Source organism: Chelon labrosus (genome assembly GCF_963514085.1).
Source record: "Chelon labrosus genome assembly, chromosome: 13".
Classification (NCBI taxonomy): domain Eukaryota; kingdom Metazoa; phylum Chordata; class Actinopteri; order Mugiliformes; family Mugilidae; genus Chelon; species Chelon labrosus.
In genome coordinates this window covers 19726261-20014618 of record NC_140346.1, presented here as the reverse complement: position 1 = coordinate 20014618, position 288358 = coordinate 19726261, and the positions used below count along the sequence as shown (strand labels likewise).

At 42.6% G+C, this 288358-nt stretch overlaps 12 protein-coding genes across 21 annotated transcripts; 9 read left to right on the top strand and 3 right to left on the bottom strand.

The window, feature by feature from the left end:
• Positions 1–1542: 1542 nt before the first annotated feature.
• sytl2b (synaptotagmin-like 2b) lies at positions 1543–19411 on the bottom strand. 2 transcript variants are annotated; one of them, XM_084558977.1, is made up of 19 exons: positions 19300–19411; positions 17651–17833; positions 16220–16383; positions 15877–15988; positions 14947–14995; positions 14755–14857; positions 13933–14661; positions 10811–13219; positions 8364–8474; positions 8232–8282; positions 8060–8154; positions 7839–7964; positions 6281–6450; positions 5902–6004; positions 5650–5811; positions 5385–5469; positions 2822–2924; positions 2517–2722; positions 1543–2219 (listed from the first exon to the last, which is right to left on the bottom strand). In XM_084558977.1, exons 2-19 carry the CDS (start codon positions 17749–17751, stop codon positions 2071–2073), a joined length of 5028 nt encoding a protein of 1675 aa, XP_084415103.1. In that variant the 5' UTR covers positions 17752–17833; positions 19300–19411; the 3' UTR covers positions 1543–2070. The 2 variants fall into 2 exon arrangements, with proteins under 2 accessions (XP_084415103.1, XP_084415102.1); XM_084558976.1 differs by lacking the exon at positions 19300–19411 and having other exon boundaries at positions 17651–17958.
• Positions 19412–22257: 2846 nt separating this feature from the next.
• Positions 22258–45786, bottom strand: picalmb (phosphatidylinositol binding clathrin assembly protein b). 7 transcript variants are annotated; one of them, XR_014699396.1, is made up of 23 exons: positions 45116–45786; positions 38946–39088; positions 38783–38858; positions 38593–38695; positions 37215–37308; positions 36916–37027; positions 36704–36810; positions 36581–36622; positions 34352–34437; positions 34140–34263; positions 33908–34041; positions 32947–33047; positions 32652–32804; positions 32178–32261; positions 30157–30243; positions 29794–29916; positions 27472–27588; positions 27294–27324; positions 27105–27204; positions 26563–26622; positions 25385–25489; positions 24902–25101; positions 22258–23849 (listed from the first exon to the last, which is right to left on the bottom strand). XR_014699396.1 is itself a non-coding variant. In XM_084558727.1 (23 exons), the coding sequence occupies exons 1-22, from the start codon at positions 45243–45245 to the stop codon at positions 24915–24917; spliced, it is 2205 nt and encodes a 734-aa protein (XP_084414853.1). In that variant the 5' UTR covers positions 45246–45786; the 3' UTR covers positions 22258–23849; positions 24902–24914. The 7 variants fall into 7 exon arrangements, 3 of the variants coding, with proteins under 3 accessions (XP_084414853.1, XP_084414855.1, XP_084414854.1); XR_014699398.1 differs by having other exon boundaries at positions 33908–34035; XM_084558727.1 differs by having other exon boundaries at positions 24902–25007.
• A 13034-nt stretch (positions 45787–58820) lies between these two features.
• Positions 58821–63507, top strand: zpld1b (zona pellucida-like domain containing 1b; the record flags this gene model as incomplete). The annotated part of the gene is made up of 10 exons (XM_084558454.1): positions 58821–58959; positions 59924–60144; positions 60273–60454; positions 60833–60905; positions 61579–61676; positions 61988–62068; positions 62269–62440; positions 62526–62631; positions 63097–63126; positions 63331–63507. The coding sequence occupies 10 exons, from the start codon at positions 58821–58823 to the stop codon at positions 63495–63497; spliced, it is 1269 nt and encodes a 422-aa protein (XP_084414580.1). The 3' UTR covers positions 63498–63507.
• Positions 63508–65399: 1892 nt separating this feature from the next.
• On the top strand, positions 65400–72744 carry LOC311497847 (zona pellucida-like domain-containing protein 1). The gene is made up of 10 exons (XM_084558211.1): positions 65400–66227; positions 66619–66839; positions 67176–67360; positions 67461–67533; positions 67618–67715; positions 68917–68997; positions 69304–69472; positions 69562–69670; positions 71186–71206; positions 71381–72744. Exons 1-10 carry the CDS (start codon positions 66131–66133, stop codon positions 71515–71517), a joined length of 1191 nt encoding a protein of 396 aa, XP_084414337.1. The 5' UTR covers positions 65400–66130; the 3' UTR covers positions 71518–72744.
• Positions 72745–109515: 36771 nt separating this feature from the next.
• Positions 109516–152109, top strand: LOC311498269 (CD166 antigen homolog). Its single transcript, XM_084558797.1, has 16 exons — positions 109516–109802; positions 134235–134341; positions 134548–134764; positions 134873–134937; positions 135351–135438; positions 135650–135823; positions 138501–138622; positions 138712–138847; positions 139214–139326; positions 139411–139537; positions 140090–140211; positions 142856–142985; positions 143667–143696; positions 144160–144271; positions 150096–150228; positions 150335–152109. Exons 1-15 carry the CDS (start codon positions 109742–109744, stop codon positions 150196–150198), a joined length of 1707 nt encoding a protein of 568 aa, XP_084414923.1. The 5' UTR covers positions 109516–109741; the 3' UTR covers positions 150199–150228; positions 150335–152109.
• An 11451-nt stretch (positions 152110–163560) lies between these two features.
• On the top strand, positions 163561–175451 carry dyrk1ab (dual-specificity tyrosine-(Y)-phosphorylation regulated kinase 1A, b). Of its 2 annotated transcripts, none has more exons than XM_084558402.1 (11): positions 163561–164573; positions 168034–168230; positions 168520–168612; positions 169087–169275; positions 169530–169677; positions 169790–170076; positions 170212–170358; positions 170660–170800; positions 170922–171225; positions 171353–171477; positions 171742–175451. In XM_084558402.1, the coding sequence occupies exons 2-11, from the start codon at positions 168111–168113 to the stop codon at positions 172327–172329; spliced, it is 2142 nt and encodes a 713-aa protein (XP_084414528.1). In that variant the 5' UTR covers positions 163561–164573; positions 168034–168110; the 3' UTR covers positions 172330–175451. The 2 variants fall into 2 exon arrangements, with proteins under 2 accessions (XP_084414528.1, XP_084414529.1); XM_084558403.1 differs by lacking the exon at positions 163561–164573 and adding an exon at positions 165023–165446.
• Positions 175452–175588: 137 nt separating this feature from the next.
• On the top strand, positions 175589–180652 carry thap12b (THAP domain containing 12b). The gene is made up of 5 exons (XM_084558401.1): positions 175589–176930; positions 177312–177432; positions 177555–177662; positions 177761–177797; positions 177911–180652. Exons 1-5 carry the CDS (start codon positions 176842–176844, stop codon positions 179866–179868), a joined length of 2313 nt encoding a protein of 770 aa, XP_084414527.1. The 5' UTR covers positions 175589–176841; the 3' UTR covers positions 179869–180652.
• A 615-nt stretch (positions 180653–181267) lies between these two features.
• map6b (microtubule-associated protein 6b) lies at positions 181268–186568 on the top strand. The gene is made up of 4 exons (XM_084558568.1): positions 181268–181363; positions 181454–182207; positions 183177–183390; positions 185781–186568. The coding sequence occupies exons 2-4, from the start codon at positions 181471–181473 to the stop codon at positions 185988–185990; spliced, it is 1161 nt and encodes a 386-aa protein (XP_084414694.1). The 5' UTR covers positions 181268–181363; positions 181454–181470; the 3' UTR covers positions 185991–186568.
• A 3863-nt stretch (positions 186569–190431) lies between these two features.
• LOC311497882 (histone H4 transcription factor) lies at positions 190432–195174 on the top strand. Its single transcript, XM_084558249.1, has 10 exons — positions 190432–190603; positions 191067–191282; positions 191951–192177; positions 192272–192383; positions 192471–192623; positions 192724–192798; positions 193414–193534; positions 193844–193982; positions 194090–194214; positions 194290–195174. Exons 2-10 carry the CDS (start codon positions 191132–191134, stop codon positions 194720–194722), a joined length of 1536 nt encoding a protein of 511 aa, XP_084414375.1. The 5' UTR covers positions 190432–190603; positions 191067–191131; the 3' UTR covers positions 194723–195174.
• A 10159-nt stretch (positions 195175–205333) lies between these two features.
• On the bottom strand, positions 205334–220977 carry LOC311498167 (mediator of RNA polymerase II transcription subunit 13-like). Its single transcript, XM_084558631.1, has 30 exons — positions 220423–220977; positions 219440–219674; positions 218652–218820; positions 216143–216288; positions 215863–216060; positions 215377–215571; positions 215114–215270; positions 214907–215014; positions 214103–214813; positions 213807–214023; positions 213242–213272; positions 213016–213137; positions 212777–212864; positions 212502–212692; positions 212214–212413; positions 211130–212019; positions 210851–211018; positions 210530–210753; positions 210217–210412; positions 209757–210123; positions 209428–209644; positions 208339–208530; positions 208016–208239; positions 207784–207926; positions 207532–207690; positions 207240–207422; positions 207004–207149; positions 206761–206925; positions 206398–206498; positions 205334–206293 (listed from the first exon to the last, which is right to left on the bottom strand). The coding sequence occupies exons 1-30, from the start codon at positions 220486–220488 to the stop codon at positions 206161–206163; spliced, it is 6342 nt and encodes a 2113-aa protein (XP_084414757.1). The 5' UTR covers positions 220489–220977; the 3' UTR covers positions 205334–206160.
• Positions 220978–221391: 414 nt separating this feature from the next.
• Positions 221392–224925, top strand: c18h3orf33 (c18h3orf33 homolog (H. sapiens)). 2 transcript variants are annotated; one of them, XM_084558632.1, is made up of 6 exons: positions 221392–221426; positions 221869–222125; positions 222474–222533; positions 223061–223220; positions 224082–224242; positions 224376–224925. In XM_084558632.1, the coding sequence occupies exons 2-6, from the start codon at positions 221976–221978 to the stop codon at positions 224631–224633; spliced, it is 789 nt and encodes a 262-aa protein (XP_084414758.1). In that variant the 5' UTR covers positions 221392–221426; positions 221869–221975; the 3' UTR covers positions 224634–224925. The 2 variants fall into 2 exon arrangements, with proteins under 2 accessions (XP_084414758.1, XP_084414759.1); XM_084558633.1 differs by lacking the exon at positions 221392–221426 and having other exon boundaries at positions 221727–222125; positions 224379–224925.
• A 1130-nt stretch (positions 224926–226055) lies between these two features.
• Positions 226056–288094, top strand: plch1 (phospholipase C, eta 1). The gene is made up of 24 exons (XM_084558400.1): positions 226056–226774; positions 235146–235256; positions 253769–253915; positions 257728–257971; positions 258245–258386; positions 262088–262258; positions 262849–262942; positions 265537–265740; positions 266238–266358; positions 269213–269384; positions 272233–272340; positions 275449–275604; positions 276363–276425; positions 278263–278357; positions 280021–280118; positions 280224–280403; positions 280902–281009; positions 281551–281675; positions 281871–281955; positions 282495–282641; positions 283077–283156; positions 283308–283367; positions 283902–284289; positions 285005–288094. The coding sequence occupies exons 2-24, from the start codon at positions 235178–235180 to the stop codon at positions 287710–287712; spliced, it is 5775 nt and encodes a 1924-aa protein (XP_084414526.1). The 5' UTR covers positions 226056–226774; positions 235146–235177; the 3' UTR covers positions 287713–288094.
• Positions 288095–288358: the final 264 nt, after the last annotated feature.

Sequence of the window (288358 nt, the reverse complement as noted above, 5' to 3'; positions counted from 1 at the left end):
AGCCCAGAATTCTACTGTTGTTTTTCTTTGATATGATTTCACCTAACGTTTAAGTGATCGCCGATCACGATTAATCAGAATTTTTTCCTTCGAAGACGCTGGTTCTCCACTATCCTTCCAGCTTTTAATAATGCGCTGGACAGTTCTTAACCCAATTTCAGTAGTTTCTTCAATCTCCTTAGATGTTTTATCTGCTTGATGCATGCCAATGATTTGACCCTTCTCAAACAGACTAACATCTTTTCCACGACCACAGGATGTGTCTTTCAGCATGGTTGTTTAAGAAATAAGAAGCTACTCATTGCATCAGTTGGGGTTAAATAACTCGTTGCCAGATGAAAGATAATCACCCATGCAGTAATTATCCAATAGGAGGCTTGTATCTGTTTCCTATTTGTTTAGTTAAATCCAGGTGGTGACTTTTTTCTTGGCCAGGCAGTGTATGTGCACCTGTAGTCACAGGAAGATCAAGCTTCTTGAAGATGATTTTATAGCCTTTACCTTTAACATGCTTATCTTTAATCTTCTCTTTAACCTACTGAGACAACTCTCTCCTTAGCGTTCTGTGGTCCACGTTCACTGTGGTACACACCATGACACCAAGCAGCACGGTGATTACTTTTCACTCTTTATACTGGCAGACTGGCTGATTACAAGTTGAAGACACCTGTGATTCTAATTAAAGGACACACCTTAGTTTAACATGTGTCTGTGGTCTAATTATTTTCAACTGTTTCTGGGGATATTATTTTTGTCCAGGCCAGTTTTTTTTTTCCTTTTTTTTTAATTGTTCTGTTGAACCACAGTTCAAAAGCAATGTCTGATGATCCTATGTTTTATTTATTATTATTTTACTGTGCTGCTTTATTACACAACTATTGAATTTAGTGTGCAGCTGTAAAAAAGGGAAAAATGTATATGAAGAGAAATGGATTGTCATGTTACCGTTGTGAAAAAATAAATAAAAATTAAGTTCGAAAAAAAAGCAATGTCTGATTTACATTAGTTAATTTTCAGTAAAATTTTATTATTTCTTCTGTCAGTTTCAGGTTATTACAGTGACCATCAAGGGTTTTTCTTTCTTTAACGGAAGGATGCCAACAATTTTGTCCATGTGTGTACTTATCACTGATTTTTTTTGTTCATGTTTTAAGGAACTGTAGAGAAATTACTGACATGGCGATGGCAACAGTACTCTGTTTTGTGGTTTACCTTTTTAACGCAGTGAAGACCCCATGCAGCTTCCTAATATTTTTAGTCTCCCATTCCACAACTTGGAAAAAATGGTTTTATAATTCAAATAGACATTTTGCAATACCCAGTCAATTTCATATTTTCATATATTAACAAAACAAAACAAGAAAATGCATCAAACATTTCAGTCACTCGTGAACTTTTCTTGTCACCTAGTGGGGATATAACTGGAAAAAAATGGAAATGTTACTAAAAAAAACCCACAGATGTCAGAGTGATGGCGGTGCTAGTGGAAAATCCCTAAATCTTGACCGGAAGTTTCATCTGTGCAAAAAACCCAGCATGTTAATCGGCCGTTTATCATAATTTGCCACAAAATAAACAGCGAAACAAATTATCATTTTCAACATTTAATGTCTTTAATCCCACTTGTGGTTGATATAATTAAATGCAACGGTGTACATCACGTGTCATAATTAGATTTATACAATACTGTCAAAATAAGAGTTAGTCTGAAAAGGAGACTTCAGAAGATTCAGTTGCTATAACGACAGCTTATAGTGACATAACATAGATATAGTGTAGTGTACTATATATCCAGTGAGTTTATTAAAGGTCCAGTGCAATGAAAATACTCAGTATCCTGGTATTGTTTGGCAAAGGGTAGGTCTACGTGATGTTACTTAAGAGAGGTCTCCACCCAATAAGGCCTAGATGTGATGGAATTACATTTTTTGTTCACAGTGCCACCTTTTCACTGAGGCATCACATCTTTTCCTGAGTGAATTTGAATCAGTGCACTGAATCTTTAATACAATAATTTACTATGCTTTACATACAGAAGGCATATGTGTATTGTTTCCTGGCAGTTTATACTCATTTGAAAGCAGTTTTTGCAGAGTTCAGCATCCTCAGCGGGAGTACGTCCTCCACCCATTCGTTCGGGGAGGCTAGCATGCGTTCCCACAGCGCCACCTCATAAGGACCTGAGTCCATCCAGTCAACCAACGCTCCGTAACTCCTGCCTGCAGAGACACAGCCAAATACAAGCACTGAAAACGTGTCTATTCACCGATAACCCGTTTCTTTTTATTAATAGTTGGCCATTCATAAGTTATCTTTTTCTGCCTAAAACTAGGCCATCTGATTGTGAGATGACCCAGTTTTAAATAACAGCGTTTTATTATTCTATGCCCAATACTGAAATTAATGGTCTTCACATCACAGCAGCTGCACCACACTTTTCTGTATAAAACCATGTGTTGCTCAAGCTGAGATTGTTTGTGTATTTTGACATCTTATGCGAGTTCTACCACCGGTACCTGTCCCAGCTCCGAGCCTCAGGCCTCCCAGAAGGCTGCTCGCGAGCCTGTCTCGGTCCCAGACAGTGAGCTCCACGCAGGCCTCTGTTAGATCAGGCTCTCGGATGCCATCGTACACCATCGTGTGGTTAAACACCGGATCCACCGTCCTCCGCAGCACTCGAGTCTTCTGGCGACTTTTCCTGCTTGTGTCCGGCAGCACAAAGCTTGAGGTGAGAGGGCAAAAGGAAATGTGTTGATTGACACAGCAGAAAACGTACAGTAAACGTACCATTTATTGAGGCTTTACTGGGATCTGTACATACCACTTAACGTATGGGTCGATGGTGGCCCTGATTAGAGGGAGGTTCTTGCAATCTTTCACCCAAATATGAATCTCTCCGGTGCTGGGGCCATCTTTAGCTATGCCTTTAAAGAAATGACACACAAGACGCTGATGAACCTGAGATTATGCAGCAAAATAATCTCAAAACCTCAATCTGGCCTTCTGACATCTAATTAACTGTATAAAACGAAATAGAAATGTGTGATTTCTCTCATAACAACATCTTAATAAGTACAAAACTAACTCACACCACAGTAAGAGAGAACTTGATCTGTTTTATTACTGACTTCGGGATATGTTTTTATACCCAGGTTGTAGTAAATACTGTGTATTGATTTGATAATTTAGGCTGAACATACTGTTTAACACTTACTTTTAATGAAGACATGGAGCTAGAAAACTAAATCAAGAGAGCAAGCTGTATTAGCTAAATCTACTTAAAGGGGAACTACTGTTTTTTTTAACAACCTGGACCTTATTTCTAGCATAAAATACGGTTGTTTACTCACCAATATAACTTTGGTGTCATTTGGAGTCGTTCGGAAGGATCCAGCGGAGTGCCGCGTATATCCATATAGTGGGAGTGATTGGGGCACCGAAACGCAGCCTCTAAGTAACCCATTATCTGTCGCGAAACTTGTTCATTTCACCAGTATTTTGTTATGATAAGCTAGTGCTATTCCCCGTTGAGTCCGGAGTTACCTGTTATCTATTCGCAGACGTGCAGCGGTTTGTTGTTCTTTGGCTAGCTGTTCATCTCTCTGCCTCCGCATCCCCCTTTCAACAAGCTCCTCATCCGTATACTCAAAACAGTAAGGCCATCCATCATAAACAAAGTCGTCGTCCACAACCTCAGAATCGGAAAAATATTCAGCCATGTTGCAAAAAACTAGCAGTAGCAACTTACAGGTAAACAAGCCGATTGTCGCAGGTGTGCGCGGTGCTCAGAGGTGACATCATGGTCAATCTACACATGATAAAGGTAACTCCGGAAACAACGGGGAATAGCACTAGCGTATCATAACAAAATATTGGCGAAATGAACGAGTTTCGCGGCAGATAATGCATTATTTAGAGGCTACATTTCGGTGCCCCAGTCACTCCCACTATTTGGATATACGCATCGCTCTGCTGGATCTAAATATCTTCCGAACGACTCCAAATGACACCAAAGTTATATGGGTGAGTAAACAATCATATTTTATGCCAGAAATAAGGTCCAGGTTGTAAAAAATGGTAATTCCCCTTTAAATCCAGCTGAACTCCTGCTAAAGGTAGCGTTATCAGGCTAGCTTAGTAGCATTAGCCAAGTTCCTCAATAACATGCTTGTAATTTTGTGTAATCACATATTTAAACATAGTAAATTTGTTTGTTATTTATATTTTAGTGCAAATAATAATTTTAGATATCTATACCTAGTAAAACCTAGTAAAACAGTGCCGCAAAGGCAGCTGAGCCCATTTTATTTGTGAATTTAAATACATTATTTTCCTGAACATCACTACGTCTTCTGTTCCTGATTCTCCACATCTTAGTCGGTGTTCACACAACCAGCAGCAAAGTTTAAGCGTTGCCTGCTAGATTGTCGCAGAGCTTCCTTTGGAGGCTTGTTGTCTTTGAAAAGTGAACTGATAAAACAAACATATGATGGGTTGATGCTTTACAGTGCCATTGGAGCGTAGAGGAAAGTTAAAGCCGGTTTTGAATTTGAAGAGTCGGGCGTCGCTTTGTTGTTTCAGATCACTGACTTCTATTTAAAATAACTTAAGCCCCATTTGCACTAGATTAGTTTTACCTGGGGACGTCATGTGATTCAGAAATGAATGAGACGTCTGTGTTTTAAGTGGCGCATTTGCACGGCATAAGCAAGCTCTGTTTTACTCTAATTTACTATAAGTGGTTATGATGTCTCTGCTACTTTCCCCTTCACTCCACTACATCTCAGAGGACATTTTATACTTTTTGACAGCTTTAGTTACTTTGCAAATTGGGATTGGTAATAAAACACGTATTTTTAAAAATAAAACATGATGAGATGAGACTATAGATCCTGGGGGGAGATTACGAATGACCTGGCGGTACTTAAATCAGCCCCAGCTTTACTGATGAACACATTCATGCTTGACTTAATGATTATGGGTGAATGGAAGGCGACATCTCGACTTTGCCCTCTAACATCTTTCCAAACTTTGATTAACAGCAAGTGACAAGAGGCATAAAAAAGCTGTGAATCAAAAAAAGTCTTGAAAAATTAAAAACACAACCCCAAATCACAGAGATACTGATTTGCACTGGATTAGTACTATCACAGGACCTCTGTGAGAAATAGGGTAGGTAATTTGCGGTGCAATTTTCACTTTACAAATTATGAACATGGCCGATTAGCACAGGATTAAGATCACAGACGACCTCCAAAACTAGTCCCGTGCGAATAGGGCCTTAAAGCCTGTTGCTTGGTGCATGCTGAATTTCTCAAACTAAAAAATCAGTGTCAAAATTCAAGGCCTTTTAAATAATAATAAAAAAAAAGTAGTGTGCAGACCTTCACTGTGGGTGATCTGCGGCAGAAAACGTATGGCTATTCTCATCTCTCCTCGCCCATTAGATAGATCCGGAGTGGGTATTGTCTGAAACAGAGGTGGCTTTACTTAAAAAATGCACTGAAAAAAAAATCCTAATATGATATAAGCAGCTCAAATAGGCTCTGTGATATGAATGAGGAGGATGGTCACATTACTAAACAGATTTGATGAGAAAACGACGGCTGCAGATAAAGCAGCCTTTGTGTGCATGTGCGTTCCTCTTACCCTGGCTTTCAGGGCTAAGTAATTCATTTGGGTGTGGTCGAAGTCCCACTTGGAGAGATCCACGTCCACCTCGCCCAGAAAACTGTTCCTGCCAAAGGTGTCGTGATGCCAAACGGATAGAATAAGCGTTTGAGTTCGAAGGTATTCCATGCGAACACGATACTGTGAGAAGAGATAAGAGTGAGCTGCTTTTGTTTGTTGTCAGGAAAGCGTTACCAGTGTGGGAAAGTGTTAGAGAGCTTGTGATCTTACTCTGAGGATCTCGTTGAAAGTTGGATTCAGCGTCTTCTTTTTTACAGATGTTTTCCTCTTTCCAAGGTTAGCTTTGTCAGGAACCAGGTAGCTTTTCACATACCTTAATGAGATAATAATAAGATATATTTTACTTTAAGTCCACATAGAAGTTGCTTATTGGGCATCTCAACATAATTTTTATCCCAGTTTCAACATGCTACCTGGTGCTTCCCCTTAGAAATGCAGTGGCATGTACACATACACTATTATCTTAGTTTGTGATCACCGTCTTCTGGGCAGGTGCCTCCACAGTTTGAGTTTTGTTGGTGGTTAAATACAATAATAATAGAAATAATTCTGTGTTTGGTGATATTAAAACAACAGGCTGAGCACTCACGGGTCTGAGCGGCCCCTCTTCGGGTCGACCGCGGCCAGGTCTTGGCACACGGCCACAAAGATGTGAAACTCCCTGAGTTTCTGAATGTAGTTGATGGAGAACTGGATATGTCCCTGAACCTCCACGTTCCCAAATTCTCCGCTGTACATGGTCATCACACTTCCACTCAGCTGGGGGCACACACAAACGAGTGGGCAAAGGTTTTATATTATAAAAGATAATATAATATGAATGTTTAACTGAACTGTCAGCAGTCAAGTTGGTTTGTGGGTAATGTAGGCAGCTGCATGGATTTTGATCCAAACTGTCCTTCGTGGTTCAGACCATAGACTGTATATAAATATGGACAATGCAGCGCCACCTTGCAACTTTAGAGCCAGAGTCTACGGTCCAAGAGTGGAGCCATGTCGAACCGCATTATCGATGACCCGACCACACTCTCACGGTCCCACAGGAACGCTTTATGAAGTGGTTGGCATGGCAACTGGTAGTCGTCATTATGTTACATCCTGTTTCTATAGCGTCAAATAACTAACTGACACTTGAACATACATCAGCATTAAATTAACTACCTAAAATGACAGAAACCACCCTTGAAAAAATTGTATTTGACGTGTACTTTAGCGTTTTAGTTTTTGGCGTCCCATCCACTAACATGGGGGGGGGGCGGAGCTTATGACCTATACTGCAGCCAGGGGTTGCTCTACTTGCTTTGGCTTCACTTTTGAGGAGCTGTTCCTGATCACGTGGCTAATCGCTAACATGGACGTTTTATTGACTGAAAGCTAAACTGAGACAGGCATGAGATGAGTTCTGTTGATTGAAACACTTTGCTGTGTTTACACGTACACCTGCATTCCCGAACAACAGAAAAAACTCATGAAACTAATCAGAACAAATCAATGAGATTAAGAGTGGTGGAATAAAGCTTTGAATCAGAGAATATTCTATCATATTATTATAAAATACAACCATGCAAACACTTGATCTGCTTGTTTCTTTGTGGTTGGTTGGTATAAATATATTCCTTTGTGGGCATGTTTGCGACTCTTGTGGTAGAAATCATTGCGTTTCCAGGAGGGCCAGAAACATGGTGGCAGCACCACTGAACCATCTTTCATTTTATTCTTTTGAATTAATTGAGTTTGTGAATAAAGTTGAGGAAAAATTGTCTTCTTTTTGTTGGGCAAACATACTCACAAAAAAAGAGAGAAACAATCAGATCCAGTGTTTCCATGGTTATTAAGAGCTATTTTCCGAATCAAAAGATTTTCAAAGGTTTACACCACCCCCCTGAATCTTACTGATAATTCCTTTTGATCTATCCTCTATTCTTTCATAGCAGATGTTCTTCAATAGGACGACGTATTCTAGGAGGGATGCAGCCATCATTAACACACATTACTTTTCTGTCTTTGTCAAATCCCTGCTGTGAGAAAGGTTAATCTCTGACCGTCACTCGTTAAAACACAAAGCCAACATGCAGTTTAAGAGAGCTGCTTGTGAATGGGAGTCATGGTCAAGCATAAGCGTTGCATGCTGTTGGGTGTGAACATACAGACGACACAGACGCCATGCCAGAAGAGCTGGTTAGGTTAGACACTGAGCTGCCCATCGTTCGCCTTCCTCGGGGGTACGCGTCCTCGCGGTCCTCGCAGGTGGAGTCAGTGTCTCTGTCAGTGTCCTGAAATACAGACAGCAGGCGCAGAAGGCGAATTGACAGGGGGATGCAGAGCAAGCTTTGTCCAGCTGGACTAAAAGATGCGGGAGTAGGTTTACCTCCTTCTGTAAGAACGAAGGAACTGATTTGCTCATCTTCTTCAGGTGGTCTGGGTCCGAGAATAAGGACGAGGATGGCGATGAGATGGAGGAAACTAAAGAAGCAAAGGATATAAGTCTTGACTAATCACCAGTATGCTTGCACACATATCAATTATGGAAAAACTTTTACCATCACTAATGCGTCTGAGTTCAACAGTTGGGTCTTGTCTTCGTTCCTGCCCTGTGTGAAACAATCCAAACGGACGAGTCAAAATGAGTTATTCTCTACAAAGGGAACATTTAGACTTGGGGACACACTCACGAGGTAAGGATGCCGTGATGTCCTCCATGCTTTTAGCCAGATTTTTAGGCCGCGTTTCTGCTCGCCGGAGTGCTTTCCTCACAGGGTTTTGGTCGTCATCATCATTTTCACCTGCAAATTGGAGAAACAAAAAACAAAAAACGTTGCAATTACCAGGGTCTGTTTGTGAGTTTTGGGACTGATTTTCCACAGAATTTCGACAGAAATCAGTGAAATTGAATCATATTTAAGTTAAGAAAGGCAGAAATTACTATAATAATGCAAGTAAACAGATCTCGAGTGTCTCTCTATACTTATTACCAGGTTTGCAACTTTAAACGGTTTTCATGATTGATATCTGAGCAGATATCATGTGAAAATCGGCCATCACAACATCCCAGTGATGCCATCAAATGTTTAGTATAGTTAACTATATTGCAATGCCTAATTTGAGAATCTGGAAGCAGCAATTGTTGGACATTTTTGCTGCAGCTCTACTTATAGTCAATATCACGGGCGTGATATTTTGAATGAATTGGGCCCTCCAATTAATTGGTGTCATAATGTATTTCAAATATATTGACAACATCAACTGAGAGATCGAACTTTGTGTCACGGCCCTCCCAACATATTGGACATTCTGGGGGCCCCCTCTTGGAGAAGCAAAATGGTTTAGTCCGCCCATAGACAGCGGCCGGCGACAAGTATGTTAGTGAGCGCAGATTGAATGACCTGGAGGCTAGCTGTCATCATGCCACCCAAATTCGGGGGTACCAGAAAAAGAAAGAGCGGAAAGAAAAAGGGCAGAATGAGGGGAAGCAGCTGTTAACTGCTTTCTTTCTGAAAGGTGAACCGAGTTTACTTGTTGTGTAACTGCATCCAATTAACGTTAACGTTGTTGTAGTCCAGAGTCAGTAAATTACATCCTTACATCTCGTGTAAGGCTTTAGCAAGGCTTTATTTCTTTTTCTGCAAGCTGAAGAACAATTTTATTGAAAAATTAGATATTTGATTCGATTTGATTCTCTGTGTACGGTTGTTGGCTCCTGTTCAAGAATAAATGTTTTTAAATCAAAATGTGTCATGGATCAAAACGTTAGTACACAAACCAGATGTAGCCTAATGTTTATAGGTGTTTTAGCACAAGTAGGCCAAATGCTTCAGTTCAGGTGGTAAATGAAAGAAGCAGTCATCAATATAATCTGATCTGATTTTAGCTCAAAATCCGATTTATGCTTGTTTATTTATAAATAAATGCCCCAAATTTTAATTTTTTATTATTTTGCTCGCGCGCTTTGTGCACTGGCATGGATAGGGGCCCACTGACATAAAGAGTGTACAGGGCCCAGAATTTGGTGCTACGCCCCTGGTCAATACACACAAATAAAGAAAACATATTTGTGGTTAGTTGTGTAAAATAAGTGATCAATATGCAATATATTCATGCATGCAATTATGCAGCCAGTATGAAGTGAAAGATAAATCCTTGCATATATAGAGCGTATATTGTCTGATTATAATTTATGACGATGTATCGCTAGCCTGTCGACAGTTTGTGACATAAAACATTATAATAACCAAACTATAAAACCATACTATATATATAGCTGACACAAAGCTGCTCCAGCCACACAATAAAGTTATTGTAGAGCCATGTATTGTCCAGCCCACAAGCTAAACATGGGCAGCTGACTGCAGTTACACGCGCTGTTTACAGAGATTTGCCTCTGCCAACAGAGATAAACCGACACGGACATGAAGTCAAGGAAACTGCTGGATGGGGACAATGAACTGTCCCTGAGTCTGTGAACAGTAGGAGAAGTAAATACTTCATAACTGTGACAGAAATACGTATACCTATGTAACAGATATTTCTGATCAGTATGCACTACATAGAAGATCTACATGCATTGGTTCTTGACTTTTTTGCTTTTCGTTGAGTTTAATTACAGCAAGAAGGTTCCGGGTTTGAATCCATCGGCTGACTGGGGCCTTTCTGTGTGGAGTTTGCATGTTCTCTCTGTGTCTGTGTGGGTTCTCTCCGGGTATTCTGGCTTCCTCCCACTGTCCAAAGACATGCTGGTTAGGTTCATTGGTGATTTTAAATTGGCTGTAGGTGTGAGTGTGAATGGTTGTCTGTCTCTCTGTGTTAGCCCTGCGATAGACTGGTGACCTCTCCAGGATGTACCCCGCCTCTCGGCCGATGACAGCTGGGATAGTCTCCAGATTAAATTTTGCTATTTTGCATCGAGCAGCTTTTTGTTTTAAGTAGTCATAAAAAGATTTTGCCATTCTGCAGGTTTCTGTTGCTACATTTTTATATTGTAACCTGAAAAATTATTATATCATTATGTTTAAATATAAGCTGGCAACAGGAACATGTTGACATGTACCAAACTGCACTTTAAAGTCCTTGAATTGTAAAAGCATGTTTCTATTACATAGTAAAACTAAGAGTTGGTGCTCACGGTTTGAACTGTTCCTCGTGCTGGACCAGGTTTCTGACGTGCTGCTCACAGAGGACTCCTGGCCGGTGTCTGAACTGCTGTAGTTCGCCCACAGGGGGCGCTGATTCGTCTTGCTGCTCCTCCTGCCGTGGCGGTCGTCGGAGCTCACTGGCGTGCTGGCCCTCACTGGTCCACTCACGTCAAGTTCATACCCAGACTTCCCCTCCGACTCCTCGTTCTTCAGAGCCGGGGCGAGTGAGGTGTGGACGCTGGTCTTATCTGTCATCCCCAGGTAATGGCGGTAGTCTCTGGGGACAAATGCTCGAGCACGAGGAGCCATAGTCTCAGTGTCCTCTGATGATCTTCTGGACATGGAGCCTTTGTCAATGCTGTGCCTTTGCTTTCTGCTCTGAGAGTGGACTGGGCTTACATCCATTTTCAGCTGGATTGGATCTTTTTCATCAGGAGCACTCAGAGCGAACATGCTAGTGGCGCGACGCATAGAACCCCCACGACTGCTCGAAGTGCTAAAGCTGTCTCTTCTGTTCTTAGGAGAACGAACCTCCTTTCCTGAGCTTTGTGGTTTAGTGGATTTCTCTTCTCGACTGGCGTCTTTGGAGCTCCTTCTGGACATCCTCTGCTGCCCCGACTCCACCGTCAGATAATTCGACAGGCTGTTTTTGCCGTCGCTCCCTGCTCTTGACCCAGATCCAGTCTGTCTGTCGTGTGGCGACTTTGATCGATTCTGAGGAGGCGGAGACGATTTAACGACAGCAGGCCTTGTTTTCTCGACAGCCGCGGATAAGCGGTAAATCTCCGGCTCACCGACCTTTAGCTCCTGAGATGAAGGTGGCTCTTTCCTTTTGGGTGGTTTGGGTTTGTCGAGAGAACACGATCCCTTGTAGTCGGATGTTGCCTCGCCCCAGAACTCCCGCAGCGTGTTGAACTGTGTCCGGCTCGCGCCAAGGCTCGGAGGCATCTTGTCTAGTCTCTGATTCAACGGAAGGATGGTAAAGTTTGAATGGTTTTTATCTTCCCCGTCACTGCCGGATTCATTTCCTACTGACGTCAGGTCGTACTCTGACTTTGTAAATCTTTTATTCAGTTTCGCCTGATTGGCTCCACGGCCGACTTTACCATCTCCAAGAGCTTTAGGTTTGCCGGTGTAAAATATAGGTTTGTTCCTCTCCTGCTCCCAGAAAGATTTGAGCTGCTTTATCTTCTCCGCTGTACTTTCTTGATGCGGTAACCCTGGCCTATTTAAGCGAGGACTGTTCATTCTGTCTTTACTGGCTGTGTCGTCTTTTCTTTTATGAGAATACGCGCCTTTGTCCTCGCTGTTCCTCCTCTTTGCATCTTCACTTGAGGTTCTGGAAATTGCTGCTTTAGGGACGAGTTGCAAGTCGCTGCCGCCTTGTTTGTAGTCCAAAGAGGGCTCAGGAACTGTCAGTACCAGCTCTTCTTGCAGCATGGGTTCTCTTGAATCACAAGTGTTGTCCGATTGTAGTTTGACTAAAGAGACGCTCTCGGACTCTGGGCCAAAGGCCGTCCTTGACGAAGGACTGAGTCTGGTCGTGCATAAAATCTCAGTGTCTGAACCTCTTCTCTCGGCTTCTTTCGGACTCGACAGCAGCTTTAAATAATCAGTGTTGTACGTCGACTCGTTATTGTTCCTTGGAGCTGAATTAATCACCAAATCGTCTACGTGGACGTCATTTCCCATATCCGTGTGTGGACTGATGACCAGCGGCTTCTCTCTTTCACCGCTCTGATTTGAGCTGTGCCTATCCTGAATCCCCTTCCCGCTGTGTATTCCAGGAGCAGATGATATATCGGGCACAGCTGAGGGCTGGACAAGTTTCTGGTCTTTGTCGCCGGGAGTGATTGATTTGCTGATAAGTATTTTAGGGCCTGTGTTGCTTTTCTCCCAGAATGACTTGAGATGAGAGATTTTAGGCGGTTGGCTTTCATCAACATTATCTTGTGAGTGGATTCTTTCTCTGGTATCTGTCTTCACTTCCTTTTGCGATTCAATTAGCTCCTTGCTGCTGATTCTGTCTGCAACCCTTAACTCTTTCTCTTCGTTGGTCTGTCTTTGTAAATGACTCCTCTTTGTTTCAAACGTGTCCTTCTTCCTGCTACTGACAACACCCCCAGCGTCTTTAGCTGGTAAATCTTCACCTCTTAGTTTGCTGACTTCTCCATGTTTCTCAGTGCTCTTTTCTGTGGCGTCGTCCGTATTGAGCCAATCGCTGCTGTCTGTGCTTCGGCTGAACCAGTCCAGCACCTTTGCAATGGAGTCCTCCTCCTCTCCAGTTGGACTGGTGGCCTGGGTGGACAATTTGAAAACGTGCGCCTGGTTTGACTTCTGGCTTTGCTGATCAGACTTATCAATCAGCTTGAGATCGTAAGAGACGGGAGGATCTGGATCTGAGAAGATAGACGTGACGAGAGAATTAAATAATTGGAAAGCTACGACAGGAAGCTGTGGCATCTCCCAGTCGTCTATTTTGAGTTAAAAACACAACATAACAGTCGGACCTCACAGACAAACTGCTGCAGTGATTTAATAAACCATCACAAGAGTTCCTTTGTTGTAGATTTTCCTAACTGAAAACAAGTGAGGTAAACAGGGACTTTTTTGAGCTGTGTTACGCAGTTGTTCAGTTTTAACACTTGCCATGAAACTTTACTGTGATTCACGGTGCACAGAAGATTAACCCTTGCGTTTCATCTGCAATATGGATATTAACGCTCTAACTGTGGAAGAAGAAACAGAATAAAATAGTGCAATGTCAAAATATTGAAAAATCTTTTTTTTTTTTCCTGACAGCCTGTTTTTATTACAATATGTCAACTTCTGCACATTAGACGAGCATATTTTTGTCCAAATATTTTTGCCTTTTCAATTTAACTCCACTTAGTTTTAACCAGAAAAGAAATAGAGGGAATCACAAGATAATTAAGGAACACAAAATAAAATCAATAATTTTTCTTGAATTTTCTTAAATTTTACTTTTACTTTTTAAATGAGGAAGTCCCAGACGACAGGAGGATGTCACAGATGTCGGGAACCACTGTCTCAGTTGACACTGAAGCACATACTGTGACTAAATATAGATGTGTCTTGTTACTGAACTTACCCACAATGCTTTGGGGTAGACTCAGGTCCTCCTGCCTCGTTGCTGTTCCCACACTGCTGCTGTTTTCTTTGTCCTGGATGCTGCTGTCAGACAGGGCGGCAAAGTTCAACCCTGGGTGATCTCTTTGGGTCTGATCGTCATTTCGTTCTTCGCTCCTCTGAGGCGTTTCTCTCTCGGCCGACACGTCACTCCTGGTGTACGTGGCTTGTCTGAAATCCCGCAGGTCGTGTGTTTCTGTGGACGAATGTGTGAGTTTTATAAAAGATTTTAAGGTCACGTTGTCCTCTGACCTTTCTCTTGTCACAGAAGGTGGGTTTCTTTCTCTCTCCAGACTTGAATTTGAGGAAACCTGAGATACGTCACGCGACGGCTGCGGGGGCGTTTCATCTGCAGACCTGAACGTCTGAGCAGACTGAGATACCTGATTAGACGCTGTAACCACATTTTTCTGAGGCGTTTCATCTGGGTTCTTCAGAAGGGACTGGTTAGAGCTTCCGCTGGATCCCCGCTGGAGGTTTCGCCTTGGGGCAGGAACAATCCCTGCAGACCCTACCTGAGTGTCCACCCCGCCGCTACTGATTTCTGACTGAGAGCTGGTGCGTCTTGAGAGGAATGTCCTTTTCTTTGGCACCGGCCTGAAACCTACAGAGGAGCCTTCTGATGTGAGAGAGCTCCCTGAAATGTGACCGGCATCACCTGCTGGGTGACTCTTCAGTGGTGAGATGGGCTCTAAGGGGACGATAGAAAAAGCACAAGACGATCACGTTCCAGTATTTCACAACCTTTTAAAGGTTTTTATTTAAACAAAATTTAAGTTCAAACCTGTCTCCAGCGACTCCGGCTGACGACTCGTTGACGAGTCGTGATTGTGTTCAGGAGGCTCGACAACGATAAGGGAAGCGCGGTTAAAAGGGTTGTGCCTTGGCTTGAAGGAAAATGAACAGAATAGCATGTTAACATAGCTATAGCTGCAAAAAAAAACTACTCTGTTTTTGAAACATATGCCTTTCTCACCGTTCTTGGAGAGCGGACGCCTGAATTTCGGTTCTCTTTCTCTGCATCACTGGGAAGAAATGTTAAATTCAGAAGGGAGGATTTAGAAGAAGGGACGACAGAGCTTCAGATGAGTGTGCCGCAAAACATCTTGCACATTTTCTCAAAAGTATACCGCATGACTGGAGCTCGCCGACTCGAGAATAACGCAGATATCAAAGAGACACCAAGCAATGGATGAAAGGAGCTAAAACGCGTGAGAAGACGTGATATCTTGTATTTATTTATTTATTTTTTGTGGCCGAATAAAATAAAAGTTAATTAATCGAACTGCATTCAAAACACACACGACATTACAATAAATACAACACTGCAAACACCCGAGAGGGGTTTTACGGCCTCTCCAGAAAACTCAGCCAAGACAAATATTGACTGTGCTGCGTAACAGACGTGTGTTGAACGAGTTTCAGCTGAGCTCAGAGTTACTTAACTACGCGTTTTTATTTGTGTTTTGGTGGCACTCGCTGGAGCAGCTTGCTCCTTTCTTCTCCGAACAAAGTCAAAGACTAAAGCATTCATTTTACGACTAATCAGAACCAGAGGCCCGGGAGTTCGACCTGTTCTTTCCGACAATACTGCGAGTGTTAACGGTGGCAGCTGCTGGGCCATAAAACAGACCAGTCTGCACCACCTATGTTTGCACAGGCTGAGTCACAAGACATCACGCACTGAACACACACGCGAATTTACACCGGCAGATAGACGAGCTGAGGAGCTGCTCCGGTATTTGGAATAACGTGTTTGATTTTAATAGCTCAGCGTGACTGTATCTTGCGAGGCCAAGCCTTTATTTTGCAATTCGGAAACACCTCTCGCAAGAAGCATGAGACTGCTGAGATGCGAGGTAAAGGAGATCAGCGAAACTCTATGAATAAGAGCAGAAATGTGTACTTTGTCTCCCGTGGCTGCAGAGCCTCCAAACATCTGGCAGGTTTGGCTGGAGCGACGATATCCGAGCCTCGGCTGCTGGTCGTCTTGGATCTGTCGATTCTCGGAGAGCCATCTGCCGCGGAGAGGAGGATGTTGGCGAATGAAACACAATTAAATATACAGTTTGACAGAGCAAGATAAACTCAGTTTTTAGGTGGGATTCTGCCCTGACCTCAAGGATAAAAGATTTAAACCCAGTGTTTTAAATAATTTATCATTTGGTGGAAGATAGTGGACGTCTAAAGATGTAACATGCGGCTACACACTGAGCAAGGTTCCTTGAGATTGAGAAGAAAGAACCCACCTAAGCTAGCCCCTTTGCCCTGTTTCATGGAGGCCAGGATGATTTCCGAGCCGTGGATCTTGTCCATGTGCCTGCGAGACTTGGCCTCGTAAAACCACTCTCCCGTCAGGTACTTCAGCTTCGTGTCCGGCTGCGATTCAGTGTGCAGTATTTTCTCCAGTTTCCTGTTGAGGGAAACACAGAAGAGACACGTGGAAATGTTTTCCGGACAGGAGTTTGTATCTATTATGTTAATCCTATCTGAGTAGCATTCCTCTCTGAATGACTGCAGACACACAAAGGGACAAACACAAGACTTTTGCAGCTTTATTCTTGCGATGAATGAATAACCTGACACCGCTTTAAGTCAGTTTGAGCGCCTCTGATCTCTAAATATGAGGTGAAACACGAAGCCGAGAGCAGACAAAGGAGAGATAAACCACCACCGGGAGGTTTTTGAAGTTATGCAACGACAACAACAATCTGCTTGAGGTTTATGTTGGAATTCTTTTAAATCTTGTGCACCAGAGATTTAGATCTCGCATAATAAAACTGCCTGTCCTATTGGCTCCTGATCAATCTTGAGGAAGGAATTTGAAAAACATTTCCATGAAGTTAAAATTGAATCACAGCGGGAACAAACAGAGCTCCTGCTCCTCGGAACGATCGCTCCGACTCATCTTTCCTCTCGACGGCGGTCATGTGAAAATGGGGTAGCACATTATTACAGGCTGTTGGCTTAATCCTTTTACACCAGACTGGCCGGGACACAGCGAGCATTCAGCCTCCCCGCTGATGAAAAAAGTCGGCCGGCCAATTCCATTAAACGCACAATGAAAAGCGCATTGTTTCAGGGCATTCTTGACTTTTAGAAAATGAAATGAAACGCATCTTCCATCGTGGCGCACGGCGGGGGATTATTGAGAGTTTAGGAGGACTGTGAAGAATCTGTCTTTGTTTGTCCTTGTGTGGCCTGAACATAAAATGTGAGGAATGTCTGACGCCTCCCAAAGGTGCAACAAAGAATTTGAAAACAGCAGAGTTTCAATTTGAGCTTCATCAAACTACTCATGCATCAGGGTCATCACAGCTGATGTGTCTCTCATGAGTGAGGCCTCTAAGGGTTTCTATTCCTGACCGTCCCACCACTGGCATGATCCCCCCTCTCGTGTGTGGACTTCATCTCGCCTCTAATCTAATTGCTCATCTCACATTGAAGCTTCTCAGCGATGGAAACGGCGTCTGTATCCGGCCAAGCTGTTATTGTGTTATTCTATTATGGACAGCCGAGTATATGACTGTCTTACTTACTTTGAATGTCCCACAAAGATCTCTTCTCACAGAGATGGGCGGTGGAGACACTTGGAGGAGCTTATTAAATTAGCTCAACGGCTCAATGTTGACCCGAAACGTTTCAGCAATCAAAAAAATGAGAGGAGCAGAATAGTCTACCTGATTCTCTCCTCCTCGGCCTTCTTGAGTTCGGCGTCCCTCTTCAGCACCGTCATTATCATCCCCTGCTCCTCCTCCGTCAGGTGGCTCAGGTCAATCATGGTTCCTCCACCTCCTCCTCCTCCTTTTCTTCCAGCTCCTGCTTTTTCTCCCAGGTTTATAAACGCTCGATGGAAGCTGTCACTGTCGGACAAATCACGAGGAAACGAATTCACGCACATATTTTACAGTAACCTCGCTAAAAAAGGGCCTTTATGGAAAACTTTTGAAGAAGGTCCAACTCCAGAAATCCAGTCCATATTTAGATTCACATGACAGTCAGTAATAATTACTTTCTGAGATGTTTCTGAAACAAATAACCAAAGCTTTTTTCCCCCCCATACAACTGGCCACTTATTAAGAGTAATGAATTTAGGAAGCATCTTGAAGTTCCAGTAATTTCCCATGAAGGAGTTATAATTGTAATGTGACAACCGTAGCTTCTCTAGATTCTACACCGATCAGCCACAACATTAAAACCACTGACAGGAGAAATGAATAACATTGACCATCTTGTGACAACAGAAAGTTCTACTGGAACCACCCCATAGCAATGACACTCCTTGATGGCAGCAGCCATCCCCAGCAGGATGCAGCCTGACACAGGCACACTTACAAAAACGCTTTAGAAACAACTAAAAAAACAAACAAAAAAAACAAACAAACATGAAGAACAGCACAAGGTGTTGACTTGGCCTCCAAATTCACTAGATCTTAAACTGATCAAGTATCTGTGGAATGATCCACAGACCACAGGATCCACAGGACCCAAAGGCCCCCACTAACAACACCAGACACCACAAGACACCTTCAGGAGGCCCATGTCCATTGTCTGATGAGTCACAACTATTTTGAAGGCACCTCTACTACACAACATGTCTTTTATTCAGTTTTGAGATTAATAGTTTTACATAAAAAGCAAAATATAAATGTATAAAAATCCACATAATTAATCTTTTACCAAGAAGCAGCTCCACAATCACGCAGTCTAGAAGATGAGACATTTTCCAGCAGATCACACACACACAAAAAAAGCAAAATAAATAAATGTTAAACAAGTTATTCTTTCATCTTTGTGTTTGGGCACATTTTTCCAGCTGGGACGACAAAACCCTACCGACACACTGCTGCAACAAGTAATAATTCAGTCACAAGGCGTTATTTTACGCCTCCTGTTAGCGTGTCTACACTTTTACCAGGAGTTTTAATGCAGGAATTTTTTACCAATAAAGAATTTTACTTAACTGTAAGGGCGGTTCTACTTGTTCCCACTTGTGTTTCTGCACAGCGAAGTAATTAAATGTTCTGTTTTGCAAGCTTAATTAGGGTTTGCTGACACAGGTATTTTGCCACCAACACTTCTAAACTTTGTAGTACTTGGCTATACAATAATACAGTGTCTTTTAGCTGCATTTATTTTTAGAAACAAGTTGTTTTTTTCCCTTATTTTTTTTTAATTATCAAACCTGAAAACTAAATTCAGAAAGGAGAACATACCTTAATCTGTAAGAACATGAGTGAAACACTGTTAAGTTTACCTTGAATGCTCAGAGAGTCACTTCTTTACACACCTGAAGTATTTTATTTTATTTTTTTTAATATTTGCCTACCTTACTGGATAGCTACAGGCTTTTCACAAACCGCTCCTGCAAATCCCATCTTGTTGTGGTGGTGTGAAAAGAAAAAAAATATATAAATATAAATATACAGGGGGAAAAGAAAGCGTTTACCTCCTACGCAGGTCAGCTGCTGCTGCTGCTGCCGCTGGATGAGCTGGACTCCCCGGACATGAGAGGAGGAGAGGGGGCGGACTCAATGAGAGTGGATGGGGAGGACGTGATGAGCAGACATCCTTTATTTTTATTATTATTATTGTTCTTATTATCATTCTGTTGTCCTTTTTTGATTTGAACTTAATACTTCACGTTGTCTTCAGGGTTTTATTTGAACAAAACGGTAAAAGTTGAAGATTGATTTAAAGGGCGTGCTGGTCAGTCTGTGCTGTAATGGCAGTCCGCGTCCAGCAGGTGTCCCCAGTTCACACGTGTTGACGCGGATCAGTCTGTTTGACAAAAGGGTGTGAACATCCTTACAAACAGGAGAGGAATGTCTAACAGTTACATGTCCACTGTTTTCCAGTCTGTCCTGAACTGTGTTATTTGGACTATGGAGGAAAATAACTTGTTATGTTATTCTGTGGCTGTAAGGACGCATCGTCGGTTTCATCTCCCGGCCTCGTGTGCAGAAAGAGAGGAAAGATTTGGGATATTCTACTAACCTGCTGCAAAGTTCTTGTTTTGTTCTTGTCTTCTTGAATAAGCCAAGAATTATGCTGTTGATATTAATTGTTTCGCTTTAAAACGAAGCCTAAGGAAAAAGCCGAGAGCAATTATGTAGAATATTATTATTTTCTATCATTATTATCTCATTTAATTATCCTGTGACCCCCCCACGGCAAGGCTGGACAACCAAACCAAAAACAAAGCAGGCGGTTGTCTTGAAGGCCCGGACCCGGAGTGTCTAAAACGGGCCTTTGGCCAATTGGTTTAACTGCACGACTTAATGTGATTAATTGCAGTTTTGTCTTGTAGTGCGAGTACACTGAAATACGTCAGTGAGATCCTCCAGATGAAGTCTGGATATTGAGTTTCTGACCCTGGAGATGGTTCTTGTGTGGACCTACAGCTGCTTAGTCCTCAGAATTTAATCAGGAGACCGGAAAACATGTTCATCTGTGGCCTCGAAAAGAAAGAAGGGCGGACTGACTTGGAGGCCGGAGTGAATCATTACTTATTATTCCTTCTGTTTGTGTAGTAATAGAAGGATAAAATATAGACATTTCCAAATAAAAAATAAGAACGATAAAATTCTTGTGGCATATGCTTGGAATAATTTAAAGAATCCAGAGATTAAAATTGGATCTGGATAGAAATCCAGGACGGTCCACATCAGTGTTTATCCAATTTTTTCCTGCCGTGTGCTTCATGAGAAGATAATAAAGTTATAAAATCATTAGGGTAAAAATAGTATCAGCAAACTCGCATTGACTTTCCTTACATAAATAATAATAGTAATCTACTTGTCCCCTTCATGGATCTAAGACGCACCAACAAGGCATAGCTATGAGTTTGCGATCCTCTAGTTTATATACACTGCCTGGCCAAAAAAAAAAAAAAAAAGTCGCCACCTGGATATAACTAAGCAAATAGGTGTGAGCCTCCTATTGGATAATTACTGCATGGGTGATTATCTTTCAGCTGGCAACAAGTTATTTAACCCCAACTGATGCAATGAGTAGCTTCTCATTTCTTAAACAACCATGTAGAAAGACACATCCCCGCATTATTAAAAACTGGAAGGATAGTAGGGAACCATCACCTTCGAGGAAGAAAAGCCTTAAGAAAACCACTAATCAGTGATGCTAACTGGAAAAAAAGGCTTCAATTTGCTAGGGAGCATAAAGATTGGACTCCGATGCAATGGAAGAAGGTCATGTGGTCTGATGAGTCCAGATTTACCCTGTTCCAGAGTGATGGGGGCATCAGGGTAAGAAGAGAGGCAGATGAAGTGATGCACCCATCATGCCTTGTGCCTACTGTACAAGCCTGTGGGGGCAGTGCTATGATCTGGGGTTGCTGCAGTTGCTCAGGTCTAGGTTCAACAACATTATGTACCCAAAGAATGAGGTCAGCTGACTACCTGAATATACTGAATGACCAGGTTATTCCATCAATGGATTTTTTTCTTCCCTCATGGCACAGGCATATTCCAAGATGACAATGCCAGGATTCGTGGGGCTCAGAATGTGAAAGAGTGGTTCAGGGAGCATGAGACATCACTTTCACACATGGATTAACCACCACAGAGTCCAGACCTTAACCCCATTGAGAATCTTTGGGATGTGCTGGAGAAGGCTTTGCACAGTGGTCAGACTCTCCCATCATCAATACAAGATCTTGGTGAAAAATTAATGCAACACTGGATGGAAATAAATCTTGTGACATTGCAGAAGCTTACCGAAACAATGCCACAGTGAATGTGTGCTGTAATTAAAGCTAAAGGCGGTCCAACAAAATATTAGAGTGTGACCTTTTTTTTTTTTTGTCCAGACAGTGTATATACACAATATAACCACACAGGAGATTACTTTAAACTCTTGTTGTACCGTGTGCAAGGACAATAAAGGCATTCTGATTCTGAAGGTAGCATCTATTTTAATTTAGATTTTATTTCAAGATTTGCTGCAGTGCTACTTGCTTTATAAGCTTACACTATATCTTTGAAGATCTTCAGTCATGAAGGTCATGGTATACCTAAAAAAATAAAGCTAAAACAAAGGCAAATGGACTTGTTGAGATTTCTTCAGGACGTTTGGTTAAACTGAACATCACCCACACAAGTCCCCTAATAAAAACCTGAACGCTCCACTAGTCTGACTGAAGCAACATGGATGAAATGTATTTTTTTGTTTGTTTTGACCTTTGTGTATGCAGATTTTCCCCCAAATGCATTTAAAGTTGAATTCAGTTTCCCTTTTAATAAAACATACACGAACAACAGTGTGTGGAAGCTGCTCTTTATTTGTAAAAGAAAGAAAAAAGACTTCAGTCATCGTCTGCTACACGTTCTAATTACATAAAGAAAATATCTGCGGAGACAAACGCAGAGAATATCCTGAATCAAACTTAGGTAGAGTCAAATTTGATTGAATTGCTTTCATATTTCATACATCTTTCACTTTAGCACTCAAAGAACAGTCAGTGTTTATGTACACGGAGCACCGATCAACAGTGCTCCTCCGCTCCGACCCTGGCCCCTCGGGATCTTTTTATACAATTAATTTACATCAAGTCTGCGACCCTCCTCCTCCTCCTACTACTCCTCCGCCGCCCCCTACACGCCCGCCCGAACCCGAACCCGAACCCACTCTCGCTGAGGAACTGCAGTGTGGAAAGATGTGTGCAACATGAAGACAACTCTTTCACATTCAGAGTAAAGGCAGCCTTGATTACAGTCAGTGAGTCAATGGCATGCCAAGCTTAAAGCAAATGGAGCCCACCACCCAGTGCGACGCTTCAGATTTTCGTGGATGAAGTGTTTTCAGGAAAAACCGATCCGTTGCGAAACAAAACCCTATAGGCACAGAATCGACTATATACTGTTAACTGACTCGTACTCTAACCCCCGCACTGTTAAGCACAAGGGAGACTGTGAAATCTTTCATCTAGTAAAAAAATTTTCTTAACACAAAACTCAGAGAATATTTAGTGCTCTATCATTCCGCTTAATAGGTGTAATTTTATATAATAGCTATTTTTAAACTCTACCTCTTAATGATAGTCTGAGATCCTTGTTTAATGCTGAAGCACTCCCACATGTGTTCAACGTACTGTAGATTTTACATTATTATTTTTTTTATTTATTTTTTTTTATTTTATTTTTTTACCCCCCCTGATCTTAAACCAATAATCATAAATAAATACAAACAACACACAAGGAATGTCTACTGTAAACACGGTAAAAAAGACAAAAACTAAACAGGTGTAAACGTCATTAGCATCACTACTCAGTGACAGTTAAATAACCGTGTGTGGGGGGGGGGGAGATGGAGGACTGATGATCGGATCAACAAAGGGAAGGACCGCTCTACTTCCGCCCTCCTCCCCGCTGAACATCAAGCCTTTACAATCCAACCACAGCATCTCCAAAATACATAACATTAAAGGTTTCTCGGCGCCCAAAACTATCTTTACAGGTTACGCTGTAAAATGGATAAGGAATCCTCTTAATGTGTGTTGGGTTGGGGGGGGCGGGGTTTGTTAGACAGCAGCATCACTCGACGTCTCGGACAAGTTAACAGAATAATGGGTGTGAGCTATTCGCCAAACGTCATTTGGAATTTGGACACGGTTACCATGGTTTCTGACAGCCGCTGCACCGTCGTGTTCTTGTTGACATGTCTGTATATTGGAAGAGGGTGGAGGTGGGAGGGGGGTGAGGGTTGGAAGGGGGCGGTTGTCGTGTGTGTGTGTGTGTGTGTGTGTGTGTGTGTGTGTGAGAATGTTTCTCTGAAGAGTTAGGCTGCAACGAGGACAAAGTTTTGCTGCTAAGTGCTTCGTCTTCCGAGAGACACTTCCTTTTCATATTACATGAACTGCATCTGCAAGAGAGGCGACGGACAGCGTTAGTAAAGGGGGACTGAAATGGGAAGAGAAATTATTACTCGGTGACTGTTCGCTAAACCCCTCTCCCCGACGCAGCATACTGTCCACAGACCAGGTTTTGTTTTTGAAGAGCGGCTCATGGACACAGGAGTAAGAGTTGTGTTAAATGTGCCATATTTTGAGCTGCAAAACTTAAATGGTGAGCCGCATCATTAATGAATGGAGTTATATCTTAAAAGAATTAAAAAGCCTTGTTTGAAGACAATTAAGTCCTGGAGAATCAAGGCTTACACGAGCGACTCAAATCTGGTCTACTGACTATGAGGGCCTACAGCAACAGAGGCTCGGTACATAAGAGGAAGTACCTCTTCCCAGCAGCAGGTGGCAGTAGTCTGCAATTCAAAAGAGGAAGCTACGACCAGTCATCATACAGTGCCAACGGTGCAAGACACACTGCAGAAACAAGGGTCACATTGTGTAACTAGGCAGCCAGTGATAAAATAAAACACCAGTCTGAGCTCTACACTGCAAAATAAGATCAGTTTTGTTCCTTTTTTCAATAAATCTTGATGTCTTTTTGTCTGAGATCAGTCAATGTTTGTTTCCAGCTCCTCCAGCTCCAACACTGACTCAATCAGGTGGCTCACTGTAATCGATCGCGTCTTCCAGCGACTGCTGTTAAGACTTAAAAAGTTTGAAGGCAAACGTGGCACCGTTATCACTGTAAACCGCATGTAACGATAACTCGGGGGGACAAGAGCTTAGCGAACAGCCAGGCAGCTTAAGTAGGCAATGATTTAAGGTTCAGGTTTGAGCAATATGTGATGGCAATGGAGGAACAAAGGGTCAGAAAGGCTCAATCTATCAAAACAAGCAAGAAGCCCACACGACAACGATCAGTTAATGCATTATAAATGAGAATAATGTAGCAAAACATCAAGTATGCAAAGATTAAAAAAAATAAAAAAAAAACAAGGAAACAATATAGGTATTAACACTGGGCATGCAAAGCATGCAGGTGCATCCGCAAGCAAAGAGCATGATGTACCTAAAGAGATGCTCTACAAGAAATCCTTGAGAGAGAGGTGTGCAAACGGGTCCTGTCCAGGGGCTCGGAGAGGACTCTGGCTGGAAGGACTAGAGGCTGCAGAGGGCTATTTGAGGAAGAAATACAGGAAGTAGGAGGACCAGAGGAGAAGTCAGAGTCAGTACAGAGACTGAAGGAGGGATGAGATTAGTCTGGAGAAGCTGTGATATATGAAAGAAGGGTTAATAAAAAGGACCAGGGAGTCAAAAACAAGAAGATGATTCACAGTTTTGTAGCTTTCAGCTCCAGAGAGTGAAGGCTCGATTATTACAAACTGTCATCATCTTCAACAGTATTCACACTGACAACAAAGCTTACAGTGACTAACTACGAGTCCACGTCACAGCACAATGGATACACCTATTAACTCAACCTGATAGCTGTGCAAACAGATAATTCACTCTGCATCACCTCGGAGCAGCGGTCAGGCCGCCGCACACCCACCTGAGCACTAGACACGGAGCCGAAGGGGTTGGGTGGCCTCATGACGGGCTGGCTGTACATCATGGTGGGTGGATTCATCATTCCCATAGAGCCCATTTGTGGAGGCTGCAAGCGTGACGCACAGAGATCAGAGCAGAGAAGTCATTTGCTTCACAGATTTAAAAACACTGTTGACAAAACGATCTCACTTTAAGCTTCATTTTTTATTTCTTTTGTTCCTGGAGTTCAATTTTTTGAGGATTTCTAAAAACCCATTTGCAGATGAAGTCAGCAATCTGAGCTTAAAATTACAGAGTCTTTCTAATGCACTGAACGCATCACATACTGTCCCACATCCAAATAACCTAAACAGTAAAAAAAACTTACTGTTTTTGTGTTTACAGGGAAGGGAATATTAGAGATAATAAATAAACACGACTGAGTGCCTGCCAGTAATATGTTAAGCTGAATTTGTTTTAAATTTAAACTACAGACAATTCTTCAGCCTTCGTTTTATTTTTAAAACTTGACAGAATATTCTTAACAGAAAACCTTCGACTCACTTCACCCAGTTAAAATTAATTCTCCAATTAATAAGGAGAAGGTGAAAACATGAAAAAACCTTGATCTAGCAATGTCTCAACAACATGCAGAATTAAATACACCAATCAGACATAACATTATGACCACCTTCCTAATATTCCGTGTCCTGTGGTGTCTGGCAACAGGATGTTGTTAGTGGGGGCCTTTGGATCCTATGGGTTGAGTGGAGGGGCCTCTGTGGATCATCCCACAGATACTTGATCAGTTTGGGATCTAGTGAATTTGGAGGCCAGGTCAACACCTTGTGCTGTTCTTCATGTTTTTTTTGAGTTTTTCCTAAATTGTTTTTGTGTGTGTTCCTGTGTCAGGCTGCATCCTGCTGGGGATGGTTGCTGCCATCAAGGAGTGTCATTGCTATGGGGTGGGGGTGCCTGGTCTGGTCTAGGTGGGTGCTACATGTCTGAGTAACATCCACACGAATCAATGCCAGGTCCAAAAGTTTCCCAGCAGAACACTGAATCGTCACAAGATGGTCAACGGTATTCACTTCTCCTGTCAGTGGTCTTAATGTTGTGGCTGATTGGTGTAAACACACGTCAGTTCGTGATGTCAAAGCAGATCAGAAGCAAAGGGAAGAAACATAGAGGAACACTTACCATGCCGTATCCCATCATGCTGGTGGGTGTGGTGGCAGGGAAGGCCATGATTGACGGAGCCTGAACAGATAGGCATTAATTATTTTATTATTTATATTTATGACACACACGCAAATCATTGTAGAGTTAAGGCTTTCTTCAACCTACTGCAGTGTCTCATTAGCTAATAAGAAATCAGCTTCTAATATTACAAACTTAAAATATAATATATATATATACGTATATATATATATATATATATATATATAATATTTTAATGTCAGCTGTCTAAAAACTCCCACAGTCTAGGACTTACTGGAAACTGTTTATTAAAGACTACTGAACAATAATCAATATTAGAGGCTTTTGAATAAACTTTCTTTTCCATGACGTACGGTTGAAAGAGACTCTGTTCTGTGGATGTATTTTTAGTCATCAGTGGGATTTGAACGAGGTTTAATTATTTATTATTAGTTTGACTGTGCCTCTCTGCTTGGCAGTAAAATAAGACAGTAATACAGCAGGAGCAGACATCACTACAGCGAGAGGCCTGCGTGCGTCACCATGGAGACGGGGTTCCAGGTCGTGGTCGGCGCCGCCTTGGGCTGCCAGTTGGTGCCGCCGGTCATCCTCTTCTCCCCCGGCTGGCTCCAGTGGATGTCACTGCGGATTAAGACAGCCGACGTTAGCACCGGCTCGCAACGACGCCCGAGAGCACAGAGCTGTTAAAGCAACACACAGCGACGACTTACTTTTTCATCGTGCCATTTCCGATGCCGAGGTCTGGAGAGAGAGAGAAAGAAGAAAAAAAAAAAAAAAAAAGACAGAAAGGAAATTCAAGGAGCAGCTGTTAGTCTGCAAATGTTTATTCATTTCTGTGCCTTAATGAACACGTGCTTTAATTAGCTGAAACAGAGACGTCACACTCACTGCCGACAAGGTTGGCCAGGGAGGAGTCAAGGTCGTCTGACACCAGCTTATCTGGCTGCTGATTGGACGACAGGTTGGAGCCGGCCAGAGTTGGCTTCAGGATGCCCCCGGTGATATCTGTCAAGACGGCAACGGGACTCACTCAACACAGACGAACCTCAAAGCAACATCAAGTCTATGTTCAATATGACAAAATGTGTCACCGAAGCAGATGCGTAACCACGTTTCAGTCATTTTCACCTTTATCATACATGAATTTTATTCCTTAATGGTGAATTACTGTTTTCTTACAGCCTGGACCTTATTTATGGCATAAAATATGGTTGTTACTAAGCCATATAACTTTGGTGTCATTTGGCGTCGTTCGGACCATATTTACATCCACGTATATCCATATACTGGGAGTGACTGGGGCACCGAAACGCAGCCTCTAAATAACGCATTATCTGCCGCGAAACTCACCAATCATGTCACCAATATTTTGTTATGATACGCTAATGCAATTCCCCGTTGAATATTGGTGAAATTAACGAGTTTCGCTGCAAATAATACGTTATTTAGAGGCTGCGTTTCGGTGCCCCAGTCACTCCCACTATATAGATATACGCAGATCTAAATATCGTCTGAACGACTCCAAATGGCACCAAAGTTATATGAGTGAGTAAACGATCGTATTTTATGGCAGAAATAAGGTCCAGGTTGTAAAAAACAGCAATTCCCCTTTAATTTGAAAACCGACGGCAGAAAGATGATGGCTGAGGAGACACACGGAGGAACGATGTGAACAACAGGGCCCAGGCCAGATGCCGTCACTGGGATGTTTCAGTTCATGGTTGGCGCCTCATAATAACTGCAGATGCACGCCAGCGCTCAGCCTTCTGTTGCTATCGGTACGGTTATGATCAGATACACTGGCGCTGCACATTTCATCTAAACAGGTCTGCTGGTTTCATTTTTTTTTTAATCTTCTGAGACTTATTATTTTTCATTGAAGAGAAACCTGTCAGTGGGGCGAGATTATTCACCAATTCCAAGACCTTGTTCAGAGAGTATTGAGCGCTATAAAAAACTAGAAAATGAAGCAAGTCTTCTTGCTATTATATCCCCGAGACATTTACTGTAAATGATTTGAAACTAAACAGGAATACGAGCCGGCGGTTGTCGAAAAAGAGATGGTTCAGAGAACGATGGTGCAAATGAAACCAGCTGATGTATCATGTCAAAGTATTAAAGCTAATGTGATAGCACTTTTAAATGCACCTGCAGCATTAATAGAGCAACATTATCATTCGTTCGGAGTCATATTACTGGACACCAGGTGAACATAAGCCCAGTATGTAAGCCCACCCTGTTTCAGCTCTGTTTTCAATCTCCTGGAAAATGAAATAATAACAAAAATCTGTCTCAAGCTGCTAAAAGTTTGTTCACCGGCTAATGAATATGTTTATTTCTCTGCAGTTTTGTGCCAGCCAAGTGACTTATAGTAGGTATTTACAGCTTTTTTCTTTTCTTTTTTTTTTGCCAGGAAACAGCGACAGCACCTGTTGTAGCTGAAGATGACACTATGAGGACGGTGAGGGTGAAACAAAACAGTAAAGCTGGGAGAAAACTTTCTGTAAAGCCCTGAGGAGAGCTTCAGATTTTGCCATACGAATGACCAATTACACATCGACATTACATCCTTGTTTATAACAAATAGCACCAATTATATCTGCTTTAAAATACATGAGATGGTAGTAGCTGCTTGCTTAGTGAAACCGTAGCTCTATTCTGGGATATTAGCAATAATTTGATGCAATTTTAGTTTCATCAATACCCTGAATTAAAAGCGCAGCGATTTTTCTTTCTATGATTTGAGGTCCATTATCTGTCATCTTGGACCTTTATGTGCACTTTTGGGTTGCTTGCAGCAGCTGGGATAAAGAAATAGCACAGAGAAGACGACAGCGTGTTCTTCACAAGTTTTAAACCCAAATGCTGCAGGTGTTTCAGCTGTATCCGTCATCAGGGGCTGCTCTCTAAACAAATGACTTGCCGTAGTGTGCCATATCAACTACAGCTACTTTTAACCTTCTGTAGTTTCTTTAAGAATCGTCAAACCTCAGTGGACCATATCGGCAGTTCTTTTCATACCATTTCTCTTCCTCAGAAATTTTGTTTGACCTACTTCAGATGAGTGGCTTTTCTTTGATTTAGTTTTGTGTCAAACAAAGAGCACGGCGCTGTGCAAGACTGGCCTTCGACTCATCCATCTGCAAACTCCAGTTAACTGTGTCCACCCGACCAAGAACCAGTTGTCGCATGCGAATGTGAAATCCTCACCGTCAGAATTGAGGCTGCCGCTGCCACCGCCGCCGCCTGAAGCTTTGGCTCCAAAAACAGACTCAAAGTCCACTTGGAGTCCTCCTGCCGTCTGCTGCGGAGGAGCCTGCGGTGTGGAGTATCCTTCAGGAGAAGAGGAAGAACAGAGCTGCAGTCACACGATTACACAAAGTGAGATTGCTCTATAAACTCACCGCTGCTCGGATTTATTGTTTCTGCATCAGCGTGTGTAACTACAGCGTCCATACATAAATCACAAAATACTCCAGCAGAGTGCAGAGCTCTACAACTTCCTCTACAGAGCGGAAAAACCAAGCTTTGATCTGCTGCTGAATGTGCAGGAGAGAGCCTTCAGTACTCTACCTCTGAATAGACCTGCTACAGTAGAGGGCTCTGTGGGGAAGGGAGCCTGATGTGGGAGGTGCTGAGACACTGGACCACAGAAGGAGTCTGACACGCCACAGGAAGCAGGAAGACAAATAAGAAAGAGAGGAAGAAAAAAAAAAAGAAAGCAAAAGGAAAAGGCAATTCAAAGCCAGGCCAGAGAGAAACAAGTGGGAAATGACAGCAATACAGGCAAGAAGAAGACAGCTAACATGTGACATTTGTAAAAGCAGTTTTCTTTTTAGTAATATTTGTTGGAGAATAAAAAATGTGCAGAACATTATTGTAGCAACCCAGAGGATCAGATTGATGCCACACTCATGTCTGCACAGTAAACACAAGGCTTCAGCGAGGAGCTAGTTAGCTTAGCATCGACACTGGGAACAGGTGGAAACAGTAAAGACGGAGGCTTTCTGTGACAGAACAGCGACAATAACAAAGGTTTTATTGGATGTTTGAGAGAAGGAGCTCTTTACACTTAGATACTGTTTTCCTGCAACAGGAAATGATTTATTTGGCTAATCTATTGGTTGTTAGTCGACTAATACTTTGGTTAACCATTTATTAATAACATAACCTCTACTATTGAACTTTTTGTCAAACATTTTCTCATACTAATATATTTTAACATAAATCCATAAATGAAGAAAAGCAGATTTCAGACTTTTAATTAGGAAACGTGCCGTTAACCTGTATTCTTCCATTAATTACCAAAGACAGAGTTGAGTTTGATTTAACTTCAATGTTTTGTGATGACTGTAACTGGAAATAGAGCTGTATTATTTATCTGCGAGAGGTTGTTTTCATCCGCTTAAAGCGTGACATCAAATTAAATCTATGCTGTACGGTTTTAAAGGTCTACATGTGCATAAACTGTTACAACCCGCACTGGAAAGCAGCTACTAGCTGTTAGCATCTGCTCTAGAGAGTCTTTGTTGAGGACACAACTACTACTCCTGGGCACTGATCTTTTTTTATAACCTGGACCTTAATTCTGACATAAAATACGATCTTTTACTCACCCATATAACTTTGGTGTCATTTGGAGTCGTTCAGAAGATATTTAGATCTAGCGGAGCGCTGCGTATATCCATATAGTGGGAGTGACTGGGGCACCGAAACCCAGCCTCTAAATAACGCATGCCTGTTGTCTATTCGCGGACATGCAGCGGTTTGTTGTTCTCTGGCCAGCTGTTCCTCTCTCTGCCTCCGCATCCTCCTTTCAACGAGCTCCTCATCCGTATACTCAAAACGGTAAGGACGTCCATAAACAAAGTCGTTGGAAAAATATTCAGCCATATTGCAAAAAAACTAGCAGTAGCAAATTACATACAAGAGATACAGAGATGACATAATCCCCTGGGTTAGGGTCCGGTAACTCCGGAGTCAACGGGGAATAGCACTAGCATATCATAACAAAATATTGGTGAAGTGATAATGCGTTATTTAGAGGCTGCATTTCGGTGCCCCAGTCACTCCCACTATAAGGATATACACGGCGCTCCGCTGGATCTAAATATCGTCTGAATGACTCCAAATAACACCAAAGTTATATGGGTGAGTAAACGATCGTATTTTATGTCAGAAATAAGGTCCAGGTTGTAAAAAACGGTAATACCCCTTTAAGTCACTGTAACAGTCCAAATACGGACGCTGCTCTCTCGTCGTTTTGAGGTTGAAAGCTCATGGTCTAATCTAAATTAGACTCTGGCGGCAGAACCCACTATTATTATTCAGCATTTTATTTTACTTTATCACCGCAGCCCTAGCCGTCACGCTGCAGCAGAGAGACATGAGAGTGGCATCAATCTTTAAACTGACCCGTGGCAACAAAAAGACAGCATTTCCCAAAATGTTAAAACTTTAATACTAGTTTATGTCCCCATTTTCTATAAATATAATAATAATAATAATTATAATAAAGGCGCTGGGGGGGGGATTTGCATGGGACGCTATGTTTGCCAGGAAACATAGGCAGAGATGGTGAGCCATCATAGTACCTGAGACGGAGTGTTCTATCCGCACTGTGCGTTTGTAATTGGTTGAAACGGATGAGTTTGTGTCAATAAAGGGATTGTAACGATCTGGAGAATCAAACATAGTGTTGGTAAAAGAAGAACAGGTGTCAACGTGAAGCTCTACTGCATCTTTGCACTACAATGCAACACCAAACTGTTCACTAAAGAAAAGAGGATGAGCGGCAACTGTGAAGCAAAATGGGCGTATGGCCTCTACAGCAGGACACGGGGGGTCCTGGCTGGAAATTAAGAAGCTGAAAACAACATGATCTGAGGCTGGTATGAAGAGCAATGACAAGAAGAAGATCATTTAGACATATGCACACACACACACACACACACAGATAATCAACATTGACAGTTCAGCAGCACAGTAAACATGCAGGTTACTCATGCTTGTAAGTAACTACAGAGAAATGAACAAGAGCGACGGGAGAAACCAAAATGATTCGTTACCACCAAACATTTCATGACCAGATGTCCTAGAGGGAAAGCTAACACCGTCTGAAGACACGACAGGTAAGTGAGTGGCATCGACAACGAGTTTTGAGAGGAAAGGGTTAAGGTTTGGCATGGAGTCATCTCCAGCTTCAGCAGATGTGAAAGGATCTACGCAGGCAAAGAGAGAGAGAGAGAGAGAGAGACAGAAGACAGAGGAGAGGAAGAGGAAGACGAGGGCATCAGAGTCAGACAACAAAAAGAGAAGGAGAGCATGCAGAACGGTCGCAGAGGTCCGGAAACCCCGGCTTACCTGCCCACGCTGTCGCCACTGGAAGCCCTGTGGAGCCGGACTGCATGGAGGGCTGGAAAGATGACTGCAGGTCAAAAAGGTCACTCTCCATCTTCACGGCGCTGAAACCGACACAATAAAAAAATAAATAAAAAATACAACTTCTAACCTCTTTACAAGAAGAATAAAACTGATACAGTTCAGTAAACACTTTCAATTCAAACGGTCTCATCCTGGTCTCTTCTGAAAAATAACATTTTGGAGTTGAGGCTGCATGAATCTAAAAGACATTAAACTAGTTATTTTTATATCTCTGTTGGCTCAGCTTTGCCTGTTACATAAAACGTTTCAGTGATCTTAAAATGTGAGAGCAGATTGAGTCAGAAGTCTTGAGGGCTTCCAATCAAGGTTGTGTGTCTTCATCAATTAGCTGATTCGCCATAAATAATTCATCACTCATAATGTCACTCAACAGAAAATGAACTGGCAGCTACTCGTACTTGTGCTTGCCTCTGGTTGTGGTTTTGGAATACGATAATAAGTACAAGAAGCTCATCACATTGGGCCGTATCATAACAGTGATGTTACGCTACTTTGTGACGTTTTAAAATCTGGTCGAGATCACGTATGTCTGCTAAATTTAGTTTTTATTTATATGTTTAGTCATTTTTAATTCTTAAGTCTATAAAATATAAGGAAAATCATGCTTTCCCAATTCTTAAATTACAAAAAATTTAGTTTTTTGAATGATCAGTAGTCTAAAACCTTAAGATAACCAGTTTAGTCTCATTGAAAACTTAAATATTTCCAATTTTAAGATTCAATAGCTTCAGCGTAGTGCTCTAACAAGATGATTTTTGACCTTAAAGCTGCTTATTTGCTATCTGAACAACTATAAATAGCACTAGACAAACTAAAATGCCTCATGAGTCCATTCTTCAAATTATTAAAACCAACGACAGAGCCGTCATCTAGGCAGTACCCATTAGAGCAGCTGGGTGTAGAGAAGAGGTCGATGGCTGGTGCTGTGCTGATAGTGCCCCCGGTGGTGGAGATCGGCGACGTGTCGGTAGTAGCGAAGGACGGCCTCTTGGAGAGCTCCTTGAGCCTCTGCTCCTGAGCAAGTGAGGAGGCGCAGTTCAAACAAACGGGCGAAAAAAATAGAGACAGAGACGTTTGACCGGCGCGCTTCTTTTCTCCGACGGCACGCTCACCTTGAGGGCTTTGAGCCGGGCCTGCTCCTCCTCGAGCGCCGCCTGCTTCTCCCGCTCGTCCACTTTAGTGAACGACATCCCCGTGCTGGCCAGGGATGACACCGCGTTGGAGAGAGTGCTGGCCCTGCCGGGGGAAAAACACAGATTATTGCTGTATTAATACCAACACGGACGGTAAGCCGTCTCTGAAATTCGGTGATGAATTAATGTACCTGCTGGCTGCAGTGGAGTCTTTGACCTTCTTCCCCTCTAAAGAGGCCAGGTGCTGCTCCAGAGCTTCCAGAAGGCTACTGGGAGCCTGTTGCGACAGAAAACACTCAGTCAGCGAATTCCTCAGACGGGAAATATATTTTGGATGGACATCAAGACCATTTAGGACAGTGGTGGGCAACCGAGATGGAGCAGAAATAAATACCAGCACACCATTAAAGCTCTAGGTGTGCTGTCCACAGCCAATTTATGTCTTTGATTAGCAGGTTTTTTATTTTACTTTTCTTGTTTTTACCAGCTTTGAGTCACGAGTTACCCACCACTGACTGATGACTGCATTCCAGCCAAAAAGCTACTTTGGATGAGCGTTAAACATCTGTGTGGGATGACGTACTGCACCACGGCACTTTTCAACAAGCCGGACCGTTGTTGAACTGGCCGCGTTCAAGCACAACAGGGCAGCCATTTTCACAGGAGGAGATGAGCTACGCTTGGTTTACACCCCCCGAAAGACACGACCAAGAGTGAAGAGAAATTTACCACGGCGAGCGTTTTTTCCTTCAACTGGTTTTCACCACGATGTGGGGGACAGAGTCACAGCAGAGGCATGCAAAAAGACAACACTGAGGCAAGTCACGCACACAGAAGAAGAAGAGTGAAATGATAGTACTTACACAAACTGTGAACTAAAGTGGAAAGATAAGGGGGGAGGGAAAATACAGAATATAAAGGTGGACACAGTCAGAGGGGAATTCATTTTTAGCTTCTGGGGTAAAATATTTCAACGTGATAATTGGTTCCCACAGATTTATGCAGTGGATTGTAGCGACAGTGTGGACTTGGCACCTTTATTTACTGTTGGAAGAGTCAGAAGAAGAAGAAGAGGAAGAAGAACAAGAAACAGAAGGAGGAGAAGAAGAAGAAGAAGAAGAAGACCACCGCCGCCTCTGGAAAACATGCACCCAATAAGTAAATCATGCAAAGTGCCTCGTTTTAAAGAACATATTTTTCGGGTGCGGTGCACTTTAGGCAAAAAAAGACAAAGCTGATGAAGAAAAAAAAAAAAAGGGGGCCAGAGCTGTTAAGAGGGGAGATCAGGGCTGCAACACTTTCTCATGAGCAGTCGATTAATCCTTTAAAAACTAAATATTAAACACTATTTCTGCATGTTGTCTATGAATAAATAACCTTTACCTGATGACGGTATTATAACAAAAGTTCTGATTTATTCAGTGAAACCCTAATTAAGAAAGATGTTGTTTACTGTATTCTGCCATTAATTAGCATAGTGTCGAGTGTGATTAAAGTTAAATGGCTCGCGCTGATTATAATTAGAAATTCACCTGTGTTATTTATCTGCAAACGGTCGCTTGCACCTAGTTGGAGTGACGCGGAGAATGTACGTGTAGTTTCGTGGGTCTTTTATGCGCAGAGATGAACTGCTACCAACTTCTCGAAGCGCTGGAAAGCAGCACCGTCACGCTAGCCATTAGCATCCGCTCTACGGCGTCTTTGTTGAGTCACCCAGGCACCGACTACCAACCAGGAATCAGACAAAACTCACTGTTTTAGGCCAAATACTGAAGCTGCTGTCTCTTTGTTTTGAGACGCTTGTGCGTATTATGTAGTTGCGCTGCCGTGTCTGGTCGTTTCATTTTTATTTTCCGTCTAAAGCAGGGGTGTCAAACTCACTTTAGTTCGGGGGCCACATAGAGCCCAATTTGATCTCAAGCGGGCTGGACCAGTAACCTAACAGCATAATAACCTATAAGTAACCATAACTCCAGATTTTTTTCCCATTTGTTTTATTGCGTAAAAGAACTAGTAAATTTTTTACATTTAATAAACTGCCGATATTTGGGCACATTGCTGTCTGCTATTCAGTCTTAGGTCTCAGTGTTGTGTTCTGTCCACGTCTCTTACTAAAACAGTGGACAAATTAGGAATAGCAGTTATTTTCATTGAAAAACTGCAGTCTTCTATGCAATTTTCACATTTTGCAAATTCATGCTGCGGGCCAGAATAGACCCTCTGGTGAGCGCTTTTGGCCCGCGGGCCGTATGTTTGACACCTGTGGTCTAAAGCATTTCCTGGATTCAGGCTTTTCTGACTATTTATATATATAATCTAATCTTCAGTACGCCTGGCAGAAGAGGCGGTTATTGGTCATTATTGGTGAACGGAAACATTTTCCACTCATATCGAGGCGTTTTCAGATCGAAGGGTCTCACCTGTGAAAGGTCTGGGATGTCTCCTCGATCAATTCCCACCTGCTGTTAGAGAGAAAACCCGAGTAAGACAACGCTCCTTCATAACAGCGGGAGTGTCTGCGAGAATAACGTTGTGTAATTTACCTCCGCCACTTTCAGGAACTCTGATATCCGGGTCATTCTGGTGAGAAACTTCTTGTAAATGTCCAGACCTTCTTTACACTGGGTCTTCTTCATGTCAAAGTATTTCTCTGTTTGGTTAAAAAAAATAGATGACATTTATTTATTTTTGCACGTTCAAACTCTAAACGGTGGGACAAAATTAACCAAAGACGAGAAGAGCAAGTGGTCCTCACCAAGCAGGTTGATAATGCCTTCGTTGTAAGCAGCAAAGAGCCTGATGGAGTCTTTGAAGAGGAGCATGAAGGCTGCATTGATGACTCCATTAGTCAGCTCGTTGGCATTGACCTGAGGGAAAAGCAATCAGCCCGGGACATTTATCTTGCGGCTTCTTCGCAGCCATTTTGTTGACACGCAAAAAAAAGCGAAAACAACTCTCTAAATTAAGATAACGCAGCAGCCTTGGCGCAATCTGCACGCTGCAGACGAGCTGCTCCGAGCAGCGGAGCCGCGGGAGGCTTCACCTCAAACTCACATTGAAATCGAGAAGGGCGTCCATCTGGTTCTGAATAATGGGGATCGTCTTCAGCAGCTTCTCTGTATTCATGGTCCTCATCACGCCGTCCACTCTGCGCGGACACATGTGGAGACGGAGCAGGAGAGGAGAGGAGAAGAGAAAAGGGAGAGTAAGCAGTGTAGCTTATAAAAACACTCTAAAGACTCCTGGTTCAGATTGATTGAGGGGATTATTATTGTCAATTAATCAACCAGTTGTCTTTAAAATGCTGGAAAATGGTGGAAAAATGCCAAGGGGACATCTTCTAGTATCTTCTTTTGTGTGAGAAACTTAAAAAATATTCAGTTAATAATCATATTGGAGAACGTGGAATGAACCAGTACTTGGTTAAAGGATAACTTTAGGGATCTGTTTAAATTTGCGTCACAAAATCCAATAAAAAGACCAACAATAAATTGATCCTAGTCCGTTTATTTTATTTCTCTGATCTCCCTTGTTGTAAGACCATAAAAAAAAACATAAATCATTGGACCACGTCGTTGCCCTGTGTGTTTCTTCACAACAGAAAACATCGGCACCATATTTAGAATCACAGAAAAGACTTTTTCAAGGATTTGTTGACTATAAATAAAATGTTCTCATGTACTTATATCGCACCAGATACCTCTTGACAGTGAGGTAACAAGCTTCTTATTGCCGTTGCAGATGTGGAGGCAAGAAGATATAAACTAGTTGGACAATTTAAACGGCATGCTAGTAGCATGTAGCACTGTAGCGTCATGCTACGCTATATCAAGAACGCTACAGAGGTGCATCAGGGCAACCGTAACATGTAATCTGAAAATAAAACACATTGCTAGAACACGTTATACACTGATCAGGCGCAACATTATGACCACCTTCCTGATATTGTGTAGGTCTCCCTTGTGCCTCCAAAACAGTTGTGACTCATCAGAGAATGAACATGGGCCTTCTGATGGTGTCCTGTGGATCAGGCTTGTTCCAGTGCATCCACCAGATACTTGATCAGTTGTTTTTATTGAGTTGTTCCTAAACCGTTTGTGTGTGTGTGTGCCTGTGTCAGGCTGCATCCTGCTGGGGATGGATGCTGCCATCAAGGAGTGTCATTGCTAAGGGGTTGGGGAGCCTGGTCTGGTCTAGGTGGGTGGTACATGTCTAAGTAACATCCACATGAATACCAGGTCCAGAGGTTTCCCAGCAGAACACTGAATTGTCACAAGATGGTCAATGCTACTTCTCCTGTCTATGGTCGTAATGTTGTGGCTGATCGGTGTAAGTACTCATACCGGTAGTCTTCACCAGCTACCCATTTATTTCGTCTAACAAAAAGTGGAGCATCCTTAGAACACAGAACATAGCAATTGTTCAGACTTACCCGCGTTTAACTTTTGTGAAGTCAAAGGCCACCTGTCTGTACGACACAGCTTTCTCGTTCAGGTATCGACTATACCTCCTGATAAATGTGGACATGTCATATCCTGAAACGTAAAAACAGCAGGTTTAGTCTTCACAGTTAGTTTACTATTTCAAAAGTGGTCGAAACTACGCAGAATAAAAATATTTACCTTGTAACCCACTTTTGTCCAAAAAATTACTGAGGTTGAAAAGTGTATTCCTTGAAGCCAAGTACTGGACAAAACGCTGCATTGAGGGAAAACAAACGGTCAGTTTACTGTGACCGGTAGAGGGTCACAACGTCAACGGGACGAGCCGAAAAGCGTCTCTCACCTCGTTGCCGTAGACCATGAGGTGGTGTGTGGTGATGAGGGATTTGAACACGACCACCCAGCTGGTGTTGGTGGTCCTCTCAAACAGCGAGTCCGCCAGCTGGGGGATGTTCACGTTCATCTCGTTGGTGCAGTGGATCAGATCTTCAAAAGGAGAGAGGAGGGATTCGCGAGATCAGTAAAAAGCCGAAAAACGTCACAAGGCTCTTCTCTGAAATACCACACCTTATTTCTACAAACGCACTCCACAACAACAGAGCTGTAACACAACACCCGTACACAGGAAGGCTGTCAGTTAATTGACATTGTGAGTGATCACAAAGTGAATCAGCAACTATTGTGGTAATCCTTTAAAATTATGTGAAAGGGAAACATAGAAATAAATGTTGCCTCAAAACTCTCAATGTTGTTCAGATTTCTCAACTTCTAATAAAGTAAAATGACGTTCTCCAGGTTTAAAGGACATTTTTGGACAGATGTTAGCGTGTTACATAGCGTCTATGAAGCTTTTACACTGAGCGAAATCAGCTTTTACTTATTTACACGGCTCATTACCGATTTATTATCATAAACTATAAATGTATATATGGTTTAGATCAAATATTAAACACTCAAGTCCTAATATGAATCCCAATCAGAACAAACTGACTGGATCAGAAGGAATTTTGAGAAATACATTTTCTGCATTAGCACTTATTTACATTTATTCTCTCTCTCTGGTTGGGATGAATCCATTTTTTTATCCTGTGAATGTTTGTCCTTTGAGTTTCCAGGAAGAAAAACATGGCGGTTGCAAAACAAGCGCTTGTTCAAACAAGGGTTTGGAAAGAAGGTCGGAGGCAGCGGCGCCCTGGGTCCATCTCGCCTCTCGTCTTCTTTTATTTAATGATTTGTCGTCAATAAATTTGGAGGGAAACTACTTAATCTGTTACATTTACGGCCGCTTTGATGCTCCGCAGCAATCAGAGGTCATAAATGTTGTATTGTGATTCATGTTTTAAGCAATGCAAACACGTATCCTATCAGATTCTATTTAGCGTGATCTAATTCACGTTGAAGATATCTTTTTTTTATGCCAGCAAACATTTAAAACATTTTGCCAGGTGAGCTGTGTGTTGAGCTGCTGTCTAATGTAAAACCAAAGACACTGACCACAGATGCTCATTTTTAGTCTCTGATGTGACACTTATTTCCACCACAGCTAACGTAAGAGCAGTTTCTTTGGTTTAGTCACCTGGAGGGAGGCAGTGTAATAAAACCACCAAAACCACAGCACAGACTGATTGTCATGACTGTATTTAAGTAGATGCTTTTTCAAAGCGTGAGAAATGAAAAGAGCATTTTCTACAGCAGGGAACAATGTGATTCAGCCGCTGAATAATAATGATAATCATACAGTATAATATTGAACTTTGAACTTTGAACCTGTCTGTGCTGCTCTTTCCATCGCCACAAGAGGGAGCTCACTGGCCAGGGTATCTGAGCTGCTACAGAGATTTATTTCACAGAGAAAGCCACGAATGGCCGCACACTTCACTGAGCAGAGGTGAACAACAAAACTCACAGGAATATCATCAATATTAAACCTGTACTCGATGCAAAAAGGTTGGGGATCCCTAAACTAAAGACACAACCTTCAGATCAAATGGAAATCTAACTGATCTCAACATGACACCGTCATCTTAGTGGACAGGACCACGAAACTGGAGCTGAAACAATTACACAAATATTTAGATTGACTAGTAGAAAGACAGGAAATTGTTCTGCGGCTATTTAGGTTATCGACTGATCACCAAATATTTGTTGAGGAGATTTGCTGCTTCTTTGTCTTTGTTCAATACCGATGTTTTTACAATACCCATGTCTAAAAATTGAGTCCTTAAAAATCCAACATCCATTTATATTTTAGCTCCTCGCGCCTTTACATGATCTCTGCATCATTAATGTCATGTTTTGACTCCGGCTCTGCAAACTTCAGGCCTCATCTCTCGCCCTTTTCTGCAATTTTATAGCCTGAACAGTTAATTAACTAATCAAACCAATAAGTGACAAACTAACTGGTGACATGGATAGATAGTGACAGCCCGGCATTATGTACTGGAGTCATAACACTGCAGTTATTCTACTCAACATGCTCTAAACTCACTGTAAAATGAGGAAACGGTTTGTTAAACAAGGATGTTTTCTACATAAAATCTGCATAATAGGCCGCAAATCATCATTTTGTTGTGCCAGAGCAATCAGGGATCGTTGCAGCAGGATCTGATGGACATATTGTTCCTTCTAATTGCAAATGGGAACTTATTTCTAATAGACCAAAACAAAGTGTGCCACTTCCTCTGCTCGTACGTTCGTCCCGCATCCCTGTGAATGATGCTAGTGGAAGCAGACGGGCCCTTCGGTACTAATAACCCTGCCATTCACAGTAGTGATCAGTCTGACGGGGTAACTGGGCCTCCCTTTCTGTCCTATATTTGACTTTTCAAAAGGCATGGGGACTCTAAGTAGGACAGGATAACCTTCCAGAGAAGAAGAAGCAGCAGCAGCAGCAGCAGCAGTTAGCACGGGTGGCTGAACTGCCTAGAGAAGAAGAAGAAGAAGAAGAAGAAGAGGTGGAGGAGGAGTATGGGGGAGGAGGACACACTGTCAGCACTGTCATGTTACAATCAGCCTGTTAAATACCCCACAGTCTTTGACATTAACATTTTCTGACTGAATTAATTCACGAGACACAAATGTGACTCATGTAGGAGTCATGACAGAGCGTGATGGTGCTAAACTGTGCTGCATTAAAAAAAGAAATCATCGAGGCTGCCTTATGAGTTTGAAATCTGCGTAAATGAGGTTTGGGATATGTTCGAATTAGGTTTTTATTGAGGGGAATATTGATTTATAGCACGGGGACAAACTAATCCAGCGTTATAGAATAAAGGGCGACTGTGATGTTGCCTCACGACGCCAGAGTCGTCGCCCACGAACACACGGCAAAGACTAAAGGCAACGACTAGCTGACAGATGTGTTCTACACCTGCGTGAAAGGAAATAAGAATTCATACCCGCAGGTGGCAGCGGTATGTATTCATAATTCAAAAGAGGAAACTAGATAAGCTACTATTAGGGAGGCTAGGAAGCTAGGAAGAGCTACAGGCCTCTCCTGAATCCTGCTGATCAGTTGGTCTACAGTTTATTAACTCTAGATGATCATGTTCGGAAAACACAGATGTAGTTTTGATGAAAACCAAGAAGGGCCTTTGGAACACGGCCTGGTTCACGGCTTCTCAGAGTCATCTCTCTGGCTGATCGAATCGGCTGGAAAGGTGATGTCAGGAGTCCAACTAGTGCCAATGGGCCCAACGGCACCAGAAGAACCAGCTACAGCTACTACAGACGCTCACCTACGGCCTGACACCTTGAAAACGACCGACCAACGCCTCGATGCGGCCAAAAGCTGCTGTTCAGTAATGAAACACACTATAGTACGACTACAGCGTCGTCGTAAGACTGTACTTAAGCCTGTTGGTATTTATTAGTATCTTTATGACACTGTTTTATTGGCCAGCAGAAATAATCGTGTGCAGGACCGGGTATAAAGTCCCAGTACTGTCCACAGGTTATTAAAACTCTGAAGAGGAACCAAAAGCTGTCATCAAATGTTCTTATTTTAGAACTCCTCTGGCGATCTGCAAATCATCCAAGTGATGATCTTGTCTTCTGATCTGAGAGGGTTTGAATGTGACCGTCTTCCACCAATTTCTGACATTTTATAGATCGAATCATTTATCATTTAACCAAAGCAGATCATTCGAAAATGAGTGGATTTGTTTAAAGTCGATTTATAAAGGTCACATATTACCCGGCATTAAACCTTCATACTGTTTTAACATTCATACGATCTAATCAGGTTAATTATTGATTCTAAATTGGCGGTGAAAGGTTGTTTGTCTCCCTGCGTCAGTCCTGTGATGGACTGTTGACCTGTCGAGGCTGTATCCTGCCTTTTGCCCCGTGCCATTATCTATGTGTGTATAAAGATATACAGATAATAAATGAATGGATGACATATTGAAATGTGACTGTAGCACGTACTGGATAGTGTCGAGAACCAACAACTCTGACTCTTATTCTGATAAAACAGTTCCTGATTTCAATCTAAAAGTTGCCAGTTTTAAGAAAAGTTATCGTCTACTGGACACTTTGTGACATTAGTAGAAATTAGTAAATCTACGAGCACTAACATAAATATCAAAAAAAATATCTATATACAGTCTTAAACGTGTGAAGATCAGTGAATTCATTGATCAGTTGGCAACTGTTTTGATAATTTTTAAGCAGAAATTTACTCACTGTAGCTTCTACACTATCCATAAGAGTCTAAATGATGTCCTTAACCAACCACCACTACATCTAAAGACTTTAGATTTGTGTAATTTTTCATCTGCAGAGTTTTAAGATGTACGTGAAGCTCGAAACACGACACATACAGCTCTTGTGATGAACGTGGTTCATCCTACAATCACTTTTAAGGCTCTTTTAAAGTACTGCGGGACGTAGACGCTGTAACCTACGCGCGTAGCCTACGCCGTTGCGAGCCATTTATACTTGTGCGCTCGTCGGCCTGCCTCGCTCTGTAAAAACACCACCCAAACGCTAGTCGGCGCTGTGTCTTTTTTGTCAGTCGGGTTCGGTTAACCTCAGTCAACCTGTCCTCGATGTGTTCCATGTTTACTGATCCAAAACGAAAAGTGCAGAGATGGAGCAAGCTACTACCAAGCGGACCAACAACGGCTCTTGTGGACTGCGTTGCCGCGGCGCGTAGTTACATTTCTGGGGAGGTGCACGTCAGGCTAAGGCGCTAGCATCTGCGTAGGGTCTGGACTGTCGCCGTAGCTACGCTGTCAAATTGACGAAGAAGTCTAAACCACCTATAAGTCTCACTATCATACATTTAAAATAAATCACAGTAATCTTTCTGAATATCTTTGGAGTTTCTTCTCTATGAGTTTTTGCCTCCTCACACTGTAAGCATAAGTTAATTGATAGCTAGTTCTTTAATTTCTAACAGCTCCCCAAATGTCAGAACAGAACACTGTCTGTGCTCGTTCACAGCTCATTAATCGAGGCATAATTCACAAATATTTGATGGGACTTTACAAAATAGCTTCTTCTCCTGTGACAGAAAGGAGATTATGATCCACTGGAACGTCTCATGAGTTCATCCTGACTGCCAACGCGACCACACGGGCCTCCCTCATGTGTCAACACACAACGAGAGGACGCCACGCTGCCGTCCACGCACACACGAGGCCTCCTCTTCTGCGTGCGCCGAGACACGTCAGTCAGTCAGTCAGTCAGTCAGATAGGCAGTCATGCAGTCAGGCAGTCTGGGACGAGCCAGCAGGAGTGTCACTGCCAACTTTCGCTCCTCTGAGCTCAGGGGGAAGTCGCCTGAGCTGCACAACAGGTGCGGAACCTGCAACTTCAAGCCAAAACGCTCCTCGCACCAGATTGAAAAAACCCAGAAAGCACGTTAATAAAGGTTACACACAGACCTCCGAGGATGATGCAGGGCCTTTTATATAAACCACTTTCATCGAGCGGATCGATGCGCAGAAAATCCACCGGTGACTATGCATCACCAGAGGAGAGGAGTTTAAGGCTCTTATTCTTGCATCAGGATGCACAGAGTTGCCTGCTTCCTGTTGTATGAGGAAGGAAAGTGTGATTTCTGCCATTACAGAGTCACCTCAGTGTGTCAGGGAAACAGCAGGTATCACATTACGGGAATCATTATGAATGGGAGAGATTCCTGTTAATGCTAAGAACAAGGTTAGGGCTGTACTGAGTGAATGGAGGCTACATATTTACATATACGAGTGGAAAGAGGCAAAACCAGACAGGCTAGTTTCAGTGACACAAAATGAAAATTATTTGTAATCATTAACAACAAAAAAAGGGCCTGGTGCACGTTTAAAGTCCTCTCTGAGCCCTGTGTCAACAAGGCCTGTCCTCGGTGTTGAAACAATATAATCTCCCTGACATGAGCAGCAGCAGCAGCCAGTAGCCACATAGCCCAGGCTTTTGAGGCCTTGTGGCTCCACCATCGCCATAGCTCGCCGAGGAGGAGCCTGCGGTGGTGTTTTCTCAAATACATCAACTTAAAAACATACTCACAGTCCAAATGCTTCTTCTTCGGGCCCATTACTTCGTGCGTGGTGGCCTTGCATACTGTTTTCGACACGGCGGATCCCGTTACACTGTGCTGGGCTGCAGTTATCCTGTCCGTAATGCTCTGCCCCGACATCTTCGCTTCACCCAGTGCAACAAAAGACTTTAAAAATGCACGGCTCGTCTGGGTTTCAGCTTCTTTTTTTTTTAAATAAAAAATATATAATATATATATGTATATATATGTGTGTGAATTAAAACCTCCGCCTCTTCCGTCCGCAGCCTTCCCGGACTCCCTTCCTCTCTTTTTTTTTTTTTTTTTGTTTTCCTTTTTTTTTTTTAAATTCCCAGCTTAAATAAAAATGAGAAGTAGGCTATGGCAGACGCCGGAGCGGAGAAGCAAAAGGGGAGGGCGGAATAAAGAGACAACAATAACAAAAAAAAAAAAAAAAACTGTTAGATTGTTTCCTCCTTGTTGCGCTTTTCGCTTCCGTCCGGATTCATTCAGCTTTCAGGGGGATGCCGTGATTGCGGGGTCCGCTCGCTGACTCATCCGACCCGGGTCTCTGTCTCGCTCTCATCCCGATGTGGCACACCGGATCCCTGCGTCTCTCCTCCTCCTCCTGCCTTGCCTTGCCTTGCCTTGCCCGCCCGCCTGCCTGCCTGCCTCCGCCGCTCCGCCAGTCGTCGTCGCCGCCGCCGCCGCTCCTCCTTCTCCTCTTCCTCCTCCTCTTCCTCCTCCTGCCGCCGCTCGGGTTTAAAGCGCAATCAAAAGAAAAGCGGCACCGATTCAGGGGGTAATGGCGGGCCTGCTTAGCGCTGCTATCCTCCGAGGGGCTGGTACGAAAGAAGGGCTGAGCACGACACACGCCGCCCTGCAGGCCCTGAGTCAGATTTTGCACCGCGGATGCGTCAAGTCCGCTCTGGCGCAGGTGTACGAGAACTGACCGCAGACCAGCTGGGGGGGAGAAAGGCACAAATGCTCAATCACTGGAGGCCTGGGAGACAGGATGAAGCCTGTATTGATTGAGGAATGGACACAGAGTGCACTGTAAAGCAGCCAGGGTGAAGGAATGAGCTAAATAAAAAATAAAATAAAAAAAGTCTAATTTATGAAAAATATTTGACATGTTTACAGAAATATTTCCTTAAGGAACTTGTTTATGCATCCTGGTCTGAGAATATTCCTAAGAAAAATCCTCCTTAGAGAAAAAATATTCTGTGGAAGTCTTCCGTATCATGTCTGAAATCACTCATGGTGGCATTTTATTCTGAAAGGTTTTGACACAAACGGGCAAACAGGTGTATGAATCTAAGTTATATGGAAATTTTGAATATTTCCAACTCATATCTCAGTTTCGTTGTGTCAGAGCCGAGTTTTACTTAAAACTGACATGAAACAAGTAGACAAACTACAAAGTTTACACATTATGTTATCCAGACTTAAAGTTGTGTAATTAAAGGGGAATTACTGTTTTTTACAACCTGGACCTTATTTCTGGCATAAAATACGATTGTTTACTCACCCATATAACTTTGGTGTCATTTGGAGTCGTTCGGATGATATTTAGATCCGCGTATATCCATATAGTGGGAGTGACTGGGCACCGAAACGCAGCCTCTAAATAACGCATTATCTGCCGCGAAACTTGTTCATTTCACCAATATTTTGTCATGATACGCTAGTGCTATCCCCGTTGAGTCCGGAGTTACCTGTTATCATCATCCAGGTCTGTAGATTGACCTACTAACCTCTGACCTGGATGATGTCATCTCTGAGCTTGTTTACCTGTAATTCACTACTGCTAGTTTTTTGCAACATGGCTGAGTATTTTTCCGATTCTGAGGTTGTGGACGACGACTTTGTTTATGATGGACGTCCTTAACGTTTTGAGCCAGAGTATGCGGATGAGGAGCTCGTTGAAGGAGGATGCAGAGGCAGAGAAAGGAACAGCTGGCCAAAGAACAACAAACCGCTGCACGTCCGTGAATAGACAACAGGTAACTCTGGACTCAACAGGGAATAGCACTAGTGTTTCATCAAAAAATCAAAATATTGGTGAAATGAACAAGTTTCGCGGCAGATAATGTGTTATTTAGAGGCTGGGTTTCGGCGCCCCGATCACTCCCACTATATGGATATGCGTGGATCTAAATATCGTCGGAATGACTACAAATGACACAAAAGTTATATGGGTGAGTAAGCGATCGTATTTTATGCCAGAAATAAGTAATTCCCCTTTAAGACATTTAAGAATTTGAAACAAAACATTCACAGTGATTTAAAATTTAGATAACGCTGCGTGTCTCTGCCTTGATGTTTTTTTTAGTCTATGTGAATGTCTTATGACACCTATAAGATATACTTGTAGATGGTCTAACATCAGTTTTACTGTATAAAAATAGTATCTTTCCAAAATTAATTTCAGGAGTAACCATTTCAGCAATAATGTCCTGGGGTAAAATCTGACCACTTTTGAATGCAGAGGCAGATTTACAGCAGCTACAGGATCCATTTCCTCAAAGTTCATTCAAGATGCCAATGTTTCTATGGCTATAATTTGATCTGATGGAAATATGGCAGACAACTTTGCTTGTCTCCAATTCTGGGATCGGCTTTTTGATATTTGGGGTCAAAGGTGGAACACACAGTAATCAAACTGAGGTAACACACTGTTGGTCCTTCTCTCTAGAAGTTATATAAGGAATCAGAAACCATCATGTCCTATGAACCTATAATCACCCCATGCTCCTGATTTTCTTTATTCAGAAGTTTCTCGGCCTTGCTGAGAAAGTGGATCTGTTACAGCTGAAGTCATAAGTTCACACACACCTTAGCCAAATATATTCAGACTAAGCTTTCAGCAATTGCTGACATTTATTCTTATTAATTCTTGTCTGTCTTTGTTCAGTTAGGATTAATATTTTATTTCAAGAATGTATAATGTCAGAATAATAAATGGTCTCGTATTTATACAGTGCGTTCCTATTTTATGCTTCTCTCGTTTGCAAAAGCACACCCACGCTCATACAACAGCGCCAAACACTGACACTGGGAGCAACTCAGGGTTCAGTGTCTTGCACGGTGAAGATTCAGCACGTTGACCACGTACTGGGTATCGAACAGCTAACTTTCTGGTTCGTGGACAACCTGCTCTACCTGCTGAACTACAGCTGCCACGTCTGCATACACTTTTGATCGCATTGCTTTTAAGTTGTTCTTCTTAGATGAAGTGCTTTGATTAGTCTTCCACAAGCTTCTTATAATACGCTGCAGGAGTTTTAACCCATTCTTCCCCACACAACTAGTCTAAATTAGTCCAGTTTGAAGGTTTACTTGCTTGCGCACGCTTTTTCAGTTCCATCCACAAATAGTTTTACTCAGTTGAGGTTTTGTGAACTCCTATACCTCGACTTTGTCGTGCTTAAGCCATTCTGCCACAACACTGGAAGTATGCTAGGGGTCACTGTGTATTTGGAAGACCAATTTCTGACCAAGCTTTACTTTCCTGATGTCTTTAGATGTTGCTTCAATACATTTTCATAATCTTCCTTCGTCAAGATGCCGTCTGTTTTCTCAAGCGTAATGAGGACAGGGAAAAGCAACGCCACAACATGATGCTGCCACCCCCGTGCTTCAAATTTGGGATGGTGCCCTGCGACTTTCATGCTTCCCCCTTTTTCTCCCAGGCATAATAATGAATATTATGGTCAAACAGTTCAACTTCAAGGTCCGCATTCTTTCTTTATTTTTATTTTTGGAGGTTTTTGGCATATATTTTCTTCATGCATCAGGTTGTGGCATTTCTTTCCCTATGATGTCAAACAAAGAGGCACTGGATTTAAAGGTAGGCCTTAAAGTGAATCCATAGATGTGCATCCAATTTATGCAACTAGCGTCAATTAGCCAATCAGTAACTTCTACGTCCGTGCAATCCTTTTCAAGCTGTTGCAAGGTACTGAACTGTATTTATATAAACTTCTGACTCACTGATTGTGATATACTGTAGGAAATCATAAGTGAAGTAATCTATCCATAAACAATTACTGGAGAAATTACTTGTATCATGCATAAAATAAGTGTCCTAACTGTCTTACTAAAACTAGTTCAATTATTTAAATCTGTGGAGTGTTTTAAACAAAACAGTTTTAATGACTTTAACCTACATCTATTAAAACATCAAACTTCGACAGCTGCATCTGGTCGTGGGCTCGTGCAGCTCATCCTGAATATTAAAGCCCATGCTCGCTGTGTCTCTCCCCGTCCATCTCTGCTGCATCAGTTTTGTGTTTGCAGATGTCTAAACCCTGTCTGCACATTTGATTACTCTGACTTCCTACCCGTCTCAGTCTTTAATGAAAGACATTTACTTCAGAGTGAAGTTACAGACCTGGTATTTTACATGTTTATTGGCTTATTTCCTCACTATCTTACAATACAATTTATTCATTTTGATTCTCTCGCAACATTTTGCATCAATAAACCCACAGACTCAGCAGAAGAGAGGATAAAAGAGATGAGACAAACAACTGAAAATAGAAAGCAGCATGGAGGTGAGCATGTAATAAAGTTAATAACAATGCTGCATTATTTGTGTTTGTTTCGTGGGACCGAGACATTTTAATACGCCTCCTCCAAACTGCTTGTCCACCGTATCCTCACTGCAACACGGTCCAGTTCCACATTTCTTTATCACGTGTGTAATGAAAAATAATATCAAGTGTGAACGTCAACAATCATCAGGGACTCCTCTCAGTGCTGCAGTTCACTTTTAGAAATAATCAGGACACTTGCAGTAGTTTGCAGATTGTTATCAACATGCAAGCTGGCTGGATCCTTCAGATGTTTTATTTGCAGTTAAAATGTATATTTGGATATATTTAATCTGTATTCGTTTCAAGTTTTTGCATTCCTCTTCTACTCTCAATTTGTGAAGAGATACACTACTCACAGTAAGTTAGGGATATTGTTATTTACATGAGTGCTTTTCCTATTCGGTCTGAATTTTAATGAAATAAGTAAAAGTTCCCTTTGATATTACTAATAATGAATGAGAAGAAACACCATTTTCATTAGTTTAATATTTATTACCCCAAAAATTTAGACAATAACAAGGATAGCCCCAAATAACAAAAATTGACAATGTCAGTAGCGGGTGTTTCCACCATTTGCCACAATGACAGCTTGACAGCGACGTCTCATGCTCCTCACTAGCCTCATGATGTTGTTCTGAGGCAATGCGTTCCACTCTTCCACAAGTGCTACACGCAGTTCTGCCAGGTCACGTGGGGGTGGGGTACGATCATCCAGTCTCTGCTTCAGCTGGTCCCAGACGTGCTCTATGGGGTTCAGGTCAGGGGACATTGCTGGCCATACCATATGAGGCACTCCGACTTCCTGAAGTCAATTCTGGCACGATGTGGTGGAGCATTATCATCCATGAACAGAAAGTTGGGGGTGTGCTGGTGGAATTGGGGGATGATGATGGGTTCTATGATGTCTCTGAGGTAAGAATGTGCAGTGACTGAGCCATCTACAATAACCAAATCTGTTTTGCGCTGACTGGTGATGCTTGCCCATACTGTTGCACCTCCTCCACCAAAGCGAACCCTGGGGACCATGTTGACCTCGGCGTATCGCTCACCTCGCCTTCTCCAGCAACGCTGACGACCATAATTTCTGTGCAAGGTGACCCGACACTCATCAGTGAACAGGACGGTAGACCACTGCTGCATTGTCCAGGTCACATGATCTTGTGCCCGCTGCAAACGTTCACGGCGGTGTCTTGGTGTCAGTGGAATCACCTGCAACGGTCGTCCGGCATTCAAGCCAAAGCAGTGGAGTCGGTTGCGAATGGTTTGTCTGGAAACCCTAGTACCCCTCACATCTCGTAAACGGGCCTGCAGCTGTGTGGCAGTTGCATAACGATGTCTGAGTGCATAGGTCCTTAGGTACTGGTCATCGTTGCGGTCTGTCACTCGTGGGGCTCCACTCCTGGGTCTCTGCCAGTAGTTCTGTGTCTTGATGCAAGTATGCTGATGACACTTTGAGATACACCAAGTTCATGAGCAACATCTGACTGCCTGCCACCGACTCAAAGGCGCTATGGCCATGTGGCGCCGCTCGTCCGTTAAGTGACGTCGTGTGTTCATGGCTGTTTGAATGATGAACTTGGAATGACTTACTGACAATATCAGCTTTTTATACCCACAGAATGTTGAAATTGATGACACATTGAAAAGGGTTGTCTTTTAGTATTTTTTGGTATTGGCCCCAAAATGTAAGGCACACTGTACACAGTGAGACCATTACGTGGAAAACACAAAATGAGGTGTGTCTATCACCCCAATACAATTGCCTCCCTATCCCAAAAATCTCTGAAGTGAAACAAACACCGTATGTATGACATCCACTGAGTCTCTCACAATATCCCTAACTTAATGTGAGTAGTGTATATTAATACATTTTTGCCACTGGTTTTCAGTCAGGCGCTCCATTATTCAGGTATTTTCACTGACATGTTTCTTTGTTTAAACAGAGAGAAACCTGATCTCGGTTCACTTAAAGATTTTCCTTCACTATTTCCTTATTATGCTGCAAACAATGAGACTGATAGATGGAGTGGTGGAGCAAAGTCTGACACCAACGTTGTATCTGTATGTTTGGCTCAAGCGTTTGTACTTCAGATTCAGATTCAGATTCAGAAAACTTTATTTGTCCCCGCAATTTAAGGCACGAGTGAGCAGCATAACGTGCAAGTATGGACATTTTAAGGAGCAAACAACAAAAAGAGAACAAAATACAAAGTAAGTTATCACACCATAAATGTGTCCTTTCTGTGTTCTTTATTTTACTGAAATTAAAAAAAAAAGGTTTTAGTGCAGATAAACAAACTTTCCTATTGTAGGATAAATGCAAAGACACAATCAAGCAGCAAATGTCTGTTTTTCAATAAATAAAGGTTTTCAATAAATTAAATGTTTCAGATTATTATTTGCTTCAAACTATAAGTGTAGATACATGCCACCCAAACCCAAAATTACAATCAGAAGTAATATTATTCTTACTAAACCTTTAGGTTGTCTGTATTATAGATATGTCAGTGAATAAAAACATTTTTAAAAAGATGTTCATATCGTCACTTTATATGATTTTGTATGATATGCGTGATGCTGAGGGGACATTCACTTTGTGTGATTAAGAGGAGCCCAAATGGTCCAAATAGAAATAAACAAGTATGTCTAATTTTAATTAGCTCTGATCTAAAGGTGTATGTGCACTGCGTATAAGATACACACTACCAGTCAAAAGTTTGGACACACCCTCTCATTTAATGACTTTTCTTTATTTTTATGATTATTTACGCTGTAGACACTCACTGAAGGCATCAAAACTATGAATGTGGAATTATGTAGTAAACAAAAAAGCGTTGCAAACCCTTGGATTTCTCTCAGTGAGCTTCATGATGTAGTCACCTGAAAAGGTTTTCACTTCAGTGCCTTGTCAGTAAAGGTTAATTTGTGGAATTTCTTGCCTTCTTAATGGGGTTGGGACCATCAGTTGTGATGTGCAGAAGTCAGGTTGGTACACAGCTGACAGCCCTGTTTGACAACTGTTAGAATTCATATTATTGCAAGAACCAATCAGCTAAGTAAAGAGAAACGACAGTCCGTCAATATTTTAAGAACTGAAGGTCAGTCAGTCTGGAAAACTGCAAAAACTTTGACTGTGTCCCTAAGTACAGTTGCAAAAACCATCAAGCGCTACGGCAAAATTGGCTCACATGAGAACCGCCCCAGGAAAAGAAGACCAAGAGTCACCTCTGCTGCTGAGGAGAAGTTCATCCGAGTCACCAGCCTCAGAAAACACAAGTTAACAGCATCTCAGATTAGAGCCCAGATCAATGCCACACAGAGTTCTAGTAGCAGACGCATCTCTACATCAACTGTTCAGAGGAGACTGCGCCAATCAGGCCTTTATGGTCAAATAGCTGCAAGAAAGGAACAACAACAAGCAGAAGAGATTTGTTTGGGCCAAGAAACACAAGGAATGGACATTAGACCAGTGGAAATCTGTGCCTTTGGTCCGATGAGTCCAAATTTGAGATCTTTGGTTCAAACCGCTGTGTCTTTGTGCGACGTGGAAAAGGTGAACGGATGGTCTCTACATGCCTGGTTCCAACCGTGAGGCATGGAGGAGGAGGTGTGATGGTGTGCAAACTGAACCAGCATGGCTGCCACAGCATCCTGCAGCGACATGCTATCCAATCCGGTTTGCGTTTAGTTGGACCACCATTTATTTTTCAACAGGACAATGACCCCAAACACACCTCCAGGCTGTGTAAGGGCTATTTGACCAAGAAGGAGAGTGATGGAGTGCTGCGCCAGATGACCTGGCCTCCACAGTCACCTGACCTAAACCCAATCGAGATGGTTTGGGATGAGATGGACCACAGAGTGAAGGCAAAAGGGCCAACGAGTGCTCAACATCTCTGGGAACTCCTTCAAGACTGTTGGAAAAGAATTCTCTAATGAAAGCAAATTGATTTAAATTATTATAAAAACTATAAATATATAACAACAATGGATACTGAATGAAAATCTAAAACCCTAAAATCCTGTTTAACACTTAAAATAACCAAACAAACATTCATCAGAGGCTGCAGCTGTGTGCAGTGTGACACAGCGACCACAGGGGGGCAGCACGGGGCTGTGCTTTCCTCCTAACATGAAGTCTTCCATGTGGATTTGGTGTCAAGCCAAACTGTCATAAAATTGTTTAAATGAAAACGAACCTCGGTTTCATAACTCGCTAATGAGATTCCATAAATAAGTAAAATCTGAATTAAGTTAATCCAGTTCTCTCTGTCAGTTTCACTACAACACGAATAACAAGCTTCATTTTACTGCTATTGATTCACATTAAAACCCAGTTTTAAATCCCGCCTGCCAATGTAGGCACTGTAATCTTTGTTAGCCAATCTAATATTCCGAGGCAGCGTCATATCAGATATTGACCCGATTCTTTAGTCTTATAAATGAGTAATTTGACAGGAATCAGCTTTCTCCTGGATATATATTTATATTTATAGCCCTGCCCAGGTGTATATATATGAGTGCGGATACATGAATAAAAGACAAAAATATCTACATTCCTTGAGTGATATCCTTGACAAGGTCACGACGCTTGAAAAGCATCGCTCCTCGTGCCTCCTCCAAATATAGCGTTGGGTTTCATACATAAACAATAAGTCGTCCTCTTGGTTTTTCCTCCCCACTGGGGAATTTTCACACGTTCAGCTCAACAAAAGACACAGACAACACACAAAGTCCTCTGCAAACATATACTAACTTTAAAAAAAAGAAAAGAAAAAAAAGACAACTGGTTTATTTATTTTCCGTCTTCAGAAGAAATCTCCTTGAGAAACGAACTTTTCTTTTAATTATCTGCATTATTAGAGCGTTATAAATTATTATCAGATTTGCTGTTTTCCACTTTCTCTCTGCAGATCATCTGTGGCAACAAAAAAAAAAACAAATGCATTATGAATATTGCTCTTCTGTTGTGGCAAAACAACAAAAAAAAATAGATGAAGAAGTTTATTGCATTTGCAAACCACTGAGGATCAAATCGCAGCAGGGCCTTTGATGAGGGCTTCACTTTCTCGACCTGTGTTAAAACTGAAGCGTCAGATTACGTCCGCACTCTCACGGGTTTTGTGCTGCGGCCCAGATTGTGCGATTTAGTCGCCTGTTTGTTGAGTCTGGATGTTTCAGGTTGATCAGATAGGGACGGCTCTATCGGGCAGATCGGAGTTCGACGGTCGGTCCTGAGCCATTAAAAGTCTCCGAGCACAACGACCTGCAGGACGCCTTCACAGGGCTAAGGAGGGCTGCGCAGACACGTGTGGATTCATGGCCGAGGTTTATCTGCAAATAAAAAGCAGCAGATGTGGTTGATTATTGGTCAAAATGAGGTCGCTTTGCGTGCATCTGTCAATTATGTTAACACCAAACAAGCAGGATGTGAGTGAAGAAAACAACAGAGATGCTGAGGGTTGTTTTGAGTGGGGGGGGGCACATGTTTTTCACGGACTCGTGAGTGTGAGACTTCCAGTCTAACCTTACATCTTAAAGAAAGTCAATGCGAATGAGCTGTGGAGCTCGGCTAAACAGGTCACTCGCTGGGTGGGATTTGTAAAATAAGCAGGATGGTAATGGGTCCAGCGCGCGTATTAATTTCATGTGCAAGGGGCCATCTGATCCTGTTTGCTCTGAAAGGCACTTGTCTGCTTGCGAGCGCTTCATATTTGATTTCAGGCCCTACCTCATCAGAGAGGCAGGTGAGGAAGGCGTGAATAGCAAACACCTGCAGACAGCCGTGGGCCAGCAGGTGTCTGCACAGCTTCCAGTTTGGATCTGAGTCCGACACGTGAGACCACAGGCGGGGACGAGTGTGAAACGTGTGACGCAGGAGACATGAGGGCATCTCATGTCTTCCCAACGGGGTGGGAAGAAAACTACAATCGGAGTATAATATTACCATGTGCTCAAACTGACATTCACATATAGTCTACTGTACATCTGTTTTACTTGTTAAATCCACAATCCGTCCATTTTGAAGGTGAATCTGTGTCTTCAGAAAAATATGAAGACAGAAGGGCTCAGAAAACATGAAATCTATCTGAAAATAGGCCCTTAGAGTCATTACTGCAACATATTTCGTCTCACTACTGAAGGAAAGACCTCAAGATAGAGCTAGGACAAAAGAGAAAATAAGTTGTTTTAACCATAATGTCGAAGAAACAACCACAAACGACTGATGTCGGCAAAGATGTGAGACAGAAATTGGAATAGTGCAGCATTTTCTTCTTGGTGCTTTGCTCATAATCGTCACGATTTTCTAAAAACTGATTTTATGAAGTGAATGGTATTCTAAAAACATCCAACCTGAGCATGGCCTAAGTCCAAACGGGATTAATGAACACAGGCAGCCCTCCATTCACTATCCTGCTGCTGCAAATGCTCTCTAAAAGCCCCAAATGTTTATTAATCCACAGGGAAAGGTTCCTGGCAAATGCACTATTCATGGCTGTTTTAGGAAATAATTAATTTGCCCATGTAAAAACAAAGCTTGTTTTCTTGAAGACCTTATATTGTCTTCCAAGTGGTCTCTTCAGTACTAAATGACTGACCTTGGACACATCTTGGGCGGTGCACACATAAAACTCACATGATTAGAGGCTGTCCAGATACGACCAGATATTCACCAGCAATTAGGATGGAGCTGAGATTATTGATTGTTTTTTTCATGACTAGTGATCCATTAATGGCCAGAAACTCTCCAAATTTGAAGTGTGAAAAGGGTTGAAATGTTTCAGGAAGAGTGTCTTGGAAGTGGGTGATTAGTTAAGAGAACCACTCTCCAGCTGGCTTCTTTTAAAGATAAGTGCTTTATTTGTCATTATACGACGTATACACTATACATCATACAACGAAAATGCATGGTCGGATGGAGGGTTAGTTTTACTCCTCTTTCATAGTCTGTCTCCTTTCGCTAAAATGTTTTCCTCCAAACAGTGTCCCTTGGCCTTCAGGTGTAGGTGGGCTCAGCCGCCATGCTACACCTGGGTAGGCGGGTCAGAGGTTGTTAAGAGATTCTCATCATGTTATTTTCAGTCAGTGGTGATCTGAGGTTCTGGGGGCCTTAAAGATGTACATTTTTACTCAGTTAAGGATCCACACCAAACTTATTGACTCTAGGCAATCCAAATGATAGAAATCTGTCATGGGGTAGATAGAAGGAGTCCCCTAGGGACGGTTGTGGAGTATTGTAGATGCATTGTTGAATTGAAGTAAATAACATTGACCATCTTGTGACAATACAATGTTCTACTGGGAAACTTTTGGACCTGGCATTCATTCATGTGGATGTTATGTAGATACCACCCACCTAGACCAGACCAGACCAGACACCCCCACCCCATAGCAATGACAGTCCTTGATGGCAGCAGCCATCCCCAGCAGGGTGCAGCCTGACACAGGCACACACACAAAAATGGTATAGGAACAACTCAACAAAACAAGAAGAACAGGACAAGGTGTTGACCTGGCCTCCATATTCACTAGATCCCAAACTGATCAAGTATCTGTGGGATGATCCACAGAGGAACCTCCCCTCAACCCATAGGACCCAAAGGCCCCCACTGACAACATTCTGTTTCCAGACACCACAGGACACCCTCATAAGGTCCATGTCCATTCTCTGATGAGTCATAACTGTTTTGGAGGCACAAGGGAGACCTATACAATATTAGACAGATGGTTTTAATGTTGTGACTGATCGGTGTATGGCTTTCATAGGTTTAAGGCAGTTTATGGTTGTGATTGCAAAATATGCCAAAGGGTAGCCATCGTCACCGTCTGACGGTGCGCCCCAGTCTAGTTGTTTCAAATAAAAACCAATAAAAACTCCTCACCAGTCAGTTAGTTCAGAAGAAGTTACTTGGATGAAAACAAACCCAACAAGTCCAGTTGCCTTTGTTGTGGCATTGGTTTAGATATGCCATGATCTAGTTAATCTCGACAGATGTTACCAATCTGTCTTTTTCAGAGTTGGAACTTGATACCTTTTAACTAGTTTGCCAAGATTTATGTCTTCATTTAGTTTCACAGACAGGCTAGTTAAATCGAGGGATGGACTGTTGGTTTTGTCTTTTTTATGGGAATCATAAAACATTTGCTTTACCGCTCCAACACCAGCCTGTACCCCTGTTTAACTCCGTATAGATTGGCTTAAAGGTCAGAGACTACCGCTTCATTCAACATATTAATGTAACTCTTGTTCTTTTAGATAGACTGCAGTAAAATCAAAGGTGTTATTTCAAGACTCCACACTTACCTTCTGCAACACTGAACGCACCGCACTCTAGGTGCATACACCCCTGAATGCCGTGACTCTAAGTGATGCCTTGTGCATCACAATTACCCACACACAGCCCTGCATCAGACCGTGAGTTGACTTTTATGCTGATGTGAATGTAGGCAGCGGCAGCAGCCGATGACAGCTTAATTCCCGAGCTGCACCCCCCCACTGAGGCCCACCGTTTGTGTGATCTGACAGATCAGACTGAGGAGAGATGAGTGGGAACCCTCCGAGGCTGCTCAGGTTTCTTGGTGCTGTGAAAAGATTTGTCCAGTCCATTCAGGTCTGATAGAGGTTCCCATGTTCTGCACCGCAGCGGGGTTTTTGTTGAAAATATCTAGATAAGACTGATGTGTTTGCTTTGGGGCCTGATGCCACCAGAACTGCATGCCACGGTGCTGAACTCTTCTCTCGTCACAAGACAACGGAAGAGGGGTTCCAGACAATTGCTTTGGAAAAGAAAGGAGACAGGTAAACAGGTGTGGAGAAAAACAGGGATGGGATGAAATGAGCTGGAAAGTGGGGTGACCTCACTTTAAAAGAGGTTGGGTAATGGAGGTAGAGGGCCGACATGAGCGACTGAGGTAAAAGAGGGCAGAGGGAGCAGGATAAGACGCGTTAGGGAACCTGGGGACAGAAGGCTGAACTACTTTGATAGAGGTCAGAGCGTGCAGCAGTCGAGGGAAGCGGGGGGAGCGTTGTTTTTCAGCGTCTAATTCCGAGACAAGTGCTGTTTTTTAGCACGCACCCGAGGAATGTGGTTAATGCAATGCTGACCTTCTGAAGATGACAGCGGACAAACCTCTCTCAGGTGCTGAAATGACACGAGCGTGCTTTATCTTCCTGCTGATGAGTAACGCCGCCTCGGTCTCCACACAGTTCAATGGATACAACTGCGATGCCAGCTACCACAGCAGGTTTCCCGGTGAGAATGCCGCCGCAACATGTTTTTTCTCTTTCACAGCGCCGTAAACGCTCCGCTGCCATTCTGCCTGCAGGCGTGGAAACGTGGCTTCAACACATGGTTTAAAACGCAAATCACAAACCAGCAACACCGCTGTAGGGCTATTTCTATCTCTTACTTTTTGACACTAAAATATAGTTTTGTGCGGATTATTTTTAATATTTCTTTGTCCTCTATCTGCACAGGAGAGATGTAATTACAAATGAGGACACAGAGGTTTTGTCCTCATGCCCTGTGTGTCTCCATCACATGACTTTGAAGAAATTACTCCAGCTAATTTTAATATTTCAGAGACGTCTCTCCTGGTATCTATAAATCTGTGGCTCTGGTATAAAGAGCAGACAACATGACACAAAAAAAATCTTCACCCACTATGATCTATGAAATATATAAAAAAATCACATTATGTTAGGTTTTTCTTTTTTTTTGTAAAGGCTGAATTTCTCAGGATGCTTCCGTGATATTGATTTGAGATGTCATAAGAGTGCTGATCGCTTGATCTCTCCTCATGAAAGATATCAGTGCATGAAGCGGCACGTGAGTCACCTTTGCAGCAGTGATTGTGATCAAGTCGCTATAGATTTAAACCTGTTTCTCCTCAGCTTCTTTCTCTTTTTTTTTTATTAGACGCTATCTAATCAGGGACTATTTTATACCCGAGATGTCAGGTGAATGCTGGCAGGATATTAAGACAGCAGCACCTGTGACTCTAAAACTGCAATCTAAAAGCCTCGATTTGCAGCGTTTTAGGAGAAATATCAATTAGCGTGTATATCCTTTCACACTAATTGGGAGGTGTTTCTCGATGAATGAGTGTGCAGAAGTGATGATCATGCAGGAAATGTGAAAAAACGGAACTAAAACTTAGTGTTAAATATGTGCTCTTACCCATCTCTTTGCCCCCCTTCCTTATTTATTCCTGCAGGTGAGAGGGACATCAGTGTTTACTGTGGGGTTCAAACCATCACCTTGAAGATCAACTTCTGCCCGGTGCTCTACTCCGGCTACACGGCGGCCGATTTGGCCCTCAACGGACACCACAGCGAGGCCCAGTGTCGCGGCTTCATCAACAACAACACCTACCCCACGGCGGTCCTGTTCAGCATCAGTCTCAGCACTCTGGAGGCTTGCGGCAACAGTCTGGTGGTAAAGAATACCCAAACACTACAACATGGTGCTAATATAATCAATAACCAACTTCATCGTGTTGTTTATCGATTCTGAGGGAGGGGGAGCAGATTGAGTGACTGGCAGAGGTGTTTCTCTCTCTGCAGGTCAGCACAGCCTACGGGGCTAATGCCTACGGAAACATGTCTCTGGTGCAAATTGGGAACATCTCCGGCTATATCGACACCCCCGACCCGCCGACTATAATCAGCTACCTGCCTGGTTTGTTGTATAAATTCAGCTGCAGTTACCCTCTGGAGTACCTGGTCAATAACTCACAGCTGGCCTCGTAAGTTGCTGCCAAAGAAAATCCCTCAGTGTCCAAGAGAGAGCTTGACCTTTCAGGAGTCGCTCAGCGGGATTTATTCCGATTAATTAGGAGCTTTATTTATTGTTTTCCAACGCTGTGTCGACAATTAAATGCCTGGTTTAAAAGCCTGAGTGGCTTTGCGTCCCGTAGTATTTTGAGAACCATTTATTTTAGCATATCTCCTAACGACTCACCAACTGATTCAAAAGCACACGTTCCTCTAAACGTTCGTCTTTCAGTCAAGTAAATAAATGAAAGCAGTTTTGGCGTAATGCTAAATGAGACACTCTGCTTTCAAGAGGCTGTTTATTAGGTAAACTGAAGATGATGAAACAAATGGGCTGCATCTCTTCACAGCTCCTCCGCTGCTGTAGCTGTCAAGGACGGCAACGGCACATTTGTGAGCACGCTGAGTATGATCCTGTACAACGTGAGTGTTAAACCTATTATGTGCACTAACGTTCGTCTCGGCTCCTGAGGATTAGGGGCATTTTTACTTATCAAAAGTGATTTCACGACGTGTGAGCTGTGTTTGCTTTGCTTCTCACTATTATATAAAATGTTTTATTATAAAAACTGTTAATACTTAATATTTTATTTCAAACTAATTCACCAGTATTGACATTTTTACTTTATATTTTCCAGATTAGAACATTTTATAATGAAACATTAGACATTTATGTAGCTGTAATTGCTGATGAAGAGTGTGTATTAATCTGCCACTGAATATAGTCCCTAACAAATTCACCATTTACTCCTGCTTGAGGGACGCTTGATAAGACATTACAGCTCCCAGATGTTTAAAGTTAATTCTTTAAGCCATTTTCTAAAAGGACAGTATGTACACTGTTGCCCATATGGTTGGAATGAATTATTTTTACCTCTTTGTGTGAAATTATTCGCGATTTATTCTTGAAAGATAAAGTGTATATCTTCTTAAAACTCTATTGCAAACATATAACTAGAATATGTGACCTGCTTTTCTAAGATTTATGTCTGCAGTGTTGTCAACAGATTAGTGCATTAAGCCTTATGGTCTATTAACTTCAAGTTTCCATGTTCATATTTTGAGTGAATTATTTTCCTTTGTCTTCTTCCTGCAGGATTCAACATACAATCAGCCTCTGTCCATCCCAATGGCTGGACTCGCTCTGAAAACCAGAGTCTTTGCCGCAGTGAAAGCCACAAACCTAGACAAACGGTACCAGACATCATCTGTGATTTCCTTTTCAGATATCTTAAATCTTAAAATAACTATCATTCGTGTAGGAGAGATTTGTACAATACCAATAACCACATCTCTGAAGCAGAGATGTCATTTTGGATACTCCAAAGCATCTTTCCCACCATCATTTTTTACAGATTTAGTCTAACTTTCTAAGCTTTGCCTGCATTCATTACGCCATTATGTTATTATTCTTCACGAAGGCGCCAGTCTGCAGCAAAGAAAGCCCAACCTGTGCTTTCCCATCTCTATCCTCCATCCCATCTCACAGTTTTGTCCCTTTGCAGGTGGAACATCTTGATGGACTACTGTTACACAACCCCCTCAGGGAATCCTAATGATGAACTCCGCTATGACCTTTTCTTTGGGTAATCTTGCTTCTTCTTTTTTTTCCAAGATGATGACTTGATAAACCACAAAAGAGAGTCATTACCTCTTCAGGCTCTCCACATGGCTTATCCCCCTTATGAATGCTACTTCCTCTCACTGAGGACTTAAGCGAACATGTCGACCTCAGATCAGCCATTTTCAGTGTGTGCACGTGCATGTGTGTGCTGTTTTGCCACAGCTGCAACAAAGACCCCCAGACGACGGTTTTCGAGAATGGGAACAGCCAGATGGGACGGTTTTCCTTCGAGGTTTTCCGTTTTGTCAAACACAGACACCAGAAGATGTCGACCGTGTTTTTGCATTGCGTCACTAAGCTATGCCGGGCGGACGACTGCATCATGCTCATGCCGGTAAGAATCCGGCAAGCTGCTTTGTAAATCAGTTTTTATTTTCTGACCTCAGTGCGGGGCTGAAATATGATGATGTGATTGGCAGATCTGTGGACGACGGCGCAGACGGGACGGAGAGGAGAACATTGGTTCCCCACCATCGGCCTCTGGGAACGCCGTCATCACTGCTGGTCCGATCATCACCAGGAGCGGTATGAATATTCCTCTAAGTCTTAGAGGAATAGGCTGACATTTTGGGTGAAGTGCTAATTTTCTTCTTGCAAAAAGAGATAGAAGAGGAGATACCACTATTGTGAGTTATACAAAATTTTTGCTTAACCTAAATAGTGTGGCGGTTAGAACAACAAGAATGTCCTCCTACTGTCCAAAGACATGCTTGTTAGGTTAAATGGTGATTCTAAAGTGGCCTTAGGTGTGAGTTTATCTGTCCTCCAGAGGACAAGTGGTTACAGAAAATGAATGAATGAATAAATATAAGAAAAAAGCACAAGGAAAAAGCTTCCCCCGGCACAGTCCAGAGGTAAAAAGGTACTTGAATGCAGCACTGACTCGTTATAGCATTTTTTAAATATGTGCATATAAAAATTATAGAAATGTTCATTCAAAGTCAAATTAGATTATTATTTCTACTAAACACTTTGTAAACTGTTTTCCAGATGAAACCCCTGTCAACAACTCCCAGCTCGGTAGGTACCCTCATGCAACATTACAAAACATACAAAGGTTTAAAATAAACCGTGTGTACAAATCCGTTGGTAAGATGCAAAGATACCAAACAATTTAAGTGAAAATGAGAATGATTCCTTTTCTCTTTCTGCTCAAGCTAAACCCACGTCAAAGAACGCGTCTGTTTTAAATTTCTGCTTTTGTTCACCTTTTCGTTCCTCCAGCATCTCGTGACGCCTCCCGGCAGATGAACCCCGTGACCAGTGCTCTGATCTCAGGTGTGGTCATCCTGGGCGGAGTCAGCGTGGGCTTCTTCCTGCTTTCGCTCCGCCTCCTGCAGAAGTCCCGCCTCCCGACGGGCTCAGGTGTTTGGAACTCCAGCTTTAAATGAATAAACACCTGTATATTAGTATTATTATAATTATTATCACATTTTTTTCTTGGCTAGTCTTTCGTTTGTGCAAACATCATTGAATGTGTTTCTTGTTTTAGTATATTTATTGCCTTCAATACCTCAACATTTTTAGCTTTTTTTTTTATTAGAGGCTGTGTTTACTGTTTAATGAAAATTATTAATATTTTTTTTCCTAGCAAATTGTGTCTTCTTATTCTTACAAAAATAACTTTTAGAATTTAATTAAGAAAAAAAAAACATACAAAATACAAACCAAAAGACAAACCTTGTTGTTGTGACTGTCTTTTCTCTTAAAGTGAAGTATTCATTTTAATCATATATAACGTTAAAACCAGCACGTGAACATCGTGCAGTTTTTAATCACACAGGTGGATTTAAATAGTGAATGTTAAAATTAAGTTTCATGCTTTTGTTTGCATTAAAATAAATGTTTTGAATGTAGATTTTGCAATTTTTTCTAGAGTGGCTCTTAAAAAAAAGCTTATATTTAGGAGTATTTAGGAAAAGTATGAGTATATTGATGCCAATTTTAGATAAATGTCTAAGCTATCTGCACTAGTTATCTCAGCCTAGCGTAAAGCTAGCTGCTAGCTGCTAGCTGCTTTCTCTTCAGGCAACAAAAAATGTTAAAAACAACAAAGCTCAATAATTAACACACTGTATGAATTTTGCTTAACACTGAAGTGTAAATACAACAAGTGGGTTAAAACATGTGAATTAGTGAGTTTTAAATGTGCTAGTGGGCAACATCTGTTAGCTGTTTGGTCAGCTGTTAGCAGGGTTAGCTGTTAGCTTCCTTCAGCTGTTATCTCCTGCACCCTACAGACATAAGAGTGGTAGGCTTTTGGTCTTCTTATCTTTATATTAACAAACTTTAAAAAGCATTTGAGACAACTTGACTCACTCATTTTGACTAATATTTCCTAAAGTAGATTACGTCTTTGTTGAGCATAATGTGCTAAACATTATATTTTCTGTGTAGGCCTATAACTCATGCACCCTCTGGTTCTGGAAAATCACTTTTATCATCAGTGTGACCAAAGTTAATAGATAATTCCTGATATGGGTCTGATCTAATTTCCTTTGTCATTTACATGACCATGATCAGCAATGTTTACTTCTTTAATATTGGCACATATCTGTTCAAGTTTTCCAAATGTCACGGCCTCGTGGGTGTCCAGTCTCCAGGAAAATGAACAAAATACCAGGTCCCTGCCGGAGCTCATTTGATGACTGGCAGAATTAATCTTTCAATTTTTAGCCGTATCGATTCTCTTTTCCGATGACCTATATAAATGTCTGTACGTGTGGCGTACTCCGAGGCTGTTTTTGTGACCTGCTGCATTCACTGCACTTTATCGCTCTAATCCCTCATTTCAACAGTCATTTTATGATGTATTCAGCGTCCACAATGTCCGCGGATAGCTGAAATGAGAGGAATAAATGCTATCACCGCCCTTCTCGGCTTACCGTCGACGATAGTTGATTAATCCCAAAATGGAAATGAGGTGAATGTCAAATTCAGATGAGTCAAGAGTAAAGAAAATGTAAATGGAGGTGTGCATGAGTATAAAGGGGTTTAGTTGTTAAGTGTGCACGTCATGACTATTGTAACATGTCATGCATTTGACAGTGTAGTTTCATACCAGTGACAAAAGATTGACAGAGACGCCCATCCTCCAACTTGACCCCAGTTGGAGCCCTTTTCTTCCCAGGTATCTCACCTGACAAGATCGAGTTTCTAACTGTCCGTCATTCATTTCCCCTCTCAGCTGAACGTCAACAGATTTTAAATGCTGCTTCGAGGAAATGGGGATTTTTGCTGTGACTCACAAGCACAAACAGAAATAGTCACATGTAAGTCTACTCCAAAAATAAAACGTTCATGAGGCTTGAACATGATATGTGTCAGTCACATTGTCTGCCTGACTAATAGTTTGTTGATGACAACATGTCAGGCATCAAAAGTCACCCAATATAAGATCTGTTGTGGGTAATTTGTCAAATTAAGGGTCATCTGGGTTACATTAAACTACCAAACAGCTCAGGGGACAACAACTCCATTGTGCGTGAGATCCCAGGAGACCAGAAACCATACGTATGCTTACTTTATTAAGTTTCATATTATTAGAGAAAAGGGGGCTGTGTTTCACACACAAAGTCACAAAGACGTATGGACATTGTTCAAGGATGTAACTTTAAAGGGGGCTGTGTTGAGTTTCATAATTTGCCTCCAGGAGAGGACCGCAGTCCCTCAGCCACAAAAAGCGAATTGTTCACGCACACTGAAGGAGCCCCACCAAAGTGGCACTGACCCTGTTTCCATCCAATCCTAAGACGATGCTGTGACCACACAACAAACATCTCCAGCATATATATAAAACAACCCAGTGCCTTCTCATCTTAAACAAGAAAAGAGACTGAGAAGGTAAGATCCAGGCACGATTGACAGCTCTGGATCATCTATATTTGGACCTTTTCTTTTTGTTTAAGTCACCTCAGTGGCTTTACAGACGTTTTCTGCATTGTGACGGATATATTTTGGGATTTGCTGTGCTTGACATCTGCTGTATTTGTCTCAGCTTTTTCAAAGAGGGCAGAGCTGTGAGATGGCTTTATACATCCTCCTCGTCCTGACGTCCCTGTGTATTGTGGGCCGAGAGGCCCTCAACGTGACAGAGTGTGGAGAGTACGCCAGACGACCAGGTGAGACGATCTTGAACTTGAACTTCACTTTTAAGCTCTGCACCGAAGGGCTCGTATTGATAGTGGTGCAGATATTGACTTTTCTGACATTGAGTTTTATGTCAGATATTTATTTTGCACACTTAAAACAGTGTCAATTAATTTCATCATTTCTAATTTACATTTAAATATTTATGAGTTTATTTACTGAGGTTGTAGATTTCAGGTACAGCTGCTGCGTGTTGTTTTTGTCATTTTAAATGAAAGTTTTTTTTCATACTTGTCCAGATGTGCATATTATTCTTCAAATAAATTATTAGATTTCCTCCACCTGAGTGACAGACATGTTGAACAGTAGTTTGGACTAACACAGCTTAGTTTAAGAATCTAATAACCATCTTTTCATCACCAGAGTACACTGACATTTCAGTGGTGTGTGGCACATCTGCCATTGAACTAATTATTCAAATCTGCCCGGCTATCTACACCGGGTACAACGAGAGTTTACTGATCCTCAACCGCATCGTGGACATCCCGGACTGCCAGGGGACGCTGGACACGTCGGTGACTCCTCCTGTAGCGAGGTTCAGCTTCCCCATCAGAGAAGGAAACGCCTGCGGCAGTAACTTCTTGGTGAGTGTTGCATCAATGAAATGTCCTGATTTCAAGTCCGGAGGGATGGTGATCATGGGGCTTGCTCTCATTTAGCTGAGGAGACTTAGAGCAGATTTAAGAAATGGAAAGACATCTGTGTTCTTAGGCAGGTAATTATTAGGAGAAGAAATAAGAGAAAGTCAACCACACATACATGAGTTAAATACGTCTGCTCTTGGACACATGCAATCCACCCGGCCTCCTCTCTCTCTTCAAGTGATTTCATCACCACTGCATGCTGTGTGGGAGGTGCTGGCCAGCATTTTTTTTAAATTTCTTTTTAAATAATCATGTTTCTGTTAAATAATTCCTCAGACCACGAGCGCACCAGGGACGGGAATATTCTCAGACTTCTCCAACATCCAGACGGTGAACGTCAGCGGCGTGGTCCGATCCTTTGACCTCACCGTTGGGACCATCACCTACAATGCGGAGCTCAAGTATTACTACTCATGCGCCTATCCACTGGAGTATCTGGTCAACAACACCCAGGTGGACGTGTAAGTGTACAGTTCCGATATGTGGGCTAAAATTTACGTTCGCACTTCTCACATTTCTCCTTGTGCGTGGATGGTGATCTCACTGCTTTCTTCCCTGTAGGTCGTCCTCTTCCATCGCTTTGATGGACAACAATGGGAGCTTCATCAGCACCCTCAGCATGGCCTTGTTCCAGGTGCCACCTTACTCATCTCCCTCACACTTTACATTTCTGCCTGGCATGTTACGTAACAGCTTGTGTGATCTTCTTTTCTTCTAGGATATAAATTACACCAAGCCTCTTGTGATTCCACCTCTGGGCATTGAACTGAGAACAAACGTCTATGTGCAGGTGGTGGCGTCCAACCTGACATCCCAGTAAGAACCACTGATGTTATATCACCTCTGCAGCCTTTCTTTGTTTGGTTCAGTCCTGGATCTGTATTTATCAAACTTCATGAAATACTTGTATTTTAACAAAAATAACCAGGATTACTCAAGGAAATCTGAAGTTAGCTCACAGCTGAGTACAATTACACATATGAGTTAATTAAATTCAACTTATTGCTAAATATTGAACCAGATGCTTATAAAGAGAAGTGTCTACTTGAGACCTTTTGTTGTGATAGCTGTTAGAAGATCCACCAAAAAATGCACTCATCTTCGTTTTCATAACAGTTTGAGGCTGAAACACGTTAAAAGTTAGGAAAAAAGTGATTAAATTTCTCTCTGATTAATAATTTCACGACCTTTAAGGTTAATCTGGTGACCTTTGGGAGATGGTCCGCCCCTAAACTACCAAATTCCACCTCGATGAGATGCCACAGTAAAAGTACAGAAGGCTGCGTCAGTATTCAACTAACTTAAGGTATAATAATATATGAGCTTTTTATATATATTTTAACTTAATTTTGCATGTAAGATGTACATTATGCATCTTTAGTATGGTTGAGGATTTAGTAGAATTCCTCTGTTTTAGTGAAGTAAAAGTAAAAAGGTAAAGTAGGTGAGTTGATGCATGATGAAACGTGAACATTTTACATAGCGTAAAGCAGGAACAGATAGTAGGATATTGGCTAAAATCGAAACAAGATGGAAATCGAACTGAAGTGGGACAAAAATAATGTAGTGTTTGCACCTTATTTACAAGGGCGGATGGTAAAATAAAAAAAAAACGAAATCCACTGTCGTTGCACAAACGCAAAAAAGGAATCTAAACTCTTCAACGGTTTTGACAAATACTTTTCAGTCATTATGACGAATGATACAACGACAGAAGATATGATTTTGTACATTCACTCAGAGCATCCTGCAGTGTTTTGAGATCGACTCCTTGCCAACTTCGAGTGTTTGTATTTTTAAAGGAATTTGATCCGCTCTCTAAGGTCATAGTCAGAGGTAAAAAATCTTTCACTTGCAGAAAAACATTTTGATAAATACAGGTCCAGGATGTTGGATCAGAAACTAAGCGAAGGGCTCTCCTCGCCTCTGATCACGTGACTGTGACTTGATAGATTGTAAATTTGATGTGACCTGGAGTCTCTGACTCGGTGCTGGGGACCTCATTCTTTCTCCACAGGTATTTTGTTCTTCTGGACCGGTGTTACGCCTCAGTGTCTCCGGTTCCCTCCAACTCCACCTCCTTTAATCTGTTTGTCTCGTAAGTCACAAAAACACCTAATGAAATCCAGTCAGAGAAAGAGAAAATGAACTGCCTTGTTTTTGTAAAGTTCTTCCAGTCCTTCAGGATCAATATTGAGTTCTGTCTCTGGGTCCAGCTGTCCAGCGTTAGATTTAAACCTTCACACATGCCTTCAGGTTTTCCTTGTATTAAGCAGCTACACACATCCAAAGGGAGCCTTAGACTTGATTTCGTCTCCCTTCCTTTCTGTTATTAATACACTGCCTGTATGTATCCATGTGTTGTGCAATTGGGGCACTTGTGAGGTTCGCCTTTTATTGAAAGGTGCTCCATAGATCAGCTGACCACCATGCTGGAGAACGGAGACAGCCAGAAGGCTCGCTTCTACTTCCCAGCGTTCCGCTTCATCGAGCAGCAGAATGAGACCGTCTCCACCTACTATCTGCACTGCATCACCCGACTCTGCGAGCGCAGCACCTGCAGCGATTTCAAGGCAGGACGGCACCGCGTGCATTTCAAGCAGAAATATCCAATGCGGGCCGGGGCCTCAGCTCATGTCTCTCAATCTGGTCTGATCCACAGCAATGCAACAGGAGGAGGAGGAGGAGGAGCGCGGAGACCACTGTTATCCAGGAGGGTATCACTGAGCCGTCTGTGCTCACGGTCGGCATAAAGGCCAAGACAGAAAACCGTACGTCCCCTACGTGTCTTTATTAAATGACTGATGATGAAAAGGCCTGCACACTGTAATGGAATCTCTCTCTACATTTAAATCAGGGGATATAAGACTGAGTAGCAAACAAGACATATAACTCACTTACCACTTCATTAGGTACGCTAGAGATTACAAATGCATAACAGTCCTGCACGAAGTCTTCTTAAATAACTGATTGAGCTGTCGATTCGACTGCGTTTTCATATCGGAGGATGTGGTTTGTTGTACTGTCGGATTGTATTGTGTTGCACCGACACATGTTTTTATTGATGTGACAACCCCATTGTAGTCAGTGGGCTAGGCTCAATAACAGAAACACTTTTGTGATTAATTCAATCCGGGTTAACAGCACATCCTCCACAATGATCATCCAGTTCAATTACCACCATCTCCTACACTGGTTCAACATAAACTTAACACTGTAACTGCCATGAAGCTACAATTTAGTGCAGGACTGTTGCATGAGAATGCATTCGCTCTCACTAGTGTACTTAATGAAGTGGCAAGCGAATGCATAAAGATTTATTAATGCACCCAAGATGATTTAAAAGAAATTTGCTTCATTGCCAAACATTTAATCGGGTTTGTGTGGTAAATATTAAGCTCCTGGAGCAGGTTAGCTTAGCTTAGCATAAAGACCGGCTCCGTACATAAGTGAAAACTACCTTCAGTTCTCCAACCTGCCTATGATTCCTCTTACATTTTCAAACTGTCATGTAACATCATCAGTTTGTATCATAAGATTCCACATGTACGCTTTAGTCAGATATGTGTATCTATGACAGATGTATGTTTATCTTGCTGTTCTCTTCTCTCTGTCTTCTGTCTTTACCCGGCTGGCCTTAGGCAGATGGGTCCCTCCATATGAACCGGGTTCTGCTCAAGGTTTCTTCCTGTTAAAAGGGAGTTTTTCCTTGCCACCGTTGCCTTAAGGCTTGCTCTGGGGGTTTCAGGCCAGGTTTTTGTAAAGCGTCTTGAGACGATTTGTATTGTTGTTGACGCTATATAAATAAAATTAAATTGAACTTCTATAGCTGAATAATTATTTAATTGGTCATTGGTTTTGAGGAGTGAAATAAAATTCTGGTGAGGTGCAATGACGTCCTTGTTAACACAAGGTTGCTAACCACGTACATTTTATTTCTATATGGGCCGAACAAACAAGATGGCCAGATGAGGTGGATTTTTAATTTTGTACAAGGGCGGGCCAGATGTTCTTTATGCTAAACTAAGCTAATTGGAGTATAATCTGATTTAACTCCAGGCAAAAAAAAAAAAACATGCCTCCAAACAAAATAAGGACATAAGTTAACAGCCTATAACTGAATACAGTATGATAATAGTCTGCTGCCTTCCATTAGTTTTTGGTAAATGTCATATCAAAAACCACCCAACTTTCTGCCTTTTCTGTTGTCGCCCTCATTCTCTCTAAAATTTTATTTATTGTATCCTCTTTAATGAAATATTGATGTTTCCCGTCTTTCTTTGCAGCCACTCTCTCCGAAGAAGAGGGTAAGTGTGCCATTCATTAACTCGACTGCCAAGAGAACAGCTATTCACAAAGTTTTCACTAATTAAATTCCTCCAGAAATGAAAAGCATTCCTTATCGGCAGAAAGTCATAACATCTTCTCTTGTCTGCCGGGATAAAGCCTCCCGTCACGGTGTCACTCTCGTTTGTGCACAGCGGCGTCTGCGGGCGGGCCCGAGAGCGATGACGCAACCGTGGCCCTGGGGATCGCTGTGGCCGTCCTCGTCGTGGTAGCGGTGGCGGCCATTTCGATGGCGGCGTCATTTTATCTGAAACTGAAGCGGCTAAGCTAGCAGCCGCCCATAATGTTGATGAACAGAGGTCAGCTCGGGCTAAATGACATCTTGAGTTTGACAGGGTGACATTCACATACAGGTGGAGGTGCATAATGTATGTATGTAGGACTCGGCTGTACTGAATCAAACTATTGATTGGAGCACTTAATGCATTTTTCCAATCCTTCACAGACTATTACAAGTTATGGAAGGTGAAGTCTGAATAACTCAGCTATCAGGGCACACTGATGACGAAGAGGAATGAAGGAAAGCAAGAAAGAACGAAAGAAAGAAAGAAAAAACAGTTACATCTTAAAGGGGAACTACTGTTTTTTACAACCTGGACCTTATTTCTGGCATAAAATATGACCGTTTACTCACCCATATAACTTTGGTGTAATTTGGAGTCTTTCGGAAGATATTTAGATCTAGCGGAGCCTTATATATCCATATAGTGGGAGTGACTGGGGCACCGAAACGCAGCCTCTAAATAACGCATTATCTGCCGCAAAACTCTTTCATTTCACCAATATTTTGTTATGATACGCTAGTGCTGTTCCCTGTTGAGTCCGGAGTTACCTGTTATCATCATCCGGGGTCTGTAGATTGAACTACTAAGTTCCGACCTGGATGATGTCATCTCTGAGCGCCGCGCACACCCGCGTCGTTCGGCTTGTTTACCTGTAATTTGCTACTGCTAGTTTTTTGCAACATGGCTGAATATTTTTCCGATTATGAGGTTGTGGACGACGACTTTGTTTATGATGGACGTCCTTACCGTTTTGAGCCAGAGTATACGGATGAGGAGCTTGTTGAAAGGAGGATGCAGAGGCAGAGAGAGGAACAGTTGGACAACAGTCCGCAAAGAGATAACAGATAACTCCGGACTCAACAGGGATTAGCACAAGCGTATCATAACAAAATATTGGTGAAATGAACGAGTTTTGCGGCAGATAATGCGTTATTTAGAGGCTGCGTTTCGGTGCCCCAGTCACTCCCACTATATGGATATACGCAGATCTAAATATTGTCCGAATGACTCCAAATGACACAACAACAGTTGTATTTTATGCCAGAAATAAAACAGTAAAAAACAGTAGTTCTCCTTTAAAGGAACAAGACAGCTAGCTGTGTCTGCCTTCTTCCGAGTGTTTACTTCAAGACAACCAGCTGCTGCAGTTACATGTTTAGCATACAGACAAGAGATTAGTATTGATCTACGAACTCTGCGCAACGAAGATTTTCCAACAGTGTCCAAGTGTTCCTTTAATTTACTGCTGCCGATAACGCACAAAATCCTGGCAATAAAATAAAAAGTTTTTCACATTTTTTTGCATTACATTTGTTTTATGGTTTATTGTCAACTGGTAAATATCCTCCGATTCAAGTGCTCCAAACCATTCAGTTCATAAATAAAAATCTACATCTGTGTATGAGTCATGAATGACACAGACTGTGCCAGCCAGAGTTGACATGTTTGCATGTTTTCTGTAGAAACGCATGTTTGATGAATTAAATTCTAGATGAACAATAAGTGCGGCGTTACCCTGCATTCTGTTGGTCATGCAGACCACGTGGGTGTTTTGCAAAATACTCCAAAGGCATCACGAAACAATGCCAAGAGGATGAGCGGGGTAATATTAGTTATTTAGAGTTTGCTTGTTTTGAATGATGTATTCAAGCCAGCATAATATCAGGAGAATTGGATTAAATACTTGTAACAGTACCGTGATATTAACCGCTCTGAGGAAATTTGCTCATTTCCACAAAGTGACTGACTGTGTATATTTTCATGCCACTTGCGTCACCACAATTAAAAGCTCTGCGGATATGAAACAAGAGGCCGTGTCACCAGCAGTCTAGCGTACACCTCTGAGCTACAGTCCACTTGAAACGATCCCTGAAACACAAGAAGGTTTTAGCTATGTTCTGTTCAAGGAAATGAAAAGGATTAATTCATCAAACTGAGTAAAGCTGGCAACGCACGCTTGTGCGCCGTTTCATAACAGGAGGAACGTAGATCCCGCAAAGAAAAAAAAAAGAGAAAGAAAGTGGAGCTGTTCAATATGAATATCGGTATTTCAAATTCATGCTTTCAGGAGCTTCCTTCAGCTCGGTGTTTGATGTGGAAGCTCAGGAGATAAAAGAAAGTTTGAGGTTTGAGGAGTTTTTGTAATGATCCTCCACTAGAGGGTGTCTAATCACCACTTTTTTTTTTTTTTGAAGGCCTTCTCTACAGCTTACCTGTCCACACACACTGCCCCAAATTAACACATTTTGTGGGGAGTTTTAAACGCAGGAGTATCAAGCATAAGAAATACAGATTTCTAATGCTTGAGATTCAGTCAGGATTAGTTTTATTGCTCTTACATCACCGGGAGCTTACCTCTCCTCAAAGCAACGTCATGTCAGCTTTCTGAAGGGCTGAAGAATTTACACTCTGCCTGTTTTTATCTGGCAGTGAGAAGGTAAGATCGATGATTTTCCAAGCAGCCCAGGGAAAAGTGAAATGTCTTCTCCTGTACACCGTGAAAAGAACAAGCAAAGCAATCAGCTGACTTGACAAATGATCTAATTACAAGTTCCTATATTGTTAAGTAGGCCATGACAAACTCCGTGACAAGACGACCCACTTGGAAACATGAGGGGGATAAATCAGCCGAGCTGGAAGGTAGTGCTCCATTAGGACTGCGGTAACTGTATGTTCGGGATAAATCCCCTTTTATGAGCTCGCTGTAATTTAATTAAACCAACAGGGATAAACGCGTGCTCTGTCGCTCTCTAATGGCGTGGACATTAACCTTTGGATCCAGCTGCTGCCCTCTAAAATGTTAATAGCCGCGGGGGAACTGGAGTGAAGAGCGGCTAGAAATTTGTATTGCACTTGCCTATGATGCTCCTGACAGTGCATATTTTATTGCATCTTGCCATATTTAAAGTCAGGTCGTGTTGCAATACATCTTTGCTAGCACGATGTGGATTGTTGCCTTTAAACCTCACAGACAATTATGTGCAAAAGACATGAAATGGTTGGCTGTGGCGTTTCAGTCGGTTTTGTCCTTAGCTGAAAGAATAATTGTCTTGTCATCTCCATGCGAATTAATATGCACATGATTCTGTCTGGAGGCTATACATTAAGTTTAGTCGACAGCACAATCATGAAAAATTGATGGACCAGCTGTAATTTAGGGCAGACATTTTAAACATGGAGACTCTAGGAAAGATGACTTTGAATAAACAGTGTCAGAGTCCGGCTAAAGGGCTGATGTGCCAAAAAAAAAAAAATATATCAAAAATAATAAAATGAAACGGGATGGGTTCAGGGCAGGTAAATGTGAGAAACTTTACAAAGTAAGATCAGACTGCTGAGCAGACAAAGTCACGCTGGAAGGTCCAGCTGTTCCATTAACCTTTTGAAATGAAACAGTGAAGCCGGGAAACTGGACAAAATGTAATGTCATGTTCCCGTCATATCAGAGGAACGAGACAGGCTTTCCTTTCGCTAAATCCTGTGTGTGTTTAATGGAAATATTTTAGCAATTTAAGCTAATACAAATATTTGGTTCCTTCCGAGAGCTGGGTAGATGAGCATATTGACATGACTTTAATACCTGTTGACTGAATGAATGGCCAAGCTGGAGTTCCTGGCTCAGTCTGGCAGTAATCCAGCTACCACGCCTCTAAAAACACACAAATTAACTAATCTGGCTATTATGTGTGATCGCCTGGCACAGAGACCCTTAAAAGGCCACAGATTAGTCAGCTTTCTGATCAAGTCCGAGTGGATTTTGCTGCATTTGGAGCCACACTCTCCCTTTATAAATCTTTATGTTCGGCTTAGCTGTAGCTAACAGACAGATATGACTGGTATTAAGTTAACCGGTTCGTTTTTCAGAGACACGTAGCTTCTATTACCTTTGAACGGAGCAGCTAATTTGCTTAAAGTTTCTATTTTTGTTTTCTTATGATTTTAGCTAGTTTTACACTGGTTTCATCTTAGCAGTCAGACAAAAGATCCCACAACAGTGGTGTCAACACAAGAAAGCAATTGAATAATTGCCATAATTGTGACCTTTTGGTCCAAACTTGTGCTGTTAGAGGCAAACAGATGGTAAACCTTAGCCGCTACATGCTATCTAGTCTCCTTTTAATGTTTCTGTTATGCTACATTCACAGCTAACTGTCTCCTGGCTTCACCGAGACAAGTTAACTTCAGCTAATGGACAGATAGGCCACTGAGGTTAATGTTTTCATGCAATTCAAACAAACAAAGAATAAAACTTGATTAGTGCTGTGAACCCAATGCTAGCTCAGAGGAAATGGACGGTAAGTTGGTCAACAGTTGCCTAGCAGCACTGTTCTCATGGCTCATGCACTTTCTGTACACGAGTTCCCATGATGTAACCACAAGGTCATGGGTTCCAGTTGAAGCCTGCAACGGCTTCAGCTAAGAGACAGCCATGAGAGTGGAGTCAAACTTTTCTCCATCCAAGTTGGAAAGCGTTCCAACTTAACCAGGCAAACTGGGAGTAGCCTGATGAGTCTGAGTAAAAAAAAAACACCTCCACATGCCATGGGACAGCCCTACAACCAATCATAGTCATTTTACAGCGAAAAAATTCAACTGCATGGTGCTCAGATTGACACGTATGACTATGTTGCCGTTGCTCTTCTGACCAAAACAATTAGATTGGACGGGTAGGTCTTTGCCGGAGCATAACCAGTTCCCGACGGAGCAACTCCAGACAAACAGCGTGGGCAGAGATAGGTCTGGCTTCCAGGCTAGACTTGGATAGCGTGTCAGCAAAAGTTTATTTCTGTGTAATTAAACCAAGACTTGAAGGGTAACTTTATGGTACACAGTGTGTGTGCTGGACTCCTGAAACACTCCGGCATGCGTGCCTTTAGTTATTCCAACGGGGTTAGGAGAAATCTGATAAAATGCCTGAAATAACCGGAGTCAGATTCGGCTGGGGGTTAAGACTACACATTTTAAAAAAGCATAGTAAGAATGAAGAGAGCTTGCCAGCCCTCTGTAGACATCCCCTCATCTCTGCTTGAGACTCGTGGCTCGAGGCTACATCCGCTACTACGAGGGTAACACACATGAACATACTTGTGATTCCGACAAGAACTCAGCAAGGTTTTCTCTGTCAGCAGCTGGTGTTTATGTGATACAATATGAATGCGGCATATGCCCAAGTGCAGGTACAACATCGGTACAGTGCATGTAGAGCATGTGAGTCAGCGTTGGTCCAATTAGCGCTGAGAGCGGGAGAGGACAAGGATGAATGTAGGACACGCTGTTGAACCTTCGGGGGGTTGTTGTGGGATAAATTCAACAACTATACACGCCAGTGCCCACTTGACCGTAAATGTCTTACAAGACGGGATTATTTCCAATCATTGATCACTGCAGCAGGTAAGGCGAAAAAAGATAAATCTAAAGCAGAGGGGGGGAGGGGAAAGCCTGAGCCGTCATGAAGGCAGTCTGATTGACATGTAGTTTGAGGCGTAAAATGTGGCGCGTGAGTACGAGAGCCCGAGCCTCTGATCAGCGTTCATTTTCAAAAGTGAATCAGTTGCTGTGGAGATTCGGAGGCAAGTCTGGAAAGAAGAACTCGTCTGGTGTAATTCAAGGGATAAGGAGTGAACTTAGAGCCAATCACATTCCGGCGAGTTCGACTCAGTTAAATGCCAACAATGAAATTAGTTGTGACAACACATTCAAATGAGAGCGAGAGGAGTGTGAGTCACTATTATTAAAATTAGTACCCAAATACTTTTTCAGAATCTGTTTCGATCCGTGGCTTTGACGAGCTCCTTGGCTCCGAATGAGTGCAATCAGGAACTCTGATTGCCAAAATGAGCAGAGGGATTTGGCAACAGGGAAAAAAAAAAAATGAAAAAAGGTCATGACACAAAGTGCTGGTGATTGTTCATCTGAGAAATGTATTTGGAATTTCTAAAAGCTGAATTTAACGTTTTAATATCTTTTTGAAAAAACATATTTTTCTTATGTGACGCAAACTGCCTCGTGTTATTATGCTGACCATAAAATTAAATAAAACTGATTTAAAAGATTTCAAGGATAACTCTGTTGATATTTTAATTTACTCTTCCCCAGTCCACCTACACCCAGTAGTTTACTATTTTAAAATGCTGCTATCCCCCACTGTAGTGAGGTGCGCTACTCTGTGCTTTTGTCGTATTTATTGTATTTTACTGTGTGTAGCTGCTATAGCATCTATTGTTATTGCTTCCGAACCAAGTACCTGCTAAACTGCATTTCATTGTTTTTCACCGGGACAGAGACAATAAAACTTCTTATTCTTAATAATAGATATTGCTTAAATCTCAGCATGTTCCTTCTTTATAATGAAAAGGAGCGGTACAAAGCTTCAAATGTGTATTGATCCAAAGCTAAAAGCGCTCCCTGACAAACATTAATTACAGCAATTTAGATTAATTTTGTTAAAAAAAAAATGACAAAGCCCAGTGTTTTAGGGAGTTATCTTTTATTTAAGTTCATATTTGTGTGATTTTATGATTCTCTGTAGTGGATACCAGTGGAACAGACATGATTATAGGTTTGCGTCTTTATCAATGTTTGATTCTCGACTCATAATTTGTAGAAACTATGGCAACGGTGCAATAAGACAACAGTGACAGATAATCGACTAAATTGTGTTTCAAGTGTTAGCAAACAGTTCATTTCTGCACATCAACAAAGGGAGAAAGAGTGCGTGACTTTGAAATCATGCTTCGAGCTGTTTTATTTTGAATGCATGAATGAGTTCAGCCTCTCTTGGCTCTCAACAACTCTTAAATTATATATCCAGGTGTTTATCTGCTAAAAATTCTTGCTGGGCAGGTAAAGTGAGTTTTTAGAGCTGGTTGCACAATGCAGCTAAACGCAACCAGTAATTATAGCTAGCTAAAGATGCTAAAATGCTGCACAGAGCGGAGGCAACCTGCAGAGAAGCCTTGAAGGTCACACTCTCTTATCAGATCCAGAACTTTAAATACCTCTGTCAGTGTCTTCAGCATCTGGTTACACAACCAACCCATCAGGTAAAATTACAAGTAGTCAAAAAAAAAAAAAAAAAAAGCATAATCCTTAATATTTGATTCTTGATTCGTAATTTTTAGAAACTATGAACTGTGCAATAAGTCGTAAAAGACAACAGTGACAGATAATCGACTAAATTGTGTTTCAAGTGTTAGCAAACAGTTAATTTCTGCACATCAACAAAAGGAGAAAGAGTGGCGTGACATTGAAATCATGCTTTGAGCTGTTTTATTTTGAATGCATGAATGAGTTCAGCCTCTCTTGGCTCTCAATAACTTTTAAATGATCTATCCAGGTGTTTATCTGCTTAATGATCCACTGCTGTTTCTTGCTGGGCAGGTAAAGTGAGTTTTTAGAGCTGATCGCACAATGCAGCTAAACCAAAACAGGAATTATAGCTAGCTAAAGATGCTAAAATGCTGCACAGAGCGGAGGCAACCTGCAGAGAAGCCCTTGAAGGTCACACTCTCTTATCTGATCCACAACTTTAAATACCTCTGTCAGTGTTTTCAGCATCTGGTTACACAACCAGCTCCTCAGGTAAAATTACAAGTATTTAAAAAAATAAAGCACAATCCTTAATATTTGATTCTCGATTCATAATTTTTTAGAAACTATGAACAGTGCAATAAGTCGTAAAAGACAACAGTGACAGATCATTGACTAAACTGTGTTTCAGGTGTTAGCAAACAGTTAATTTCTGCACATCAACAAAAGGAGAAAGACTGGCATTACTTCGAAATCATGTTCCGAGCTGTTTTATTTTGAATGCATGAATGAGTTCAGCCTCTCTTGGCTCTCAATAACTCTTAACGGATATATCCAGGTGTTTATCTGCTTAATGATCCACTGCTGTTTCTTGCTGGGCAGGTAAAGTGAGTTTTTACAGCTGGCTGCACAATGCAGCTAAACCCAACCAGTAATTAGCTAATAGCTAGCGAAAGATGCTAAAATGCTGCACAGAGCGGAGGCAGCCTGCAGAGAAGCCCTTGAAGGTCACACTCTCTTATCAGATCCAGAACTTTAAATACCTCAGTCAGTGTCTTCAGCATCTGGTTACACAACCAAGCCATCAGGTAAAGTAACAAGTAGGTGCAGGTCTTGAGTGGAGTCGATCAGATTTGAGGGTTTGGTGCAAACTCCAGCCAGAATAAAGACTGTTAAAATGTCAAATCCCTCCAAAAGGCTGAATAATCCCATTCTGGATGAGTGGATACCAAACCCACAGTTTAAATCCTCTCAAAGGTTTTCCAGGACTTTAGGATGAGCTGAGTGTGCCTCCCTTACACCTGGTGAGTACGAAAAACGCCGGAACGCTTTCCAACAGGAGCTGGCCACCCAGGAGAAAAGTATTAAGTGACGCCTGCGCCCGACACTTCAGACGCTCTAAAAGCGTCGGCAAATCCACTGTGTGAGTTCACGTTAGTTGAGTTTAAAGCTCTCTGAGTGAGAACCCATTATCCATTATTTTCTTCCTTTTTCGAATTATGGCAATTTCTATTCAGGATCATTTCATTGCCTGCATTTGGGTATGCCATTGTTGTGTCGTGAATAAATTGCCTGAAAAGTGAAAAAGGCCATCCTCACCTTGTCCCACTTCATCTTAACTTATTTGTCAAGCTGTCCATCATCCTTTCAACACGGGCCTTCTTGTTAATGATTGATGCGGCACCTCTTAATGTGATGGATGAATCCCCCTGCTGCATGATGGGACAGGGGGTGAGTCACCCACCCGTGCGCCCCTCCCCCCCTCAACCACTCACCACTCCTCTCCGTGTAGGGGGAGACGCACGCCTTGTGTCCATCGATGGAGGAACAAAGAGACATTCAATTTGAGCCCCATCAATAATGTACAGCAGAGGAAGCCTTTTGCTCAAGGCGCACTGGAAAAGCTGGGGCACTGTGGAGATGAAGCAATAGTTTTCGACTGTTTTATTACCTCCGGATCTGTACACTGAGTCATGTACTGTGTGGTATGGTTTTATTTACTGTAGCATGGCACTGTGATGTCTGAGAGCCCACATGAGCTGCTTTGTTCCTCTGGAGGCTGAAGTCAAACGCTAGATAAGATGAAAGCCGTCGTTTTTTTTTTTTTTTATTATTTATCAGCCATGTCATGCATTTACAGTACCGCTACGTGACTTTTATATCTACACTTGAGTTTGGTTTTTGCATATCTTTATTTAATAACTATATTTATATGAAGACTCAACACGACAAGAGAGAAGAGGAAGCAATCAAGGAAGCGTCTGACATGCCGCTGTGTAAAAATAAATCTTGGACAAAAGAATATACAGTGTCTGATCTTGTTATTAGCTGAGTCGGACAACCGCAAACAGCTCACATGATGCTCTCAAACCAAGCAAACTATCCAGTCAGCTGCCTAATGGTCGGGTTATAGCTTGGGGATAAACTCATGTGTGCTTTAAAACAAATCGATAACTATTCTGAAATGGAAAAAGAAATAGTGCCAATGATTCACTGGTTCGGCATGATGCTTTGGTCCAGTTAAAACCCTTGAACGGATATTTGTATAACGCAATAAAAACTAATTTGCAGTGATGTGAACAGTGTGGACACTTTGAAATACAAAATTTACTTTAGGAGAGTCAAGAAGAAACAAGCAGCCCAGTGTGACTTTGAAGTAAATGTTGACATTAGTATGCTAATGTTTTTGAAATGCTAACATGCTGAGGTTTATCAGGGATAATGGGCTATCATACTTAGCATGTTTGCATGCTAGCATAATATTATTTGCACAGACTCTAATGTGCACGGGCGAAGGTTTTAAAACTAAAACACAGAACAAGTTGTTGACCTGATCATGGCGCTAGAGAGCTCTCTGAAATTATTACAGCTAACTCCCTGGGCACCGTGGATATCAAATGCAAAGGGAGTTGATGCAATAGCTGATGTGTCACAGGAGATAATTCAGTAAGGACTTTGAATATCTCATATTATTTCATAGCACATATGCTGTTACACGGTCAGTCGGAACCGACAAGTGCCGGAAACTGCAGTTCCTCATATGACCACTTGAGGCAGGCTCCCAAAGTGATTCTTTAAAATGTACAACTTTACAGAAGAAATAAACATGTTTTCAGCCTTGTACAGAACTGACTTTGGTCTTTAGCTAATGTAACAATTCATGACTACTGCACAAGGGGAGATTTTTTATCTAATGCAGCTCTTTAGATAAAAATCCCTATCCTCTCACTTCACCGCCTCAGCTCCACTCATGCTCCACCTGTGCTCGTTTTTTGAATTAGAAGAGTTAGAGGCATGGTCCGCCGAGATGATGACGGTCACGGTGCCACCCACAATAAGCTTCAAAAGCACTCTCCAGTAATCCTATGGGTGATGTTAAGGAGGCCTTGTCTTTATACACAGTCAGTGCTCTGGACCAAAGTGGTGCACCGAACAGCCTACAGTGACATTCCTCGACTATCAATCACTAATGTGGAAAGAAAACTGGGGACTGCATTGTGTGACATTGGCTCAATCCATATGACATTTGCGGCAATCATATTACCGAATCCTGCTGCCAGGAGTTCACATTTGTCTGTATTAAGCTTTGACGTGCGGTTTTGAAGTCGTGAAGACAGTGACGGTGAGTTTCAACTGTGCCTTGCATCAAAACTTTACAGCTGAGTCATCTCATGTTTGGCTTAAAAGACAAGTTCGGTCTTTTGACTCTCGTGGCCCAGGGGTAACATTTTACAGAAAACAGAAACGGACCCTTGAGAGAATCCTGTGGAGCTTTTTTTTAAACTGGAAACGATCTAAAAAGTTCCACAGCGAGAGTAAAAAATGCTTTCAAGTGCTGACATGCCGGCACAGTGTTTGAGCTCGTCAGGGAAAGTCACGCGATCAGTAGTGTCAAAAGCCACAGTAAGGTCTGGAAGGATCAAAACAGACGCTATTTCTGTCGTTTAGTCCAACACTTTGGAAAAAGATTATTTTGTCTCCCGAATGCAATCAGCTGATTAGCAATTAAGCGTTCAAGGACCATAAATGACACTGGCTCTGCCTCCTCGCAGTAAGTACTGGATGAAGAGCTTCACCCTGGTCAGACATTTGAACACCGACCTGGAATAAACCTTCATAACAGGCGACCTGGCGGCCAAAAGCAGCTGGACACATTGTTGCGTGGCAGCCTGTTATTTCCGTCCCCGTGTTTTCGGTGATGCCAACAAACGGCCGTGAAATAATTTGAAAAATGTTTTTACTGTTGCTCACTGGGATCAAGTAAGGATCACACCTGTTCACAAGCGGGGATTCTTCTTTTAATCCGAGACCAGCCCGGCGCGCAGAGGGCAGGGGGACAAGCAGAACTTACACAAACAACTTCATCCCCGTCTTACAAAACAAACGCCCTTCAACACTGCTGGCTGAGATGGAGCAGCCTTGTCCCCAATCCATCTGTGGCCCGTGGGGAGCCTGCGGGGATCATGGTTCATAATTCATAGAAGGACGACCAGAGAACGACAACTGCAGGCCTGCTAAGATGAACCAGCCCTTTTCATTATGCATTGGATCTCTGACTTTCAAGATTCAGAAGGCACATTCTGGATGCTCTGTGATTTTCTGAGAGCTGTGAATGTGGGTTATTAGCGTAGTCAGATATGCACACACACACATAGTCACAGTCCCTGAGCTGGAAGGATATACCGAATATAGTAATTGCATAAATTCCAAAGTGGAGTAGACTCCACTCTGTGTTTGCATAGGTCAGTGATTAAGCTGGATGAGCTAGAGTACTCCTGGGATGTAAAGCGGTGACAAACCAACTGCACTAAAGGTTTTGATAAATCCCCTTAGTCGAGTCAGACTCCCACTTCTCATTTAAATCCTGCAGCATTCTCAAGAGTTAAGAGTGATGACGAATGCTAATAAGTAGCTGAAGCCAGAGTTAATTCAGTCTATTTTAAGTCTGCTGCGAGGTTGCCATGGGTTTACATGATGCTCTCGTCTTTATTGTCACACGTCCGTCTTAATGCTGGAGCATTTCGACCCGCTGAGACGCATTTCCACCACAGTGGACATCGATGATAGCACAGAAAAACAAAACGGCTAAAGTTCAGAGCTTTGCAGCTGAACCAGATCCCAGCAGCGTCTGTTTTTATTTTTTGCTTTTACCCAAGCTTGTTATATAAATTTTTGTGTTCGAGCTGCTGGGAATGTTGTGTTTCTAAGTTGCTGTGCTGCCCAATAAATCATAACTTGCAGATTTGAAAGATTTAGTTTGAGGCATGTACATCGAAGACGTCGAATAAAATCTCTTAAGTCGCACTAATGTTTCAAGCCCTGGTTTTGGATTGCAGCCTATTGCAGAGTCCTGAACCAAGACATTGGCAACATTTGAAATAATTTTTTTTAACTAATCACAAAACATACATAGCACAAATTAACACAGAAAAAAAATAAAATTAAAAAAGGAGTTGCAATATGGGTCAACATAGTGTACCATTTTATAAGAGAAGTTGTCAATGGTGCGCCTATATGGTCTATATATGACTGCTAAATTTTCAAAAAGGTTTTGTATTCTTTCCTTATATTATATGTAATTTAAATAGGACCATCCAGAAATAAGGACGGGAGAATCAGATATCCACGTCACAGCTATACATTTTCTGGCCGCACATAAAGCAATATCTATAAATTTGGTTTGGGATTTCGTCAAGGAGCCGGTGATTATTCGAAGATTACAGCGTGGGCACAGTTCTGTATCTAAAGGGAATAGAATATGGCTTAATCTTGGATAAGGTGTCGCAAAGGTCGCGCCAGAATGTTCTCACCTTATTACAGGACCAAGTACAGTGCAGAAAGGAGCCCACCTCAACACCGCATCTAAAGCACATTTCGGATAGTTTAGAGGTTTAGACTTGTGTAATTTCTCTGGGCTTTAAGTATAGTCGGTGAAGAAAATGATAATGAACAACCTGACACAAGTCCGACCAAAGTTGTTCTTCAGTGTTCTAGTCTGACTCTGGATCTATGCAAACCTGGTTTAGGACACTCTTTCAGCAACGTGGAATACACTCTGGAGATAAATCTATATGTGCTTCCTTCTTGTAACAGCTTCTCCACCTCTGTTAATGTTGGTACATCTAAGAAAGGACCGTAATTGAAGATAACAAAAGAATGATCTGTTGGGCAGATCATATTTCCTCTTTGGCCGTTCAAAAGACAAGAAGAGTCCATCCTCATGGCAGTCTTCCAGACGATGGATTCCTGATGCCAAATTTCAAGGATCTTATTGTTCATAAAGGAATATGTCCATTTTGTTTCAGAGGTGATTTGGGTGATTCTCAGACCGAGAGTCCTGTGAATCTCATAACATATTTGAATGAAATAGGAAAGCATAGGATTGTCAGATCTATACAAAAGACTGAAATAATTTCGATTAGAGATTCCCCTGAATGTTTTACATGAACCAATCCCATACGGAGCATAGAAGCACTGATCGTCACGATGAATAAAACATAGTCTGAGACTCTTTTACAACGATTAATCAGTCTGTTTATTCTCTACCAAGATGTGTCTCAACATAACTCAAACATATAATTACATACTGAACATGCACTAACTGTCCAAGACACTTGCAGCCGTCAAAAAACGGTTTCCCTTCCAGGTGGAACACCTGACACGGTAAGGATAGGTTTCCTATTTATAGCCACACCTTTTCAATCAGTGAAACAAGGAACTGGCTGGGCAGGACTCAAACGCACAACTCAAGAAACAAGCGGCTGATTGAAAGCCTTTACTTTAAAAAGCAGGCAAAATCCAAAAATCACAATGAACAACAACAAAAAAAAAAAAGCACACTGGAAACAGGCTGGGACATTTCTCACATGAAGCACAAAGACAAACTGGCAAAGTGGGAAGGAAGCACGGTGGAGACTAAATACAAGGGGAACAATGAGGCACAGGTGAGACACATCAGGGCGGGGCAAACAATCAGCGGCAAGTGAAGACGTCTGAAATGACGTAGAGTTAGAGAAACAGTTAAACATGACCAGACCAGAGCTTATAGAGAATACCTTCAAGCTTATATGTATTAAGGCTCCTATACTATATGAATGGGCCGACATATCCCAGAATATACCTTTTGTGACATGTGCAAAGTGGCTGTGCCCGCTATGGAGCAGTTTGACGGACACAGGTGGAGGTGGACAGAGTCGGAATCACGTTCTAGTCATCATTTAATTTGCCACCATCGCATTTCTGTTCCTCCTGAAAGTCAAACGCACTAATTTCACCCAGAGAGAAACAGTCGGACAAAGGGTTTACATTGTTATCAGTCACAACTATCAGGTCGATCTGTTCCGACTGAGGTGGTCACACGATGGACGTTTGGAGTCCACGTGAACGTAGCCCCCCCCCCGACTCAGCCAGCTCCAAAGGCGCCAGTCTGATGTTCACTCCCCACTTTAACCTCTATGTGCAGCAAGTGAAACACAAACGTTCTAGTGGGACCAATGAAATATCACATTATTATTGCCATAAATAAATAATTGGCTGTTTGTATCCGGTTGGCATTTCCTTCCAAGCTTTCATCTGATTGATTGATCAGTTCAAATCTAGACAGATGTTTTTTTTTTGTTTTTGTTTTTGTACAGACACAATTAAGTTGTTAATGTAACGCCTCTATCCTCAGCAACATCTGAGTCGAGCAACAATAGTTTCATTAAGGCGGACAGATGGACAAAGTGGGGGATGTTTGCTTGTCCGGCAACGACACACTCAGGCAACTCTTCCTCGCATTAGAATATCAGGTCCCACGTTCAGTCAAGCAGAATGATGAATCACATTTTACACTCTTCATTTGTCTCCGCTGTCTTCATCAGCATTTTTTTTTATTTAAAAAAAAAACTCGTCTCTCATTTTTCTCTCTGATAGAGTGTGAAAGAATAATTTCTCACTTTAAGGTGAAAACACTCAATGACTTTCTCTTTTCTTTCTCCTCCTGCGGCATCTGTCTCCCTTTGTCTCAGCCCGAGTCTCTCTTCCTGTCTAGTTTTATGCAGTTTCTGAATAGTTCAACACATAGCTTATTATGTATCCTCGCACTAATTCCAGCTTGTTTTTCCTCCTTGTTGCTGGAAATAACTGCTCGCCTTCCCCCGGACCACATGATTTCTACCTCCACTCGCAGCCACATGTATGTGCACATATTCTTGTGCATGTTTGTGTTACGAGGGAAATCTAACCGCCTTTGTTTGCTGTTTATTTTTCCTTTTCATCTCCCTTATACGTCTCCTCCTGGGGGTGTACATGCATATGATTTTTTATGAAGTGAACACTCACAGCGAGTATGGCGTAACCTCTTTGAAGTCATTGTTCACTTCACCATGGGAAATTATGATGTTTATGATTATGTTGCATTGTGGTTTTTGTACTCACGCTGAAAAAAAAAAAAAGGATTTCTCCTGACATTAATGGGAGCGTAGCTGAGAAACGTTTGCTTTTCACCAAATCTTTTGTGCTTCGCAGCTGCACGAACTCTGCAAAATGTGACTCAGAGCGCCCGGTGTTGCTGAAATACTTTTCAACTTTTTCAGCGATGACTGGATTGTCGGTATTATAACACTTAACTTGAACACAGCAATACAAATAGTACTCACTGATGCTCTTATTCCATGGATACCATTTGAAACCACCATCTACAGTCTAATGCACCACATATCTATCTCGCTGAAATTTCCATCTCTTGACGTTTCATTCATAAATAACCACTTCCTCCTTCTGACTATGGCTCTAATGCATGGTTTGCAAGCTGCACTTATCATAAAATCTATATATTGTCAAGATGCCTACAACAGCTGAAGAGGGAAGTCTGTCCAGGAAGTGATCAATGAATGCAAGAAACGTATTTATTATTCATCACAACAATAAAAAACAAAACATTAAAAGATTAAACTACATTTAATGATTCGTACAAACATTTCCAGTGCCTGTAAATCTGATGTAAATATAAGAAACAATCTCACTTTTTGCATGTTTATTCGGGGGACTGTTTTAGATATTTAACCGGAGGCGAAAAAGATTAAGTATATGCGCCACTGCCTCCTGTTCCCTACACCCTCTTTAAAATGCTGAAATAGCGCAGGGTCCCCGTGGGAGTTTCTGAGGAGGGAACCCAAAACACCGTAGCTTCAGTGCACAGAGAGCCGCTCCCATGACACATTTGTACTGGAGAAGGGGATTTATCCTGTTTTGGGGGAAGCAAGATCTGAGATCTCAGCATCTGCTCCCCAGCTTGGCACTGTGAGTGCTGGAGGCAAGGCACATCACCACCGTTTGATTAAAGATTTATACCCTTTCAGACGTGTTTTCTCTCATTTTTTTTATAGCAAAGCTTATCTCCTGCGTTTTGCTGAGAGCTGTTTAAAGTGAGGGAGTGGCTCCTGTCTCAATTGTTTTTCTACTCTTTATGTAGCACGCCGCATCCATGACATGTGTGGATTTTTTCTTAAACGCATTCTGTTTGACTTGAGTTAAAAAATGCAGTGGTGAATGATGTAACAGGATAACATTAGAGGTATTTACATTTTCTCAGAGAAACACAGAAGAAAAATGATATTTCATGAATTCTACTGACTTCGCAGGTTTGGATTATCTCCAGCTAATGCACGACTGGAGCGGAGTTGAACTTCATTCACTCTTCTCTAAACAAATGTTTAAAAGCCCCCATTCAGCAGATTTGCATTTGAATCGGGGATGGCTCTGAGCTGTCTGTAAATCACGGGCCACTATTGTGGCTCCTGCAGAAATTCATTTAGTAAATATACACTTTTAGTCCAGCCACATTTCTGTGAAAAACATCCCGGAGCGCGGTGTTATTATTCCCGAGAGTTGGCAGCGAATCTGAAAACAAATTTGAGAAAGGTGATAAAAATGACCCTTTACAAGCAAAATCTCCAACATGAAAAGCTGCATTGGAGGACGCTTCTTCTGTTCCCGGCTCCGTTTTTTTGTGTTCATTTCTCTGATTACTGCGAAACACAAACCAATGGCAGAATGTGTTGCATCCACAAAGGTATAATACTAACTAATTAGCAGGGACCTTTCCAATAAAGCGATATTTGTCTGTGTGTTCTTTTCACTGCTACTAATGGCATTAATAACTGCTACACTCTTTTCAAGAGGCAGCATGCATTTGCACACTTGCTATTTTGAGTGCATGAGTGCGTTCGGACTGACAAGTATGTGGAGCGCATTGCGAGTACTCCGATGGTGTACTCATAATGGTCAGTGTGAAACAATGGACACGTCTCAGGCTGAACGGTCGCCATGGCAAGTGAAAGGGGACGGACCAACAACCAGTTTTCAGGGAAACATGAACAATAATCTATATGAACGTTCAGTTGTACAGCACGCCTCTGCACAAAGTCAAAGTCACTGAATACTGCTGTCAAAAAGAAGCCACCTGCATTGTCCTGTGAAGGGTCACGGGGGGGCTGGAGCCTATCCCAGCTGTCATCGGACGAGAGGCGGGGTACACCCTGGACAGACAACCATTCACACTCACGTGCAATTTAGAATCACCAATTAACCTAACAAGCATGTCTCTGGACAGTGCAAACTCCACACAAAAAGGCCCCAGTCGGCCTGGATTAGTATATTTCTTTTGTTAAAATATATTAGCGTTGTAGCATGCAACGTCAAGTCAGCCACTTGATGCTTTGGGGCTAATGGATTGTCAAAAAGGTCGTACGCACTCATGTTGCCCTGCAGAAAAAAATGCCAATGATGTAGTTGTTGACCTGACCTGAGTCCAGCAGCCGTCCAGAAGACCCTTCTGTCCGCCTCACCTGTAATATGCAAATGTTAGCATGCTAAATGTGGTGGAAATTCTGCAATAATGTGCAAGGAGAAAGAGTCTTGCGGGGCATTTGTTGCACTGCGAGCATTTGCATATTACTCTCTTGGCCTCACCCTTTTTTTCTGCCGGTGGAAAACAACCGGTGCAAGCCGGTTGTATCATAATTCCTAAAATACAATGCACAAAGCACAGAGCGGCCTGTTCCTTATCACTTCCTCCTAGACAGATAACAACAAAGAACTTCTGTTGCACGGGTTGGAAGGCCATCGAGGTTTCACACATCAGGAAGCCGAAACATTATGTGAAGAGCAAACTGAGATACACAAGGAAAATAAAATAAAAGAAACAGGCAGATTAAGCTAAACTGAAACTAAGATTTTATTGTGTCTGCTAAACAATCATGCTCGTTGTGTTAGCATTACGAGCATGTTAGCATTTAAATGTGCAGGGCTTCTGTTGTGGCTGCAGTGTTGATGACTAAATTACATACGGCGCTTGCGTGATCAGACCACGATCTCCAGCATTCACCAATAGAGAACAAGGCGCGAAGCAGACTGGATTCATTCCTTCTGAGGCAGTTGTTTTCTGCTAGACAAAAAAAAATGAATTGCTCCCGGCAGATTGAGAGTGAGTTGCTGCCTCAAGTGTGGGTGTAACTCAGGGCCTTGTTCACAAGTGACTGTAAAATGGTGCGCGCTATTGACATGTGAATTGTCACGGCGTTAGTAGTAATGCGGAGGTCTTACCCGACCGAGGTGAGGGGAAAACTTCAATATACCACTCAATCTTCATTCCAACCCTCGCCCACGAGCTTCGGGTACTGACCGAAAGAATGAGATCGCAAGTGTGAGTGGTCGAAATGGGTTTCCTCGCTTTGCCTTCCCCGCCTTGCCTCAGCCCCCGAGGACTCGGAACGACTTCGCTTAGTCTGCTGCCACAGCGGCCCAACGTCAAATAAGGCGCAGAAAATGGATGGATGGGGGGGAAATTGTCGCATTCAGCTGCCACCTGGCAACATCACTGCTCCGTGTTTTGATTTAGTGGCAGCGAGGTACAAGCCGACTCTCGAGCTGGTTAACTCAGGTTTTGCTGTTAATATGAGCTCATGGTACAGGGTGAAACACTAACTGAGGTTAAAATAAGAGAGACGGCTTGAAGGAATGTAAAAACAGCAAATGTAAATTATAGATTTGGATCACAAAATATGTCAAGAAAGCCCTAATCAACGCATGCTGTTGATACATGAGAGGAGCAATTTTCCTTTTGGTTCATATTCACCTGAGTGGGCTGTTTTCGACTGAGGGTGTCAGTCTGTCTGTGCCCTGCAGCCTTTGACAACACCGGTGACTTTTAATTGGTCTCTCCGTCAGAAAATCAAAATGCAAAGCCTGCTCCTGGCCCTTTAATTCTCCGCTGGTTTGCAGGAGTGAAATCTTCAAGAGGTTCCACGTTTCTTATGAAGTCACAAGATGTAAATGAACACGAGCAAGGAGAAGTGCGTCTTTCCAAACATTTCTTTATTGGACGTGAGAACTATTTTCACTAGATTTTCACTTTATTATTATTATTCACAATGTTATAATAATATTTTTATCAATATTTCCTAAACATCCATCAGATTATCTCAACAAAGAGATGTATGTGAAGAAATTATTATACACCGATCAGGCATAACATTATGACCACCTTCCTAATATTATGTAGGTCTCCCTTGTGCCTCCAAAACAGTTGTGACTCATCAGAGAATGGACATGGTCCTTCTGAGGGTGTCCTGTGGTGTCTGGTAACACAATGTTGTTAGTGGGGGCCTTTGGGTCCTGTGGCTTGAGGGGAGGGTCCTCTGTCGATCATCCCACAGATACTTGATCAGTTTGGGATCTAGTGAATTTGGAGGCCAGGCCAACACCTTGTGCTGTTTTTCATGAGTTGTTCCTAAACCGGTTTTGTGTGTGTGCCTGTGTCAGGCTGCATCCTGTTGAGGATGTTTGCTGCCATCAAGGAGTGTCATTGCTATGGGGTGGGGGTGCCTGGTCTGATCTAGGTGGGTGGTACATGTCTAAGTAACATCCACACGAATGCCAGGTCAATGATGATCAATGTTTTTTACTTCTCCCGTCTGTGGTTTTAATGTTGTGGCTGATCAGTGTATATTCACCACAGTAGTTTGCGATGACAGGTTTTGTAGGTTTACCTGAGGCCTTTTTTTTTTTTATGAGATGTGTTGTTTGCAGTTGACTTATCACGACCGAGTGAGAGGCGAATGTGGATCCGGTGGACGGTGATTCATTACTCAGAAAATTTGATGGACTTGCTCACAAGCACATCATTGTTGCTCTGACGCCTCTGGAAATAGAGGTTACCTCTCTGAATAGGAGAGGGTACCGGCTGTCAGGATTCAGAGAACCGAAGGGAGCTGACATCTGACCCCTGTAACAGGAATGTGGCCAGTGTCTGCAAGGATGCCTCGTTGAGAGGGAGATAAAGTGCCTGAAGGCCATGTGGGGGGGACACGGTAGTTAAAATGTCTCTGGAAGCTATGATACCACCCAGATGATTGTTTACCAGAGATAATACAGCGTGGCATTCAGGGGAGATGTTTTTGTCTTATTTTTGTAATCTTGACCAATGTTTCCAAGAAAGCAGTGATAACATTTTACTCCCAGAACGTAATAGTTGTATGAAAGTGTTAACACAGATAGAGTGCAGCAGAACAAGAATGTGACTGTGTTTAACAATCGTGTGAAAGCAAGGAGAAAAAAAATAATGATTGCAAGTTAAAAAGAAAGTGAGAGCATGTTACTTTACGTTGGCGAAGTGCAAGTTGGTTTAAAAAGACCATTTATAGAACGTGAAAGGAGATGATCTACAATAGAGTTTTAGCAATGATTGTTAAAGACATTACAATACAATCTCTAGACAGATTTTTAAGGCATATAAACGTACTGTTTTTTTGTAAAGAACCTCAAGCACGAAATATAAAAACCATAACATTGCATCTACCTCTTCTCCCTCACAGATAAATCTATGAATCGTTCAAAATGAAACGTTAAGTGTTTTCCTACTTCCACTGAGAAGTCAAGAGTACCGTGCACCCTGTACATTTCCCATCGGACCACAATTGGCTTCCAAGCCAGATGTCATGTTGCAAAAAAAATCCTCACACTGAAGCCGACCGCGTGAGAAATGTTTCCATTTTCTCACCGATAAATGTGAAAAAGCAACGTTCTAGTTTCAACTCATCACGCTGCACAGTTTGGGTCAAACAGCCAAGTGTAGTAACAATAAGGGAAATACATTTCGGAGTTTATGCGGGAGGATTTTAAAGTTCACATTTCTATATACTTCCATTATATACTTACAACTATTGAGCCTCTGAAAATTGCATTTATGTGCTCATGCATTATGTTGAAATGCAAAGCAAAAGTTGAAAGATGCAACCTGCTTGTATTGCATAGCTTTAAAATGTAATGTCGGTGAGAAACTGGATTGTGTTTAAAGGGGAATTACTGTTTTTTTACAACCTGGACCTTATTTCTGGTATAAAATACGACCATTTACTCACCCATATAACTTTGGTGTCATTTGGAGTCGTTCGGACGATATTTAGATCCAGTGGATTGCGCGTATATCCATATAGTGGGAGTGACTGGGGCACCGCCACGCAGCCTCCAAATAACGCATAGTAGGTCAATCTACAGACCCCAGATGATGATAACAGGTAACTCCGGACCCAGCGGGGAATAGCACTAGCATATCATAACAAAATATCGGTGAAATGAACGAGTTTCGCAGCAGATAATGTGTTATTTAGAGGCTGCGTTTCGGTGCCCCAATCACTCCAATTATACGGATACACGCGGCGCTCCACTGGATATAAATATCGTCCGAACGACTCCAAATGACACCAAAGTTATATGGGTGAGTAAACGATCGTATTTTATGCCAGAAATACGGTCCAGGTTGTAAAAAACGGTAATTCCCCTTTAAAGGGACACTGCAGTGATTTGCAGTGATTTTCATGAAGTTTGGTATCTCTTATTGCAGCAGAGGCCTAAATAACATGACTTTATGTTTCATAATGCATCTCTGCACATAAAACACCATACTCTTGTTTTTAGTGACGGTGTGATCCCCAGAGAATACAAGAGAGTCAATTAATTTGGATTATAAACAGAATTATGCACTGTCTTTTCAAGATATTTAACATTTTAAATCAGTTTTGAAGCGGTTCCTGTTGCAAGATCTCACCAAAAACTCAAACCAAACATGCTAGGAAGACTGTATAACCATGCACGAATCTTTAAACTGGTGAAATGCCTTTGAGATAATATAGAGCAGAAGAAAGGGGCATCCTTGTGGGGTCATCTTGTGTTACAGGCCCTTAAATTAGCAGTGAAGCTCACGAGAGAAATGTTTCTACCTTCAAATAGAACGGTAACAACAACAGTAAACATGACACATCTCGTGAACTTGGACCTCATCGAAGATTCACGAGGTTGTGAATACCACCAGAGGGGGCATATGGATTCGTCTTGTGGTAAACATGACCTCGTGTGAAGGCAGTCCCGTACAGAGGTTTTGTTGTCTGTATCTGACCCACAACCAAATCAGAAGAATGTAGCTACTAGTGATAACGTGGGTTATTTCCCGGCGTTTAAGAGGAACAGTTATTATGTTGTCCTTGACTGTAATGTACCGATTATTGTAAGTGTAAGTATTGTAAGTGCCGAACTATCCATTTAAAAGCAGCGAGAAAGTTCAAAGCAGATTTCTCCTACAAACCTGTATCAGAGCTGGCACAAATGTACTGTATCTCTAACACTTCACACACTGCTTTCACAGAATTTCATGAGTGAAAGGATATGGTATTTTGTTTAATATCACTCACTAGAAATTACAGGGAGTGGAAGCAGTCGCAGGTGTTTTCAGGAATGCGAACGGACCATTATGCTGTCCGCACATCAGGGCAGATTAATGTTTTGTTGTCCTCGTGTCAGTCGTCAAGGATGCCGGAAGATGAATGAAATGTGACTTGTTTCTGCAGAAGCAGAGACACCGGGATACACAACGAAAGAGATTTAAAGAGGTTGCGTAATGAGAGATGGCGATAGGCAGTCCTTTTCATTATCAATCCATACAGACACTCAGTGTGAAAGCAGGGTTGACGTGGGTGAGTAATTACATTACCCTTCACCTCTGGCTCCCCTGTGCACAGCAGCAAAAATTCAAGAGCTGATTCCACCTGAGCAAGAGGAAAGACAAACAGAAAGAAAAGCGCTGATATTTTTTGTGACATATGGTTGAGATTATTGCTGGCAAATTGCCAGAGCAGTTTTGTATATTTTAATGTGTTTTTATCATTTTCCAGACAATGTTTGGTTTCCATTTATTACCAAATGGGAACTGATAGTCTCAGTCTGAGAGCTATAGTCGTTAAAGAAAAACAAACAAACAAAAAAAAAACACAATGATGAGTTGTGTTATTGTTGGGTGATCAAATAATTATGAGCAGATGTGAATTTGCTTTCAGTTTTTTTGTGTTACGTTCTAACACGGTGCTACAACACCTGCTCATTTTTCAATACTGGTTAATCTACTGGAGACGGACGTCCCGAAATAGCTTGTTTTGTTTGACGAACTGTCCAAAGCTTTAAACAAGACATCCCTTTTTTTTTTTTTTTTGAGTACAAATAAGCACATTCAAGCTCTTGCCAAAGAAGTTCACTCAGTGCTGATGAAGCTGGTCCGTGCCAGGCAAATATCTCTGGATTTCACAGCACACTGGAGATTCAAATGTGTTTTCTGTGGCAACATTCCTGCACTGGCACACCTGAAGCGATGCATATTATGTTAATGAGCAACGGTTGTTTTTCTAAAGCTGAAGAGAAGAGCAGCAGCAGCAGCAGCAGTAGTGATGAAGATGGATTAGCCATCATCAACAGCTAGGAGTAGCCTATAGCTGAGTATATGGCAGAGAAATGAAGGTTATGAATGTGACCTGGGTCCTATTAAATCAGTCAGGAGGATTGAAAAAAAAAAAAAAAAACTTCAGAGTTTCTGAAGCTCCAGATAAAATAGAAAGTTTGCATTACAGACTAAATGGTGAGGACAAATGTGGTTATTTCTCTATTTGTTGGAGAGTGCTGACAGAAGAGGAAGGACTGAGTGACCATACACCATAACCACATATTCACAATGTTTGTGTAATTACTCTCACTGCCAGAAGGGGGAGAACAAAGCATTGCATTGCACCTTTAAACATATTTAACTTGCATAAGAAAAGACTGTCTGCAACTATGCAAGCTGTTCTGCAATGTTAAATGCTACTGCTAACATGCTGACTTTAGAAATGCTAACATGTTTGATGTTTTACAGGTGCATTAACATCTGGAATTCCATACTACCATGCTATGCTATGCTGTGCTGTGTCTGAGACCTTAGCGTGAATACTCTTCCATGGAAATATTGTTGTATGCAAGCATGGGACACAATGAATGAAATGCAGTTGAGATAAGGATGACGGGTTACCACAGTTACGGGCCTCCATCTGGCAAGGCTTTCAGGAAGCTATGTGTAGTTAGGCCATTGAGGAATCAAACAATGCATACACCGGCTTATTTGCACAAAATTATGTTGAAAGATAAAACATAATGTTGTGCATAGTAGGCTATGCGATTTTAATAAAGTTCATGATCTAAATGTTAGCATGTTAGTATGCTAACATTAGCTAAACTGCTGAACCCAAAGCACAATTGAGGTTAAAGTTTTGCAGGTATTTGACACAAACCCAAAATGGCCAAGTCAAGTCACAGCCCATTCAGGTTATTGTAATTCATTCAGACATGAAAATCACAAATATAAATGATTCATGGAAAAGGCAGCAGGATTTCTGCACTGGGTAGCATGAATTTAGAACAAGGAACAAGGCGTGTATTTGTGGAGCCAGATGGACCAACCATGCATTCATGGAGTCATTTCACGTAAAATCATCTAATCTTTTGAGTATATAGAACCAGCAAACGTTTGGTTTTGCTGTTTGTCACTTCATTTCTAGTTGTTTTTTCAGTCAGTCTTCTTCTCTATTATTGTCAGCTTTAGTATAGCGGCCAAATGTCCTTCGATGCACTAATGGCCATTTGCACCATATGATGCAAATATATGATTGAATAACTCGAAGGCAGCAACTTGTTCGCAATGATGGATTGCCTGTCTTAAGCAAGTTTCAAACTCCAGCAAGCTTGCAAGCCCTGAAATGAATGGAAAATAATGGCTGGCTAGAAGATAGGAAATCAATCTAAAATCTTATGGTTTGCTCCGGAAAATAGCCAGTAATGCAAAGTATACCAAAGTACACACGATTTGCAGCTAATGGGTTGGAAGATACGCATCTGCCATTATGCTTCTTTAAAGGCCTCTCTGATAATGCGAGCAGAGGAAAATCGTTTAGCACTGGTAACATTACCAGATATTAAATATTTTGAATGCTTAGAGGCGTGGCAGGTTCACAGGAGGTGTAAGCAGCCCATTAACCATAAGAGCAGGACTGACTTGCTAGAGGCTACTAATCTGATCTTGTTCTGCAAATGCATTTGCTTGCACTTAATTGCAGCAGCAAGGTGTCACTGAGTGGATCAAAACACACATTTGAGTGATTGTTTTGGGCTGAGCTTGACCCTTTGCGATGGTTGGGGTTAATCTGATCACATTACTGACAAATGCATTAAATGAAGAAGACGTGGTGACCGCCGAAATATTGCGGTGGGTGCGCCGAGAGGGGTTTCATGTTTTACACTTGGAATGGACAGCGAAAAAAGCACCCAGAGTTTTTGATGGATATCTCAAAATATTATCCCCCATGCCAAGGACTTTCAAAAATAGGAATCCTTTTTTTAGGGCTGCTTACGATGACTCTGATATTTGTATGGTTGACTCAGACGCTGCAGAAACTTTCTCTGCAGCGAATGATAAGCTGCACCTCCTGATTCAGGCTGACAGCAGCCAGACAAGCTAATAATGGTTCACAGAGACACTTAGGGCTCCCTTAATGTTTTCCATTTCAGCAATATAAAGCTTGTTTTTAAATAGCACCAGCAAATCAGCTTGACTGAAATGTTAGGTGTCTCCACGGACGCCACGGCAAATATATAAAAATTAAACCACCTAGACTGCACTACCTGTACTAATCAATATTTTTGCATTAACAATGAATCAGAAAGCTATGTTTAATGTGAACGATGTTACACGCGATTACTAGCCTTTAAATAATTATTAGCTGATGCTGCAATTTGTGTATTGTTTCTGATCCACAATAGCTAAAACAGCACCATGTGACTGAATTTACAATGTGTTTATGTCGCTATTAATGTTTTAATTGCACTAAACTTTATTCTAACACCTTCCCAAAAGGGCGTTTTATTCAGTACTGCCTTAGTGAACCCTCCTAATGAAAGAAAGGAAATGGCTATTGATTTTAGAAAGCAGCAATCCTCTAACACTGCATTTATCAGCTGGGAGCCAACACAACTTGTTACATATTACAAGTATCTTGGCATTGTGTTGGACCGTAGGCTTAAACGGTTGCTGCCAACTGACTGAATACGTCCTGAATATGAGCACAGAGACACAAAAAAGAGAGCACGTACTGAAGAAATTGTTGTCCTTCGATGTCCACAACAAAAATGTTCCAGGTGTGCTCCAGCGGGCTTTTGTTGAAAGTGCTTACCTGCTTGGCCGTGAAAATAACTGTAGCTACGGTCAGCAAACTGCTGGGGATTTCGTTTCCAGGCGAGTGTTTAAAGAGGCAGAGTGATAAATAAAGCATTGTGGTGGGTGACATGAGGCATCCCCTGCCTCTCAATTTGAGTTCTTGCCATCTGGCCTCAATTGTTATTGATTCACTAAGAACAGATTTAAACTATAATTTGTTTCTCAAGCCATTAAGTTTTTATACGAGCACATAATAATAAGTAGGATGTCCAGGTGGTTCAGCCATCCTAATCTATCTATCTATCTATCTATCTATCTATCTATATATATATCTATCTATCTATCTATACTATCTGTACCAGCTGGATTACTGATGTTTCTTTAAATTAATGTTTGCTGACATGGTTGTTTGTAATATTAATATATTAACGTCCATTAACCGATTAAATGGAAATTTCATTTAATTAAATGGTATACACCAATCAGCCACAACATTAAAACCACTGACACAAGAAGTAAAGAACATTGAGCATCTTGTGACAATGCAATGTTCTGCTGGGAAACTTTTGGACCTGGCATTCATGAGGATGTTACTTAGACATGTACCACCCACCTAGACCAGGCCAAACCAGGCACCCCTGCCCCATAGCAATGACACTCCTTGATGGCAGCATCCATCCCCAGCAGGACGCAGCCTGACACAGGGTCACACACAAAAACGGTTTAGGAACAACTAAAAAAACATGAAGAACAACAAGGTGCTGACCTGGCCTCCAAATTCACTAGATCTCAAACTGATCAAGCATCTGTGGGATGATCCACAGAGTCCCCTCCCCTCAACCCATAGGACCCAAAGGCCCCCACTAACAACATCCTGTTACCAGACACCACAGGACACCCTCAGAAGGCCCATGTCCTACACAATATTAGGAAGGTGGTCATAATGTTATACCTGATCGGTGTATGTTTCCAGCCTGAAGATAATTTTCCATATTGATTGTGTCTTCATTGTGATAGAGCAGCAGACTCAGTCAGTCTAGACCTTGGGAGTTTCAAATAAAGCAGGGGTCAGGAGGTCAGACTCAGTCGATGACAGCACATCGCTCGAAAAGTTCTCACTCTGAAAGCCTGACTCCACGGTACTAATGAAACTTTGTGTCAAATTAATGGTTGCTTGTTAAATACAACACATTGTAATTTTAAATTTTAACTACTGGCTTTATTGAGAGCAACAAGAAGCGAGAAATGACAGGAGCGCGTTGCCGCCTTGAAAAGCATTTCTAACAAACACCATCTGTGTCTGGAGTTATCCTCCGTGCCACTTGCCTTACTTTTTAAAAGGTTATTTAATGCCCGTCAGGTTCCGTAATAAGAAGTCAGGAAATTCAGCGCGGCCTCACCACAGCAGGTTTGGGATGAATGGAGCAGCTAGCTAATCTCCATATGAAATGCATACAACAAAGGGGAAAATTAGCTGGAAAGACTAATTGTTTAGAATGAAGTATGGGAGAAAGTAAGCACGAGAGAGAGCGAAGGCAGCGGAGCAGGGACATGTCAGCTTTAATAATGAACTGCTCTGAAAAATGTCCCACGAGTTCACGGAAGGAAACTGTGCACAAAGTGATAATAAAAAAGAAAAAACCAACAGTTGTTGCTTAGCAGAATTAACTCAATGTTGATTTCTTAAAAAGCACAAAACCTGGAGTATTTAACTCAAACAGCTGATTTGTGTATTAAAATTGTGCCATTTGATCTTAAAATAATTAGATCTACTGTAAATAATAACAAAAACAGCCCAATGTCAGTAAACATGCGCCACCCAGGCAGCACAAGCCAGACAAGTCTGTGCACGCCACAGTTGTTTAAATGTATAAACATGAACGACAGAGCATAACATGTAAACACAAAACACAGCCACGGCATACAAGGACAGATTTTAGATATAGTGACTTTGCAGTCAATGACATGGCCCCGGGCTGCTTTCACGGTCATTTGCATTCTTTCAAACAGAACAGAACAATGGCCAACACAGAGCCCTATCTGCTGTGAGCTGCAACAGCGGCCATCGCTGCACCACCCAGCGCTGCCTCTGCGCCGCCGAAGTTGCATTGTCATGGACACGGCTTGGGGTGAAGGGGAGGGGGGTTCAAAACAGAGCCAATTGTTATGGTAACATCTGTTTGTTTGGAGATGGGGCGTAAATGTAGGTGTGGCTAATTGCACTGTGTTCTCGTAGGTCACCGCCAGTGCGCATAAACTCAAACTCTTGTTATTCGGGAGCCCGAGGGCAGTGAAGAGATAATGTCAGGCTGGCTTGGGCCAACAAACAGGCCGCCGCTCCTGACCCAGACCGGTATTAAAGCTGCGGGGCAAGGATGCTCCAATCCCTCCACATTCCAGAGTCAGGGGCTTTAGTCGTCTCTCCTCTGCTGCTCAGCCGACTGTGTTTAAACGGTCTTAATCAGATCTATGTGTCGGACTGTTGAGGGCAGGGCTAGATCCACATTGTTGCCTTAAACAATGACTGGCTTTATGGCTGCAGTGTGAGGTGACACCTGTAAGGTGCTTCTTTCACACCCCGCAAACAAGGGCATTAGGAAGTCAGTTAGTAAGCAAACTTTATGTAAGTGTCGTTTTTAAAGCAGGAGCTACGAAGTGTTCTCCAGACAGAAAGGAAAGCAAAAACGAAAAGATGATATATAATAACTGGAAGCACACAAATGCAATGATTGGATAACATTTGGTCCAATACGATCTCTCTTTAAATGTAATTTGTTGCCATCATTTCTGTTTAAAATCCAGAGGTAATTCTGTAATTCAACTCTGTCTGCAAAATGAAGCCGGTTATTTGGTTCCTGTCCTTGGCATTTCAAACCAACTGATTTGATCATTGCAGGATATGAAAGGTGCTTTATCTATGATCGTTTTAGAAGGGATTTACTTAAGAAACCTAGCAAACATCGAGCGATCAAAAAAAAAAGAGAAGTCTACCGGTGTCAGAAAGCCAATAGAAGTCACTAACTGCAGGTTAAAGACAGAAATAATCACTGCTAAAGCTGCTTTGTCACCCAGTAACTTGATACTATCAATGAATAAAAAAATAAATAAAATTAGTGCAGGACTGTTGACAGTGCATGCAGAGTGTTTGTATTTGTGACTGTCACCAATTGGGACCCGAGCAAGGACTGTGAGCAGTAGTGCATTCAGAAATCTGACACCACCTCAGAATAAAGAACAAGCCGGCGACGAGCGACGAGGTTCCCAAGCTGCAGATGTTCATTCCCTTTTGTGCAAAGTAGCTTCACCGGAGATAAATGCGTGTTATTTCGGATACTCACTCATATTTATTTCATGCCAAACTGAGATAAATTGAGAGTGAGGTTGATCACCAGAGGCCATGTGGAGATAGAAGCATCAATCTTGTAGTTTCAGGTTGATATTTAAACTAATAAAACTTGCTAACAAGAAAAGGCTTTAAGACATCAGTGCTCAAAGTTTTTAATGGTTCTGTCAACAGACAACACCTTCTACGTGATATAACTTACACGAGTGGAGCAGTGCTGAAGTTATTTTTATATAAAGTCAGTATTTTGGCTAAGTTGACATTTAAAATGTGTAGAAATGGTGACCAAGGCTGCAACGGTTACATGTCTGTGTTGCAAAACGTTATTTCTTTCACATTTCCACATGTTTTTTTTTTTTTTACATTATCAGAAGCTCAAATCATAATATGGAAAGTCGCTTGTAGCAAACAAACTGACAATCGCCTCCCAGTGCTACAGCTCAAATCAGCTCTTTGGTGTCTTTCAGCTTGTTTTGGTGGTTAGTTCTTGGCCCACAGATTAACAGTTTTGATTCTCACAAACTCAGCACGCTACCTGCCCGTCACCGAACAGCAGGCGGCGAGGTTAGTGACATGAGAGTCAATGCAACGTGGCGTTAAACAGCTAAAAAGAAGTTGGTGGAGACCAAAATAGAGCTAAAAGGAGAGTAAATGATGGAGTGACAGTGACTCCAAATCAATCAGTATTTTGCTCCAGATAGGTTAATAAGCAACCATGTGCTAACTAGCATGCGTGACCAATGCAGCCAGTCAGAGAGGGTTTAGATCAAGAATCGGGAAGCTTGTCGTCTTTAAAGCTCGTTATCGTTTCTTAAATTAGTGAACAAGTATGAGCATGTTTCAGTTTTAAAATGGTGACGTGAGGTCGGGTAAAGATAGCCAGGCTTCTCAGGAACTGTCACTCTCTGACATGTTGAAACCCCTTAGGGGTTCCTGGCACAGTTACCTATGCCTATGGGGAATTGCTTGGAGCCATTGTGTAAGATGTTCTTCCTTGTTATTGCGTCAGTATTTGTAACCTCGTTGCGTCATCATGAATACCGGAATATGTCTGTGAAAGTTCTTAGTCATCCATTTCATGGTATATCCAAAAAAAGTAGGAGTAGGAGTTTCCTATTTAAACCTCAAACTTCCCATCAGTCCCCTAGAACTGAAGAAGCTACTCGGATGAGTTGTGAAACGTCTTCTCAAAAAACTCTACATGTCCAGTTGCGGGCGGCACAGTGGCGAGGTGGCTAGCACTGATGCCTCACAGCGAGAAGGTCCCAGGTGGAATCTGTGTGGAGTTTGCATGTTCTCCCTGTGTCTGCGTGGGTTCTCTCCGGGTACTCCGGCTTCCTCCCACCGCCCAAAGACATGCTCGATAGGTTAATTGGTGATTCTAGATTGGCCGTAGGTGCGAATGTGAGTGTGAATGGTTGTCTGTCTCTCTGTGTTAGCCCTGCGATAGACTGGCGACCTGTCCAGGGTGTACCCCACTTTCACCCAGTGACAGCTGGGATAGGCTCCAGCTGACCCTGTGACCCTTCACTGGAATAAGCGATTAGCGAGGATGAATGAATGAATGAATGAATGAAAAGTCCAGTTGCCTTTTTTGGATATGAATACCAGAACTCAAATGAAATCATTATTTCCTGATCAGATTGATGATCAGGTGCTTTGAAGATTTGATCTGTTTCATGTATATCCTTACGAAGTTCCAACTCGGAGCACGAACACGTTATTAACGAAAAAGACCAATTAATAAAGATATTCTGGTCACAACTGAACAGATACACTCTGAGGCCATTCAAACTTGCCTGGTGACAAATTTTCAACCAGCCCGACGACGGCAGGATTATCGTAATGTATGTAAATCTCGGAAACAGAACATGCAGGCCTCAGTGGCTGAAAGCTGGGGTTCTTGTTCTTCACCGTCGTACAAATGTCTGTAAAAATCCCTGCAGTCTTTCCCCCCCCCCTCCACCCCAGACCATAAATGGCGCCAGCTGATTCGGTTGTTGCGGGAGAAGAAGAAGAAGAAAAAAGGATCATATTTTATATTTGATTACTTTGTCGTCTGTTTGATATTCTTGACATGCCCTTTTCACTCCAATATATCAAGAGATTTTATCTCCTTTCGCTTGGTATCTACCTCCTCTGCTTTAAAGATTAACTGGCAAGCAGAATGTCAACCTGCTTTCACCGCTGTACTGTTTAAAAAAAAAAAAAAAAGACGCATTCGCAGACAAATTATTCCAATAGCTCTGCCTTTGAAACCCCAACATGGCGGCGACTTGGAAATTAGTTTCATTCTAAAAAACATGACTTATCTTTTGTTTAAGAATTAATTTCATGGAGAATTTGGGTGTCACACGTCGTTATGCGGATGAAGATGTGTTCCCAAAAATATTCGCCGCCATATTAAAGAGGGATAACAAGAATATGCCATTTGTGTTTATTCTGGGCTGGCTGTTCAAAGGCTCCGCCCGCAGCAGACGGGATTCAAGTGCTGCCGATTCCTGCCGGCAATGAGCCGCCATTAACTGACAAACCAGCAAATAGTTTCAGGCTTAGGTGAGAAATAAACAATACTGACAGCTGACAGATGCCTGAGTTGTAGCAGACCGGTCTACATACTCATGAATAATTTCTCTGCCTTTCATGTTCCCAATGAATTACATTTATGCATTCGCAGCCAGGTAATTTGTGAAGAAAAAACAAAAAACTAAACAGGCATAAGCAGCCGCCCAGCCTGCCAGACTGGGTCGAACACATCACACAGCAACAGCTGCATCCACGGCAGAGAGCAGGGTGACGCAGGCTGTGAGCATTTCACATGTAATACGACTGAACTCTGTTTCTCTCCTCAGCCCTCGTTGAAATGGACGCTTCCTCTCTGTGTTTTAGCCACAGTCGTCTGGTTTCCATACATTTATATATGGACGTCTCACACAGGAATTGATTCCCAGTAGATGGTGTCCCTGTAAATCTGTTTTTCTCTGAATCATCCCTTCTGATGAACAATTTATTGTCCTTTTTTTAATGTGAGCATGTGGGCCTTGATCTAAATGTCAGGGTACAACAGCGTGCGTAATTTCCTCTTTAGAAGATCTGTTGATCGTCAAACACGTTCCCGCACGACGGCAGACACTTGTCAGAGGTTTTATCCGACACTCCGAGGAATTCTCCCTTGTGCTAACACTTATGAAAACTGCATCAGCTTCTCAGCGGCAGCATCTTCCCGTCGGGGGCTTCGGGCCCGGAGAAATCACTTTCTTTTCTCCGAGCACAATGGTTTCACAGGGAATTTGTCTCGGTGAATTTGCGGCGACATGCGAGACAGTTCCACAATACAGGATTAACCCGGCTAAAAGGCGGGATAACAACCTCACGCGTGACAAACGAGACGTACGGCGACGATAGCAGCTCGGAGAACAATTACAATGTTCAGAAAGGGAGTACAGTGTAAATTAAAAGGCTAAATATGCATCAGTGTCAGAGGTGTGACTAATAACTTGCGGCTCCTCTTGTGATTTTTAACAGGTTCAAATCTGAACGTCACGCGTTAAAGGAAATCAGCATCTAAATGTTTTCAGGAACATTTTTTTGGGGAAACTGATTTTTCTTTTCTCCTGTAACAATGTTTTTATGCAGTGGGTTAGCTCTGTGTATCTGCCATCCACTCCCTGCTTCTCCTGTTCAGAACCAGACTGTACCACTATTAATAGACTTGACAACACCATGATAAAGAAAACCATGAAAGACCAAGAAAGAATACATCACATAAAAGCCAAAGGCAGTGAAGCAGCAGTCAGACCCATCCCGTAGGGAAGGATGTTATCAGTATTTTTTCTTTTTTTTTTTTTTGCATAAAGAATGAAAGAAATTACTACAGGTAATGCAGGGTTTACTCTTAGTCACAAACCCACAGACTCTGCAGTTTCCTCCAGAGTTTCAGCATCTTTTAAGTAGTAGTACTGCAGCATTTCACAGCCAGGCGGGCCGACAGCTCCTGTGGGAGTTGGTGGAGACCCAAACGGAGCTAAAAGGAGCATCTGCATTGAACATATAATCAGAACAAGACAAAGCTTCATGTCGTTCTATTTACCGCGCTTAGCTATAAAGGTGAGTCTAACCTCTCTCAGTCTGCAACCCCTCCCCTCTTTTTTCTATTTGCTTCCATCTTTCATTACAGGAACCAAGGGTGACAAGGAGCCAAAGCTTCCTGAGACGTTAACCCTCACCCCTGGTCTTCCTCCGTGTCCGAAGACCATCATCCATCTCCCCATTCAACCCCTCTCATCTCTTTCATCCACGCACTCAGCCCCTCTCGTCCCTCCGTCCATTTCCCTCACCCCCCTGTGAACTAATAAACTTCCTTGCACCAATTAAGGCGCGGTCTTCGCCTGTGAAACATCTGTCGGTCGGACGAAATGTGACCGAGAAGGAATGCTAATGCTGCACAGCGAAGAAGCAACAGGTTGCTAACATGCTCACCGGATCCATCTCGTTTTACGCCTGTGCTGTGTTTTCACTTTGAAGGATGTGCAAACTGTACGATACAACAACAGCGAGGAAAGAACACAGCTGCGCATGAACCCGTGCACAACCGTTTACATTTTAGAGACATGCGTGCGGCTTACGTGCACGCCGCAGCCCCCTGGGCCCCGTTTCCATTTTTAAACAACAGGGAGCACAACAACACGGCAACCTGTTGACTCCTCCCCCGTCATTTGTTTTACTGTCGCCATCAAGAAGCAGTTTCCATCGATCGGTTTTAATATAAGCGAGGCATGGCTGGCATGAGGAGCTCCGACAAAGAGATCCATTCTCCTTTTCTTCGTGTAAATGTGAGGATTAGTTGGGGGGAAAAGTTAGGCTCTAAAGAGAACAATGAAATCAATAAAACACAGACTCCTCACAGAAAGAGAGGTTACTTCGCATCGACTACTGGCTGCTCACACACTCAATCAGATTAACTAATGAAGCAATTATCGATCCGAAGCGGGGATGCGGGCTGGCGCAGGACTAGCCATTAAGAAGATCTTCCCCTCCCTTGGCCATGCAGAAAATGTCAGGGTCACTGTGTTCGCTCCTTGACACAGTTTACTGAGGCCCAAATCCGTAGGAGACTAATCACTCGTCTGCCTTCCCACGTGTTGTTCTGAAGGGGCCAGCACCTCGGCGGGATGGAGGAGAAATTTGATTTTCACGAAAGCTTGGAGAGCAGCCAAATTAACCTGTGCCACATTCGCCGCTTCAAACCGGGAGAAAACGAAGGTATGCAAAGGACAGCCTAATACTGCGGTGGCTCAAAATGACTGGTGTCCTGTTCAGAATGTAACCTGAGCCGCCGCGTCAGTTCAGGTTGCCGCTGTTGTCGCAATCATTCTGACAAAGCTGAATTTAATTATTTGTATACTTGAAACTCACTTGTGATAATTAGCGTCGATCTACAACATGAGCCAGTGGGGAGGGGAAGAGAGAGAGAGAGAGACACAGCGAGAGAGAGAGAGAGAAAGATTTTCTGTCTGCAGCATCCCCGAATGTCAGAAATGTGTACTTTTATTGCCCGAGTCCATAGCAACACAAGGTTGTTTGTTTCCATGCTCATAGCAGGAGCAGTGTCACAGGATGTCTCACAAGATGTCAAAATAGGAGGGCTCATTCTTTCATCAAATAAAAGACAGCAGGAGCTGGTACAGTTCCTCCACTATGACATGATATATTGTAATTCATTATTCTGTGTGTAATCTCTTTCTCCAGTCATGGGGACTGACTGAAAATGCTCTCCTGTGAATACAAAATCAACCTGAGCTCCAGCTGCATTTATTCCAGTCAAATGAAAAAAAAAAAAGCATGACATGAAGTTTTAGCACATCTTCTCACAGGCTTTTTTTTTTTTTTCCTTTTCTTTCTTTTTCAGTGTTTAGTCCTTGAGCGGCCTCACCCAGAAATCCCAATTATGACCGAGATGTTATTGTTTGGTAATTGAACACGACGCTCCCGGCTTGGTCATCAGTCAGCCTCATTCACGTTCACCCACACAGAGGAGAAAAAAAAAGAAAAAAGAAGCAAATAGTTCTCTTTTCTCTCTCTCTCTCTCTCTCTTCCCCCCGCCACCCCCTGCGCACTGAGGCAGGAAAAATATTGCTTTGCGGTTAACTTCTAATCAAATTGCATTAGGTTTTCACAGCCTGTGCCCTCACTCCATTTGCACAAACCATCACAGACCTACACGAATTTCACACCCAGGGTGAGGAATACCTACTTCTTCGCCCCGACAGATTCCCTCCCCTCGCCCCGTGCACACACACTGGGCGCGCACATTTTGTGATCAGACAAGCATGATCGTGCAGTTACAGCACAGCAGTAAATCATTTTACTAGAAGCAAGTGTGGTTTTAAAGACATTTGGCATGCCCCGGTGTTATTTTTACATACTTCCGATATGGACTTGCCGGAACTGTCGTTTTTTTACACCGCCGTACCTCTAGAGAGCCCTCATCTACAGTCACGACCTATTTGAGAATCCTGACTTGAAACCCGCAACATGCCACGCAAGTAAAGACAGGCAGCCGCCGAAAATAGAGCCAAAAATGAGTGCAAATGACGAGCAGTAAAAGCCGCCTCAGTGCCAAAGCACTCACATTAATTCTAATTATTAGACAGCCATTATATGGATATTAATTATGGCGCGCGTTGCTCTTGAATGTGCTCTCCGAAATAATTGAAAAGTACAGAGATATGTGCGAGGATTTTGAATAATTAACGACGGCTCAATTATTTATGTGGGTTGTAATTAACCTTGGATGCACACACACACACACACACACACCCACCCACCCTATAGCGTGCTTTACCATAAGCCTTATGTTCTCTGCCTGTGAGGCACGGAAGCAGCAGCGCGGCGGCTTTCTGCGTGAGACAAGTCTGAGGCGGGGGCTGATTGAAAATACACCTCAGCATGTGTGCGACCGCATGCATCTGCCAGTGTGTGTGATGAGAGCGCACGCTGGATGCAGCAAAGGGAGGGAAAGTAACAAGTACTCATGCACTATGTCAAAGGACAATTTTAAGGTTCTGGCACTTTCCATCTTGGGAGAAATCCACTTTTAGTGCCATTTCGCATGGATATTTTACCTCGCTGCATTCGTGTGACGCCTCTACTCCCGGGCTACTTTCAGATTTCTGACTTATTAAATGTCACAGCTGTAAGTTAGAAATAAACAAATTACTTTTCTGGGACTGTCTTCGTGACTCATTGCGTTTTACTTTGACGCTGGAATCTTTCAGCTGATTCAGAGTGGGGGGAGAAAAAAAAGAAAAAGTTGTGAGGTTTTCATTATTCATACACTCAAAACTCTGGAGCGCAGACCAATCCGTGAAACAAACGGCGAGTTATTGAAACAACTATTTTGATAATCGACCCCGCCGTTCTTTAGGTTCTGGACCGCAGGTCGGACAAATCGAGAACAAGGGAAAATGTCACCTTGGCATTTTTCTCCATTGTTCGATGTCTTGACGGATTCATCGATTCGCGGAGTAAATGGTGAGGCTGCTACATAATAAGTGTGTTTGTGCTGGTTAAGTTTTTAAAATGCAGGTGGGTAGGTGGGCGGAGGGGAGGGGAGGGGAGGAGGGGAGGGGGGGCTTATTCCAGTCTAAGTCTGAGGTGCTGCTGCTTGAATGAAGGTTTCCCTTTGTGTGGGTGTGCAGAGTGAGGATGGAAAGAGGGAAAGAAGAGGGGGGTTGGAGAGGAGAAAATGGGGAGTTGGAGATGAGAGTAAAGGGGGTGAGAGGAGGAGGAGGAGGACACAAGGGGGGTCTTAAGGAAAGAGGTGGGGTGGGTGCGTTTGTGTGTGAGAGCAGCAGGAGGAGGAGGAGGAAGGGGAAGAGGGGGGGCGCTGCTGGAGGGGAAACAGAGGGAAGAAGGTGGAGGGAGGGAGGGAGAGAGAGAGGAGAGAGAAAGACAGAGAGAGAGAGAGGGGGGTGAGGGGCGGAGCTGCAGACAGTATCCCCCGCCCTCGCGCTGGTCTGTGAGCCCATCGCAATTACCTGTTCCTCCAGAACTGATGCGAGCGCGAGTTGGCGAGCACATGCCACGTTGGGTGCCCAAACTGAGCTGAACTGCCTCCACCGACTGCGACCGGCGACCGGGACCGTTTAAAATCTCAACCTAACAACTCAACTTCAACTGGGTTTATTTTTGTTTGGCTCTTTTTGTTGTTTTTTTTTTTTTCATCCCGAACCAACCTGTGAACACACCGACGGAGACGGCCGTAGGGGAAATCCGTGAGACTCTCGCGAAGATGCACTTGTTGTCCGCCAGCTGCGTGCGCGCTCTGCTCCTCGCCGCGCTCCTGTGCCAAGGTAAGCTTTTGTCTCATTAGCCGGGGGAAGAGGCGGCAAGGGGCGGTGGGCCGCCGCAGGTGAGAGAGAGGGGAAAGTCCCGGCTGTCACACGCAGGCGCCAACAAAACTTCCGCCCGGGTTGTCCACCTCATTCCCTGGTAAAAGTGTAGCAAGGATACCAGTGTTTTCCCTAGCTATTAAGTTACTTAGCTGCAATCTTATCCATGTTAGTTAGTTGCAGTTTCAAACATAAATGCTTATTTTTGTGTACTTGTGTTAAGTGTAATTTGCATGTGGATGATTACTCTTGTAAAAACTGCTGCTTATAAACCAGATATAATGCTGTGGCCACTTCTCTCCATATTAGTTATATGTATTTAACTCCTTTCTGCGCCTTAAAAGCTTTATTCCAGTTATAAAAGTGACTTTTACCCTGTCATACCTGTCCATTGTTTCACTAGGATGCATTCATCATCATCACCATCATGTGCTCATGCCATGATGTCATCACCAGGCCTCATTTTTCTATTATTTTATTTTTTATTTTTTACTCTTCCCACCTTGTTAAAGCCGACTGTTGAGCTGAATGATGCTGCCTTCACATCCCGTATGATTTATTGTAATTATGGGTTGCCTGTTAGGTGGAGGAAGGCCCCTCCTGACATGCTCCTTCCAGTAATTACACAAAAGGATGTGGGCAGTTGTAATGGGTTGCACAAGTGAGCCAAGTCCCAAGTTTTAGCAGAAAAAAAAAATTTGCATCTTCGGGTACGCTGTGGTGATTTTAAATTACGGTCTGAAGAAAAGAATATTTTCCCCTTCTGAAAAGAAAAAAAAAGAAAGGACAAATTGTACACTTTCGAAGCAAGCCTCTAATTCCCGTGTATTTAAAGTGAGGGAGATGTTTTCCGCGGGCCATTGTCTGCTCTGCCGGGACAACAGGTAGCAGCACCATGTGTTCCCATCACTCAGCCGGGCCGTAGCCATAGTCCCAGAGTGCTCGGGGAAAAGGAAAGGGGCGGAGATGCTGATTTGGCCGTGCTCCCTTTCACCTCGTCATACTACGGTGGCGCCTGTTGTTGTAAATTAACACCGCGCAGCACCTATCCGTCAAGCTCAGGTGGTTTGTTTGAGGGAGGAAACGAACGGCCCTTTTAAGGCGTTCTTACACCACTGTGCCGCTGCAGTGCCGTGTGCTTGAGACCGGAGGAGAGTGCTCTGAGTTGGTAATGAGGTTTGACTTTATGGCTGTCCGTGCTACTGTGTGTTGAGCTGGCATGCTGCCTTGAGTGATGGTCAAAACATGTGTGTTTGCTTACCCAGCACATGGCCGGGGAGGGAGAAGTGCAGAGGGGTGGACTGAGCCCAACCCCAAAATCTAGTCCAAAGTGGTTTATGGAGGCTGCTTTGCAATAAGAAGCTGCATCAATGTTTGTAATTAGAAACAGGCCCGAGTTTATTATATTAGAGGAGATGATCGCTGAAGGCCAAGCCATGGCTGTAACCGGATACAACAGAACAACAGAGTCCTGAATTAGTGCCGGAACAAATAGTCTAGAAAGATGCATCTGTTTTTTTGTTCAGTCCCCTGTCTCCACCCTTCCCCCAACGCCACCCTTGTCACCCCCCCCCCCCCCCCCCGTCCTGAACAGACACACAGCGCTCCTCGGTGTCACAGCTGGTATTACTTGTCAGGCAAGTGGGGCTCTCCCTTTTGCTAATGGACTAATCTCTCGCGGGGGTCACCCAATTTCACCTGAGATAGATTCCCCCTCTTTCATCTCTAACTCGGTTATGTCAAGACTTGTCTCGTGAATGGTTTGAAGTTAATGCACAGGAAAGAGGGGAGGAGGCGGCGGTGGCGTCGGCGGAGGGGGGGCAGTAGAAGTATTTAATTGTATGTTTGGGTTCAAGATTTCGCTCGGCTGTTCATTTGTGTGCCGGTGCACGTCTCATCTTGTTTATAAGCGGCTTCCTCTTGATGTTTGAAGGCTGCTTGTGGTTGTATCTCCTTTGAAAGGAGATTTCTTTGTGACTTGCAAAGTATTGTATGCCTTCATGCAAAATTCAGACGCATTCAGGAGAAGTATGGCAACTCAACCGAGTCATGGCTTTGAATAGGAATCCTTCGCCTCTGCCTCACTCTTACGCCGTCGCTTTTAATTCCTCATCTCTTAAAATAGTTATTTGCCGATCAAACTGCGCAAGCGACTCGCCGGATGAGTAGATGCATAAGAAAACAGGAGAATCTAATGAATTTAAAGCAATGGAGCGGGCTGCAAAACATTTGTAATCTGGCTTCTTAAACTAGCAGAGGGAACACACGTCCCATTAATCCACAGTTCCTGCCACTTGTTATAATAGGAATGCTTAAAATGCTCCCAAATGTGATATCTATACAAGTTATTATCCTGCTGGATGCTTAACCCAAATTTGGCAGCTGATAATGTCTCTCAAAAGGCTCTGTAGGACTCTCAGCTCTCCCTCTGTGTGTGTGCGTGGAGAGAAAGTGTGAAGGGGATTCTTTTCTAGTATCACCGCAGTTAGTACACTTGTGTTTCGGGATGAAAAACACCACAGTATTAAGCGAGACAGATGCCATTATGCGCTCAAGTTGCACAAAGAAAGTGAGCTATAAGAAAGAGATAGATGCTCGCTAAGGAGAATTAGGTTTCTGTGGCCCATTGTGTGCTCCTCTGGTCTCGGTCTGAATAAGGAAATAAGTGGAAGTCTGAGCAGAGGTGCTGCTGGGGGGGAGAGAAAAGAAAGGGGAGGAGGGAGTGGCGGTGGGTACGTCCATAGGCTCCTCAAACAAGAGAGGGCCTTTCAGACAGGCGAGGTCATACTGTAAATTAAGGCAGCGTTCGCGTGGAGAGACCAGTGTCACTTCCCATCAGGGGGTGCAGAATTCTTAACGGCGCCCCTGGCAGCAAACGCTTTACAGCCGAGGACGACGCTTAAACAACTACTGACTTTAAACTGAAAACAGCTAAAAATAAAGATGGAAAGCTTCGGGGCTGGCGTGCAACTAAAAATAGCCGGAGTTTGGGATGAAACCGGTCGTTCCATTGTCTCTGATGCAGAGCAAGGTTTTTATTGCAAATGTAAAAGTGGGAAAGCTCAGATTAGAGGCAAATCGTTAACCTGCTCCACTTCTCGCGGGAGAGGAGGCGGAAAAAAGCTCGGGATCCGACGGTTTTCTGAGAAATCAGGCCGGTGCGTCAGCTCGTCCCCAGAGAAATAACGCTCATAACGTGTGCATCTTCACCATATGTTGTTTGGCGCCTCGGGGCTTGCTCACGTACGGCAGCCCTAAAAATTAAATGAAGACAAATCCATGGCTCGGGATGGTGCAAGTAAAGAGGAGGGTTATTTTAAAACTGTAATTCTGATGTAACGCCAGTTCGAGATGGATTTCTTTTTGGTTCTTTGTCTGCCCTGCACCCCTCGCAAAGTTTCCTTGTCTCCACCCCCCAGCAGGACACCGAACAGGTGGAGAAGTGTTGGGGTGTTTTTTTGAACCGTGAAGGATGGGTGGGGTGGGGTGGGGTGGAGTGGAGTGGAGGGGGCGGCGTCTCTTTATGATTCCTGGTTGCGTGTACAGTTGTTGAAAAAGGAGTTTGCTCCCATCACTCAGCCTCTCGTTGTTTATGAGAAGAGCGAGAAAACTGTTGTTTAGTTTTGCTGCAAAAAAATAAAAAAGAAAGAAGAAGAAGAAATCTTGCCGCTAAACCAAACTTTAGATTAGATGTATTGAGACGGAAGCGAAGGAAATATGAGCTACCACATGCTGAGCTTCCCCCATGTCGGAGAGAGCAATTCCCTCCGCTGGACTCACAAAGCGGCGAGATGTATGAGTGCCTTTTCCTTGAGAGAATGAAAGGAGTTGGGTGGCGAAAGTAATCACTCTCAGGCAATAACTCAATGAGAAGAAGGTCCTTTGTTCGCCTGTGACAGTTTTACACACAGGATTATCAGTAAAACAGCAGCAAGTGAATCTTAATTACACTTTGGTGATTGGCTTGGCCCACTTTTAGAGCCGGAGCGAGAGATATATTCAATTCTTGTAATCTCAGCCCAAATTGCCTCTTCAGCCGTCCACCCCTTGCTGTAATTTGCTGGTCAGGGATGAAGATTGTGTGTGGATTTCTCCCCCTTATTGACTTTTCATGCACGCCGCGTGGTCGTAGTGAGGCGAGATTATTATTTTAAGAGCGAGGGAAAGCTTCATGTTCTACTAGGCAGGCTAACATATCTTAGTTTTCCCTTTGCAATTCTCTCACTTTCCTCGTTGCCCACAGGTTTGCCGCTCCACTGTGCAAAATAATAGTTTATTTGTTATCCGAGGGGAGGGACCGGAGTTCTATTGTTTCAGCTATAAAGAAAGACTTAACAACAGGAGAGAGATGACTATGCTATGCAGTAGTCCTTCTTTCTTTATGCAGGAATACCCCCATTGAAATGCATGAAGCTGTCCTTGGTTTTGGTGAAAGACGAACGGCACTCTGGAATTGGGCAGCCCTTGTTTTCAGGGAGCGAAAAAGAAAAAGAAAAAAAAAAAAAAAGTGAGGTTGCTTCTGTCCTTTGTCATTGGCGCATCCCCTAGCTTTCACTGGATTCCTGTGGACTCCTGCCGACTGTATTGTGAGGCAGCCTCTTTTTAAACAAATGAGTGCATGATAGCGACTTCTTGCTCCCCGCTCCTCTCTTTGTCATTAATATGGAACAGCACACACCCCTCGGAGAGGGCACAGAGTAGCTGCTGCCGGTCCCCTGCACTTCACATGTGCAACCTGACTGTGGGGGGAAGCATCCCTCCTCCATATGAAAAGCCCCGTGGCCACACCCATCTTTAACAGGGCCCGGGATCTTTGTTCAGATTCTCCATTAGAGTCATTGCTCTGTTTTAATGAATTCTTTGAGTGGCCACCATTAACTGTGATGGTAATGATTCGACCTCTGAGAGTGTCTAAGGAGTAGCACAAAGGGGCGCATGTATGTGGGAAGCTACGGGGTGGGTTATGTGGCTTTTGTTTTTTGTGAATTGCACTTAATGGACTACTTGTTTCATATTAAAATTCATCGTATGGATAAAGCAAAGACAAAGCAGCTTTACCACTCACAACGCTGTCACCACATGGGAGGACCAACAGCAGGGGCTTCTGCTGACCCATAAAAGGGGGTCAGCGGTGACCCTCTGATATTTACGCCTGCACTCCCATAAAGTCATTATTTCTGTCTATTTATGAGAGTCACTTAGCAAGACAGAAGGTTACTATTGCATCGAACCTTTATTTTGACTTTGTCTGAGGTTCAGGGGAGTCAGGCAGGTTGACATAGTGTTTTGTGCAAAAGGTGAATCATTCATTTCAAGCCCCGGGCCAGCTAATAAAATTACATGGAGCACTGTCTTCCCATTCATTTCTGAATCGCCCACTGTTGCTTCCAAAGCTCTTTTGCAATACCAAGCTGCTAAGTCACTCTGTTCATTGTGATGCCGTTTAGCAGTTTTTCATTCATGAAACATCGCGCCGCTTCCCGCCACGTCCCGCCCTTGGGACCCAACAGAACGGTTTTGTGTCTTCGCTTGACCTCAGCGTTCGCATTCTTGCCATTTTAAAAGCTGTTTCTTTGTGTTGCACTGATGTCCACCATCCTTCCATCATGGACTGCAGCAGCAGCAGCAGCAGCCTGCAGTGCCCGAAGCTATCTTTGATTATACGCTGCAACGGTTGAACTTGTAGGAGACAGTGAGTTCTCACTCGGGGGAAACTCTTTTCACGGAGGATAGCGAGAGTATATCTCTGATTGGAATTAAAAGCCTGGTATTCTGGCTGTGGCTGTGTTACAAACAAAGATTAAATGGTTGCTCTCGGGGTCGTCGATGTACACACTTGAGACTACCATAAACACGTTATAGAAGACTAGAGCAGGCTTCTGGGCGAAAGCACAATGGATGTTCTCTTCGAATCTGAAATCTGGATTCAGAAAGTTTTTCTCCTTTAATGGGTTTCAAACTGCTTCTACACTGAAAACAGACTCTTGAAATATTTGTTTAAGAGGAAAATTACCTTCCAGATGGCACATCTAATTGGTGTAATGCTGCTTTCTTTTTGTAAATTTACTGCGCTGTAAGCTGCTAGCACGGTTAGCTAGAACTGCAAACCTCTCACTAGCTTGAGGCAGTTGTAAGACCTTAAACCACACATTAAAGTAGTAAAAAATATAGATAAAAGTCCACATAAAAACGAGAGAGATTAAGAGCTGAACCGCCCTGCCGCATAAATCACTCCTCCCCGTTCCTCCTTTCGGAAAGCAGCACCTTGTTACATTCCAGGTAAGAACAGTTAAGACTTCCGCTCTTGCCTCAGGTTAAAGTGTTTCTCGAAACGGTTTGCTCGCGTTCAGTGTCAGCTTTCATTCATGGGACTCAAATGGTGGCTTTTCACACGGCAATTAGCCAACGAGTGACGCTCCGGCTGATGCATGGATCCGTTAGATGTTCCACGATAAAACGCTCAGCTTTGCTGTTAAGTATTCAGCTGTGACACGGCTAGACCTTCCAAGGAAGGTGAAGAGGTGCTTGTCTGGTAATTGGATGCAATACTTGATTTTCTAATGGGACGTCTTAAGAGGTCAAGTAGCCTTGTGTTCTTGGGGAGACAATTTAAATACAGGATTTTGTGCGGATTTGTCCGCTTAATGCAACAAAAAAAAAAAAAAAAGCTTCCAGTGCGTATGACCCTGGTGTTACTGAGGCTGCAGGATGGTCGCGAAAGAAAATGTTTAACAGTAAACTCACACGCTGCCTGTTACAACAGACCTAAGACTTGTCACGTAAAACTCACATTACCACCATGCCTGGGTAGTGTGTAGAAGGTGGATGCCGCCAGATGTCTTTTGAAGTGTTTAATTTTGAGAAATGAAGATGCCATAACCCATTATGCTGTCATTCATTTCCCTCTCATGCAAGTCGAAGACACAGTAGAGATGACACATCATTTCCTCATATAATGATAGTGATTTTATTTGAACGTCCAGGGTCAGCTAGAAAAAAAAACAACTAAAAAAGAAACTAAAAAACTGACAGTGAAAAATGAACAGCGATTCTTTTAAAGGGAGTGTAAGTTTGGGACATTTCAGGTAGAGCAATCTGGATTTTCTCCTCTTTTACAAGGAAATCTCAGGATTACCTGTCTTATTATAGATGGGCTTGCCAGAGCTTGCTCATCTATAAACAGAAGCAGCCTCTCAAAACTAAGACAGCATCACAGACACAGTTTATTTGTTCGCAAAACAATATTTCCCCCGTGGATTTCTAATAATTGGACAACTTTGTTACCTCCCTGCTCGGGGCGGCATTTCTTCGGCTATCACGCTTGAGTGAATAACTTTCATATTGGAATGTGTTTTATGCATCCTCATATCTCAGGTCATTGCATTTTCCAGTGGTATGCGTGCTCTGCTCAATCCAAGACAACAAAGGCGGGTAAAAACGTACTTTTTTAAATGTAGTCTGCTTTGATTTCAGACACATTTGTGTGTCTGTGATGTTGTGCTTAGATGTTTTTTATGTTTTTTTTGAGGCAGCTAGATTCGCACAACATTGATGAAATCATGAGATTAAACACAGCGATCCATGAGCTGGTGCATAAATGCAAATCATTGTGGTTTTAGGTGGTTTTCTTTAGGTGCACCAAACACTGCAGCTTGTGTTTTGTTAGACGGAAGTTTTCATCTACCAAGTTTTTTTTTTCTTCCTGTTGAAAGCACCTTCTCTTTCCAAACGGTTACCCTGGACGACTTTCCAGATGGTTCATTGTAACAAACCATCTGGTGCATCAAGCTAGGGCTTTGAACCACATGCTAACATGCTTACATTAGCAATACTAGCATGCAGATGTTTAGCATTTTAACTTCGTAGCCTACAGCTACTTACAGTGGACGCCCCAAACTCTGGTTGCCAAGGTAACCCTCTTGCATATATTTTACACAGCCAAAAATAAGCAGAACATAAATGTATTATTTTCATTATCACTTTATCTTAGGCTCTTATTTTCCTGGTGGGTCAAAGTGAACGTGGTCTCCTGCCAACACGTCAGAAACCGAAAAGACAGTGAGTTCCAGACAGGGAAAAAAGCCGGGGCCATGAAACATTTAATCCACCTGAAAAAAAAAAAAAAGTATAAAAACCAAAAAGTACTGGACAACTAACAATGTTAGGATAACCAAGGTCACGTAGGGTTCAGCGTCTGGGAACCGCAAATGTCTGCGCACCATTTCATGGTCATCTATCATGTAGGCAAGTTGTCAGGCCCAAAATGGTGGAGTAATCAACAGTAGTGCACATTCCTTACAGCTGCTAGCATGGTTAAAAGCACTTTCCCCATTGTATATTCACAGATATCAAGTCACCACTAGACTTTTTATATACTGTACATAGCCTAGGTGTTACCAGGTGTGTTTTTGTTGCGTTGCGATTTCAAGCCTTTTTTTTTTACGCTTTCTGTGTTTTGTTTTCTTGTTTTTTTTGCCTCCAAGCCTCTGCTTTTGTCTGACCCTGCAGTAGAAGAAGCAGCTCATTGCTTCACAGGATTTTTCCGAAAGAGCGTGTTGACTCAGTTTGCTTGGAGGGGGGAGAGTCTGTGCAAAATATTCCCAAGGAGAGGTTTTTATTTTTTTTTAACTCCTGATCCCTTTAGACCACAGTGCAGATATATTTTGAACATCTTTCAGCGATAGGAGAGGCTTTGGCACATTTTTTGCTTATTGACTGTTTTTTTTTTTTTTTTTTTTTTGTGAAGCGGGGTGTTTCGGCTATCGCTATCAGACAGATCTGCAGGGCTTTTTTCCTGCTCGTTTTTGGGATGTACCGCACAGGACAAGTAGCAAAGGAGGGAAAGGAGGGGGGGTTAAATAGAAATAGCACAGCTACTGAGTGGGTGGTTAAAAGCATTTCACTTGATGTATAGCTTCTTTTTATGTCAGGATGGAAGAAGCAAATCTAATATCCACCGTTAATTTAATTATCAAGCCGCAAAGGTCCTGTGCACCCAGGAAGACTGTGACATATGCTGGATTGCATAAACGGTGAGAGGTTAACTTATCCTACTGAAACAAAAGAGGACGACTGGGTTTGTTGTGACAGTTTTATCTGGTATGTGTCTTTGAGAAAAGGAGGATAACATCATTAGCGTCTACACGTGGACTAAAGATAAATTGTGTTCTGGACGTAAGTGAATTTAACGCGCATAAGCAAACATATTCCCCTTTGTGGAATACATTAAAACCACCTTTCTCCATTGGCGCCCGCATTGGTAAAACCTTGCAGCCAGATCACGTTAGCCCTTATCCTGCCATGTAAATCTGAAAGACCCGAAGTCGGAGGAAGACTCGGTGGAGTCACAGCGCACATTAATCTCCCGCCTTTCACAGTGCTCCATCAAAGCAGATGTTGGTCCGTGGGTATTAAACGTGAAACCGCACAGATTTGATGTGCAAGCAGGTACATAATCCTTTGTATGTATTATCTGCATTCCACGTATTCCTCCCAGCGCTCTCTGCTCTGTTTAGCCAGCAGAGGCTTTAGGACCCCCCTAGAGCCAAAAGCTGAAGCAGGACACAATTTGAAATCGTCATGCCCTCTTAATACCAACCAGGCTTCTTGGCTTATTGGAATGGGGAGCGCTGCCTGCTCTGTTTCACAGTGAAGGGTTAGAAGGTCAGCTCCGTCATTATGAGTGCACGACGGCGAACGCGACTCTTTTGCCCAACTAATGTGGAAGTATCAGCCTCGCCGCGGCAATTAGATGAAAGCTACACAGGCCATCTGCTGAACAAATGGAAATATCTACCTGTTAATGTTTTCTGTTGTTTACAGTGTGAGGAGAAAACATACATTATCGATAGGGCAAGGTGGGTGCACTGAATTAAACTCGGACAGTAAGAAAAATATCGCATGTATGTCCATTAATCTTCCGTTTTTGTGTTGGGAAAATATTTGCACATGCCTCATGCAGCATCTAATGAAGCACTTTAAGATCGATAAGTGGATGCATTCTTGTTTACGCACGTAGAAAAGTGATGGGCTCCGGCCTGATTCTTCCTCCCCTCTTTTCCACTGCTCTGGTCACTGCCGTGTGCGGTTTCTCTGGCAGGATCCATTTGCCTTCAATGGGCTGGGAGGGGGTGGGGTGTGCCGGGGCAGCCGGTTTGATTGGTATCCTCAGGCACCACCTGAAACTGTAATACGGCCGTACAGATACTATAATAGTAAACACAACTGCTCCCCCGGGAGCGGGGCGCTACAAATGTTCAAAGGATTTTTATAGTGTGGGAGGCGTGGGGGCAGGGGATGGGTGGGGCCGCTTTTACAGGAGAGGGAGCACTTGTGTGCAGTCAGACAGGCGGGCACTTGAACAAAAGCTGATTGCAGTTGTGTAAATAGTGGAATCTGTAGCTGCCAGCTGGGCTAATATTTAATAAAAAAATTAAAAAAAAAATAGAAAAAAATGGGGGGGCTGAATTTGCTAACAGTAGGAGGATGCTTTTAGTCTGATGATTCAGTGGATGGTTCAGTCTTGACCTCCTCCTGCAGGGCCGTTTGCTCTGAGCTGCAGCTAACAGTTATTTTCATTACCAATTTGTGCTGTCGTTTCAGTCGGGAAAAAATAATGTGCACGTGCGCGGTGCCCCGAACTGCTCGTTTCATCCAGGCAACAGTCCATTTACGGGGGAACAGAGAGAGAGGAGACTGCGGTCTTCATTATTTTTTGACATTTCGTTGGAGTTTTCCAATAATAATAATAATAAAAGAAAAAACTAATAAGAATACCTTAGATTCAGTTGTGATTTTGTGCAGGATTTGTAATGATTGGTTCCCGGTCAGGGGCTGCAACAACATAATTACATCATTACATCATTACAAAATGAAAAAATAACATCATTACAAAATGTCATGTCACTACAAAATAATCTATTCTCCCTGTTTTTTTTTTTCTTTCAGGCTAGTGTTTTGGTTTGTAAAGTTTTAGAAAACGGCAAAAAAATGCACCTTGAGGTGACATCTGTAGATGATTTGTTTCTCTGAAAATAACAGCCCGAAAACATTGAATTTACAGACACGTAAAGCAGAGAAAATCACAGAATCCTTTACGTTAGATGTTGAAATTAGCATGTTTGACACTTTTGCTTGATACATGACAAATGTCAAACAGCTTTTACTTCTTGCTGATCCATTAATCAAAGAATAGACCAAACTGTTCGGGCACCAGTCGGTCCTCCTTCCCCTCCTTCCCCTCCTTCCCCTCCACGCAGAAGACCCTTTTGGCTGTTAATAAAACTGATTATAGATGACGATCAGCCTTTAATCCAGAGAGCACACACTTACCCCAGAAGTCAGTCCTGCTCTGGTTAGATCAGTTGCTTCAGGCGAGCGAGGCTGGCAGCTTTATGGCCTGTATGCAAAAAAAACCCAAAGAAACCCCGATACCTCCTGTCTGATGTGATACCTCTCGAAGAGACCTGGTGCAACGACGAGCACTTTGATGTCAGGAAGGTTGTTTTGAATGTGTCAGGAATATTTTAAAGCTTCCCGTTAACGCATCTGACTGGACGGGGTTGATTTCTTTAGCGCAGATTCACGGATATCAGTTCAAACCCTTCAGTGATTCAAAGGGCAATGCATTCATTAGTTCAAAGCATAACCGACTGCTGCCGTCGTCTGGAGTATCGCACCATCTGCCGCACCTCTTTAACCCTGCTTTAACATTTATTTTACACCGTAGACATTTATTTCATTATTAGTGTGTCTACATTTAAAGCCCTAATTGAGCTGATTCTTCTTCGCTGTGATTGCTTGCAGGAAAAGGGTCTGTAATTTTAATTACATTGGCTAAAAATAGAGAGATTTCAAACAGCTAGTCGTGCCCTCTGAGAAACTGTGTGCATTTATCGGAGCCTCATCTCAAACGCAGAAGAGACACCGGGGAAGAGCATGGGCCATGTGATCAGATACCTGTTATCAAAGCTCGGCTAAACTCGGATGGATGCGGCTGAAGTGCTGCGAATCTGGTTGGATAGTCCAAAAATATACAGTAGGAGCACCGATCAGAGGTGCAGATGGTGTTTTTTTTTTTTTTTTTTTTTTTGGGACACGTGTTGCCTTCTCGTGTTCTTTGCTGCCACACGTCCACGGCGTGAACGTGCGATTCTTTGCGTGATGTTCCTCATCATGTTCGCTTTTCCCCAACTTTAAAAAAACTAGTAAAATGTGTAAAGTGTCAGCGCTCCAGAAAACAACTGGCAAGAGATTTAAAAGATTTAGATGCATTCATTCATTCATTTTCTGTAACCGCTTGTCTTCTGGAGGGTTGCGGGGGTGCTGGAGCCTATCCCAGCTGTCATTGGGCGAGAGGCGGGGTACACCCTGGACAGATCTCCCGTCTATCGCAGGGCTAACACAGAGAGACAGACATTAACACTCACATCTACGGGCAATTTAGAATCACCGATTAACCTAAGGAGCATGTCTTTGGACGGACAGAACCCACGCAGGCACAGGGAGAACATGCAAAATGGAATCAAACCCAGAACCTTCTTGCCGTGAGGCACGTGCATGTGAGTGCCGCCCTGCTGCAAGATTAACTCACTCAAATTCAGAGCCTCTGTAATTAGGAGCAGGGATGTTGCATGCGAACGCAAGCTCATCATCAGGCACGAGCTGCCAGGACAAATTCAATAACACTTGTAGGATCCTCCAGTTTAATAAAGTTGGAAGGCTCCTCGGCATATGAGAACGTTATCGCATTTAAATTACTCAGAAATAATCAAAGAATGAATGGCTGGTTTCTAATCACACGTCTGAACTGAGTGAATTGAGAGTTATATAATAATAGTCCCTCTACACAAAAGCGGCGTTTTGAGAAAAACTCATGAGCAAATTGAAAAGACATATAGATGTGAAGTAGTTTTCAATGCCACTTTTATAGATGAGAGAATAGTTATTTCTTACTGTTTACATATTTAAAATGAAAGTAAAATATATATTTAATTCGTTTAAGAACGGAGGTCACTTGTATTTTCTTTTGAGTACAACTTCACCTTTTCTGAGGTTATTTGAAATTCTGAAGGTTTTTAAGCCTGTGGTTGATCAACCACCTTCTACAGTGAAACTTAACTCAAAAAAAGGTTCACTATGCTCATTTCCAAGTGTCACAACCCCAGTTAGAATGAGTTTTATCCGTGCAACAGATGGATTCAAGGTGGTCCCTGTTTTTTTCCATTTTTATAAGGTAGCAATGACTTAATGATCCCTTTTGCCTTTTAAACTGGGCTGTGTCTATTTTTAGGAAATGACTTTGAAGCCAGATAGGGCGGAGTTCTGTTGGATTCTTCAAGTTTTTTTGGGTTTTTTTTGAGTGAAGACTTTGAGATCCATTAGCTTCTCTTTTGTCCTTTCATAGCTCAGACACTTGGAAGAGCTAATGTAAGCCCTTCCGGCAGCAGAAGAATGAAGTCACTGCCAAACTGTTAGGCTCTGAGCTGCATTAGGAAGGGTTAATGGATAAGTAGGAAGCGGTGGGGCTGTGCTTTGTTAATGGCCTAATGTTGCCTTTAATGGTACGTCTTTAATGGCCGTTGTTGGTGGATGTTAGGACGGTGAGCCTTCCTACGACCGGCCGTGTCTACCCACAGGCATCTCACAACCACTTCTCCCATCGGACCCCGTGGCCCGCGCCCCTCAAATACATAATTCACAACATAATGGACGTGATTTCTGAGTGCACTCACCACCTGATCACTCCAGCCGGCGGCTGTCTTAAGAGCGGCCCCTGCGCCCGTGCGGCTCATCCGCTGACGCAATTTATGACATTTTTTAAGAGGTTTTTACGGACGCTCGTGCGGTCGAGTGTGCCGAGGAGAACGTTTCAAAGACTAACGATTATGCCATAAGATCAATTTCTAGGAAACCTTATGGCGAGTCATTTAGAGTGATAATCACTCGTCTAGTAATGTGCTTTTATCTTTCCCATCTGCTTTGCCAGAGAAATATGTAGCAAAATCACTGATGCTGCCAATAGTGCGAGTCATGCATCAAAATATAGGTTCCCTTTCACACTTTGTTCTAGATAGAATTACATGTATATGGTTTAATTGCATAGGCTTAGCTTCTTAAGCCTTGTGAAAACATTAGTTCTTCCTCTATCTTCGGCACCGACTGAAACTTTTTCATCCCACATATTGGTTTTGTTATAGATCTTCGCCGAGATGCGGCTGAGCAATTTAAGCTAAATCAAAGCTGAATTGTCTGCTTTGATAGCGCTGTCAGCATCTTTGGAGTGAGACGGCAATTTAAAGTAACTTGAACATCATTTATTAAAACGCTTGACAATAGTTCCCTTTTAAATCCTCATATAATACTCCCTCACTAATCAGAGGGAAAAATGCAAGAGGTTCTTGAAACTGTTGCAGCTTTTTTTCTGAGCGGCGTCAATCTTTGTGTCTTTGAGCTCCAAAGCGTGAATGTAGTAGTAGTTCATTAATAATGATGCAGAAAATCAGTGTACACATACTATACTGTTCATACCGTGTGCCTGTATTCTGCGTTCAGGATCTTCCCAGGTGGAAGATTATGACAACAGGTGTTGGCAGTCTACTTGGGAGTCTGATGTATTTTGTGTTTTTGTCATTTCTTCGGATAATGGTTCAAACGCAGACAATGTGACAACGTGTGGAGCCATTTACTCTGCAGCCTCAGTGAAATGTAATGGAAAACGTTACTGTCTGAAACATCAACAGGAAATCTAATTTTTTTTTTTTGTTACCATTGCCTCAGAATCACGTACCGTCTTCATTACATAAATAGAGTGAAACGGAGTGGAAACAATTGTCCTTAATGGACCAGAATGCATTGCAGTCACAAGACGTCCAGGGTTTTGAGCTGCAGAGCAGGACTCATGTCTTCCTTTAGGCTTATTATTTCAGAGCTCTTGCTGGTATTCTCTCCACCTACGCGGGTAACCCACAGCTGGTGAAAAGTGTTTGCACCTGTTCTCCGGGGATTTTCAACTGGTATTCTGGGAGTTGTAGGAAACCATAGAAGCAGAAGCAAACATGATACGATATGCGTCATGTACTGTTCACCAGAAAGTCATTCTTACTAATTCCCACTTTGAAACGGAGAAGAAAAATGTAAACGTGATTTCCCCTGACAATCTTTATGATTAAACGATTAACCACCCAGAAACTCAGCTTAACTGCTACAACAGCAGTTTGATCACATTTTATAAACACTAAACACCTCATTGTGTTTTGATTCAAACGTTGCTGAGCCCTGATTGGTGCATAACCATGTGTGACATCATCTTTTTCCAGCTAAGCCACGCCCACGTTGAATTAATGAGAACAGGAGAAAAGTAAAACCAATTTCAAAACATCTCATTTTAAATTAACCTAAAGTGTGGCAGGAAATAATGTCCCAGCTTTCATAGTAAAAAGCTCATTCAAATGAAATACCTTGGGCTCCTTTAAGACATTTTAGATCTATAACGATGATAATAACGTTGTTTTCTTTAGGGAACCAGCCGTTAATTCCACAAGTGGCTTAAAAACCCCCTGAAAGCAAAATAAACCTTTTCCTGCTTCTTGAGCCCTTCCTCTCTTTCTTTTGTCTTCTCGTTTCAATCCCTGACAAGAGGCAGAAGCAGCAACCTGAAACCTCCGCAGCAGGTCTGCACAGGTATTGGGCCCTGCTTAGGACAAATCTGAAACCGGAGAATATGGAGCCAGTATTTTCAGTCACAGGGCAACAATGGAAACCCGACAGGTGAGACCGCAGGCAATGCATTAGCCCTGTTCCTGCCTGCTGTGGTCTGTAGGAGTCTGTGTGACCACACATGATGCGGCAAATGAACATTGTTTTCTTTGCTTGAGGCAGAGAGAGGGAGAAAGAGAGGGAGAGAGAGAGATAGCTATATGTCTCTCTGGAAAACATTAAATTTTCACAGTGGAAGCTGCATTTTATATACGAGTGAAAGGAAGGAAGATGCATGCGGAGTTAGTCTCTGGGGCACACAGCCTCTTCATTCTTATATTTTGTAAAAACCTCTTTTACATGCGTGTTTGAGTTTTGCCTGTTTTCTCGCGAACACGCGACAGTATCATGGATTCTGTGATTGAGTATTTTGTTTGCAAAGCATGAATGCCTTTGTTGGTTTTGAGCACAGTGGTCTAAAATTGTGTCCATACTGCTGGGGTGAAGGAGGGGAGCCATTATACTTAATAGACTCAGACTAATAATACAGTGTGCTGCACTACTCTACATAATTCTCCATTTGCGGTCCATCCTCCTCCTTAGCAGTACACAGGCTTGTTTTGCCCTGAGGTGACAAACATGGCTCAGCTCACTGTAGGCTGAGAAAATGTGAGCAATTTATTTATTCATTTTTTATTTTGCTCTGGTTTATGAGGTCTATATTTAGCCAAAAACAAGTCCTTAAGATGAAATAATCAGTTGATTAGCTGGTTAACAGAAAGTGTGCGACTATTTCGACAAATGAGTACTCGTTAAAGTCTCTGAGCCACAGTTTCCCATCGTTTTCTTTGTATTAGGCTCTTGTAAACTGAATATATTTGTTTTTTAGGCAGAACAAGAGTCAAGAATGTCTGCTCACATTTTACAATTTGGAACTAGCAAGCCTAAAAATTACATGAATAATAAAATGTTCGACTAAAAACCCACTTTTACTGTTATTTTCTCAATTAACCGATAATGCATTTAAATCACGAACGCAAACCGTAAAAGTAACATCTCATGTATATTTTGCACTGAGAGTCGACACTGTAGCAAAAGATAAGTGTGAAAACAAATTAGGCTGTTTATTCTTGAGACTAATTTCCCATTCCATCATTTTTTTTTTCCCCCATTGCTCTGCCGTGCATCAATTCAGTGTTATATTAATGTCAAACAATATCACACGTCATAAAACTAATGTGTTAGACTTTAGATGGCGTTTCTTATGGAACTTGTAGATAAGAATCCGCGGAGAGTGAATCATTTATTAAAAACAAAAAAGGACTAGACAGGCCCAGTTCAGCAGATAGAGCCTTTAGGGAACGTTGTCAGAAAATGAAACCTTTGTCCCAAGTCCGTTCTGTCCCTAAATGGACCTCCTTTTCAGATCCACTCTGTCTGAAAGTCCTCAAGGCCCTTATGGAGGTCAAAGAGACACAGGGCAGCATCTTTGGGGTGTCATGTAGCTCTCTGCGAAACAGATGGCCAGACATAAATAAGAAAAACGGCTCAAAATCTGTGACGTTTGTCTCACATAATGTGGCCTTTGTCTAATCGAAACTCTCGAGAAAACTCATACCAGCTGCTTACTTTTGCATAACAGCAATTGTTCACCAATTATGTTGATAATAAATAATTGCAGGCATTTAGAAAAAAATAAAAATAAATATTCTCCTCCACTGTGATTATTTAGTGGATTTTCTTTATCTTGATAGTAAATTGCATATCTTTAGGTTTTGGACTGTGAAGATCTCTTTATGATCTGATAAATAAGTTGTTGTAGACTATTTGTAGGTTTCAGACGCTAATTAAGAGTTGCTGCCACAGTGTACGGCCATGCTAGCAGATTAGACTCCTTTGAAATGCTAACTTGTAACACAGTAACAGTGCTACTATGTTGTTAGGCAAAGGTTTTACCATTTTAATAATCTACGACTAGTGTGTTAGCATTACTAACGTGCTTAAAATAACAATGCCAACATGTTGATAGACTAAAGTTTTACCATATTAATCATCTGTAACTGGTGTGTTAGCATGCTAACATGCTCGCAATATCAGCATCTAAATCATCTAAGTGTCTTAGCATGCTAAGATAATATAAGATAATTCTGTATTTATCCCACAGTGGGGAAGTTAGCGTGCTAACACGCTCACAGTAATAATGCTAACATGTTGATGGGTAAAACTGTCACCATATAAATCATCTAAGGTTAGCTAGTCTGTGTTAGCATGCTAAGATGGGATAAGATAATGTTTTATTTATTCGACAATGGAGAAATTTGCGTGCTAACACGTTGACGTTTTATCATATTAATGATCTTAAGTGTAGTGTATTAGCATGCTAATCTTAGCTAATTATCTTAAACACTGGACGAGAGCCCATATTTTTGCAGATACTCTGTCACAAATTTTGATCTGATGGTGCTAGATACATTATTTAAAGGATCATGTCTGATTTGAAATCATCCGGAGGGGAAATAATGTCCATACCAAGTTTTATTCCAGTCCATCCAAAAGTTGTTCAAACACTCAAGGTTTGCACCACAGCTGTGGTGAGTCTGACCATGCTGCTAGCGTGGCTAAAAAGTTGATGACCTTCCTTTAAAAAAAAAAAAAAAAAAAAAAAAGCTGTGTTTGCTTCTTCATTACATGTTTAAAAATCTGGGAGTCATTCAGCTATGGACATAAGCTTCTTTTGCTGACCAGCTCCTGACAGTCCAGTTAAAAAAAAAAAAACAAGCCAATGCCCTCAGCTTTATGCTATAAAGACACTGACAGGCAATTACAGTGGGAAGGGAAAAAGCCAAATTATAGAGCACACAATGTTGACGTTTGAAATGGCTCAGCCTGCGACAAAAAGAGAAACTGTGTGACAGGGATGTTGTGCAAGCTGCGCTGTCAGTTATCCATCAGTGACATGATTACACCCCTTCCCTCAAGAGAGATAGCCGGAGATACTGAGGATGTAGCAATGTGTTTTTTTATTTTATTATTTATTTATTTTTTTTAAAATCTCTCTTCAGCTTGATGATCTGGAACACTTCCCCGGCGTGATCTGATACTGTAGCAGAATTCAAATATAGTCATGTGCTTGTCACAGTCAGTAACATATGAGCTGAGGGCGTGCGCAGAGTGAAGGATTTGACAAAACAGCCGACTATAGAGCTCATATATTACAGAGCGGCTACGAGGAGGCTTTGGGGACCCCGCTGGTAGACTGAGCAATTTTCCGACCGAAACCTTCCCACACCTTTCTGTGTGACAGCAATTTTTCTTGACAGCAAGTAATGAGAGATTGATCTTATTAAATCACAGATCCCTCTCATTTCAAGTGCTTGATATGGCTAATCAAAATTCAGCGCTTGTTAAATTATTAAAGAGAAGACAAGGACGAGAAGCTGAATGTCATGAGAGGTTAGGTTTTCTTTGATTTCTGTGCTCCTTAGGCAAGTGCCGCTCACTATAAGAATCTAGCCTTTCCTCAAGTATTATTGATCCAGCTGAAGTGGTTCTGTCTGCCCCCTCACCACTGAACCGCTTCTGAAACGAGGCTATTTGCCATCAGGTCTTTGCGGACATGCGCCATGGGATCTCCGTTCGCTGCACAATCCTCATTTTCAGCACTTAATAAGTTTGGGCCTCGGTTTTCTTTTGGATGTTGCGGCTGAAGAGCAGGCACGCACACATAACGCGGGCACACACAAACGAGAGGGCGTAAGGTAGCAAAACAGGGATATAGAGACTAGTGTGGGGAGGATGGCTGATTTCCCTGGTGAGCTTATATCTGAGCTGCCGTCACCTGTCTCTTCTAAGGGATAGAGGCACCTTAATCAGGAACATGAAAGTATCTCCTGCAGTGCTGCCTCCTGTCTCTGTCACTCGACTGTCTTCTACTTGATTTATCATTACTGGAGTATTAGCTAATTTTCTGAGTCCAATGTGAGCATAAAGGAACTCTCAGAACCATTTTTTCTGGGTTGAGATGATTCAAGTCCCCATAAAGTATGTCTACATGAATATTTATTTTGGCATCCTGGACAGTTTGAATCCTGCTTAACAGTTAAAAAACATATCGGTCAAGGCCGTCGGTGGGCGTCTGTGTTCCTTGTTTTGGCGTTCAGTTGGCACAAGTCGGACCCTTGTCAGTGGCTTTTTCAGCCAATTTGGCGTGTTGAATTGGCAGTAGGGTGAAATCGGTCAGAGAGGTCACCCGGATTGGCTGTTCAACTTAACGAACCAGTCAGTGCACAAGCGGAAAGACGGAAGTGATGAAGGCTCTCCTTGTCTCCCATCTGACCATTCAAATGCACAAATTCATCCAGAATGACTGAACTGTAGCCATGGATCAGGATATAAAAGCTTCCTAGCCTGCTAGCTAATAGTAGCTCATCTGCTTTCAACTTTTGAATGATGAATTCAGACTGCTGCTACCTGCTGGTTCCCTTTCACCCAGGCGCAGAACATATCTACGAGCTAGCTGTTGGCTGTAGTAACTGTTCATGAACACGCAGATGAAATATTTTAGAAGTCTGCCACAAAAAATATGCTTTAAGTCTGTTTAGAAACTTGGCAGCAGAGAAACTGCAGTTAAATACAATGGATCTTCATTTTCTCTGTAAGCTGCGATTGTAATTGGATGTACTCTTTACACAGCACTATATCATCCATAATAAGTCTATCTGGATTTCTGGTATAGATTTTTTTCTTGCTGTTCAGGATAACAAACGTTACCTTTCTTTGTCTTTGAATTACTTCCTGGCAAAAATAGGAACTACACATTAGGTCTTATGTATTCCATAATGGTTTTTGGCCTTTAGTCTCCGTCAGAAGTCCAATCAGTGGCAATGGAAAGGGTTATGATCTTAGTGTTTTAAAATCGAATGCTAAAAAATCTATTAACACCTGCATAAACAGCAAAGGAGTAAAAAGTCAATCTCAACAAACTGTTATCTCACAGACACGGATGTTTGAAGTGATGGTTTTTAGGTCGGCATTGTGTGCACTTGTGTGGACGTGTTTGCGAAGTCACTCCGTTCACCTACTTTTGTTGCGGAGGATTACCTTATCTCGGTAAGCAGCAGGAGCTTTGTCTTCTGTAACTCAACGTATGCGATTAGTTCTCATTGTGCAGCAGTGTAATCTGCGCAGATAATGCCTCTTCCTTAATGCACACTCTTTAAAAGTTCTCGGGGACGCCGAACGCAGCTTTATTTGAATATTCAAAAATGGCTATTTGAATTTGAAATGTAAGGAGTCTATTATACAGGAAATGTGATAACCTTTCCGATGCTGCAGTGCTTGCAGTGCAACCTCAATATAACTAACTCAGTTGGAAGATTCAGCGGAGCCGGTTGTGCGGCACCGGCGGTCTCCTGAGAACGTGTGGACTTCTGACAAACATTTTTTATTTTTTTCTCTCCCTCAACCATTAGTATTCTGGCGCCAGCACGCCCAGGTGTAGCACATAATCAAGGCTCTGACAGATTATTTTTGTCACACTAAATTCCTCCAAAAATAAAATATAGCTAGATGTCATTGGATTTGACACATATGCAAAACTGGTCCCCGCGTCTTGCACAGAGAGCTCATTAACGGGCCGCTCCTAATGTATTCAGTATGTGTCCATTTTCCTTTTTTCCACTCAGCGTGTGCAGTTCTTTCTGCCCGGATCAGAAACCTGCACGTTTCATTAGATTTACATCAGAAAGACAAAAACAGCAGAGTGTGCGATGGCTACATCACCACGCTGCGTTCACACCAGCAGTGTGTATCACCCTGTCAGGTGCATCGGAGTGATGTTTACCCAGATGGAAGATCTAAATGCACAGCTTTACAGCAAGGCAAACTTTGTGCACATAGTCGGGAGAATGCATTGTTGAACATGATCAAAGGCTAACTTTTCCAACACCAGAAGTTGGGTAATACACTGTGTGACATTTTCCCAAACCAAAATCACCTATTGAGACTGATCAATGCAAGACTGGATTCTAAAGAAAGCTTTTAAATCTTTTAATAATGTGGCGAGGAATGGATTCAAGGCGTGGCAAATCAGCCGCAATGAGAGGGATCAATGCAGGAAACGGCTGTAATTGTATTGAGGTCGACAAGTGACAGCGCTTATCCCCGTGTTTGGTGAAGAATTCGGTAAAACTGTCAGCAGCTGAAACATGGTGAGGTTTGTTTTGTCCCGTGCTGTCACTTTTAAATGTCGCAGAGTCTTATTTAAATGCAGAGATCGCATCTATGTGGGTGAAGTGCTGTGTTGGTGTTGTGCGTTTCTCACATAGTTGTTATTGGGTTGGGTTTCTGCTGCTTTGATGCTCACATAAGCTGTCCCTGGCTCATGGATGCAGCTGTAAGCCCTGATGATAGTCACTGTCCCTCCCACCTTTTTAGAGACGACTTGTTCTTTTCTGTGGATGTTTTGTTTTCTGCCTCTCTATGGGTAAGTCCCGATGTCTCCACGCCCATCAATCTCTGTCTTTTACTACAGGTGGCACGTTGAATAGGAAACCTGCAGGCTACTCATGATATCCAAGTTGTATTCCTGAGCAAATAAAATGATTAAATTGTATGAAAATAAAATAAATTCCCACGACGAGGACAGGAATGATTTCAGCTACGTTTAGGACATTAAATGCATAAAGAATAAATAGAAACAAGACTGTCAGCTTAGCATTACACAAATACTGAAAATAGGGATGGAATTAGCTTCATTGCAATCACAACGTGTGCATTTTAGGATATGGACAAGGAATGGTCGACAGACTATGATATGGCCCGCGTCTGCACGTGACTTCATGCTAGGAAGCTAGCTGCTACACTACTGCCTGGTCAGCTTGCTAAATTTGCTGAAAAGACGGCAGCAGGGGCCCAACTAGTGGCAATGGTTCTGGATTCACCACAAAAACTAGGCCCCCGGATCCTCACCGCTGGCCCAACATTAGCAAACTACACACCATCGGCTTTAGCCACTGCTATTAAGTTTTACACGGAAAAACGATCAAGGTTTAACACTTCAATCAGTGTGAACCCGTTTTCCTCGTTTCAAGTCTTCAAGCAAAAGGCAGCTGCTTGAAGACTACAGCTTCATAACCAAGACATAAGAGAGCGGCATCAGTCTTTTTCACGTCATCTCACACTTTGCAAGAGCAGCACGTGTATTTCCCAAACGTCTAGCTATTCTTTTAAAGTGAAACAAGGGTCCACTGAAGTGACGGCAATAACAGAAATGGAAGGGAACAACTTAAAACACAGCACATCTACGGGGCAAATCATTTTATCAAAGGGTCTGTTTTTTTGCCATCTTCTCTCTGTAGCGGTTTTAAAGACAGGCTGTATGTACACTGGTCAGTTCCCCCGTGTTGTTTCAGAGCTGACAGCTCATAATGATGAGTGACAAGTGTTGGGAGTGTGAACCTGTTCAGCCGAGCATCGGGAGGATGGTGATAACGGCAGATTTTATTGACTCGAGGCAAACTGTTTGATCTAGTTGCCCCTTTAGTTACATAATACACTGCACCGGCACATAGCCATGTCATTGACTTGTTTAATAGTCCTGATGTGAAAATGACACTTGACAGCTGGGCCGCCTGACGTGTGGGAAACAAATCAGGCCGGGCGGGAAACAAACATTTGTGCACCTCTGAACTTGCGCGCTCAGCCTGACACCACATTCAGCCGTGCAAATATGCATTCAGGGTCCCAGTCGCCACCCTGTCCTGATGTAGACAATGGTAACCATAGTAAAAGTATTTACTTCCATTCAAACGTGATTCAAATGAGTATCACGCACAATGCAAATGAATTCGCTCCATGCCTGCACCACTCCGAGGAAACCTTTAAACGTCTGGTGAGTTAAGTGGGAGAGTGAGAGCAAAAGTTTCGTTTCGGTGCAGAAATGACATTAAAGCGTGCAGCTGTTTTTTGTGCATGAATATAATCAGACAATTTCAGCCTTCAGTGCACACAGAATAGTCGGGCATCTTCATCGTTTTGCACTCTTCCTGTACGTACGCACAGATTACTCGTCGCTGCTTCACCAGGCTGAAACTGGCCGGCCGCTGCTTTGTTCTCGTACGCCTTGCTGAACTGCTGTTGAGAGCTGTTTGGGATTGTAGCTGTCAGCTTTATGCTTCCACACGCCCACTCGTGCATTTACCTTAGCCTGAACTCCGAGCGGCCTGAAATGTAAATCTGAATGCGAAAAAATAAAACGGAGGAACACCTCATTTTCAGTCAGACCATGGCAGTCTCTTCTTCCCTGCAGCCCTCTGGCTTTAACCCCTCATCGCAGCCCATTGAGACACTTCTGGCACCCTCCTCCCGCCCTCATCTCAAGCACTTTGTCTCCATGGCAATGTTTTGAATGAAATTTAGGGCAGGAAAGGTTGATTTTATTTTATTATTATTTTTTTTAAACCAAGGGAGAGCTGCAAAATTAGCAGAACTCTATAGAATCTGGTGTCCTTGAGTGTTTGGCGAACACTAAGTGGTATTGATAAAAATCAGTCAAATATGTGCAGAAAGGAGCGGCCTTTGAAGCATTCGGAATAATAACGGATTTCAATTCTCTGTTTGAAAAATTCATGCTGAGTTGGAGCTCTCCGTATTAGCCCTTCTTTTCAAAGTAATTGATATGCTTTTTCTCTCTCGCAGTCACCGGCATGGGGACGGTTGTCGGCCTGTACGGAGAAACGCTCGAGATCCCCTGCAAGAGCGGAGCCGTGAAGGCGGAAGACGCCCTCATCGTTAAATGGAAATATGTAAGTGGCAGTGAAAGTCGCTGGTTTCAAAATGGTGGCGTCCGCCTGACAGTCACTTATCTGGACCACGCCCAGTCTGAGTGCATCTGTCCCTCCTGCATGAACACAGGGTGCAGAACAAAACAAGGCGTGCTTTTTTATTTGAACTGGAAGCCAGAGCCGTATGTGACTGACTCGTAACAAGTGCATTCTGCTCTGCTCTGCAGGACAAAGGAGAGGGACTTTCAGGAGACCTGCTGGTCAAGCAGAAAGGCCAGAATGTTTCAATCACCGCCACTGATGAATACAAGGGCCGTGTGAACATGGCCGTGAACTCCAGCCTGCTGCTTTCTGCAGCCAAGCTCACTGACCAGCGGACCTTCACCTGCATGGTGGTGTCCGGTTCAGACATCAAAGAATTCCCAGTTAGTGTGGTGATCTACAGTGAGTGCAACATGGCTTAAGTCTAATTTACTTTACAGTTACTGACATGAGCAAACAGCCTCACCTCCAATAAGTTCCCGTTCATGAACACATCTTTATGTATTACAGAGTCGCCGGCAGGCCTGGAGATTTCTGACGACGCCAAGGAGCTCGAGATTGGCAAACTTGCTAAGGTGACGTTTTTAATGATTAACATTGCTTATACCGACATTATTTTAAGCAACGCATCATCTGGGGAAATCCCTCGCTCGACCTAAAGTATCTCGAGGCCTAACAGAGACCATGCATGTTAGTACAGTAATGAGTTCTTTGAAGAGATTCTCATGAATTAGTGAAAAGCAGAACCCCCACTCCGACTGCAATTAAAATACCCAGAGGATCTGAGGGGCTTTAGAAATGCTTTGGGCATTTCATGGTCTATTGCATAGAAAACTCTGTTGTCCTCAAATGCCAGAGAAGCTCTAAAAAAAAATCATGTTTGGTCATTTAAAGTGATTCATGAAATGCATTTTGACACTATTTTATATCCGAGTGCAGTTTTTCTTTTTTTCTGTGTTTCTCAAGTTTAAATTTTTTCCCCCTACAGCTAGGAACATGTGTAGCGAAAGATGCCAATCCAGCTGCCAACATCACATGGCTGAAGAACAATAAGCCTCTGGTGGCTGATGGCAAAGGTGCGCATTCCTTATCCTGTGGCTTTAAACAAAACTTGTCATTTTCAACTATTACAAAGGGTTTTATTGTGTAGCTGTATATGCATCCTGCTGGGATGAATTGTGCTGCACTCCTCGACACCATGTGTGTGTGTGTGTGCGCAGTGTTTTGGTCATTACACCTTTTTCTTTTTCCTTGTTAGCGTTTTCAGACTGTTTGTTTTCTGTCTAGGGATTTCCATCCAGTCCTCTGTGCTGGTAGACCCCGTCACCAAACTCTCCACCACCACATCCACACTGGAGTACACTGCCGAGAAGGAAGACACGGACGCCCAGTTCACCTGCAGCACTCAGCACACCGTGGGTGCAGAGCTGGTGTCCTCTCCAGTGACCTTGACTATTACCTGTGAGTCACAATGAACACACTTTCTGCAGCGGACGAGCTGTTTGCAGAGCACACAGTAATGTTATGTTTATCTTAAAAGACTAATACTGTGTCTCACCTTACCTCGCCGAAGAAGCTGCTTCTTTTTAGATTTGCTTTTTAATTCCGATGCTGGACTTAGACTGCAGGATTTTTGGGACGATTTATCCCATCATTCACCTCTCTCGACAATCGGAAGAGCAATCCAGCTCTGAACTCGTTCATTATTGAGGTTTGGCCCAGATAACTTGGTAATGTGAGGGTTGACAGACCTCTGCAGAGTGATATTTAGGATTTAAAATTTGCATGATTGAGTCGGTACTTTCGACAACAAACCTCAGAGCAGCTGATGGTCTTCTCAAACTATGGTAAACAGTCTGTAGGCGTTATCTAGCATACCACAGTAACAGATATTATAACTAAAAATCTCACACTCCACTCCGACTGCATCCCTCGACCAGTTCACCATCCACACACTATTAGCCTTTGGCATTGTTTTCATCTCACAATTACGAAGTTACAGTAAGGTCTGGTTCTTCTTCTTCTGTGGTTGATATGTGATTGGCAAACCAGCTTGCAGATGCATTACCGCCACCTACAGGCCATGAATGTAGACCAGCTGTTTTACAGCTAGTTGTTGCTCCTTAGTCTCCATCTTGTTTACATCCTTTTGCCCCATGAGATCTCATGAGGGTTGCATTCAATGTTCCCCAATCTACATGTTAACCTAAATAATATCATATTTAGGTTAACAGTACGTGCCGCACTATTATTTTCAAATAATGTAGTGTGTGCCAGTTTGAGATTAGAGAAACTATCTGTGTTTAGTCTTTTATTCAGTCTTGTCCAAGCAGCAACCTCCAAAGTTGAAGAATGGGTGCAAAAAACTGCAGTTCCTTAAACGGCCACTAGAGGCTTGCTCCAAAACTAAGTCAATCCTCATAGACGTCCCCATAATTGGAAAAATAATCATGTTCAATTCTTAAACTTGTGCATAACTAAGGCTGGGGAAAGGTTTCAGATGCCTAAGGTTGTTAGCTGTCTGCCCCTGGCATCCCCCCGCCTGCCTCAGCTCCACCTCTTTGCTTATTTTTTGAATTCGCTGGGAGTTATAGGCAGTGTATGCTTCTGCGGTAAGTTGACGCAGAGGCGACATCAATGCAGACACCTATGCAGAGCTTAGTGCTGTAACTGACTTGCACCTCCCCAGAAATGTAACTATGCGCCACGGTGACGGCAGAGCACAAGAGCTGTGATTGGTCCGCTTGGTAGTAACGTGTTTATGCTCTACAATTTCCGAATGCTTCTCCATCTCCTCAATTTTCGAATTGACTGTTTTGGATTGATAAAGAATCTGTAAGGTTAGCTGAGGAGGTTTGGAGTCATACAGACATTTGTGTGACTCGTGTTTGGCAAAATTCAAACGTAATTTCGTCGAAAGTTTCAGTTGCCATTATTGAAAGTGAAGCAGGAAGTAGAAACAAAAATTAACCTGACTGGCAAAAAAGACACAGCGCCAACTAGTGTTTGGGTGGTGTTGTTACAGAGCGAGGCAGCCTGACGAGCGCATGAGTGTATCAGCTCCACTTCAGGCGGAGTCAAGCATTGACAAGATGGTGACAGCCAGTGCCACCACACTGACCTTCAAAAATGCTTTTTATGTAACGTCATGGAGGGTTAGTCGACTTAAAGGAAGCAGTTGATACCTGATTGTGTCCAATTTGTTGACTGAATGAAAAATTTGAAAAACTCTGCCAGAAAAGCCTTTTTTTCTTCCCACTTTTAGAAAATCACTCTGGCCAAACTGTTTTAATACCAGGTTGATCTATTTAAGATTCTTCTCTTTTGTATATTTGCTTTCCCCCCCTCCCCCCTTGAGCATTTTTAAGCAGGTTTTTAGTATCAACTCAAATGAAACAGTGGTGCTGTTTTTGTTTCTCAGCTTTAATTATTATGTTATTATTTTTTTCTATTGGTGTTATGTGATTTTGTTGTATTCTTGGTGAGTAAACCTCTGCCAGATCCTCTTTAATTTGACACCATGATAATTTGAGAGAAAAAAACCCCCCAAAAAATCAAAGGGAATGCTGACTATTAAATTGAAGTCAATCATTTTTATAAACGCACAGCAACAGCAGCTCCTGACCCGTAAAAGGACCAAGAAACGTTCTTTGTAGTCAGTGGAGATTGACTGTGTGTATTATAGTGTTTTATTTTATTGTATTCTTTCGCTTCCAGCCAAGACAGACGATGGTTACGACACCTTTGATGGTTAGAGTTGAAAAATTAGGTGTAGATTCTGTATCGGTGTAGTGGGATTTACACTGAATGCAGCATTAAATATTAAAGTCAGCCGCTCATCGAGGCCCGTAGTATAACTTTTTTTTTTTTAACAAGAAATTCTTAAAAGGCTTTGCCTCAGATGGAGCAGAAACATTGAGCTTTGAAAGGATTGTTTGGTCGAGTGCCTCAGATTATAACTCCAATTCAGCCGTCTCCTCTGCTACATTTTGAAGTTGGTCATAACCGATACCGAGGCGCAAAGTTAGAGCTCTGGACACTTCTCTGCCGCCCCTGCAGTCAGCTGGCAAGGGAACACGCTCCACTTGTTCCACCCTCTCATACGTCCCTGACTTTCCATCTCCTATTTTCCGCACAGACTCGACAGAGAACATCGTCCTTCAGGTCAGTGCTCGGGACCCTCTCGTAGGAGGCAACTTGACTCTGAAGTGTGTGGCAGATGGCAACCCGGCTCCGACCAGCTTTAACTTTCACCTTAAGGTACGCGCTGACATCTCACGGAGCGCTCGGAGATTCATTCTCGTGAGAAAATAAATCGTTACTCATGAATCATTGTTGTTTGATTGCAGGGAGAGGTGGTGAAAGTGGAAAACGCAGATACTTACACCATCACAAATGTCTCGCGTGACACCTCCGGGGAATACAAATGCTCCCTAATTGATAACCCGTCAATGGAATCACCCAACGAGGACATCACCGTCAACTGTAAGAGAAAAATAAATAAATAATGCATTTCTCCTCAAAAAAAAAGAAAAGAAAAAAAACAGAATAAATTACTGCAATTTCACTCCCACCTGCAGCATTGTCAGTGTAATTTCCCCTTTCTGTTGCGGTCTTATTTGTTACAGTGAGAGCAGGGAAGTGTTTGCTAGAGAAAAGAAAGTCCTAATGCTGCTCTTTGGCTCACGGTTTTCTTGTGATTTGTGGAGAAAAGTGTCAACCGTGCTGCCTCTAATAAGCTGCATCTGCAGGGCTGTGAGCCAAGTGAAGGGTTGTGTGGTTAACAACAGAAAGGTTTCCACCCTTATCAGGCCTCTGAACCGTCTCCTCACCATCATGTCCTCCTTTTAGACCTAGACATCAATTTAAGCCCCTCTGGGACCGTCGTCAAGGGTGCCGGTGAGACCCTGGATGTATCTCTCCACATTGATTCTTCCGAAGTATCAGAGGTGTCCTGGACAAAGGTAAAAGCAATCTCATATATATGTATACGACAAATCGTTTGCGCTTGTTGTTGACAGCGATGACATCCTCTTCATTTATTTCAGGATGACGAGAAAATTGACAAAGAGCCCAAGTTTGCCGAGCTCGTTTACACGGACTCGGGCAAATATGAGTGCGAGGTGACTATGGGGACCCTGAGCCGGAAAGCTTCTTTTACGCTCGATGTCGAGGGTAAGGCATTAAAGAAAACTCTTCGTTGCTTTGAGTTGGGTTAAAAAGTGTAAAGCAGTCTCGTGTCTGTATAGCAAAGTCGAAGCTACAAGTAGAAGTTGTTTTTTTTACCTTGACACATATAGAGAAGGAAACAACCTGGCCTGAAAAACATCAGCTCTAAAGCTCACAAATTGAATTTATTTAACTCATACGAAAAAAACTAACCACTTGTAGTGATTTGTCTGGGGTTGGCAGCAAAACAACCAGTGATTCCAGATAGTTATTCACAGCCACAACTGGGTTTTACACTTCATTTTCTGTACGGATTAAACAAAGAAGATGTAGCATGCTGATTAGTGGCTGCCTCCATCCTCGTATTCAACACACAGACACGACAGTGGCGTTTATCGTCTCATCTAACTCTTTAGCAGAAAAGCAAATCCGCGCTCTGCCAAAAGCGTCAAACTCCTTTAATTAGAGATTTTTTTCCTCTGCCATTTTGAATGAAATGCAACCGTGACAAATCCTCCTCTCGTTCAGATGTATCTGAAGAGTTGCGTCCCGTTGCAGGTGTTCCCGTTATCCGGCAGCTGTACAAAATGCGCGGCGAAAACGGCAAACACAAAGTCCTCGTTTGCGAGGCCGAAGGTTCCCCGAAGCCGGCAGTGTCCTGGAGCATCAACGGCACCTTGGTATGCACACTCACGCTCTCAGAGCTCACACCGTGGAATTCTTTCACAGATAAAATGTTAACATTTTCTGAAGGTCATATCCATCAGTTTTAAATAAGTGCACATGTATTTATTCATTGTGATTAACATTTTTTTTACACATCCTCACATTGTGTCGGGACTGTATTAATATTGGCACCATAGTTGTAGATGTATTAACTATTCAGCTTACTGTGACATTAAAATAAGAAAAACATCAAGTTCATTTTTAAAGGAGAAAACTTAAATGATGGATTTTATTGCAAGTCAAGATGTTTGGATTAATGGTTAGAGATAGCAGACATCTTTACACCAGATGCTGTGAGAGTTTATTCTGGATCCTTAGTAAAATGAAACCTGGAGTAACGCTGAATGCAAAATGTCAATATGTCAATACGGTAAGTTAGTTTATGGCGTCTGCATCAGTTGATATGTTGGCTTTTACACAGTGAGGCTGTGAAAACAAGCACACCGCAGGCTCGTGATGCAACTGCAGCGCTTCACTTTGGGTGAAAAAACGACCGTTTCGCTGAACCGCAGGAGACAGCGGGATTCTTGCAAAATGCAAAATCACACAGATTGCATATCAGTCCATCTTCCCAGGATTCATGCTTTGATCCACGGAGGTCAACCAGTCGGTGTCCTGTGAGGAACTGCCACGAGCGCGGTTCAGGTGTAGCGAAGAGTCTGCGGCGCTGAAAGCTAGAAGTGGTGCATTTGCAATTCTTCTTACAAAGATGGCAAGGATTTTCCAGTGACACCGCACCGACTGCATGCTAGCTAACGTGGGAAGTGCAAAAAAAAAAAAAACCTGACCACTTCCAAAAACAATCAGTCTGAGTCATGGTAAAAAAGCTTTACAGCAGAAATAAACATGATTACAGCCCGCTACATAAAAAAAGGCTTCGATTTCTACAACTAATTTGATAGTCATCTGCATTTTTTTGCTTTTTTGGCACAAACAAAAGTAAATTTGGCACCCGTACCCACCTAAAAATGTAGTGTTGGTTGTCGAAGCCTGCCCTTCGTTTGATTAAGTCATTGCAAAACCTGGAAATGGTGCCAAACTATTTCATTTCCGTAACCGAACAACAGAATCTGTTATCGTCATCTAACACATATCCAAACCCATCATGTCACAACACGCCGATGTCTCATGGATAGATTATGGATAAATAAAGTCCCCCATGTACTTGTTAAACTCGTATGGTTTCCCAACACGGCCGATGCCCTCTGAAAATAACGAGACGGATATCGGCTTTAAAGGATGAACCCCGCATCCCACTCATTCTTCCGATCACCTTGAGATGCACTTGAGACTTGACACCATTCAAGTCATTCTGCATCACTCAGAGCGCTTTGAGTGTTTCTCTCCTTTCATAGGACTATTCTTCTGTTCCTGAATCAATACAGGTTGTCATAGAAATTAATTCTGACAGTGGTCTTCCTTTGTGAGATGGCAACAGGTTCATCCTGCAACCGCCAAGTCTTCAGCGTCCAGCATCTTAATATAGGTGTTAAAGCCATCTGCTGAATGAAAAAGACCAGTTCTGGGTCTGTTTTAGAGCTGATGCGTAGTTCGTGATTATTTTTTAAAATGAACAACTGATAGGCTTGTTAAAACACAACGGCGGTGTTTTCCCCACAACAAACCTATGAATAACATTAGCAGCGATGTGACGGCGTGATTAAACAGAGGCTGTTTAAAGCGTCTTAGTCCTGAGACAGTTCCTCTCCTGCTTCCCTTGTTACTGCAGGGTGAGCGAGCGCTCCCTGTTACGTGCCTGCCCGTTTGCACCGTTAGTATTTTCCCCAGCTGTCACACTTTTGAACTTATCTGGCCCGAACACTTCCAGGCGGCGGTGCTCAGTGTTTCGAAATAATACGTTTCTTCGTTTTTCTCTGAGGCCCCCAAAACACTGTATTTTGCACCAGACTGTCACAAAGACAAAAAAATAAAAATGTTTTCTAAATGGAACTTTTTCCTCCTCCTCCTCCTCCTCCTCCTCCTCCTCCTCCTCCTCCTCCTCCTCTTCCTCCTTCCTTTGTTTGTGCGGTGCACTGATAGCAGGGGCCGCTCAATGAAGCAGTGTGAATTACACGTGAACCCGGGTCTGTGTTCGGCCCTTTCACTCCGGTGTCTAACCGCAAAAATAACCTTAAAACCCGAGCCTGCGCGTAATAATTAATCGATTCCAAAGGTGCACAGAGCTCACTGAAGAATAATGTATTTCGGGGAGTACACCACACACATTTCTACTTCACTCTGTGGATTTTTAAAGCACGTTCGCTCAGAGAACAGTGTAAGCCTCGAATACACAAGCGTATTTTGCAAATTTGCCACATCCTCTTGCATATGTAGAGGATGTGAAAAGGGTGTTGGCAGTTTGTCTTTGTGTCTGGAGTTTTCCTCAGAGACTCAGGAGTCTGTATCCCACAGGCTCGCAGGCTGTTTCTTTGTCACGGAAAAGCTGAGTCACTCACCGGTCCAACATCGCCCCCTAGTGGTAGTGGTGGTGGTGGTGGTGGTGGTGGCTCTGCTCTTGTAAAACCAGCTCCATCACTTGGTGTTCATCCTGACATTTATTGTTGTTTTTTTTCCTCTCTCTTGTCTCTTGTCATTCAGCTCGACGAGACTTTCAAGAACGGAAAGATAACACACAGCATCTCAGTGGTGCCCTCTGCCAATCTAACCGTCTATTGTACGGTGACCAATGACTTTGGTTCTGACACCAAAGTTATAAATGTGTCATCTTGTAAGTACAACGTGATATAAAGGTCCCCTTGACTTTTTTTTTTAACTAAATCTTCCTTCCTGTCTGTTTTCCTACTTGAATCACTGACTCCGTCTGCCTGCATGTTGACGTGACACAATGTTGAATAATTAAAATGACAGCAGTTTTGCATTAATTAAGGCAAACAAGTCTAATTCATGATTAATATTTGGTTTGAAACTAAAGCTCACATTAACGCTGTATAATCAACCATTTTAGAAAACAAGTCATAAATACATCATATTTAAAGCAAAAACTAAAGTTAACGCTGTTTTCAAGTTGTTATATTTGTGGTTCTTTACCTTTTAAAGGTACATCTTTTTACTATTACCATCACTGTTCACTGTCTAAATAGAACTTGTGCATGCATTTAACACTTTGTCCATGTACAGTGTTTATACCATCCTTTGCTCTGTCTTGCTTACTCATTCCTGTGTGTTTGGGACGACATCTGACATCTCTTCTTTCCTCCCTCGCTCAGTGTGTGTCTGTGTATGTTGGGATGCTGGATTTAATCTCTTCCCTCTTTGAACTACATGCATGCCAAAGTAGAGTTAGAAGTAGAGTAGTAATATTCCTTGACGTCAGACTTGTTTCTTTTCTTTTTTCTTTCCTTTTTCTTTTTTGGTTGGTCGTTAATTTTGATTTTATATCTGATTTCAGTAATTGAGGAGGTGAGAATGGATAAACAAGGTAAGTGGTAGCGGTCTTCTTGCTTGTAAGGAACGGTGGGGAGGGGAGGGGGGGCTGAGCAGAGGCTATGGGCGGAAACCAGTGTTTCTCACTGAAAGAAGGCTGTTTATCAAATATTTATCTCTAACATCAGCTCGGACTGTTCAACGGGAAAATCAATGTTAAGAAATGGGTGAATAAGAGGAAATGGAGCTACCAGCATCCTGACAAGATGTCGGCATTGTTCATAAGCTCACTGGCTGACGAATTTAATCAGAAGATTATTAACAATCGAATCGATGAGTCATGATCATGTACAAGTGCGGCTGTGTCCATTCATCAATGCATTTATGGCACATGATGCTTTTTTTTATTATTATTATTTATTTATTTTTTGATCCCCTACATGCATCCAGGCTGGACTTTCAGAAATAAATGTGTCTCTCAGGACTCTGATTTTTCTTTGTTTATATCGTTGTTGCAGACACGTCGGATGACGGTGACCAAACCAAGGTGGTGGTTGGAGTTGTAGTCGGCCTCCTCATCGCCACTCTGGTCCTGGGCCTGGCATACTGGGTTTACATGAAGAAATCCAAGTAAGATGTCAATTTTTTTCTGTGAATACTTTTATATAACAATGACCATAAATCCACTCTTTCCTGTTTATTTTCCACTTTCTAGCCCATTGAGCTAATAGGTCAATTTACTGTCAGCAGCCTTAGACACTTTAAGTGGAGTATATGCCTCTGCAGGACATAGATGCTGTAACCTACGCACGTAGCTGACGCCGATGCGAGTCATTTATACTTACTCGTCAGTCTGGCTCGCTCTGTAACAACGCCACCCAAACGATAGTCGGCGGTGTGTCTTTTTTGCCAGTCGGGATAAGTTTTTGTTCTACTGCCTGCTTCACTTTCAACAATGGCGACCGAGACTTTCAATGAAATTTCGGCCGAAAACACGAGTCTGTATCTCCAAACCGCCTCACTTAAACTTACAGATTCTTTATTAATATAAAACAATCGAATACTAAAAAATACTAAAGTTGAAACACGATACTACGAAGCGGACCAGCCACAGCTCTCGTAGTTAAATTTCGGGGGAGGTGTACGTCAGTTGCGGCGAAGGCTCTACGTAGATGTCTGCGTTGTTGCTGTAGCCTCTGAGTCAACTTAATGCAGAAGCATAAACCACGTATTAGCGTTAAAATAATAGACTTCTGCCAGGCATATAACTTCAGCTATAAGCTTCCCGTAGAAATCCGAACAGATAGCGGCTTTGCGTCACTCTCGTGCATACCTAATCACCGCCAGCTCCCCATCAAGTACACACTGAGCACACAAGCTGGAAAAACACCACCTGGTAGCAGGCTTTCTGTGTGTGTGTGTGTGTGTGTATTTATGCTAATTTGATTAAACAGCTCTGTTTAGGAATGTCAAATATGGACCATACGAGCACAATTAAACCAAAGTGATTAACTAAAAACTTCATTTTTGCACAAGGCTAGGAGATCAGGGAATAAACGCAGCAGCTGCCTCAGTTAATAATGTATTTATGAAGCAAAGGTGCTAAAACAAATGGAGAATTAGTGGAGTTTTATCTGTATTATCACCCTTGCCTGCCCATACAGAAAAATAACATATTCACATATATGCAGCTTGCATATATTCCAGTATAAGGACATCTATGTTAAATACATATATTTACATCTATGTTAAATACATATATGTTAACTACATATATGTAAATATATGTATCAATATATGTCAACCTATAAGTACATATTCGAAATTGGCCACTTTCTTATATTTCCTACATATAAGTACATATATTTAAATATATTGCACTAAGAAGCATGGTCACGTGACGCCTGATGACAATTGGTCACATGACCGATATATGTCAGACCTATATTTCTCACATATATTCTTTAAATGTAGTTCATATTCTACTATTGTTTATTATTTTCAGCATTTATTGATATTTCATTACTGTGTTTACTTAACATTAACCATAATATCAATATAAAGAGGAAGAAACACACAACACTTCTGCTTTGTTTTACTGAATTTTAATTAATTTTATTTCTATTTTGAAATCTGAGCTCTGTGAGCTTGGCATTAATCGCCTGCCCCAACAATCCAGCCTGAGTCCCTTGGAATCTCTTCTGGGTGGCCTCTGGAAACATAAAAATAGAGCATGCAAAATATTAGTGACAAGCACAGATGCTAATGTGTTGTGTATCACAATAATTGGAGAGAAATACAAAGCCAGTTGGAGAGAAAGACATGCAAATAGAATAAAATAAACTCATCCATTATGGCCTTGTTATATTATATTATTTGCTTATAACAAGACATTTTTACACTTTAAGTTTATTTTGACTTTGTGTAAGTGAAAATCTTCTTGTATTGACAAATCTTGGAAGATAATTTAGTTTATTTTCCACAAAACAAGAAACTTTCATTTGCAGGATTTGCCAATATAACAAGTACTAAGTATAAGTATAACAAGTACATAATAAGGTCAAAAAGGCGTACATCAAGTGCAGAAATATCTTAAAAGCTCTTGTTATATGCAAATAATAAACAAAATGATTCATACCCCTGGAAATATTGATTTCCCCTTGACCAATGTTTCTTCTGACTGAAAATGACAATGCCACATGGCAAAAGGTTGTAAGACCATGTACCAGAAAAGGTGTTTTCATTGTTCAGGTGTTTGTTTGTTTTTAAACATTTTTATGAAAAATGGCTCGTGGCAGTGCTATATTCAGTCAGAACAAACATATTGGTCAAAAGAAAATCAACATTAAATTGATATCTGCCAAAGGGAATTAATGACTTCTGTTTAGACCCCCATGTTTAAAAGAACACTCCACCGTTTTTTCATATTAAACTAGTTGCGCCACAGCTGGGGCCGCCAAGGGAACTTTATCAGGATGCATAGTATCCTGGATCCATGGAATAACTGGCCTTTAAAAATAATAATCTGCCTGCCTCTATGGAAATTTAACATATGGGTGTCTATACTTATGCACCCTGTATTCTAAGGAAGAACATTTATTTTATATGATACATTATTCACTCACAAAGAAATCTGGTGTCTTTAAAGGTTGCATTTTCCCTCATGTTTTTTTTAATTAGGGCACTCAGATCAATTCCCAAAAGATGATTTTTTATTCCTCTTTTTAGTCAACTTCAGCATGGGGGTCTAAACGTATGCATACACTTTATTTATTATACGGCCCTTCACAAAGCAAGTAGAACGCTCCATTGACTTGAATGGGATTTCCCAAAGTTCTACCGGTCATTATTTTCTGATAGAGGACCTCTGAAAAAAATAATGACCGCTGTCAATGGCAACTGTGTTTTTGCTTCTAATTCAGGTCTTTCATATCATTTCGTTGAAAGTGAAAGACAGCTAGTAAGAGGTTGCCAAGCAACATCTGAAACAGTCAAGTTCTATCTGTGTGGCGAACTATTTTGTTAGCGGAAGCCACGGAACGGTAGCTAAGTCATTGCTAATCTTCAAGTCAATGGAGCGTTCTACTTACATTGTGAAGAGCCGTAAAATAAGACAAATATAATGAACTCACCCATTATGGCCTTAGCCCTTTCAGGGTCCAGGGACTCCCTCTGTTCCCCCTCTGCCCTCTTAGACTTGCCTCCTAAAAAAAAGCACAATCAATAAGGAATGTCCATTCATTTCAGGTAAGAAATAAAGAGGAATATAAAGTCATCTTTTGGAAATTGATCTTAAAGGGATATTCCACCATTTTTGGAATTAAGCTCATTTTCCACCTCCCCTCGAGCAAAACAATTGATATTTATCTTTTTCCCGTTCATCCAGCCGTTCTGTGAGTCTGACGATACAACTTTTAACTTCAGCCTAGCATAGTACATTGAATCAGTTTAGACCATTAGCATCTTGCCTGCTAGCATCCTGTTTAAAAGTGACTAAGATTTCTGGTAATTTTCCCATTCAGCTTTAAAAGAAAGAAGATTGAAAAGTTAGACAAATTGCATCATATTCACTAAAGTATTATATCTGGGAAGCATTTACACAAATTAGTTAATGAATATTACTGATAAAGAAATATGCTGTTTCTGTTTCCCACAATACAATATCCAGGTCACCCTAAAGTTTATTTTCATGCTAAACAGTTAAGTGAGGAGCAACACTGAATTGTGACTAAAATGTTAAACTAATGCATGTCTTGTCTCAGCTACATTAACGTTACAAGCTTTACTGAATTCTTAATAGGCAAACTACTACACTTAACCTCTGAGGCAGAATAAGGGCCTTACTTGTCAATAGGAGAAAAAATAAAAATAAAATATAGACCAATAAAAATCTTTATATCACAAAAAAAATAATAGTAATAATACTAACTAATGGCATTTACATAGGCCTACGTGCACTTGTGTGGGTGTTGTGCGTTTTGCTGCTGCTGCTCTACCCTCCCCTCCTCTTCCCGCCCCTCCCCTCCCCCACCCCTCCTCTTCCCGCCCCACCCCACCTCCCCTCCCCCACCTCTCCCCCAAAGTCAAGTTCAAGCACCTGAAAAGCAGGCGAACATTTTTACAGTTTTTTTAACAGTTTTTTAACGCACACAAATCGATTCTGACAGGAATTAAAACGTTATCTCCGCTGCTGGTGCCAGCCTACCAGCTTGCATCCGCCGCCAGCTCGCACCCCCCCAACCCCACCGGCAATATACACACCCGACAAATGCCTGTTCAATCCACATTTACGTTTCAAATGCATAAAATAACTGCCGACACATTCAATGCATAAAATAAAAGACGATGTTACAATGAGGTCGCAAACATTAGGTAACTCACCAAAGAGATGCACTCAAAGAGAAGAATAAAGTAATGGCGGTCAGTGCAGCTAAGCGGGTTGACAAAATCACATTTCACCTCAATATTCACTAATGTTAGCAGTCTAGCGACGAAAAATATCTCTTTAACTGCCTAAACTTAATAACATAAGTTGTTCCACGGGTTGAATATTTGCCAAGCAGGTTGAGAAAACTGCTGCATGCTACCACATTTCTCCGCCAACAATTTACCAACAGTCCCATCTTTATCCGTTTCAACGTCGAAATATCGAAGTAATTCACAAGCTGAAAACTTTTCTCCGCATTTCCCGTTCACAGCGAGCAACGTGTATGTATATAATGTTATAGGTGTATATGTTTTTTTGTGTGTAAAGCACTTTGTAACTGTTTTTTTTTTTTTAAAAAAACAACAAAAACCTAACTTCTATAGTTAAATAAAGCCTTAATTACTTAAGGAACTTACCGTTATGTCAGACTTTTCTCTTGCACTGTAGTCTGCTCGTGTTTGCTGCTGCTGAAGAAGCACGTACGCACCGTCGGCTTGCGCGGGCTGAAGAAGCACGTACGCACGTACGTGACGTCACATATAACGGTCGAATTGTTTAAATAAGTCTATTCAGTGAATATATTCAGCACATAGACTTTCATATAAGATATCCACATATATGTTACAGTGCTGGGTTCCACATATACTTGCATCTATTCAGTGAATATATTCAGCACATAGACTTTCATATAAGATATCCACATATATGTTACAGTGCAGGGTTCAACATATACTTGCATATATACATACTTGTACTATATATGTATTCAATATATTGTAGCCATCTATTTAAACATAAGTTGGGATGCAGCTGCATATATGTAAATATATTTTTTCCCTTGATTTTTCTGTATGGGTGGTGGTTAAATGAGAAGATTGATACCACTGTAAAGTGTACCGCTGTAAAACTGGAGTAAGAGATAGTAAGTTTAGCATAAAGAAAGGAAACAGAAGGAAATAGCTAGCTGGCGTGACAATGACAGGATGTGGTTTTAATGGGATTTATGTGCCAGACACTCAAGGAAGTCACTGGTAATGGCCAAGAAATAATCACAACCCACCCAGTAAACCTTGTTAGCTCTGCACTGTGTTCAAATCAAGCAGACAAAATGTGATCTAATTATTTGTGGCTTTTGGAACAGGGCTAGCTGTTTCAGTCGTTATGCTAGGCTAAGCTAAGCTAAGGAAAACAAAGCAGCTGCTGGCTCTAGCTTTATGTTTGACGCACAGATGCGAGAGTGGTATTGATCTCATCTTTTAGATCAAATCGAATTAGCAAAAAGACAGTTGTGAACCTTTTAAGGCCTCTTGGGGTCTTGGTCAATGGGTCAGTAAGTTGACCGCTTTTCCCATCTTGGTAATAAATCAGCCACTAATGAGAATTAGCTATTGATTGATTATGAGCACTTCCTTTTCATTTAGTGCAAGGGTAGCCATCTCACCATCAGACCGGGTTCATGCTTTATATAAACTAAGCATTATTAGTGCATAATGCAACTATTTTTATGTATTTTTTTAATCTAAACAGGCAAGGAAGCTGGAAGACCGGCGAAAAGGAGAACGGTTCTTCTGAGGAGGAGAAAAAACTGGAGGAGAAAGTGGAGGAGAACAGTCAAAAAGCAGAGGTGTAAAGAAACGTTCTTGAAATGGGGATGTCAAAGGTAGAGAACAAGACATTTCCATCAGGTTGCCCTGATAAAAAGATTAACGGTTCTGTTTCGAATGACATATTTTATCTTTTTTAATCCAGTTTTTTTTTTTTTGCAGTAAGAAAATGGAACTTTTGCACATTTCTCTTCACCTCTGTCTTTGGGAAAAAAAAGAAAAGAAAAGAAAGAAAGATCGAGTGTATTGCATTGGGATGAAGACAGTTTGGATTTGGTTTCAGGGAGAATTTTACTAAAAAGCATATCCAAACTTCCCCCCACGCCCTGAGCCCATCAACCCCATCACCCCTAAAAGAAAAGAAAAAAAAACCAACAGATAATGTATGTGATAAACATAACTCGTCTGCACTACTGATACATGTGTAAACCTGTCTACTATTAGGATTCATGTTTGTTAGAATGGAATTCGGGAAACTGAGAAAATGCAGATAATTTGTTTGTTCGTTTGTTTTTGGGTTTCATTAGTCGATGGACGTAAAAGTTACTACTAGACCAGTTGCCTTTGCTGTAAGGATGTTTAGACCTGCATTAGTCTGTCCGCGTCTGACCCGAGAGACATTACCACCGTTCCTTCTTAGTTTCACGCCACCACAACCTCTGCCTTCAACATCAGTGTGATAAATCTGCTCATTTAGTTTCAGTTCTGTCATTCAGGAGTTAAAAAATTAAATAAAATAAAAAAAAAATGTTGAAATTGAGATGAAATTCCAGAAAGGGCTAAGGGTATATTGTTATACTCGGCATTAGTTGTAGATGGAAATATGATTTACGCATCAACTTGCAGGAAGTTCTTTGGTGTTACGTGTTTTTTTTTTTTTTTTAATTGTGTGTAACCACGAGAGAAAACGACTCATTTTACCTTTTGTCTTTATTCAGAACGTACTGTACATTCAACGTAGCCACTGTACAACACAAGAAGCAGGTATAATATATAGCACAGTTCAACTCATTTTTTTTACTGGCTTTGGTTTCGGCCGCACACGTTGCTTTGCGTAAAAGTTTCATTTTCAAGCTTCTCCGAAGAAAAATGTCCTTGAGCCTCGTAGTAATGGTCAGATGTTTTAGTTTCTCTCTCAAGGCTGTAAGTAAGACCGTTTGCGCTACATCAGTGTTGAGGTACGATTGTTTGTTACGTAGCTATGGCAGAGTTTTGTAATCGAGGCCACTGAGGGGACGGGATGTTCGTCTCGAGGTGGCCTTCATCATATGTTTGCCTTCTTTTCAGAATCTACCTGTAACCGCTTCAGTTCGTGATGTGCACTAGGGTTCATGTTTCCTGTCAAACTTATGTAGAATACGACAGAATACGCGCAGCTGTACACAATTTTGGTCCTTTAAGAGCGTTCGCTAAATTTGAAAATGTATCAAGACCAGGACGTAGTTGTGAAAATATGTGATTTTTCTTTTTCTCTTTTTGTTAATTTTTTATTTTTTTTGCTATTTATATTGTACAAGATTAAATATCCTGGTAGGCAAAATTCAATAACCGTCACATAACTCATATCTTGGATTTGATAAATTGCTTGCAAAAAAATATAATTAAGTTCTGAGTCATCGGTAGTTTGCTCGGTGTCTGGTTGAATAATATATTCAGCATGTGATAATCTCAGACCTCCAAGCTTTGTTGCCTACCTTATGTGAAAAACCATCAAATTGGAAGACTGACCAAAGAAAGTGAACATTGCCATGCAAGTATTGTAAATATCTGATGTTTGTTTTTGTACTTTTGTTTAAAATAAAGTGTACATTTGGAAAAGTTATGCCCACTGAATATTAATTAATTATGTTGTCACGGGTTTCTGATCATCTTTTGAAATAAAGAGCAACACGGTTGGTTCAGACCTTAGTTTTCTTTCTACTTGTATATGCACACGGGGACCTGAAAACATGGGGTAGAGCTATGGTGTGATTACAGTACTGTGTGATTATTTTACAAAAAAACATGGGAAACACTTTTTTTAGAACCATTTCTGCAGAATATAAAACTAGAATCTACATTTTTAGCGTGATAGTCTATATTTTTAATTGTAAGTAATTCAAGGCTTGTCCATGCATCTTCCAACTCAAGAGCAACATGTACTACGGTTACAGTGAATTATTTAAAAATTAAAAACTCTAGGCACGAGCCAAATCTCATATCAGTACTGATGTGGGATTTTGCCAAGGGCTGGCTCTGGAAAAACAAAACAAAAGGAAAAAAAAAACATCATTACTGCAACTCAATTTTAGTCTACAGCATCAGGATTGCATCTTCTTGCTGAGATCGATTTTGACGCTGAAAGGGAGGTTGTGTTATCAGGATAAAAACAGATGGTACAGTGTTGGAAGAAGTATTCAACCGCTTCTCAATATATTCTGTAAGGAGTCAGATTTTCTGACAAAAATTGTTAGAAAGGTAAACACTTGTAACCTGTTTGTGGATCCAATTATCGGGCCTTTAAGTCAATACAGCAACTTATATAATAACAATGTATGTAAAAATACTTAATAGATAGTTTGTCCCAGTTACAAGAAATATGTAGAGAGACCGCATATATAGTTAATATTTGTAATGTAAAATCACATTTCTGCAAAAAAGAAGTGATATTTGATTTTTGGGATGAAATGCAATTAACATTAAACAACATAAAACAAACCTGATCGAATCCATCCTTCCTCCCACCGTCCAAAGACATGCTCATTAGGTTAATTGGTGATTCTAAATTGGCCGTAGGTGTGAGTGTGAGTTTAAAATTGTTGTCTGTCTCTCAGTGTTAGCCCTGAGATAAACTGGAGACCTGTCCAGGGTGTACCCCACCTCTCGCCCGATGACGGCTGGGATAGGCTCCAGCAGACCCCGCGACCCATCACAGGAACAAGCGTTTACAGAAGATAAATGAATGAATGAATGAATGAAAACAAACCTGAGTACAGAGTATCTGTTGGTAAGGTTATCCACAGACATGTGGTGGGATTTTGTCACTATCTATCAGTGAAACGTACTATTTTCAGAAGCATGACTTGACTCTGAATGGATCAAAAGGAAAAGCTTCGGAGCGGGCTAGTCAAAGCACAGACCTGAACCCCACTCAGACGACGATGATGATGATGATGATGATGATGATGATGATGATGATGATGATGTGGGACCTGAAAAGAGCCGTTCGTGCTCGCAAATCCTTCGAACGGCTCTTTTCAGGTCCCACATCATCATCATCATCATCATCATCGTCTGAATGGGGTTCAGGTCTGTGCTTTGACTAGCCCGCTCCGAAGCTTTTCCTTTTGATCCATTCAGAGGTGGACTTACTCTTTATGTTCGGCATCATTGTCTTGGTCCAAAACCAGGTTCTACTTCAGCTTCAGCTCACATAGAGCGGACCCGGCGTTCTCCCTGCAGGATATTCACGTAGAGAGCTGAGCCACGGCCGCCATGGCTGACTGTAGTCGTAATGTTTTCATTTTTTCATAGAATATTCACCAAAGAGGTTTGAGGCTCATCAGGATGTGGCAAAACAACAACAGATGTTCTAAGGTTTTTGTCTTGTTATTCCCCCAAAGTAATTTTAAGTCTTTCAGATATTGAAGTCATAAACCTGTGGTGAAGAGAAAACAGGCCTGCAGTTCCTTCTACGCTTCCACTGGATCTATTCTGACTTCCTGGATGAGTCGTCACTGTACTCTAAAGAGATATTTGGATGATTCACTCTGGGTTCAAAATCTCAAACTGTGGATCTGTGGAGCCAAACAAACAGTTGTCATGATTCATGTATTTCAGTCGTTTTCTTCCTCATCTCTCCTAGAAGAATTTGGAATAGTGCACGACAACTGAGACCTTCAAGTCATGCTTCTGAAAATAGTACGTTTCACTGATGGATAGACTGAGCCCTGAGGGCTGTTAATGAGGCCTGGGTGTTTCTTTATAAACGGCAACCAGCTCTCAAGGCGGCAAATACTTTTTCACACAATTCAACTTGGTGTTAGATCACAGTTTTCATTGCTTGAATACATGCAGTGTCATTTAAAACATGATGTGAGATAGACACAGAAATAGAAGGAATCTAAATAAAAAAATACTTTTTCAAAGAACCGTGAGGGATACCACAGGCCACTAGTGATCATATCTGATTTGAAACCTGTTTAAAACTTACTGAAAGTTACTGATTTATTTGCTCTGTTACATCTATTTATTAGCTGTAGTTACAAGTCACTTACTCCAATCAGCCACAACATTAAAACTATTGACAGGTGAAGTAAATAACATTGACCATCTTGCGACAATTCAATGTTCTGCTGGGAAACTTTTGGACCTGGCATTCGTGTGGATGTTACTTAGACATGTACCACCCACCTAGACCAGACCAGGCACCCCCACCCCATAGCAATGACACTCCTTGATGGCAGCAGCCATCCCCAGCAGGATGCAGCCTGACACAGGCACACACACACAAAAACAGTTTAGGAACAACTCAAAAAACATGAAGAACAGCACAAGGTGTTGACCTGGCCTCCAAATTCACTATATCCCAAACTGATCAAGTATCTGTGGGATGATCCACAGAGGCCCCTCCCCTCAACCCACAGGACCCAAAGGCCCCCACCAACAACATCCTGTTACCAGACACCACAGGACACCCTCAGAAGACCCATATCCATTCTCTGATGAGTCACAACTGTTTTGGAGGCACAAGGGAGACCTACACAATATTAGGAAGGTGGGTGGTCATAATGATATGCCTGATCGGTGTTGAGCTGTAGTTAAGATGTCCAAAAACAGCTATGAGCATATTAACTATGATTTTATGGAGTGAACTACAGTAATATAATACAACAGTATAATATCAGTGGTCCAAGTTAACTCCTACTTACATGTTGCTTCATTAATAATGATTTAATCATTGTAAGTTAAAGCAGTGACTGGGCAGAATCAGGGACACGGCCTGTGCCATTCAAGCAAAGCGACACCTTGAACCTGTGATTACAAGGAAAAAAAATATATAAATGTGCTTTTTCTCACACTCGAAAACACATAATTTGGTCAATAATCACATTATATTACCAGGTCCAGTCCCCTAACCCTCAGGCAGAGCATATTAGTCATTATTAGTCGTGACCTTTCTCCAGCTTCTACTGAGCTGGTTGGTAGCAGTGTAAGTGAGCTGAATATCCACCAGTCTAGACTTGTTCATCAGACCTGCATGCAAGTTAACCAAAATGAGCTTCTGCTGCCATCCTGTGTCCAAAGAGTATACTGAATGTACTGTAATGGTGTTGGGATCAAGGCAAATTAATTTAGTTATTTCTGTGCACAGATGTTAGAAGACGTAAACTACGAAAAATACATTTTATGATTTTAACTTTTTTTTTTAATACTTTTATTTATTTTTTTGCTTTTATATGAACATAAAAGAAGGATGCGGTCTGGCATTTATACATATGCAGAGCAAAGGCAGGTACAGGTGCAGGTCACCGGAAAGTCTGGTTACAAATGTAAAAATAAAAGAATCACAGTATACATATACATTATAAATCCACATGGTTAAAACAGTCCCATTTTTTCCAATATTTGTCTCCCTTCTCCTTTTGTAAGCGAATAGTGAAGGTCATTTTCTCCATAATGCATATAGAGTTGATTATGTTGATAAGAAGGATGATGGTCGGGGGGTTCCTCTGGAGCCAACATTTTGTAATCGCCTTTTTACTGGCAACCAAAAAGCTCTTCAGAAGGTAGGAGTCACTCTTACTAAGATCCCTGGGGATATGTCCAAGGTACATTGAGGTAAAAGAAAAGTCAAGTCTCAGATCCAGGACCTCTGAAACCAATCGGCCCACTTCTTTCCAAAAAGGCACAATATAAGGGCATGACCAAAAAATGTGAGCATGATCTGCCGGAACTGACCCACACCCCCTCCAGCAGGAGCACTGAGACCCACTCAGTTTAGATTTTTGGTTAGGGGTAATACAAAAACGAGTAAGATTTTTCCAACTGAAATCTCTCCAAAACAAGGAGTTAGTAGAGAAAGACTGGGTCTCCCATATTTGGAGCCACACATCCTCTGAGATTACCGTATTGGTTTCCTTTTCCCAGCACTCTCTTATATAGTTGCTCGAATTTTTATTCATCAAGGAAAGACCCTTGTATAATTTGCCAATGATACCTTTCATGTTTTTTAATTTATAAGCATCAATAAATATCTGTATTATTCTCGAGGTCTCAGTAGGATCAGGGGGCCTTATTATGATTTTAACTTTGAAGATGTGAGAACACGTTATATAAAATTTAAGAACTTTATTCAGACTTAGTTAACAGAGTAACTTCTGCTTTAAAGCATTTTATTTTTTTTCACTTTTTAACACATTCATGAGAAAACAATACAGTTGGTTGCTTCTTAAATACTTAAAGTAGTTTGCAGTCTAAAGTTGCAGGTAAACAAAACCAACAAGGATACTGAGACCCCAAGAAACATCAAATGTGTCAAATGACATAATGTAATAACCATGGCAGTTAGTCAGGTCGTGCATCTTTCGTTTTTACTGTGTCTCATGTGAATAAATAAAATCTAGATTACAAATTCTCAATTGTTGTCAAACATATGTTCTAGCTAAAACAGGAAGATGACAAATGACAAATGCAATTTGAATAGACTAAAGGTCTATTTTGTAGGATTTACAGGTTTATATGTGCAGAAATGAAATATTCATCATTACCTGTAACCTCTTGTCCTGTGAAGGGTCGCGGGAGGGGGGGGGGGGGGGGGGGGGGCTGGAGCCTATCCCAGCTGTCATTAGATGAGAGGCAGGTTACACCCTGGACAGGTCACTAGTCTATCGCAGGGGGAAATTAAACATTATACAGAGGATATTAAAAGATCAACAACCCCTGTTATAACAGCAGGCGTTTGCAATGTAAAAAAAAAAATAAATCTAACAAAGATACGTAAATTGCATCAGCACTTTTTCACATTTTAATTTAAAATTTCAACATACCCAGTGCCACTGAAAACCAAAGTGATATATGAAAATTATATATATATAAAAAAAGTAGAATAACCTAACTACGTGAGTCTGCCCTGAACACAAATACAGATTTTAATACAGCACTTTATCAGTCTACCAGCTTGTCCAGTCTCAACTTGGGAATATTTTCTCACTCTTCTTTGCAAAACATGTTTCATATCTGTTTAATTAGAGGTGTATTCCCTAGCACAGCCCCCTTTTTTTTTTTTTTTTTTTGGTACCTACGTGGAATTTATATAAAATAAATGTCTAGACTCCAGCCTTTTGTTAATTTTACATGTGTGCTTTGGGTGTTTGGCTGAAAGCTGAAAGTTTTCTTCATTTTCAGTTTTCTAACAGATGCCAGAAGGTCCTGTGGCAGAGCTGACCGGTACTCGGAGCTGTTCATGATTGCCAACGTTGTTACTAAAACCATAGTTCCAGCTGAAGGAGCAGCTTCAAAACACGGTGCTGTGACCACCATGCTTCACCGTGGACGCGTTGTTCAGTGTCATATGCTTTGTTGTTTTTGTGCAAAGGTAAGACTTAATTTCACCGGTCCATGCGAACATGTAGGTTTGGTAGATTTGAACCCAGGGCCTTCTTGCTGTGAGTTAACCGCGCTGCCACTGTGCAAGAAAAATTCAAGTTAAAAGTAAACCTTAGAGTTTCTAGTTTTGAAATAACTAAATAAATTTCTTGTACGCATGTTAGGATTCAATGAAGGGTTAAATGAAACTGCCATGGTGAAGGCCTACACCTCCTCCTCTCAATGTACAGATCTCTTCTGACCTTATAAGAGTTCTCACTGAACTAAATCTTACATATGGGCTTTCTTCCATTTCTTAAGTTTGTGACCTGCAATTTCAAGCTTTTTGTGACCCCTTTGAGGAATTGCTCTGTGCACATATGCACATCTTATTGGATAGCTTATTAAACTACTTCTAAAGATAAATGGATCAAAAAGTATTAATTCAAGTATTCATTTAATATGTGTCTCCTATATTCTTTGGATGGCAGGTAAGAGAGATCTATCAGAGACATGAGCATAATGTACATATTTACCACATCAATCCAGTATAACATTATGACTAATATTGTGTAGGTCTCCCTTGTGCCTCCAAAACAGTTGTGACTCATCAGAGGATGGACATGGGCCTTCTGAGGGTGTCCTGTGGTGTCTGGTAACAGGATGTTGTTGCTGGGGGCCTTTGGGTCCTATGGGTTGAGGGGAGGGGCCTCTGTGGATCATCCCACAGACACTTGATCAGTTTGGGAACTGGTGAATTTGGAAGCCAGGTCAACACCTTGTGCTGCTTTTCATGTTTTTTTGAGTTGTTCCTGAACCGTTTTTGTGTGTGCGCCTCTGTCAGACTGCATCCTGCTGGGTATGGCTGCTGCCATCAAGGAGTGTCATTGCTATGGGGTGGGGGTGCCTGGTCTGGTCTAGGTGGGTGGTACATGTCTAAGTAACATCCACACAAATGGCAGGTTCAAAAGTTTCCCAGCAGAACACTGAATTGCCACAAGATGATCAATTGCCTTTTTCTGTGGTTTGGTCTGACTGCATTTTGCTTTAAAACATATTTTCTGCAGCTTCATGTTTATCACTACTGTCTCTGTGGTGACTGCAGAGGTTTGTGAGCTGTATGTTTTAAGTGATGGGCAACAAGTTTACAATTTACCGTCAATCATTCACTCATAGCACTTACTCAGAGACATATATCACTGGATACACTTTGGGTGTAGTGCTGGTTTAGGGAGTAAAAGCTACATTACCAAACACTTACAGTGAGACTCAGAAAGCTCAGCCTTCAAATTGATACAAATGCTGAAGAGATGATGGGGGAATCAATGCACTGGTTTCAGCTAATGTCTCGGCTGAGATAGAATTAACTGGGTGACTGTCGCTGATTAAGATGTCATGAGTAAAAGCCATTTCTGCACTGGCATCTCACTTTTCAACCTGTGCAATAACAGTGCATGGTATAAGAACTATTGCAATATTTACGCAACTTGTCCAAGATACGTTTGAGTTCAAAGAATCTAGAAGAACTGACAATGTGTTGAAATGTGGTTCGTTAAACTTGAACCATGATTTAGGTCCGTTTTCATTTTAGTTATTCAAGGTGAAAATCTTCAAAAGCCAGACTTGTTGGGATGTGCTGTTTGTCTTCTGTTCAAACAGTAGTGGGAAACAAAGAAGAGAATAATAACAAAGACAAGGGAAAAAAATATCAAAAGACATAATAACATAGGAGGTAATGCAAATGGAACAAAAAGAAATAAAGGGGGAATTAAGAAGATGAGGTGGGAAGAAGCCAAAGGAAGTGTTTGTTTTTTTTTGCCATGCAGTGCAGGTTAATAATTATGATCCTCTGTCTCCACCCAGATAGGTTTTTAGAAAAGTTTCATTAATATCCAGGGACCGAGAAGATTGTTTTTTCAAGCTAATATGTATAAACTTTTACAACTACTGACATGAACATTAACTTTATCCTTGAAATCCTTTGTTCACAGTAGTGCCGTTATATCTGAGGGGTTGATTAGAGAGGTGGAGAGAGTATATCGCAATGGGATACAGTATCATTACCAAATTTGGGTATGGCACTAGTTAGCGCTGCTGCTTCGGGAATAGTCTTCCTCTACAGTCTTCTGTGATCTCTGGTATCTAAAGAGTCACAATAGACACAGTAAGTTGCCCATGACGTTTTTTTGTTTCTGAAGACTATTCAGTCAACTAAACTGAGGCTAAAACAAAAGCAACTGAGCTTGTATGAAGTTTCTTGAAGACGTTTCACCACTCATCCAAGTGGCTTCTTCAGAACCTGAATAACATTATCTAATTCGGGTGACCACCAGTTCGTAAACGGGCCTTGGTCATGTGTGTAACAGGTAAATCGGAAATAACAACCCAAACTTTCCACCAGTCATTTAGAGCTGAAGAAGGTTTTTGGATTAGTAATGGAAAGTAGTTCCCTTTGTTTTAGCTTCGTTTTCTATGTTATGTTGCTGGAAGTTGCAGCCGACCCATAGCAATCCTAAAATGTGCCGGACAGACTTTAGAGGTTACACTGTGTGCATGCACGAATGAATGTTTTGACATATTATTGACCTAAATTGCTCATAGCCTGTAACTGTCATAACAGTTTTCCTTGAGGGATTAGTAAAGGAGCAGCATTGTGGCGAATCCAAGAAAGTTGTTGAGCATAAAAGTGAGAGACACAAACATAGGTTAAGGACTTACCCACGGCCCACAGAAAATAAACTTCTGGTGCCATCTTTGACTCAGCACTAAGGTTCATGTGGGTTGTGTAACCTTTTTTGTCAGCCTAAAAATAAAGATTACACGCTCGCATCTATTTCCGTCAAGCTCGACTATCGGAAAGCTCTTCTGTCCGGTGCACCCTATTTATCTGGATGCCCATAAACTGACGCCAGACGCCGGAAATGTTTGCTTGATTTGGTTTCCCCTAACCAACTTGCGAGTGACAATGGTCCTCATTTTATTTCCCAAAGATTCGGGAAGTCCCATGTGAAGTGGGTGGCATATTTAAACATATTTGTTCTGCTTCACAAATTGATTAGTGGAGTGATTTGCTCAAAGCATGAAACAAGCCCAGAGGGATCACAAGGACAGGACACTGTTCATCAGCTACTGGACAGTTGTCTGTGGAAATGTCCCACGTGCAACTGTCCAGATGGCATGAATAGTGATACTGATTCAGTAATAGTATTAGACTGCATTTCACTAATAAAAGAAGGCAGCCATACACCACCTCAACCATTGGCAAAAATGGTTTCTCCCAAGTTAATAGTATAAGATGATGAGGCAATACAGCACCTTTGGGAACTTCACCCCTTATGATAAAGTCGTACCAGCATCTCTGAACAAAATACTATTACATACGTATGCAACATATAACTCGGCAATAATGACAAACACTAAGATAGTACAACACTCCTTTGAAATACAACCCCTTTTTTAGAAATGCCTAGTCACTCAGTTGAATGAATGGCGCTCTCAGAAGCTCCTCATGTGATCTGAACACAGCCAGCAGATGTCATAAGTTGACCACTTCTCTCTCCAGATCCCAGTTTCCTGAACCTCTCACACCCTCTTAAAATAACAAACTTTGCTGTTAAAAACGGTTAAATGCACTGGCTATGAATTTGAGTTTTACTGCACAATGGCTGCCTGCCGCAGTCAACACACGCTCACTTGCCAGTTTATTTGGTACGCTTGTTAAAAAAACAAATGCATCCTGATGTATCAGCCCTGCACTGAATCCATCTTCTGTTATAATGTTCGGTTTATGGTGAAACAGCATAAGAAAGGTGCTAATTCACTTATATGATCATGTTAAACTGGACTGAACGCAGCGTTATTATTCTACAGTCTAGCCCACTAAATTTCTTTCTAAAATTGGGTTGTCAAAAAATTAGAAACACAATTCAGTAGTACAAACCGTTACAAAGTTAGGGTATAGTGCAGGATTGTTATATTAGAACGCATTCGTTTTTACTTGTATACCTAATGAAGTGGCAAATGAGTGTACACTGGTCACTTCATGGGAGCAACAGCAACAAAACAACTTCCTTGAAGGATTAATAAATTATTCTGATTCTGATTCTTGTTTTCCTGCTGTAATCACGTCACTTTTTCATACTGGCCCTTAAAAGACTTCTGATGTATTTTTATTGAATAAGTTGAGATACAAACTCAGCAGTTCTCTCTATGGAAAAAAAAAAAGGATCTCAAAGTTTATCTGAGGTTTTTTGTCCTCGAGGGTTAAGTTTGTGTTTCTACAACATTTCTTGTTCATTTATTGCTAATTTTCCATTGCAGCTAAATGGGGAAACACTGTCCGCTACTATTATTATCCAAAGCAGACTAAAATCTTACATTTACCTTCACATAAATTATGTAATATATTGTTTTTTTTCATAGAGCAAAGACTGTGGACAGGACAGCACACAAACAAAATATGTGTTGATGTGCTATAACAGAAAGAAAGATTACAACATGCAAAACCCAACTATGCTTTATTGAAATAGTTGAGCTGATACTTTAAGATCTAACTGTGTATTAGTTCATTTTGATTTAGAAAATATCTTCATGTAGTTACACTGCCACTATTTTCACTTTTGAACTGACTGCAAATCATGGATGCTGGGAACAAATTAATTCCAAATAAATGTATTTTATCATTTCCCAGTATTTGGTCACAGTGTTTGTTTTGGTTTAATTTGCCCAGGTTTGAGGTACTACACAGGATTTCTGGAGGTGGATTGACTTTTATTTGTGATGGTCACATACTTAAAACTGTAAATACACAAGTAAAAGATATACAATCACATCTCTTTTCAGAGTCTAAACATGACCAAATTACTCCGAATGATCCTACCTGATTTGCCTTAAGGTGTCTGTATTCAGTATTTCTGATTTCCCACATATGGTATCAACATTTTCAAACAAATATCTTTAAATTATGATTATTAGATCTTCTGTATGTTATTCCTTCTGTGTTTATCACCACACATGGGCACATTCTCTGTGCTCATAGTTACAGTTTGTTTATCTGGGGCCTGATAGTGTTTATACATCAGGTTTGTAAGTCAGACAAGTCTTGCAAGTGTTATCCACTGGCGAGACTTGACTTACTTGCATGACTGCCTGTAAATGATTATGAAAAGAAGCGTAACAAACACTCATTCTTCTAAACTCATTTTGAATGGAAAGACTCAGCAAATTAGCTATTAAGAGTTTGCCTGAATATTATTTCTACCAGGTCGGGGTATATATTTATCCACAAAACGGTTCCTTCCTTTTTGTTTTTACTCTATATTATTAGTGAGAAGGGAACATTTTCCAGGATGTAATGCACATTCCTCCTTGAATGCACCTGTTTACTTCCTGTGCGTCCATACAAACTCTCCAACTAAAGAATTTGTGTGTTTTTTTGAGTGGTTCACCACTGAAAGTGAAAATAAGAATATAGATGGTGTTCATACTCAATATGAAACTCGTGTTTTTAACTGACAGAGAAAGTGAAAATCTCTGTATGGAAACTGATCATGAAATTAAAAATGACCTAATTTTTTCTGTTTTTATTTTATTTTATTTTGTTCGGTCATAAAAGGGGATTCTTTTTGCGACTAATAAATACTTACACGGTGGATAAATGTATGTGTATCAGGTCTACACATGATAAATAAATATATATACTTATGTAGGCCTGTGTATTATGTGGTGGGTGTATCATGTACGGGTGTCTATAGGCTACGGGTGTGTTGGGAGAGCTCACGAATCACCGGGGGAGAAGTAAGGTATCACAAAAGCTATAATTATAAATAAACGTAGTTTACTATTTACATCTTTGGTAGCAACAGGCCAAACACGGTTAAAAAGAAAGACAGGGACACCACTGGAGTTATGCGTGTCCTGTAACTCTGGCCAGTTAGATTTTATTCGTCATTGGTACATCCGGGTACTTTATTTTTTGATTGACAGTTGCCATGGCAACAAGCTAGAGCATCGCCATTTTGTCAGGAGGGTTTTTTTCCCAGCTCAGTCTTTTCAAATGTTCTCCCTTCCCGCCGGAATAATGCTGTCAGTGGATATATGTTTGACGTTTTTGGATATCGAAATGCGTCTAGTGGATCGGATTAAGAAGATCAAGAGGCCGACGTTTTAACATAGTTGAAATAATTAGGCGGCGCCGCACTAACTCAGTTGTCCGTGTCTCTGGTCCACCGGGCCGGTTCACTGCGCAGGTTTGGACCGCGCGCCATTTTGTGAAAATTGACACAAAATTCTTAACCAAAATTATCAGAGGACACGGTTTCTGTTTCATGTTTTAAATACTCCGGATTCATCTGTGCTGTCGTATTTATCGAAGTCACCGACGCGAAATCTGCAAAGACGACGTTAAATCAGAATTTGGCATAACATTTATTTAGCGGCAGCTAGATTGTTAGCTTGAGGCTAGCCATAGGAGCTAGAGCTAGCCAGGGCAGGTAGCTAATGTTAGCTGCGTTCATTTTGTCAACTAGCTAGCCAGTTCGCTAAGGTTAGCTAGTAAGTTATGCGTGCTAGTTAACGTTAGCATGTTGCTTGTCATCAGCTGATATCGTTTGTCAAACTTGCTTCGATCGCCGAAGATGTTCATCAAAGCTTGGGACATGAAGACCATATTAAATGTGACTGGCGAATAATTTTAGAGTTTGCCGGTCAGAGGACGGGGATTGGATTTAACGTTAACATTACTCGCTAACCGTGCAGGGAGGGGAGAATCTCAAGCTGGATAAGTTTCCTCATCATACAGGTTATTGGACTTTAAATGAAGATCGTGCCATCAGAGGTGAGCAGCCGTATACTGTTATATTTGACATTAGCCTTCGTTAGCTCAACATTTCACGCTAAGGCTTTGGCAGATGTATATTATATGTAACGCGAATGGTTAACAATGATGGACGCGACAGTGAAGTTGAGAATGGTAGCTTATGGTATGGCGGCTAGCTAACATTTTGTGGCGGTGCCGACTCCTGCGAAGCCAGGGTTTACATTTGCTTCCAGTCAGTAGGTCAACTGATAATTTTTAATGTTGGACAAGAACAGGATTTCATCTGGTTTTGTCCTAACCGAGGCGGTGCAGTGGATTGTGTGGGTTTGGACGAAGAGTCATGCTGGCACGGCGTTAACGTTACAGCTAACGTTAACCCTGCGATATTAGACACTGTCATTGTACGATTGAAGCAAATGCTGCCTTGTTAGCTAACATCCACGGTTTGATTTACGGTCAATCCGGTGTTTAACTATATTAATATCAAGGGTATTGCTAGTTTTTTTTTTTTCCCAGTTATACAGTGCGGAAGCTAACCTGGCTAACGCCTCGTAGCTAATTCGGCTAACCTGGCTAATGGTTAACGTTGACTTGTTGACGAACCAGCTGAATGGGCCCCACAACCCGCTGGCTGCACACAGCGTCACTAGCTAACGTTAACGTTGGATTGGTGAGAGATATGCTTGCTTGTCCCGCAGTTTTCAGGGTAACGTTAACGACGACAACGTTAGCTAGTTAGACTGCTAACGGTAACGTGAGCCTGAATACGTTTGTCATTTTATACGAGGATTTGGAGGCATATACACGGACGATATGTAGCAAGAGAGGACGCAAATTAACATTGAATATGCTTCCTAAATTCCAACCATGACGAGATCTACCCCATCATCTGTAAGTACAGAGCTGCCCGGGATCCGTCTTTATACGCGGACGTTAGGCTTTTAATTGTTTTGGATGGGTTACATTTGATTCAGCTTTGGAATTGATCTAATCAGTTGGGCGTGAGAAGATGACACATAGGTTTGTTACAGAGGTCTTTAGCCATCACTTATGATATGATACGGCTACTAATAGCAGGCTAGCTGTCGTTATATTTACACCTAAATAGGCCCGTTGATGCCGTAATGACCAGAGCCAGGAAAGGAACTGTTCATATGTCAGTACTGAAAATTAAGAATAATCAGAGGTTTAAGGGAGACTAAAGAGCCACAAGTGCGCCTGCAAAATGGCTTTGTGGTCAAATATAGCTTGATTTTTTTTCCCCCCATTAGGTGTTGTGATTTTATTTATTTTTTTAAATGTCAAATTTGCCTTATAGTTATGTTAGTCTATTGTGTTTGTAAAATGGGCTCAGACTTAACTTTTTTCAGTTCTTTATAAATTTGCATAATCTTGTACAGTAATTGTAGTTAGACCAGTTGGGTTCAGATTATTAACTGCCTATTTTTTTTATTTTTTTAAGTAATAAAGTCCTAAACCCCCCCTATTTAGATAGTGTAGTTTAAATAACATATTGACTGTGGAAATGCTGAGAGGAGATAAAGAGCTCTTATAGATTCAAAACAATATTAATCCTTATTTGTTTGTGATCTTTTAACAGATTCACAAGAGCTTCATATGTTATATTTTTTTAAATTGAACTTCCTGGCAATTAACTATTTTTGACATTTATTTATTTACAGGCAGCTCGTCTTTTTTATAAATTAACCTTATTAAAAAAATTTCAACAGAAGTCATATATTTACCCCAAGCATACTTGTTAAAGTTTCGGGGTGTCCTCTCTTCTTTAGAGGTCCTCGGCCCCCCTTCTCTTCGTCTCAACAAAAAGTTTAACCACAATAAAGTTAAATCCCAGCAAAGATGCACAGTTATAATTATTTGTTTTTATTCTTTTGTAGTGGGTTGTGGTTTGCTGCTGGACTCTTTTCCCGGGATGATTTTTACAGGAGAAGATGCATCCAAGTTAGCTGCTATATATATTAAGCCTTAACCCTTTGGTGCTGGAAGTAGTGCACCTAAGATCTTCTTTAAGTTATGCTACTGTTTTGAATTCGGCCTCCAGACATTTTAGGACGTTCATGAGGAGAAAAATAAAGTCAAGCAATGTAGAATCGCTATTAAGACTGGCCAGTGCGGTTTAACTTTATTTTTAGATAAACTTTATATTTTATGTCAGTTATTAAAATTAGTTTTACTTAATTTATTTCCTGCTGAACAAGCAGTGACGCGTCTTGACAAATCCGTATTATCAGTTTTAAGATTATAAATATTCAAGTGAAAATTCTTATTTTATTAATCTAAATTAATATTACTAATATATATATTTATAAATATACTTATGTCTGCATGTATCTATATATATATATAAAGAGAAAGAGATGAATATATATAGATAAATATATATATACAGTGTTTCTCTCTGTGCTCTATCATCTTACAGTTCCTCTTATTTCCGTCAGTGGATGTGTATTTTTTGCTTTTCCAAAGCTGGGTCAGCTTTCTAACGCTCTCAGATGGAGTGCAGGTTTTGGGCTGTGCAGCTATTTTGCTGTCAGGCTCTTGTGTTGAAAGCAACGTCTAAGTGTGCCAAAGTTCAATTTTATTTCTTGTTTATTTCTTGTTTTCTCATTGGAAAATGGGAGCAGCTCTGCCCTGGCAACAAAAGTAGGCTATTTGCATACTGCGTTGTGATTGGTCTGTGCATTGATGGGCTTGCCAAATCACGCTGTATCTCTGTGGTGATAGGCTATGCTAATTAGGTGCTGTTGCTGGGATTCTGAATAGTGGTTACTGTGTAGCACTGGTGAATTGTGTTGTCTGGTGAGAGATGCTGATAGCTGAACATGCTATTTAATAATTTTTTGATTCCTTCTGGCTTAAAATGAAGGATGATTCACTGTACAGTGTGGAGATGCTTTATTTTCACCCCTTTTCACTGTTAAACCTGCTGTTTTGCTCCTTTTTCTTCACAAAGGTTGATCTATTACTGTTACATTTTATTTTGTGGTTATCATTTGATGCATTTTTTTGATTTTACATGTTTAACAAAAGACACTATATGTAATAACCTGACATTTCTTTTAACAATTCATTATTAATCCTGGCTTTTGTCGAAATCTAATGGCCATTTTGTCTGTTTTGTAAGAAGTATGGGCATGCTTATTTTAAGATACATTTAAATAGTGCAAATTAATCATTTGCATTTTGCAAATATATGAATATATGTAGACATTTTTATGTTGAAGGAATTATTACTGGTTAGATTAACTTCAAATAATGCCTGTTTATGTTACATCTGTACAGTAAGGAGCATATATCTTTGCCTGTTTTAATTTTAGGGCCAAAAATCTCTCGTGTTTAAAAGAGAATATAGCTGTTTCACGTCAAGATCGCTGCTCCTTTCCTCCTTTTGTGTTCAGCTGCACATAATGTAGAATTAAGTTAACGTTGCACTCATAGCAGTGTTAATTTCTTCCAGGAGGAGAGACTTCAGCATGCAAACCTTCGTCCGTCCGGCTTGCGCCCTCTTTTTCTTTACACACTGCTGGTCTTCAGATGGCTGCTCCAATGCCCCATACGCACCAGCAGTACAGTGACCGCCACCAGCCAAGCACTGACCAATCTGTTACGGTCTTACCGTACAGCGACCAGACACCACAGCTCACTGCCAATCAGGTACACTAACCCTACCCATCTCCACGCCATGGATTTTTTTTTTTAGTCATAATCTGTATCTGTATTACAAGAATTGCCATATTTAATGTAATATGAAAGTCTACTTCCCTTTTTGCTGCTGTCACCAGGCAGAATAACTGCTTGTCATTTTTTTCAGTCTAGTCATTCATAGTGTGAAAAACTGATTCTGTAAAATATAATGGCAATCCTTTGAGATTAATTTATTAGTTACAGAGGTGCTGTGTTCATTCTTTTGTTTTATGTTGTCACTTTCCCTTTGACACTACAGAGGCACATGCCCCAGTGCTTTCGTGACCCAACTTCAGCTCCCCTGAGGAAGCTCTCCATTGACCTTATCAAAACATACAAACACATCAATGAGGTTAGTTTCGTTTTTCTGCAAATGCATCTGGAGCTGCAACAATTAATCAATTAGCAAACTGACAGACGATGAATCGGCTATTATTTTGTTTAAGTTATTTTTTTTTTTACAGCTAAGATATCAGATTTGCTTTTTCTAGCTTCTCAAATATGACAATTGGATGCTTTTGTTTAACACTCGACAGTGTTATGAATATCTTAGGATATTTGTTTGTTAGATAATACGTTTATAGGTGTCACCTTAGGCTCTGACAATTTATAATGGACATTTTCACCATTAACAGGCCTTTTGTAAATACAGCGTTCAACTGAGTAATCACAAACTGTTCATATGAATCATTCTGATAATAATTATTTGTTGCAGCCCTAAATGCATCGTTCTATGTCACATTTTTCTTGCCCAAGAACCATAAAGATACGTACAGTACAAAAGAACCTCAAGTCTGATCATGTGAACTGTTTTGAAAATGTACAGGTGTATTATGCAAAAAAGAAGCGACGGCACCAACAGGGTCAGGGTGAAGACTCCAGTCACAAAAAAGAAAGGAAAGTCTTTAATGATGGCTATGACGATGATAACTATGACTACATCGTCAAGAATGGGGAGAAGTGGATGGACCGCTATGAGATTGATTCCTTGATAGGAAAAGGATCATTCGGACAGGTACTTAATTACAAATTGCACACACACACACACACACACACACACACACACACACACACAGTACATGTGATGGAGAAGATATTCTCGCCTTTATGGATACAAATTATTTTTGGTTTCCCTTTGTTCTTTTTAAATAACCTAAAGATATTATTTACCACTTACTGAGGGTTTTTGAAGTATTTGTTTAATATTAAAGGAACAGCTCCAATTTAACTTGAGGATGCATTAACATTTTCTCCTGTTGGCATCTTTAGGTTGTGAAAGCATATGACCGAGCAGAGCAGGAATGGGTTGCCATTAAAATCATCAAGAACAAGAAAGCTTTCCTCAATCAAGCCCAGATTGAAGTGCGCCTCCTAGAGCTCATGAACAAACATGATACCGAGATGAAATACTACATTGGTAATCCTCTCTTGAAATATGTATCTGAACACTATATGTCAAAGGAATTAAAATGATTTTCCTGCTATGGCTATATTTGACTAACAAAAGTACAATTTGGTTTTTACTGCAGTTCACCTAAAGCGTCACTTCATGTTTCGGAACCACCTCTGCCTCGTGTTTGAGATGCTGTCATACAACCTATACGACCTGCTCCGAAATACCAACTTCCGCGGCGTCTCTCTCAATCTCACCCGGAAGTTTGCCCAGCAGCTATGCACGGCGCTACTCTTCCTGGCCACGCCTGAGCTCAGCATCATCCACTGTGACCTGAAGCCTGAGAACATCCTCCTCTGTAACCCCAAGAGGAGTGCCATCAAAATAGTGGACTTTGGCAGCTCATGCCAACTGGGACAAAGGGTATCTAGCTGCCCTCTTCCTTATCAGCAATAAAATGAAAGCATGCGATAGATGTTTCTTCTAAAGATAATAAGCATAATGATTCAGAGTCTGTTGGCAAGTGTTGAGTCTCACCATCCATCCATTTCCTTATAGATATACCAATATATCCAGAGTCGCTTCTACCGTTCCCCAGAAGTGCTGCTGGGAATGCCCTATGACCTGGCCATCGACATGTGGTCCTTGGGTTGCATCTTGGTAGAGATGCACACAGGAGAACCTCTCTTCAGCGGAGCCAATGAGGTACTACAATCTGGAACGATAATTGGATTTCTTCTGTGCTGTACTCTGCAATGTAACTGAAAATGGCAGTGGCCTTTACCTGATGTCGAATGATAACACAGACCTAACGTACCCCTTATTGTAGCCACTTGTCTGATTTAAAATGTTTTCAGTCATCTTAAGTTTTACCTATTTATCTTCAATAATACCGGGCATAAAAATGAGTTTAGAAGGCCTTTAAAACTGTAAGTTTTAAATATTCTGTCTAATCATTCTGTCTGCAAGCAAGACTTAGTAACTGGATTGATAACATTTTTCCCAGGTGGACCAGATGAACAAAATAGTTGAGGTTCTTGGTATCCCACCTAATCACATAATGGACCTAGCCCCAAAAGCCAGGAAGTTCTTTGAGAAGCTTTCGGATGGTACATGGAGTGTTAAGAAGACCAAAGATGGCAAAAGGGTGAGCTCACTTCTTTGTGGTGATTATTCTGGGGGGGGGAAAAAAAATAAGGACGATTATGGCGATACAGAAGTGGCATGTGAGTAAATCTTTTAATCTTGGTGTACTCTGCTTTAAACAGTATAAGCCTCCAGCTTCACGGAAGCTCCACTCCATCCTGGGTGTGGAGACAGGGGGTCCAGGTGGCCGGCGGGCGGGGGAGTCTGGCCATGCTGTTGCTGACTACTTGAAGTTCAAGGACCTGATCCTCCGGATGTTGGACTATGACCCTAAGAGCCGCATCCAGCCCTACTATGCCCTGCAGCACAGCTTCTTCAAGAAGACTGCGGACGAGGGGACCAATACAAGCAGTAGTGTGTCTACAAGCCCCGCATTAGAGCAGTCCCAGTCTTCAGGAACCACCTCGAGCACCTCCTCTAGTTCAGGTAATAGGCTGCAGAACTGTCGCGTCACTACTATTATTAATTTTATTGGACATTAAAAGTATCTCTCAAACGTTGGCTAATTTGATCTGAAGTTGTTGAGGTTTGACTCTTTTGCTTTAACACTTAGGAGGATCATCTGGGACAAGTACCAGTGGCAGAGCAAGATCAGACCCTACCCATCACCACTTGCACAGTGGAGGACACTTCGGCACGGCCATGCCTGCCATCGACGGTGACAGCCTCTGCCCACAGGTCAGTGAGATACCTGGAAAGATCTTAAATTATATTTGATAGCAAATAGAGTTTCCCTTAAATGTCTGATTGTTTTAATTAAGTAGGTTGGCATTTAAACTTATTCTTGAGGAGTTAATAAATTTGACCACTATGTACTGTTACTGGCAAAACATTGTCATGCTATAAACTTTATTTGCTAACGCTCATTACACTGTTTAAGTCCTTAGAAATGGTGCCGCCACGTTCTGCAGCTGATTCGTATTTTTTGCTTGACATTGACAGGCAAGACAGCCTTACCCACCCCCACTGGTGTGGGGAGGTGGTGTCGGACCAGAGTCAGTCACAGGAGAGACCCACCCAGTCCAGGAGACCACCTTCCACGTTCCCCCTCAGCACCCTAAGGCCCTGCATCCCCACTCACATACTCATCACCACCACGGGCAGATGATGGCGACACGCCCACGCCCACGCCACTACACCTCCCCGACACACAGCTCCTCGACACAGGACTCCATGGAGGTGGTTCATGGCCATCTGTCCATGACCTCCCTGTCTTCCTCTGCCTCCTCTTCCTCTACATCGTCCTCTTCCACTGGGAACCATGGCAACCAGGCCTACCAGCTCCGCCATTTGCCCGCTGGAGCCCTTGACTTTGGTCAGAATGGTGGGCTGAGCATGGGGCTAGGTGCCTTCTCGAACCCACGGCAGGAGACTGGCATGGCAGCGCACCCTGCATTCTCCATGGGCACGAACACAGGGCCTGCCCACTACCTAGCGGAAGGCCACCTGGGCATGAGGCAGGGCATGGACCGGGAGGAGTCTCCAATGACTGGAGTGTGTGTGCAGCAGAGTTCTATGGCCAGCTCGTGACTGCACTGACATTTGGCTGTGTGTTCCCCCTGTGCGTCATTTTTAAGGTGGTGTTTTTTACTACAAGGTGTGTTGAGAACAAAAGCTGCTCACGTCAGAAGGGAGATATCACTGAACCGCTACTACAGAGAAAAACCTTTGTTAAAAAGTATATATGTCATTTTCATCAGTTTTTCTTTTGCAATCATTAGGCACAAAATAATACTGCGGAATAACCATAGTGAGATTGAGACATCCATCTTACCATTTCACCAGTTTCATGTAACCACCAAGTAATCACCATATGGTATTATGTGGCAAAATCTTCTAAGGAGCATTTCAGAGCGAAGTTTGAAGCTGTTTTGCAGGTAGCTGTTGGTGATGAAATGCTTGGCGTCCTCTTTCGGTTCAGACCGTGGACTGCCTGACATTACTGTTCCACTGGTTCTCAATTATTTTTGCCCTTTTTTAAGTGAAATTTCACGTAAAAGCTGCTTGTAAATCCTGTAGCTTGACAATGAGGGGAAGTGTTTGCGGTGATATTTCTTGTTGTTGGTCGGTATTGTGTAACTCTGTTAAAGGGGAGCACATGGCAGTGGAGTCCCTACGCGTGTGCTGGTCGGGTGGAGAGGAGACCCCGCAGGTGGATACTGACGCCAACCGGGTCAAAGGAGAGGGAGGCACCACCCCTCAGGCCTCGAGGCCCCGTTGCCCTGCAAGCTGCAACCGGGCCCGGCACAGGCGAGAGCAGCGATGGGCACGGGAGACGAAAGGATCCAGCCCAGTGAAAGGAAGACAGTCAGTGGCTGGTTCTAGATAACCCTTTGGCCTTATGACTCATGGACTTGGAATGGGATGGAGCTGGACATTATCATTTGAAATAAGATGGCTTTTCTCTATTTTTCTCTCTAGACAGCCCTTAATTCTTTAAGGAAATTAAAAACAACTTAGAAAAGGTAAATAAGAATGGTAATTTGAGGCCTTTCTTGACAAAGATTTCGTCTTCAGCAGGGCCCCACATAACAGGGTCTTATTGTACACAACAACCTCCTAAACATTACTTCCTTGAAATTCACTGGTTAAGGATTTTGCAGTGGAAAGAACTATCTATTCCAGAGTCTACCCTTTTATGTTTCGTTAATTTCTTTCCCTTTTGCATGTAGTTCCTCATCAGAACCACCTGCACAAGTCTCTCCATCCAAAACATGGAAACTGAAGAAAAAAATGAGTTAAGTGACTGCCTTTTTTCTCCTCAAATTATGCTGTGAATTTTACAAGAATTTATTTTCCCTTTGGATATGTTTTTATACCAAAGCAGTTGTTTTATAGCATATAGGTGTCTGTAACCAATAATGTAGCAGTTCACCACTTTGACGCAAAGTTTATCAAGATCTTATTTTAACGTCAACACAAACAGCTGCAATATATTACTTTAGCAAAACTGGAGACCGTTGTCGAGACCGTTGGCTATTGTGTATTCTGGCCAGATTTGTTTGCAACGTTTTACCAAAACTGTTTCCATATTAATTGGTAGATTATTTTGGGAGTCTTTTAAAACTTTGGTATGTTAGAGAATTTGGTAGTTACTCTGCAGGCTCCGGAGTAGCAAGATAGAAGCTGATGGTTTAAAAAAAAAAAAAAGGAAAAAAAAAACATAAAAAAAAAAATGGAGACTAATGCGTTCTATTTCTGTGTCGTCGTTTTTCTTTTGCCCCCATCATACTATTTCAAAGGGTGTTGCTGCCTTTCATACATCATTTGGTCAACTTGGCTAGTTTCTGCTGTGAAGCAAGACTTTATGTCATTGTCTTGGCAGGGTAAGGATAATTGTGGCAAATCAGTTTGTGTTGAATGGTATTGTTCTGATTTGGTAGGGCAGATCCCCATGATTGTTGTCCTATTCAAAGGGAAAGGGTGTCTGTCAGCCCACAATCACATGCTTTGCCTAGGCAGACATGCATGTCTTCAAAACATAACAGTCAATTACCAGATTTTTTTTTTTCTTTTTTTTTTTTATATCAGGGATTTTGAAGTGCTTTCTTTCTTCTGTTGCTCATTTTACCAGCTTTGAAATTAGACGAAAAAATAAAAAATAAAACCCTGCCTACAGCCACCTCTCAAATTAAGGGCAGGCCACAGGTCATGCTGTTGTCATTTTAAAAAGGAGAAAACCACCATTAAGAAGTCATACTTGGTATTTCTACAAACACAAATGTAAAGCTACCTATATTGAGATTGGGGTTTTATCTGGATGTCAAGGTTAATTGCAAATTTGCAATCATTTTTCATACCCCGCAGAATTTGAGACATTTAGAAATTGCCGGCGGTTTTATTACTGGCACTCATACTGGTACTAAACATTCCAAAAATAAAGACTGAAACAGAAAAAAATTGACTGCAGTGACTCGTAAGTGTGCGCCTATTTCAGATCATGCTGATTGACCTCTTATTTAGAGCAGTTGTCATGAAATGCAGCCCCTTTTTAATAGTTGAAATAGAATTTATGTATATATTTATATTTTTTTAATAAAGGAAGTATAGAACTCACTACCTTGCTCCTGCTGGTATGTTGATTATGTTTGTCAATTTGGTGACCATTCAGTGGGCAGGAACTCCTGTTTTCTTAGTGGCAAAACCTTGCCTTTTGGCAAAGGTACTTGACTACATCAGGACAACACTATGAGGTAGGGTTTGAATCAAACAGGGAAAGCTAGATCTTCAAACCTTAATAATTTTCACAGGGTATATTGTAAGTGCATGTACATCACAAACCTTACTTTTTGGTTATATGAGAAGCACATGGTTGAAAAAAAAAAAAAAAAAGGTTCCATCTTTCATAAGCCTGTTCAGTTTGTGGGTTACACACAAACACGTATACTTGTTGACATATCTGAACACCCAACAGAAGTTGAAATCCTCTTATTTAATTTGGATTTGTCCTTTTCATTTTTTGATTTCACATTTTTTTCACTTTTTTTGTACATGCAACATGCACTATAGAATTGAACAGCATGGGGGAAAGGATAAGTCCATGTATCCACAGATTGTAAGATCTAGTCAAGACTTTGCTGTGTTTATGACAATGCCCTTTGTATTATATTAAGACAGTCTTATGTATGATATATAAAAAGAAGTTAATTGAATTGCTCTGCGTGTCTTTATTGTTTCCAAACAACTACAATCTACATTAGTGCTCACTCAAGTTTTATTGCGTAATCACGCATAATTCACGAAATATATATAGTAGGGAAAAAAAATTAAACGTTACAGTGATCAAAACGTGAAGAGGCGTTTCATAAAACAAAACCGGCCGGACATTGACGCCCTGGCTCGTTGGTCTAGGGGTATGATTCTCGCTTCGGGTGCGAGAGGTCCCGGGTTCAAATCCCGGACGAGCCCAAATAATTTTCTTTGAGGTGACGATAAATAGGCAACTTAACTAAATGTTTCCTTTGTTACTACGAAATTCTCAAAACTCCTCTCACTCCTATAGGCCACTACAATCTAATGATTCGTGGCCTCTCCGTGGAGCCTTGCAGTGCTCTTTATTGTCTTTGTTCAGCCACCTATAAGGTTTGTGATTTTTGCGTGTAATCCTCTGCAGTAGAAAACGTTCGCTCATGTTGTTGATGCCTCGGGCTAAAAATAAAAAATAAAAAATTGGGCTCGTCCGGGATTTGAACCCGGGACCTCTCGCACCCTAAGCGAGAATCATACCCCTAGACCAACGAGCCGCATGACGACCGTGCTATCGCCACCATTTTTACACCTAGACATATACCAGAATTCTGACGTTTTTGTGTCTGTAAATTATATTTATCCACTTAAAAACATCTTTCACTGTTCTGAACACATACCTTGCTGCTCCCATAGACAGTTACGCAGCTATTACTGATCGGGACGAATGACTTAACAGGAACTGATGCTAACACACAGCTACCAATGACGAGATTATTTATTTTCTCGAGTAGCTAGCTATCTGGTTTCGTGGCGTACAGTTTGAATAGAAAACGATCAAATACACGATGGAAAGCGCTCAGATGCTGAACTAATAATCACTGGACCAACCAAAGTTGTCGCCCTACCCTGCCCAGGTAGCTAACGGTGGCTGTATGTAAAGCTAGCTCCCGTGGTATTTTGAGCTGAGCCTATAGGTGGCACCAGTGCACCTTGAAGAGCTAATCTTCCTGCATTCAATGACAAAGAAGAAAAATTTGGTTGGCTGCCTTTTCATTGGAAGACAGCTGACCAATGGTCTCGCATGAGAGCTTGTGTCCGACCAATCAGGTGCCTCGTGGGTGTGGCCTCATTTTGGAAAATGATCTACCCATAATTCAGCCGTTGTGAGTGCGTCGTGTTTATAGTCTGTTACTGTTTGATAATAGTTTATGGAAACTACTCCCGGATATTGTTTTTGGACGTATCGTCTGTTAACAACCACCAGCGTATTCGCGAGTCCCTCAAACAAATTCCTAAAGTTAGCAGATGATAGTAGCGCGCTAAGTTAGCTAAGCTAACTACCTAGCCTGAAGCATGCCGAATTTTTGCGCGGCCCCAAACTGTACACGGAAGAGCACTCAGTCAGATTTGGCATTTTTTAGGTTTCCGCGGGACCCAGAGAGGTAAGGGGACATATTTAACATTTCCCACGTTGTCGAAGTCTGATTTTCCTGTAACTTTGAAGAACACTTTGCGATTTCTCAGTTAAAGGTGTACTAAAATGAATCAATAACACTGCATCTGAATGTCATAACAAGGCTGTAAACTCAGACTGCAATATGCAAACTATGTCCTGACAATTATGGGAACCTGCCCAAAGTAGTCTCAGCTAAATTCACTCCTGCACACAGGTGAAAATAAATCAAAATAAAGTAAATCATCTATTGCTTGAAGCATATAGCTGTATAGTGGTGCAATGGTGTTAACAAATGTTTAGTATGCGTGGCTCAGTGCATTATTTTCTCAAAAATGTCAAGTAAAACTCTGCATAATCTATGTTTTAGATGCAAAATCTGGGTAGAGAACTGCCGCAGGGCAGATCTGGAGGCGAAGACATCAGACCAGTTGAATAAGCACTACAGACTATGCGCCAAACACTTCGACCCAGCTATGGTGTGCAAGACGGTGAGTATCACAAGTCTTTTCATGTTTCTCCGGCATCGTGTTTACTTAATATTTATTCATTATTTTCTTCATAAAAGTCTGCTTCTTCCAAATATCGCTTATGTGAGTTTATTGTCTTTCAGAGCCCCTATAGGACGGTATTAAAGGATACAGCCATTCCCACCATATTTGATCTAACAAGCCATTTAAAGAACCCACACACCAGACATCGCAAACGGATTAAAGAGCTCGTAAGTTTCTTTCTGGTGTTGTTATAAATGCATCTTTTTGGCTTAATGCTTCTGAGTTGTCTTGATTTTTCTCAATGAACTTCTGTTTTTAATTTTAGACCGAAGAGGATTTAAGAAAAATTAAAGAAAGGAGATGTAAGTAATCAGGAAAACTGTGGGAACAGTGGGAGGATTCTTGCATCTTAATTTTGTCCAGTTTCCGTTTATTGATCACTTTTCCTTTCCCCTCCCTCTTGCCCTCTCTCCAGTACAATCATCTGCCGAACAGGTGAAAAATGAAGCGGCTGAGGATGGCACAGGCACCAGCGAGGACGAACCTCAACTGTCCACAGAGGAGAAGGAGTTCCGTGAATACCTCAGATCCTTGTTCGAGGTTATGATGATGTTGGGAAAACAGAGTATCCCGATCGTGGCTGGCAAAGTGTTTGAGGCTGAACTCGAGTCCAACAACTTCCTGGCCATCCTTAACTATTGCATGAATGCCGGCGACGATGCACTGAAGAAACGGTTCGAGGCGACAGCCGTGAACTCGGAATACCTTTCCGCAACCCAGCAGTGTCAGCTCCTGGACATTTTTGAGAACACGGTGAGAGAGGAGATGCTGATGGAGGTCAGGGAGAGTCGCTTCTTCTCCATCGTGACCGGGGATCTGGTCGAGTTCGCCAACGATAAACACCTGCCTCTGTTTTTACGCTTCGTGAATCAGCACAACGTCCTGCGGGAGGAGTTTTTAGACTTTGTGCCGTTTGACGGCGATGAGCCCGCGCTGGTAGAGAGGCTCGAGGCCCAGCTGACTGACCGCTGGGGGCTTAGCATGGAGGACTGCCGTGGTCAGGCCCACAAGGCCACTGGGACTTACTCCACCAAGATGAAAGCAGTGGCAGTGCTACTGATGGATAAGTATCCCCTGGCACTGCACATGCCATGCTCTCATTTGGCGCTTAACATCCACATTGCCAACTGCCTGCCTTTTCCCAACGTCCAGATCGTCATGGAGACTCTGAAGAGGATCGGCATTTTCTTTAGAACCCCGTTAACTCAGGAGGAGCTAGAAAGAGCGATCTCCACTCACTACCAGAAGAATGAAGAGAAAGCAAACGTACTAAAGCAACAGGCTTGTGGTTCAGGCTGGACTCAGCAGCACAACGTGTTCGACGTCCTGCTTGATATTTTGCCTCCGCTGCTGCTGTGCATGGACAACATTCGGGGCAATGATGATGGGAAGTTTACCGCTTCTGTCTCTGCGGATGCATATTCGATAACAGAGATCCTTGCTGACTTTGAGATCATCGTCACCATCGTAATCCTAAAAAACATTCTGACGTTCACCAGAGCCTTTGGGAAGAACGTCCAAGGGGAAACGCTCGACGTGTTTTTCGCAGCCACCAGTTTAACCGCTGTCCTCCATTCGCTAAATGAGGTCAATGACAACATTGACGTCTACCACGAATTCTGGTTTGAGGAGGCCATGAATGTGGCCGCGCTGATGGAGATTCCCGTGACCGTCCCGAGGCTGTTCCTCCGCAAGCAGCGCGAGTCCGGTGAGATCCAAGCAGAAGCGTACTACAAGGAGTATGTGACGATGCCTGTGATCCACGGCATCATGCAGGAGGTGGAGGACATGTTCTGCGAGACCAACCTCAAAACTCTGAAGTGCCTGTCTCTGGTTCCGGCAGTCATGGGCCAGATGAAGTTCAACACCACCGAGGAGAGCTACGCGGACGTGTACCGCAGCGACCTCCCCAACCCCGACACGCTCCCCGCGGAGCTTCACTGCTGGAGGATCAAGTGGAAGCACAGGGGCAAAGAGGTGCGCCTTCCCACCACCATCCACGAAACGCTGCAGCTTCCCGACGTCAAGTTCTTCCCCAACGTGAACTCCTTCCTCAAGGTGCTTTCCACTTTGCCGGTGCTGAAAATCGAAGGCGACAAGAGCGGCACGGCGAACGAGCGGCTGCAGGCTTACCTCGACAGCGTGCCCGCGAAGCAGTGGAACAAGAGCCTGGCGATGCTCAACATCAACACTCACGTCAGGCACGACCTGGACGTCATGGTGGACAAATACTGCAGGCTCTACGCGGAGGATGACCCCGAATCGGAAGAGAAGTCTGAGATGGCGGCTGAGGAAGCGGCTGAGGAAGCGGCTGAGGAAGCAACTGAGGAAGCGGCTGAGGAAGCGGCTGAGATGGCGGCTGAGGAAGATTAGTTCTGGGACATAAATAAATTAATGAAACAGATGTTGGTCATGAACACATCCTTCTTGTATTTTCTATAAAAATTTGAATGAGATGTAAAGCGACAGTGTTATCAGTCCCTGGACTTTCTTATGTTCTTCAGTAATAGAAGCACCACAGTTTAATCTTGTGAATAAATTCGCAAATTTAAAAGAAAATCAATCCTCAGCAACTTGTGAAGACTCATTTTAAATCTGAAACAACAAAAAAATCCAGAGCCACGCGGCAGGACCTGGAAACCTGATCTGTAATAGTCAAACACCTGTAGCAGGTTATTAGTTCAGGCCCCTTTCAGTAAAGAAGCTCTTACAGTTTTCGACTACATTTGACTTTGTGTATTCTCTGTTGGATTATGAACAGTTTTTATTGTGCGCTTTTAATTTGAACCACATGATGGAGGCAGACGACGGCCCTGCTGAGGTGCAGCGATGCAAGTGACCGTGAAGCAGCACAAGAGGGAGCAGTTACATCAGTATCGGCAGCATCCCTGAGTTAAAACCAAACCGGAAGCTTCTTCTTCTTCTTTTCTTTTTTTATTAACATTTTAACATCTTCTACATCTAGTTTGACATATTTTGGACAGTTAAAGGTGGCAACTTTGTTGAAAGATCACCTCTTTGCAGGGTTTTCTTTGAGTAGAATTGTTCAAAATTTAAGAAATGATACAGAAAAAGAGGAAAATATTCAGATTAATTATAATGTTCGTCTCGGATGGAAGTTCACTCTGACGTTAGCTGCAAAGTTTTGTATGTATTGTCAGATTTTAATAAAACTGTCTTTTTGCTTAAATAAAAACCCTTGGCACTGTTCCTCTTCCTCTAATCTGCAATTTTAGCGACATCTCTAAAAATAAGTGCAAACCTAACATAAAAACTAGACAGATGGAATCAGAAATTCTCATTTAGATGTGAACATTTGTCTCAGCTCTGTTCAGACAAACACTGATTTGGTTTCCAGCCTCATTTCTCGGCCATTTCCTCCAAATGGAACAATGGGCTTCTGTTCCATCCTCTGTAGGTTGAAGTTTCTGTCATGGCAGCAGCATGAGGGTTAACTGTGCCTCCTCTCTCCTCTCTCCTCCTCCTCCTCCTCCTCCTCCCCTCTCTGCTAGTGGCCAGACGGTGACGAGCTCAGGTGACAGTCCACCGTGCAAACTCAGAGTGCAGACCCCGGGCATCTTGAAGCATCACACACGCACACGCACACGCACACAAATGTGGGTGGGGTCGCTTTGATGCGCAACGAGACAGCAATGTGTGCACCACACAGCAAGCCCCAAAGTCTTAAACTTCAATAAGAGCAAAATATCCTGCAGGAGGAGGAGGAGGAGGAAGAAGAAGAGAGAAAGAGGGAGGCGTGCAGGCTCGTTTCCTCCGTTAGTCTCTGGAAAAAGATTAGATTTACTCAACAGAATTGCGTAACGGAGGAATAACCCTGACTGGAGAAAATCTAAAAGGGTTTCGAGTCGTGAGTAGGACGTTTATTTACACGTTTATCCCCGATTTGTCTCTGTGCGTTTGTTATATATATATATATATTTTTTATTTATTTATCTAGTCCTTGAATTGAACACTATGGCATGGCCGTGCATCACGCGTGCTTGCTGCATCAACCGCTTCTGGACCGAGCTGGATAAAGCGGACATCGCGGTGCCTTTGGTTTTCACCAAATACTCCGATGTGGCCGACGTGCAGCACCTGGCCCATCACCCGCAGCCGAGGCAGAAGAAGGCCGGCGCCATTGCCATAGAAACCCAGCCTCATCCCTGCGAGCAGGAGGCTGGGAAGGCGCCGCCCGCGACGGGTGCCGCAGCGGGCAAAGATGGCTCTACTGCGTCCGTCATGCGCCAAGACTTCAAGGCGTGGAGAGTGCGCCCGGAGCCGAGCTGCAAGCCCAGGAACGAGTACCAGCCGTCGGCGGCGCCGTTCAACACCGAGACTCAGTACCAGAAGGATTACAAGCCGTGGCCTATACCGAAGAAGCACGACCACCCGTGGATCCCCAAGCCCAGCCCCACCGGAGGGCCGGAGAGGAGCGCGGGGGGCGGCGGCAAGCTGGAGCACGCCGCCGCCGCCGAGGCCGAGACCGGCGTGGAGAAGAGCGAGATTGAGGAGAAGATGCAGGAGAAGGAGTCGAAGGAGGCGCCGAAGAGGAGCGTGAAGAGGGAGAAGTCGGCGGAGAGGAGGACAGGTGAGAAGACGGAGGCGCAGGTGCCCGCGGACGTGAGCGCGGAGCAGAAGAAAGGCAGAGCGGCCGCAGACGCTCTCAACAGGCAGATAAAAGAGGTCATGTCGACTTCCAGCAGCTACAGGTAAGTGTGTGAGAGTGAGCCAGGGCCATGTGCTCCCACAGGCAGCAGAAACAGTTACCCTTCTTGCTTTTTTTTTTAATTTTTTTATTACTTATAATAACAGCTGAGTCTGAAACCACACAACATCTCTGCAAGCTTAACAATGGCCCATAAAAGCTGCCCTTGAACGCCACACTGGTTTCTCCAGTGATGAGGCATAATTTTAGACATCTTCAGAGGATGCTTGGCACTGCACGGTCTCCTGTTACAACCTCCCCTGATACCAGCCCATGCCGCCACAGATAAACGTTTGCGATATTGATTTTCCTCCCTGCCTTTTTCCTTCCTGTGTGTACTACCGAATCAATGCCGCGGCCCATGAATGACTGAAGCCGGTAAAAGGCCCTGAATGCAATCATGTGTGTCCTAACGTGGTTTCTTTGTGCAAGGCTTCCTCCAAATTGAATTGCCAGCGCATGCGGGATGCACGCCGGTTTCAAAAAGTTGCCTTATTCTGGTTCCACTGGAATTAAGTTAGCGAAGGGAGCGCCAGTGCCTTCAGTGAGGCATTTAGTTTAGTAGCCATGATTGGTGCAGTGTGGTACTGTTTAGAGCTGAGCTACAGCAAGAGCAAATTGGATTAAATAATTTGCAAATGTTAAACTGATAGCCGAGCAGGCGTGTGTACAAGAGTAAACAAATAAATGTTCCCTAGCAGCTGAAAGGCCTCAATCTTTGAATCACTGCATGGAGAGAATAGAAACTCCACTTCCCGTCCACGTGAACCAGAAATAAAACATGCTGCCCTGCGAGGTCATGCATGCGTTCTCAACAATTTCATTAACACGGACAGTTCGATTAGTTTGACTCGCAAACAATCGGTGCCAAACTTTCTCTGGTCCTGGCTTCTCTTCTTCCTTCCTTGCTTCCTCCACCCGAGGATTTGACGCTTTGACGACCTTTAAATCTGACCCCCTCCGCTTTCCCCAGGACCGAGTTCAAGGCGTACAAGGACGTGAAGCCCGTGAAGACCACCAAGCCCCCGTCTCAGTACAAACCGCCCGTGGAGGAGACCAGCCTGGAGACCAGCTACAGCGCCACGTTCAAGGGGGAGCAGGTGAAGGCCCACCCGGCCGACAACAAGCAGCTGGAGCGCAGGAGGATACGCAGCCTGTACAGCGAGCCGGGCAAGGAGCCCGCCAAGGTGAGGGGACGTCCTCCGCGTGCGCGGGTCCGCATCTGTGAAACGCTACTGTCATTTCCACTTAGTTATGTGGACTCACATTAGTCCTTATTGTCATACCTGAAACTTTAGTAACTTCAGCTGTAGCCTTAGGTTAAGTAGCTTGAGATTGACTTGATGCATACATTTTGTTTTACACAATATCCAAATTATACCACAGGTGCTTTATAATCTGATTTAAACCAACTTAAACAGCTTCATATCTTAAATTGGAGCATTTTAAATGATAAGATATGCATTTTACTGACTATTTTCTTACAAACGTACACCTTTAATCTCATATCTACGTGCATGCGATCAATAGTTTGGACAAAACGTGGTTTAAATTGGTTCATTATGTGTCTACAGTAGCTGTGTTCATATGGCCACTCCCTCCCTCCCTCCCTCTCTCGTTCTTGTAGGACTTCTCAGAGACTGAGAGCAGCTCTGTTCTAAATCTGCTGTAGTCAGGTGTGTTCTCTGTTTCTTCTGGAAGGCATGGAGGCTGACCTCGAATTGATCAGACGCAGACACACACACACACACGCACATACACATGTACACACGTACACACACACACACGGTATGCATCTTGGCCAGTCCAGCCTCAGTCACATTCATCACCCAGCTGCCAGATGCAAATCCCCCTCCCCCAGAAGCGTTAGCCACATGTTCACTGTTTGCCCACCTCTCAGCCTGCACCAGCCACCACCCACTGTCGGGAGCTTAGTAGTTTCCGTCGGCCGTGAGGTCATGCGAGAGGGTGGGCGGATAATTGAATGGAAGAAACAGTGAAGCGGAGATGCTATCAACATGTATCAGATAAGAATGAAAGCAGGACAGAAGGATTTATTGCATCAGGCGAGGTAAAGGAGCCAAAAAACCTTTCCCCCATTTGTTTCAGGCTCTATTTTTGGTGACTCATGGTGCAAAGTACTTCGGGCAAGATGGCATTTTCTTTTTTTCCTCGGTGCGCCGCAAATGGCTGACCATACAAATAATAGAGATGGACAGTCGGATGTGTTCCACTGCCAGCCTTAAATTATGCAGGGCATTGTTTTTGCACCGGCACTGGCTAGACTTGTTCGCAGATGACGTTATCGTCTCTGCATTTGTCTGATTTGTCTAATGGCAGTTTACAATTTACAATGCGGCACAGTCATGACTGTCTTTTTTTTTATATATATTCTTCACGGAGCAGGGATGTGAACAGAAAATGAGTAAAGTATTTAATCTGGACTTCTTTCTGGTAACATAAACCCTTTAATTGGTGATAAAATGCACTCCGTTTGCTTTGTACCGCAACCTTTTGATCACAGAAATAGAGCCCCTCCATCTTTACAGTTAGGAACAGCCTCGATCATCTCTATGAATCTGTAAGGTTTATTTATTCAGCAAAAGTTGAGCATGCTTTGCAACTTTGTTGCTGCACACCGGCTCATTTACCGAAAACCGGGAGCTCCTCCATTGGTCTGTTGTTGCTTCTCAAGAGCAGAAAGGAGCTAAGCGCCTTGCTTTAAGGCCACAGTCATCTCTGCACCGACATTTTATTTATTTCTTTTTTGAACCAGCGACCCCCGTGGCTGCAAGCCTGCTTGTCAAGCCTCTAGGTTTTGCCGCAGTTGTTAAGGGTTAAACCAAACTATTCCTTTAAAACACAACACTAACATCATATACTAATATAAACTATGTACTTGTATGATATAGTTTCTGTCTGACGGTTGACTTTAACAAGAGTCTGCACGAAACACTGTTCAGTAGAAGGAGAGGCACAAATACACGTTTTGTGCTGTCTTTTATCTTCATATCACTAACCACATCATGCAAATATCACCAACACGGTGTCATTTGCCTGTCATCATCTTTAGTAGCTGGATGGATAAAGGTACGTATTGCATGACAAAATCGTGGTTTGACTTGATTTATTACTTGAGTTACCATTTAAAGGAACAGTTTTTGGGATTACAACCTTGTTTGCTTTCTTGTTAAGAGTTAGATTGGTGTTGTTCCCATGTCTGTTGTTAAATGCAAAGCTCCAACTAGCAGCTGATTAGCTTAGCTTAGCACAAAATGCTGGAAACGTCCTGTGTTCTTGACGTCAGGCAAAGACTCCAGGAAGTCACTGCTCACCACCAAGAAATATTCTTTCTAATAACCACCTGAAAACCAATTTTGTATGCTAACTATGTATGCTAAGCTAAGCTAACCAGCTGTTGGCTGCTGCTTCACATTTAATCTTTTAAGACAAGAGAGTGGTATTGATCTCCTCATCCTCTCAGCAGGAAAGCAAATAAGTTAATTGCCCCCGTATATCACACATTTTACTTTAGCACCAGTTTAATCTCAGCGTCTTCACCTCTCTTCTCTTGCAGGCGGATAAACCAGTGTCCCGCACCAAACCAAAAAAGGCGCCGACAACAACAACAGGGAGGATGGTGAAAAAAGCTAAAGAGAAGCAGATTTCTAGTTCCCAGTCAGCCAAGAAGAAACCCTCTGCGGGTGCCTCGGAGCCGACGCCAGAGGGAGCCGTCACGAAGAAGAGCAAAGAGATCAGCAACAGACTGGCTGAGGCGAAACACTAGAAGGAGTCCCGTCTCCTTGACGTGCGCGACGAATTAGGCCAATCTCTTCCCTTTTGTTTCACTTTCTTACCTGTTGTTGTTTTTTGTTTTTTTTGCCGTCCTGTCATACATCGTTCACTGTCGAACGGGCACTGGTGTTGAGCTTTTAGATTAATGCAAATAATTTCACTGTAAACTATGCGTGTGTGTGTGTGTGCGTGTGAGCGCGTGAACCTGTGTGATTCCTCGTGTTTTTGGTGCACAGAACCGCTTTATATTATTGAGCACATAATTTGCACATATGAGTTCATATTTTAGACATCAGACTTTAAAAAAAAAAACAAATAAAGGGAAGCCATCGGTACACATGTACGTGTGTGTGTGAAAGGGCATTTTTACCTTTTGTCTGAGTGGACGACAGTTGAGGTCAAACATTTAAATGATTGTAAAAAACAAAAACAAAAAAACAATAACGTTGAGCCTGTATCTCATGAAAAGGGGGGGTTTTGTGAAAGTGCAAAAATCAGTGCTCACGGTTGCGTTTCCCGGTTACAGTGCCTCCGCTGTATGGTCCTGGTTTTCATTTCATTGTTCTGGATGATATCTGGTTTCATCAGTTTGGTTGCTAAGAAACCAAATTAAGTGTAATATAAGTGCTACGGCTTGCATGCGAGACCCCCCACCCCCCCCCCCCCGTTTTTCGGTTGAGTAGCAGCATTTTTAGCGGACGCAGTCACGTTTTAGCTTGTAAATTGAGCCTTTAACGATAAGTGTGAAAGGGGGGGGAAGACCTTTTTTCAAATATACTGCATGTGTAGAAATAGGTTCGGATCACGCCAAAAGGTTAGCAAGTAAAATCATAGTCTAGTGGCTGTCAAAGCTGTAAAATACACACACCAGCAGTATGGTTTCACCCACTACACATATTTCTTGCAGTCTACTTGGAGGCCCGCTCCTTTAATTTAACCGGAATACTGCAGTTTTTATGATGACTCTAATGTGCGGCATTGTACTCCACCCTTTCTGAGCTTTGTCGGTGTAGCTGTGCAAAAATAATAACATTAAAAAAGATTCACATAGGCCTAAAAAGGGAGAACCTATGATATTTACTCAATTTTCACTCTGAATGGGCTGATCTCTCCAGGTGTTGAAGGACAAGGAATGAGCCAGGACTTAAAGTTCAGCTCTTAAAAAAATGCTGCTGTCTGAAAAAAATAAAATAATGATAAAAATGCGCAAATCAAACATGTGTTCATCGTGAGCCTGACCTGAGGTGTTTTAAGCTAAAGTGTCGTCACAGCCCGGCCTTCACCCCTCTCTGGTTGTGAACGCGCGCATCTACCGTGAACCCCTCAGCGGCCAGAGTGGCGGCCGCAGTCAGTCGAGCACTAGCTACCGTGAGTCTGCTTCCAGTTTTAGCTTCTCCGAGTGAGTGAGTGAGAGTTTTGTTTTTTGTCTCTGACCTCTTCAGCCTGCTGCCTGCAAGCATCAAGTCTGACCCAACCACTATAAGTGCTGCTATGCACTCCAACACCCTGGTGCTATATCTCTCATCGTATATGCTGTCTGGTTCGGACCGCGTGTGGCGTCAGACCAGAGTGAAGTGATGACATGATGATGTCATACCAATGCAGATTTGTTGTGATGTTGTGCTTGTATCCTCCGCTTGCTCTGAATGAACTCTCATTAAAATGATGATACAGAATCCTGGGTTTTGACTCGTTGCGTCTTTTGTATTTGTGTTTCTTACAAGAAATTTGTATTGTCTTTGGCACACAAAGTCAGGCATTTTGAGTTGCAAGAAAAATTGCCTATGAAGTCAGTTTCATCGAGTTCTGTTGCAAAACACACAAACTATATTACAAAATCCATTATATTTTGTCTGAATGTGCAGATCTCTCTTAAACTTTAGCTCTTAAAAATGAAAATGGGTCATTTTAACATTGTGACCACAACCTGAGGTGTTTTAAGAAAAAATACTATCATTCAGTCAAAGTATTCTGCAAAATTATAGACGCAAGCAATCATTAAACGTGCTCACTGTGGTGGTGTAATGATCAGCCACAACATTAAAATCACCGGTAGTAGAAGTGAATAACATTGACCATCTTGTGACAATTCAGTGTTCTGCTGGGAAACTTATGAACTTGGCATTCGTGTGGATGTACATGTAGCACCAACCTAGACCAGACCAGGCACCCCCACCCCATAGCAATGACACTCCTTGATGGCCGGAACCATCCCCAGCAGGATGCAGCCTGACACAGGCACACACCCTAACCCTCAAAAAAAAAAAAAAAACATGAAGAACAGCACAAGGTGTTGACCTGGCCTCCAAATTCACTCGATCCCAAACTGATCAAGTATCAGTGATCAGTGGGATGATCCCCCCCCCCCCCCCCACACACACACACACACAACCCATAGGACCCAAAGGGCCCCCACTAACAACATCCTGTTGCCAGACACCGCAGGACACCCATGAAAGACCCATGTCCATTCTCTGATGAGTCACAACTGTTTTGGAGGCTCAAAGGAGGAGATCTACACAATATTAGAAAGGTGGTCATAATGTTGTGCTTGATCTGTGTATTTTGCATATATAAATATAAATGAAGACTAAATTACATTAATCAAGAATATCATGTAAGCTTTTATCATCGCTGGTTTGTTCTGTATGGAAGATAAAATAGTATTTACTGCTATTCTGTCAATTTCTATTCAAACCATTAGAGCCACATTAATGGTGTTTTTAATATAAGATGCCATTTATGCTTGGTTCACTCTCACACTTGGTCTCTTCTGAAGCCAAACGATTACCCTCAAACGTAAAACAGAAACATTGATTTATCTTTCTTTTCGTGCCTCTGGATACCGGTGGTCACTTTCCTCTGAATCAGTCATCCCGACATAAATCTGCATAAATAATTCAGTCGTTGTGGGCCCTTGTGTTTGCAGAGGAGCATGAAATATTGAATAAGAGATCAGCGATGGCACTGGAGATGCCTGGGCTCTGTACCCTCTTTAAAAGACTCGTCTGGCTGGTTATGGTCCCATTTTAGGGTAGGGCTTTTGTAAAAATTTTTCATGATAAAGCAATACTTGACTGCTTTACCTGGTTTATTTGTGGAGGTGAAAAATGTCATTTAGGAACACAATTTAGATCCAATATCCCTCGTTTGCAAGAATATTCTTAAAGTCGCACAAATGCACACGGATGAAATGTGCACCACGTCATAAATAGCCACCGTGAGCACCTGCATATGTCGATATTAATGCACACTATTGTGTGATTTTATTTATGTTGTATCGACTTTACATTAGGAGACATGCACCCTCACGGAAATATTGTATTTCTTGGAGAGGCAAGGCCTTGCCTGGCGTGGTGCTGATCGTCAGCAAATCATGACCTCTAGTGGAGGAGATCTATTGCACAATCTCACAGCATCATGTGGATCTGGAGTGACGGGTAAGCAAAGTAGCTCAGGTTACCTTCTGCTTAACCTCCAGTTTTTGTTGGTGTCAAGGGTTTTTTAGGCTGGACAGGGTATATAATCCATTCAGACATAAATAACCTGTCCTCGCGCTCATATTATCTGGATGCGCCAATACAAAGACACCTTTTAATGCATGTTTCATATAGGTAGACCCTTTTTCCTCACATTACTCAATGCATCTGCTATCTTAGGCTTATTAGATATTTCCTCAGACATGACTAAAAAATATGATATGAATGAAATAAAAAACCAAGTATTACACTCAGTTTTAAGCTTTTCTTTGTTTGTGCTTGTCAGTGTAAGGCTGACCAATCAAGAGAGAGGAGTTTGATGATGAGAACTGGGATTTAAGGGTTTACACATACAAAGAAACAAATGAGAAAGAGGTTCTCTTTCATGGCAGAAGTGTCTTTTCAGTCGTTTGTTTCTGTGACAATTAGATGTGCAATGTGATAAAATGGGTTACATTTAAAAGTAATGTACTTAAGTACAAATTGTGCTTACCTGAGTATTTTCATTCCATTCATAGCTCACTGTTAAGATGGAAATAAACTTGTTCTGTAGATTGACCTACAGACTCCGGATGATGATAACAGGTAGCTCCAGACTCAACAGAGAATAGCACTAGCGTATGATAACAAAATATTCGTGAAATGAACGAGTTTCGCGGCAGATTATGCGTTATTTAGAGGCTGTGTTTCAGTGCCCCAGTCACTCCCATTATATGGATGCACGCAAATCTAAATATCTCCCGATTGACGCCAAATGAAAGTTATATGGGTGAGTAAACGATCGTATTTTATGCCAGAAATAAGGTCCAGGTTGTAAAAAACAGTAGTTCCCCTTTAAGTGTACTGTATTCACTATAACTCAATCTTTTATTTTTTCTAAAACGATTAGTTTGCATTTTTGTATTGTTTATTGAGATGTACCACTGTTTAAACGTAGTTGAAAACTCCGGAACAGTAGATGGCGATATGCTCAACTTGTTTTTTTTTTTTTTTTAACAACCAACGAAGAAGAAGAACTTCCGCTGACCGACTGACAGGAAATAAACAAACCCAGACAAGCTCAGTGGAGGGAAGAAGAAGAAGAATTCAACCCACATAGCTGCTGCACCAACTGACACTAACATTTGTAAGAAATGTTTACTAAACCTCGTTTTTCAGAAGTGTTATAAACAGCGGTGTGAGCTCACAGTTCCTCCATTAAGATGTCAGAGATTTCTTGTGTTTAGGAAAAGTGCGATAAAGAAAGAGTTCAAACCGGTGACCGATTGAACGGCGGCTAGACTGTTAGCGAAAATACTACATTTTATATAAACACAACTTGTTAAGCTAGCGATATTATGAATCTAGCTTGTGTCTGGTTTTGTCAACTAGTAAGCAGTAAAAATATTACAAATGTTTTCTTCGTGACTTCACCCAGAGATATGGTAAAGTCTAAGCTAACTTTAGCTAATGCCGGTAAAACATTAATCGACTTGTGTTTGAATTTCTAGCTAGCATCGTGTGCTAACTAGTAGAATTGCTTCTTGGCTAAAGTATTTTGGCACACATTTATTTTTCTATTTGTTTAAATATTTTATTTGTTTGTGTAGCTGGTCAGGATTGGGTATGTGCAGCAGCAGCAGCAGCAGCAGCTGATCACACAGTTATCAACATCATGATGACCACCAAGAGATTAGACAAGTTTGAGGTGGTGTGTGAGTGGGATTCATGCGACTTCAAGGGCCACACCATGGAGGAGCTGAGCGATCATATGTCCCTGCACCTGAGGGACTACCTAGGAGACAAAGATGCTCTGGAGGAGCTGGGTAAGTGAGAAGAAAACCTGCTGACATGACACCGTCCAGCTTAAACCCAGATAAACCCAGAAATCAGTCCATGTCATCTGTGTGGGACAGGGCGATATGAAGAAAACAATTAGTCAATTACCAGTTAATTTGGCATCTTAGACTATATCTGACTAATATAACACCCATACAGTACCTCATCCCTTCATGAAGGTTTTAGCCGCCACTTTTTGTTCCAGTGTTCAAGTGTTGTGGAGATGGGTGTTGACTCAGTAGCTCTTTTGAGGATGCAGTCGTTGGAGGTGTTAATTTAGCCTACCCTCACTGAGGTAAATGGCATGAACAAAATTGTAGAAACAACTGTCAGTGTAACGATATACAGTTCAATGGCACCACCTCCAAAATTACTCAACCGCTTCTGCGCAGTTTTGATTATTACAAATGCTTGTATCTACGCAAACACAGTTATGACTCGCTGTGACTCTGGGTTAGATGTTATAGGATGTTTTGAAGCTTTAAAGGATTAGACAACATCCTGCTCAGGTTGTTCTAAATAATTTATGTCTGTTTTGGTATTTATTTTGAGAACTGCAGCGTTTGCTATCACTGTCCTCCTTCTACATTCTGTGATACCGCTGCAATAATTGCTCTCTCTCTGTCTCTTTCTCTCTTTCTCTCTTTTTGTTTAGACGAGTATGCTTGTCTCTGGAACGGGTGTGAGTTTCTGTCCATGGGTAGCCCTACAGAGCTGGAGGTGCATGCCTACTTCCACAACTACCACGGTAAGCTCAAGTTTGTTGGATCCCAGCTGCTCAAGTCCCGTCCTGACCTGCCCAGCTGCAACCAAGGCGTGCACAGCAACAACCTGGTTCCTGAAGGATCAGATGGATATGTTTGCCAGTGGGAGCAATGCGATGTAAGTAGTGTTGGTTTAAGTCGTTTACTGGTCATTAGGTAATTGATAACACCACTTTTATTATTGGATTTATATTTGTATTTTCCTCCTGCAGAGTACATTTAATAATCCTGAGTGGTTCTACCGACATGTGGACAATCACGTAGAAAGTGCCGAACCACAGCCTTTCACGCAACAACAGCAGGCGCTCTTCTGCCACTGGGCAGGTATGTCTGACTCAGCGGAGGTTAAAGAAACGTTCATGTTACCTTACTTGCTCTGGTGTAGTCTCATGTCCAGTGCTTCTCTTACAGGCTGTGATGCCTTCTTCAAGATCAGATACCGACTGAGAGAACACATGCGGAGCCACACTCAGGAGAGGCTTGTAGCCTGTCCTACTTGTGGCAGCATGTTCTCCAGCAACACAAAGTTATTTGACCACCTTCACAGACAGGCCGAGCCAGTTGGTGAGACGGACTCTGAGGCTGGCAAAACATTTCTGCGACTTTTGTTGCTCTAAATGTGTTGAATCATTGCTGATGTCTGTGTGTGTGCTTGTTCAAACAGAGTCGCTGGTGTGTGAACATTGTGGCAAAGCGTTTTCCAGCGAGAGGCTTTTGAGGGACCACATTCGACAGCATGGTAATAACTGCCTGCAGTTTTTATACTAAATAGATCTGATGAGGATCAATTAATACTTTGTGACGGTGTCTAATTTAGTTTCATTCAGCTGTTTTAACAAAGAAATGTTTGCATTAATATGGTAAAGTAGATGGAAACTATTACACATTTAACATACAATGTCTGTCTTCATCAGATTGTTATTGTGGTTATTTGATAGTGATGAACTAATTATATTTAAATATTAGTTTCATTCTTTCAGTCTCATTCACAGGACTTTACAAAATGATTGATTATGAGACGATTTATTTTCGTTTGTTTACAGACTAGTGGTTAGAAACCAGACTTGAGATAGAAGAGTCACTAGTTCAAATCCCCATACATCCATGAGACTGCTCCCAAGACCTTATAGGTGTCTGCCCACTGCTCAAAGGGTGCTCCTCGTGTACAAATAAATCTTAAAGGCAGAGAACAGATGTCCCCGCAGTGGCATCAAATGAGACATTCATACACAATCTGTACTGTTCCTTTACTATTTAAACCCTTCCTATGCTTATTGCACCAAACCCCAAGACAAATTCCTTTTGTGGAAGGTATGATGTTTAGTTAATGATTTTTCTTTTGTTTTACTCCCAGTAAATCAGGTCAAGTGTCCTTTCTGTGACATGACCTGCACCACTCTGGCAGCTCTGAAGATCCACATCAGGTTCCGCCACTGTGATGAGCGACCGTTTCCATGTGACTTCTGTGACAAAAGGTAGATGTTAACAACAGCTGATCGGGTTTCAGTAGGCCGCAATTGTACTTTGGTGGATGCTTACCATTTATAAAAAATGGGGTTCCTTGTTGCCATTTTGTCACAGTGTGTTGTCTGCTCTTTTTATGGCCGTTTAAGAATCTCTGGTGTATTTGTTTAACTTATTGGAAACACATATATTCATGACACTGTTTATTATGTTACAAAAACGCAAATAACTCCAACTGTTAACACATTTCACACCGACACTTTTATCAGATACAATAAATTAGTGCTTCTTTCACTACTAATCAGTTTTTCTTAAATCAGATTTAAGAACCAGCGGGATCTCCAAAAACACACCGAGGTTCACAATGAGGGCACCGTGTACCACTGTACCGTGGAGGGTTGTGATTATTCTTGTCACACATTTCAAACCATGAACCACCACTTCAAGAGAGTCCACGAGGTTTGTTAGCACCAAGTGTTGTCCAACATAAGTCATGAATGATCATCGCTAAAGCCTTGCTGAGGTGTAATGATGCTTCATTTTCATCTCCTACTATTTACTAACAGGTCGGGGGGATGTCTAAATATAAATGCCATATCTGTGATAAGGTCTTCTCGTGGTGCTACACTCTCACACTTCACCTACGCAAGAAGCATGAGCTGAAATGGCCCTCTGGACATTCTCGCTTTAGGTAAAGGCCAGTTCTTTATTTTTTTTATAGATCCACTTTTCAACTGCAAATTTAAGTTATTCCCTTTCCTCACAGATACAGGAAGGATGTAGACGGCTTCCTAAAAGTAAACATGGTGCGGTTTGAGACTGTCGAAGTGACGAAGGAGATCATGAAGAACATGGCCAAAAAGCCGCAGAGCCTTCGGAAGAGTCAGAGAACCAGCAGCCGCATGAAGATGGCCGCGGTGGCACCAGAGAGCGGCCGGAGCTCCCCCACGGGATCCTCCTCGCCCTCCTCCAGCTCCTCCTCCTCGTATTCCTCGGAGCTCTCTGGAGGCGAGGACATGTCGTCTCAGCCCAGCCCCAGAGGCAGCGACTCTCCCGTCTACTGCGTCATGAGTACTATTCCTCACATTGAGGACGAGCCTGGTGGACCGATGCAGGAGGACTGCGATGGTAGCGGGACTTCTGGAGCCGTCCAGGCTCTGACGGAGGTCGCGAGGGGCCTTGGTATGGACGTGGTTTGATCGTCCACTCTGCACTGGGTCAAATGTTCATGCAGCTCTTTTTACACATTTAAAGTGGTCTATTTTAGTATATTTTGCTCTGAGACATCATTGGAACAGTTTCTTTTTACCCAAAGCTTCTTCATGTTCTCTGGTGTTTGTATGCGACATCCCTACACTGTTCCAAAAACTCATTAATTATTAACTGGAACTTGGCTTTTTGACGTCTCAAGATTGCTGGTGAAACCTAGATTACATTTCTGCTGAACCATACATGAACGGGATGAGTAAAAGCACTACAGAAGGAGTTCTATTAAACTTTGTTCTCTGCGGACCTTGTTGCATTTTACGGGATACTTCCAGGATGGTGCTCAGCAGAGGATATCAGAGGACATTATTTTTATTGTTGCTTAATTTTATTGGTACAGATTTTAAATACATTTTGTGATACAAAAGTAAGTGTTTCTTGTTTTTTTTTGTTTTTTTTAAAAATCCATTTTCACAACAATTACAGGATGCATCCCCTTTTAATCTACTTTCATGATGAGTTCAGAAATTTAAATACTTTGCTTTATGACTAAATGACATTCTCATCAGCCTAAACTTGACTTTTTGTTGAGTTTTAGTTTGCTTGCTATCTAGGCAACCTTAAGAAGTTTGTTCTCGCTCCTCGAGCTGGGAGAACAAAATGACGTCAATTTGTTCTGGCAGCGGGCAGAACTTTTTTTCTCATGTGGTGTCCGGTTACTATTCTGTGATTGGTCAGAAATTTGAAATTGGCGTGGAATTGCTAGCGGCCACTCTGTGAGCTCCAAGATGCTAACAGTGTGACCGTTAATCTCTCCTGGGTAGAGATTAGCATACTGTGTGTCTGTGCATGCTGAATGAATGGCGAGATCCGATGGACAAGGTCGTCAAAACTGGCCAAATAATAAGAAAAGTAGGCCTACCTCTCATCGTCCGTCTCCCGCATCTCCCGCAATGCTTGGCGCGTGTGACGTATGCTGGGGACGTCCCCGGAGTTCGGCGCTTGAATTTCTCGTTAAGTATAAATTACAGACGTTTTTCTTGTTCTCGCAGAACAAATTTCTCGCTTCTTGTGGAGTATATAACGAGAAGGTGGCAAACATGATACCTGCTTGACATCAGCAAGTGAGCCTGTTAGCGTTTAGCCAAGACTAGCATGGTTGTATATTCTTAGTCAAATTTCAGATTTAAAAAAATTCAAACACGAGTATTGGTGCAGTCAGACCAGTTTTTCTTCCACTTATGTAAAACAGGCTTGTTTGTGACAAATTTAACCCAATTTAAATAAATGAGCAGACAAATGTAAGTTAATGTTTAATCAAATAGAAATCATTGCTGCATAAGCATTACATCCATCTTAGAAATTAATGCAGTCAAACTTCAAAACCAACGTATTTATTTAAACATTTTTTTGCCAAATTAAATGTGTTCTTGTGCAAAAAGTAATTTCTATTGACAATGCTAGAAGTGATTCTAAAGATTTTTCATCTCTGGGGGGGAAACTCAACAGACATATTGTAAATAAGTGATTGTTATTATGGGAGCATCTGTTGTCCTTTTTCGTCAGACTGACTCAAGGCCCCATGTAGCACGTAGCCAGAAGTCCAGGATGAGGGAGCTGCAGTGGAGATGACAGATGAGTTGACGTGAGCGTCTCCCTCCCTCTAAGGTAAAGAGTCTCCTGCTGCCTCAGAGCAACAGGGAAACACAGAGGGGGAGTAAAGTAACAGTGAAGAGGCTCTTTTTGCCTCTGTGCTGCAGGAGGCGCTCTGATTGCCTTGCAGGTGTTCCATGAATACTCCTTGAGGCCGTTTTGTGTATAATGCAGATCCTTTCTCTTGTGTACGCCCCACATTTGCTCCCATGCAACAGTTTGGCAGGGATGCAGCTGAGCACCTGAATAAGAGACATCACATGTGCCGTTGTTAGGACACCATAAACAGAAATCTCTCAAGTTCATATGTTGCAGTTGCATGGCGTTTGAAGATTGGTGAGTTTTAATGCATGGCGGTGGATCCGAGGGCAAAGTCTTATCTACGATTTCCGGCTTCCCCCTCTTTGCCTCAACGAAGCTGTCGCACTCAAGCTGCCTTTTTCTATCAAGTGACCTGCCGTGTCTCCCGTCACGTTCAGGAACCAGCTTTGGATCCTTGGATTTGTCTCCATGAGGTAAATCCTTTGTTGTTTCAGTTTGACAGCTCCTGCGTTTCTCCTCCTCATCAGGTTTCTCTTTCCGGGGCAGGTTTCTCCGCTGGTCCAGGTTCTCCGTCTCGGTCGCACGACAGTGGCAAGACACCGGTGAGGCTGTGTGAAGGTCAGGACGATAACTCCTGTCACCAGTGTTTCCGTGTGCAGAGTGTCCACACAGCGAGTCTAAAAAGTGAGACGTAGATCAACATTATGATATGATGCATACTTTCAAATTATATTTCTTACATTGCTGGCTTTGGACTTGCCTAAATACGGGTGTCTGAAGGAGGCTTTGTGTTGCACTGAATCAGGTAGACTGATGACAGGATACTCAGCTGTCAGCTCTCGATGAAGACTGTCAGATTTCTGCTGCATTAACTGTTAAATTAAGCATCAAATGCAGTTTGTAAATACCAACTTAGTGATCATATAACGTCCCTACAGTTTCATCCCTCTACAAAATAAAGCAATTAGTTATAATTTAAATATATGCTTAAAATTTTTTCTACGTATTGTCTATAAACTACATATACACATCTAAAACAAACATCCTGAACCCTAACCCTAAAAAATAACAAATATTATATATATATATAAATGTGTTAAATTTTGATGCATTTCTTTGCATTAACTCACTCTGAGTTTGTGGTAGTAAATCCTCCATGCAATATTGACATGTAGTGAACCCCATCTCCCTTTTATCTGGAAATAGATGTTAATTAGCTATTAGAATTGGTAAAACAAGTCATTTTAAATTAATTTTTTTATGTATATTTTAATGACTTTATTAAAGTTAGCAATACTCACTTTTGATCTGAAGGGCTTCTGTGTCAATCTGTGAAAGGCAGTGACGGGAGCAAACGAGGCCGTCTGTGTTTGTCTGGGAAGGTGCGTGTTGAACTGTAGCCAGAGGTGAAAATGTGGTTAAGAGAAAAAACAAACAGACAAAAAAAAAAAAAAAAAGAAAACCGGTGAATGATCATTCTCAAAAACAGTCTCCTTACATTTCTGTCCTGAGTTCCCACCAGGACGGTGGAGGACGGGAGCAGGATGGGAGTGAAGGCATGCTGCTGGGTGTGCTGATGCATGTGTCAACGCTGACGGGCCAGACTGCGCTCGGAGGAGGTCGACTGCTGAGGTACAGACAAGTGCGTTTTCAGACCTTTTTGGACAAAATGAAAACGGCTCCTTCCTTGTCGGCAGAGAGGTTCTAATAACTTCATTTACATAGTGTCATTTAAAAGAATACAGTACTAGCTATAATAAAAACAGATGCAAAATAAAATCCAAGATTAAATAATTCAGATAATTACAACAAACTGGTTAACCCTTTGTAGGACATTCATTGAAATACTTGGAAATTCTAAATACTAAAATTCAACACACACAATATCATCTTAGAGAACATTGGGCCACTTCTTCTTCTTCGTACCTAATAAAGCAGTTATGCTCGGCGTTCGTGCAGAGGTGCACCTTGCAGACCGCATTAGACCTGACAGTGTGTCCTTGATCTTCTCTGAGTGGCTGGGTGAAAACCACAAGCTTCTAAACCTCACTTAGAGGCACGGGGACACAATTTAAAATGTGTGCCGAAGTTACCAAATATGGTTCCTCGGCCTAAATTAAGAGCTCTAACGAGTTCTCCTTCTAATACCATAATAAAGTGCTTTGGAACAGTTAAGTCTGATAGAGATAAGACCATGGATGACCTTAGTGTCTCCAAGTGGGCAAAGCGTAGTATAATGTATAATGAGACTATTAGGTTGATTAGTTGTTTGTGGACCACAACTTAATCCCTCTTTTCTCAGCCTGTATTTATATGGATTTAGGCAAATTAGCATCATTGCGGCAGAATTAGCGTTAAGCAGTTCCTGTTGCTGCTCGGTATTAATGCACGGACAGATAACCGTAACCGGTTAAATGTAAATTTGTAGCCAGACCTCCACCAAACTTCCTTGTTTTAAGAAAACCTTCCTGCATGTCGGGTTTAACGTCCCCCAGTATCTAACGTCTTCAGCTTCTCTTTGCCTACAGTTAGAAAAATCTTGATCTTTTGGTTTCACCTTATGATTTCAAGATGTTTATTGGTCATTTTTATACAGGAAGTTAGATGTTTGGCCACAGTTGCTGTAACTTCCTGTTGATTTTAGTACCTCTGCTTGCCTGTCAGTGTAACTTCTCACTGTATCTTAGTCCTCAGCACCCTTCCTCAATTTAGAAAACTTCTGGTCTCGAGGAACAAATCGAAACGTTTTTTTTTACAAAAGTGTAGTTTCCTTTTTCAGTAGAATCAGATCAGACCAGATGTCTTCCCTTTTGCAGATTAACTATAAGAACATTTTTAGAAGATTGCCAGTTGTCCCGTATAGAATATATACCAGTAAATCACATCCTAATGACGGTATCTTGTTAGATTGCATTACAGATGGTAATCCAATTGAGGCATTCAGCGTGCCAATCCATTTAATTAATTTCAAATCCATCCGTTCCAAGGACGCGGTTAGCAATGCCGGTGGTGATACTGTACGTGTTGGATGTTAAACTACAGAGAGGAGAGGCTTAAAGATTTCACTTTTGGCAGTTTCTTATTTATTAACTGTAGTCTGCAGGTCCATGCATCACCGTATACAACTGCAATTCAGAGAGAAAATGACAAGAAAACTTCAAAGGAAAATATTCCAGCAAGGTCTGCAGTTATAGGGAGCGGTTCAAATTAGGCTTTCTGGTTTTCTGGACATTTATTTGCCATTTTTGTTTGCAAAATATAGACAGTTTAAGCATCTTGTCTGCAAAAAAAAATTTTTACTGAAGGCGCTGATTTACATAATGACATAAAGCAAGTGCTCTTTTGCTAATAATCTGAAATCTGACACTTAATGAGTACTACTAATCCATTAGCTAAAGCTGCTTATAGCTTCTCAGATATGATTATTTGTTGCTTTTCTTCACTTGAAATTTATCAAATCTGGATGTTGGACCGTTGATTGGACGAAACAAGAGAACTATTTAGGTTTTTTTTGCTTTTTACATTAAAAATTAATCTGTGATGATTATAGCGTTAGTTGCAGGGTATTTTATGCAAATGCACATTCAGAACATGTGCAAGCATCTGTTATACGCTTAATATAACAGGAGCAATACATCACCACAAATAAAACAATTAACAAATGTTTTTCAGATTTAAATTAAAAATCCTCTGTGTCGAATATTTAAATCAGTTTGGAAAGCATCTCTTCTGAGACTCTCCTTCGCCCCGCTGTTTGTGTCTGTGCCCCTTTAACCTCCTTCGGCTGCAGCAATCCAATAGCCTGATCCCTCCTTTCTCATAAAGACAAGATTAGCTGGAGGTTACACATCCCATGTTCTCCTAATTTCGTCCATGTCAGCGTGCCACAGAAATCTCTTAATCTCATAAGGGAGCTGTTTGTTAGGAGCGCAAACAGAGTGAATGAGGCATCGGAATTGGCTTGCCGTGCCACCCGAGGGCGCGACGTGCGCTGGCACCCGCCAGCGAGACGAGATGTTGAGATTTTGTGCCTTTTTTTTTTTTTTTTTTTTTTTAAAATTCTCAGGAACTTTAAATCCATATTTAGCACTTCAGTTTTACAGCCCTGTTTAAAATTGCAGAAAAATAACTGAGTAGAAAATCAGAAGCCTTTATAAATGTTTAAATTTAAAGCACTTAATGTTTCTAGCTTTTTCAATTATTTCCATTTTCTGACCTTTACTTCAGTATCACATGTCGCTTTCAGATCATGCAATATTTTAACTTGTCTAGCAAACAGTTTATTGAGCAAATGTATAATCAAAAAGTAAGTATAATACTAAAATACTGAAAAATAATAGTTACCTGCAGCCCTACTGCAACTGCCTTCCCAAAGACTTGATCAATCATTGCATAATGAACATAATGTCAGGTATAAAAGATGATTCATAGTTTAAATTTTGTACTTTACAAACACAGAAGAAAGCGTCTAAAAGTTTACTTGTCTAAATATGCGTCTTACCTGTGTGATGGAGCTATAGACGGTCGAATGAGATTACCCGGTGAATGTGTTTGTCAGCCAAATATTTACGAAACGCTCTTCCTTCTTTTTAAATTCACCGTTGACCTGTGCTGATCCGTTCATCCGAGCCCCGGGGGATAGTGAGTCCCGCTCGTCTTCCCTCCGCAGAATATGAGCGGTGACTTCAGTCCGAGCAGGGGACCACCTGTTGCTGTGAGTCGGTCTCAGCTGTCTGCTGCCTCTGGCCAATTAGTCAGTGTTACTTACCAACACCAGGAAAGACCATTAACTACTCCTAATGGCTTAATCTAATCTCATCAGCCCCCTAAACCTTTCTGATTCAGTTTAGACAAAGACAGCTTATGTGTCAACAGAAGGATTTTCGCAAGGAGAGACACTAAAAGAGACATTAAAATGCTCAAATAAATAAAAAAGTCCCTACATATTCAGTAAAATAACTGGCATCAGGACCAGCACTCTGCCTTTGTGATATTTATGACTGCACAGAATAATTTGTCTCGGGTTGAGAAGGATGCATGTTGTTTGAAGTTGCCTGGACAATAGCTCTTATAGGATCCTAAACTATTGCAAACTCACGTTTCTTATGTTCCTATCCACGAAGCTTAATCCATCTCCTCTTGTTGATGAATGGAAAAACAGTATGTGCTTTCACTCATCAAATAAAAAAAAAAAGGTTTTAAGCATAAAGACTCATATTGAATCTCATCAAATGCATCCAAAATGCCAACAAATCCAAGAAATTATAATCACAGCTATGCACGATCGAGCTCAACCAAACATATTTTATTAAAAACCATATATTAAGAAAAGCAAATAATAATAATAAATACAAAACAGAATTCAAATAATTACTCACCTCCTAAAGGTGGATTGGGCTCTCATAACACAGGTTTGGTAAAAGCATCTAATCTAGTATCATCTGACGGAAAGAAATATGTTATGGTTCAAACTGGAGAAAGCGTTTCATTGGATGAAAAAGAAGACCACGCCCACCAGTCCAGGATGAGTCGTCAACATTTTAAGACCAGATACTGGACTTTAAGGTACGTTCAGCTTCAGCTTATGTTTTGTATTTTTTTTAGGTGGTTTGTTTATTTTTATTCCAATCTTTATTCCAGTTCTTTTTGAAGGTTTAATCTGACTTCACTCAAAACTTTAAGATAGCAGTTATACGCAGACAAAGGTAGATATAAGGACTTAAAAATAAATAAATAACTAAATGGTGTCTTAATGCTAGTCATTCCAGGTTATACTAATAATCTATTTTGCAAACAACCATTACAGTTATTAATTTTGCATGTTTTTATTTTTTATTTTTTTTTGTAAGTTTGACTATCTTGGACAAAAATAAGTTGTGTCAATAAGTGTTGTTGTGTCCCAGTTCCATCTTACATTCAAAATATAAACGTTATATAGTATATTTAATTTTTAAAATGGAAAAAAAGAACAAACTTCATGATTTTATTCACATTTTATCGCTTCACTTGTTCAGTGTGAAAGCAGAACAAAGTAAAAGTGGCTTTTGTTTATGCACTAGTATAGAAATGAGACAGAGCTGACATTTAGTTGTCAACACGTGTAATGACGACAAAGTTAAATCTCTTACTCATGTATGTGTGTATTTAAACTACACAACCCTTTGTGTGAGTTTAATGCTTCAGTTCTAATGACACAGTAAAACATAGATAAACGAAGTTGCTCAGTAGTTCATTACTTTGACGTTTAAGAAATAATGGATCTCATCTAACCTAATCAATGACAGAAAATCTGTCTGTTGGCTCCAGTCACGCCAACTCCAGATATAACTTCCGTGTTTGGGTTTCCTCAGGAAAGGCTTCTAAATACCGAACCAGATTCTCTGAATTCTACGATCTGGCCAGACCTCATTGTCCTGAATGGCCCCAGACAAATTGGTCTACCCTTCAATTGGATCCCATTAAGCAGAACATAAGGCACTGATTGGATGAGGCTTTGGGAACATGTTCTCCTTGATTAGCTAATGCCATTCTCACTAACCATCCAAATCCTGTTAGTGTGGGCAGGGTTAAAGCTGCTCCTCGTCGATCATCGCTGTTCACCCAGTGAACCATCCATTACCCTTTTTAACCCATAACGCCTGCCAAGACTCAAACCGTCGTCTTCAAAAAGGAGCCACCACAAAACACTCTGTAGACTAATTCTGTTCATTCACAGCAACTAAAGGCCCTACATGGTTCAGTTTTGCATTCACTTTTGTTTTCACTAATTAACAACGAATTAAACAACTTTTGAGGTGTAAATCTGCAAAACTTGCACGGACCTCCTCTCCAGTTGCACTTGTTGATGCAATGGATGATGTTTTTGCATGTTGTCATCAGTATATTGAGGTTTCACAAAATTAGCATCATTACTCCGTCCAACTTCAACCTGAGTACCAATCAGTCTGGTTCATTGAAAATATCCTTGTAGAGTTGCAGAGCCTGGAAATAAAATACTGTTCCTGCAGTTTAAATCTAAATCACCAGATTAGTTGACCACTGGGTTTTAGGAAAAGACAGAAACTTCCAAAATATCAACAGAACCAGTCGATGTTAACCACTTTGATTCCATCACTCCCCGCGGGTACATGAGAGGACTTAAGTTGTGATCTGTTTATTGTTCGTCGCTTGCATTCGGTAATTTGAGAGTCGGTTTTGTGCGGCGCCGTGTATTTTACCCCGTGACATGTTCAGATACAATACTGCGTACGTATCTGAGATTAAAGCGGGAACATCACTGAGTCGATTTAGTCACAGGAAGCTCCGCTCTATGAGGGATTTAACTCCGACTCCACCTACGTCACTGGATTAATCTCGGTTGATTATACGGAGGATGAAAACATAACATATGAAAATGCAAATACATAAATACACAAATATATATACATATATATATATATTATAAAATCTAATTTATTTCTTCATTTATTTTGGCTATTTCTGCATATCTTTCTTTATTGACAGTTGTGTTTGTATCTTAATTTGGCAGGTAGTTCTACACGACTCAAGCTAGCTATGCTAACCTATTAACTACACTTACTATGTACATTCAGAGAATGATACAAATAAATAAATGAAAAATCGTAAAAATGCATAAAAAGTCTAAATAAATGTTGACGTATGAGAATGTAATAGCAAATCCAACATTGTAAACTTAAGTCACTTTTGGTCCTCCGTACATTTTTAGCTGGCTGCACAGTTCTTGCCTGTTTTAGTTCAGGAGAATATTTATTGTTGTCACCGCAGATTTTTTTTGATGTTGATGATGTACCACAATGTGCATTGATGGAAACTGACCTAAACATCAGCAAAGGTCTGAATTAATTAGTTGTTGTTTTACATCAGCCATAACATTATGACTGCGTAGGTCTCCTTTTACTGTTTAACAGCACTGACCCGTCGAGGAACTCTAAAGGCGTGATATCTGCGCCAAGACATTAGTCCTTTAAGTCTTGCAAGGTGAGGCCTCCTTAGATTGGATTTGTCAAGCACATCCCACAGATGCTCAATTTGATTGAGAGCTTATTTGGAGCCGGAGTCAACCTTGAGCTTAATGTTGTGCTCCTCAAACCATTCCTGAAACATTTTTTTTTTTGGGACGATGTTATCACGGCTGGAAGAGACCACTGCATCAGCATGAGTGCCCTGACTGGTCCCATACTCAACAAACTGCAAAGCAGTTTGAGCCGGCGTAGGACATCTGTTGCACTTGACGATTTATCCTGCTTCTAACTCATTAACTTTGAGGACAAAATGTTCACTTGCTGCCTAAAATATCCCACCCACTGACAGTTATTATACACTGATCAGGCATAACATGGAGGGTCCTCTGTGGATCAGACTTGTTCCAGTGCGTCCCACAGATAATTGATCAGTTTGGGATCTAGTGAATTTGGAGGCCAGGTCAACACCTTGTGCTGTTTTTCATGTGTTTTTGAGTTGTTCCTAAACCGTTTTTGTGGGTGTGCCTGCATCCTGCTGCCATCAGGGAATGTCATTGCTATGGGGTGGCTGTGCCTGGTCTGGTCTGGTCTGGGTGGGTGTTACATGTCTAAGTAACACCCACACGAATGTCAGATCCAAACATTTCCCAGAAGAACATTGAATTATCACATAATGGTCAATGTTAGTCAGTGGTCATAATGTTGTGGCTGATCAGTGTACTATATCTCTTCGATGTTGATTCCTTGTAACCAACTGCAAAATAGTGTCCTCAGAATATTACTATCATTAATTTATAGTTACTATGTAAAATCTAATAGTTGCCAAGTTGCATTGTGGGAAGTGTAGGCTGACACGTTCTTTGATTTTAATACTAATTCTCCGGAGAAGCCAAACCTGCTCACTCAAAGACAAATTAGAACAGACGGTAAGGTAGACGCACTTTATTCCTAAAACAGAAGCTGCACCATCAGTAGCGGCACACAATTATATGTACACATATACACACACGATTACCTAAATCTGTTATATAAAATATATAATCTGACAATGTACCTTTTAATTCCTCTTCAGAGCTCATTGAGTTACTGTGCGAGAGACTCTGGAGCCAAAGCAGACAGAGAGGTAAGTCTCATCCACTCATTGGGTGGGACACAAATGCCCAGGCCAGCTTTTTTTACTTCATTTTTACAGCATGGCAATAGAAAGGTCTGTACCCTTTTGAAAAAATAATATTCTAAAAGCAATCTACAGCAAATTCACTTGAACAGGTTTTTCCGTGTTGTAATTGAGAAAATTACACTTTTTAAACCAATTCCTTTACAGTGAGATGTACACACCCTCTAGGATTTTGTAATATATAAAAGATATTAAGCATTAAAAATTCCACATTTAAAAACTTACAATAAATAATATATGCAGGCATTTCATTAAGATAAAATTTCATAGATTGCAATCTACAGTCATTAAAAAGACAATTTATTCTTCCTTTATGAAACGTCCCTTGATCATCCAAAATGCTAAAATGGATTCTTGGCATCTGATTGACTGATTGGAAACTTCCAGTCAGAGTTCTGTGAGATACATCAGGGAGAAGGGGAGGGGGAGGAAGAGGAGGGAGGTTCTTCCTCCGCGTTTGCCCTGATGGAGTGTGAGGTCCTTTTCCGAGTGTCTGGGATCCCTCGTAGCAGAAAATCCATAATTCGTCTTGAGCGATCCCTCGAATCAAATCTCAGCAGTTTGATCCCGTTAGAGTTCAGAGCATGTTCATGATAAAGTTGTACATCTGGGTGAGCACCACGAAGTGAACAGGCAGGCAGGAGCGCCGGTCCTGGGTCGCAGGGTCGCACGTCAGCCAGGAGAGGGCGTTGTATTGCTCTAGAACAAATCTGTGGCGCAGAAGGGAGATGTGTTAATGCATGCGACGGTGAAATGAACGCCACTTCCCTTATTTTTTTTTAAATGAAATGCACGGTTTAGTTCCAGTTCCTACCTGAGCACATCAGAGGTGTGGTTAGAGTCCAAGGGGTGGGAGTGTTTACTGTGCAGAAGCTCGTCTGATTGGACAGAAGACACGTGCAGGTGCAGAGAGGCCTGGGAAAAGAAAGACGGAGATTAAATCCAAGTCTTTGGATTCGTTTGGTTAACAAAATGTCTGATTAAGAATTCTTGCAAAACCATCAACAACTTCCTTTTTCCCTCAGTTCAGCAGTAACTCTTATTTTATTAACAAAGAAAACAACATTAATGGGTGTAGCTGGGATTCAGCTGCACTTTTGGACATTTTATAGACAAACCAATGGGTGGATTAACTAAAAACGATTGTTTGCATTTGTGTCTGGCATCTAATCTTTACCTTGAGGAAGAGTGGGCACTGGTTCTGGGCTTGAGGGCAAGCCGACCAGAACCAGTCGGGCAGTGGTCCAGCCTTTGCCGTGGAGACGAAGTAACCCAAAGCCATCGGCTGCTGCAGGATGTTCAGAGCCTCCTCGTGGGACTCCATGCGATCTGCACTCTGGCCCTGCAGGAGAACATCGATGAAATTAATGAACAGGTCAGCACCGTTTTATTGTTTAGTTATATAAAAAGGGTGACGAACCTTGCTTCCATCTCCCCCCTGGTGGTAGTGGGAGCCAGGAGAGTGAACAGGCGAGGTCGTGGGGGAGTTGGGCAGGATGTTGATGAGATCAGGATCCACCATGTCGTTGTCAAACAAGTCGAAGATGCCCATTCCATCAGATCCGTCTGCAGAGAAAAGAAACCGTGTGACTTGAGGCTCGACTTCAGAACGATACCGACGCGAGGCCGTTTCAATTTCTCGGCTGCGGAACGTACCAGGATTTATGGGGTTGAAGTTGATGTCAATGGGCTCTGAAGTGTTAGTGTTGACCTGCACCATGGCTGAGGTGGGGAACACCAGGATGTGAGTGCAGGATGTGTCCTGAGGAGTGCTCAGCTGCGACGTTTGCATGTTGAGCGTGGTGCTGCGACCAAACACGGAGCCTGTCGACACCGAGTCTGCAGAGACAAGACGGACGGAAGAAACTTTAGATTCTTCAAGTAAAATAAATAAACTTTTAAATATGTTTTTGGGACCAAAACCAAGTAACCACTTTTTTTTTTTTACCTGGCATGATGACAAAGGAACCTTGCGGCTCCATGGCTACCAGACAGGCGCTGAGGATGCTGGGAGTGTCGGCAGCAGAGATGCCACACATCCTACATGTCTCTTTCAGACGCTTACTGAGGGACTGCAGGTTCCTCCTGCTCAGCAGAATACTCCAGTCTGAAACACGGACAAGATAAGAGTACAATGGTGAGTTTGTTCACGTGAATAAGTTAACTGCTCGCTCTGTAAACATGGCAGGAGTGAACGTACCTCTCAGCTCACCATGACCCATCCTGCCAAGACGTCCGATGACCACCCTCCACGGCAGCGATGTCACCTGCACCAGGCCGAGACACCAGTCCCACAGCTTCTGCAAACCAAGTCGCCTGGCTGAGCCCTTTTTCCTGCGAGCCCTGCAAGGACACATTTATTACATTTATTAGTATCTGGACTGGTGAACCAGAAGTACAAAAAGTTTTTTTGTGCATGTGATGGCACAAACCTGTTGGGAACATCAATACTAATGATGCAGGTCTCCAGCAGTTCTCCGTGTTGGTCGGTGCAGGAGGCCAGCAGCCAGCGCTGGTCATGCGACAGACAGTAGCCGACAAACAGGACGTTGTACTTCTGCGACGCCTCTCCAAACGTCTCCCCGAGCTCCGTCTGCTTGTCTTTCACCGGGGCCAAAATGAAGGGCGGCGTGTACAGACGCAGGCATTCGGGCCTCTGTGCGGGGAGAAACATGTATTAGAGCGAAACCAGAAAGTGAAGCAACACTTTGATAAAGTGCTCTGGCCAGGAGTGTGCAACCGGAAAGGAACTCACCTCAGGGTTCTTCAGCGCCATGTCGATGGCAAGGCCGGGGCCAAAGCCCGTCAGAGCCTTGAAGTTGGTGGAGTTGGGCAGCGGCCGGCGGCACTGAGTGAACACAGAGAAGCCCAGCGACTTGAGGTGCTGGCTGTAGACGTGGCGCTCGCCGCTGTGCACCGGCTGCAGCAGATACTGGCAGGGAACAATCTGGAAAAAACACAAAAAAACATTTATTCCTTAAACTGCTTTCTGACACTGGATGCTTAAACATTTGTTTAACTAATATATTGATTCTGGAGTAGTTGCAGATTTAACCCTTAAGCTTCATTTATACGTAATGGATCACGGACGCTTCAGTGGAGGTGGCATGAGAAGCAGAACTACAGCTTTACATGTAATTTAGTGAATGAGCAACACCACATGTTGGCTCATTTTACAATATTAGTGATTGGTTGTCATTTGAAGAGTTGATGGAAAACTGCGATTGGATATAAGAGATGGTTTAAAGTTGTATTCGCTCGTTTTCAGTGAGAATATCCAGCTTCAAATTTTCTAAAGCTAATACTTTTCATGTTTCTTTCTAAATGGGGGAAATTACTATAAAAACATTCTTATAAAATAGTGTAGAAGTACATATAATTACTGCTTCCATATAATATCCACTGATTAAAGCATATTACCATATTGATCTGACTCAACGCGAGGGAGGAGTTAAAGCTAAGACTGTCATCAGTGATATTTTACCGCTGCTGTATTGAAGACTAATCGTGGGACTGTGAGCACATTCACGACTTTCAAAATTCCCTCTGGCACACTGATGCAGTCTTGTGTCAATACATCACAGGCGTGGCATTCACACCTCTTGACTTTCAAAATTTCCTCTGGCATATTGATGCAGCTTTGTGTCAATACATCACAGACATGGCAGTTACTACTAGTGTCAGCTAATGATCCCCCTGCTGCTTCTCACCTCCCTCTGCAACCTGCCCCGCGTGAACACTGCCTCTGCCACAGACCTCAACGTAGCAGCACTGCTTTCTTACGCACCAAATATGAATATCTTCAATCTTCAATTACAAATTTTAGAGAAGTGACAACTCGTACCTGCACTGAGACAGCGTTTCTGATGCGAGCGGGCAGGAACTGGAGCATCTCCATGTAGCAGCGCAGCAGGCCCAGTGTGTATGTGCTGGAGTGGACCTCTCTGTCTGCGTCCTCGTAGCTGAAGGGGTCGACGATGTACACCACTATGGCGGGTGGGTAAGAAACAGCATGCGACTCTCCGTCTGTGGGCTTACCCACTTTGTCTCTCTCCATTGTGCTGTTAAGAAGAGTCAGATTATTACTCGGCTGCTTGGCTGTGTGCAATGTTGAAATGCAAATCCAGAGAAATCAACTTCTTATTAGTAGATATAAAGGTGGCAGTAACCCACCTCTCCGGTGCCTCCGTGGGCACTTGAGGCTGGTTTGCAGGGGTTCCGTTTTCCGCCAGTCCCCCTGCACCCTGTTGGTTTGACTGGGGCCCATTCTGAGAAGTGCTGCCCTGCAAGCCCGCCGTCCCAAATGGCGAGTAGGAGCTCGGCTTGGCTGAGGCAATCCCCCCGATAGTCTGGGAGCCTGAGGAGGAAGAGGGAGGGGTGCTGTTGACCTGGGCAGAGCTGGTGCTGGAGCTGGTAGTGTTGGTGCTCTGGAGTCCTGAGGTGGTGCTGGAAGAGCTGGAGGTCTGGGAGGGGGAGGTCGTGCTGGGGCTGCGCTGGGACAGCAGGGAGCCGTCCAAAGACTGCTCTGACAGGTACGGTGCTGAAATAGGTAGAAAGAAACTGATTAATTAGTATTTTTCCAAAGTCACGTGACCGTACTTTGATTTTTTAACATTATGAGCGAACATGTTACCTAGATCATATCGGCACACTTGAGCAAAGAGTTTGAGCTTATTAAAGGCTTCATTGTTTCCATCTCTGGCAGCCATCTTAAGGAACCAGTCACTAAGGGGCTGCTCCGTCATGCTCCTGCCTTCTGTGCTGCCGACCTTCAATACACCCTCTGGGTGACTCTTGCAGATGGGCCGGTGCTGCCCCAGCTGGCATGCCTGTCGGGAAAAGGGGGTGAATGAAAAAATTTGTAATCTTTTCTGTCAAGCAGGAAGCTGTTTTTCTGGGCATGTCGGTACAAGAAGGAAGAGCTCTATAAACTGCCAGGTGCATACCTCATACATAGCACTCAGATCTTTGAAAAAGGTCTTGGCCCCGCGGAGCAGAGCTTCGTTTTCTGGGCAGATGACAACGTATCCCACATCTCTCTGCGAACCAAAAGGATCCAGGAGAAGCTTCTCCCAGTAGGGCAGCCCAAAAGGGGACAGCACCACAAAATCGTACTCATAACCAACCAAGAACGTCGGGATGGGCAGAGGCTCAGGAGACTCGTCTGTACCTGTGGTGAAAAAAAAAAAGGATAAAAGATTATTTCTTTTAGTCAAAAACAAAGTGATCAACCAACACAATAATCCAAACTCGATCTGTGCGCATACCATATGAACCTCTCCCGGCCATTTTGTGGAACTGCTGCCAGGTGAGCGGCCCCTGAACGCCCCAGGAGCGCACACTCCTCTTCTTCTGAATGGTGTCCTGCAGCACAGGCTGGAGGGACAACAACACCCGCAGGACGTCCTGAGAGAACAGCTTGCTCATGTCTGCTGCTACAAGAAGGAAAACAAACGGGTCTTAAGTTCACTTCATCTGATGTTAAGAATGAAAAACAGGACAATCAGCTTGTAGTATGAAGGAGCAGTAATGTGAGTAATACATACATTTGCATTTTGGCCACTGATGTAGACAGGTGCTTTTCACTAGTGTTTCATCGACTTTGCCTCCTGACATATTGTCCATGAACTGCCTGCCATGCTCCAGGGCCATGTAGCAGTCATTATAACAGTCTCTCTCCTCGACCCTCAGGAATGAACTCAGGGCTGAACTCTGCTTGGGGTACTCCACGCCAGCCATCGGGGCGAACGGGTTGGTGCACTGGTCCTGCAGCAGAAGGATTAACTCATCTGGAGGCTTCTCCTTCAAGCTGCCCGCCTTGTGTGTCGCGGTCGCTCGCAGCTCTTCGAAACACCGCTCCGTGTCCCGACTGGCGTCCGAGCCCCGCACCACCACGTCCAGTTCGTCCTCCAGAAAGAGCCCGGCCGACTGGCCAAAGCGGCGATTGGCGACGGCGCTGAAGCCGCAAGTGCAGGGGTACTGGGCCTCGCCGTTGTCCTTGAGGTACACGCCCACGTCCGCCCCTCGGATGTTCATGTTGCAGACGCACACGCAGCAGCTGTCGAAGTTGCAGTCCTTGAAGAGGTTCATGACCGACTCGGAAAGTATGAGAGTGACGTAGAGGCTGTGGGCCTCGGGGATGGAGGGCACGGTGGCCGACTCGACGGAGCTGAGGGGCCGGCAGGTGGAGGGCGTCGAGGCGGGGGAGTACAGGTCAGAGTTGTCGTATTTGAGCGAGCCCTGGACGCTGGAGGGGCCGCGGGGAGTCCGTGGAGTGCGCGGCGTGCGAGGCGTGGGCACAGAGAAGCGCGGCGTGGCTGGGGAGGGCAGGATGCCTGCGCCGCTGTTGCTGGGAGGAGCGCTGCTGGACATGAAGGGGGTGTGGGTCTGAGGCGTGTAGGTCTGGCTGTAGTCCGGCTCTACACTGGGGACGTTACTGTTACACAAAGACAAACCAAATATTAAAACTATATAATTAGCATAACTGTATCTACAGATAATCTTCTCAAGTTTAGAGTAACTTTCACAAATTTGACCTTTGGATTGTGGCTGATGGTCTGTGACGCACGCCGCCTGCTCGCAAGCAATAAAAAAATAAAACTTTGCACCGTTAACGCTGGATGCGCGTACCTGTCTTTGGTGAGGAGATTGACGCTTGACACCGGGGGTATCAGTTCCAATTTGCCCATGGTCCAGCTCGGCGTGTACACACAGTCCTCTGGCAGTTTGATAGGCACCAGACACTGGCTGGGCAGCATCTTCAGGGGGGCGTACATCGAACACCCGATAAGGGTCTGACACGTCTCGGGCTTGTACACAAAGGAGAAGTCCTGAAAGCAGACACAATGGTCAATTACCGACAAAGACAGATAATTAAAACTTAATTTTCCACTTCCCCTCAACTATGATGTGTCACACCTTTATTTCCGATGGCTTTGGGCTGCAGAAACCCTCCTCCACCTCCATCTTGAAGTGGTTGTTAAGCTGGCTGCCGTCCAACAGGCCTGCCCCTGCTTCCAGGCTATCCTTGCTGCCGGAGTTAATGGGAGAGTAACCCTGCTGCTCCAGGGAGGGCGGAGTGGGAAACATCTGGTGCAGGTCTGCTGAGCCTAGAGAAATAAGACGTTATTATTACTCCTCTTGAAACAAAATGTGTCTAAAGCCTACAATGCATGATTCTTAAGCCTCCTTACTTATGCAGGACAAAGGATCCAACGCGGCTTTAGCGTCTTTGCAGCCAAACTTGTCCTCTGCACCCACTCCAGCTCTTTTAGATCCAGGCTGCGCGACAGGTAAAAACAAACACAATATACTCAGACTATCTCCTGTTTCAACAGAATTTACTGGACCGCAGCAGCAGCAGCAGCAGCTTCCAAATATAATCAGAGCACAGAAGTATGAGAAGTACCTCCTCCGGGCTAACATAACTTACTGTGAGCTCATCCTCATCCGAGTTGAAGATTTTATCCAGGTCACTGTAGGACACAGCCAAGTCGTTCTCGTGGATGAGGCTGGTCGAGGCTGGGGGTTTACTGCCTGATGGACCCTGACCATCTGCACCGCGAAACAAATTGGAGAGAAGACCTTGAATAAGATGCACGAAAATAATTTGTTCGGGTAGATGTAAAACCAATTTGGCAAAAGGAATGGATTCCTACCGTCTGCAGAAGCTCCAGCTCCTTCATCCGCCTGGGTCAGAAGAAGAAAACGGTTTTAATGTAGTGATCATTTCCAAATTTTACAAAGAGAAATCAGGGAAACTGATCATCTTACTTGCATACAGGACTCTGGTTATGAAACGTACTCCTAAAATAATAATGCTAAAGCAACCTGTGAAGTTTGTTTTGACCACTTGTAGCGCCTTGGAGAACAGTTGTGTTTGTCCTATTTCACAGCAGACAAGTTGACAACTCACATTAGGTGAAGCACGGGTAGATTAATGATGGCTCAGTCAGAACCGAATGGGCAAAAGCAAGACTTTCTCTATGTGGAATGCAGCCACATTCGCTCACTTGTTTTTGGCGTGTATATGCAGCAACAGAACTATGCAGCAAAGGGCACAGGATTTATGTTTGACTTCCAATTTCATTACTTCTCAAGACAATTCCCAACAACTTTCATTCAAGCACACGCGTGCAGAATTATCCGACTTTTCCAGAAAACAAAAGTAGATTTGAGTGAGAACTGCGGTAAACTAGATCTCCATCACTGTCAAAAACCCACCTTGTTTTTCTTGTTTCCGTCCTTCTCGGTTCCAGGCTTGTCCTTCTTCTCTGTAAAGCTGAACTCCTCGTCCCCTTCTACGAAGGCGTAAGGGTCTGGCTCCTCACTCAGGTCTCCGTCTACTGTAGTGGAGGCTAAATGGCTGTTTCTCCGCTGCGCGTAGGTCCTAACCAGGTCTTGGGACACCTTCAAGAGCTGCGAGGAGCCTGACATCAACCTGAGAGGAGATCGATTGTTAGTGTTGGCATTTTTTTTAATCACTTCAATCACTTGAAGATGAAATATAAAATACTTACTCTGTGACTGAGACGACACTTTCTGTTCCTCCACCAGAATCGTCTCGTATTTTATCCACAGGCAGCAGAGGTGTCCCGAAGTTAGACGCCTTCTTCCTGGGCAGGTTGAAATACTTCCAGGGGTTGTGGGTGGAGTCTTCACCCGGGTTGATGGCTGAGCCGAGAAAGACAGTGGGCTCCAAGGTTTCATTGTAGTTTGCAGGGAAGGGCAAAGGCATAGGCATGCTCTCCAGCTGAGGCTCCTCAGACGAACTCTTCTGTGGCATCAGACAGGGCTCCACTGACGGCGGGTAGAACGGTTGGTGGATGGGCGTGGAGGAGCTCTTCATGCCGCCCGGAGTCATGTCGCCTTCCGTGGGATCGCAGGGATGCGGGCTGAGAGGAGGGGGAGGCGGCGACCCCACCAGGTCTGCAGGAGGGCCGTGAGCGTGCAGCGTCGGGGCTTTGGACGGCACCGTGTCCACGTGGTGCAGGCTGGGATACGAGCCCTCCTCCTGTGATCTCAGGCAAAGCCTCTGGGTCTGCGGCTCCAGGGACTGCTCCTCGCTCACAGAGTTGCGGTGGTGAAAAGGCGTCTGCGGCCTCTTCTGCTGCTTCTCCCCCTTCTCCAGTTTCTCGCCCAGCTTGTGCTTGGGGGCCGGCTGGACAGGCTGTCCTGATGAGGGCGGGTGTCCTGAGGTGCTGCTGGATCGCTGTTTCTGATTCTTGTGTCTATGTGAGAGAAAAAAACAAAACAAATAATGCTTACAAGATACTCTCTTAATTAGAAAGAAATCCCCGGTGAATGGGTTCCACTCAATGTACCTTGAGCAATTGCAATGCGGCCGGTGAGCCGGCTCCACAAAGTCCCAGAGTCCAGTTTTGTCCGTCTCCTCCTCACAGGTCCCATTTGTCAAGGTAGTAAACTTCCTCCTAGTAAAAAAAAAAGGGCAGACAGACATTTATGTCAGCACAGAGGTGCGACTTTGACTGGAAACGCTCATTTTGAGGAAGAGAGGACACTAAACATACTTGTTCCCTGTACGATTTATGTTGTACTCCTGCCACACAGATTCCCCCATCTGGCTGGCCAGCCTGCGAGGGATTTTACCCCCGTGCAGAGTGTTGTTGGAGCTGTAGCCATCGGACGCGGACGACAACTTGAGCCACCTCTGGGCGGGCTGGTAATCTAGGAGGTAACGCGACACCGTTAGCGGGCAGCATCTCACAGAAACAAAGGCTGACAAATGCAGAAATGTTTTATCGTCCGGTCAGCACGCAGCTCCGAGCCTCACCGGTCTGAGCCTCCTCTGGTGACGTTGGAGGAGTCAGAGTGACAGAGGACATGGCGGGGTCTCTGTGAGCAGCCTGGCCCTGCTGAGCACCACACATGCTTCCTGAGGTGTTGGCTGAGCCCTGAGGGACCACAGCTGGGAGGTCCGACAGGGGGAGGAGCACCAGGCAGGAAGGGTAAACCATCCTTACTCCCGCTGGAACCAAACGCACTCATTTAACTATTTATTTTATTCAAAAACAACACGCGATGTGCACAGAAATTAACAAACCGTACAATATAAATTTCTAAAGCCATGGGGTTTTTGATGGGACTGAGTTACAGGTAGTTTACCACATGCTAAATAGTTGAGCAATTACTCAAACGTCTGATTACTTTTATTATAAACCCATCTTGAGAAGAAAACACGTAAGATTTCTTTTCCATTTAGATTAATAACAATTCCCATGCTTGCATTCATTCACCACAAAATTTTACACCGCCTTACCGACAAGGACCTCCACCGCTGCCAGGGAGTCATCCTCCCAGTCTGAATCTTCCATCTTGTCTTCCTGGACCTCCTTGGGATTGGGGCTGATGGGATAAAACTGCCTCCACTCCTCTATGAGCTTCTGAGTAGGGTGGTCTGACATCTTAAAAGCCTGGCCGGTGAGGGTCCCATTCAAACCATACGGGCTCAGGATGACTGTAAGGCAGAAATACAGTTTTAATCCAAGATAACGCTTTACTGGATCCATCACCAACGTGCGCAACTCTTGCGATCCCACCTTGCAAGGGGCTGGAGCTCTGCTGCGCGAGGCTGAGGTGCTCCTCGCTCAGCCGCTGCAGAGGCTGATGCTGAGCGATCTCCACGCTCGTGCACACGTTGCTGTCGCCGTGCACGAAGAAGGTGAATGCGCAGGAAAGGTGCTCGCTGAAAAGGTGAGTCAAAGACAAAAAAAATAAAAAATAAATGCACTGTAACGTTCAGAGAGATTAGTCTGCAAGCCAGAGCACATCAAGATAAAGATAAATCTGACTCACGCACCCAGAGATGATGTAAACCCCTCAGGGAGATTAATAATAATAATAATAATAAGCGTACTCTCCATCACTTATCGTTAAGGAATGCCCTCAGAGGAAAAGGCAGGGCTGAGAAGGGTAAAGATAAAGTGGAACGTACTATTCTTTAAATATTTGACTGGGTCCTTCCACAGAAACATTAATTAACTGCTAATATTCCCTATCAGATGGAGTGTGTGAAATACACACTTTGCTTTACCACAGTTAGAATTTTTATCTAACCTTCCAGCACGCCACAGGCTAAATTAAGTCAAAAATAAACATGGGAAATCATCATAGGCCCCGCGATGCTAAAACAATATCCATCTTTATTTTCTAACTACGTCTGAAAAGCCAGGAGGCTAAATGCCCTAAAATAGCACTTGTTGACATGGTTGCTGTAAAACCACAGTGCGTACTCAGCATTTTCCAAAGACTGCTGTGTTTACCAGCCAGAGAGGGCAGGCGACAGCAAGACTGCCAGACTCTTCTGTTCGAGGTGCTGCTCTGACCCTCTTTATATAAAAGCAGACGCTTGAACACCGCCGGGCAATAAATCACTTCCTTTTCCACGCAATAGCGCCGTTATGTAGCTGCTCGAGACTCTCCGAGGCCATTGAATGAAAAGTTGGCAGAGGGAACCGAACCGAAAAGGGACGGCGCATCCTGGATGAGCACGGCCAAAAAAGCGGAGGCTCAAATTAGCTTGTCAGGGAACTCTAGGGTTCCCCAGGCCCCTCATTCAAGAGCAGACACTAAATCTGTGTCACCACTTCTATATACAAGAGGTAATGAAATACAGCGCAAGAACCCCACTCGGAACCAGACGGGTATTTATATTCTGCTGGTGGTTCACCTCAAGCTTGTATTTCTACAACAACACGGACCAGATTTTCTGTGCAGTTGGGGAAAAGAGAAAAAAAAAAAAAAGGAGGCGGTGTGGACATGACACATTACTATGGAGCCGTTTCTCTGGTACTTACCAAAGTGATTTAGAAACTACGCAACACGGAGAATGACACATTTTGCATGTGAAAGCAGATGAGAATGTGTCATTCATCTCCTTCACGTGATTACATCTGGCGTAGTTCAACATATCACAATGTTTTGAGAAATGAAAGATCTTAGCAACTCATATCAACCTGGATCTAGTTATCTGTATATAACCTTTATAGGTGTTAGATCATAGCAACACTGCTCATAGAAAACCCTCTGTGTGTCTGCTCGTGCCATTTTTCTAATAAGACAACATCTGTTATAACAACATAGCTGGAAAAAAATACAGCATCAAGCCAAATTTCAAACTTTAAGGATTAAAGCACGAAAATGGACACAAACCGGTCTACAAACTGAGTCAAACTTGCACTTATAACGGAAGTTTAACTGCAAGTTTGTCCTAACAGTAAGCATATCTGCCCAGCGAGGCTTTCCCTTACTGCTCGTGTGCATAACGTATGCTTATATCAGTCTTATAAAGTCTATATCAGTCTCTTGCTGACAGATAAGATAAGATAAGATAGGACTTATTCATCCCCGTGGGGACATTAGGGTGTTGCAGCGGCAGGGAACAACAGTGCAAGATACAAAAAATAGAATAAGGTAGACAAGAGAAACTATATAAAAGTAGCTAAAATGTCTCGCGCATGCTTCAAACACTCTTCCCAACAAATGTCACGTTTCATAGTGCTAAAGAAAACCTCCTCCTCCTCCACATCTTGACCTGTACTCAAACAGCAAATACAGACTAACGTTCAGTCCCCCAAAATAAAAATAAAAAATAAAAACTGAATTCATGACACCTTTTTCTGAAGCCATCTTTATCTTCAACAGCTGCTTCAGTTGCTTTGTTAGAACGTGTAAGCTGGACCTTTGCGCAGAAGGTGGCAAGGACTTTCACTACCTTATCGCTACCTTTTGTGATTTCTGAATAGACAGAACCCCTTTTAAAACTCTTCCTTCTTGCTGGAATGATTTTCCCGTGCTACACCTGCAGGAAGTGTTCGGCAGCTAAACACTGTCCAAAGTGTAATTAGCCAGAATTAAAATAACAGATGACAGGGTATGGCGTGTCTGTGTTGTTGTCTGCACACAACAGGTACAAGTAAAAGTCACGCTGATTTGAAATTAATGTGAGTTGAGAGCATACGATTAGCAGACTGTTGACTTTTGCGTAACATTTTTTTTTTTTGGCGTGCCATACAGCTCAGCTCTCTGCCACCAGGAAGCAGGTCTTACCTTTTATTGATGGTCTTCTCCTCCTTTTGGTATGGCTTAACAAACCACTTGCCGATGCGAACGAAGCCGCGGTTCATGAGGCAGCGCTCCAGCAGGTTGTGAATGGCTTTGAACAGGAGCGTTCGACACTCGTAGGACAGGCCGCTCTCCCACTCCCCGTCCTCCTCACCTGGAACGAGGCAGGAACATTAAAGCAGGTACTTCTGACAAACAAACCGGTCTCCTTCCTTCCTGATAATAAATCTTGTTCAATGTAAACAATGGGGTGCTAGACTGGTTTGCGACTCTTTTGAACATGGGGGAAATAAAATTAGCATTTTGTCCGTACAAATGTTGCCGTAAATACAGATATGTCGTGCCTGCAAGCAACACCTGACCCTCTCTGAGACACAAGACAGAATACCTAGACAGTGTGTCAATCCCTTAAGGGCTTTTTTCTGTTCACAGGCATAAATGACAAACGCAGAAATGAGACTTGGGATTCCACCAGACTTCTGTATCAACAAACTTTGCTTCATTGGAAAGGTGTTCTTTACTTGTGTTTTTAACGTCCAATAACTGCAGCCAGTATAACTGCAAAGTATTTATTCATTCATTTATTAACGGTTAAACTTTTAAATTTTGTTTAACAGCCTAGATCGTGTGAGAATACGGATATGATTTCGAGTAGATGTCCCAACTCTGCTACGGTTTTTTTTAAACGAAACACACATTTCGGTGCGGTCAACATCGGCCACCGTGAGATTCACAGTCCCCGCAGAAAACGCGGTGACGCCGCGGCGACTTACTCGAGAGCTCATTGTGGATGAGCTCCGCAAAGCTGGGGTCGTCCCCCCACCAGAAAAGCCAGAGCTCCCTGCGACCCGGAGTGTGGTGCCTTCTCCACACGCTCAGCACGTCCGCCGCCAGGCACCGGCTGAAGCTGCACAAGATCGGGTCCTCCTCGGTCACGGGGAAAAGGATGGGCGACGAGGTGGGTCCTTGCCACACAAATCGCCGCCATTTTATCCCAGTCAAATCGGCCTAAAGGAAAGAAAAAAACAGTGTGGGAATGAGCAGAGCATTAAGCCAGTTGTTGACTGCGTTACTACTACGCATGTCCGTCCTCTGCACACACACAACACACATGCACAACACTCAGAAGCTTTAGGCTGACTTTCTGTCATTCAGAAAACTGCAAATTAAAAAAAAATGAAAATTTTAGACGATATGAAAGTTTTGTTAATCTTTGCACATGTGCCAACCACAAGCATGCCTGAAAACGTAAAGCTAACAGAGTAGTTTACTTCAAAGTAATGCAACTTTTTAAACAAGTCTTAAAACAAGCCTGCATGTCAGTCTAACATCAGGTTAGTTGGCCCATTTTATAACAGCAGCCGTTTTACTTAAAATCAAATGGGTATATAATAACCGCAGTGGCATTTAAAATAAGGAACAATAAGGTGTGATAAACGGGTTTTTAAATGACTCGCCTGTTGACCTGACCTGTTACTAGCGTTAATGCTAGCTGAACATTTCTGCAACCAACGCGCTTGTAAACACACGATCACGCCAAATTCACGAACAGGCCTTTAACGCAGATGCCATGTAGACTGTGCCGCTCCTGTTGTGAAAGTTGGCTTTGATCACGATTTTTTTTGCAAGTTGCAGGCCCGATGCCTTCACGCCAGTCTGCAACTGACGTTACAAAGCTTGTTGCCTTATTAGCCAAAATGGCTTTCTGGCCTCTCAGTATCAGAGCTAACGCTAGCTAGCGCACAGAGAGTCTTACCAGGCAGAAGAGGTTGGAGTGGCAATCCTCCAAACTGGCCCCGTTTGGTACAAAGCACGAACTCATCCTTTCACTGCGTCGCCGTAACGTTAAAGTCCATCGTCTCAATCACCTTCGGGGCTTGTGGCTGATCTGGGTAACTCGCTGGCAAAGGCGATGTTCAGATGTAATTATCCCGTTAAAGCGCTGACCAACTTGCTAGCTACGGCTAGCCGCCGCTAGTCAAACAGACAACTTCTAACCGGCGATAGCCACAGCTAGCCTGGTGGCTAAGCTAACGTTAGACAGGCAGCCAGATAGCGTCAACTGTAAGCGTCTAGCTATTCGATTCATCAATCCTATTTGAAATGTATTGTCTGATCTGGTTAGCCGCAAGCCTGCTGCTACATTACTCTCACCTAACACCAAATAGTCAACGCTAATACAACCGGGGCAGACTAACGTTCAAATCCAACGCCGGAAAAGTTATATGCGCAATAAAAATACGAGCCCGAAAACTAAAAAAAACTTCATCTCGAAAGCTTTAGTCACCCCCCCCCCGGTGTGCTAATGCTAACAGCAGCTAGCCGATCTGAAACAATTTCAAAGCAAAGGAACTCTCCCCTCCCCCTGATCTCTCCTAGCCTGCTAGCACACAAGCTAACATACCAGAGCTCCAGCGCTAGCTTGCTAGCTAAATAAAACAATTAGCCACACCGCCCTCCTTTTCGCTAAAACCGCCGCGGCGGCGCTCCGTCATAGTAGAAACACTCCCAAAAAACGGACGAAATGCCGAAATGTGCGAGGCCACTCATCGGCTACTCTCCTCAGCCAGATCCATGGGTCCTGCAGATTTCCATTATTTCAGTTCATGGATTGAATTCTTTAATGGCGGCCAGGAGGACAACTCTGCCTCTCAGCGCCTATTGGCCAATTTGTGGTAATGGGGGCGTCATCCGGCTTCAAGTAGCTCCATGACTTCACAGTTTACAAGATGAAAGCTCCGGTGCATCTGTCACACACTGGTCAGTCCTCAGTGATGTCTGTTTCTAAACATGTTTCACTGTGTGTGTGCAGCACATGCTGCATGCGACTGCTCTGAGAAATAGGTCATTATTTGCTGTGGAAAATGTGCATGCATGATAAAAAAAAATAATATATAAATAGCAAAAAAAAGGTGATTATTTTATTGTTTATCTCAGCTGTTTTTTTTATTTCTTATTTATTTATTTATTTAAACTGCACATATAAAGTGATTTAGCTCAAACTGTGAAGCAAAGATAGGTATTTAATAAGTTAATAATCTTGCAAAGTGCATAAAGTGCATGGTCAACATTTATCCTACACTAAATAAACGTTTGCCAATTAATAACTTTAACATTAACAGAGCAAAAACAAACAAACTAAAATAACTGCATATTTTTTGGGTTTTTTTTTTCAAATATTTTATCAACTTGATGCGTTCAGGGACCCCCACCGCCATCCTGTCATTTCCAAACCGCACCACAAGGAGGAGACTCTGCGCCGCCTGCTGCTCTTGAACGTCCCTCCCAGAGCGGGCGGAGCGTCGGATCATGCGTCGAGAAAATGTCAACAACATGCCGGAGTCTTCCCGAGAAACAGAAACTGATCGGGGACAACAAAGAGACGGAGGAAGCCAGTCGACTCGCAACATCGTGTCCCTAGTGTCTCAGCTCGCAGATGATAACTTAACACTTGTGCGGGTAGGAGTCCTCTTTGTTAGGAAGCACTGACGCATCATGGGAGCAAATGCACTCCACTGCCACACTGTGCAACCTTGCAACTAGATGCAATCATTCATTTAGTGATATTTAAAACAAGGGGAGCATAATCTGGAGTTATGCAAAAGTATTTACGACCAATTCCCTCCACTTATGGCATTATAATTCATCACACTGACAACGTGTCCTTTCTACACCTGAACCCAGGAGGTTTTCTCAGCAGCAGCTCACATTCAGTGTCAGTGTCCAGCAGCACATGTCCACTTGGATTGATGGTATCACTGCCAGCTAGTTCATTTACTCTGCACTGCTCTCTTATCTCTCACACAGAACATTAGCACTGGACTGGCCATCGCTGGTGTACTTGTAATAGCAAGGAGTATCAAACTGGTAAGAGAGAAAGACACACCGGAGCAAGAATTACCCTCAAATGTCTGCAGATTCAGCTAAGTATTTCCTAAGTTAGATGAACTCCTCACTTTGATTCTTAAATACAGTCCAATTTTAAATGCATTTTTTATTGTGTGTGAAGTTTCTCCAGGTTATGGTTTACTCAAAAAAGAAACTGAAACAAAGAAAGTAGACTGCAACGACAAAAAAAGTTAAATGAACTCCCATATAATCCATTTTCAATTGTATATTTTATTGTCTGTGAAGTTTCTTCAGGTCTGAAACGAGGGCAACTAGACTTGTTAGCTTTCCTAAAAAGACGTTACGTCACTCATCCAAATAGCTTCTTCAGTTCTAAAAGAGTCTGGGTTTCAATATGAACATATGTGGGAGTTGTCCACCTGCAACTCGCATGACAAGTGTCTGTTAAGCAACTTGGAATGGTGGCGAAACCAGTTGCCCTCGTTTCAGCTTGTTTAATTTGGATGTATCTTTTATTGTAAGTGTTGACGGATTGCCCCCTCCAGATCACAAAATTTCAAGCTGCGCACGAGATCCCCGCTCGTTTCATTGAGAGGAACGTCAGCCTTCGTGGGAAAGTCCATTCCCTCACAGAGAGAGGACTGGAAGTGGAGCACATCCCGATATATGTGCCAGTTCTCTCTCCGCTGCTTTCAAAGCACAAGGGTAATGTGGGGACTTCCCTATCACACACAGAATATTTAGCAGCCATTTAAAGCTTGTTTTTTTTTTATGGCATACCTTCTCAGTAACAGTTAATTTGGCATCTTAAACAAACTCCTTGCACTGCCTCTCTCAGCAAATCAAACAGGTGCACATTTTAATCTTGTTACACCCAAAAAAAAAAAAAAAAAATGCCATTATGACACACTTTACTTTGTAAAGTCAGATCAATTTTATCAACCTGCCGTGACTGAAAGTGACAGGTAAGCCTGTTAGCTGCTATACTGAATCATGGCACTAGCTGAGCAATACTTTCAGGAGGCTTACGGGTTATATATAGGGAGCAGCGTCAGCGACTTCTAGTGTGAAGGACTCACAGGAAGAAACCAGTGTGTGTTTCAGATATAACCTTTGGACCGCTTGACTCCTGCAGAATCAAAGCAAATTGGATCAACTGCCCGGGCAAGGGCAATTTACTGATATTTCATAGATGTTCATGGTTGGAATTTGCTCCTTAACATATATATTGTAAGGACGTCACACGTAGAGCCGCGGGGCAGGAACACTAACGGCTCAAAACTCTATTGGCTGATATCAAGTTTTTTCAATATATGTGTTTATTCAGGCCAATCTTAGAGCATTATAGTGAGTTAAAGCTACTTTGCAGTTGCTTTGTTGTCATTTAACGTTTAACGAAAATGCCACTTCTGCAAACAAATGTAATACGATACCAACACCTACACGCGCTTAAGAGTTTGCAGAAATACACTTTATCAGTGCATGTAGGTGCTACCCCAAACGTATTCCGTGACCAGTGATTTACTGTAACATATATGATAAATGCTCCTTCTTTGTCCTCTTCAGATGTGTCCACATCTCCATTGCTGGTGCATCTTGCAGGGGTGGAGCTGACACCAGAAGGAAGGGCATGGCTACAGAAGAACTTAGCTCCTGCCCAAATAGTGTGGCTAAAGCTCATCAGTCGAGAGGACGACAGACTCAACTGTTTGGTGTCTCAAACCAAGGTAAGGCATCTAATAAGTATTTGTCAATCACTTAGTCTGTGTCTGAAAAAAAAATTGTATTTTACATGTCAAAATTGAACGCTCAATGTGTCACTGATAAGTTATTCCCCCTGTCCCCCCTTCATGTCTCCAGCAGGGGTCATTGTGGAGCTGCTGTCTGAACGAAGAGGTCCTCCGGCTTGGTCTGGCTCGCACCGCGCCCGTCGCCGGAGTGCTGCCCGACTCTCGCCTCTACTGGCGTCTCCACAGGCGGCTGCACAGAGCAGAGGTGAAAGCTGAGAGGAAGGGTCGGGGTCTGTGGAAAGAGGACAGCCTGTGGGAGAGGGCCTCCAAGGCTGTCAGGGATAACGCTTTATTCAGGCTGATGAGGAGGATCTTTAAAAGGACTTGATGCGGTGAAGTGACCAATTAGTCCAGTGTTGGTGGTGAGGCGTGAGATTATTCACGATGCGAGGACGCAAAACTTGTTATTGGTGGAGTTTGTGCACTTGTGACATCTTTACAAAACTTGTAAAACAGTTGAAAATCTAGGTGATCAGATTTCCATCTTAAATCCATAAAATCATTTTAATTTCCCAGATTGCGCAAAGAGAAAACACAGCGCTTGACACTAATTCCCTGTTAAAGAGGTCCGCAGTTTATTTTCAATGTGTTCTCCATTCCTAAGAAGTTTGATATGAATTAAAAGGTTATTAAAAGCTTTGTCTCAAATCCTGATACTAATCCCTCAGCTTTCATTGCCCATTAAACCGCAGCTAAGCACAGCCCCGTCCGCTGCTGTGTGTGTGTGTGGGTGAGTGTGTGTGTGTGGGACACCCCACTAAACACAAGGTGGGGCGGGGTATGTTAATGGTGTTCGAAATGGGGAGGGAGGGGGGGGCGTCCACTTGTCCACAGTTGCTATAGAAACACCAAATGTGAAATACAAAGCGAACCAAAGGCTGAACTCTATATTGGTGGCCCACAAACCCCACGGGAGCCTTATATGTAGTGTGTGAGGGGGTCTTTAAGTACCTGTGGAAAAGGGCCCTCTTAGCTGTAATGTGACCGAGCCATTAGGGGATTTGAGCGCCGAGATAGAAGACAATGGAGGAACTGTCTTTGATTTCACTGTTCTCGTAATAAGAAAGTAATAATGATTTCGAACTGTTTCATTCCAATCAGCGCACATCAAATTTCCTGTGCGTCCAGGATCGTGTGATTGCTCGGGTTATTGTTAGCCGTACAAAATGACACCTTGTGCCTCTGTTTGGTTGATATCCATCCAAGGCAGAGGAGGAGGAGGAGGAGGAGGTGCAAATGAGGCCAGACCGCGATGTGTCTTGTGGGGTGCAGGGTGAGGGGGTCCAGCGAGAGGTAGCACCGAGAGCAGTCAATCCAACGGGCACAAGGAGATTAGTGCGGAGGGGAGGAGGGTCACAGGGAGTAGAAGGGGATTTTGGGTCCGAGCACAAAGGCAGGAGAGGAGGAGTCACAGTGGAGGGGAAAGGGAGTGAAGGAAAGGGGAGAATAGACGGGGAGGGGTGGGGGGGTTGATGAATCAGCTAGTCCCTCTTTTGTTGTGCAAATGTTACTAGCGGACTGTTACTGCCGGAGAGGCCTGTGATTGGTGGGCCGGTTTAAATTGTAAGGTGCATTTTGGGGCTTGATGGCTGTTGCTGCTAGACTTTGAACTGTCACCGGCCGGCCGGGGGGGGGGAGCGGGAGGGAAACCGCGGCTGAGGCAGATAGCGAGGGGCAAGTTTTATTATTTGAGTTCCTGCATCTTGCATTGCGGCTCGTGGCTATTATGGCGAGGGAAGAGTGCAATAAACCAATTAACTCAAGAGATATCAGCGTATGTGTATTCCGTGGTCATCTGATGCGTTGTAAAAAATTTCAAGAATTTGTGAGGCGTATTGAGGGAGCTATTAACTGAAAGAAGTGGGGAAAAAATTTAAAAATGTGAGGTTTTTGGTTGAGCATTTGGGAAGAATTTAGGGCCTCTCACCGTCACATCTTTTAATAACTGCTTGGCACGATGATAAACTTGAGATCAGGACAAAATAATTAAAGTATAATTAACATTTCAGAAAGTTAAATTAAAGACAAAAGAGGTCTTGTAACATCGGTAGCTTATATAATTTCTTTTAATTTTCTGATGTTAAAGTATTTAATTGGTCTATTTTCTTGTTTCTTATTCCTAAACTTAAACAGAAAGACACAATTAGCTCTTCTCTGGTCTCTCTTGTTAAAAGCAGTCCACTCCGAAATCCACTCCAGACTTTCCCAAACTCACCCGTCCCACACCAGCAGCAGTCATTTGAAAAGGCACCATGCTTCATGTAGTGGTGGGTACTTACCCACACAGTGAAGTTGTTGGGACCCTCTCTTCCTGAAAAGCAAAGCCCTGGGACTATTACTGATCTACATTAGCGCCCGATGCCATGGATGTCCGGAGCCTGAAGGATTGTTGTTCTGCTCTCAGCTACTAGATCTTGTGTGGGGAGCTGACAACGTTTCAGAACCTGAAACTGAGAGGAAACACGTACTGTAAGTAAGGCTGATGCTTCACCTGATGCATGACCTTTTAGTTTTTTCCTTCAAAAAACTAATTTCACTGACTTGATTCTTAACCGTGCACTTTTCAGACCGTCCCTCCACAGTTAGCTGTCACTTTAAATGTCCTGTTGTTAGGACACTGTGTGCAGTATCCAAGCAGCAGCCGTGCACCTGTTAAACCTGTGTGCCTGGACACAATTAAGCTCTGTAAAACAGAAACTCAAGACACCTCAGCCCTTATCTTTATTGTGCCACTTGCAGATAAGACACGGGAAGCCGGGATCAAAACATTGTGGTTCCTTGAGCATTTCCACCACAGCGGACCGCCTGAGCTGATCATCTCCACGTTTCTGTCTAGTACTACTTTGGCTTGTTTGCCACTAAAATCAATAATTAATCAGCGTGATTGTTTAAGTATATTTCCGCTGCATCCAAAATCAGCCACTTTCGGTGCTTTTTAGCCTTTTGTGCTTTTACAACAGAGATTTGCAGTAGGGCAGCATAACAAAGGCCTTTATTACACTCAGCCGGTAGCCTTCCCAGAGAGAAAGAGATGGGGCACTCCCCCGTCCGAGAGCAGGGTCCTTGGGGATTTTTTGATTTGATTTGAGTGGGCCGAGTGCGGTGGGCCGGGTGTGAAAGACAAAGAGATTTAAAGAGACAGAGAGCTGGTGTGACATCCACTGAAATAAACCCTAAAACACAAAGGTAACTCTCCATCTCTGGTGGCTCATAAACAGAGTGTCGTCAACACCTAATAGAAGGAGAGCTGTCAGGCAGAACTGGTGAAGCATAAATATAAATTGACATTTGTGTAATTCAATCAATTTTAATGTGCAGTTTCCCACTGTTAATTGAGTTTTTCTTCAGGCAGGTGTTTGTTTTTGCCCGCTGTCACAATAACCGGCTATAATACTGATATTCCATCACGCGCCCACTTGCACAGTTGAAGCCCGTGTCTGTGTGTAGGAATGCCTCCGCCGTAAAGTGACTCCCTTGTTATTATGTGACTTGGAGTATTGTGAACAGTGTATCGGTTTGCTGGTGTTGGGTGGTAGGGGCGGAAACATGAGTCCTTGTGGGTGCCGTGATCCCTCATGCATAATTGGAAGTTTCTCGGCGGAAAGGAAGGGAGGAGCTGACGGAGTGGGGAGTTTTGGATTGAAGTTACCACAGTGTGAATGTATATACAGTGTGTGTGTGTGTGTGTGTGTGTGTGTGTGTAGGTGAAAAGCTTTCTCACAGGATTTGGTGAATTATGTGGACAAACCTTCACTTTCTCCCACGGAACACTCTCGTCGGTGAGGATGCACCGGAGACAGACTAAAACCCGAGAGTGAAAGTAAAGGATAGGAACAGGAGGGAGAACTGGGGGGCGTCTCTCCTTGGAATAGATCTGAGGGTTTGACTTACGACCTTAACCGTTCCATGGTAAAGCAAGACGACCCCACCACACACACGGTCTCTCATACGCACACACACACACATGCGTGCACAAGTTTTAAAAAAGACTGCTCACCTGGTTGAGCGGACGTCCCATAAGCGGACGGATATTGTCCTGCGGCCTTTGTTGCATGTCATCCCTCCATCCACTCACATTGCTTCTTCATTTCCATCAATGCAGATGAAATAAAAGCATTAAAACACATAAAAAACATGACAGTGATCAGTGAACTACGCACGCTAGCATCCTTCTTAAATCTAGACAGTATACGGAGCAGTTCTTTGATCGAGATCCCTTTGTTTACACAGTTTTTCCGACTCCATAATGTCACTACTGTGTCTGTTAACAAGCTCAGATGCCTGCACTGGTCCAGCCTTCTCTTCTGCAACACACCACTGGCCCCTCAGTAACCTCAAGGTTCACCGTGTCACCTTATCAGGTCAAAAGATCGCCGAAACGGCACCGACCTGGTGGCTTAGAAGTTACAACTTCCTCTTCTTTCCTCTTAGCTCGGTTAACTTATCGTGTGGGTGTTTGCGGAGCCGAAGCAGTGGCTCGATCTGGTAATTTGCTGTAAATTATTCAAAGGATTTTTCAGTGACAATGGTCGGGATAATGTCTGCTTTCAGCCTTTGAAGTTTGAGGATTTTCAGCGTTTTCCTCTGTTTTTATGTAATTATAAACTGTCTGTTTCTTATTTTGGAGGTTTTGCTTTGACAAAATAACCAATGTCAAATTGAACTAAACCAGAAACTGTGATCTGCATGTTTGACTGCTTTCAGACAATTAAAAAGTAGGATCCCAGATGTAGGTATGCACTACACACAACAAAAAACGGCTTCTAAACCCAATTCAATGGAAACCATTATTATTCATAAGAGTTAAATGCCAAATCTTTTTTCCCATGCTGCCACTACAGCCTACACTAATGTATCTGTGAATAAGTGAGTCACTCAGTCTTCATCTGTCTAGCCATCAGCATGCCAGGACTGTTTACTCTGTGCATTGACCCTAGAACATGTCTGGTTTATAGGTGGTGTGCCTTTAGGGATCACTGTCTTGTAGTTAAAGCCGATACTTGGAGATAAAACCTGTTTTTCTGTCTGTGTGTAAACATTTTTATCTTTGTGCATTTGCATTTTTTAGCAACATGTGAGGCAGAGTAGTGCGGTGCCATCACACTTTTTGAATTTACATGTTTATGGATGTGTGCACAAAGAAAATACTGTACACACATGCTAATGGCCCCATGTGAGGGCAACTTTTTAACTCTAAACATGACTGATTATCACCCGGCATTTACGACAGCTGGCCGCAGAAAATAAAATAGGACGACCATTGTACAGCTCATTATTCGTGTCCGAGCGGGGCACTCTTTGGCAGTATGTGTCAGCATGGACAGATGCTGCTGTCTTTGTGTATCTGTCATGAGAAGGATGTTCATTGTTTCACGCACTCAAACGTAATGAGAGATTCATGCCATGTCTCGTGCGTGGCATGTCAACTAAACAATAAATGTAGATCATAGTGGTAATTCCAGTTTATCGCAGCTTAAGTAACAATATCTTTTCTCATTTTTCTGGGATGTCTCATTAGTCTGAGTCTCATCAGTGAGAAAAAAATGTCATAAAATTCACAATACACATTTCTACAATTCCTACAAGACTCTAAGACCACAGCTTTAAAAAAAAAAACACACGGACAACAAAACAAAAGTTGCAATGAGACAAAAAATTTAGAAAATATAGAAAAGATAGATGCTTTACCACAAAGATGATGCATTACAAGCTGTGCTACTAGTGTGAAATAGTATTAAATTCCTGTCTCCACTGGAAGAGTGTCATGTAGATGGATTAAAGAGTCACATTTTCTTTTCCTAACAATAGATTTGCATTGCTATCAACTATATTTAGTCATAGAAAGTTTAGTTAACTAGGGCATTAAAGAACATTAATTGACTTCAGCTTAAACTTACGGATGTGTAAAATGGGTTTAACATGTTAGCTTGGTGACCTGTCCAGGGTGTACCCCGCCTCTCGCCCGATGACAGCTGGGATAGGCTCCAGCAGACCCCGCGACCCTTAACAGGAACAAGCGGTTACAGAAGATGAATGAATGAATGAATGAATGTTGAGCCACAGCCGCCCCATGTGCTTATGATATGAGTATGGGATGGAAAAATTTGCGAAAATCTCTGCTCACAGTCACTTTTCCCTATCGCAGTGAACAGACTCAAGATCTGCCCCTAGTCTCCCATGCAGGCGGGCCAGTGGCTAAAACCATGTAAAGAAATGACTCTGAAGTGCTTTTGATACAAACAAATACAAGCATGCTGAAGGGCTCAGAGCAGTAATGTGGCATCTGAGTAATAGTAGAGACAGAAAGTCTAGAAACACAGAGTAAAATCATTAAGAGTAACTTCATGAGCCCCAGCTCTGTTATTCATTTTAAGTCCCTTGGATATGTTTTCACAGTGTTCTGTACTTCTTTTCTCATTTGCAGCACTTTTTTTTGATAACCAAGCTTTTATGAACTGGATTATTTCTTAGTTTGCTTGTCTTTTGTCAGTTTGCTTAATTTCTCTTAAGTTGTGGTTTGATCTGCCCTCACGACCTCACACAGTCAGCTCCCCTTGAGCAAAACTCGACTACCTTTAGCAGCCTGCAAACCTGACACAAGAACCAAACCGTTAAACTACTACAGGACACATAAAAACAACAAAGGAAAAGAAAAAGAAGCAGATTATTAGACAGGGTCTAATCAAGTCTGTTAGCTGATTATCTAAAGCAAAAAAGTGGGCACAGTTAAAATGCTGGTTATACTGTAATCCCTCACTGTAGCCAGGAAATTGTTAGAATTTAACCTGGAGGTTAAAATATGACAACAGTAGATCTTAAACGTTAACTACAGTGACATACTGTACTGTATATGTGCAGCAAGTGAAAACCTGATTTAAGTGTGCCCTATAATCTCTCAACATACCAGTATATATAGTATATATAAATGCATTTCTGTCTTACTTATAAAATAACAAAAACAAATGGGAAAATGTGCGCAAGTACCAAAAATTCTGCATTCACATATTTGCTATTGTGTTTCCTCAGTATGATTACAACTATTTATTTTTTTTTTAACTTGAGGGCATCCTCGTCCTACTTCCTGTCAGGCCCTAAGATAGAATAGCTCTGGCAGTGAAATATTTATTTTTGAGCTGCTCTCTCTGCCAGTGAGGAGCCCAATAGACAGGAAAGAACAGACTGTATTCCCCTGAGGTTTTGACACGCTATAGTTGAGAAGCCTGCTAGAATTACATGCAGTCAGAAGAGTCATTTTACCAACTCACACAGCATAAGCATGACGGTGCACACACACACACACACACACACACACACACACACAAACATAATAATCAGTCATGCACTGACACAGTTTGGAATACATAAATAATGTGTTTTGGTTTTTATTAAAGGAATAGTAATAATTCTGGTAAGAATCTGAGTCTGGTAAAACACAAGGGTGCATAGTCCTACAGCTGCTCGGTTAAACACATTAGGTTTATGTATGGTTACAAGTCTTTAATCTCCATTACCTGTTCGTTATTTGATTGTTTACAGCGGAGGTTAAAGCGGAATATCATCAATAAACTTCTCGCGTCTCAGATGGCAGCAATTTTATTGTCAATAAAATCAACTCAACAGCGTTCACTTGACATGTATGACTATATCTCTGTTACTCTTATGTACATACTTACTGTTTATGTATCTTGTGCATAAAACCTGCCCAATGGATTTGACTGACTGACTGACTCCAGACTGAAATTCCCCCACTAAAAGTTTGTGGGCGGTGGAGCTTCCAGCTGGCTTCCTCGCTAATATAGTTAATCGTTTTGGGAACTAAATTGCAAAATGTTAGATGTCAGTCTCATTTGTACCGTAAATACAAAGCTACAGCCAGTGGCCAGGTGTTGTGTCTTAGCACAAAGACAGAAAACTAACTAACTAGCAATGATGACAAGACTTAATCACTGCGTGCAGCCAAGAAATAGTTTGCAGCGTAACACAATCTGCAATTTTTATACTTCATCAGTTGAACAAAGGACAATTTCCATATTCATTTGTGATTTTTTTTGAGGCACAGAAATTTAAATTGTGTTATTGTACAATAGAGCGAGACTGTTACTACTCATTGCCCTGGTTGCCAGTTAGCTAAGCTAAAGCTAAGCTAAGCTAAGCTAAGCTAAAGCTGCCTTTAAATGGAACTGATGAGTCGTATACACAACCTCAGCCATAAACTGTGACAACACTGCTGCTAGTCAATTATTGATGTCTACTAGCCACCAAGGCTAACAGTTAAAAAAGCTAACGACTGGGTTGCTTAATGTGGGAAATGGAAAAGCATAATGAAAGGGTGAGGCCGTTGGGAATACCAACATTTTCTTCAGACATATTATAAAAACACAAAGAAAACCTTTAACAACTAAATCACCGTATATTAAAATTTTTATTTACGAGGTTTTGAATGCCACAAGGGGGCGCTGTGGACACGAAAACAGTAGACAGACATCAGAGTTGTATAAATGTTCTCATCTAAGTCTTGGCAAAACTGTAGAAATCTCTTCCCATTCTTTTAATTTGTTGGGTATTATCGGGAAAGTCATTCTTGACTGGAGTGGTGTATGCAAGGAATGAGATATGTAATGATTACTAATCAAGTGTATTAATCAAGTGTCTTTTTCTTAACTTTGTGTCAGTCTCATGCACATTTTTTACTTCAAATAATTTAACTTTGCACACTGTTTGTAACTGCTGACCTGCACATTCTGGTGACTTCTTCTCCTGCGGGTGGCTTCAGTGTTTATTGAGGTTTCACGTAATCTATCTGCATCGCGATGTGACATATCATTAAAGGTGCTCGAACAATGCCCCCAGTGATCTGCCTCTGCCGCTCGACTCCTGTCTCTAATTTGGACTCCGTTGTGAAAACAAACAGCCATTTAGAAACAATTGTATAATTAAGCAGAAAGACACAAGGGGCCTCACTCTATAGAGGATTCAGAGCAGCCACGAGACGTCGCAGGCTCACGGTGAAGCAGAGGTTAATGGCTCTGAAGGAGCGTCAGAATGCTTTTTCTGCTTTTAACTTGAAGGTAACTCAACAGTTGTCATAGCATGAATCATTTTTAATATCTTTCCTGTGAGGCAGGTATGATGTTGTTAAGACAAAGCTGTGTTTGTCCGACTATCAAAGCTCCAGACTGCAGCGATTAACTGAAATATGCGTTCTTAAAGCCGTCCTTAACTTTCCATATCTGTTTGTCTCCATGCCTCGTTGTAAAGATTGATCGTTGGACCTATTTGTTTTAGTTTTTTATTTTAGCTATTTGATTTTTTTTTGTAGTTGTTGCTTCAACTTCCTTGTAAAGGTCACATCCTGGAACCAGTCCACACCTAAATCAACTTAAGTCCCTAGTCAATGAGTAATTCTGAAATGTTAATGATAATATGGAGAGGTATACTCCTAATATGTATATATATACACTGATCAGGCATATCATTATGACCACCTTAATAATATTGTGCAGGTCTCCCTTGTGCCCCCAAAACAGTATGGACATGGACCTTCTGAGGGTGTCCTGTGGTGTCTGGAAACAGGATGTTGTTGGTGGGGGCCTTTGGGTCCTATGGGTTGAGGGGAGGTGCCTCTGTGGATCTTCCCACAGATACTTGATCAGTTTGGGATCTCGTGAATTTGAAGGCCAGGTCAACATCTTGTGCTGTTCTTCATGTTTTTTTTAGTTGTTCCTAAAGCATTTTTGTGTGTGTGTCTGTGTCAGGCTGCATCCTGCTGGGGATGGCTGCTTCAAGGTGTGTCATTGCTATGGGGTGGAGGTGTCTGGTCTGGTCTAGGTGGGTGCTACATGTCTAAGTAACATCCACATGAATGCCAGGTCCAAAAGTTTCCCAGCAGAACACTGAATTGTCACAAGATGGTCAATGTTATTCACGTCTCCTGTCAGTGGTTTTAATGTTGTTTCTAATCGATGTATATGAGTGCAGAAGAGTAGAGTTTTCGAATAAAAAAAAAAATCCTGCTTAACTGGCACTAAAATACATTCCTGGATTATGCCCACATCAGCTTATATGGCATGGGTCTTATTGTCTGTCATAAACGCCACACACGTTACAGGCCTGTTTTAAAGCGAGGTGGCGGCAGGGTCACAGGAAAGTACTTTCACCTCAAAGACACTTGACCCCCTGAGCTCTGCATGTTCAAACAGACAGTCACCTCTCCTCAGGTCAGGCCGGCACCAGACGCCCATAACTGTCCCGGAGGCTCCGAGCCTTTCCAGGGCTATACGTGTCCCGTGTGCGTGTGTGTGTGTGTGAGAGAGAGAGAGTGCGAGCGAGTGTTTGTAGTGGGAAGCCGTAAATCACGGGAAAACAGACGAGCAACAGGTGGGGAATCACTTAAAACTGGCAGTAGGAGCGGTAGGGATGAAATGCAATCAGGAGGTAGAAGCGGAAAATTTGGAATCCCGGAACAAGGGTGAGGAGAAATGGAAAGAAGATAAATGGGAACACATGTCGAGAGATATTGAGGGTAAAGGGACAAAAACGTGGAAGGGGCAAGGAGTCATGGATAACCTGCCTTTGGTTTCATTCAGCTAAATGTTGACTTATATCAATAACACTGTGAAGAGAGTGTGTTAGAGAGCTGGAAGATAAGACTAGGAGAATATTTGTCACAGCCTTGACGTGTGTTTATTGTAACCCCGTCTCCTTGTCCCATTTTTCTTTTGCATCTTGAGCTTTTTGTCTTGAGATTTATGTCTTGGCTCATATTTCAAGACATGCATTCATTTATTTATTTCGTTTTTTACCAACATAATTAAATTTGAATTCTTTTTCTCCCTCATAGACCATCCAGCTGTTTGACTTCCTCCTCTCACCATGAGCTCCTGGGTGGTGAGCAGGAAAGGACAGCCGCAGTACCGCCGGCACTTCCTGACAGACAACAGCATCTTTCATGGTAAACATCAAAACCCACCCACCCATCCACACACACACAAAGAGAATTATATAATGTAGAGGTCTCTATCCTCCCTGATTTGTGTATGTAATGAGGATGAACACTAGAGGGAGACTCATGTCCACAAATTAACCTAAACAAATTCAGCTTTTAATATCAGACAGCACAGTTAAGTTACAGTTAATCCACAAATCCCTCTAACTGTGGGACATAAAACCACCTGCAAGCCTCTGAACCACTGTGTTCTCCCTTTCTTGCCATACGTTAAGTCTTGTATAAACATTTTATCCCCCACCGAGAATGTACAAAGGAATTTATATGTCTGTGCATTGTTCTTTTTGACGTCAATATCTGCACTATTTGCTTAGACATAATTGAACGGAAGCAGTCACTTTTCACGTCCTCGTTCTTCTCAAAGTCTGAAGTAAATCCAGACATGCTGTGCCATCTTTTGATCTTGATTTATGAGCTCCGGTGGTGATGAGGCTGCACGCCGCAGACAGATCCGCCAGACAAATCCATGACAAATCTCCGATGAGCCGGCCTGCCTCTGTGTGGCTGTCAGACCCACAGCAGACGGATCATTTAAAACCTCACCTTGACACAAAATGCGACCGGAATCTACATCTCGTTCCTGCAGACTGCTTGCTACGCATGGCGTGCACTCTCTGCCTGCAGTAGTAAACAGACTTCACTGCTTCTCTACTCCTCTGTAGATGATGGATTGATCTGATTGATGCAGAGAGTAAACACAAGTGTCTCTCTCCCCTTCTGTCGCGCAGATGTTTTCTTTTTCTTTTTAAATGTCTTTCTTGGAGCCTTAGATGCTTTTTCTTTCCGAATCTGCGGATTATTAATGAAAATGAATACCCGAGCATGAAATGAGAATATAATTTCTGACGGTAATCTACCAGTAACAGCACCCACTTATTATGTTCAAGCTGCCGTGAAGTTTTTGAGGAGAACATTTTTTAAAAAAAGGAACAAACTGCGTCATAATGAGCCGCCTGTTGCGTCTTTTCCAAACTTCAGATCCTGTTGATCTCTGTCCGCGTTCACTCCCTCATGTCCCTGACAGTCCGTCCTTTCTTGTCAGTCAGAAGAACCATTTTCAGAATATACAGCCCTCTGTTATGTTGTTTCCCACATGACTTTGCTCCACTCGGCCTCTTTTCCTCCCTCCCAGTTGTTTCCAGTCTTTTGTGAATGACAGAGTGGCTGATGGTTTTTGTTTGGCCGTGGTACATAAATCACAGACAAGAGGGTTTGAGGGGAGGAGGGAGGAGGGAGGAGAATCTGCCTGTGATAAGGCATGTGTGGATGAGGAGAGAGAACCAAAAAGCGTTTAAAAAAGGGCAACTGGACTTGTAGAGTTTTTTGAGAAGACGTTTTACTACTTATCCGAGTAGCTTCTTCATTTCTAAGGGAGTGGTGGGAAGTTGAGGTTTAAATAGGAAACTCTGTAGGTAACCCATTTCTATAAATGGCTAGGTACTTACCTTTCGTTGAGGGGGGACTGTTTGTCCCTGTCTTCTTGCCCTGTGGACGGTGCTCTAACGACCCACTATCAGTCAGAGGCTCCAGTCTCAAGGTGTTGAAACGTCTTTGGGATAGAAGTTAAAACTGTGTTGTATATTGTTGGCAGATTAAATCTCCGTCCACCTCCTCTGTTTATAGAAGATTTTTCCAATCTGACATGAACGGCTTCCTTTACTCCTCTTTCAAACCATCGGTCTTCTGTGGCAAAGATTTGGACGTTGTTATCTTCAACCTCTGAATCGTTTCCTGATGAGCTGGCTCTCTTGAACGTTTGTGGATGGGTTGTTTGGTTTCCCCGATGTACAAGTTTGTACATTCCTCATTGCTGTGCCGTCGCGTACACCACATTACTCTGTGTCTGCCTGGGTGTTTTGTCTTTAGGGTGGACCAGTTTTTGCCTAAGTGTGTTAAGAAATAAACTGGAATGCAGTGTTTTCGGAAAATTCTCCTGAGTTTCTCCGACTCCCCAGCCAGCTAGGGGATGATGGTGTTCTTCCTCTTGTTGTACTCCTCCTCCCTGTCCTTTCTGTCCTTTCTATGTGTCATATCTTTTTGAGCCTTTGACAAACGCCCAGTTTTGATATCCACATGTCTTGGGTGTTTGTTTGATGTGTCTCTGCTCGTTCTCCTTACCATCCAATCTTGTGGGTACAGTCTGTGCTCAGTGCTGAAGAGTTCTGATGACCCGTAGCTTGTGTTCCAGCGGGTGGTGAGAATCAAATAATAAGTGCTGCTGAGCGTGAGTGGGTTTTCTATACGCTCCAGTGTTGAGGCTTCAGTCCAAGAAGGCCAAACTATCTCCCCCCGAGTGAACTTGATGTTGCCGTCCACTGCATCGATGTGCTGCGTGAAAGATTCCACCTCCTCATGTCTGAGAACCTTCACAGACACGAGGGGAGAGGTTTCTACTCAAATCAAAGTGTGCAATCATGGGAAGCCAGAGGTACCTGCAAATACACTGGGGGGTTAATGGGAAAACACACACACAGCCATGAGCTGAGGGTGACACCGGTGTTCAGACGTGTCTTTTTGTTCCTCCAGACAGCATTAATCGATTTGTTAACCTCTGCTCCTGTCTCTCTGTTTGAACAGTGTGTGTGTGTGTCCCCCTGTGTGCTCAGTCACTTCATAATTGTCTCCTGCAAGCCTAAATTAAATGGCTTTAATGTGGACCAATGAGCAAAAGTAATCTGGGAATTCCAGACTGGCTAAACTATCATTAGGGAAATGACTCAACTAGGATGACACACTCCAGCCCGGACGGACACGAAACACACAATTCAAATGCCAAAGAAATACATGTTGGTGCTTTTTGTCACTCCCTGCCTCTCATGGGACGCGGGGCATCCCTATTTTTTCAGGAAATCTGCTCCCTGCTGCGTCCTCGAGGAAGCACTGATACCTCAACTGATGGAGACACAGAGAGACACCAGTGTAAAGTGGGTCATAGCGTTGGCATCCATGCGCAATGATGACTTTTTTTTCCCCTCTCCAAAGGCTGTACACTGAGAAACAGCAGACCAAAAAAAAACAAAAAAACAAAACAAAGAAACACACGGATGTGGCGTGAATTCATTTTGGTGGGGAATTCAAACCGTCGCCAGCAAACAGCCGAACCACACCGCCACTTAAAGCTGATGAAATGACCAAATGGCCAACCGCTCCGTGCGCTATCATTCACTCTCGCTCACTCCACGCCCGTCTTAAGCTCTCGCTTATTAACATCCACTCTCCGTCAGCCCGTCGAGCGTGTGAGGAATCGGCTTATCGTTTTTGCCTGTGCGCTGCGCCTGGCGAGAGGAGAGGAGAGGAGAGGATGTGCGCGCACGGGGTTTGTGGATGTGAGAGGTTTTGATGGTTTGTGAATCCACTCCGCAGACCGCGCTGGGAGGCAGGCACCGAGGAGCTTCTGGAGCTTGTCTTGGTTTTTTATTTTCTTTGGAGTGAAAAGTGACACTTCATTACCATGGCGCGCTTCTTGTGAACGCATAATCATCATGGAGAAATTGACTAACCGGGCGCATTTTGATGGCATTTTCACATCGCTTTAACTAGGAAATAAAATGATGTTCAAAGTGCATGGAGGGACCTCTTGGGATTAACAACTCCCCTCCTAAATGGCAGAGCTCGAAGTTTGCAGAAATCTCAGTTTGGAGAGGGGTAAGTGATCTTTTGGCCGCCGGGTAATCTCATATTTTCTGTCTCATCTGGGGAGGAATACTCCTTGGTGTGGTGCACACACATTCCTTTTGGTGCCTACATTGCAAAAACGCTGAAGCCTAATTTCTCTTTTGCGCTTGTTGTTGTTGTGGAGAAATTTCTTCAACCACGCTCAAATTCTCCAGAAAGGAATCTTAATTGGAGATCTTAATTTGCATGATGCTCATTATGTAACAATTAGCCATATATATATGTTTTTTTTTTTGTCGTTCTGGGAAACAACAAGTCAGATTTAACTGAATAATTCTGCAAAATATTATATGCATATGTGAATTTGCAAACTGCTGTGCGATTTTGTCGGTTTATGTGAGATGTGCTCTTGATGGAGAGCAGCAGTGAAGCAGTGGGAAACTGTCCCCGGTGCTGAAAATGCCCCTTTTGTGCTCGTCACTAGGGGGCAGAAAAGCATATTAATTTGTCAACCTGAAAAGACTTGCTCTGCCCAGAGTCCACGCAGATCTGGATGTGCCACATCATTTTACAACCCTGCATCCCCAACGCACTGTTTCGCAGCGATCCAACCATCCCTGAGTCGTATATGTTGTGTCACTTCAGCGCCTTGGTGAGAAGATGCCCGAGAAAACTGACAGAGCGCATAGCATTTCCACATGCCACGTCTCAGTGACAGGGGTGGACTGGATTGGCGTTGGCATCTGCAGAAATAGGATCCTCTTGAAACCCGCGCAGGGCATGTTGAGCACCACACAATGTGACAGGGCTTTGCGTCGAGAGCTTTGATGGCAAAACTGAAGCCCCGGCAGTGCCTGGGCTATTAGAGCGACCCTTTTGCTCTCTCCTGTCGGTGTCAAAAACATGGAGCATCCTTGGCACTTAAAAAAACAGAATGTGTCAAGCTGTCACTCTTCACTCCTGCGGTGCCCGGGCTTGCGTGTATAGCTTTCCGCGAGGTTTAAAGGAGGAGGGCCCCTGTTAACCCTCAGTGGGCTACGCAGCTACCTCTTTTGGCAACACTCAGGCTTGATGAGTTGCATGGAAAATCAAGCTCGTGCTGAGAGAGGAAAAAGCGAGAAAATGGTGGAGAGGGACAGGTTTGGAGGAGCATGCATGGCTGCTAATCTCCTCCACATGGAGGAAATGGCTTTTCCATGTATGATGTGTTTTTCCTCATGTGTCTCTCCTGTACTGATGATGATGAATCTCAGCACATTCCCCTCGACCTTCTCTCGATCAACCATTTCTTTCTGCATCTTCCTTTTTGTAGCCTCAGGGTAGAAAAGGCAAGCAGACACCAGGAGGGAACACACTCTCATCTCTTTACAATCTTTTTGTTGTTTTCAATTCCCTTTCCTTTCCTTAGGGTTGGTATAGGTGCCAATTGGAATCTGCCCACTGGAATTGGAAGTGAGATAGAGTTGATCACCAGTCTTAGACCATTTTAGATGGGAATCTTTCCTAAATCCAAATCAGTATTGGTTGTGCTACTGAATCTGCATCATATTGTTGCGCTTTCCTTTTTCACATGCTCTTAAATAATTTGCACGACATAAAATTTCACTGATGCATAGTCACTGTATCTGCCTCCGCGGAGACTTAACCGCCGGCCCATCGGGTTTGTTCCTGCCTCAAGCATGTAGGATGTTTTTGTAACACATTTAGCTAACCTGCTGGGGTTCCTTAAGCTGCTACCAGTAGAAGTCTGCAGCATTTAAAGAGCTGCGCGCAGTGTGAAAAGGAAAGCAAGTCATCCACGAATACCGGGTTTTCATTTAATTTGCTTTCATGCCTTCGGCGGTTAGTGGGCCACCCGGCAGCTCAGTTCATTTGTACCAACTCACACATTCAGGCCTCTGTCTCATGCCCAGAAATGAAGCAGCAGGGAGACGGTCAGTCGTAACTTGAAGCAGTTCACATCAGACAGTTTACACGACGGTCTGGCTCTGCTGCCGCAGATACCGTATCTCAGTCTGCTCACAGTCGTCATCCGGCGTGGCTTTGCCGGGGGGAAGAAGGGCGAAGCTTTAACATCGCAGGAGCAGTCAACATCAGCGGTACACCGAATGTGCAGATAAAACATGTTGGTTTCTCTCCCCTCCCTTTGAAGCCAGCGCCGAGCCCCTCCACTCGGGGAGTCCCCCTGTAGCATTTTTGGGCGACTGCATTATCATGCTGCAGTCGTCATGTGTTTATTTTTATTCTGCTCCACACTCTGCACCCCGGGGGCACCTGGGAACCCATTTGTAGCACTGGCGACTCGAGCGCTGCCTTGAGTGCTCTTAATTAGGCGAAGTGAGTGACTGTGAGATACGACTTGAGGGGTTTCCCTCCTTTTGCTGCTGTATTTTCTTTACCTTTCATGCCACTAATAAGAGGGACTACCAAAATATTTGGACTTCTCCCATAAAGGTTTAGCGTAATTAGTTTGCTTTAAAAGCTATTTATAATTGAATGGATCCCCTGGGTGCTTCTACTTAGGACTTGCTGGCTTTGTGCAGCTGCTTAATTTGAAGCGCCGAAGCTGTAATAGTGATGAAACACTGCCAGTGATTAACTTGTTATTTTAGTCCGCATGCTTATCAAAGGAACTGATTTATATATATATTTCATGCTTTTTAATGCAGCGTGTAAATTAAGTTTGGAAAGTATTGAAAGGGAACCTACAAAACTGTGTAAGTGAAAGAAAAAGACATTTTCACCAAAAAAAAAGTGACGTCAGTGGTGTGAACGTGAATCACTTTGCTGACTCAAAGCTCTTTAAAGTTCAGTCCTGATTCGTCACTCATTGTTCATTCACATTTATTTTTTTTACCTTCGGTACAAATGTCACTACAAGGGAACTGCAAATTAGTCTGAACAGATTTCTGTAGGAGCTTTTGTCAGGGTCTTATTTAAGATCAGTCATATAAAAACAATAAAAATCATAGCTCTTATCTTGGGCAGAGATGTTGTTGATCAAACTTGCATTAAATGTTAACAAATTTGCCTGGAACATGTGTTTTAAATGATAAATATTCTAAAAATGTGGTTTTAGTCTGGGTTTCATGCACACTACTCCTTAGCCAGGTGCAAAGATGTAACAGTGACCACAGCAACCCTTGAAACCACAACTTGTGTTTAGTTAAGCTAACCAGCTGATGAGATTTACCATGCAGACACCCTGTGTCTATATCTCTTCACCTGAGTATCAGCAAGAAGGCAAATTAGTGTGACTATTCCTTTAATGGAGCACTAATTTGCAGCAGACATCTCTGTCAGACTTTATCAGGAGCATGACAAAGGTTGAAGATTTGCTCGCATTAGCTCTGAGGACATGTTATGTTGATGCGGCCGCGTGCTTTGTTCTGTGTGCAGTCTGCATGTTATCTCTGCTTTCATGCCGGTGGATTATGGACTCTGGCTGTCCCACAGGTACAAGTCTCTTTCTGTCTGTGCTAGTCCTGACTGACAGCAGAGTCAGGCTGTTTACCTTCTCTCTACCACTTGCATGTTAGGAAACACTCAAGGCCTCCGTCACTCCGAACAGAAACAAGCGAGGAGACAAAATTAATCAATGAAATGTCACTTAGTTATGTGGTCATCGTGCACATTTGCCTATTATACTCGAGCAGCTATGACCGCGCAGCAGCAGTCACTTTGCTGGCTGCTCGTGCTGGTGGAGCAGGTGATGGAATTTGGATGTCGCCAGGGCATTAGTTCAGCACTGTCACAAATGCGCTGGCGGCCCTCATCCCACCGTGGTACAGCCTGATTTCCCCACACATTTATCCAGAAGTCATCATCTGTCACAGTGCTGTGCGCCTGACTAATTTAATTTCATAAGCTGTTGAATGTCCTGAGAGGAACGGTGGAACAGGATGGAGACTGGATGACATAAGCCCAGGTTCAGAAGTAAATGTAAGAAGAAGATGCAATGAGATTACATGAGGTGTAATTTGGGATTTAACATCTTTGATTCAGTCTGCCAGGTGATACTGCAATGTACCCTGTCTGATAATCTCATCTAAAAGTCTTTCATCATTTTTATTACTCTGAAGTTTGATTGTATTACTAAATAACTGGTTTTAAATATATTTCACCAAAAAAATATTATCTTCAATAGATGTGTTGTCAAAAATGCAGAGACAGGAGGCAATTTTGGGAAAATCTCCCCTGAATTGACGCACTATACACCGATCAGGCATAACATTATGACCAATATTGTGTAGGTCTCCCTTGTGCCTCCAAAACAGTTGTGACTCATCAGAGAATGGACATGGGCCTTCTGAGGGTGTCCTGTGATAGTAATGGGGGCCTTTGGGTCCTATAGGTTGAGGGGAGGGACCCCTCTGGATCGGGCTTGTTCCAGTGCATCCCACAGATACTTGATCAGTTTGGGATCTAGTGATTTTGGAGGCCAGGTCAACACCTTGTGCTGTTTTTGTGTGTGTGTGCCAGTGTCAGGCTGCATCCTGCTGGGGATGGCTGCTGCCATCAAAGAGTGTCATTGCTATGAGGTGGGGGTGCCTGGTCTGGTCTGGTCTAGGTAGGTGGTGCATGTCTAAATAACATCCACACGAATGCCAGGTTCAAATGTTTCTCCGCAGAACATTGAATTGTCACAAGATGGTCAATGTTATTCACTTCTCCTATCAGTGGTTTTAATGTTGTGGCTGATCGCTGTATAATCAGACTCACGGCATCACTCCCCGAGCACGCCACAGCTTTTCACACTGACCGTTCGCACCTCTCACTTCATTTCACCACAGAGAGAAAATCAACCAACATGGGACTTGAATTCCTCTTGAGATCCCTCTGCATCAAAGTGAAAGTCTCCTCCCCTGGATGTTGCATAAATGCAACGGAAATCAAGCTCTGCAGGTAGAGGAGAAATTCAGCAGTGAGATCAGAGCGAGGGAAAAGCATATATATTTACTCATTAGTGTGTGCGTTGTGAAGTGATATTCAGCAGCTTCGAGAGATGCTTTTAACAGCCCTCTCTAATTGCATTTTTATTACCACGCAACAAAAATCTAAGATAATGGTTGGGGGCGACCCGATAGCTCACCTTGTTGAGTGGGAGCACAATAAACCGAGGCTGTAATCTTCGCTGTGGTGGCGCTGATTTGATTCCAGCCCTTTGCTGCATGTCATGCCCCCTCTCTCACCACATTACTTCCTGTTTTTTTTATTTTTTTCCTGCAAACAAATTTCTGTAAAGGCATGAAAGGAAAACTGCTTTAAAACCTACGTCAAAAACAATGGGACAGGGGCAAATTTTCTTAAGTATCACAACAATACGTGGGATATCAATCATGCATGAAATCCAGACATACACCAGTAGAGCCGTACTGGCTAAAGCGTGTGCCTGGTATTGACCTTGCATGCAGCAAACCGTGCCTGAACCCCTCCCCCACACCTTCCCAACCTTGGAATTGGGGATCCTGCTTCCAAAGATGAACCAACAATGAAAGCACGCCTCCTTCGCTCAGTGTTAGTCCGTGTATTCAGAGCTGTGATTGTAAGCAGGGTTTGTGTTTCTGTCTCAGGTTTTTGCATCAATTCTTGCATCAAGGAGACTTAAAAGTCTGCGCCATTATCTCAACAATACAATGGGTCTGGCACCTCTTTATAACGTCAGCCTTACTGTTGTCTTTGTTCAGGGTGCAGAGTTGTAGAGATATTTAGTCGCCACTTCAGGACTCCTCTGCACAAGGAGAGAAGAGCACTTACCTTTATGATGCGTACATCAACTTACACTGATCAGGCATGACATTATGACCGACAGTGGAAGTAAATAACATTGACCATCTTGTGACAATTCAGTGCTCTGCTGGGAAACTTTTGGACCTGGCATTCATTCAGTGTGGATGTTACTTAGACATGTAGCACCCACCTAGACCAGACCAGGCACCCCCACCCCATAGCAAAGACACTCCATCCCCAGCGGGATGCAGCCTGACACAGGCACACACACAAAAACTGTTTAGGAACAACTCAAAAAAACACAAAAAACAGCACAAGGTGTTGACCTGGCCTCCAAATTCACTAGATCCCAAACTGATCAAGTATCTGTGGGATGCACTGGAACAAGCCTGATCCACAGAGGACCCTCCCCTCAACCCAAAGGACCCAATGGCCCCTGCTACCACCACAGGACACCCTCAGAAGGCCCATGTCCATTCTCTGATGAGTCACAACTGTTTTTGGAGGCACAAGAGAAGGTGGTCATAATGTTATGCTGAAAGACTGTGTCTTCTTGATTTCCTGATCGATAAAAATAATATTTCAGTCCTGCAGTGTGGGCGAAGAGCCCTCAGGAGGCCTGTGTGGAACAGCAAAGCATTTAGCGCAAGATGGACAGATGTGCTGCCTCTGACTTTTCCTGTAGCGCGCACACACACACACACACACACAGACACACGCATCCCACATGTCAGCCCATTAGATCTCACTTTTGGTAGTGCATTATCATGAGTGTTATGTCATCGTTCTTATCCCCGCATCCCAGTGGTTCACCCAAATGACCCAGCTGAAATACAGACACACACATCTGCCGCGCCGTCCTCCTCCTCTTCACTTCATAATCACCGCGCAAACCACACGACAATACCAGAGCTAAATCAGCGCAAAATCAAAATCAAGGCAGCTCGCTGGCACAGCTGCGCCTGTGTCTGGGAGACCCGCGGACATCAGAGAGAAGTGGATGGGGAGAGCAGGCGGCGGGCGTGGAGAACAGATGACCAGGAGAAAGGTGGAGATGTGTGTGCGTTTTCAGAGAGACAACTCTGTCAGATGAAGGCGCCGCCACAGATCAGACGGAGCGCGCCGCACGGAGGAAGATGAGCGGCAGGAGTTTTGGTGCGCTCGCTTGTTTGTATTTGGAGTGTGGAGGCTTGCTGTCTGAAGTCAGCCCGGAGAGCCCGTCACAAGCCCGTTGAAGAAAACCACAAGAGTTTTTATTTTTTTCTCGAGGTTCCAGCTACAGGTGTAGTTGAGCGTGTTGCGTACTGGGGCTGAGCTGAGGTGGACTTCTATTTGCTTTTAATATTTTTTTGTTTTTCCAGAGGAAATGGAGGAAATTTGTTCGTCACTTTTTGGTCCCACGGCCTTATCTGCTCATAAAGTACGGTCCACATTTATTTATGGTCCTGCTGAAAAGACGGCTGCCTTAACTGTTGCTACCCTCCTGGCTCATAACATATATCATATTGGTGGCACCTTGGCTGTGCCACACAAATGTAGACTGACGCTGACTGGTAAGTCGATGTCTCTCTGTGCATATGTTTGGGTTGTGTGTAAAAATCTAGACACTATAACAACTATAACAACGTGTCACAAATTTCCACCCTGCATCTTGAAATTTGCATATGTTGCATAAAACCCTCTTGCCTCAGGTTTTTGTTGCTGCGCAGTTTGTTTTAAAATGCGTTTCTGTGGACAAACATCTTGCATATTGAACATATTGCGTGATGGTGCTATTCATAGCACAGGAACAGAGCAGGAACTGTTTATGTATCGGATTATCCCCGGGATGATCAAATTGCTCACTTTCTGCTACCATAACTTTGAACCTGCGGAGGCCTTCTCTTAATGAGCAGTTGCTCATTACACGCCAGGGAAGATTCATCCAGCTCGTGTTTTGATTCCTGTGTGTTTTATCTCTCGTCATATGGCAAAAAATTGTGTGTAAATGTCATTAATTTTGTCCCGTGGACAGTCAGTCAACCAAAGAGAAATCACATCTTGATTGAACTCAAAAGAAAAACCCTCAGGTCATGAGCGCTGGCAGGAAAAGCACAGCAGTTAAACGACGAGACCAACCCTCCATTCTGCTTTATTTTGGTTTGATTGCTGCGCTTGTTTCATCAGCGGGTGAACTGGCTGGGATAGTTGGGTGGAGGTGCCTTATGTCACATGAATAGTGCATGAAGGATCAGGCAGATGCCAGTGAATATCAATTTATGTAGTTATGAATAAATTATGATAAATCTTTCAACTGTTGTCCATTCGAGTCATCGCCCTCGGACCTAATCTAAACAGAGATCTCACGCAGAGCCGCTCAAGAATTGAAATATTAGCCTGAACTAGTAATACGTTGACAGAAAACGAGGGCTTGCGTGGATGTTTCGGAGGAATCTCACGTCACGTTGTGATTAAAAATGACAGTTAGGACTGGGAATGCCGAATGAAACGTGCTGCTCAGGATAATGTCACGCCAGGTGTTGTCTGTGTTGTGTGTGTTTGCCATCCCGGGCCTCATTGTATGGATCTAAGCGAGGACGGGCTTTGTTCATCAGGTTATCACAGAGGCGTCTCCGTCACCCACCCCATTAAAATATGTTTGAATTGCCTTGGCCTCTGAGGCAAGACAAAGCTTTGATCTGCTCTCTGCTCGGCGCCGACAGAGATGATGAGCTTTTACATGTCTGCACGCACACACACACACAAGTGCAGAAGAAAAGCCAAAAATTCAAAAATAAGCATGGGGAAAAATTGGTTTAATTATTTTTCTATTCTACTATCTAGATAGAAATCACCTTTTTCATACTTGGACGCAGCTGCCATTTGTGTAGCTGTCTTTTAACATCCTTTTCTGAAAGGCTGCAAAGCATAAACACTGTAGCTGCAGACAGCAAAGCATAAAGACGCCCATCTACCTGCAAAGACACTTTTCTTTCTTCCTAAAATGTCTGCAAGATAGATGCTGGAATTGCAAACTTAAACGAAACTGTAAATCCATGTCCTCACGCTCAGGTGGCTTGAGGAGGTGCAATGGCATGAAAGATAAGCGTCAAGGTGTCCGCTGCACTGACCGTTTGATTTATCCGTCGCTGGGCTCTTTGAGAGCTCCCCGCGTTAAGTTCTCATCTGTGATTACGAGCCGAATCCCCTCTCCCGGGCCGACATTAACCCTCTCCCTTCTTCTTTCCGGTCTTCGGCTTAACTGGGTTTGAGGTCTGAGGACTCCTCACGGTGCTTATCACGCTGATGGAGAGCAAAGTGACTGGCGAGCCCCTGCAGAAAGGTCAATGAATAGCAGGGATGAGCGGAGACCTGGGGAAAGTAGGGTAAACATGGAAGGAGAAGCAACAAGGATGGACTCGGTCTGAGTTGAGAACAGATGATGAGATAATGCCGAATGAGTTTCCTTTTTGTCCAGCTGGATGAAGAAAACGGACGACTGTATTCCCTTTTAGCTTCTCTTTGTAAAATACATCTGACTGCGCGTTGGAAAAACACATTTACATGATTATACTGCAAGAGAATAAGCATATAGGCAATAGGCATGTGCTTTCTAGTAATAGTAAATAGCGTTTATTCATTTTGAAATTCATTTAAGATGTTAAAAAAATAAAACAAGCTGGTGGATTGTTGCTGGAAGCTTGTTGAGTCTGATTAGTATCCAGAAACAGCACGAGGAGACCCAGAGCAGATACTGTAGCCATGATCAATACAAAAGGAAACCCCCATGTGACAGTGACTTCTATTGAATTTCATTGTTAATAAATCTGCGGCTTTCAGAAGCAGGCATGAGGCATGAATAATGAAAGGCGGCCCCGTTTTTTTTATTTTTGATTAAATTTCCTTTTATTTTCCAACATCTCTGATGCGTTCTCACACTATAAAGTACTCGCTCATACATTATGATCAGATATGAGTTCGGGTTAATCCCCACAATGATATAAATCATGTATGATGAGTGGTTTAAGATTAAAATGGGAATTAAAGCTGGATATAGAACATACAATATACTGTATTGTAGAAGTTTTTTTATTTATTTTGTGGTCTAAAAGCTCCAGACAGCTGACATTTGTTTGTTGTCGAATGCCATCAAAAGTGAAAGAGACTGCAGTGACAAGCTGTTAACCTCTTCTCAAGCTGCTGTGGTTTTATCCCACGGTGTTTTAAAGCTGCACCAAACTATATTTTATAGTAACTCTGACTTGTATGTCAATGTACACAAAAAAAATATTGCAATTTGTGTTTGCCGTGTGGTGCTCTCTTTAATCATCTATAAGCTTCTTGTTTTGGTTTCTGTAGCACACATTTCTTCCTGTGTCTGGTCCATTCTCATCAAACTTGATTTTGCTTTCCGGCCACCGTCATGCTGATAGTGGGTGTCGGGCGGACTCAGATGGAGTGGCGCCGTCGTTGATTGTACTTTCTTTTCAAACAGAGAGCAGTGACGGCAAAAAGTGCTAGCTACGCTTATGCAATATGTTTTTACGTTCTGCTTCTTTCACAGGGAATCAGTTAGACTTGGAAATATACAAATATAAGAAGGTTGCACAGGAGGCCAGAGCCTGGAGCATTTACTGGTGACCAGTGTTTGGTCACAAACCAATCAAGGTTGCAAGCGATTCTCTTTATATGTGTGAAGTGCTGATAAAAATATGATGCACATGCAACATGCTTTAGTACATGTCATGCACATACTGGACAAGTTCAAAAGCCTGATATTTTTTTTAATATAAACAGAAGAACAGACAGAAATAAAAGAAAAGACTGAACTTAAAGGACATTCACCAGGTGGTGGGAGACATATTATAACTCAAAATTAATGTTAATATCAGTCTGTGTCTGCTGGATTTCTACATAGGTATAACTACAACGCTGCCATGATACACACACCCAGAGATCCATTCCTTTTTCTCTTTGGTGTTACAGTCTCAAATGCTTGTTTTATTTGCCCATTTGTCAGTTGTTCACATGTGTAATCCCTTGTTCTTGACTTAAATTCAAGCATAGAATCCACGGTATGTCATAAAAGGTGACCTTTGCAGTCCATTAATCTTTGCTGAAACCTAATCTTACCAGCTATATCCCTCTAGAATAGACCCACAGTTATTTCTAGTATTCGATACCAAAATTAGCACGTAGCTGGAATCCAGTTTTATGTCGTTTTATGTAACCCACTTTCAGATTCCTGCAAAACCCACTGTGTTATCAGCGCGCCGGGTTTGTGTGGTGACCACTGGTGCATTTATGATATGCTGTGCACCTTGGGAGGTAAAGCGCCGGGATCTTGGATTCACACACTTAGTCTTGTTTGCGTGTGTTCGTGTATAATAATAATGTCCCTTGAGTGAGAATCCCTGATAGAAAGACCTCATCAAATCTCCAGTGTAAAAACTGTGCCATTGCAAAGCCTGTCCTCAGGACAGAGAGACTGTTAACAAGCACTCTGCTGAGTGTGTGCCCTGTCAAGTACGCTCAAATATGCATTTCAGAGCCATGAGAGGTCTGACTTTCGCCGTCTTTGAAGATAATCACCCATGTCATCAGAATGTGCATTTTCCTGTTTTTTGTGTAGTTGTGTGAGTGTTTGGACCATTTTGTATTTCTTTTTTCTTCCAATGAGCTAATAGACTGTTACAGTGTGGAGAAAAATAAAGAGTCACAAGGTTCCTTTTGATATCATGTAAAAACTGACATCTATAATTATTAGCCTTTATGCATTTTGTAGGATACATATTCACTTATAATACAAAACACACACAGTGCTAAGTTTTACTTAAAGTATGATGTCACTGGTGTGTAGCAAATACAAATATGCTTTAATCTGTTGAGATTATTTTAGTGCAAATATGTAAGGAGTGCATTTTCTATACTGAAACAAAACACTGGAAATGTGCCACAGGAACTAGTTTTAATTTATCTGAGAATGCATTTAATTTAACTGTACATGTTAATGTTAAATCTGTTAAATGCCCATAGTCAAATGTGTAATTGGGTATGATGTGCATAATATTTCTTTTCAGTCTTTGCATTGTCTCTGCCATCCTAAATTTTGAGTTTTGGGCTACATATGAAAGAGTTGTAATCCTTAAACTGTTCTTCAATTCTTGATGTAAATCAAGATTAAGATGAGAAGGCTAAAATGACCAAAAATTGTGTCTAAACATATGAACATGACTGTATATACATTATATTATCTTATAATATAGTATAGTGAACTCTATGTACAGAGTACGTGTGTGTGTGTGGTCTTGTTTTGTGGACCCCCACAACCTTTTAAGTGTTAAAACTGGTTAGGACTTGGGGTGCAGTTAGGTTGGAGTTACCCTACGCACACCAGCCTGATGTACACCTCCCCAGAAAAGTAACTACACATTGAAGTGACACAGACCACAAGAGCTGTGATTGGTCTGTTTAGTAGTAGTGTGTTTCCCCAGAATTTATGGCTGCTTCTCCATCTCCGCAGTTTTCAATTGACTGTTTTGGATCAATAAAGACAACACATCGAGGAAAGGTTAACGGAGGAGGTTCAGAGGCACAAACATTTGTAGGACTCACCTTTGTGGATGTTTCTGCAAATTTTTGGCAAAAGTGTCTGTCGTCATTTTTGAAAGTGAAGCTTTCGACTGGCAAAAAAAGACACAGCACTGACAAGCGTGAGCCAGACTGATGGGCGCACAAGTACAAATGGCGTAAACTACGTGCGTAGGTTACAGTGTCTAGTCCCGCAGTACTTTAAATGAGCCTTAAGAGGTGAGGGAATGCCAATGGTAGGTCCTCACAAAAATAGAAACACAAGTGTGTGTCAATGCGTTTGGTGTTACGTTTATAATAACCCTAACCCTAACCCAATTCAGGTGGTTATTGTCCTCTAAAATGTGTTTGTCATCAGTTGTCTACATAAACAGGTGTGTAGTGTCCCTCACCTTTATCTAAAGTAGACAATCTCTGCCTGAAGTGTTGTACGCTGTGTCTACATAACATAAAAGGGAGAATGAATAAGCAGTGGCTATTTTTTTCTTTTTTTAGTAAGGATTAGTGTCATTATTTCGGACCAGGCGAGGATTTGAGGATGTGTGTTTCTCTTGGAGGATGCACAATACGTGGAGAGTCTATTCTTTTGGCCTGGATGTCTTGGATCCAACGCTTAACGTTGTCGAGCATCGGATTAACTGAAGTGTTCTTAAGGAAACGCAGCCGGGCTGTGAAGCTGAAGTTACACCGAAGCACTTTTTATTATATTATTCACAGCATGTATCAGACGTGACTTCACATCAGTGCCGTACTTGTTAACATGCGCCTTCTATACAGTGACTGGCAAAGATTAATGAAGAGGAATGATAGATGATGATTGTGTAAAATGAATTAAGTAAATGAGTCACCCCGTGTTTTGTACATTCGGTTTGTGGCAGTGTTTCTGTTCTCTCACTGTGGGAAGCCAGTATTATACTAAATGATGTTTAAGACGGAGAGTCTTGAAGAGGGGAAGGAACTTGGTACTTGTGTGTAGCTTTGTGCAAAGGTAGCATCAGATATACTTGATAGTTCATGTTCTGTAAAGACCATCAGCCACAACATTAAAACCACTGTTGGGAGAAGCAGATAACACTGACCATCTTGTGACAATACAATGTTCAGCTGGGAAACTTTTGGACCTGGCATTCGTGTGGATGTTACTTAGACATATACCACCCACCTAGACCAGACCAGGCACCCCCACCCCATAGCATATAACACAGCAGGATGCAGCCTGACACAGACAGACACAGTTTAGGAACAACTCAAAAAACATGAAAAACAGCACAAGGTGTTGACCTGGCCTCCAAATTCACTAGATCCCAAACTGATCAAGTATCTGGAATGATCCACAGAGGCCCCTCCAGTCAACCCATAGGACCCAAAGGCCCCCACTAACAACATCCTGTTGCCAGACACCACAGGACACCCTGAGAAGACCCATGTCCATTCTCTAATGAGTCACAACTGTTTTGGAGGCACAGGGGAGACCAACACAATATTAGGAAGGTGGTCATAATGTTATGCCTGATCGGTGTATAGTGCATGCACACACATACACACACAGAGGCATGCACCCTCCGCTAATGAGGACGGAAATCTTGCTGCCTCTCCTCTGTCATCCCTGCCTGTACCTCTGCCATCAGCTGTCGCACAAAGAGAGAAGTTTGAAGTTTTGTCTTTTATCCTTCCCCGACGCTGGACAGTGTTCGGCAGTCAGGCAGCCAAGCAATCAAACACAAAGTCACTTCATTTCAGTCCCTCTGTTCTCCTCTTCACAACACTCCACCATTGCTTTCACCCCTCGCCCCGCACACTTCTGTTCATCTCGAGCGCCTTTAATTAAACCTTTGCCTATAGATAACTGCCGGAAGCGGAGTACACAGTGTGCACACGCGTGCTTGCAGAACAACAGAACGCATTGCAGGGGCAGACAGTGAGCTGTCATCAGCCTGTGCTCAGTGTGAAAATGTGAAAATGTTAAAAACCCAGGTTTGCAATCAGTATGTGGGTGTGTCATGTTGGAGCTGATGAGCAGAGACATTTACAAATGCCACAGTATTTAAAACAGCCATCAGTCAGTAGCAGTTTATCAATGCTACCTTGTACTTGCTCATGTTACACAGAGAATCTCAGAGACAAATGCCATCAAACCAAAATTATCTGCAGAGGGAAGTAACCAATGCTGCAGCCTTAAATGCGACCCAGTCCTAGCTTTCCACCTGCTTCAGCATGACGGAGATTTTCTTTCTCAAGCACCCTGTGAAACTTAGAACAGAGCGATACACATTAGAGGAGTCCGTCTCTATGAGATCACTCTATTTCCTCCTTCTCTCAGTGGCTAAAAGAAAAGCAGCCCTGTGAGTTCACACAGCAGCATCTCTGTTGCCATTTGGGCTCTGACCCAAATCGGCCGCTGCCCGCGCTACTGACTGTGCCACTCTGTGCCGCTTTACCTTAAACACAAACAAAGCCAGACACCTGTTCCTTTATGTGTCTTCATGCAGTGCTACAGCGCTAAAGCCCAGCGTTTGTGTTTGTGCGTGTGTTCTTGTCTGCAGTGGAGCGATGCATGAGTGTCATGCAGTCCGGGACACAGATGGTAAAGCTGAAGGCAGGATCCAAAGGGCTGGTGAGGCTCTTCTACCTGGATGAGCATCGCTCCTGCATCCGCTGGAAGCCCTCACGCAAGAGTGAGAAGGCCAAGAGTGAGTATGCATGCATGCACGCACACACACACAAGCATCTGTAAGTACGCACGGGTACAAGAGCACACACGCTCTTTTTAAAACTATCTCGCTGCTGTGGTTTCCCTCATATGCTGCGACAGTGAACATCCAAGGGTAAAATTCTACTTTATTATGACTTATTCTTATTGTTTGTTTGCCATTTGCCATTTTACAGATCCAAAAAGAAGAATTAACTCAATAATTAGCACTGTTAATGCCTACAATCTGATAATTTGACTGAAAATGACGCACACAAACGAGTCCTGCATCTTACTTTTGGCTCCAGTCCCTGTCCAGTTAACACGATGTAAGCCGGACCGAGCCAGATGTTGTCAATTGACATATCTGCTGCACAAATGCTGATTTTGAACAGATCTTCAGGCTGTGAAACATCTACAATGTTATTTGTGAGGTAATGCTTAGATGCAGGCTGCACATGGTTGAGGTTAAAAGTCTGCAAACACAACAAGTGCATTAAGATTGAACCAAACCCGTGCTTTAAGTTGGCTGGTACTCTCAGTACTTCTAAGTTTTACCCTCTGGTGTACTGGGACTTTTCCCTACCATACTGGGGAGTTCTCACAAGCAGCCCATAGCATCTCCTGTTGATTCATAATGGCTCTTACACTACATTACCCAGGGGGCCACTCTGTGTCATGGGCATCTTTCTGTTACAGCTGGCATTACTCGAGACCAAACTCAGTTGTTTGTTCTCGCAAAACACAGACAGAGTCCTCTATTGCAGGCCTGATGTCTTCACTAAAGCCAGTTTAAATAATTTACATAGTGATGCATAGGTTCTTAATTTGCATGACACACAAGTTGGTTGGAAAATATGTGTTGTGAAAATCTTCATAGTGCCTTAGAGATAGGGTGAGGACATTTGGACGGAGCTCGGAGTAGAGCCGCTGCTCCTTCGCATCGAAAAGGGCCAGCTGAGGTGGTTCGGGTGTCTTTTTCGGATGCCCCCTGGGTGCCTCCCTTTGGAGGTTCACCGGGCACGTCCAGCCGGAAGGAGACCCCAGGGCAGACCCAGAACTCGCCGGAGGGATTAAATATCTCGTCTGGCCTGGGAATGCCTCGGGATTTCCCCGGAAAGAACTGGAGTGTGTTGCTGGGCTGAGGGATGTCTGGATTTCTTTACCTAGCCTGTTGCCACCGTGACCTGACCTCGGAGAAGTGGATGGAAATGAATGAATGAATGAATGAATGTTTTATTCACCGCAGCAGTTCTGAATGTGATATTTGATTATTTGCCAATACTGACCGTCTGATACACACACCAACTGGTGAATAAGTACTTCTTTTACTAGGGTACTTATTTTTTTTTTCCTTCTGCTGAACCAAACTAAAATCTTTTTCTAATCTCAACTAAATGTCCTCTCTGGTTTGAACCTAAACTAAAATGGGACTCAGGAGTCAGAAGTCAAAGACCTGTCTGACTGTTTCACCATCCAGTTTTTGCCTTGTTGGAAATCGCTTCTTTGCTTCTTCTGACATTGTTTCCAGAACTTAGCAATTAACCTAGCTAAGAAACGTGAACACATAACCGCCATGATGGATAAAGCTACAAAAATTTAACTCCACTTAGCCACAAACCAAAGTGATTCTTCAGACTTACATAATAATAATAACAATACATTTATTTATGGAAACATGTACTGTATCAGTACATTTCAAAGTGCTTTAGAGATCGCCACTGTTTCCTTTTTTGTCCTATTTTCTGCTGAAGTTTTGTAATCTGAGTTCGCCACACTGCTCTGGCTCTGAGGGGATTATCATCATCATATATTTCATGGCCCCCTCAAAGCATCGTTATCTCTCTTTTATTTTACCAGTTTTATGCATCAGCCCACTGAAGCGTGCATCAGTCTATTGGACCTGTCCCTGCATGTGTCTAAATGACAGTGTGTGTGTGTGTGTGTTGGCATTAGATAAGCCTCCCTCCTTTTACATGATTAAGAGAAACACACAACAGCTGCACAGATCTTTCTTTGAATTTGTGCGCGTTTATGCGCTATTTGTCCGAGTGGGATCAAAACAAGGCTGCCATATTGTTACTTTCCGTCAAAGCAGTATACCAGAGATGAGATTATGTAAGGGGATGTGAGAGCTGAGTGTAATGGGGAAGCGGACGAGGATCATTTTGGAATGGATTATGACAAAATATATTTCGGGGCGTGAAAGAAGGCATTTGATTATTAATTGTATACAACCATCATTGACTCTTTATTCAGTCAATTAAACGTAATAGCGTTTCGAAAAACAAAAGTGCTTGTGGTTTTGAAGAAAAGATGCCGTGCGGTAATGAGGGTCATTAATGAATTGTTTTTAATTAAGCTTGTTAAGGGATCACTCAGAGAGAAGAAGCAGCGAGTTGAACAGATGTGTACAATCAGGACACAGTTTACTGCGGGCGGTTTCTCTTTGCTGACAAAGACATACAATCAAAGATAGTCGAGTTCATACTCAGATCTCATTAGACCGTGATACTCTCTGAAGCCGGAAGTATTTTCACACATCACAGAGAAAGCAGAGAAAGCGACAGCTCATAACTTTAGTCATGGTTATGTTTCAAAAAAAGCAAATATTTTCTCTTATCCCCTTTTTCTTAAATATATATTTCACCCTACTCCATTTTGTCACAACACAGTAGAGGGAACATTCTTATCTGTGTCTCTAAGCTCCCAAACACATTAATCCCTACTGAAGAGTAAATCTTTAAAGAGGACATATTTTGACATCAGATAAGCCCCGCCGTAGGCTGCTTCAAATGTGCACCGTTGAACCCCTGTGTTTTCGTTAACAGCCCCATTGGTATCAGTGATATTGGCGGGAACAGCGGAGCCACAGACATATATACATAGACGCCTCATTGAGCGGGTTGGCCCGTTGTTGCGATGCGTCAGCGTATATATTCAGGAAACCGATAGGAACCAAAAACAACGTCTGTAACATTAATGTTTTTGGTTCCTATCAGTTTCCTGAATATATACGTTCGTGTGTGAATGTGTAAATGAGAGGCATTAACTTACAGAACTTTGTAGAAGACGCTTAGTAAAGTTCACTCCATTGCCTCCTCCAATATGGCGGCGACGCTGACGTACGGTTCAGCGCTCACTGAGGCTTCTATGTATATATGTCTATGAGTGAAGCCCTCTCCTGGAAGGGGGTGTGGTCAACAGCAGCTCATTTGCATTTAAAGTTACAGACACCAAAACAGCCCATTTTAAACGTGGCAAAAAAACAGCGATAGAAAGTGATGATAGAATGAACAATCTCTGTGGTATTGAGGTTAGACTTTAAACACATATTCTTGAGACATGTGAGAGCTTTATTAACTTGTTAAAAAGGGGTAGCATATGGGACCTTTAAAAACCGACTATGACATATACAGCACAATATATTATTTCACTTTGAAAAGGATCAGTGATTTTCTAAAGCAGTGCTGTAGATTTCAGTATTTGTTGCCAAATCACAATAACTCACTACGTTTAAGCCTAGGATTAGTATACATACAAACTCTTTTAGTATTTATGGCAAATGGACAGTATGTGAGATTAAGTCAACTTCATGTTTGTCATAATAATGGACCATGCTACCCAGAGCAACAGTCTGGTTCATTGACTTTATTTTCTAATACTTTTATATTTGAGTTTAGTCCAGACCAAAAAAAGAAATTTGATATGTGCTGAAAAGGCAATTCAGCATTAACTAGAGGCAGAAATGATGTTTTAAAGCCTTTATATTAATTATTGGTTTTCTTTATCCACATGTCCTCATTCTTTCAGTCACCATTGATTCGCTGTACAAGGTGACAGAAGGCGGTCAATCAGACATCTTCCACCGGCTTGCCGACGGCAGCTTCGACCCGGCCTGCTGTTTCACGGTGTACCATGGCAACCACATGGAGTCCCTCGACCTGGTCACAACGAATGCAGAGGAGGCCAGAACCTGGATCACCGGCCTCCGCTATCTGATGGCCGGGATCAGCGACGAGGACACGCTGGCCAAGCGGCAGCGTACACACGACCAATATCCTCTAAGCAAGGAGCGACACACAGCTCACAAGTGCTGACAGGGCCACAAATAAAATCCATTTTCTAGGAAGGATAAAAAAAAAAATATGTGTGTGTTATTCAAATTTGTGCCAGAGATATCCACTAAAGCCACTAAATCTTTCAAACGACAGAGTTTTCTCAAAATAGAAGATGTTTTCATCCATCTAAGCAGATCAGTGGGCAAGAGGCGTTAAGTCGCTGCAAAGTATTTACCAGAGTTTGTGTGCACGTACTTTATTTTCCTTAGTGTGTGTGTGACGTGGATGAAGCAGACGTTTGAGGAGGCCGACAAGAACGGAGACGGTTTCCTGAACATCGATGAAATCTACCAACTTCTTCACAAGCTGAATGTTAATCTGCCACGAAGGAAGGTCAAGCAAATGTTTCAGGTGAGACTATGAATTAAAAACAATTCTAATATGCTAGATATTTGCTTTAACTCTATATGGTAAATGGCAGCCCCTGCAGACTTAAGGTAAAGCAACAGCATGGGATGGTGATTGAAAAGAAACAGCTAATTTCACATCTTACACATACTATAAACTGCAGAGAATGGAAGATGACCGGAACTTGCTCGTCAATTTTTACGGCTGCGTCGTTTATTTATTTATTTTATTCATAATTTAAATAAATGAAGAAATATTTTACGTGACCGTGTGTTGGACAGGAAAAGGGTGAAGCAGTGGAAAGAGAGGAGAGGAGTGCTTCAATTTTTAAAACAGTAGTCACACTGAGTAATATCACAAATCCACAGACCGTATCTACTTCCATCTACTGCCTTATCAAATGTGAGTTATTGTCCGGCACGATCCAGCCTTGGAACGATTTCCTCACACTTTCTTGGTTTATCTTTTTGACCACAGACTTGCCTTAGATCCACTGAAACATGATTGACTTTTAATAACTGTCTTAACTGGGAAATGAATAATCCTGATAATGCGTTGATTGGTTTGTTTGCGTCTTTACTGATTTTTTTATTAGAACTGGAACGTGCAGATTACCTGTGATCGAGGTTGAGGCTTAACTGAATGAGCATCTATTAAAGCTGCAGATGTAGATGCATGTGGTTCTTGTGGTGCAGAGGACGAGCCAGTTAAAGCTGCTGGTCGAAGATCAGGTTGACATCAATGCTGCCATCGTGAAAGTAGTCAGATAGAAGCTTAAACTAAAGGAAATGCATGCATAACGGGATCATAGTTGGGAAGTAGCAAATGCAAAACTGCTGAATACAGATCAAATTAGTGCATGAATACTAGTATACTAGTGGGGTGAGAAACATAGTTAAATTCAAATCAGCTGATAAGAGGTAGTAGTGAATTTCAGAAATAGAGACAAAGTCAGAATTTCTACTTGTGAACTGACCCGGCTTCATGGATAAGAAGTTGTCTCAGGTCACACGACAATAGTGTCTTTCCTGCACTGAATTAAAATAATAGGACGACCGTTATATATCTAAATTAATAATTGATGTGAGCTTCTCTGCACAAAACGTAATCGGAAAAATGGAAAAAAAAAATACCAAACAAATGTGAAAAAACAAATGAGGACCTAGTCAAAAAACACTAGCCTGTCACAGTCTGACATTTTTATTGATTTATATTTATTTATTTTTAGTTGACATTTGCCAAAGTTCTTCTGGAACAATTGGAGGTTTGAAATCCTGACCTCCGAAGTTGAATGGAAAGCAGCAGTATAACCAGACCATGTTGAGTCAGGTGAAACATTTTCAAATATGCTTTGTGGGGCGGGGGCTCTGCAAAACCTCTGGAGGAAAAAGGTCAGCGCACTCTTGTCCTTCGCTGCTCTAACACTATAATGACAGTAGAAGAAAATTACAGCAATCTGCAGTAGTCTGTAGCAACTGGAGGGAGCAGTTTCCTACATCCACTTGAAATCTTCCCCATCAGGTCCAAAGCATTACTTTATAACGTGAACAGTTAAAACTCTGCTCCATCGGGACTACATCTTGTTTGTTCAGATATTTTTGACGGCGTCCTAAGCAAACAGGGCAAGAACTGTCTGTCATCACATTTTGATTTGAATGTTGCTCAGCTCTGGTGCCGGTGCAGGGAGATGACTTGGTTCCACTTTGACTCACTTTTACAGCGCACGCAAAAACTCAAATAAAGAAATATCTCGTGTCAAATAATCTGTTTTTAACTTCGGTAGAAAGCGTTGTAGCACCCAGCGCTCAAATTTAGAAGCTGTGTAAATAGGTATTCAGGGCCTTTAAGCTTCTAAATGTGCCTTGTGAGAACACACTGGCTACAATACACCCCGTACTTTATGCCAAGCTCATCAAAACTTTCAGTATTTTTTAATTAAATTTATATCTGTGATTAAAATATCCCAACAAACTTACTCCCTTAAGCCCCCATCCACGCCTCCTCCATTAGCTGACAGCTGAAGTTCAATGATTTTATCCCTTCATGTCGGGATAACACAAAAAATCAATCCACACTTTGGGTTTGGATTAGACAGAAAATATAATCCATTCATCTTATTCCATTTAAGCAGGGCCTAAACAGCTTGTACCGCTGCTTAAAATACCCCAAGTCTGTTGGTTTTCAGTCCATGCAATCCAAGTCTATCATTGTGATTTAGCCTGCCGGTTGTGTATAGATTCCATGACCGAATCCCCGGTGCCCACAGCGAACTCATTACCGACGTGTGATGGAGGCATTAGCCGGTATTATTAGATTTGGTGTGGAGACGAAGGGGCCCCAGTGAGATCCAGGTAATATAAGACGCCGGATTCCAGCGAGCAGCCGGAGCAGCAAGCCACGCTGTGTGTGTGTGCATCTTCTGGCAACATCTGGCGAGACCTGACGTTAGGAAAAGAAATACAGTTCATAAACGTAATGTGTTTATCATAAAGATGAGGTTCATTGAGTGTGCTTGCCGGAATGAAACCATGTGAAAGAGGGTGTCACGTGACAAGAGATGTACACGTGACAGTACTACTCATCCTCTAATTACAGATGATGGGCTTTTTACCATACAGTAAACATAGATTTCTTCTTTTATATTGTGGCCTAAAAATCAGAGTGAATTTCTATTATTTTTCATTCCAAAAATCCAACGCAGCGGGTCTCAGATTCGATTGGGTCGGCAGATCCTTGCTGGAGCATAATCAGTTCCCAACGGAGTGACCCCAAACCAAATTTAGTGCCTATGACACATCCCTCCATCATTTGCAGCAGACACGAAGCTGCGTCATATGGAGCAGTAACCACTCGCATTTTGATCTAATGCCACGAAGTAGACGTGTTCAAGGGGATTGAGCCAAAATGTCACCTTGAACGTCAGGCTTTATTGCTGTGGCATTTCTCAAAGATCCTGGGTCAAACACTCAAGTCAAGTAATCGAGCTTGAACGTTATCTCCGGGAGGTAGTATCACGTCAGAACCCTCTGTATTCCATTTGGAAGAATATCAGCTTTTGCCGTCAGATAGCGTAGCTTGAATCCCACAGGCTGTGGAACTGTTAAGTCAGAGCTCGGTTTATCAGCATTGACTGTACGTATATAAAACTTTACTGAAGAGTGGGCTCAGTGTGGTGGCTCCGGTTTTCTCCGTCTTTCCTTACTCTTCCTAATTCCCACCTAATTCAAATATGGTCAAACTGGTGGAGATTGAGTGGAGCTGAGGTGGCAGGCGACAGCTCGTGACCTTCAGGGGCACCCTCCTGTCACTCAAAGCTGCCATGCCCTTAATCATGCATAATTTTGCGCCTTTGTATAATTTAAATGGATGAGTTATTTAAAAATTCAGTCACATACAGTTGAAGGAGAAGACTAGCTATAGAAACCAATTATTTTATTATTATTTACAATTAAACATGATTATTTCTGCTGTAACATTTACATTGAGGCCTGTGGAGATCGACTCACTTTTAGGACCAGCATCTAGTGGCCATTAGAGGAACTGCAGGTTTGGGCAATTTTTGAAGGACGAGAATCATTCACTTATACGACTGAGTAAACCCCAGAAGTTTGTGTTAGTCTCCCTTCAAAGACGGACTCTTTGAATAAATGTCAGAATAAAATAATAGATTACCTTTGTGACACATCTTCCCCTCACCCGAGCAGGAAGCAGACACGGACGACCAGCAGGGCACGCTCACGTACGAGGAGTTCTCCGTCTTCTACAAGATGATGTCTCTGAGGCGGGACCTGTTCCTGCTGATGATGGCGTACAGCGACAGGAAGGACCACCTGACCATGGAGGAGCTGGCCAACTTCCTGCGCAACGAGCAGAAGGTGAGCGGCCGCGCTGGCCCCCCGGGTCAGAGCCAATCAAATCCCCAGCTAGGGGGCGTTGAACCCGACACATTTTTATGATGAGGCGTCCAAACTACTCCCTCTCCCCAATTAGCCTCTTTAATTTGAGTTCCAGCCACAGAAAGAAAATTGATTATATTCCTGTTCAGCTTCTCTTTACTACGACGTGTAGCTCGTCCCGTCTCAGCTGCCCGCCCAGAGGAATCTGCTCCACTAAGCCAATCTATCACACCTAAAATTGGTTTGTGTCATGGGAGCCCTTGGCTTCTTTTTATATAATTTCTCTTCGCTCTTTTTTCTTAAGGTTTCCTGACACACATTTTCTCCCTGCATTCGTGTAATTGTTCATCACGGCGCATTTACTGTCACCAGCCTGTGATACTTTTTGGGATTGACGCTGTTTTCTGCTCGAGCCGCTCGTTTGACTCGGCTGACAACTTACTTGCAACACACATTCGTTATAAGAAATCCACTTACCCTCTACATACGACAGAGAAGACAAACAATGTTATTTGCCGTATTTCAAAAGGCTTGAACATGTATTTTGTGCACCTTTATCTTCCGTACAGATGGCCAACGTCACGTCAGAGTACGTTGCAGAAATCATCGACAAGTTTGAGGTGTCCGACGAGAATAAACAAAGAAGAGTCATGGGAATTGAAGGTAGCATCCATATTCCTTCCCAATTTTGCCTTTTCCTTTTGTAAATCCTGCACTCAGCTGCTCTCTCTTGGTTTCTTCCTCTTTGTCTCTCATGTTTGTGCATCATCTCTCTCTATTCTTGCCATTTTTCGCATCCTCTTAAAGTCAAAACCAGCTATTAATACAGGTCACTATGTGGCTTATTATTGACACAGAGCATAAAATAAAGGATACATGCTCATGCTGCTGCATACACTAAATGATAAATTGTCTGGCGATTTAATGAATGATTAAATGAAGTTTTAATTATTGTGTCATGCACTTAATAATTACCTTATAATATCCTCGCATGGCCTTGTGAAACACAGCACAATCAAGCCAGGCTGCCATCGTCTTTATAAGTTACTGTCATAAAACACATCAGATTAAATTTTCTAATTTATCAACTCTGATTCATATCATTCTTCGTAATAAAACCAGATAATAAACGGCTGAAAGGATGTCAGTGCCGTTTATCTCTAAAGGTGGACCTTAAAGCGGAAGAAGTATGGGAGAAGTGTAGCCAGAGAAGTGTGACAATTGGGAAATCAGATTGAGGGCGGTGGGAAAGAGCAAATGAGGGTGTGACAGAAATGAGAAGACTGAGTGCGGGGACAGCTGATGAGAGGGGGAGAGAGAGAGAGAGAGGAGGAGGGGGGAGACTAATCTTGTTGTCTGAGGCATGAAGGCTAACACTGTGTGGCTGACCAGAGCGGTGTGCCTGATGCTCTCCCTGCAGGCCTGCAATGCGAGGGTTTCAACATAGGATGTGCACAGATGTGACATTTGCATTAACATCTTGCTGCAGAGCGACGAGGAAGACTCACATTATTTGGAGTTTGTCTGACTGTATATCGTATCTGGTCCGTTAGCATTCATGTCTACTGTTAAAATCTGGACTAAGCCGTGATATATCGTGCCAAGATTTCATGTTCAGTCTGATCCCTGACTTCCCATTGCTAAAATCTTCCCCATATTTGCATCACATCTTCATAATCTCATCCCCCACTTTACATTTCTTTCTCCACAGTCTGTTTTTCCGCATTAACTGCCTGCCTCTTTTCCCCCCATCTGCTTTCTCGCTTCCTTCCGACTTCTCCTGCGCTTGGTATTCCTGTCCCATTTCTATCCCTCCTCAGTGGATGAAAGGATGCTTTCTGTTTCCTCCTCCTCCTCACACCTAACGAAGTTAGTGTGGTGTGGTTTCAAACCTAACAACTCTGCTTTGGAAACACTGCGCTGTGTTTTTTTTTTCTGCCATTCTTTATTTTTTCTGGAGACAAACCTGCTAATGAAAGGGTATTGTAGATGTCACAGTTAGAAATGCTGTTGGATGTGAACTTGGTAGCTGGTAGCTTGAAATAGAGAAGTCCTGTTGTTGTCGTGTTCATTCAAAAATAGGCAACTGGTTGATCTAAAGTTGGTGGGATGAGGAATATTTAAAATTGATGTGGCATGCTAACATTTTCAGAATGCTATGCTATGCTAGTTTATGTTAGCATGTGTGTATATGTCTATTTGGTAGCTCCTGGTATACTTCACAGGTTAAAAACTGCTTCTGGCACTAGATGAAGAGTCAGGAGACGACTTATCATCAGACTGATATACTTAATACTTGATCTATCTATACAGATCAGCCACAACATTAAAACCACTGTCAGGAGAAGTAAATAACATTGACCATCTTGTGACAAGTCAGTGACCTGGCATTCATTCATGTGGATGTTACTTAGACATGTACCACCCACCTAGACCAGACCAGGCACCCCCACCCCATAGCAATGACACTCCTTGATGGCAGCAGCCATGCCCAGCAGGATGACACAGACACACACACAAAAACGGTTAAGGAACAACTCAAAAAACATGAAGAACAGCACATGGTGTTGACCTGGCCTCCAAATTCACTAGTTCCCAAACTGATCAAGTATCTGTGGGATGCACTGGAACAAGCCTGATCCAATATATAGGACCCAAAGACCCCCACTAACATCATCCTGTTACCAGACACCACAGGACACCCTCCGAAGGCCCATGTCTTGGAGGCACAAGGGAGACATACACGATATTAGGAAGGTGGTCATAATGTTATCCCTGATCAGTGTGTATTTGAATTCAGGTCTATCCAACAGCTGTTCCGACATTTGTTGGTGTTGATTAAAACATGAGGGGATCGATAAGGATTCACAGCATAAAAATAACGAACGTCTGTACAAAATGTAGTTGCTGCCTTTGGAGATTTTATGACCTCACAAACACACCAACAGGAAGATTTTTTCACAGAGCCATGCCATGAATACAAATGCACCAAATGCATAAAACACTTGGTTTTATATACAGGATGGCACAGTGGTGCTGTGGTTAGCACTGTCGCCTCACAGCGAGTCGGTTCCCTGGCTTCAAACCAGCCGTCCAGCTGGGGCCTTCATGTTTGAATGTTCTCCCCGTGCCTGCCTGGGTGTTTCTCTAATCCGGTCCAAATGGTTGTGAATGGCTGTATTTTTATTATACAAATAGATGCCGTTGTGCGTGTCTCAGATGATTTTTCTCTCATTAAATTTTCCGTTCGTCTTCAGGTTTCACGAGCTTCATGCGCAGCCCAGCGTGTGACATTTTCAACGCTTTGCACCACGAGGTGAATCAAGACATGGAGCAACCTCTGTGCAACTACTTCATCGCCTCCTCTCATAACACATACCTGACCGGAGACCAGCTCCTCTCCCACTCCAAGACTGACATGTACGCCTGGGTGCTGCAGTCCGGCTGCCGCTGCGTGGAAGGTAAACGCACATCTGCATGTAGAATATGTGACCTTTCCCTCGGAAGGCTCCTTAGCATAGGAGGAAAGGCGCAGGTGTGAATAATATCCCGAATGATGGCATCAAATTCAGTTTCAGAGTCCTGCGGTGCGCCATCTCATTTTTCATACTGTCTCCTGAATAGAACAGCGCAATTATTCATGCTATTAGTAACACCAGTGGTAATCTTGCTGTGACTAATCAATATGTCTGTTGTGAAAACGGCCTATTCTGATTGGACGTTTGACTCCTTAGACCCACAGATGAAGAAACGCAGGAAATTTGCTACAATCTCAGACATGCACCTGTGATCAGAACATGCAAAATAGTGAAGATAACAATATAGGAATCAAATACCATGTTGTTTCCTATATTGTTCATGTAATGAACAGAAAGAAGAGACACAAACAGGAGTCTCACAGGAGAAAAACATAAATATTTCTTATATTAACCAATATTTTCTTCTCATTTCCTTGCAGTGGACTGTTGGGACGGTCCCGACGGAGAGCCGATGGTCCAGCACGGCTACACTCTGACCTCCAAGATACCGTTCAAGTCTGTTATAGAAACCATCAATAAATATGCCTTCATAAATAACCAGTGAGTCAAGCTCCCTATGGCGCTGCATGTGTGTGAGAGTGTGTGATTTCATGTGTTTTATGGAAACTAGACGCCACTTCCATAGGTGTATACCTTAGGGAGAAAAACAGTCTTGAATACCAAATAGAAATGCCTTTTTTTTCACATATTTTTCCTGCACTAATGACTAATCTAACTCTGACTGAAACATAGTTATGGTTATTTCCTTGCTTCAAGACAAACAGCATGGCGAAATCTACAGCTTAGTCGTTTTTCTTTATGGCCCACTGTGAGAGGAGATGTAACGGCACATACCCGCTCATATAAGGCTTTTCCACCCTAATTAAAAAAGCTGCAGAACTAATGTATTTGTCCTCGAGAATCTAATCTCAGACTCGAGTGTCTCACACAATGAAATATTGATGGATTTTTCACGGGAGGTTTAAGAACAAAGTTGCAAAAATTATGCAACCAGGTTTTGTGCTTTTCAGAGAACACTGTGATTCCTGGCAGTAATTAGCACCTATTACCGAGCCATCTGCTCAGCGGCGTTTCCCCTCACTCCCCGAGGAGCCTCTGTTTGTCTCTGCTGGGCCCAACAAAGTGAGGAGCGATGGAGGCTTCCTGCTGCCGCGTTGGCTCGCTTTGACGTCGATTGCCGCTTCTTATATGGAAGCGGCTGTGTTGTAAAAACCATGTATTTCACTCAAACACGCGCAGTGTTGGAGTAGATTCCATTTATGTAATCAAACGGGAAGGAGAACTGTATTTGGCATCTTTTTTAATAGTCAGATTAAGACCGTATGTCTACTTTAACTAAGTTTTTAGTTGTCAACTTTACTTCTTGCTGTTCGTTCTTTCATTCTCACACGTTGTTTTTAGTAATCAGAGTTTGAGTCAGTTTGAAACTTGTGCAAATACATTAATTGACTTTGCTGCAGAGCAGGATGAGAACATTTATAACACTGTATCCAAAAAGCGTTTAAGAAAGGCAACTGGGCTTGTAGAGTTTCTTGAAGACGTTTCGACACTCAAGTAGCTTCTTTACTGCTAAGGGAGTGGTGGGAAGTTGAGCTTTAAATAGGAAACGACCAGAAACTTGCACGACTAGTGTCCATCAACGGCTAGATACTTGCTTGTCCACAAATTGTCACTATACCTATACAAATCAGGAATGATGCGTTAATTAGTGAGCTTTACTGGCACAGGACCATATTTTGTTTTCCTTTAGACAAAGCCAGATGACCTTTTTCTCTCGCTGCTCTCTTTATGTTAAACGTAGATAACTGGACACTGTCACCGTAGCTTCATGTTTATCTCACAGGCGAGCGAGAGGAGACAATGTTATGTCCCAGATGCAGTAGCTGGCCATCTGGCACACCGGCACAAATCCCAGAGGGCCGCCGCATTCGGTGGGCTGATGGGACGTCAGGAAGTTTTTTGCAGATTCTCTCCATGTCTGCCTGTCGTTTCGGGGTGCACATCAGTGTGTGTTCTGGGACTGGGTTAGAATAAAATCTTTTCACAAGCTTCACGCTCATCATTCTTGCAGAAATCGAATCTCTCAGATTCAAGAACCGTCTTATGTGGACATGTAAGTTGAAAAAAAATGCAAGATTTGACGATAGTTTAACTGTAACATTCGTTTGTCGAGCAAGAAAATCAAGACATTTTCTTTGTAATCCTCCTCCATGTGTAAATTTTCTCTATTTAAATCATCAATTCCTTCGACCAAAGCAAGCAGCCTAATGACCGGCCTTACAGGATTTGGGCTAAAGATTTAAAATAATAAGATAAGAGTTTCCCAAGTGTAGCTTTTCTCAAGTTCTTCAAATTCCACTTTGAAATTAAAATTTAAAAAACCCCTCTGTTCAGTGTCGCCGCCTGAAAGAAAACATTCACACTTGCTAATTAGAGAGCGTCTGCGTATTCTCATTAACTCACAACTTATTAATGAATTATCTATAATGAGGCTGACAGTGAGAACAGATTAATAACAGAAGACCCTGACTGTGTGTTCCTTCTTTTTTTTTCTCTCGCTCTCTCCGCGTTGTTCTTCTCACCTCTTACATTCAGCTAATATTTTATCATCAGTGCCACCTGTTAATATGATTAATGGCCTCTGGGCTATATTGAAATGGGACGATGATCTGGTCCTTGACGTCACACACACATTATATAGCTCATTGAGCCACCTCACTGTTTCACCTGAGAGGAGCTGCTGGATGTTTGTAGAAATAAAATGACCCTGGACGTGTCTCTTTTTGTCTTTGGCTGAGGACTCGTGTGTGTGTGTGGCCTTGTTTCTATAATTTTATACATTGTGCTGCCCTTTTTGTAGAGCTGCACAACTTTTTTGAAATCGTAAGACTTGATTTTAGAGTTACGGTTAGGGTGAGGCGCTTAGATGAGATAGTAAAGGTTAGAGTAAGGGGCTAAGACAAGCATTGTGTCAATGGAAGGCCCTCACAAAGATAGGAACATGAGTTTGTGTGTGTGTGTGTTTTGGGGGATCAGAGGTGGAAACGAGAGCGAGGCTGCGTCCCCTGAGGGAGAGCTGTCAGTCTGACAAACCTGACATTTGGGCTGCGCTGCTGTGTGGCCACAAGTCATTTCACCTTTTCTAAATGAAAACACAGAAAAGCGCACACACACACACCTCACCTGCTCACTCGCACCGCGCCACAGAGGTGAAGAGGTGTCTGCAGCTGTATGTTTACCATTTACCTCCTCGCTGTTCCGTTGGTTGGAGGCGAGAAATGGAAGTTTGAGATGTGATTCAGCAAACCAGTCTCACTTGAGGCCATCAGTTGCTTCTGAGAGTTGACAAAGCTGTTTGTAATTCATAAACCCATTCCCTGTTCTTTTCTTTTAGGTATCCAGTGATTCTCTCCATAGAGAACCACTGCACCATCCAGCAGCAGAAGAAGATCGCGCAGTACCTGCGGGAAATCTTCGGAGACAAACTGGACATCGGAGACGTGCTGTGCGGAGATGCCAAAACATTACCCAGTCCTCACAGCCTGCAGGGCAAGATACTCATCAAAGTAAGAATAATTCAGCGGATTAATGGATCAAAGACTGAGTGGCTGTTCATGTTTTTCATTGAATTCATAAGTCGCCAATTTTAAATTGATCTGGTCACTTGTTGTAGTCGTGACACTCGTTATCTGCCCATTTTTTTTTTACTTCATGTGCACTGACACTGACGATGGGGAGAAGGAAAGGCTCCACAAGGCATCTAATTATCTCCAAAAAACAGGAGAACAGAGGAAAAGGAGGACAAATCTAGGTCATTGTATTAATCATAGATGGGGAAGGAGAGAAGGACGAGATCCTGGCATATGATAAAGAAGAGGCAGAGTGTTGATTTTTAATTTTTTTCTAACAGTAAGCAAACAAACAGAGGCTACACATCCTACATGACAACTCAGCTGGAGCTGAAAACTTATTAATTTTAAAAAAGTGCTACAGTAATCAGTGGTGAATATATAAATATTTCAAGACATTTTTAAGAGTTTATATCAAACCACGCAGTGAATCCTTAATATCTCAAATGCCTCGTTAAAACCACCAAATTTACCCTTTGATTTTCACAGTTTGAATTTGAAATTTCATCAACTTTAACTTAAGCTACCAGAGTTGTGACCCCTTTTCAGTCCTCAAATTACCCTTATCAGACATTCAGACTGATAAATTGGTGCAGACCATAGACTGTATATAAATATGGATGACGTCTCCCCGCTTCCTTGCGTTGGCCAGACTGACGCTATTTTCCCGGGGATACGGGCAGCGCCATCTTGCGAGTTTGGAGCGAGAGTATGCACGGTACGGTCCGAGAGTGGAGCCACGTGGAGCCGTGATATCAATGACCCGACCACACTTCTGCCAGACTCACTCGCGTTTTCGTTTAATCAATACTGTGCTCTGCTCTACTTCCACCAGTTACAAGGAAATGTTATTTTATTTAATTTTTTTTACAACTCTCATGGTCCCATGGGACGTTTTACGGAGCAATTGGCATGGCAACTGGTAGTCGCCATTATGTCACATCCTGTTTCTATAGCATCAAATAACTAACTTAAACTAAACGTATCCAAAAAATGACATTTGAACATGCATCATTACTATATTTAATACCTAAAATGACAGAAACCATCCTTGAACAACAAAAATTATTCAATATGTGTTTTAGTTTAGGAGTGGAGCTTATGACCTATACTGCAGCCAGTCACCAGGGGGAGCTCTACTTGCTTTCACTTCACTTTAGAGGAGCGGTTCCGCCGTCCATCTTTACACTGCTGGATGGTGGTTTGTTGCCCTCTTTTGGCTAATGTTAGAGCTTTTTACTCTGATGTGCAATGGAGAATGACTCCCGAGGGATACAACAGCATCAATTGTCTGTTTAAATTATGCAGAGTAAGGAGGTTATGGTGGATGGTTGGATTTTTGTGTGTTTCTATGTGCAACTTCTTGTAATTCAATCACATTTTTAAAGCTGAAACCTAGTTGATTATGCAGTTCTTTAATTTTATTATAAGCACAAGCTTGCAAAAAAAAAAAAAAATAGGATTAACGAAACGAAAGGTCAAAGGCTCCCCTAAAAAAGATCCAAGTGAGCAAACCAAGACCACAATCACAAGGGTTGGAAAGACACAAACACAAAGTAAAACTAAGTGAAAGACACACAAGCAACAGATTACAAAATAAAACTAATTTGTCTATGAGGTGGCATATCATCTTGTGTGTTTTATTAACCTGATAATTTCAAAAGCCAAAAGCAATGCTAAAAGTTTTTTATCCATCCACGTTACACAGTATGTTAATTCCAGTTTTAATCTAAAAGCATCACCATCACTCCATACCATCTACTGTACTCAAGAGGCAGGGCAGTTGCCCAGCAATATGACGTGTGAAACATGGTTGATATGATCACCCTCGAAAAGAGACGCGAACAATATCACTTCTCACTTTGACAGACCCAAGATCTTTATCCAGCGGCACAGCAGGACTCACACACACAAAGAAACAGAGACAGTCAGTGCATCCGGATGAGCAAAAGCTTTCAGCATTTATTGGATTTTTTATTTTTTTATATATATAAGAAGCAGATAAAATCGACTCTATCTCTAATGTGAAGAAAGTCTGCGTTGTTCCCTGGGAAAAGGACCCCCGGCTTTGTCCCTCCTTAGGCAGTGTCTCAAAAGTGAAAGAGCATTATTGATTTTCTATAAAGGCTCTTCCCTCCCCCTCTCTGCCCTCGTTTTGTCGGCCTTTCACCCTGTCTCCATACCCCATTGGAGCGAGAGAGACCAGGGAGTTACAAGACAATAAAGAGCAGGGGCATAAAGGTTTTTGACAGTCACATAGAGAAGGAAGGGGGGGGGGGGGGGTAGACTACTTTGATTCGAAGTGAGGGTGGAGATAACAGCCTGTGTGTTGCAGGAATCCTCGAGTCTGCCATTGATTCTGGAAGAAGAAGCTTAGAAAATCTCGACTCCCACTCACTCCTTCAGAATGGCTCAGTAATGGGCTTCCACTGTGTTGGAAGAGCTGCTCAGGGAGCTTCTCTGAGAATCTGCAGCTGGTTCTACATTGTGCATGTGTTTGCGTGTGCAAAAGTGTTTTGTGCCCTCTCGTGCGCTGATATGTGGCAGTAACGTCTTCAACTCTGCCTGTAAATCCCTGTATAGGAGCCACATATTTATCTGTGCAGTTTATGTGCACTGAGTTCTGAATTCTGTTTTACTCCTGGACTGTCTTGTAGGTGCAACCTGTGTGGGCGTTGCGTGTGTATAAATAGGACGAGCGAAGGGATGCACGACATATGCATGGGTCAAAAATACACCGGTCGTTCTCCTCCCATCTCTTTGTCTGTCTTTTTTCTCCATCCAGGGGAAGCGCCTGCCCGCCTATCTGTCTGCGGACGTCGAGGAAGGGGAGGTGTCGGACGATGACAGCGCCGATGAAATTGAGGACGACTTCAAGCTCAAGAGCAGTAATGTAAGAGAGGGGCATTATGTAGCTGTAAATGTGCCGTGCACACAAAAATACGCACGAATCCTCGAGTTACCCTCCAAACAGACGTGTGTTTTCAGTTAGTTCTCAGAAGGAAGACTTTTATAATGTCAAATATGGCCACGGAAAGACAATTAAGTCTGTTGACGATGCAGTCAGTCCTTCAGGAAATCGTTCTCTATTTCACTCAATGGCAGTCATAGACAGAGCCATCGGCCTCACACCTGTTGTTTTATTCCTAAGGTGGATTGTTCCAGAAAATCCTGCACGTATATGATTTGAATGAATATATTTATTCTGCGACAAATCGGAGCGACATTTTGACTGATAAAACGCGTATCATAAATAACATGCACAACTAATCTGCTTTAAATAAATTCTTTCATTAGAAATGACATCCACTCCCCCACCCTCATTGGAAAAAAATACGTGAATACCGGCTTTAGGTTTCCACATTATCACACTTAACTGCACAGTGAAGGTCAGATTTCTTCAGACTTCAATTTCCCTAATTGTGTATTTTACCTTTAAAACATGACGATATGAAACTTGATTAATTTAACTTAGCCTTTTTGTCTGATTGCTACCTGTCTGAGCAGCATCTCCTTCTCATTGTGCTTCTCTGTCAGCTCCTAACTACCAATTAATCAATTTATTCCAAAAACAAGATGTATGGAAAAGAAAGAGGAAAAGAAAAACACTTAGCGTGGACTGAATCAAACCCCCTCCTCCACAAACAGGCCCCGTAAAAGGAAGTTAGATAATGGAATCTTAATGGCATTGTTGTGCTTGACGTAATGACTTCAGTAATTGTGCAGTAATGTTTGCGCCAGTAAAGTTTTAAAGACCATTATTGCTGTGATGTCTTGTAATAACCAATGCTTAATGATGCAAGTATAAATTGTCAGTCAGTGCGAGCACAGGGAAGAGTTTGAACTTTTTTTTAAATTTGAATAAAGACGGAGAGAAGCAGTATGTAAAGCACGTTAGGGAATGGTATTGCTTCTGGCAGATCACCCCTGATGTATTAAAAAGTGTCACTTTTGTGCTTATTCTTAATCTTCTTCATTTATTTTTGGTAGCGCCACAGTCCTCCTCACCGCATTTAAAATAGGAAAGCGCTTTCCAGATGGTTTGGTCGTGTAACCGAATATGCCATCATTCTCTTCCACATTTAGCTGGAGGCATGAGGCTGCAGATGCCACTTTGGATGATCACTGCCATTAAAAAAAAGAAAAGAAAAGGGAGTTGGTGGTAGATTTCCACTGATGAGAAGTTTTGTATTGTGTTCATTAAAAGTGGTACGCAGTCACAGCAGTCACCGCTAACGCCGTGCCAATAGCGTGATATCATTTTGGTACAGTGGTGATGCATGGGAAAAGGCAAATTGCATAATGATGTGCGCTCTGAACATTTATGGGGAGAGTTTGATCCAATCTTTATGAATGAAAAATATGAATATTTAAAGCTGTAACTCAGTGAGACAATTTTCCACAAGCGGGAGGTGATAATGCATTATCAGTGCAGCTATAGACATATAGATATATATCACAACCTGCGCTAATTGTACTATAAGAAAGACAAGATTAGACCTGCTCTTGTAGACATGACTGTAAATGACTTTAAACATGTCAATGACGATGCAAAATGGAAAATGTCTACTATATTGTGACTACAGAAAATGATTGAAGTTGATCTTCTGGGTGTCTGTTTACAAGCAACAGTCAAAATCAGTGTCCGAATCTAAATCTGAATCAGAATGCCTTCATTGTCCTTGCACGCCAAACATTCATTCATTCAGTCATTTTCTGCAACCGCTTGTCCTTTGGAGGGCCGCGGGGGTGCTGGAGCATATCCCAGCTGTCACTGGGTGAGAGGCGGGGTACGCCCTGGACAGGTCGCCAGTCTATCGCAGGGCTAACACAGAGAGACAGACAACCATTCACATTCACACCTACGGCCAATTTAGAATCACTAATTGACCTGACGAGCATGTCTTTGGACGGAGCACCCAGAGAGAACCCACTGAGACACAGGGAGAACATACCAGCTCCACACAGAAAGGACCCAGTCGCCCAATGGATTTGAACCCAGTACCTTCTTGCTGTGAGGCATCAGTGCTAACCACCACATCACTGTACCGCCTGCACACCAAACCACAAGACTTTAAAGTCGTCTCCTGTGTGGTTAAGTTTCAGAGCAACGAAGACAGCATAAAAAAATGCTATAAAATAAACAGCGTATAAAAAAACACAATAAGGTGCAGATGAGAGAAAACAGTATATATTAGAAAAACACTCAACAACAACTCGGCAGTAATAAATAGGTCAAAGCAGCAGGAATAAATATGTAAGTGAGGTAGATATTTTTTTTTATGTATGACACATATTGCGCAGTAACAGTGTCAAGAATTTATCTGATATTGCACATTGAAGTTTCACATTGAAACTGCACAGACCAGAGTTAGTGTAAAGAGGCTGTTGCCCGGGTGGGAGCAGTCCTGTGTGATGTCTGTGGCTTTGCGCAGACATCTGGTTCTATACGTGTCTGAGAGTGTGGGAAGCTGCGTTCTGACAATGTTCTGCGCCGACTCGGTGACTCTCTCCAGAGCCTTCTTGTCAGCCACGGTGCAGCTTTTGAACCACACCAGGATGTTGTGGGTGATTTCCACAGACCTCCTGTAGAAGCACAGTAGCAGATCCTGGGACAGGTTGACCTTTCTCAGTGACCTCAAGAAGTGCAGTCTTTGCTGTGCCTTCTTCACAAGGTGGTGTCAGTGTGCCGTGTGAGGTCCTGAGAAATGTCTGTTCTCACTGACCCTCTCCACGGTGTCTCCTCTGATGTGAACAGCAGCAGGTGCCCCCCTGTTCCTCCTAAAGGCAAATACCACCTCAGCTTTAACTTTCCTTGGCTGTCGTTGGAGAGTACCATATGTCATACATCTACAGTTCTGCTGCAGCTGCTTGCACTTCTTGCCAACAGGTGGCACTGGTTGCACTGAAACTGCAGGTAGTTGGCAGACGTTGTCCGGACAAACCTGATTTCAGGTGCTTTGCGTCAGCAATAATGTGCTCTTTCTTCTTCCACCTCCAGGGAAACGGCCATCACCAGGTGGAGTCTCACATCAGAAAGAAACTGGACTCTCTCCTGAAGGAGTCTCGGATCGGAGACAAGGAAGACACCGACAGCTTCAGCATCAGAGCCCTGCTCCGAGCCACTCACCAGGGCCTCCAGAAGAACCTGCGGAAGGTACAGCCCAACAGAAATGAAAGGGGATGCGTATGGAGCAGAGTTATACTCCTCAACTCAACAGAGGAAGGAAAGAAATAAAACTAGGTCATGGAGACGGAAGAAAATAAAGTAGACCAGTTACTGCGCCAGTCACAGGTCAAACACACCCACTGAACAGATGAAAAATTGACAGACAAACAGCATCTCCCCACGCAACTGTGTTGGGGCTTAATCTCAGATATGCTGTTTTTTCCCTCCTGCACGAGTGGTGTTTCCGTTAAAGCATGTCAAAACAGACTGAAAGGGATGAGACACTAAATGTCTGCAGCGTTACTTAATATTTAATTTCCCTGCTTGCCTCTTGTGCTATTTTTAGATGCTTCAGTTTCCTGACAGCCATTTTAATGCGCTGGGTGCATCAGGCTTTCCTGTTCTCTATACTCTATTCCAGCTTTGTTGGTGATCCCCTTCACCTCATTCCGTCTCAAAAGCTTTTCCTCTCCGCCTATTCCGTACTGTAAATTTGTTTTTTCAGATTCTGCCTCTTTCCTTATTCCTCACCCACTTCTGCTGCTCCTCAGCCGTGCCTCGCGCTTTATTGGCTGATGTCTGTTGCAGCCCCTCCAGCTCCCGAGCTTTGGGGTTTAAGTGACTCACTGGGTGTTAATGTGGCTGTTATTAGATTCCCACCAAACGATAAGCGCACACAGAAAGTAAACCAATACAAACAAACACGATTGTTGGAAGTGTCTGAATGTGTTCTCCTTTTTTTCTAGAGCTCTAAAGGGGTTCTGAAGAAATCCCAAAGCAGATCCTTCATCACGACACTCAAACAGAAGGTAAGGAGGTTGAAATGGCAAATTCAGGTTGGTTCAAATTCAAGTGGATCTAGCGATCTTTAATAACATTCAGAAATGTTTTATTTGAATGAGAGCCTTCACGAGAAACTTGCATCCAGCATCCAACAGAAGCAGCAAGTGAGACTGAGCTCATTCACGAGAGCCGCTGTTTAAAAGCTCCACCGCACTGTAAAACTGCAAATTGTTGTATTTATCTATTCTTATCTGTCATCTTTATTTTTAAGATAAAATAATCCTTTAATTTATTCCACAGTGGCCACATATGTAGATGTAAGGCGTTAATAATTTATCTCTTGTGGGAGACGTTTTCCCTGCTTCCAATCTTTATGCTAAGCTAAGCTAAGCTAACGAGGTCCTGGTTGGTGCTCCCTCATATTCTCCGTTTAGATGAATACCAAGATCACTATTAATCTTTTCTTCCAATTTACAGCAGGGAAGGTGAAGACGTACAATAACCAACTTAAATACAGTATTTTTAATACTTGGTGTGCCTTGTAAGCCTTGTAAATGGCTGAATCAATGCTTATTTTTAATCGGTTTTAACAAAAAAACAACGGAAACTTCTAGATATTTGTCCAGTTGAAAAGTTCAAAGCTCATTTCCAACATTTTCCCCTCAGTGTGGATCAGTAAGCAGTCAATAAAACATTAAAATACACATTACTGTTTAGAACCAATAAAGGAAACAACATAATAGAGCAGTTGCGTTCCATTTCAGTGGCTTTACCTTTTAAATTGACCACTCTTTGCTCTGCTTACACATTACATAGACTCTTTGGCTGGTAATCATCACGTATAGGAAGCGAAACACAAGCTCTTCTAATGTAACAGAAACCTCACATAGAGAAAATGCAGAGCGCGTTTCGTTGTGCTGTTTCCAGCCTCTGGTAGGCGGCAGGATCATAATCAAGTGTCACAGTTTCTCGTGGCGGATCGGTGAAGGGAATCCATGTTATGCTGTTGTGAATTACTCATGCAGATCTGAAGCATGTGCTGTCTTGATGTACCCGCTCTTGTCCTTCAAAAAGAGCTGCTAATGGTGTACGCCCCAAGAGGAATGCTCAGAGCTGTTGTTTCCTAGTGTTCTTTTGAGATATCTCTGATGTTTGGACATCAGAGTTGCGTTTGTTGTTGTTTTTAAAGACATTCTCTCGACATTCCCTCATTTCTCAGTCGGGTTACTTCCATGTCAGAGCTTCTTCCATCCATTTGCTTCACGCTACCTTCCTCTACTCCCTCCTCGGTTTACCCACTCACATCTCCTCTTCATTCTTTTATGCCTCCCTCTTTGCATATTATGCACCCTCCCACGTGTGTGTGTGTATGTATGTATATATATACATGAGTGTATGCATGGGTGCATGTAATCTGTTGGCAAGCAGCCTAAACCCTGTAATTACTGCAACCCTCATCCTCTTCTCAACTCCACTTTTGCTCTAATAGAGATGTTGCTGCTCTCTCCCTGTCTCCCTACAAAAACACAAAAAAAACCCTCACACTTCATGAAATACACTCTTGCTGTAATTACATATACTATGACTAAAACACCCACTGCCATGCACACAGCAGCCTCTACGAAATGCATGCAATTTCCTAAGGACGCACTACCGACAACTCCGAGCCAGTGAAGAACTCTTGTGCTGCGCGGAGTGTGTAGGCGGTGTCACGTGTGATGTACATTTTAACACATTTAGCCGGATTTCAGCTGAAGGCGGGGATACATTTCCGCTTTTCAGCGAGTAAAACCGTCACTGCAGTGAAACTTGGTTTATATTTTCCTGTTTGTGTGTGTGTCTGTGTGTGTTTCGGTTTCTCAGAGGCACTCCAAATCCAGGCTGTCATGCCAAAGCGTGGACAAGGAGGAGGACACTCAGGAGAGGTCTGGGAGGGAAGCCGGAGGCCAGTTCAACAGGTGACCTTTGAACCGCTTCACCGCAACACTGACAGTCCCCTGACAAACTGAGAGGTTTGATAGTTGCTGACTGCTGGGAGCATTAAACGATCCAGGGCGCCAGTAGCGCCACGCAGCCACTAGAGGCTCTACAGCAGTACCTCTGTATGTTTGTGTGTGGTGGGGGGGTGGGGGGGTGGATGATGACAGAAAATGAAAGGAGAGAGAATCTGGAATGGTTTTAATTCCTTTTCCTTTCATTAAAATCTGTATCACCATTCTCCACATCTTAAATTTCTATTTTCTGCTCTGCATGCCTTGCTGCACGATTAAGCCCACCTTCTCATACTGGATTTTTTTTAACTCGTTTTAAAACACTTGTAGCACAGGAAATAATTCCACTGATTTTCTACAGGAGCGCAAAAGACCAGGAACCCGGTATGAATGAAAATGGGTCCGTGACAAAAGGCGCCACATGTGGTGTCATCATGCAGCTCCAGTAGCTCATTGTTGGCTTTAATAATAATGGAAGGACAACCCTGTGGAAAGATTGGTCATTTTATCCAACCGTGACTGCCTCCTTTGAGATATTTTCTTTTATGAACTGTAGCTTTAAGGCTACATAAAAGCCAGTGGTTTAAAAGAATTGGATCATTTATTTAGTATTAATACCGCATTATTAAAAACACTCTGCAACAAGGAAAACATCTCTTCATGCGGTCCTTTTACCCTGTGTTTAGCAACTGTACATCCTTCCCGTTCACAGACTTAGTTAATGCTTTATTTGCCTGTAGGTAGTTGAATCTGTAATAGTGTACTGTGTTTTATAAACTGATCATATATTTGTCCTTTTAATCTGAGATGTAAGTAAAGTATCTAAAGGGCAATATTAATTTTTGAAATGCGGCGCATTAACCCCCCACTGAATAATTCCACTGCTTCAGTCCTCCATCTTTTTTTTTCTAATGTGTCTTTATGGTGACATGAAAATTGTTTCACTGGATTAACATAAAAATTCGCACGTTAATTAATATCATTGCCCCAAGTGTGTTTTTGAATTTAGAATCGCTTATGAAAGTGGCCCTGAGCAAAATGCAGAACGTCTGACTAAATGAGATTTTGTGTTGGTTATGTCTCAAACGGAGCCCTGTTTTCATCTGCGTCCGTTTTGAACGTAGCCCAGTTCTCGTTCACGCACGCTCTTTGTCCACCTCTGTCTCATTTTTCCCTCTTTTCCCGCGTGAGTGAACATCAGTGGCTATCTCCGTGCACCGCCTTTGTCTTTGTTCTTCCACTCTCTCTCATTTCCTGGTTTGAATATTCACATATGCGTGGCCTCTGTCACAATACAGATTCCTGCAAGCATGCGTCTGAGCGGCAATGTGACTGACTGTCTTTGTGTGAGACTGTGTGTGCATGGCTGTGTAGTGGCATGTGTGCATGGCTGTGTGTGGGTCTTGCTGCGCTGCATGTGCTCTGGTCCCCATTAAGCTTTTTGCCTTTGATGCTCTTTCCTGTGGCTTGCAAGCTGCCACTGATGGACAATCCTCTCTATCCTGCTACGTTTTTTCCACTGTAAATGCTTTAATGGGTAGATGAGTGCGCGCAGCTCTCACTTTACCTGTCTCGTACATTTTACATCATCTCCCGTTTATTCAATTTGCTCGTCTGGCGACTGTTTTAGGGGTGGAAGGAAGAGGAAGACGATGAAACTGAGCAGAGATCTGTCAAACCTGGTGGTTTTCACCAACTCGGTTGCCTCACAGGAGTGTCTGAACGAAGGTGAAACACCAACGCTGTGCCGCCTACACACACAAACATAAAAGGCACGTTGTAATCTTTACCTTGAAGGCAATCTCTCGTGCCTAACCCGCGTTTTCTCATCAGGTACTCCAGGTGACGTTCTGTCCTTCAGCGAGACCAGAGCACAATCTCTGGTCCATCACAGAACCGAGCAGTTCCTAGCTTTCAACCAGAGGCAGCTGTCACGGATTTATCCCTCAGCCTATCGCATCGACTCCTCTAATTTCAACCCGCAGTTCTACTGGAACGTGGGTTGTCAGTTGGGTAAGAGAGTGGTCAGTTTGCTCCAAATCGTTCACCCGTGCGGTGGCTACCTTTTTAATAAAAATGAGCGACATCTCATATTCTGCCACTAATTGAGACGGCACGCCGCATGCATGCAGCATACGAAGTGATTCATCCGTGGCCTTCACATGTCACACTTCGTTTACACATTTAATTAGTGTGCTAGTTAGTGTCAACATCCGTACATGGTATGTGTGTGTTCGCATGTCGAGGCTGAGATAAATATTAAAGTGAATTTCAAATAAATGCGTGAATGAATGAGACTTGAAAAGCATCAAGAAATCCAAATCCAACTAATCTCTGCCTGTCCCAGTCAATTTATTTATTTTGAATACAGAATTATTTCAGCATATTATTATTTTTTTCTGAATTGAACCTAACAATAATTGAGTCAGTTAATGCCATATCTGGGAAGAGGCTAGGTGGCTAGAGGCTAATTTACTGAGCAATTTCTTATTTTTTATTTTTTTTATCCAGTGGCCCTCAACTACCAGACAGAGGGGAGGATGATGCAGCTCAACAGAGCCAAGTTCATGGTGAATGGAGGCAGCGGTTACGTCCTCAAGCCTCCTCCGATGTGCAAAGGTATGGCATCAAACAAACAAACACGTTCATACAAATACAAACTGATGTGCAAATTATTGGTAATTTATTATGATTGGATAAATGAAATAATAAGTCACGGCCTCAGGAATTTTACATTGTTAGTTCACTGTTCATCTCAGAAATACTTGCAGAGGATAAGAAGCTTAAATGCAAACTTAAATAAAGATGTTTTTTCTGTAATTCTGCAATACTATTTTATTCTGTTTGGGCCCTCCACTATATTTTATGTGATTTTTTTATATATATTTTGCTCCCAATTATTTTATAGCATTGCTACAGTGTTGTTTCCTACAATATTGGCTATCTAATTAGGGAGGTAGCTGCACAGCATAGCTGTTTAAAGTTTAAAGTTTCTTTAAAAACAGGCTTGTTCCACATGTAGTTTAAAGTTCTGCTCTTTCTAACTGTAATTGAGAATGCACAAAATGTGTACTGTGGGACGGTAGAAAGGGCGTGGATTTTAGGATTGACTGATGACATTAATTAAAGTCGCGGCTCCGCTGTCTCTTACTCCCTCCAGGCTCGTTCAACCCGTTCAGCGATGACCCACTTCCAGCTTACCCCAAGAAGCAGCTCATTCTCAAGATCATTAGTGGGCAGCAGTTGCCCAAACCACCAGACTCCATGCTGGGAGACCGTGGAGAGGTAACAACACCGCACCGTAGCAAATGCACATTCTCCATCTGTCACTCTAACACACACACACACACGCTGGCATTTAGACACGTTTGCGCTGCTATACTCGATTATTCTGAGATGTTAAACTTTCTCACGGCGTAAACAAAGGCTGCGTCGTGAAATAACTTGTAACTTCATTTGCTGGCCTTTCTCCTCCATCAGATTATCGATCCATTCGTCGAGGTGGAGATCATCGGTTTGCCGGTCGACTGCTGCAAGGAACAGACGCGAGTTGTTGATGACAATGGTCAGATACACACAGATCAACTTGAACTTTGAAGTCACTAAAAAATATTTTGTATATTACTCTTTACATTCTGTAGATTGTATTGTATGCACAGCACATGCAAACATAAACAAATGTTTTCTCACCTCTGTGACCGTCTAATGATTGTTGGTAGCATCCCTTAAAAAAAAAAAAAAAAAAAAACAGAGCATAGATGAAGCTGTTTTTCACTCGGGGCTGTGGAGCACTGCTGAGATCAAAAGTCAGGTTAATTAATTAGAGGCACATAGGAAGCAGAACGGAGCAATCTTGTGGCGTCACCCCTGACATGGCTCCACAGATGAGTGTACCCTGCGGGGGGAAGGGGAAAAGCCTTCTTTGAGAAAGGTTAAAGGCTCAGGGAGCTCAACGAGATTACTGAACAGATCATTGATCTCTGAAGTAAATTTCGCATTGCTCCATCTTTCCTGTTTTTGTAGGAAGTCCTGCAGGGCGCACAGCAGCTATGTCTTTTGATAGTAATTATAACCAGCGTATATATGTGTGTGTATTGTCCTCAGGTTTTAACCCAGTGTGGGAGGAGACTCTGTCATTCACACTTCACATGGCGGAGGTGGCACTTGTGCGTTTCCTCGTCTGGGACCACGACCCGATTGGACGGGACTTTATTGGCCAGCGGACTGTCGCCTTCAGCAGCCTGATGCCTGGTCTGTTTGCAGAATGTTTGTGTTTTTATTTTTGTTTGTTTTTGTCTGTGGAAAAATTGGACTTTTCCTGTATAATGAATGACATGAACTTCTGTGGGGACATAGTTTGTCACTACCAGTTAAAATCAAGACAGTGCTGCTATTTAACACAAATAGACACACACTCATAGTGAAATACATAATTTCCCTTATGGCTCTGGCAGTGCTGTGGCTGAGGGGAACATTATCATAAGTTTAGTGAACCATGATTTGATTGATTTGTAAAGTGAAAGACCTGTGGCTTATCTACATCTATCCAAGTTGTCCCTGAACGCCTGGTGCCCTCTCCCGAGGCAGCTAATACACAATTACTGGTCTGATGACAGATGTTGCCTTTTTTTTCTTTCTTTTGACCCTCCTCCCTATCTCACATCTCCTATTCATCTCTAACACCAGGTTACAGACATGTTTACTTGGAGGGGCTGACGGAAGCTTCCATCTTTGTGCATGTGTCAGTGCATGACGTCTATGGGAAGGTAAGTGTTCAATAGTCCAGGTGTGGTGCCCCCTGGTTAGTCTCTTTCATCAGCTAGGATTATATTTTGGAGTTAAACAGAAAAAAAAATGTGTTTCTCTCAACACATCAGTCCATTGAAATTTTGCTCCTTGATGCCTTTGTCTTTCTAGTGGAGCCCTCTAGTCCTGAACCCCAGCTTTACCATAATGCACTTTCTAGGATCTAACAAGGTATACGGATGCCTTAAGCTCTGTGTGGTGCTGCATGAAAAAAAGGCAATGCATGATGCATATGTGCAGTTTGTCTCCAGACACACTTGTTTGTGTGTGACATTAACCACTTAGTCAGACAGTTTGCTTACCAGATGGGTTTTGGTTTGAATTCCATTTTTCGGTTTTCATCTGTTGTTGTCTCATTGCCTACAAATATGTAATAATGTGCAGTGTAAGCATGCATGCACAACCAACTGCTTCATACATGTTGTTTGCTGCAGCGATTAAGGGCTAAGGGTGCCATCTATAGGCGATATACTGTATATAAATGCATGCAGTTGTTAGATTTGCTGCAAACCAAGAGCAATACATGGCATGTACTTTCATTGTTTTCATAAAAATTAACACTTCAAGGTGTAAAGTGTGAAAAGTGTTTGTCAGAAGTGGACCCAGGTTAATGTTGCTATTTCTGAGAAGGACATTTTCCTTTCTCTTTACTGATACCTTTTCCCCTTTCTCACTTCCTTTCCGTTTGGTTCCTTCTGTCCTCAGGGTCACCAGTTGCGAGGTATCCGGGGTTTTTTCAACCGCTCTTCCAAGTCCTCTGTGGACACAAACTCCAGCGGTCTTCGGAAGCGCTCCATCAGCGACCACCTCCTGCGGCGGACAGCCAGCGCCCCGGCAAAGGGCCGGAAGAAGACCAAGATGGCTCTGTCGGAGTCGGTGGCTTCGATATCAGACCAAAACAACTGCACAGGTGCAGGAGCAGGAGGAGCGGGTGTGTCAGGGAAGGCTGAGCACGTGGAGAAACGTCTCCAGCCCAGAGCCCCGCTTGTCCATAGACCTATCTCTATGCCTTTAGACAGGCTCCTGCAGGGGCAGCTGTCCATCTGCTCACCCGACAAAGAACAGCATGACATGGGGGCAGACACTATCATTGGTGGGTATTTGTCTTTTATCCCAGTGAAAGAAATAAAAAAATAATGCAAATTACACACAAAATATCTCCATTCTAGTTGAAATACAATTAGAAATTTGTTTGTAATTATTTTGTGATAAAATGCCATTTGGTCTTGAATTGTTTTCTGATTTCTCTCTTCCCTTTCTTTACCTCATGTAACAACTATCTAAAACTCATGTACAGTAAACCATGTGAACTGACAGACTGCTGCAGGCTGCTCTCCATGAAACCTTAACATGCCTTTTCTGTCCCATCTTCATTTGTTGTGTTTCTTTGTAGTAGAGAACTGACTAGGATATTCCCGCAGGTAATCTAAAATACCTATTGTCTGAAGGTTGCATCGTTCAAAAACATACCAGTATTGCGTCCACCCAGTGTATTTTGTTCAAAAGTGGTCTGAGAAATATATTACTGTGTCATTTGATCCCATTTAACCAAACCAATCCCATTTGACCATCTCTTTCCTAATCTGATATTTGCAAACATGGATTATTCCTTTTTTTTGTTTTTTATCCACGGCCCATGTTCCAGCTTCCCCTTCACAGTTGTACTTGGTGATCCATTTGTCTGTGTATTGCCTTGTATTGACTGGATTGTTACTTGTTGTCATTTAATTGTTGGTCGGCTTGGTGTTCTGCATCTAATACAGTATATGTCTTTATTAATATTTCTGTTCAATTGTCTGTGTCCACAGGAGCTTGCCCCTTCAACAGGCCAAGATCTTCCTCTGCTGACTTTCTCATCGGATCATCATTTTCCATTGAATCAGGCATCACTTCCCCCTCAAGGACATACAGAAATAATGAATTTCAGCAATCAGAGGAGGTTTCTTATTTGGTTATTGGAAGAGGAGAAGTAAGAAAAGAAGAGGACTATGCCAATTACCAGTCAGATGTCAACAAATCAAATATCATCTCCACAGGAATGGAGAAAAACATCTTTTTCTCGCCCCCAGTGAAAAGCCAGATGGCATCAGATAAACCAGAAACATCATCAAACAGCACAACATTCACAGTTGCACCTTCGGTCTCCTCATCCTCTTCCTCTGCTCCTTCCTCTGCGCCCCCTCTTTCTCCCATTAGTATAGACTGTGATCTGAGGAGTCCCACCTGTTTGCATGACAGCACCATCTCCAGACTCATTGATGCCGTGTCTTTAGGCAACGACCAAGACACGTGTGGCTCTATTTCTGCTCTGATCGGTCAGTTTGAAAGCACTGCTGACCAAAACAATTTCACAACATTGTCACGTGATATCACCCCATCCCGTCACCAAAAAGACGCCACTCCTGCCACCCCTAATCCTCTGGAAGAGTTAAGGTCTCCTCTCAAGACCAAAGCAGCATCTCCTTATAAGAACCATCTGATAAGTCTCCAAAAGGTAGCTCAAAAAACAAATCATGTAAATCATAATATCTGTTCACCCTGCAAGATTTCCCAGGCTGATACACCCGCCCCAACCCTCACTACGAGCCCAGAAACCGCCGACCTAGAGGAGGTCTACACTATTCTTGATGAGGAAGTGCTGTTACCTGTATCGGTGTACAACCTGAAGAAACAGACAGTCCATGTTCAGGCAGACACTAAAGAGAGCACACCCTCAACCAGCTTGGGGTCCTCTCCAGCAAAGGTGGTTCAGGGTTTAGGGAAAGGGCACAATGTGAGCTGGGAAGATGTGAATAGAAACAGTGAAGAAATTGAGGAGAGGATATATGAGGAAGTAAGTGATCTCCCGGCACCAGTACCTGTAACAGAGCCGGGTACTTCTAAAAGGTACATGAGCTCCTCTGTAAACAACAACTTGTTTCTCTACGATTCAGCTGAAGTGGAGCTAAATGTCGACGAGGATCCATTGGAGATGATGCTGGCATCGCCAAGACATGGCAGCCAATGGGACGGACTCATGAGTCCAATCAAACGCCATGCTATTTACCAAAACCAGTCCACTCCGAGCTACTCCCAACAAAAACAGCCATATCAGTCATACCGTGATCCTCAACAACAGTACCCGTCACACTCACCTCATGTAGCATTTTCACAGTGTCACTCCCCAATAAATCAGTCGTCTTATCAGTTGTCCAGTCACCATCAACACCAGGACCACCCCCAGCCTCCAGTCTGCAATAGACTTGTCAACTCTAGATCCTCCAACCCTAGCCCCCTGCGTCAGAACAGCTACCCCATACCTCACAGCAATTCTGAGGTCTATAACAACAGCAGAGGATTCAGCAGTTCCTACACACAACAGAGGAGCTATAGTGGCAGCCAGATCCTAAACCGGTCTCATCAAGAGAGGCTAGGGCATAAACAGATGGAGAGGGAACAAGTGGGTTGCTTCCAAAATGGTTTCTCCTCTTCCGAAAGCCTCCCCGGTCAATCTGCTGCATCTGTAAACGCCTGTAGAGACAGAGGCCTATATTCCCCCGTTTCAGACTGTGAGGCGGTGTACAGCCACCTGGACTATGACAACATTATGCCCTCATCACCGTCTTCCACTTCTCAAATCACCCAGCCACACAGCCTAAGGCAAACACAATCATACACCTGTCGACAGACATGGAACCAAAAGGTTTCCCTCAACAATTCTAGCCACCAGTCACAGACTGAAGCCAGTGTTTCACCCCACACAAATATAGCACCTTTATCAACCTATTCCCAATCTCCTGCCACAGACTCCACAGCCCCCAGCCCGTGCAAGTCCAAGTCCCTAGGTGATTTGACCTCTGAAGATATATCATGCAACTTTCAGAGCAAGTACCACATTATTAGTCGCAGTTTCATCACTCCCCATATGAGGAAGCAGAAGAAGATGGCCAACGTGGGGGGAGCGGCTTTCCAGTCACAGTCTTGTGATCCACTCACAGAGCAGCTACGTAAGCTGGTCAGTCTTGAGGGGGATGACAGTGACAAATGTGGACCCCAGACTCTTCCATTGCATCAAGAAGCAAACTCCCCACTGTCACTGCCGCAGACTGCAAGTACAGCTCCCGTTGTTTCCAGGGACCTGGACGATTCCCCTCCGCCCCTCACCCGCCGCCTATCCTCTCGGAGCCAAAGCCGAGTGCGCCACATCAACAGCCGCGCACGCGAAAGACAGCAAGAAGCTTTAAAACCTCGGCCAGGGGTGATGGTCAATAGTTCTGCCAGCATTGGTGGTGTGGTACTGAGGAATAAACCGGCCTCACAGAATCCCCCAACTAACAGACACTCTACTGGTTCTTACATAGCAGGCTATCTCGGTCAGCTGGAGGACAGGGGGCTTCCAGAAGGAGCTTGCACATCATTACGTTACGGAAATGGGGACCATTATGGAGATCGGTACTATACCGACGACTCTCTCCCACCTGCAAACAACTCCCATTCGCCGTCCGAGCCCGAGGTCTACTTTCTGCTCAGACTGTAGCTCTCAGGAGAATCAAGGAAATAAACACTTGCCATTGTTTGTTCCTGCATTTGTTTACCGGGAGGTTTTCCTTATAACAGTTACATAAATGTTATTCCAGGCTACTTCTAGTAAAGGATATAGTCTGTACAATATAACATCACATATAATCCATGGATGGATCTGACAGCATGAATTTTCTGTATGAAATGTCCACTATTCAAAAAGTGAATGGTCTAGTCAGCTGTGTGTTGTCTACAGTATATTCTGCTTAATGTGTAAATGTACTTGGGAACATTGATTCCTTCCAGATGGTTTCCTAGACTGATTGTGCAGGTACTTGTTGCCCTTTGTCCCTGTGATGTACTGTCCAAACTGCGTACACTGACTGTGAAGCAAAAATATATAAAAAAATAAAATAAAAATAGAACAGGCTTTTAAACAGAGAGGGAATGTCTGTAATATTTGTATCATTTGAATGTGTAGTATAACGAAAGAGCTACTTTTAATAGATGGGATTCATCTTTTCAAATATCAAATGTAAGTCTTCCTTCTCTTTTCAGTGGTATTTCTTTACTTGTGTTGTGTGTAAATATTGACATGGTTTGAGTCACCTGAGTTTTAGTTGCAAATCAGTTCTAACTGTATGTTTGTGCATGTTACATGT

Excerpts from the sequence above, each read along its gene's own strand:
- sytl2b (XM_084558976.1), bottom strand. The coding sequence starts at position 17,871 with ATGTGCGTGAATTCGTTTCCTCGTGATTTGTCCGACAGTGACAGCTTC. Across the intron at positions 14,996-15,876 it reads CTGCAGCCACGGGAGACAAA|TGATGCAGAGAAAGAGAACC; the intron begins GTACACATTTCT and ends ATTTCTTCCCAG. Across the intron at positions 2,925-5,384 it reads GCAGATCACCCACAGTGAAG|GCATAGCTAAAGATGGCCCC; the intron begins GTCTGCACACTA and ends ATTTCTTTAAAG.
- picalmb (XM_084558727.1), bottom strand. The coding sequence starts at position 45,245 with ATGTCGGGGCAGAGCATTACGGACAGGATAACTGCAGCCCAGCACAGT. Across the intron at positions 32,805-32,946 it reads AGTGGCGACAGCGTGGGCAG|ATCCTTTCACATCTGCTGAA; the intron begins GTAAGCCGGGGT and ends TTGCCTGCGTAG. Across the intron at positions 27,589-29,793 it reads CGGCAGCCTCAATTCTGACG|ATATCACCGGGGGCATCCTG; the intron begins GTGAGGATTTCA and ends CCGTCTTGACAG.
- LOC311497847 (XM_084558211.1), top strand. The coding sequence starts at position 66,131 with ATGGCTTTATACATCCTCCTCGTCCTGACGTCCCTGTGTATTGTGGGC. Across the intron at positions 66,840-67,175 it reads CCTGCGGCAGTAACTTCTTG|ACCACGAGCGCACCAGGGAC; the intron begins GTGAGTGTTGCA and ends ATAATTCCTCAG. Across the intron at positions 67,361-67,460 it reads AACAACACCCAGGTGGACGT|GTCGTCCTCTTCCATCGCTT; the intron begins GTAAGTGTACAG and ends TCTTCCCTGTAG.
- LOC311498269 (XM_084558797.1), top strand. The coding sequence starts at position 109,742 with ATGCACTTGTTGTCCGCCAGCTGCGTGCGCGCTCTGCTCCTCGCCGCG. Across the intron at positions 109,803-134,234 it reads CGCCGCGCTCCTGTGCCAAG|TCACCGGCATGGGGACGGTT; the intron begins GTAAGCTTTTGT and ends TCTCTCTCGCAG. Across the intron at positions 140,212-142,855 it reads GGAGCATCAACGGCACCTTG|CTCGACGAGACTTTCAAGAA; the intron begins GTATGCACACTC and ends CTTGTCATTCAG.
- dyrk1ab (XM_084558402.1), top strand. The coding sequence starts at position 168,111 with ATGGCTGCTCCAATGCCCCATACGCACCAGCAGTACAGTGACCGCCAC. Across the intron at positions 170,077-170,211 it reads CATGCCAACTGGGACAAAGG|ATATACCAATATATCCAGAG; the intron begins GTATCTAGCTGC and ends ATTTCCTTATAG. Across the intron at positions 170,359-170,659 it reads TCTTCAGCGGAGCCAATGAG|GTGGACCAGATGAACAAAAT; the intron begins GTACTACAATCT and ends CATTTTTCCCAG.
- thap12b (XM_084558401.1), top strand. The coding sequence starts at position 176,842 with ATGCCGAATTTTTGCGCGGCCCCAAACTGTACACGGAAGAGCACTCAG. Across the intron at positions 177,433-177,554 it reads CAGCTATGGTGTGCAAGACG|AGCCCCTATAGGACGGTATT; the intron begins GTGAGTATCACA and ends ATTGTCTTTCAG. Across the intron at positions 177,798-177,910 it reads AAAAATTAAAGAAAGGAGAT|TACAATCATCTGCCGAACAG; the intron begins GTAAGTAATCAG and ends CCCTCTCTCCAG.
- map6b (XM_084558568.1), top strand. The coding sequence starts at position 181,471 with ATGGCATGGCCGTGCATCACGCGTGCTTGCTGCATCAACCGCTTCTGG. Across the intron at positions 182,208-183,176 it reads TCGACTTCCAGCAGCTACAG|GACCGAGTTCAAGGCGTACA; the intron begins GTAAGTGTGTGA and ends CGCTTTCCCCAG. Across the intron at positions 183,391-185,780 it reads CGGGCAAGGAGCCCGCCAAG|GCGGATAAACCAGTGTCCCG; the intron begins GTGAGGGGACGT and ends CTTCTCTTGCAG.
- LOC311497882 (XM_084558249.1), top strand. The coding sequence starts at position 191,132 with ATGATGACCACCAAGAGATTAGACAAGTTTGAGGTGGTGTGTGAGTGG. Across the intron at positions 192,178-192,271 it reads GCCAGTGGGAGCAATGCGAT|AGTACATTTAATAATCCTGA; the intron begins GTAAGTAGTGTT and ends TTCCTCCTGCAG. Across the intron at positions 193,983-194,089 it reads ACTTCAAGAGAGTCCACGAG|GTCGGGGGGATGTCTAAATA; the intron begins GTTTGTTAGCAC and ends ATTTACTAACAG.
- LOC311498167 (XM_084558631.1), bottom strand. The coding sequence starts at position 220,488 with ATGAGTTCGTGCTTTGTACCAAACGGGGCCAGTTTGGAGGATTGCCAC. Across the intron at positions 214,024-214,102 it reads AGTGTCGTCTCAGTCACAGA|GTTGATGTCAGGCTCCTCGC; the intron begins GTAAGTATTTTA and ends ATCTCCTCTCAG. Across the intron at positions 212,693-212,776 it reads GGATCCTTTGTCCTGCATAA|GCTCAGCAGACCTGCACCAG; the intron begins GTAAGGAGGCTT and ends TTATTTCTCTAG.
- c18h3orf33 (XM_084558632.1), top strand. The coding sequence starts at position 221,976 with ATGCGTCGAGAAAATGTCAACAACATGCCGGAGTCTTCCCGAGAAACA. Across the intron at positions 222,534-223,060 it reads TAGCAAGGAGTATCAAACTG|ATCACAAAATTTCAAGCTGC; the intron begins GTAAGAGAGAAA and ends TGCCCCCTCCAG. Across the intron at positions 224,243-224,375 it reads GTTTGGTGTCTCAAACCAAG|CAGGGGTCATTGTGGAGCTG; the intron begins GTAAGGCATCTA and ends TCATGTCTCCAG.
- plch1 (XM_084558400.1), top strand. The coding sequence starts at position 235,178 with ATGAGCTCCTGGGTGGTGAGCAGGAAAGGACAGCCGCAGTACCGCCGG. Across the intron at positions 283,157-283,307 it reads TGCATGACGTCTATGGGAAG|TGGAGCCCTCTAGTCCTGAA; the intron begins GTAAGTGTTCAA and ends TTGTCTTTCTAG. Across the intron at positions 284,290-285,004 it reads GGGGGCAGACACTATCATTG|GAGCTTGCCCCTTCAACAGG; the intron begins GTGGGTATTTGT and ends CTGTGTCCACAG.